Source organism: Moschus berezovskii, chromosome 16, assembly GCF_049115385.1.
Source record: "Moschus berezovskii isolate FMDL1 chromosome 16, NW_MosBer_1.0, whole genome shotgun sequence".
NCBI classification, from domain to species: Eukaryota; Metazoa; Chordata; class Mammalia; order Artiodactyla; family Moschidae; genus Moschus; species Moschus berezovskii.
In genome coordinates this window covers 77505772-77794129 of record NC_142475.1, presented here as the reverse complement: position 1 = coordinate 77794129, position 288358 = coordinate 77505772, and the positions used below count along the sequence as shown (strand labels likewise).

The window sequence follows — 288358 nt, the reverse complement described above, 5'->3', positions numbered from 1 at the left end:
AATATAACCTATATTTTATAGGGACTTCCCTGATAGCTCAGTTGGCAAAGAATCTGCCTGCAATGCAGGAGACCCTGGTTCCATTCCTGGGTTGGGAAGATCTGCTGGAGAAGGGATAGGTTACCCATTCCAGTATCCTTGGGCTTCCCCTGTGGCTCAGTTGGTAAAGAATCTGCCTGCAATGTGGCAGACCTGGGTTCAATCCCTGGGTTGGGAAGATCCCCTGGAGAGGGGAAAGGTTACCCACTCTAGTATTCTGGCTGAAAGAATTCCATGGACTGTATAGTCCATGGGGTTGAAAAGAGCTGGACACGACTGAGTGACTTTCACTTCACTTCACTTCACTTATAGTAACCATAAATGGAGTATAACCTTTAAAAATTGTGGATCACTATACTGTACACCTGTAACCTATATAATGTTGTATTAATAAATCCACTATACATCAATTAAAAAAAAAACACAGATGAAACCCTGTATCCCTAAGGTTTTCCTTTTATCAGGTCCTCCCTGTTCCCATCTTTGTTGTTATTGTTCAGTCCCTAAGTCGTGTCTAACTCTTTGTGACCCCATGGACTGCAGCATGCCAGGCTTCCCTGTCCTTCACCATCTCCCAGAGTTTGCTTAAACTCATGTCCACTGAGTCGGTGATGCCATCCAACCATCTCATCCTCTGTCGTCCCCTTCTCCTCTTGCTCTCTATCTTTCCCAGCATCAGGGTTCCCGTCTTAAATGTATTCAGAAGCACTTGTTTGATCCCATGCTGACAGTGCTTATTTTCCCTAACACCATGAATATTGTTAGATGATTGTTATTTTCACTAATGTTTATGGAAGGATTTTTAGACATCCTTTCTTATGCTAGCATGCACTTTCTCATTTAATCTCAAATAACCCATGAGGTAGAAATATGATGATCATCCTCTATTTTGCAGATGAGAATACTGGGGCTTAGACATGGAAATAATATGCTCTCATCTATAGCTCGCTGCTAGCAGGGTTGGGTATGGAGTCCAGCCTGTCGCCCTGGGAAGCTGGGCCACTGCCCCTGAGGTTCCAACTTGGGGTGGATGGAACCCTTGGGATTGAACTGACTGGGTGGCCCAGAAAGGTCCCCTGGATGACACCATGGACTCCTTCCTACCTGGAGAACTGCTGATCTCTGGATAAATTCCACCACTTTTTCATTTGTTTCCACCATTAAATGAAATTCCTTTCAATGTGTAAAAGTTAAATCAAGAAACCAATCCACCTGAAATGATTATTCCACCTTCTACACTAAAAAAGCACTTAGAAAAAAAAATCTTGGCTTGAAAGAGTATTTACTTCTTTAAAGGCCATTTGTTCTTGTCCCGAAGCATCTTTCTGTTAGAAGAATCTGGCAACCTGTGTCATCTTTGGAACACTTGAATTGGAACAGGATTTATACACTCTTTATCATCTGGTGAGACTTTTAAGAGGAAAGTGTCAACATAAATTTGGAATTTCCTGACTTCTGCAGATTTGAGTTATAATCTGGACATGACTAGAAAGGAAATCTTAAAAAAATATTTTAGAGTGTTTTATTGTGCAAATGTCCCCAAACATTTTCATCCCATTTTCCCAGAGAAAGCTGACAGCTTGGGGTGGGGGGGGGGAGAAGAATAAAACACAACGGGCCACATCCTTGAACTCTTTTGTGTGTTTAGAACAATGTCCAGTTAAAATCAAACAATATTGCTGCTAAATATGTCTAAAATAGTCCTTGGTGAGCACTCTTGGAGGAGTGATGAGAGCCAGGGTCCCTGTGAGTGGGAAGGTCTCACTCTGACTGAGGCAGAGGCCTGGCAGGACTCAGCATCTTCCCCAGCATTGTATAATCCTTCCTGTACAGCCTGGGACCTTAGATACCTTCCCCATCGCCCTGACATCACCTCCTGTACGACCTGAGACCTTAGATACCTTCCCCATCACCAGGTCACCGGCTCCAGTTAGTCCTGGGACCCCGCATCCCAACCCGAGCACGCGCATAGGCAGAGCAGAGCTAATACCACGCTGCGCCCAAGTGGAAAACAAAAGCCGGGCCTGGCTGGGGGCGGGCGGGCTCGTAAAGAGAAGGAGGCGAAGTCACGAAGTCTGGTTTTCTGGCCAGATTTCCTCGGGAAGGAGAGGTGTGGCCGCTCTGTGTGTGCGCGCCGGGAGGGGCTGCAGGCCCGCTGGCGCGCGGCCAGGGCGCCCGACGCCAGGCCCGGCTCTCGCGCTGGGAGCGGCCGCCGGCGGCCACACAATGGCGTTATCTCGGCCAGCGCGCTGCAGCGACCGCCGCTTCCTGCCCGCAGCGGCACAGACTGTCCCGGGGCCCCGCGCCTTCGGACACACTCCCTGGCGCTCGGTCGCCGGGCTCGGCAGGGAACGGCCAAAGCGCCTTCTTCCTTGGGAACTGCAGGCGCTGCGATGCTGTCATGCATTGTACTTTTAATCCCCCTTGGAAGGACGCGCGGTCATGAATCACCGGGGGAAGGGACAAACTCGCCCAGGGGTTTATGTGATGCAGGCGACCCCTGGGGCTTCTCGGAGCTACAAAGTGACCTAAGAGAGCACGGGCACCATTTGTTCCTGAGCGCCCACCCTCGCACTCCCCTGCCCACTCCAGAATCCGCAGCAACTTGATGCCAGGAGAATAGAGACTGCAGTTGAGGGGAGGGAAGAGTGAACCTGGCCAAGGTGCTGGAGGTAGCTTGCTTTAACATCCAGTCAACACTTTCTATATTTTCACTGAATTTGATCTAAACTCTTATGGGACTCTTAAATACAGCCCTAGGATTAAATTATATTAAGAATTTAAAGTCTTTAAACCCGGGTCCTACAGTTGAAAAGGGCAAGAAAGACTTTAGATTTTGTTTTGTTTTGCTGGCATCCTTGAAGTTGGAATATTGTGGTTAGTTTATTAAACAACAGACCAAGTATTTCTAGCAACATGCCTGTGCCAGAAAGTTTAAAACTCTTAATAACTTGCTCCCAGAAATCAGGGGTTTAATCCAAGAGTTACCAGAAGTGCTCTTAAACCTTCTGCTTCCAGGTCAGGAAGTTTCTGGCCAGCGTGGACACTCCTAGAAGAGTGTTTCGGGGGAGCTGGACAGCCTGGATTGGGGGGAGCCCGACCGGCTGCTGTGTGCTCTAGGACAATTCCTGTTCTTCTTGTGCAAACCTGATTTCGGGAGACCTGGGCAACTTCATGCCTAGACAGCGTCTTTTCCTTCCCGTGACCCATGAAGATCCCTCCTGTTCTTGCTTTTGTGGAAATGACCAGGCTTTTTTGGTCTGCACTCTGCAGAATGCTGGCAAATGTTTAACAACCAGCAATAAACAGCCCTGATTAGACAGTTGTCAGGGCCTTTAGAGGGACAGGCTTAGAAAGGTACAGTTTTTGAAACTGTGACATCTCTGGAGCATACAGAAAAACACAGGGAATCAGACAATAGATGTTCTGGTACTTACCAGCCACCTTTGATGAGATCTAGACATTTTGTGTTGTTTACTGGAGAGTTTTCTTTTAAAGGAACAGTTGAGGACAGTGTGGTCCCCTCTCCAAAGTTCCACCCGTCCCTTCCCACAAGGAGGTGACTGCTGTCTGAACTTCAGCATTTGCCTTTCTCACCTGCTAGATGGATGTTCTCCACGTGTTCCCTGTTGGGGAAAGCCTGGCATTGATTCTGATGAGTCAGTGCAAGTTTTTCAATATTTCTGAAAACCACCCTCACCTGCGCTGCGTGTTTCCAAGTATGTGTTTGTATGTGCAATATGTAATGTTCTGCGAGTCTTAAAATTTGAATATAAGTTGTATTGTAATTTATATAGCCTTGTTGATGGGCTCATTGAGATAGAGTTTATGAACCATACAGTTCTTTCAAGTGTACCATTCGATTATTTTTAATATAATAATTCACAGAATTGTACAATCATCACAGTTAATTTTAGAACATTTTCATGAACCGCCTGTGAAAAAATGCTGTTAAGTCAATAGTCATGCCCCCTCCTCCCACTTCCCAGACTGAGGCCACCACTGATCTGCTTTCTTTGTGCATTTGCCTGTTCTGTCATTTCGCATAAATGGAATCATGCTATATATGACCTCTTGTGTCTGACTTTCACTTAACGTAGGATTTTTATGGTTCATCTGTGTTGTAGTGTGTATTGGTGCTTCATTCTTTCTTCCTAATATTCCCTTTTATGGAGGTATCACATTTTATTTATTTATTCATCCATTTGTGAGCATTTGGGTTGTTCCCACTTTTGGCTATTGTGAATAATGCTGCTGTGAATATTTCTGTACAAGCTTTGTGTGAATACACATCATTTTTCATTCCCACCAGTGGTCACATTAGGGTTCCAATTTCTCTGTATCCTTGTCAATGCTTATTGTCTGATTTTTTTAATTATAGCCATCCTACTAGGTGTGAACTGGTGTCTACTGGTTTTGATGTGCATTTCCCTAATGACTAATGATGTTGAGTATCTTTTCATGTACTTGTTGGCTATTTGTACACCTTTTTTGGTGAAATATTTATTCAGATCCTTTGACCATGTGAGACATTTAATTACTTGTTTTTTAATTATTAATGTGTCAAAACACTTTATATATGCTAGATATAAGTCCTTCATCAGATTTATGATTTAAAAATATTTTCTTCCATTCCGTGGGCTATCTTTTCACTTTCTTGATGGTGTTTGCTATGCATAACCCTCTGAAACTCTTTGAAATGATAAACACGGATAAAACAATGATCCAGGCTTTCCAATGTTCAGCCTTTCCAATATTCATTGTATCATTTATTCCTTGTGGAAGACCTAGAAGGCAAGCACTACCTTACTTATCCCAACTTTAGCCATTTGCCAGAATCTTCTAGATTTAGGTGGTGATATTAGTTGTGACTCTGAAATTAAACTTTAGAGCCTGACTGTTTCCCTCCAATAAGTTTTCCAGAGCCAAGAAAGTTCAGAAGTTGAATTAAAGACAATTAAAGAGTTGGATTAAAGGTCTTTTCAACCGTACTGCGAAGATTCTCAGTCATAGTAAAGGTAAGGTCAGGAAATCCTGAGATGTTCTGTCTTAATTCTGTTTCACTGAAGTGTTGAAAGATTAAAGTTCACCTCACAGTTATTTTGCATTGGAAATTGGGTAGACTCCAGTCCTCACCAGATTTACTTGGCCAGACTTTCTCATTTCTCTGGCAGTGGATGGAACCTCGCCCATGGAGGCTCGGAGATGACAGGTCTGACCCCTGTCCTCAAGTCAGTGACTGTCCAATGGTTGCAGAGACTTTGAATCAAAATGACTGTGGATGTGCTGTTGGCTAGATGTGGACCAGATGTGGAACATCACACCAAGCAGGACAGATCCTGAGTAGACTAAGGAGGGAAATGTGTTGCCTCCCAGTCCTGTTGGGGATTCTCTGACTCTTGTTAAATAGCTGCTTTCACAGGTTAAATCTGTGCTACTTAACTTCTCTGTGCTTGGCTTCCCTCCTCTGAAAACGGGGGATAATAATAGTACTGTCACCACCTCAGAGCTAATGTGAGGATTAAATGACATTATAAACGTAAAACGCAGGAATAGCACCCGGAAAACTGAAAATGCTCCTTGAATATGAATTAGGACTCTGATTGTATTATTATTATTATTTTCTTCCAGTTTTATTGAGATATAATTGACATACAGAACTGTATACTTTTAAGGTGCACAGCATAACGATTTGACTGACATATGATTGTGTCACTATTAATAATACACCCAATAGGTGTACCAACCACAATTCCCTGGTGGGACAGTGGATAGGACTCTGCAAATTCACTGCAGAGGGCACAAGTTCAATCACTGGTCGGGGAACTAATATCACATGAGCCAAAAAAATACTGTACCCCCAATAAAGTTAAGGGAAAATAAATTAATTCTTCATATATTCAAAAAGTTGTTTGAATAAATCTTCAAACATTTTAGAGACTAAGCGTGTCCATTAGATGCAGAATCAATGGAGGTCTTCTCAATGCTTGTCAACTCGAACTTACAAATAAAGAGAAAGAGTAATTTTACACACCTGGTAAAAATGTAGCTTCACTTAATGGTCTTGCAAATCTAAACAGTACTTATGGTTTCAGGACATATATATTAACACACAGTCTATGAACTAATTTTCTGAAATATTTATTTATTTATTTGGCTGTGCCAGGTCTTAGGTGCAGCACTCTGAATCTTTGATCTTCTTTCAGTGGAGATCTAGCTCCCCTGCACTGGGAGCTCAGAGTGTTAGCCACTGGACCACCAGGGAAGTTGCTATGAGTTCATTTTCATATTAAAGACTGAGATAGCACATATGATCCTACATCAACTTGAGAGATACTTTTAAATGTAAAAATTAAATTAAAAATATTATTTTACTGAGTACAGACTGCAAAGGAAGTTCTTCTTTAAAAGTCTGGATTTTTAACTTCCTGGCTTTCTTTTTTGATTTATACAGTTAAGAAATGTCCAAGTCAGCATTTCAGTAAATAGTGCCCAACTCTGCAACCCCATGGACTGTAACCCCCCCAGGCTCCTCTGTCCATGGAATTCTCCAAAGAATACTGGAGTGGGTATCCCACTTCAGTGGAGATTTCCTTCTCCAGGAAATCTTCCCAACCCAGGGATCATACCCCTGGGTCTCTTGTATTGCAGGCAGTTTAAATAACTCACAGTTTTTTTTTTCCTATTTTTTATCAGCCAAGAGAATTTAGAATACACACACACATACACATACGATCCTTCCTAATTAAAATCTGTCTGGATAGTGCTATTTCAGATCATAATTATAGCAAGTCTATTTTATCTAAATAAATAATTCTTTATAATTAGTGTAACTGTTGTGTAATTATGAACTGTCACCAAAACTTACATTATTCAAGAACAAGTGATCTTGCATTTCAAGAAGAAGTGGCTCATGAATGTTTTTTTAAGTAAATTATAATGATAAATTAACAGTGTTATCTTAAATAAATATCTTCTAACATTTTCCCTTGATTTCCATGCCCAAAGCAAATAATTTATTTCATAAGGATTTTTTTCCTGCTGACAGGGAAGTTTAAAAAAAATCATTTAGCTGAAGAAGGCTTCCTGATAATCAGAGAATCTTTGAAAGCTTGACCCTGGCCATCACTAGATGACGGTCTAACCCCGGGGGTCCCCTCATGAAGAGGAAACCTGAGTGAGAACTTGGTCTCCTCATTACTGGAGGGCACGCCCGCTACCCTGGTCAGTGCTGGAAGAGGGAAATCTAAGCAGAAGCATAAATAGTTGCCGACAAACCTCAGGAAATAGCAGTAAGGGGGAGTCACCAAGTTGTCAAATCTTCGGTTTTTTGATTTGGGAGGTGAGATGAAAAAGCAGGAACTATCCTTCAGTTCCTCAAGAAATAGAAATACTTGCCAGTCCAATGGATGGAAAAACACCATGTTTCAAAAGTTTCCAAACAGTGACGATTACAATTAGGATTTGGGTGGTTTTTATTTAATTAATTTATCAGAGTTAGTTGCTTTTCAATGTATTAGTTTCTGCTGTAGAGCAAAGTGAATCAGCTATACATTTACATATATCCCTTCTTTTTTTAAAATTTTCTTCCCATTTAAGTCACCACAGAGCGTTGAGCAGAATTCCCTGTGCTGTGCAGTAGGTTCTGATTAGTTCCGTAGTGTCGACAGTGTATATGTGTCAATCCCAATCTCCCAGTTCCTCCCCTTTTGCACCCCCTGTGTTTGCATATCTGTTCGCTAGGTCTGTGTCTCTATTCCTGCCCTGCGAATAAGTTCATCTGTACCATTTTTCTAGATTAGAAATATATATATGATATTTGAAATTCATATATATATGAAATGTCTCTATATATTTTTTCTCTTTCTGACTTACTTCACTCTGTATGACAGCAAGATCATTTATGACCCACCACCTAGCGTAGCAAAAATAAAAACAAAAATAAACTTAGGCTTAAAGGCTTTAAAAAAGACTTTTACATGTAAAAAAGTGTGCAAACCATAAACACACAGCTTTGATTAATGCTTTTCTCTTTTAAAATGAAATTATAGTAAAAGTATATGTGGTACACATCATACCATTTTAACTATTTTGTGGGTGAACTTCTCAGTAGCATTAAGTGCATTCACAGTGTTTTGCAACTACCAGTACCACCTACCTCCAGAAATTTTACATCTTCCCCAGAATGAAAGCCCAGACCCATGAAACACTCACAATTTGAATAATATAATAACTATTTGTGGGCTATGAAATTATAAAATATTTTAAAATTTTAACTAGAATTATAGGTTATTTTTTTCTTACTTATATGTGTCAGATTTTTCTTTTTTAGAAGATACTAAATATGTGCAGCTTTTGTTCCCTGGTAGCTCAGATGGTAAAGAATCTGTCTGCAATGCGGGAGACCCGAGTTTGATCCCTGGGTCAGGAAGATCCCCTAGAGAAGGAAATGGCAACCCATTCCAGTATTCTTGCCTGAGAAGTCCCATGGACAGAAGAGCTTGGTGGGCTACAATCCATAAGGTCACAAGAGTCGGAGGCAACTGAATGACTAACACACACATACCACACTATTTGAGAGGATGCCATAAGCAAATGAACCTCCTTAGCTTTATGCCTGCTGGGAAAGTGAGACGTGAGCCAGTGGAAACAGAGCAGTGAGGCGCTGTGCAGGTGTTATTGCCACCTACTCTTTACTCTGTAGACAGCCAAGCACGAGCGGGCTCAGCTCTTCCTTCCTCAGACACAGGAAACATGGGAAATGCAGGTGCTCTAGAGAAAGGCAGGCCCAGGGGAGAGACGGAAAATAGCAGCCAAGCAGAGGAGGACCCAGATCACTTCTCACCACGGTCTTGGGGAGAATGATGACCAAGGACATTGCTTGTGGTAGGATGCTGACGATGACCTGGGTAACCAGGTAAACACGAGTCTCGGCCCCTGAAAGGCACCTCGCCTTTCCCACCTGGGTGTGGGAAATGGGAGCTAGAGAAAGTTTGCTGAAAGAGGAGAAAGTCCAGGAGGGAAGAGGAGCAGGGGAGGGCATGAACCCACCTGAGACCATGGGTGACATCCTGGAGGGAGACACCCTTAGACCCCTGCCTCGGGTGGTCAGGGGGCGGACTTTATCTAAAGGCTGAGGAGGAGACCAGAGGAGGAAGTTTAGAAAGCAGGCCCTGGGCAGGAGGAGGCCCTAGGACCAGGAGGAGGGCGGGTCAGGAGTCCAGTGGTCCCCAGGGGTCCACCCTGATTCCATCCCCGTGGCCCTTCAGGGGGTGGATGAGGTGCCACTCCCACCCTGGAAGGAGTGGGCAGGGAGGGGGAGCAGGTGGGGCCGGATTTGGGGTGGTGGGTTTGCTAAGGAGGACAACAAAAACAGACAGGCATGTGAGGCGGAGCTCTGCGGAGGCCTAGATGCTCACAAGGGGCGGTCAAGTGGAGCTGGCCCAGGACTGCCCTGGGATGGACAAGGGGCACTGGGGGAGTGCGCAAAGGTGGAGCTCCCGTCCCCTGTCCCCTCTGAGAGGCTGGAGATCTGGGGGCCAGTGGGGTGTCGGTGGGCCCTGGAGGCGAACTTCCAACTTCTGCTCTTCGGGACCTCGGTTTGCACAAGCCCTAGTGGTGACCTGGGGGCGCGGGGAGGGTGAGGGCCGTGGGCCAGGGGAGCAGGGGTCGGGGGAGGGTGTGAAGGCTGTTGGTGGGGATGGGATCTGTTCACTGCCCTGTGTCGCTTGGAGGCCATCAAGGCTGATACCCCCACCTGGCAGGCGCGCCTGCTCCGGACGCCCTGCAGGTAATATTCGTGGCTCTGCGGTTCTGTGTTAGCAGAACATTTTCTAACATTGGGCCTGTAGTGTAAACTCCTCAACCTGTTTAGCTCTAAAAGTCATCCCAATGCTCTATAGTTTATGAAACTGTGTTAAAATTCAATGGGGGAGATTCACGGTCTATTTTTTTCCCTTGAACACTGCTGCTGCTGCTGAGTCGCATCAGTCGTGTCCGACTCTGTGCGACCCCATAGATGGCAACCCACCAGGCTGCCCCGTCCCTGGGATTCTCCAGGCAAGAACACTAGAAAGGGCTTTTTAAAAGTAAGAATATGTTCATTTTTTTTTTTTTAAGTATTAGGGTTCTCTTTTTTATGACTCTTCTGTTCAGAAGGGAGAAGCTAACACCTTATTGATGGAAGAGAATGAGAAAACATTACAATAAGGTTATGTCAGAATTCAGGGATTCTGGACTAAATACCTAAACCTTCTTCCTTTAGTGATTATATAATCTTTTCTCGGCAAAATTTCCCTTGAACTTTAAAAAGAGGTACAGATACAATCCTGTTTCTAAACAACATGGCATTGAAGGACAGAACTATTCATACCTCACTTAAAAGAAACGAGCCATAAAATAACTAGGGGAATATCTTCATTATACCCAGATTGCCATTGTCACAGCATCTCTATCAGTCTGACCTACAGAGAGACGTGCGCCGTTAAAATAGGATTTGTGGAAAGAAATGTGAAGGACCAGGACCCCTGTGGGACAATCAGTGACACATCCAGCCTCGCGTGTGAGGCGCTGCTGATTTTGGCAGAGTTTAGGAAATCTAGCCTCCTTGTCTCAGAATGCTCTGCTGGCAAAGTTAGTGTTTTGTTTTGCTGAATGACTTCATCAGTAAGTCCCTTAGGCAGAAGGAGGCTTCCCTGGTGGCTCAGTGGTCAAGAATCCACCTGCAATGCGGGAGATGCGGGTTCGATCTCTGGGTTGGGAAGATTCCCTGGAAAAGGAAATGGCAAACCCACTCCAGTCTTCTTACCTGGAAAATTCCACGGACAGATGAGCCTGGCGGGCTGTACAGTCCATGAGGTTGCAAGAGTCAGACACGACTTAGCGACTAAACCCTCCTCAGGCAGAACAAGGTTCTCACACGTGTAGTCAGAAGTATAGACGTCGCAGGAACCTCAGCACAGAGACTGAAAAAACACAGTCCGCTGCTCAGCTCATTTGTTTCTTTGTAGGAGCTGGACCAGGAGGAGGTCAGGTCCATGATGAAGAAAGACTCTGGGGGGGAATGTCACCCTGTGAGTCCACCCTCACTGGGGGATGCCATGGAAGGAGGCTGGCTGGAGGGTGGAGCAGTGACAGAGGGGCTTCTTCTACTGAGCAGCTTCTGCACCTGATGCCATGCTCTGTTCGTCACACCTGTCCCCTCCTGTCTTCCTCATCGGAGTACTGAACAGAGCCTTTCCGTGGGGAAGGGTGCCAGGCTCTCCAGTCACAAAACCTGGCGTTGAAATGACTTTCCAAAGATACCATGAGGCTACTTTTATTTTTTTTTCATTTTATCCAAATTATTAGCAGTACCTAGAAATTTAATAGCGGAGACTTCGAATACCTCATTTGTCCAGCTCAGCCCTGGGTCTGACTCACTGGATGGGCTTAGTGAAATCATTTTCCACCATGAGTGAGTTTCCTTGCTGTTAAGACAAAAACTAAAAATACATCTTGTCTTCATGGGTTATGGTAAGGAGTAGCTGAGTAATCTTTACTAAGAAATTGCCATTTTTTTTAAGGAGAAAAGGTATTTCACCACAGAGGAAATCTGTCTGGGAGTTGCCTGATCCCAAAATGATATGATATCAAATAAAAAAATGTTCTTCAGCCTGCTCTGTTAGCCCAGGAGACAAAACCTGGCTTTGTTCCAGGTTCCTTGATGTGGGCTGAGAAAGGGCACAGAGCCCCGTGAGCAGTCCGGCCGGCTTCCAGAAGACACGGGGTGGTTAGGAGGAAGCAATGTGTGCTATGAGGTCCCACCTCACTCCCACCCAAACCCCTCCCCCACCCACCCGCGCCCCCACCACCCCAAGCTCACTCTCCCGGGTGCTAAATCCACCACCAATTTTTCTTTGGAATTTATAAGACCCCATTTTTTTTTCCTTTGCCTGCATACAAATCTAGTTTTAAAAGCAGTGGGTTTTCTAATTTTAAACAGAAAACTGTCCCATTTGCATTATTTTTCTTTATACTCTTATTCCTCTCTTTGAGTGACCAGTTCTCGTAGCTAAGAAGGTTTCAAATGGCCAGCCCAGAAGAGCAGATAAAGCCTGAGTGTGGAAGGCAGGAGGTGAGTCAGGATTTGGAGGTGAGTCAGGTTTACTGACTCTCTCACAGCCTTGGAGAAGTCCTGTCTGTCTGTGCTAAGTCGTGTCTGACTCCTGCGACCTTGTGAACTGTAACCTGCCAGGCTCCTCTGTCCATGGAATTCTCCAGGAAAGCATGCTGGAGTGTGTTGCCATTCTCTTCTCCAGGGGACCTTCCTGACCCAGGGATCGAATCCCTGTCTCCTGCATTGGCAGGGAGATGCTTTACCACTGAGCCTCCAGGGAGGAGTATGGGTATTCTCAAAGGGAAACTGACAACCAAAGCACCGTCTAGGTCAGCCCACACCTCCCCCTACCCCCAAACAAGTCTGAGGGCAGAGACCTCTGCCAAGGCCTCTCCTGGACACTCAGCACCCTTCACACTTAGAACCTGATTCTTCCTCTCCATCCCTGGGTTTCCCTTTGTTCTGACACGTTCGACCCGGCGACCTCTTAGCTCCTTGACCCAGTGACCAAATTCTCTGTTGGGCCACGGCTTCCTGTTCTCATGGTGCAGAATGTGCAGTCTGAACCGCGTTATCTCTTGAAACTGGTGTGCCTCCAAAATGACAGACTCAGACATCCTCCTCGATGGTCACACAGCCTGTTCCTGCCTCTTCTTGGTCAGAGTCCCGCTACCACCATCCTTTGACCTTGGGTGCTGTTCACACTTACACACTGTCCCCTCCTCAGCTGACTGTCCCCAGGTTCAGGTCAGACGTGGGGGTCCCTCAGGCCACCTCTTTCTTACCGGCTCTAAGCTCACATACCTCTGCCTGGCAGAGTCCAGGCAGGATGAATGGACAATACTCACTGTTTGTACTTGCACCAGCCAGCTAACGCTGCTAGAGGAAAGGTCCCCCCCAGGCACACCAGCATCGCTGTACACCCTGGACCACCAACCACACAGTGCTCCTTTTGTCAGCAATCTCACCATGCCTCTCTGATCTACTCATACTCCAGCCTCTGAGAAAGCTTTCCAAACATTCTCTATCGCCTTCAACCTCAAATATGTCCCGCCTCTCCCTCACAGACTTTAGTTTCCATTTTTGCTTCATAACACACATATCAGACAAGGTCTCTCTGGATTTGGGGCCGCCAAGTCTCTACCATCACCTGCACCTGCTGGAGTTTTCCTCTCCTCCTGATACAATTGAGTGGCCGCTCCTCCTCTGAAGAAGACTGCCTTCCATCCTGGTCTGATCCTGAAGACACAGAGAAGTGGTTTATGGGGGCAGCCACGCAGAGGTCACGATGACCCCAAGAAAGTCACATGGAAAGAGCTGGAAAGCAACAAGATAACTATAGACAACTCCTTTGAGAAATTTGATTACAGAGGGAGGCAATTATGTACTGTTTTCTCCCAAAGTTTAGGCTCTGAACTATCACCTTCATCCTCCCCTCATTCTTCTCCATCCAATCTCTTGCCCCCAGACCTGTGTCATCTGCACAGTAGGAGCAGCTGCAAGGGAAGCAAGAAACAAAAGCCACCCTCAACCTTGCACCTCTCAGCTGTGGGCTTATCGGTCACTTCTCTCTATAATGAACTTTCTCAGGAGTCCTGGAGGTTTGAAGAAAGTAACTTCAGAGAAGATGATAAACTCAGCTTATCAGGACAACTCCACATGTACCAACCGAGGACTCTGTGTGAGGCGCTGGGCTCAGGTAGAACTTCATGGGTGCCTAAGATCCAGCTCTGTTCTCCAGAGCCTTCAGGCTGGCGCTGTGACAAAGGGATGGTGAAACATCGCTAGCAGCAGTGGGTGAGGCCGGCGGGACCCAGGGAGCCCAAAGGAAGAAGGATGATGAAGCCTCTTTGCAGAGGTCAGGAAATGCGATGCCTGAGCTGGGGTTTGAGAGGGGACCCTGAGTGGCCGAAAGGCGGTGAGCATGTGCCAGCCAGTGAAAACATGTGCCCAGAAATACAAAGGGGACCTCTCACAGAAGCCTGGGGAGGAGATGATGATGGAAGTGAGGGAGGCACAGCTGGATAGATGGGTAGATCTCTGCCCGGGAGTGCGGAAGTCCTCACATGGAGCAAGGATGCTGGCCTCTCAGCCTGTCTCTCCAGTCTCAAGGACATCAGAATCACCTCTTTTGATCTAGGCATGGTCCTTGGTGTTATCAGGTTCTGAATAAATGAAGAATGAGTGGATATGTTCTCTCATGAAACATGCCACATTACTGGTGTTGTTTAAATTAAAAGTGCTAAACTACTTAGAACCTGGTTAGGCAGAGTATAAGAGGCAATGGAGCACAATGGTGAGGGCACCAATCTGTGAGACTAGATATCTAGAGTTCATGTCCTGACTTCAGTATTTACCGTTACTTTTAGCATTAATTCCCATAGTATGTAATTCACAGGGTTCCCAGGTGGTTCAGTGGTAAAGAATCTGCCTGCAGTACAGGAGACATGAGTTCAGTCCCTGGGTTGGGAAGATCTCCTGGAGGAGGAAATGGCAACCCACTCTAATATTCTTGCCTGGAGAATTCCATGGACAGAGGAGCCTGGTGCCCTACAGTCCCTAGGGTCCCAGAGTCAGACATGACTTAGCATTTAAACAACAACAATGTAATTCACAAGGTTATCATGAGGCTTAAATGAGTTTATATGTGTAAAGCACTTAACTCAATGCTTAGTAACAATTCATAGAAGGTGTCCTTAATTACCATTAATAGTAAGTGTTATTCACAATTATTTTTAATAATTCAAATTATCAGTAAACAATTTATTGACCAATTTATTGCTTTATGATGAAACCCTCTGAGAGCTCTGGTTCCAAAAGCTCACCCCCAATGCCCTTCCCCCACTGCACTCTTGTCTTGGCAGATACATATCCTTTGCTGACTTTGGGGTTCAGATCACTCCTTAAGTGTGTTTATCAGCTGATAGGAGAGGATTTACATGGAAAATTGGTAATAACCATCCATAGACCACGGTATCATGATATACCCTCGGTAACCTTTCTTCCTCATTTAAAGGATGATTGAATAATTCACGTATAAGCCAGTATGTCTGCATGGAGTTATATTCTAGAAGGCTAAAGAGAGAAATAACTGCCCTAAGTGTGTACTTTGGAGAGTCCACATGACATGCTCCCTATATGTTTTGTTTCTTGTCATGTCAGCTTTCAGATTTACTGTTCAACGCCCAAAGAGCATGTGTTTTTATATTTTGAAAAACTATCAAACAAGAACATTAAAACAGCAGAAACCAGTTGCAAAGCTTTCACTTTTAAAGTTTCCAGGCACCCTGCCCTTTTCCTAAAGGAGTCTTTTCCCTTTTATGGATGAGCACCGGGCTCCAAGACAGTGTAAATAGAGCTTCCTGTTCCAGAGAAGTGCTGGCTCCTGCAGGAGCCCAGGGCTCCTTTGGGAAAAGTTGATAGGAACTGGGAGCCGTGTGTGACCGGGGCCTGGAGTCAGCTGAGCCAGCAGGGAGGGGACCTCGGTTAACAGCCCCTTTGTGCAGCCCAAGGTCCCAGAAGTACTTCTGGGAAAGTGACTCTGGTGCCATACACACAGTCCTTGCGAAGAATGGCAGGGAAGCTAGCCGAGCTGGGGAAGGACGTTACCAGATGAGATGCCCAGATCTTGGGCCGGACCGCTTTGCAGTACTGGGACATGTCTGCGATTCCCACAATTGGGGGTTCCTGAGCTACGCACGAGTAGAGACTTCAAATTCAGAAGACAAGACAAATCAATACTGCACACCCTATCTCTGATCCAATAGGAAGTATTTCTCAGGGGGATTACATGAAAATCAAAACCTATTTTCCTTCTTTGTTGACCTTAATAGTTTCCTATACATTTAAGTGATAATAATAAAATAATTATTTATTTGCAGTTGAGTTGATATGTATAATTTTGATCTTTGACTTTTGTGTGTTTCATGGTCTTATCAATGGTGGCAAGGAAATAAACCAAGATAGTATAACTAAATCCTATTAGACATACTCATAATGATATTATGACAATGGCCACTAAGCACATGAAATGCTCACTATCACTAGTCGTTAGGAAGTGCAAAGCAAAACTTCAATGAGATGCTGCTTCATGGCCGCTAGGATGGCTGTAATCAAGAAGACAGATGATAAGTGTTAACGAGACTGTAGAGAAGTTGAAACCCTCACACACCACTGGCGGGAATATGAAATGGTGCAGCCCTCTAGAAAACAGTTTGATATTTCCTCAAACAATTAAACATAGAGGTACCATATGATCCCACAATTCCATTCCCAGAGAAAAATGAAAACAGACATCCCACAGAACTTGTATATGAATGCTTATAAAAGCAACGTATACATATAGCCCCAAAGTGGAAACAACCCATATGTCCATCAACTTGATGAATGAATACATAAAATGTGGTGTATCCACACAATAGACTATTATTCTGCAATGAAAAGAGATAAAGTACTGATTCGTGCTAAAACATGGAGGAACCTTGAAAACATGATGATACACTTAAGAAGGCAACCACAAAGGCCCACATATTGTATAATTCCGTTTACGTGTGTGTTTTAGTTGCTCAGTCATGTCCGACTCTGCAACCCCATGGACTGTAGCCCGCCAGGCTCCTCTGTCAGTGGAATTCTCCAGGCAAGAATACGGGAGTGGGTTGCCATTTCCCTCTCCAGGGAATCTTCCCGATCCAGGGATCGAACCCGGGTCTCCTGTTTTGTAGGCAGATTCTTTACCATCTGAACTACCAGAAAAGTCCAATTCCATTTGTACAAATAAGCAAATCCACAGAGAGATAACAGGCTTGTCGTTGTCTGGGGCTGGGAGTAAGGGTGGGGTGAGTGAGAATAGGTCGCTATCTACCTACTAGAATGGCTAAAATCAAATGGGTTAATAATACCAAGTTGACAAGGATGTGGAGAAACCAGAACTTCATACATTGCCGGTGGAAATGTTACGACCCCTTTGGGAAACAGTTAACGTTTCTTAAAAAGTTGAGCACATGCATACCCATAACCCAGCACTTCAACTCCAGAGAAACTGGACACATAAACTGCTCAGACTTGTACACAAACATTTACAGCAGTTCTATTCATATTAACCAAAACCTAGAAACAGTGCAAAACTCCATACACCAATGAATCTGTAAATAAAATGTATGTGTTAATTCAAAGAAGTATTCAGTTCAGTTCAGTTCAGTCGCTCAGTCGTGTCCGACTCTCTGCGACCTCATGAACCACAGCACTCCAGGCCTCCCTGTCCATCACCAACTCCCGGAGTTCACTCAAACTCATGTCCACAGAGTCGGTGATGCCATCCAGCCATCTCATTCTCTGTCGTCCCCTTCTCCTCCCGCCCCCAACCTTTCCCAGCATCAGAGTCTTTTCCAGTTACTCAGCAATAAAAATGAAAGAACTATTAATTTATATAATGTGGCTGAATCTCAAAACGTCATGATAACTGAAAGAAGTCAGACTGAAAATATTATATTGTCTGATAACATTTACATGAAATAAAAGCAGGAAAACAGAGGCAAAAATAAGTGGGTTTTCAGTAGGAGAAGGGATTGCTTGAACGTGGTCACCAGGGAATTTCAGGGTGATGGAGGTGTTCTAAAAATGAATTGTGAAGAACTGAGTAACTGTATTTAACTTGCACGAAATCATTGAATTGTGGATGTAAAATGGATGGACTTTATGGTGTACAAATGATAACAGAACGAATTTGTTTTTTTAAAAAGAGAGGGAAAGGATAATGAAATCCTGTACAACTGTTTTGTTTGTGAGGAAAAGTATGATGTCTCTCTTTTTCCAAAGGCCCACACTTAACCCCAAGAAGAAGAGCCTCAAAAAACTTTTGTTTTTTTGGATTGTTTGTGTGTTTGAGAGTGAGATGAAATAATTAGTGTTACTAAAATTATTTAATGAATGTTAACAATTTGGCACTTTAATCATTCCATAAATATATGTGTTAAACATCCTATGGTCACTCTTGTGTTTTTTCATCATTTTATTATTTATTAAAGTATAATTCACACACCATACAATTCACCCACTTACAGTGTACAATTCCATGGTCTTTACTATAGTCACAGAGTTGTGTTCACCACAATCCATTTTAGAACATATTCATTGACCCCAAAAGAAACTCCTGTTTTGACAATATAATTATTTTTCGCAAAGGGCATGTTGTTTATATTGCCTATAGTAATTTGTTATTATTCTGATGATTTTGTAAGTATCTTGAAAAGTTCTGCTTTCATATTTAATGTGGTTACTACTGACATTATGACTGCATGAGGACTTAATCTTCATGCAGTGTAGAGGTTCTCAAGACCTAAGGTCTGAGAGATGAGGTCTATCTGCTCATGATCCTGACTTTCTCAAGTCCCCAGTGTTTCTCAGGATTTCTCAACATCGCTTTCTTCTTCTACTGCTTGTCTGAAGCCCTTTGCTTATCTCTAAAGGTAAGATTACTTATAGGTAAGATTACCTATAAATCCTAAATTTCAAAATCCAGCTCAGTGTTAGCTTCTTATCTTGTTTGACCACCCTTAAGCCTACCACATTGTTGTCTTCTGAAAAAACCCTCTTGCTTTGATGTTTTCAACATCAGCCCTCTCTCTCTAGCTCTCCCCTCCTCCTGCCCTTCTCTGCCCCTTGCTGACTCCATCCACCCTGGTTATTCTCAGGGTTCCAACTTAGGTCCTCTCTCTCACTCTCTGAATGCTTTTCCTGGGGTGTCTCATTCACATCCTTGACTTCAGCCACTGCCAATATGTCCACCATTTCCAAATCAGCATTGCTTCCCTGGGCTGGATGCCCCCCTTCAAATGCATCTCAGTGTCTGCCTCCCACCCCTCCCCCACACCGAGCATCTCCAAGTGAACATTCCAACTGAGACTCATCAACTTCCCAAACTCACTTTTTTTTAAAAAAAACTTGGGTTCTTAATATTATTATCCATTCATTTGGAAACAATAAAAAAGGAAACTCAAAACAATAATTTTTAAACCTTGTGAAGTTATCTTTGAGTCCTCCTCTTCCCAACCACCCCCCCACCAAAGGCAATAGATCCTCAGATCCACCTCCCCCTACCAAAAGCAGTGGATCCTCCGATCCAGCTGTGGCCCCCAGATGCTCTCATATTATTCCTTCCCTCCCCTCGTTGCTGCTCACATTGCCTTTTTCCTGAACTATTGCAACCATCCTATCGGTCAGGCAGCCTCAGCTGTCAGTTATCCACCACACACGTGTGTGGGTCCAACGTCACTTTTGGTTTTTAAAATTCTTCTACCCTTCTTCCTCACCGCGAGCTCACAGTTCTTTGACAGGCTCTGGCGCACAAAGTCTTTCATTATTTGGTTCTATTGACCTTCCCTGGTGGCTCAGACGGTAAAGAACCTGCCTCCTGCCAATGCAGGAGATGCAGGTTCAGTCTCAAGGTTGGGAAGATCTCCTGGAGAAGGATATGGCCACCCACTCCAGTATTCTTGCCTGGAGAATCCCATGGACAGAGGAGCCTGGTGGGCAACAGTCCATGGGGTCACAAAGTGTCAGACATGACTGAGAGACTAAGCACACACACTCTGCTTTTAGCATGCTGTATCTGCAGAGTGGCTTGAATTGAACTGACCTTCCCAGCTGTTTGAGGAGGCCTTACAAATAGCTGTGAAAAGAAGAGAAGCAAAAAGCAAAGGAGAAAAGGAAAGATATAAACATCTGAATGTAGAGTTCCAATGAATAGCTAGGAGAGATAAGAAAGCCTTCCTCAGCGATCAATGCAAAGAAATAGAGGAAAACAACAGAATAGGAAAAACAAGAGATCTTTTCAAGAAAATTAGAGATATCAAGGGAACATTTCATGCAAAGATGGGCTCGATAAAGGACAGAAATGGTATGGACCTAACAGAAGCAGAAGATATTAAGAAGAGGTGGCAAGAATACACAGAATAACTATACAAAACAGATCTTCATGACAAAGATAATCATGATGGCGTGATCACTCACCTGGAACCAGACATCTTGGAATGTGAAGTCAAGTGGGCCTTAGAGAGCATCACTACGAACAAAGCTAGTGGAGGTGATGGAATTCCAGTTGAACTATTTCAAATCCTGAAAGATGATGCTGTGAAAGTGCTGCACTCAATATGCCAGCAAATTTGGAAAACTCAGCAGTGGCCACAGGACTGGAAAAGGTCAGTCTTCATTCCAATCCCAAAGAAAGGGAATGCCAAAGAATGCTCAAACTACCGCACAATTGCACTCAACTCACACGCTAGTAAAGTCATGCTCAAAATTCTCCAAGCCAGGCTTCAGCAATATGTGAACCGTGAACTTCCAGATGTTCAAGCAGGTTTTAGAAAAAGGCAGAGGCACCAGAGATCAAATTTCCAACATCCGCTGGATCATGGAGAAAGCAAGAGAGTTCCAGAAAAACATCTATTTCTGCTTCATTGACTATGCCAAAGCCTTTGACTGTGTGGATCACAATAAACTGTGGAACATGCTGAAAGAGATGGGAATCCCAGACCACCTGACCTGCCTCTTGAGAAACCTGTATGCAGGTCAGGAAGCAACAGTTAGAACTGGACATGGAACAACAGACTGGTTCCAAATAGGAAAAGGAGTACGTCAAGGTTGTATATTGTCAGCCTGCTTATTTAACTTCTATGCAGAATACATCATGAGGAACGCTGGGCTGGAAGAAGCACAAGCTGGAATCAAGATTGCTGGGAGAAATATCAATAACCTCAGATATGCAGATGACACCACCCTTATGGCAGAAAGTGAAGAGGAACTCAAAAGCCTCTTGATGAAAGTGAAAGAGGAGAGTGAAAAGTTTGGCTTGAAGCTCAACATTCAGAAAACAAAGATCATGGCATCTGGTCCCATCACTTCATGGGAAATAGATGGGGAAACAGTGGAAACAGTGTCAGACTTTATTTTATTGGGCTCCAAAATCACTGCAGATGCTGATTGCAGCCATGAAATTAAAAGACGCTTACTCCTTGGAAGGAAAGTTATGACCAACCTAGATAGCATATTAAAAAGCAGAGACATTACTTTGCCAACAAAGGTCTGTCTAGTCAAGGCTATGGTTTTTCCTGTGGTCATGTATGGATGTGAGAGTTGGACTGTGAAGAAAGCTGATTGCCGAAGAATTGATGCTTTTGAACTGTGGGGTTGGAGAAGACTCTTGAGAGTCCCTTGGACTGCAAGGAGATCCAACCAGTCCATTCTAAAGGAGGTCAGTCCTGGGTGTTCATTGGAAGGACTGATGCTAAAGCTGAAACTGCAATACTTTGGCCACCTCATGCGACGAGTTGACTCACTGGAAAAGAGTCTGATGGTAGGAGGGATTGGGGGTGGGAGGAGACGGGGACAACAGAGAATGAGATGGCTGGATGGCATCACCGACTCTGTGGACATGAGTTTGAGTGAACTCCGGGAGTTGGTGATGGACAGGGAGGCCTGGTGTTCTGTGATTCATGGGGTCGCGGAGAGTCGGACACAACTGAGCGACTGAACTGAACTGAACTGAATTTCCCAGCTGTGTCTCTTGCCACCCCCAACAGATTCCCTATTTCTGAGCACTGCTTTGTTCCTTGGCTCAAGGGAGCTCTCAACAGAACTCATCCTGGGGAGGGGGGGAGGGTGGCCGTGCTCCTGTTTTTTCCAGATCTCTTCCTAAAGATCACGTCCTCCCTGAGATCTTGCCTCTCACTCAGCCCAAGGCACATTGACTGACTTTATCTTGCGAATGCAGAAGTCCATTTGAATCAGCCCTAATCTCACCTCACTGTACCGCAGATACTTGTCTGTTTCCCTAGCAGCCCCGAGAGTGGGGCTGTGTGTCCTGTACACCAGCACCCTTCCAAGCTCTCTAGTAGCTGTGGGTGGGTGGGTGACTTGGGTGGGTGGGACGGTGTCAGACCAGGGCTCTCATGCTTTCTCCCTGAACCCACAGTAAAGAAACTCACTGTTCTTCCTAGTTAAATCAAGATGTGGACACTGAATCTCTTCGTCCTGGAGAAAACAGGCACAGAACAAGTAACTCGGGTGATTGAGACGAGATGAAGATTCCCTGTCCTGTAGCTTTTGTTTGCTTCTCAGAGGTGAGCGATGTGGAGAAGGATGTAGAGAGAAAGCGGGGTTTGGGGATGACAGAACTCAGGTGGAAGAAAAGGAAAGCCAGGTGAGTCACCCAGAGAAAAAGAGGTCCTGGAACGGGGACGAGGGAGATAGATAAAGAGAAAGCCTTGTGGGAAAGAATGCACAGAAACAGGACGGAAGAATAGCCTATTCGCTGCCAAAAAGGAGCTACAGGGAAAAGAAATACAGGAATGAGAGGAAACGGTGACAGGATGCAGCTTCACAATTCTTTTCAGAGCTGGAGCTCACGCCGGCTTCTTGACATTGTCTCTAAGTGTGTGTCCACGCCGACCCCACATCCAGGCAGGTTTTCTCTGAGAGGCAGTCCAGGGTCAAAAGGCCACAGCCCCTGCAGTGGGATTGGAACCTCCACTTTCTGGACATCACAGCCATTTGATGAAAGTGTTTCCCAAAACTGGAAGTTTGGTTTGTAATGAGGTGCCTATAGAACCCCAATTACTATATTCAATTTCTTCCTCTGCTGTGTTTCAATAGGATTTTAATAAGGTCCTGTGCCAAATTTAAAACTGTTTGATGTCACAAATCAGAAATAACTCGTTTCAGAAATATAGAGGATATCAAGGCTACACATTAGAAGTTGTAGCAGAACATAAGGTTCGAGCCTACAAATTCCTCATTTTTTTTAAACAAAGATTTTCTCCAGAATTGGAACTTTTGTTTGTTTACTGAAAAGCTACCTACTGAATGGAAAAGAACCAAATGTTGAGAAAAGTGTTCTGTGCATGTACATCCTTATGTTGGCATTATTAGTCTCCATTTATCTTTAAAACGTTTTTTTTTATTAAAATAGAGTTGATTTAAAACATTGTGTTAATTTGTGCTGTATAGCAAAGTGATTGTTACACACACACACACACACATACACATTCTTTTTATATTCTTTTCCATTATGGTTTATCATGGAATACTGAACATAGTTTCCTGTGCTACACTGTGGGACCTTGTAGTTTATCCATTCTATATGTAATAATTTGCATCTGCCAACCCCAAACTCCCAATCCACCCCTCCCCACACCTCTCTTGGCAACCACCAGCCTGTTCTCTATATCTGTATCACACTGAAAACAGTGTGTTTCTGTTTTGTAGATAGGTTGATTTGTGTCATATCTTAGATTACACAGGTAAGTGATATCATGTATTTGTCTTTGTCTGAATTACTTCACTTAGCGTGATAGTCTTCAGGTGCAAATGGCAGAAACTACTTGTTTCATTCTTTTTTCTTGGCTGAGTAGTGTTCCACTGTACATGTCATTTTTCTTTTTAGTCCTCTTGAAACATCAAACTATTAACTGAGGATTTAGAAACAAAGTAGCAACACAAGTTCTATCATTCAAGTAAGGCTTCATCAGTTCTGCTCAAAGATTGTCCATCAGAAGGAAGATGGAGTTGTGAGCAGGAAGTGGAGAACACCTTTTCAAATTTCGTGTTTAGGTTAACATTCTTCCTGACCTGGCACCTGTCTTCTATAATGCTTTGTAAGATCTCTCAAAGCTCTTCCGTGGGACTATAGAATGTCTGAGCCTGAGAGAAGTGGAGGGATCCTCCAGGCTGGGACACTGGGGGCAGAGAGGCAGCGGCCAGCCTGCAGACACTTAGCGAGTCTGGAGAAGGGCTGGGATCAGAACCTGGGTTCCTGACTCCAGCAGACCTGCTGCCACATTACATCACCTGCTTCTCTGCTCACTGCCAAGACTGTCCTTTGGGCATGTCCCAAATTCCAGGACTTCTTTTCAGAACCATGGGCCAACCTGATTTAAAGGAAGTGGTGTTGGCTCCCCAAGACATCAGAGGCTGTTCAGCTGTCCTTTGTGCGTGTTCCCAAATGATGCGTGAGGGGAAGACGGCAGGGGCACATCACAAGGGAAAGCCTGACACCAAAACACTCTAGCAGTTTGGCTGAGCAGTGGAGAGCAGACATAGCCTCCTGTCACCCAGCTCCTCCTCCAACCATGGCTGTGTCTCTCTGGCTTCTGTCATGAGATTTCCATGAGGGTTGAGGGCGCTGATGCACTCACTAGTAGGTCATATAGTTAGCTGCTACAGAAAATGACAGATGGAGATTTTTATTCTGTGTGTTAGCCACTCAGTCGTGGCCGACTCTTTGCGACCCTTTGGGCTGTAGCCTGCCAGGCTCCTCTGTCCATGAAATTCTCTAGGCAAGAATACTGGAGTGGGTTGCATCTCCTGCATTGGCAGGTGGATTCTTTACTGCTGAGCCACCAGGGAAGCCCTTTTATTCTAAGGTGCCCATAACAATTTGGCAGCATCTGATGTTGCCCTGGGCAGTCCTCCCCCTGCAGGGGCACGTGGTCTTTCCAGCAGCCCTTCCCCACAAGTTTCTAGGCAGCTGCACACACTGGCGATCCCAGCTGGGTCCCTCACATGCTGCTAAACTGCAGTTTTCAGTGTGACCCTAAGAGATCTGTGTAGGAAGACTTCCCTGGTGGTGCAGTGGATAAGAATCTGCCTATCAATGCAGGGGGCATGGGTTCGATCCCTGATCCGGGAAGATCCCACATGCCACGCAGCAACTGAGACGGGGAGCCACAACTACTCAGCCCGTGTGCCTAGAGCCTGTGCTCCATAGCAAGATAAGCCCCCACAATGAGAAGCCTGTGACCACAATGAACAGTAGGTCCCACTTGCTGCACCTAGAGGAAAACCCTGCATGCAGGAATAATGACCTAGAAGAGCCATAAATAAATAAACTTTTAAAAAGAGATCCATATATGAATAAAAGCTGTAATCCTGTAAAGCAGGAAACAAGCCAGCTCATATCACCCACAGATCCTCTCTGCAGGGTAAGACACTGCCGCTCTGTACAAGCAAGAGGCACCTCATCCCAACCACAGTCCACACCTGCATTAGTTGAACCGATGTCTAGCAGAGGTGGCTCAGCGGTAAAGAATCCGCCTGCCAGTGAAGGAGATGTGAGTTCGATCCCTGGGTCGGGAAGATCCCCTGGAGAAGGAAATGGCAATTTGCTCCAGTATTCTTGCCTGGAGAATCCCACGGACAGAGAAGCCTGGAGGGCTACAGTCCATGGGGTCACAAAGAGTCAGACATGACTTAGCAAACAATAGTACAGAGTATGAAGGAGAATCCAATCTTCATATCAGTTTGAGACAGAAGGACCCCACGGTCAAGACGAATGACTACCTACATCATCCAAAGACCCTCCCTTTCTCTCCACTGCCTGCACCAACGTTTCAGGTTAATTGGAGATTTTGTCTGTTAACACGATTCGCTTGAAACAAACCCTGGTTGGGTGCCTTCAGAGAGCCCGGTCCATCAACAAGGCTATACACAGAACACAGGGATGTGTTTTGCAGCTGAGAGTTCCCCACAGATAATAGATCTTGCTCAAGAAAGGAAGCTTGGTCCTTCCTTATTTTACTAGCACTCCAGGTTGACAAATCAACACATATCCTCCAGCCAGTTGGGATCAGATCTGACTATCTAAATAAATATTGACAAACCTCACTGGTTTTCACCAGGGCTTAGCTCTGTGTAATGACAATATTAGTAATGGTGGGGCTCTTTTATTTAAAATAACAGTTTCTTGCATGTTTCTGCTCTTTTAGTGTTAATTTTGGAGACAATTTAGGAATGGAATATTTAAGAGTCACCATGTATTTCAAGGAAGAGTGAAGAAGCAGGAGCTAAATATTGTTCATGTATACTTTGAAAAACTGATACGTGCAACTGAGGCGTAATCTGCCTGAATGACCTTCCAAAACAGATATATTTATGTCATGCTAATGGCTGTCTCCGTTTCCTTAATGGTGGTATAATCACCTGGAGAAACCCAGAAGCTGTTTCCCGCCTAATCTGCGCTTCCTCAGTGTGACACACAACACTTCTCTGGTTTTCCGGACCATTTTTTGACCTGAAGTCAAAGCTGTTTTTCACGTCTTAGGTTGTGGGAAGCCAGCCCCAGGCGGGCTCCGTTATGGAGACTGAAAACCGCGAGGCTGGACGCAGAGCTGTGGGTGAAGCCTGGCGCTGTGTGCCTGCCTTTTCCCAAGGCCTTCCTGACCCTTCTCTGCTGCCCACCAGGAACCACTTTCAGGTTCACTGGGCTGTCTCTCCCCAATCCCTAGGGGAGAACATGGAAGGAGAAACCAGGTTGACCTTCCAACACTGGCTCAGTTCGCAGGGCCTGTGGTCACACGAGCCCTTTTACCCAGGGATGCTTAGGGCTTAATATCGCTGGAGGGAGACACCAGACCATCCTCTGGCTTTTTGTGCAGAACTGACCAGAAAGTGGCATCAGGGAGCCCAGGCCTTCAAGTATCGCCGTCCTCCTGCGGTCCAGGGCGTGGCCCGGGAACACCCAGAACTACGTGGTTTGTCCTGCTCCCTGGACGCTTTAGGAGAGAGGACAGCTGCCAGGTGACTAGTTGTATACGCAGGCCAACTTGACAGGGGAGACAAAGATCTCCAGAGCGTGCCTTGGAAGGTTAACTCATCCTCAGCTCATCATCTCCTGAAGCTTTTTCCTTGACTGATGCCCAAGATTTCATGAGCAGGAATGCCTTCCTGGTTCCTGGGGCCCCTAGGGCAGGGAGGGGCTCTCCATCCACCAGCACCGTCCCTAATCACTGTAGACTTGGACCTCATGACTTATCAGCTCCTTGAGAGATGGAAATAGGTCTTCTTCACCACTCTCCATCTTGAATGACTGTGTGGCAGGAGCTGGACACACCTGGGTCCTTCCCCAGGCTTCGGACCAGGAGTGCTAGGTACCAGTTCTCTGCGGCACCTGGATGTCACACAGGTGCATCACAGCCTCTAAGCTCTCGCCCTTCCCAGAGTGGATCCTTGCCTTTGGCTCAATCACAGAGGATGAACTATGGGGAGGGCAAGCTTGGAAGCAATGATGGCATTATGAATCATGAGAATGGGTCTGTGGATGGAGGGGAAGTGACAGAGGCAAGATACTCAAGAGATATGAAGGTCAGAGATTGAGGGAATGTGCCCAATTCATTTCTTAGCTCTGGTACTTTCTCACATATATTAGTTCTGGCTTTGATGCTGTTGGTCCCAAAAGTCCAGGGCTCAGGAGAGAGTGGGGGGTGGTCTGGGGGTCCTCAGCACTCGTGGGAGTAGGTGAGATGGACCAGTGAGCAGTGTACAGTGGGAAGAGGAGCAGCTGGGGACACATGTCAGGAAACCCTGACTGGCAGAGAAAGAGAACTCTGACAAGCAGTATCTAACAACTCAGGTTAAAAATTTAACTGCCTATTTCTCCAGAAGTCTTCTTGTCTTTTTCTCCTGACTCTGGTGAACTCAGATGAAGAATCTTGTAAGAATTCTTAGTACTTTCTTTTTCAATGATGCATAAAAATATTTAGATAAATATTGCTGACCTTTTAGAAACTGACTCTTCTTCCTCATCATATCATTCATTATTGATAGTTCTTATTAACACTGTAGGAGGAAAAAAAAACAACACTGTAGGAGAAACTTGGGGGTTGAGGTCATATATCTATTGATCTTTAAAAATATCTGTAACTAGTTTTAAGGGAATGGAAAACTGAAAATACCATCGTAGAATTGTCTTTGAGGCCAAATTTTTAAGACATTAACCTAAGTAATGGCATATTTGTAAAGAGGTGGAAGAATCTGGAAGTGTCTATCTCCATTTCCTCCTGATTTTTTTTTCTCATACTTGACATTCCTTTTATTCCCGAAGAGCAGGCTCACATCTGCTGTATGTTTTGCCTTCATTGATATGGATGCTCCAAAGTCAACAGGTGTTTTCTGATGTCAGAAGTCTCTGTGTTTCCATTGGATGCCTTCCAAGGCTGGATAAAGACATGTGTGGCTGAAATGGCTTATCTCTGTCATAGCACCAACCAGTTAGAAGATGCTGGAGGCTCTGTTGCCAGGGAATTCTCCCTCAGTTTGTCCACACGATTCTTCAAACTTCCAGCTCTGAGTTCCAGGTAGCGTGTGTCGTGTGATGTACACTGTGGCAGCGTCCACATGGAAACCGACAGAAACATTTTGATTCAAAACTTTGGTCTCTAGCAATATCTAGGACTTGCTTTTAAAAGGAAATTGATGTAGCACACGGCATGCCTTGACGTCTTACAAAACTTTTGGTCAGAGGATCCACTGATAATCTGAAGTCTGAATATACATTGCTGTCTTAAAGCACACTGTACTAAGGGCAACATTTAGAGAGTTCATATTGAACAGCCATCTTGTATGGCAGCCCATTAATTTATTTCCATCGAGTCACACTGAAAGAAAATTCATCAGAAAAATAATTAAGATACTTTACCACATTAGTACCTTTATGTTCATTGAAATATTTCATGTGTTTCATTACCTGTTTATTTAAAAGATATGTTTTGGGACTTTCCTGGTGGTCCAGTGGTTAGGACTCCACGCTTCCACTGCAGGGAGCATAGATTCGATCCCTGATTGGGGAACTAAGATCCCGCATGTCATGGGGCACGGCCAAAGAAAAAGAGAAAGGAAAAAAAAGAGACATGTTTGAATGTTCACTAGATGAACCTGTGAATTATATTATTCTCCTTTTCAACTTCATTGAAGATCTTTCCCAAACAGGAAGACATTTTTTGGTGTATTGTTAAAAGTAAAGTCTGGTCTGCACACAGAACTTCGGGGAACTGAATCGTTTTTCTCCTGCTCTCCTTGCTCATGCCCCTTGTGAGCTCAGATCCCTAAATCCCCCTTTCCCATCAGGATTTGCTTCGTTGACTTGCCCAGTGGTAATCAAGTTGGTTTTCCTTTCAAAAACATATCCAAAATCTTACACTAGTATAATGTCAAAATCAGAATATACTTAAGGCCTAACTTCCTAGGCTCTGGATAAGAGATGGAGGAGAACAGGCCCATCTTCCCAGGTATTTGAGATGAACGCGTCCACACACATGAATTCCAGAGAACAGAGCTGGGCAGGACAGGACATCAGCACACGTGTCATGCTCACAGATCACATCAAAGGGCATTTATGAAGGCGTGACCTTGTCTACAGACTAATCTGAAGAAGCAGAGATGTTCCCAAGTTCCCAAGCCTTTGGCTTACGCCTTACTAGAGTTCTAGCAGTTTGGGACGCAGCTCAGCAAGAGGTAGGCCCTACTCCCAGATTTCCTGCTTATATCTGGCTGTGTTCAGCAACGCCATGGAGGTCTCACCAAACCTGGGTAGCCTTAGGACAAATCAGCAGAGAGGGAACAGCCCCTGCTCTCAGCAGGCCTCCTAGGCAACTGCCCCAATATCATCATCCCCCTGCAGGGGTCACACAGGCCCTCTGATGGGCTTCTTTCCCTGGGGGAACTTGAGGACAGTATCCCCCTGCCCCTGTGTCTCTCCACCTCCCTCTGACCTAGCCTCTGGCACCCACCACACTCCAGTGGCTTTATTTAGTGCCCCTAGCCATATTATCTGTTAGTGTTGGTGACCTCACTGGTTTCTGAGTGACCCTCCCTGTCACTGCCAGTGCTGACGTCTGACAGTTGATGCCTCTCGGACCTTTAGGCATTCCTCAGATTCACTTTGATTGTCCAGACAAGGTCTATTTTCACTCATCTCTTATCAAGCAGGCTGAATAGTGCAGTTTGGTGGGGTTGGGCTGGGGATTACCTCTAACTGCTTATTTTAGAGAAAGTGGATCACAAAGCAATGGAGACATCCGTCTTATAGGGTAAAAGTGGAGATTCCAGATTCCATCACGTGCATGTGTACTCAGTCGTGTCGGACTCTTTGCAACCCCATGGACTCAAGTCTGCCAGGTTTCCTCTGTTTATGGGATTCTCCAGGCAAGAATACTGGAGTGGGTTGCCATACCCTCTTCCAGGGGACCTTCCTGACCAGGGATCGAAGCTGCATCTCTTGTGCTTCCTGTATGGGCAGGTGAATTCTTTACCACTTGAGCTACCTGGGACGCCTCCATACTATACTAGATCTTAGTCAAAAAGCCTAGAAGCAATATCAGATTTGATGTTCTTCAGTTCCTGACTCTTAGGGCCTTTTGAGAGACAAGAAAAGACAGAGGAGAGTCTACTGAAAACTTGCAGGACTGAATTCCCTTGTTGATAATTCTCATCAGCTCAAACATGCCACTGCTCTTCTGACACAATCTGCATTTTTAGAACGTGCTTTTACTTTTCTGTCTTGTTATGTAGTTTTTTTTTTAATATATGAGTGATTATTTTAATATATGTCTTTATCCAGGTTATTTTATTTTGCTGAGATAAGTAATATTCAAAAAGAGGGAATCAATTAGCATTATCTTAAAACACATATGAAATCTATTTCTATGTCTCAAGTGTCCCCAGGATTGATAACCCCCTCAGCCCTTGGCAGTGGAGTGAGCTGAAGGAAGGAAGGAAGGCAGAAAGAAAGGAATGAAACCAAACTGCACCTTCAGAGAGCCTCTAGTGACATGTTAACCAGCCCCTGTGCCCAGACTCCTACCTCCTGCCCCCGGGAGTGGCTTTGATGTGCAGCTATTCATTCTCTGGTTCCTGCACTTACCCTTGTGACCTGCGTTCCCTACCAAGGGTAGCTGCAGCTGCAACAGAACAGAATGGTGTGAAAATGTACCTTGTTTGATTAGATGGTTCGTTTCTAATCTGCCAAGGCTAACATTGAGGTCAGTGTAAGTGCATCAAGTACCCACATGGGGGCCACCATCACACTGACCACAGCCACGGGACGTGGCACCATTTTGACCTGCTTTATTTATTGATCCTATTTCAATTTTTATTTTTATAAGATTTTTATTACATAGGGAAGTAAAATGAGTATAAATCAAATAATATTGAATAATTTGAATAAACTTCATCTACTTATATTAGCATAATCTTCCACTGCCCATTTTTCAATCAATTTTTATTTTATATTGGACTATATTTGTTTGGCAATGTTGTGTGAGTTTCAGGTGTACAGTTAAGTGGTTCCATTAAACATATACATGTATCATTTCTTTTTCAAATTCTTTACCCATTTAGGTCATTAAAGAGTACTGAGCAAAGTTCCCTGTGCTGTACAGTAGGTCCTTTTTGGTTATCTATTTTAGATATACTGGTATGTACATGGCAATCTCAAACTCCTAATTTATCCTCCACACCCACCTTTCCCCTTTGGTAACCAAAATTTTGTTTTCTATGTCTGTGAGTCTCTTTCTGTTTTGTAAATAAGTTCATTATATCATTTTTAAAAAAATTTCACATGTAAGTGGAGTTTCAGCTTTAGCATCAGTCCTTCCAATGAACACCCAGGACTGATCTCCTTTAGAATGGACTGGTTGGATCTCCTTGCAGTACAAGGGACTCTCAAGAGTCTTCTCCAACACCACAGTTCAAAAGCATCAATTCTTCAGCGATCAGCTTTCTTCACAGTCCCACTCTCACATCCATACGTGACCACTGGAAAAACCATAGCCTTGACTAGACGGACCTTGGTTGGCAAAGTACTTTGGCCACCTCATGCGAAGAGCTGACTCACTGGAAAAGACTCTGATGCCTGGAGGGATTGGGGGCAGGAGGAGAAGGGGACAACAGAGAATGAGATGGTTGGATGGCATTACCGACTCTGTGGACATGAGTTTGAGTGAACTCCGGGAGTTGGTGATGGACAGGGAGGCCTGGCGTGCTGTGATTCATGGGGTCGCAAAGAGTCGGACACAACTGAGTGACTGAACTGAACTGAACTGAACTGAAGTAATGTCATATGGTATTTGTCTTTCTCTGACTTACTTCACTTAGTATCATAATCTCTAGGTCCATCCATGTTGTTTCAAATGGCATTATTTCATTCTTTTCACGGCTGAGTAATATTCCATTGCATATATGCACCATATCTTCTTAGCTATTTCTCCATCGATGGACATTTATGTTCATCCACGTTTTGGCTATCATAAATAGCTCTGCTATAAATATTGGGTGACCTGTTTTAAAGACAGGAGGCTCAGGGAGATTTGCCCAACCTCACACACATAAATGGGCCAATATTTGAAATTAGACTACTACAGTAGAAACAGTGTCAGGCTTTATTTTTTGGGGCTCCAAAATCACTGTGGATGCTGATTGCAGCCATGAAATTAAAAGACGCTTACTCTTTGGAAGGAAAGTTATGACCAACCTAGATAGCATATTAAAAAGCAGAGACATTACTTTGAAACCAAGGTCCACCTAGTCAAGGCTATGGTTTTTCCTGTGGTCATGTATGGATGTGAGAGTTGGACTGTGAAGAAGGCTGATCGCCGAAGAATTGATGCTTTTGAACTGTGGTGCTGGAGAAGACTCTTGAGAGTCCTTTGGACTGCAAGGAGATCCAACCAGTCCATTCTAAAGGAGATCGATCCTGGGTGTTCATTGGAAGGACTGATGCTAAAGCTGAAACTCCAATACTTTGGCCACCTCATGCAACGAGTTGACTCACTGGAAAAGACTCTGATGCTGGGAGGGATTGGGGGCAGGAGGAAAAGGGGACGACAGAGAATGAGATGGCTGGATGGCATCACCGACTCGATGGACATGAGTTTGAGTGAACTCCGGGAGTTGGTGATGGACAGGGAGGCCTGGCGTGCTGTGATTGAAGGGGTCGCAAAGAGTCGGACACGACTGAGTGACTGAACTGAACTGAACTGAAACATCATATTTCATACATGACATTTTTTTTCTGTCATTGTCTCCTTTCCCCCAAATTTGTAATGAGCTATTTATTGCAATTAGAACCCACAGGAACTGAGCTGCTTCTTACAGGACACAGTCTTGGTGCAGGAATTAAGGATGGAGAGATGGAAGCAGCCTCCCATTCCACCTCCATTGCAGAGCCCACCTTGACTGGAGGAACACACCTTGGGGATCACAGAAACCGGTCCTCCATGTCCGTCAATCCTGCTTCCCCTGCTCCCTCACCTCCCACCTCTCCTGACAAGAACCTGCATCTTTGGAATTCTTATAACATTCATGGCATTGTGTGTGACACCAGCTGGTTTAATCCTCATGGCAAATCATTCCCTGATTTATAAATTACCCTCCCGAGGCATCAAGTGGTGACTCTCTCAAAATCACATAACAATCATATGGTAGAACGTGTCCAAATCAATCATTCTTTATCCAAAATTCTGAAATGCAAGCAACTCAAAAAACTCCCAACAAAACCTGGTTGCAGTTGATGTGTGCTTTCTTATAGTTGTTACATTACTTAAAGTAAAATTCTAGTGGATGTTTCCAAAAACCCATGCTCTGCCTCCCTTTAAAGGGCTTTGAGGCTTCATTGTTTGTGATGGGCCCACTGACTGAGCCCACATGGCCAAACATCTTTTCATGAACATCAGAAGCTTCCAGGGACTGGAGGTGGCTGGGGCAATACAGTCTCTCTCACAAAACTTGCAAACCTTGGGTTCCCCGTTCCCTGTTCTCGCTCAGTCGCTCAGTCGTGTCCAACTCTTTGTGACCCCGTGGACTGAAGCCTACCCAGGCTTCTCCGTCCACGGGATTCAGTCCTGTCAAACACATAAACATTTAACAAGTGAATTTTAAGAGACATTCTTTCTGATCTTTTGGCCAAAAGAAGTCCTTAAGTCCTTCCTCTCTCTCCTCAAGGTGTGTGGGCTTAGTTACTCGGTCATGTCCAACTCTGTGTGACCCCATGAACTGTAGCCTGCCAGGTTCCTCTGTCCATGAGATTTCCCAGACAAGAATACTGGGGTGGGTTGCCATTTCCTCCTCCATGGGATCTTCTCTACCCAGAAATTGAACCTACGTCTCTTGCCTCTCCTACACTGGCAGGAGGATTCTTTACCACTGGATGTTGGAGCAGCTAAAATCTGTAAATGTGTCCCTGTGGAATCATTTTGAATGAAAGTGGCGTTGGCTTATTGTCAGCTTGAATGTGACTATGAGGAAGAGAGTCATTTTCTCCCAGTGGTTTTATATTCCCTATAGAGATGGTTTCTTTTCCGGTGTAAGATTTTACAGTTATTTATGTTATAGACGATGGATAAATGAGTGAAATACTGACTAAATGTCTAGCGCCACCTATTGGTAGTCGAGTATACATTGACTTGGTGAATGACATTTCTGTTAAAAGGTAGAGGTGATTTTGACTCCTTTTTTCCCCAATGTCTATGTCCATATGCAAACTTGATGATACCCAATATATTTCAACATTGATGATAATATTAATCATTGAATATTTTAAAGTTATGGTTTGAATAATTCAGTTTCACAATTTCTTTAAAGCATCACATGAAGTGATGGTCTACTTTAGTAAAACAAAAAAGTAGGATTCTGAAATATAAGGAAGAAGCAATGACACGATAATTTTACATTAAAAAAAATACTTGTCTTGAAATACAGATCCTTACCCACAACACAAAGTATCCTGATTATACTATTATCATATTTCTTTTAAACCAGACTTTGCCTTTCCCCCCACCCCCGACATTTAAGCGTTTGAAATAACAGTCATTTAAATTCAATTACTCATCTGTGCTAAGAATAAATGGGCCACAAATAGTGCCAAGACAACAGGATTTCCACATACAAAAGAATAAATGAAATTGGAATACTTCACACCATAAACAACAATAATGAACTTAAAATGGATTGAACACTTAAAAAAATGTGGTCTATACACACAATAAAATATTATTCAGCCTAAAAAAGGGAGGAAATTCTAACACATGCTACAACACACATAGACTTTGAGAACATTATCCCAGTCATAAAAGACCACTATTTTTAGGAGGTAGTCAAATTCATAGAACAGAAAGTAGAATGAGGGTGGTCAGAAACTTGAGGGGATTTGGCTGTTGTTTGATTGCTATAGAATTTCAGCTTTGAAAGATGAGAAGAGTTCTGGATATTAGTTGCACGATTCTTATGCTATTGAACTGTACACTTAAAAAATAGTTTTAAAATGATAATATTATGCTATGTGTTTTTCATCAAGTAAAAAAATAGATAAAATTCTAAGAAATGGATCAGACATAAATGTAAGGGCTAAAATTATAAAATTCATAAAATATAGGCATAAATGTTCATGATCTTGGATTAGGAAATAGTTTCTTAGATACAACACAAAAAAAAACCACAAGAAAATGATAAAGAGATAGACAAAAATGGACTTCATCAAAATAAACAGATTTTGTGCTACTAAGGACTCCATCAACAGTGAAATGACAACCTGGGAGAAATATTTGCAAATCATACCTCTGATAAGGAACTGGTGGTGGTGGTGGTTTAGTTGCTAAGTCATGTCTAACTCTTGCCATCTCATGGTGTAGGCAGGCTTCTCTGTCCATGAGGTTTCCCAGACAAGAATACTGGAGTGGGTTAACATTTCCTTCTCCAAATCCTTTTGGAGAAGTGAAGTGACAGTCGTTCAGTCGTGTCCAACTCTTTACGAGTCCATGGAATTCTCTAGGCCAGAATACTAGAGTGGGTAGCCTTTCCCTTCTCCAGAGAAGGAACTGATATCTGAATATAAAAAGAATTCTTACAACTCAACAATAAAAAGACTGCCAATTTCAAAATAAGCTTAAGAGTCTGATTAGGATTCTTTCTCCAAGGAAGATACATGAATCACCAATAAACACATGAAAAGATGCTCAGCGTCATTAGGGAAACTCAAGTGAAACCACATGGAGATACTGGTTCGTACCCATGCTGCTGCTGCTAAGTCGCTTCAGTCGTGTCCGACTCTGTGCGACCCCATAGACAGAAGTCCACCAGGCTCCTCCGTCCCTGGGATTCTCCAGGCAAGAACACTGGAGTGGGTTGCCATTTCCTTCTCCCATAGGAGGGCCATAATAAAAAAGACCGATGATATCAAGAACTGGTAAAGATGTGGAGAACTAGAAACCTCACACATTGCTGGTAGGATTTTTAAGATGGTGCAGACACTTTGGAAAACAGTCCAGTAGTTCTTTAAATGGTTAAACATAAAGTTACTGTATGGTCTAGCAGTTCTGCCCCAAGAGAACCAAAAACATGAATCTGTACAAAAACTTGTATACAAATGTTGAGAGCAGCATTATTCATAACAGCTCCAAAGTAGAGATAACCCAAATGTCTATCAGTGGATAGATGAAACGTGGCGTATCCGGTCAATGGAATACTATTCAGCCAGAGAGAGGAATGAGATCATGACACCTTCCTGACATCCACATGGATGAGCCTGGAAAGCATCCAGCCACGTAAGTGAAGCCAGTCACAAAACACCACACAGTCTGTTATTCCATGTCTATGAAATGTCCAAAATAGGCAAAACTACAGAGACAGAAAGTCCATTATCAATTTCCTGGGGTCCTTGAGGTGGTGGGGGGTGAGGAGGAGGAGTGACTGCAAAATGTTTCTTTTCAGGGTGATGAATCTTTTAAAATTGAAGTTAAGGTTGCAGATATCAGTGAACATAGAGCCATTGAATTGAACACTTTTAAAGGGTGAATTACAGGATACCTGAAACGTACCTCAAAAAGAGTTGCTATTTTAAAAAGAGAGAGTGGATGGGTCAATACTGGATTCAGCATTGATTAAACATTGATTAAACTAGCTTAGAATGAGTAAGACTAGAAAGAGCAATTAAGAACATCTCTTAATGGTATTAAGGCATATAAAACAAACAGTTAAGATTTAAGGGATGTGAGGTTTTTCAGTGATTCATAGTTTGAACTTTATTTTGTTACAGGAAATAATTCACACTAAAATTGAAAATAGGGACATTGTTCTTATCATTCTTTATCTTTCAGACTCATTCTTCGCAACCAGCAATGGGAATGTGAAGCTTAAATCTACAAATTGTCCCCCAGCTAAGACTAAAGCCCCTCTTCCTGGGATTGTCTTTTATATATGTTAATTTCCTAAATGCACAAGCCGTTATTTCCATTCAGAACGTTAAAGATACCCCTAGGTAAATTCATTTTAAAAGTTCTGATTTTCACAGCCTTAGAAGCTTAAAGAATCCCAAGGGCAAGCCTTCCCAAGCTTCTTAAGAGCCATCTGGGTGAGAATTTCCTCAGCAGCTTGGTAAAAAATGCAGATTCATGAGTTACTTCCAACCTTCCACACCCCCAGGTGATTTTTATGCAGACTAGAATATGTAGATTTAGAAATATTCTACCCCCCTAATGCATCAGAGATCTGGGACTTTTGAACCTTTGTTGCCATTTGGAGAAGTGCAGAGTCCTAGGATGTGAAAACTGAGAGGCACCCTAGAGTCACCTGGTACAACCCTCTAACTGTGTGGAAGACACTTGATGGTTAACCCCAAACCACACTGCTTAGATAGGGGCATGACGGAGACGAGGCGGACTGTGCTGTGATGTCAGAGCCATGCCCTGGATCAGCTGGGACAGAACTAAACTGCCTGAGCTCCAGGAAAGTCCATGCTCTGTCCATCCACTATTAGGTGGGACCCTGAATCTTAGTTCTAAACATATGTACGGAACTCTAGAGCAAAGAGGATGGGAATGGCATGAGAGAAAGGGAGGGATCCTCTGCAGGGATAATATTTTTAAATTTTCTCTACCACAGCTTTCTTTTTTTAAAAGCTTTCTCGCTCCCTCTTTTTTTTTTTTAATGTTTTCTGACGTGGACCATTTTTAAAGTCTATTTCTTACAATACTGCTTCTGTTTTACGTTTTGGTTTTTTGGCCATGAGGCATGTGGAGTCTCAGCTCCCTGACCAGGGATTGAACCTGCACCCCCTGAATTGGAAGACAAAGTCTTAACTACTGAACCGCCAGGGAAGTTCCTCTTTTTTACATGCAAACAGCTTAATATTTAGTTTTTAGAAAGCATTTTATGCTGTCTCTTAAATATTGTGTGTGTATGTAAGTGAGAAACTCTGGGAGATAGTGAAGGACAGGGAAGCCTGGCATGCTGCAGTCCATGGGGTCACAAAGGGTTGGACATGACCGAGCAACTGAACAACAAGTAAGAAAGTTTACTCCTGTGTAGTTGGAGTTGACTATTTCCCCTTTTCTAGTTGCATGCTAGCGGCTCCCTATGTAGAGTTTTCTACAAGTTGAAGTTCTTCAACAAAACATTTTCCCAAGATGGTTCTCCTCTCTCTCCCCCACTCCTCCTTCTTTCCTTCATTCTTCTGCCCTGGAAATTGGCCAGCAAGATTATTTATGGCTCCTGGTTCACATCACACCTTAATAATAAACAGGAGCCGTTTCTCTTTGTTTTCCAATTTCAACAGCACGGTAGTTAAAAATTGGCTCCCATCAGAAAACTCTTTCTCCAGGTCTAATGTGCTGTGCTGTGTGTATACATGATTAACCAGTACAATACGTACAGCAAAGAAACCAGGTGAGAGATTTATTGATTCTGGCTGAAACAAATTGAAAGGTAACCTTGAACACTTTGTGAGTCCATAATGAGTTCTACAAATCAGCCTGGGAGGCACTGTAGCCCATCCATTGAGTTGAGGCAAAGAAACTGTTTGATCTAACTTAAAGTAATCAGAGTGTAAAAAGTAGGTCAAAATGATGACATTCTAAAATTCAAAGATTTTTTTTTTACTAAGAGAAATGCATTTATTTGGGATTAATGAATTTGGTAAAAGATGGTATTTTGTTAGCTATTCTGAAGGTCCTTCTACCAACGAATATTCACGATTGATCAGTGGGATGAATGACTGTCCCCAAATTCAGAGCCGATTCCAGGTAACTTTCAATGACTTGGCCCTTCTAGAAAATGTCCCTCCCTCTGATGAGTCAAAATTCAAATTGGGACTGTAAACTAGAATATAGAATTATTTAGTGCCATTCATATTACAGAACAGAATTCTGTTCTACTGACAATCATCCCATTAAGTTAAATGTTACCTGACTCTATTCAGAGGCTATATCTTCTGAAATTAAGTATAAACTTTAAAAAATCTGAATAATCAGAACAGTATAGCGAGCAATAATTATTAAACCTTCCTCCACCAATTAACTTTCTGAAATCAGAAATGGAATAACTGTGTCTGTATAAGCATATGATAGCAGATTTCTAACTCAATTTTCAAACTTAGATTTTTCACTGTTCATTTTTTTTGTTGGTTGGTTTGTTCTGTTTAAGAATCATAGAAAGAATATGCCTTTCCATGACCTTAAATTTTATTCATAATGCTTTTCTGTTTATGTTAGGAATTAACTAGTTGTATAGGAAATAAAGAATTGCATTTTTATCAGAAGAGGGAAAACTAGTTTGAAGTGAGTAAAGGTAAAACACCCACTTGGTTATTGAGAAATCTTGATTCTTTTAAGGCTGCAACCCCTCTTTTCTTCCTGGCCAAAAATAGAAGTGACTAAGTTCCCCAAAGTGTGCCATAAATAAAAGAATCAAAAGTGAGTTAAAGTTTTCATTGTGACTACAATATACTACTTGTTTGGATAGGAAAAAACCCCACAGATTTAAAAACTGAATAGTAAGTTCTTGGTTTGTTTACCAATAGAACTCTTGCTTTCTCTTCTAACAAAAACAGATAACTTACCACAATCTTAGAAAAATATTTCTTTGAGGACAAATAAGATGTTTAGAAAGCAGCTGGTAAAGACCCTTGGTGTGGAAGAAGGACGCTGACCTTCCCCACACCTGGGACATCCCACCTCACAATGAAACCGCAGTGTTCTTGCACCCAAGAGGAACTTTCTAGAAATTGCCATGTTAGGGCACGTTGCCACGGACACTCAGGCTTAAATCTGAAAACACTAGTTAGAAAGAGCTTGATTTGTAGAGAAATAATTATTCTTTTTTTCATTTGAGTCCTCAGGCATTTAAAGAAACGCTTTCAGCCAGAATATGGTCATGAATCTTTTAAATCCATTTGTAAAATTATTTGGCTTCTTATGTAAAAAGTTGAAATATTAACTAGTGATAAAAATTTCTTCCTACACAAACGTTTTTCAAGCTCAGTTAGCCCCCGACCTTACTAAACATTAAGCACAATTTTTCTCAAATATTTCTTCAAGTCCTAAAATGAACAAGTGAGATTGGGAAAAATCACTAAGCAGCATGTATTAGGGAAGTGAAAGAAGGTTGTATGTTAAAGTTATCTTCCCATTCCTACAATTACAAATGCCATTTTTAAATCTTAATTTTATGTTGGAGGATAGTTGATTTGCAATGTTGTGTTAGGTGACTCAGTTATACATATACATATATCCATTTCTTTTTCAGATTCTTTTCCCATGTAAGTTTTTACAGAGTATTGAGTAGAGTTCCCTGTGCTATACAGAAGGTTCTTGTAGATTATTTTATATAGAGAGTAGTCTGACATTGACAGATTGATTAACTGAAGGTAAACTTATCTTTTTTCTCTTTTAAATATTCATCAGTATTCCTACCACAAAACTTAATTGTCAGTTAATCTTAGTAAGACTGAGAGAGAGAAGGTAAAAATTCACTTTATCCATTCCAGGCAGGAGGCTGGGAGGAGGGTAGACATTTAGGATTCTTATTTGCAGAATGCTTTAAGAAAGCTCCAAAGTAACTATGAATTCAAGTCAAAAGTAAGACATAAAATAGTAGGTAAAGTTTAAAAGCAAACTTGTCAGATGATAATATCATCCTATGAATAATCACAAATCAATTAGTTACGTGCTAGAGCCTTTTCCTATTAACTACCCTGGAAGAGAGGGTAATCTACTTAGTGCCAAGTGAAAATGTGCCTGGTGGGGGAGGTAAGAGGGGGGAATTCTGTACTGATTGGTGTCATCTAAAGTGGTGCATTGTCCAACCAGTGTTCAATTTCAAATAAAACATTTAATATCGGAGTCTTCTCCAAATAGTCTCTAATTTCTAATTTTTCAAATAAGAGTTTCATGAAGATGTAATATTCTAAAATTTGCCCATTTGAAATGTACAATCCAGTGGTTTTTAGTAAATTCAGTTGTGCAGTGATCACCACAATCAAGATTATAATATTTTCATCACCCCCGCAAGAAACCCCGAGCCTTTTAGTTATCAGTCCCTGCCTCCAGCTCCCTTCAGCCCTCTACCCCACTAAGCAACTGATAATCTCTTTTCTGTCTATGGATTTGCCTATTCCGGGTATGTCATATAAATGGAATCACCCAGTATGTGATCTCCTGTGACTGGTTTCTTCTCTCAGTGTAATGTATTTTCAAGGCTTAATGTCTAATTAAAAAGGCAACTTTCTTTTGGGAAGAATGTCAAACTCACAGAAGAGTTACTAAAGATAAAAACTGTACACAAAAGGGGGAATGTGGTGGGGGAGAAATGGATTGGGAGTTTGGGGTTATCAGATGTAAACTGTTATGTATAGAAAGGATAAGCAACAAGGTCCTACTGTATAGCACAGGGAACTATATTCAATATACTGTGATAAACTGTAATGAAAAAGAATATGAAAAAGAACATTATGTTAAACTGAATCACTTTGCTGTAGAGTGTAAATTAACATAACATTGTATATCAACTATACTTCAATAAAATGCATTTTAAAAAATTTGTACAAACTGCATATATCCTTTTTCTAGATTTAAGTATTGCTAATCAGATGTCTAAAGGCTTTCAATGTCTTTGTTACTGCAGGAAAAAATGTTTAAAAATTATATTTATTTTCTTATAAGGAACTTGGATTGCCTTTTTGAACCTTCTTAAAATGACTTAAAACCCAAGGACTAACTCAGTAGTAGACACGTATTTGAAAGAGGCCAACTGATTTTTTTATGTGCTCAGCAGTACATGAGATTGTAAGACTCTAGAAACGGAAATGAACTGAAAAGAATACACAAGAAACAGGATTTCAGGAGGCCAAGAAGATACCAAGTCCTTTCCCATCTTTCTTATCAAATCAGACTTACAATCAATAAGCATTTATTAAGTACCTTACCTTGTGTCCAAAAGGGATAGAAAGTGGTATATAGAGAAATAGGACAAGTGGTCAATGGTAACAAAAATAACCAACTGCAATATATTATAGCCTGAATCTGTAAGTAAAATATGAAAAACAGCTATAATTAATAGGCGTGAATAAGGCACAAACAATTCTTTCTGGGAGGAAACCACTCCAAGAATCCCAGAAGGGGTTGTACCTTCAGAAAACTTTGAGAGATTATTTTCCTACTGGTCAAAGGTCTTAAAGATGTTCTAGGTTATGTCTTTTTTATGGAAAAAGTGATAAAATGAAGTTAAGAGGTTTCTGTCCTCTGAAATGTTATTATTTTATGAATAATCAGGGAGCTAGGACCCTAAGGAAGCTTTTCCAGTTTGTGTTTTAGAAAAAATAGTACTTGGGTACCCTAAATTTAAACTGGCATACATTACAACTTTTCTCTATGTTGCAACAATTTTAGTGCACATCATTAACAATTTACTACTTCTAATATGTTAAAGCAGTGTTTTCCAGCCCTGGAAATGGCCCCACTAGGATGCTTGTAATACAAATCTGTAGGACCCTCTCCAGGTGGAACAGAATCTCTGCTGGCAGAAGTCTGGGAAACTTTGGAGCATGTTCCCCCAGGAGTTCATGATGATAAGCTAAATTTAGAATTCTGTGTTACCATATTTGTTATCAAAGTTTAGTTTATGGACATAGAAAGTGTTACTGTAAAAATACTGAATGAAAAGCATGTTGCCCTCAGTCTTCAAGACAGGCGGAAGTACTAGAGTAATCTAAGAGGACTGGAAGCCTTTAGGCAGTGGAGGAATCATCAGTGGCTAATAGAAAGATGGTAGAATGGTGTTTTTGCCTGTGTGAGGCCATGTTAGCATAGCAGAATTGTAGAAAAAGCATCAATTGTGGAATCAAGTGATACAGTCCTTCCTAGATTTGTGACTCTGGGTGAGTCAATTCATCTCTCTGAATGTCATCGTTAAAAGACAAGTGAAATTTTTTTAAAAAATAAAAAGAAGTTTGTAATAGCCGGGACATGGAAGCAACGTAAATGTCCATCAATGTAGGAATGGATAAAGAAGGTAATGGTACATATATACAATGGAATATTACTCAGCCATAAAAAAGAATGACATAATGCCATTTGCAACAACATGGTTGGACACAGAGATTGTCATATTGAATGAAGAAGTCAGAGAAAGACAAATATTATATGATATCACTTCTATGTGGAATCTAAAAAAAATGGTACATATGAACCTATTTATAAAACAGAAGCACACAATAGTAAACAAACTTATAGTTACTGAGGGGGAATGGAAGGGGAGGGATAAATTGGGAGACTGGGATTGACATATACACACTATTATATATAAAATAGATAAGGACCTACTGTATACAACAGGGAACTCTACTCAACACTCTGTAATGCCCTTATGGGAAAGGAATCTAAAAGAGAGTGAATATGTGTATAGGTATAACTGATTCACTTTGCTGTACACCTGAAATTAACACAATATTGTAAATCAACTACACGCCAATAAAAATTAATTTAAAAAAGAGAGAAGTAAGAACGTCTAACTAGTAGGGTTAAAGATTAAACTGAAGTATGTATATAAAATACTTTTGAAGTAATGTATAAACATTATTATATTTTTAATATAGTGAATCACTTTTCCATATTCATATCCTTTAAGAAACAATATCAACTTTTTTTTTTAAGGAACCAACATACCACCGTAAATTTATTATGCAAATCCATTATATCTGAAAATAAATCTATAGAAGAAACAATTTTTCTTTTTGGTGTATTATTCCAGGTTGTGGCAGTTTTTATATTGTCACAATTTTAGGTCTTCTCCTTACAGAATGTTCTTGTTCTAAAAGACTTGAAGATATTTGCAGATGCCTGGTTTAAAGAAAACCTACAGATATATGAAATAGTAAAGTAAGAGAATTTGAAGATCATTTGAATTCAAGAAAGCTATTTATGAAAAAATTTAAAACTGAGGGAATATGACTAGACAATTTGAGCACCTTTGAGAGTCCAGTTAATTGTAATTTAGAATGGAAAGAATCTTAGAAACAGTGTCGGTCTGGATAACACAAATTCACATCAATTAACGATTTAAAGCCCTCTCTCTGGACAAAGGCCTTAGTATGGTGATAATATACAAATGGTACCAAACAAGTCAATATTTTATTATATGTAAATAAGTTCCACAGATGGAAACTTGCAATCACAGCCCTTTGTTGATACTGATAGGGACAAAAGGAAGATGGAAAGGGGAGGGATTTGTGGCAGCCAGAATTTCAAGGGAACTCATCCAGTTAGAAGTCAGAATGAGTTGGGGGATGGGATGAGCAGAACTTGGCCAAAAAGCCTGATCCCATTAAAAAACAAAGGGTCCCCACAAGTCAGGGAGTTAGCCCTGGCTACCTAGAGGAACAGCACACTGTGGCTCCTGTGTTGTCACAGCCACAAACACTTTAGGTGATGGACTGCATTCTCTAGCTTTGGCTTCCGGTTCCAGATCCCTAGACTGACTATGTGAAACTTCAGTTTCCCCACCGGCTAAAACAAACACAAATGTATATATATACATACATATACTATATATACATTTTATACATTCATACACATTTGTTTTTATTATACATATATAATTGTATACAAGACATATAATAATTGTGTATAATAGTGTGCAATATAGTTTCTATATTATATATATATCATTTCTATGTTTTATATAAAATATAGAAATTATATTGAATCACCAATATTATATCCCATATACTAGATTCATGCTGCCTAGGAGTAGTTACAGCCAATAATATAGCTTTAAGTATTTGGCAGCAGAAGAAAGCATTCACTTCGGTGACATAGAAGCAGATCACTGAAGGGTTAGTGAACCTGAGCGATCCGTCTGCCCGCTCCCTCCTCCTCGCCCTCACCTCGCTGGCCAGGTGCCCCCTCCCGCCTCAACACGAGCCCCCAGCAGCGAAGCTGAGTGCATTTAGGACGCCCTCACCCCCACCCCACTCAGAGCCACTGCCCAGACCCAGCTGTCAAGGTAAACAACCCCGGTGTTTAACAGTGAATAATGTCAATAAACCGCTTATTCTTGAGTTGATGCTTATCTGTGACAGAAGTTCTCATCTAATATCATTCGTAATATCCATTAGCATATCCTTTTTGAAAAATTAAATAAAGAAGTAAGGACCTAAAACTGCAAAGTGAGGAGAGGGCTGCAGTTTGAAGGCCAGTCTTCCGTCGAGGGCAGGGGGCTGAGGTCTGACCCACCCGGGTCTGGGGTGGGATTCTGGGATGCGGTTGCAGTGGAAACAGCCCTCGAACTGCGGGGCTGAGGTCTGGGGCGGGATGCGGAAAGCAGCTCGGAGCTTTGGCAGCAATTGAGAGTAGGTTGATGTCTGAGGATCCTCCTAATAAAAAGTGTGAGCTCGTATCAATATTTTGCTTGACTTCGTTATTTTATTTTTCTAGGTTTTTTTCTTTTCTTTTTGTATTTTAAAAGTGTCAGTGGGTGACAGATTTGGAATAAAGGGGAAACCTGATCCTTCTGCGCGGCTACTTTGAGAAGGTCCGTTTCGGACCACCCTTCATTCCCATCAGTCTTTCAAGCCCAGAGGAGTCATTTTCCCTCCAGAAATAGTGACCCGGGCTCGGAGGGAGCGGGTGGGGCTGGGCTCGGGTCTTCAGATCTCCAGGCTGCTCGCGGTGGGCGGCGGGATCTCGCTTAGTCCACCCGCAGGTGGCTGGGCCGACATGCCTTCCTCCAGCTCCTGGCTCCAGGTGAGCGCTGCGGTCCCACCCCCTTGGCAAACACCTTCAAAGAGCCCGCTGCAGATACCGAGATGGGCCTTCTCCAAACACAGCGAGATTGTGGAGGGGGGCTAGGTGAAAATCATATTCTTGATCACAAACAAACACAATTAACTGGCAACTGGATTAAGATACCTAATCAGTCCAAATTATTTAGAGGCTCTTGTAACCATCACCCTTCTTTTGAAAGTGCTTAGTTACTCTGGGAGATAATACTCTGTTAATGAAATACGTGTCCAGAGGGGGCATTCCTCTTCTTAAAGTGACAGGATGAGGCTTTAGCTAGGAGCAATACAAGCTCTCAGGGAAAAGGGTGTTTTCAAGAAAAATGCAAGACGGTGCAAAAGACCAACTAGTAGTCAAAGCCTCTACAGTTTTGGCAGGGGGATATCCTCTGATGAGCTGCCTTGGGCTGTGTTTCATTCATTCAGCGAACCTTGTTGATGTATCCTTGGGTTCAGGGATAGGGCAGTGCACAGCACTCATAGTATCTCAGGGAGTTAGCATTTTAATGGGGAAAGAGAGACAATAAACAGATTAAAAAACATGATGAGTGCCAGTAACAGGTACTTTAGGAAATTATAAGCCAAGTGGGAGAAGAGAGTCTGACAAGTTTGTCGGGGCAGTGGCAGACATTGCCTATTTTAGGTAGGATGGTCTCCTGGAGTTGGTTTCCTTGGAGGAGGGGGCTAACCATAGCAGAATCTGGGGGACCGTGGTTCCACACAGATGGAAGAGAGTGTAGGCTTCAAGGAGGAAAGAACTTGGCATGTTTTAGAAGCAACCAGAGGCCAGTTGGCAGGAATATAGCGAAGGAGGCAGAGAGCAATGAGAGAGGGTAGACAGAAAGGAGAGAGCCCCTGAATGTGTGATGTATGTGGCTGCACAGGTTATTGTAATGGACAGGGTATCTGTGTTATGTACGTGCATCGGAAATGTTCATTAGTAAAATGTACCCAACTCAAAGGCTAAGTGGAGGTGTTGGAAAGTATTTACTAATTTTCTTCATAAATATACTATTGCAATTCGTTTGTTGCATAGAATAAGTATTGGCAAAATCAAAGTAGCAGAGGTCCTTGACTACTGAAGACTTAACCTGCTCTTAAGAATTAAAGCTTCAGTATGAATGACCACCCTAAAACTGAACTGGTATATTAGATATGTTTGGTAAGTCTCACGACATATAATGCCCAAACCAGTTAATACATACCCATATGATTAAATATTTGTTCAAGCATTCATGCTTCTATTCTTTGCTTAACCAGAACCTGCCCCTTCTAGCCCTGGGATGTTTTATCATCACCCTTTCTGTAGAAAGGCCCCAGTAACATTTTCTTCCTTTAGCTTTGGAAAAAGAGGAAAGATGTGTCAAGGAAAGAGGTGCTGTTAGGTGCCCATGGCTGTCCATTGCAGCTGAACTTGGACCCGCTCACCTTCAGGGTTGTCCTGAGCTCTGCAAGGAGAAACAGCCATGGAAGCGGGGGAGGGGCTGAGCCTCATCTGAAGGCTCAGGGGATTGGTCTTCATGTTAACATGGTTCCACAGAACTCTCTCTCTGAAGATGAAAATGACTCATGGGAATTCAGTCATGCATAGAAGCAGTGTAAATTAGATTGGCCAACCTCTGAACTTGGGGCAAGTCATGAAATCTGACTTGGTATGCACCATTTTCTTCATTTAAGATCATGGAGAGTAATGTGTATGTGGGTGTGGCCGACAGGAGGGAGAGGCAGCGTATTTACGAAGTATTTCCTCAAAACTGCCACAGATTCTGTGAACGCTTCTGAAAAAATATTGTTTAATTCTTACTGCCTTTTTTATCATTTTTAGTAAAAGAAAGCCTATTAGGTCAAGCCAATTTCTAGTTTTTGTTCTGGCCATGACTGAAAAGAAACATTTTTTTGGTTTTCGAGGTTCAATCTTATATTCTCAAAACTGTGTGTGACCCCACTCCAAACAGACAAAAATAATCCCTTGTGATTTTGTTTTTAATTGAATCCTGAGGAATTTGCCACCAAGGAAAGGTAGTAAAGAAGGAACTTTTGTCATTATAGTTTATGGTCACATTTTATACTTAAAATAATTGAAAAATGTCTTCCCTGGTGGCTCAGCAGTAAAGAACCTGCCTGCCAATGCAGGAAACTCAGGAGACTTGGGCTCAATCCCTGGGTCAAGAAGACCCCCTGGAGGAGGAAATGGCAACCCACTCCAGTGTTCTGGTCTGGGAAATCCCATGGACAGAGGAACCTGGCTGGCTACAGTCCATGGGGTCGCAGAGAGTCAGACATGACTGAGCACACACGCAAAATTTTAAGATAAATTTAAATAAGTAATTATTATGTTTTTGCCTTGCTTTCAAACATGGAAACAGTGGAGCTCTGCAGGAGACCTGCACAGAGGTGCTGGCCTGGAAGTAAAGAGCAGGCAGTGGGGTGGCCAGGAGGTGGATTACAGCAGGCAAATAGCAGGTATATTAAGGGTAGTGGGAGCCAGGTTCTTTACATTCAGAAAAGGCATTTAGAAATATGGAGAGGCAGCAGGCTAGCAAGAACCCTGATATGTTGGATTGGAATTGGAGGAATCTTCAAGTAACTCAGGGTTTTAATAATTTAGGGAGGAAGATAAGAAATAGCTACAGATACATGCAAGATGCACACACACATATATATATACTGCTGAGAGTATCTAGGAATGATGATAGCCCAATACTCATGAGAACCCAGATCCTGGTTTCTAAACACCCTCTTTCATTAAAAGATGCTCTCAACTCCTTGCAGAAATGACTGAATCAGGGTTAAGGCAGGAAAATACAAGATGAACCTGGAATATCTTTTTTTTTTTCACTTTTTGGATGCCCCACATGGCATGTGGGATCTTAGTTCTCAGATCAAGGATCAAACCCACTCCCCTTGCACTGGAAGCATGGAGTCTTAACCACTGGACTGCAAGGGATGTCCCAAGCCTGGAATATCTTGTTATGCTAAAATATAAAGAAATAGTCAAAGGATGATTAGGACAAATCAAAAGGATACAGGAGCTAGCTTAAAAGGTGCCCCACATGCCAAACTGGTGACAACCTGAGCACCCAAACAAATAATATTAATTAAGGACGATAAAGCACTGAGTAAAGAAGGAATGTATGGCCCATACTAATATAAAGGAAAGGAAAACTTTCTTACAGTGGAAGGAACATATAAATACAGAGAAATGATGGGAATTCAAAACCACCCCTTGTCACCCAACTAGGCAGATGCTAAGGCAGGTGGGTGGAGGCTTGATGAGGATATTGGTATAATATAGGGCACAGTTCCCCCTACAGAAAATACTTATCCATTGCATTGGGGGAAAATGATGATTTGAAGCTAGAGAAACTGAGCAGACACCAACTGGTCAGGCGGTCAAGGTTAACTCAGCAGTATGATGAGGCTTCAGGCAGCCTCCCTTGTCATGCTCTGGAAAGGGCACACCACCGTCTCTGTAGTTTTCCTGCCAGGAACACAGGAGCCCAGACCAGACAGACTGCATGTGAGACCCATAGGGAATGAAAGACCTGCACTCTTGAAAACCATAAAGAACTATTAGAAAAGACGGAAGTCTAAAGAGACATGGTACCTAGGGCCAATGTGTGATCCTGGATAGAATGTTGGACCAAAAGAAATGGACTTTGTTTGCAAAATGTGAATTGGGCAAGCAGCTTAGGTAGGAATGCTATTTCCAAATAACCAATTTGTTGGCTATTTGATGGCTGGTTATATGGGAGAGTGTTCTCTGGAGTATTTAGACTGAGTGAGACTTTATGTCTCAGCCTGCTCTCAGGTAGTTCAGAAAAAAGGCTAACCATACACACACTCAGACATACATACATAGGTATTAATATATAACACACTACATGGATATAGTATATATTTAGGTAGTATCTACAATGTATCGGTATATGTCAGTATGCTCTATGGTAAATATGACTACATATTTATATTGTTATATCCATTTACTTATTTTTTAAAAAAGAGAGCAGGAGAGACAGCAAATGTAGGGAAATTTTTGTTGATGTTATAAATCAAGATGAAGCCAAAAGAGGTAAAATGCTAAGAAATTGGAGAGTTTTCTTTATACATTTCTTGTAACTTCTCTGTAAGTTTGAGGTTATTTTAAAATAAGTGATTTAAAAAGAATGCTGTGTACCAGCCTAGCTGTATGAGTAACAAGTGCATTCATATATAGCATTTAATATATGTTATTTCCTATGTAAGGCATTCCCCCTGTGTCCAAGCTCTCACTGGGGTAATTTTACAGAACCTGAAAAGCAAGGGTGGGTTATGCAGTTCTCTTTAGCCCTAGGACTCCCTGTCAGGTGAGTTCCAAGGAAGTGTTACGTATTAATAATAAGAAAGTGTAAAAAAAGAACCGGTTGTCTATTTGTTTCCAAATTTCAGTTTTAAAGTAGCCACTGGAGAGAAAGAAGAAGAAGAAAGTAACCACTGAAATAATCGACATTTACTAAAATAATGGCTTTTCAGTAAATCCAGAGCCTTAGTTCACAAAAACAGAGCCTGGTTTGCCCTGGACAAAAGGTGGGACCCGTTGTGCAGTAACTTTTAAAACATTTTTGCTTTCAAAACAGCAGCATTCCATTATTACCCAAAGCAGTACAGTCTTCTTTACAATCTCTATTTCCATTTTATCTCAATTTGCTACTTTTTTTTAATGTACAAAGAACCTTCTCTGAATGTCCATAGACCCATCTATCTGCAGACACACGAGCCCTATTTCACTGAGCACTCTTATTCTGCAAAACTGGGTGATCATTTGTTCTCTTTTTCACCTGGAACAGTGAGCAAGAGATTGGGTATTTTCTCCTTTCTTATCTGAGAACACTGAAAATGAGGCGGTTTGAAGTGACTCGCAATTACCTGGCAGAAAGTTCCTGAACAATAAAGACAAGAACTTGGGATCTTTTCACACTGAATGAGCTAGGCAGGGTATGTACATTCACGGGTCTGTTTTCCTTTAAACACGTGAGTCCCCAGGCACAGTTCTCAAAATTGAACTTTTCTCTGTGCCTTTAGGAGAAGAATTTAACCCAGGTTAAATGCTCACTGCAAGGTGTCTTTGCATTTCAAAGATCTTTTAGTGGAGTACTGAATGTTTTACAATTCTGTGTATTTTTTTTTTCTTGGCCAGTCTTAACAGAGTTTTAGAAGACTGATATGCATAAAACAAAGACTCTTTACTTTACCACCAAAGTAAAAATGTTGACATTTCAAATGTAATGGGAAAATGCACAATAGTTAATAGACCTCTAGAAAAGCTTTTGCCAGTGTAACAAATAATTTTGATTAAAACATGATAATGTTAGTTATTACTCGTTATCACAGATGTTATAATATTTTTTCCTTGAAAACATTTGTTTTAGCTGTTACAATGTACATGCATTCAGTATCATGGTCACCTTTTCTTATTTATTCTCCCAGTATGTCTTCATGTGCACACATTCATTAATTTAAATTTTATTTTATTATGAAATAGCTGTGTAACACATACTGTGTATCAGGTCGTAGTCTAAGCAGTTAGTGAACAATTAGCTCATTTAATCCACATAAAATTCTCTGAGACCATTACTATAATTCTTCATTTTACAGAGTTGGTACAGAAAGATTCAGCAATATGTCCAAGGATGCACAGCTGGTGAGCTGCAGAACTAGGGTTCAATCCCAAGGAGTTTGACTCCCAAACCTGTGGTCATAACCACTGACCATGCTGTATAGTACCATGCTGTACTGAGCCTTAGATTTACAGGTACTGGGGGAATTATTGGTTGATTAAATAAACAGGTGATTCTCTCCTCTCTTAGACTGGTTTGAAAACAAGGAAATCACCCAATTGCTCCGTGCCTTAATTTTCCACTTCATAAAATAGAATTGATAATATTTGCCATCCATTTCTCTCCCAAACAACAGTATACATGAAGGGAATTTACCTAGCTGCCACATGTATGTTTTTATGCTCCAAAGGTTTGGTCAGCTACAGGTGTAGAGACCAGCAGCTTAGACTTTAAACATGTGACAACACCACACAACTCAGTATAGTTAACTACGTCTCTTTCAGTCTGAATGAAGTACAAGAGCAGAGCTTCAGAGAGCTCAACTTCTTTATATCTGAACTTTATCCCCATATAACTTTGAACCTTTTTCATTTTTCCAGCTGAATTAGAATTCGTTTGTATAAAATGATACTCAAAATAAATGAGACGTCATCTCGGGCGTTGATTATGTGATCTAATAAAATACCTAATTATAAATCTTCTAAATGAAAATCCTTTCTTGTTACAGCTCTGCAGCTATGATATTTAAAAAAACAAAACAAAACGATTGTGCGATCGTGATCTGATTAGGAACCATACTGGAAGTTCCTGTGCTAAAGTCCTTAACCCATGCCTTCCTACCTTCTGGTTTTATTGAGTTTCTACAAATCCCACCAGGTCTTTCACTGGCACAGACAGGGCATGGAAAGAAACTCAAAACAAGACCCACCACTGTTAACAGCAAGGGCAAATAGCTGGTCCGAGAATCCTTGTCATGGGACCAGGTCCCCCAGGTCTGTCTCCATCTCCTTCTCTGAAACAGGGGCATAATACAAGTTGCCCTGCCTCCCTCCAGGGCATTCTGACACTCAGTTGAGTTAACCTACGAGAAACTGCTTTATGAACTGTTATCTATGACTAGAAAGAAATTAACACAAAAGGTTTGGATTTGAAAAGTCCCCAAAAGACAGAAATTTATGTATGCATATATCCACATGCAAAATTTTACAAGTACATTCTTAACCTGGACTTTCATGCTGAGTGGGTTCAGAAAAGCCAGAGGACTTGAGTTAAACCTCAGAAAAGGTGAAATTTCAGGTGCTTAGTGCCTGGAGATTGAACCTCTGGCGAAGGAGAGGGTGAGAGAGGATATTGCAGGCCTGAAGTCTGATGACTGTGTGTCTACACAGATGTGTCTCAGATGAAAACAGAGGTTTACAGAGATAATTCTTAGTGCCTTGCCTCCAAAGAAAATGACTCCACGACCTAATCAAGAACAACTGTGGCAGTCTGGACAGCAGGGGATTTTGGGGGAGAATGGATACATGTGTAGGTATGGCTGAGTCCCTTTGCTGTCTGCCTGAGACTATCACAATATTGTTAATTGGTTGTACTCCAATACAAAATAAAGAGTTTTTTAAAAAGACAAGTGTTACAGTATCCCTGAGCATTTATTACAAACCAATAGACTGTGTATGTTCAAGGGATATAAACAAGCTGTTGAGGGGAGGGATAAACTGGGAGACTGGGATTGACGTATGCACACACTATATATGAAATAGATAGCTAAGGACCTGTGGTATAGCACAGGGAACTCTATTCAATACTCTGTAATGACCTATATGGGTAAAGAATAAGAAAATGGATATATGTATAACTGATTCACTTTGCTGTACACCTGAAACTAGCACAGCATTGTAAATCAACTATATTCCAGTAAAAAAAAATAAAGAGGCCATTAAAGAGAGCTGATAAAGCCATTGGCAAGGTCTAGAAATGGGCAAAGAAAAAGATTCATGTAACCGAGGTCAACCGAACACTGACTGCAGAGGAATCCAACAGGATTCAGGTTCTCTGCTGTTTAGAAACACTGAAACCGACTCAGGCTCCATTTCCAAATCTGATAGGCTTGTGGTTGTGGTCCAAGTTGCACGGGAGGGTGGGTAATGAGTGTGTCAGGAGTGGCCTGTCCTATAGCCTCTCACTTTGATCACTCCCATGATCACAGGATGCACACCTTGCCCTAACCAACCACCTGGCAAAATCCAGCCCTGCTGACTAGGGAAGCTTGGCAAGCCAGTTTGCAGGGCAGAAAGGCCACCGATTGCAGGACCTCTACAAGGAAAAAAAAAAAAAAAAATCTCAGAGTGCTTGGCCTAGAGATGTCAGCATCACCTTTCCATGCCAGGAACAAGTGATTGAGTAGAGAGGGCCTAGATTCTACCCGGGCTGCACGCGAACAATCAGAGGGGAAGACTAATGGTACCGCACTGGGCATTTCTAAGATGCAGGGGCCATGTCTGCTCCCCTCCTAGGGGAGAGGGTGGGGGTGATGTGCAGGTGTCTGCTCCCGGAGGGGGGTGGACGTCCTGCTGCTGCTAAGCCTGTCTGCTCGGCTGACGACACAGCTCCACCAGGAAAGCCCGGGCCATTCCTGGGTGCTAGGAAGGTGGGATTGGGGGGTCGGCACAGGTGGGCGCACAGGAACTGCTACTGAGATTGCAATTAGAGCTCAGAGAGGCCAGAGATGAAGCGGGTGGTGAGCAGACCAGTGTGTGGCCGTAATCCGTCCTGGGGATGAGCTGGGCTGCCTTGCCTTCACCCCTGACGCCGTCTCCCTGCGGAGTCTGAGGTTCTCCAAGCCGGGAGTAAGGGGAAGCTGTCAGCACTCCCACCCGGGGACCCGAGCTGGGGCGGGAGGCGGAGGGGGGAATACAAGAAACACCCCCCGCGGACCAGTTTCTGAACAGGGAAACAGACCGGGAACAGCGCATTTCCTGCTTCGCCAGTGCAAACCCCGGGCTCGGCCGAGCGGGAACTGGGTGACAGTCGGGGAGTCGCCGGCTGCTGGGGCGGGGTTCTGGGAGGCCTCGAGGGGTCCGCGGACCAGGTGGGATGCTGGGGCGGGATGCTGGCGGAGGGCGTGGGAGAGGGCGTGGGAGCAGAACGCACACCTCCTGTCCTGGTGCGGAGCGAGCGTCCCCAAAGCCCTCTCGGCCCCGCGGGAGAGGCGGGGGCCCGAAAGGCAATGTAGGGTGAGAGGCAGCGGGGCTCTGACCCTCGGGGGCCTCCGGGTTGGGAGCTGGTGGCCCTGATCTCCCGGGCCCTCCTACTTCCCCACCCCTCCCATCTCACCCGCGACTTTGAACCTCGCCTCGCGGACCCGCTGGGGACCCGCCGCGGGACTGGGAATAGACGCGAGAGGTACGCAGAGCCGGCGCGCGGCCCTACCTGGGCGGTGCGAAGCCCCGGGCGCGCTCCGTGCCGCGCGCCGCCTTCCGCTGGCTCCCGGAGGCCGCCGCGGGCACGCGACTTATAAACGCGAAGACCTGATTGTTGTTCTTTGTTCCGGGGATACCATTGTCTGTCGGTTCCCGGTGCCCGCGGCGCGCGCCCCCCTTTCCCTCCGCCCCCTAGCCGAGCGGGGCTGTCCCGGTGCCCACGGCCTTCCCCGGAGGCCGAAGCGTCCTTCGTACGGCTCCCGCTTCCCGAGCATCGAAACACAAAAGCCTGCAGGAAACCCACGGCCGGTGCTTGGTCACGCAGGGGTCCGAAGCGCGGCTCACCACCTACCGGGTTTCATTACTGCGCCCGCCAGCCAAGGGCCCGGCGGGGTAACGGGCATGGTTTCGCACCGCGCTAGTCGCGTCCTTACCCAGACTTTCCAGCCTTGGGCCCAGCCTGGGCACTGGGCATGGATTAGCAGCCAGAAATCAGAGGTCCCAGTCCCCGCGCGCTCCGACCACGCGGGCGGGTGGACACGGCTCCTCCTCGCCAATTTGTCTGCCCCCCTCCCCCCGCGTAAATCTCTCGTGATGAGAAAAGCAAGGCTCGCAGGAAGCCACTCCGGATGTTTGCTGCTTTTCATGTGGCATTTGTGGCTGGCTCTGATAACATCCAGAGCTCGACTTCCAACGCCGCGTTTAGTTAAGAGACTGAAATAGAAGAGTCCACACACACCTCGTGGACGGTCTCCGGCGCCGCCACCCCCAACCCCAACACGCTCCCCTCAAATCTATGACAAGAGCAGGATCAGAAGCCGGGATGAGACACAGGTAACCGCCTGCAGGAGGGACTCATCTTGGAAAGGCACCACAATTCCTCTCTTGTAAATATAAGTAAATCGTTACTTTATAACTCCCAGGGAGAGTGTCATAATAAGTAGGGGGTGGGGGGACACCAAAATCGGAAGCTCCATCTCCATCCTATGCATCCTGTGCTCTCACCTAATTTCTCAATATCTTACTAAAAAAAAAAAAAAAGACTGTAGTTAGACTCCAAGAACAAGTGCAGATAATAACAAGGAACCCCCATCAGTTTCTCGACCTTCTTGCCACCTCTTCCTGTAATGAGGTGGCCAAGAGGCACCTAAGGATGAATAAAATGTACAGGTTAAACCTGTGCATATGTATTTTTTTTAACTCACACCTGGATTGCATTTCCCATACCCTATGTTTTTTGGTTTTTTTATGGAATTCATCAAATAGATTCATCTAGAGAGATAAATGTAGTCTGGAACAGGCATTATTTTTGTTTGGGTTTTCAATCGATATTTTAAGAAAATTCCTATTAGTTCACAAAACTTTTGCCCTAACAGAAAATCCTGCTTTGAGATCTTTGGAAAATATTTATTACTTTGCAACAAAGTTAGAGACGATTGCCAAGAAAACATCAAGGAATAAGGCCCTACAGGATTAATTTGTTCTCTCTGCTCCTATAGTTTCCTTACTTAGATAACCAGTTGCAATGCAATCATGCTTAATTTTCAAGTCCATATTTTTCTCTTACGGAAAAATAAGCTCTTAAAGGAAAAGTGCATAATCAGTTAAATGTATTTAAGATTATCAGTTGTTTCAAAACCATCTATTAAAAATAACACTTCTCTATTATTTCCTTAAGCAGATTAACTTTTTTTCTTGTCTGAATCTCAGAGACCCAGGAATTAGAACCACTTTTTGGGCACTGATGGGGCAGCCAATGTCACAGATCCTCAAGGAATTAAGTTGGCTTAAAACAAGTGTGCAGAAGTTCTTCGGATAAAAACTCAGAGAAACTGAAGGCCAAGTGCTTTCAAAAGCTGTTTCTTTGTTTTCATGAATGTCCTCAGTAAGCAGTCTTGACAGACTACTTGTCAAGCAATGCCACACTGCAAGCTTCAGGCCTTACCTCCCAGATCCCGGATGTAAGCCCTAGTTTCCATCATCCCTTCACAGTAAACAAAGCAAATCTGTTGTGGAGATTGATAAAAGTTGTCTATTTATGCAGGAGCGGCTGTGTTCACTGCTTTAGCAAACAACACAACACATAAATAAATACACAAATACAACAACTTGGGTTAGTGGTTAATAGCGCCAAGTCTGAGGGCAGACTTCTGGAGGTGAATTCCACTCCCCAGTGCTGTGCTAGTGGGCAAGGTCCTTAATGTCTCTGGGCCCCAGCTTCCTCTCCTGTAAGACAGAATGGGCTCTACCTCACAGGGTTATAAGGATAAACTTGTTGGCTGATGTTTGGTGTGCTGTATGTAAGTGTGACAGAAGGGTTTGTTTACAAACCTACAAAACAGGCCTCTCAAATTTAAACATAAGTTTAAATCTTAAGTTAAAAGTTTTCATTCCAGTCTTGAGAAACACTGAAGAACCCCACCCCTCCAGTACCTTAAACTGACCCTAAGGGTTACAGGCATTTTGTTCTTCAAAGATTGCTTTATTTCCTCCATTCGACAGGTGTTTAGATAAATATCGCTATCTTTACCACATTTAAGAAATCAAAACTAAATCTTGATTTTTTTCCTGAACACATAGGGGGACATTTTGTTAAGTTTATTAAACATTTCCTGTACACATTTTCAAGGGTGGGTTCGTCTCTTTGGATAAAGCTTTTTTTAAAAAAATTTCTTCAGGATGACATTTATAATCTTGTTTTCGAAAGTAGAATTTACCTCGGACATAGCATTTTGAATATAAGACAGGTACGTCGAGTCCTTGGGGAGAGAAATTATTTTCCAGTTTGGAGACGATGTCCGTGGGACTCTGGGAAGAAGGCGAGCCCCCCACCGCTGAAACCCCCTCAGCTCCAGGTTGAGTGGGTGCTTCTTGCGTCGATCCGGACTGCGGTGGCCAAGTACTTCTAGGCAGCAGGGCGATCAGCACCCCAGAAGGTTGATCAGGGGTCCCCCTTGGAGGGTGGGAGCCGACGCGGTGCCGGCTCCAGCCCGTTTCTCAGGGGCAGGTGTTGCCCTGGGAGCGGGGACGGGGAGGGGGGAAGGGCGGGCACGGGGTTGAGCTGAAACTTGGGACCTGGGCGGCGGGCTGGGCGTGGGCCTAACGTCGCCGGCCGGCCCGCCCCCGCCACTCCATTGGCCGGGTCTGTGCAGAAAAGGCCCGGCGGCCGGGGAGCGCTCGCAGTGGCACTGGGCTGGCGGGGGCGCGGGCTGGGCCAGGGGCTGTGATCGATCTGCCAGGGACGCAGGCGGCGGGGTCCGGCCGGGGGACGCGAGCGGCCCGCCGGGCATCTCCTCTCTCGCTCCCCACCCCCTCCCCCCGGCAGGGGGAGGCGGCGTGTCCGGCGGAGGGTTGCGGGGCCGGGCTGGAGCGCCATGAGCAGCCCGGATGCGGGGTACGCCAGTGACGAGCAGAGCCAGCCCCGGAGCGCGCTGCCCGCCGTGATGGCCGGCCTGGGCCCCTGTCCCTGGGCCGACTCGCTGAGTCCCCTCGGGGACATGAAGATGAAGGGCGAGGCGGCGGCGAGCGGCGGGGCGCCGGCCGGGCCGGCGGGCCGAGCGAAGGGCGAGTCTCGCATCCGGCGGCCGATGAACGCCTTCATGGTGTGGGCGAAGGACGAGCGCAAGCGCCTGGCGCAGCAGAACCCAGATCTGCACAACGCCGAGTTGAGCAAGATGCTGGGTGAGTCCGCGCCGGGGCCCAGGCCCAGCGAAACTTGAGGCTCAGAGGGTGCGGGCCTTGCGCCCGAGGCTGGGGGTGCGCGGCCCCCACGTCCTTCCCTGGGGCCCCTGTTCCTTCCCGCTGCCCGATCTCCTAGTCTCCAAGTGGCCTTGGGCCTCGGCCCCCGGATTCGCCGTCGGCCGGGGTTCCGGGGAGGCGGCTCCCCGCGCATCCGAATGGCGGCGAGGGCACCCTGGCGCGGGGCCGGGTGGGTCGCGCATTCCCCCGACTCCTGGCCAGTTCCTCGAACGAGCGCGGGTGGTGAGCGGGAAGCCGCTTCCAGGAGCGACAGAAAGGCGGGGGGATGGGGGGAATGTCTTGGAGGGCCCGAGAACTTGCGTCTTCCCCGAGTGCCCAGCCTGCCCTCGGTCTCCACAACCCCAACCTTCAACCTTTCCCTTAATCCCTTCCCCCGCCCCGGGAATGGCACCAGCCGAGGTCGCAGGGGTCGGTAGGGCCGGGTTGGGCCTGGGAGAGGGGGCGCAGACGCTAAAACCGCGGCCCTGTCCACCCCGCGCCCCGCAGGCAAGTCGTGGAAGGCGCTGACGCTGGCGGAGAAGCGGCCGTTCGTGGAGGAGGCCGAGCGGCTGCGCGTCCAGCACATGCAGGACCATCCCAACTACAAGTACCGGCCGCGGCGGCGCAAGCAGGTGAAGCGGCTGAAGCGGGTGGAGGGCGGCTTCCTGCATGGCCTGGCCGAGCCGCCGGCGGCCGCGCTGGGCCCCGAGGGCGGCCGCGTGGCCATGGACGGCCTGGGCCTGCCCTTCCCGGAGCAGGGCTTCCCCGCGGGCCCGCCGCTGCTGCCCCCGCACCTGGGCGGCCACTACCGCGACTGCCAGGGCCTGGGCGCGCCCCAGCTCGACGGCTACCCTCTGCCCACGCCCGACACGTCCCCGCTGGACGGCGTGGAACCCGACCCGGCCTTCTTCGCCGCGCCGCTGCCCGCGGACTGTCCGGCCCCTGGGCCCTACAGCTACGCCCCGGCCGCGGACTACGCTGGGCCCCCGGAGCCGCCCGGCGCAGGGCCCCTGCACCCGCGGCTGGGCCCAGAGCCTGCGGGCCCCGCGATACCGGGCCTCCTCGCGCCCCCCAGCGCCCTGCACATGTACTACGGCCCCGTGGGCTCTCCGGCGGCGCCGGCGGGGGGCGGGGGACGCGGCTACCAGATGCCGCCGCAGCCACCCCCGCCCGGCCCGGGGCAGCCGTCGCCCCCGCCAGAGGCGCTGCACTGCCGGGACAGCGCAGACCCGGGCGCCTCGGCTGAGCTACTCGGGGAGGTGGAGCGCACGGAGTTCGAACAGTACCTGCACTTCGTGTGCAAGCCGGAGATGGGGCTCCCTTACCCGGGACACGACGCCGGCGTGACCCTGCCCGACGGCCACGGGGCCCTGTCCTCGGTGGTGTCCGACGCCAGCTCCGCGGTGTATTACTGCAACTATCCCGACGTGTGAGCCGTCCCCGCCCGCCGGGCCTGCGGCCAGAAGCGCGCACAGTGTTACACACCTCCCCAAGGATCGAGGGACACTCAGCCTCGCGTCGCATTGTGTTGTTTTTAAGTTGCCTTGGCGTATAATTTATGGTAATTTATTTTGTCTGCCACTTGAACAGTTGGGGGTGGGGTGGGGAGTAAAGCGGGGGAAGGTGGTGTCTGAAGTCGATTCAGACCTTTGTTTCCCACAGTGACCCTTGTCAAAACCCCATTTCCAAGTTCCAAGTTCACCAGTGGGTCCGGGAACAACTCGCTCCGTTTCTCAAAGCTTTATTGATCAACGAAATTTTTATCCCGGGTGTGTTTTTTTTTCAATCTTTAGAAATAAAATAAAATCTGGAATTCCACTTTTCTCACTCTGCTAGCGCCTCTGTCACAAAAGCCAGTTTTTGAGATCCCTGTTAAGTATTTTAATTAGAAATGCTTTAACGATAACACTAAACATACAGTCACAGTGAATTTCTCATTCTCTTGTAATAGTAGACCTCTGACTGACTTGAAGGGGAAGCCCTCAAATAAACATTTGGGCATCCGTAGTTGTTTTTGCTAGGGGAAAGGAAACTCACAGAATGAGCCTAACTTATGCATTTCAGGTGACCCTAGACTCTACACTGTAATGATTAATCATAATTCTCTAAATATTTTCAGTTTTGGTATATCACTTTCAAACTCAGGTAACTTTGGTTTTCGAGTTGAATCTCGAGACCTGCATAAAGAAGCTTTTGTATATATATTTTTTCTTTCCTGCATTTCATTGTGAGTCGTTAAAACTCCTTCTCAATACTGAAATCGCCAGTCATCACAGGTCTACACCTTGGAAAGCAGTGTTGCTGGGTTAAAAATAAGTGGAAAGAGTCAGGGGAACTAATCAAAATGAAATGTGCATTGTGACCTCAACAGTTAACGAAACTTAGCACCTATCATTTCAGTGGGATATTTTGCTATAAATTGCCTATGGGGCCTGGTGCAGTTCCTGATACCTGCAGTTCTTAGCCTGGGAGGGATCCAAGGAAGATATGTAGGCAGCATGCTTTGCAAATGCAACTACAGCTACAGTCCTGGGGTATCACTGTCCTGCCCTGTCAGGGAAGAAACTGAGTCACAGGTCGTGAAGCTGATCAGCCTTGCTCTGTTTGTGTTTCTGGCCCTTCCCATCACACTTAGCAGATGAGACATAAATGGATGGATACAGATGATTTACAATGGGCATTTCCTGTACCAGGTGTTTCATCAATGCTGTCTTGTACTGATTTTGAGCCTGATGAAGCCTGGGAGTTTAGGTGCAATTCTCCCCGTTTTGCAAGTGACACGTGGAGGCACAGATACCTTACTTGCTGTGTACATGGCGAAAGCCTGGTGTTGCAAGTTCTGACAACATATTTGTTCACATTTGTTTTTCTTTGTGCACAGTATATCCTTGGGCACTGGGAGAGCTTGCATTCTGGTTGTGAGGAGCTACCATTCTCTATACTGATAGATGCTATAGAGAAAAGGAAGGGGTAGGAAGGTGGCTTAAAGCATTTATCTTGAGGGTTGTCTGAACTGAGATGGTCGGCTGGATTCTCTGGAGAAATAGGGCATGTCTTTTTTTTTTTTTTAAATACAAAGAGTTCCTGGATGCTAGGAATGTTCAAGATAAAAATTTCAATGAGGAAAATAAGTCTATTTTGTTAGGCATAACAGTTTACCTTAAACATCTGATGTGCAAACCTTCACTTCAGTTTTCTATCGTCCAATCCACTTTATTTGCCTCTAGTACCCTACACTATTCTTTCTTCCTCCGACCCCAGACAGGTTCTGTTTCCTGCATTACTGGTGGATAAAGTGAGCAGAGGTACCTCACCTGCTGAGGGTCAAGGCTGGGTCACCAGTTCAGACCCCACCAGGCATTTTTAGGGCACAAGGAGAGTCGTACCCTTTGCTGCTGCCTCTCAAAAAAAATTAAGATGTGGACTTCCCTGGTGGTCCAGTGGTTAAGATTCTGCTTCCACTGCAGGGGGCACAGGTACCATCCCTGGTAGAAGAATTCTGCCTGCTGTTGTGGTATGGCAAAAAAAAAAAAAAAAAGGGAAAAGAGGAAAGGAGAAAAGAAAGTGTTTCAAAGAACCGAAAGTCCCATGAAGTCACATTCTTAACTACTCACCAGGGAAATGTCAAATAATGAGAAGGAAAATATGAACTAAAATGGTTCAGCATTTCCAATGCCTTTAACTCCAAATGGAGGGAAATTAGTTCTCACAGTAACTCTTAGGGGCAGAAGCTCTTTCCTATTCCTTGTCTGTCCTCAAGTGGACTCGGAGTGACCTCAGGTGCCAGCTAATGACTGCTTTTTGTTTTACTTTGAAAAATACCTATATAATCTAATTATTCCCCACCCCACTCCCACATCTGTACTTCCGAGATACTTTAGAAGTTGGTCAGGAGGTAGAAATCAGGATTGCTGTCCTGAGCTCCAGGCACCCTTGGTCATGCTTATTTGAATTCGTCTAAGATTAGTCTATGAAAGGGAGGAATGGCCTCCCCTGATGCAGGCACACACGCACACGTGGAATATTTTAGACATAATTTTAGACACGACTTCTCATAATTCCTCCAGAGATGAAAACCTCAGATTGAGAAGCCCTGATGATCAAGTTTCGTTGGGAAGTATAGGGCCCAAGAACTGAAGCAAAAAGGCAGTTTCCCTTTATTTGAGAAAACAGGGACATTCAGTAACTCTTTCCTGTTACTGAGTTTTGAATCAAGAAGCAGGAGAGCAAGTACATCTCTCTCAAAGCAAAATGCAATGCCCTACCCAGGTGAAGGTGTGGGTCTCTTCCTTTGTGTATGTGGTGTGCGGTGGCTTTGCTCCCTACCTTGGGTGCTTACATCCTTGTATCAACCCCTCCCACCTGTAATCTGGGTTGGACTTGCTACTCTAACCCAATAGAATGCAGCCCAAGCAAGGCTGTGCCAGCTCCGGGGACCAGCCCTCGGCCAAGGCTTGGCAGTCATTCTTGTGCTCCTGAGTGACTGTGTAGGAAGTCCGGTTATCAAGGTGGTGAGACCACGTGCAGAGGCTATGTGGAGAGGAGAGGCCGCGCGGCTGACTCCCATCTCTGGCCACCATCCTGCCAACTGGAATGCAAGAGAGGTAGAAGAACAACATCAGGATGAGCTCGATCAATTCACAGGTAGGAGAGATTAAAAAAAAAAAGACGGTGGTTGCAAACTATGAAGTACTGGGGAGCTTGGTTACTTAGCAACAGATTATCCAGCAGTGTTTTGTCCTTAAATGACCCTTTCTTATTTTGAAGTGTAAGAATGTGGGTCCTCATGGAAAAATCAGGAAAAGAGTTTTGGGTCCTGTCAAAGACACCGATGCAGTTTTAAAGTGAAGGGCAGAATGTAGAACTTGATTTAGGTTAGGGGTCTTTGGTGTCACCACGTGTTCAGAGTCCTCTTTCCTTAAACAGACTCAGATGAAGTGACTGTAAGGACCAGCTCATGACTGTTTCTTTTTTATTTTTAATTGGAGTATAATTGTTTTATAATGTTGTGCTAATTTCTGCTGTACAGTGAAGTGAATCAACTATATGTATGCATATATCGCCTCCCTCTTGAGCCTGCCTGCCACTCCCCACATCCACCCCTCTAGGTCATCACAGAGCACTGAGCCGAGCTCCCTGTGCTTTACAGCGGCTTCCCACTAGTTACCTGTTTCACACATGGTAGTGTGTATATATATGTCATGACTTTTTTCAAATATTAAATTTGTCTCAATTTTAATGGTTTTATTTGGGAACAAAAAACATCCAGGACACACTGCTCCCCCTGCTCCTTCTTGCCTCGTCTTTACATTGGAAGTATTTTAGAATTCTGTCAGGAGGTAGGAATCCAACCATTTCATGGGCTGAGGTACCCAGACTGGAAGCCAGCAAAGTCTACACACCTTTGAGAGACTCAGAAAAGAAGAGAATATTTTCTTTTCCACTGAGATATTGCCTTCATCTCTATTAAAGCTGCAAGGGCAGGTCTGATAAATTACAAATAAATGTGTAAGCTCCTTATACAAGCAACTATGAGACAATATCCCAATGAAGCTATTTCTTTCACTTACTGTTCTTAATTGTCAGAAGATGATTGTACCTTTAATCTGAATTATACTGCAAAAGACTTCAGATTTTTATATAAATTTGTGCTTATGTCAAGAAAAGCACATAACAACAAAAGTATTTAAGAGAAAATGGAGTTGGTGTTACGAACCAAAATATATCCTGTGGTCTAACTTTCTTCAGTATCCCATTTCATTTTGTTTTTATCTTTTATTAATTTTGTTTTGTTTTATTTTTTTACTTGTTACTTTCCCCCCACCCCCACCCCCCGCGTTGGGCACACATCATGCGGATCTTTCATTGCAGGGTGCCTTCGCTCCACTGCATGTGGGATCTTAGTTCCCCATTCAGGGATCTAACTTGCGTCCCCTGCATTGTAAGGCAGATTCCTAACCATTGGATAATGAGGGAAGTACCCATTTTGTTTTTAATACTCAGAACTGTCTAGGTCACAAAATAGATATTCAACACTGCCTTCCTCCGCCTATTCTTTGATTATTTTTGACAGCACTGACTTGGGGAGAGAGATTTCACATTTATTATTTCAGCATTGATTTATTGTTCCTGTTTACAAGGTGCTTCCTTCTGAATCCTGAGTATTCATCTGAGAAAAAGTGGTTTTAGTGTCCCTGTTCATCCTTGTCTGGAATAGGATGAGGCATGTCTTGCTCCTTCTTCAACATGATCAACCTGAGACTCACAGAACATTCCTTGAGGTTCCCTGATCTGGGATCAGCTGCATCCCCTTAATTTTTCACTGTAACACCTTCCTCAACCTTCCCTCCAGTGAGGAAGCTCTGTGCTTTCTCCTGAATCATTAGCCAGCTTCCTGTAAACCAGTTTGCACCATGCACCTCACACAAACACCAAACCCTCACCACTGGCAATTCTCCCAGCTTTATTCAAAATTCTGGATATTAAAAATTCTCAGTGTGGTACAAAATAGTATTTATATCATAAAACAATACTTCTTAGCAAAATATAAAATTTCTTAGCACTGACAGCAAGTGTTAAATAAGTTGTTGCTACAATAGTAATAACGTTCTTTAAAGTAAACTTTCTCTGCAGCTTAGGCCCAAACAGTTTGATTAAATAAAAGAAAAACCTTTTCATCGTATTCTTACTGAAGACAATTAGCTTCGAGGGTCTTCTTTCCACTTGAGCCAAAGTCTCAAACACTTTGTCAGAGTCAAATCCATAAATCCCCAAACTGATGTTGCTCAGAAGGATGGTTTGTGTGGTGATTCGGATGAGGAACAACATGTTGCAGCAGCCGTGCTGTGGACCCAGATTCCTCCAGGGTCATGGTCAGCGCCCTCTCACATACTTGATCTTTTGTAAGGCAAGGAAAAGAATGGTTAGCAGTATTCTGGTTTGTCTGATTCCTGGGGGGTTTTCAAGGAGCACCGGGGTACAACGACCGTGCGTTCACTTAGTGTCTCCTAACCGGGCACCTTCTAAGTGCTTAGAAATGGACTGAGTGACCAGCTTGTACTTGGTACCTCCCTCAGTTTTCCATTGGGCATTCCTGAAGGAATGGGGAGTTCCTGTTTGGCCTCTCTTCTATTTGAGACAGTCGCCAGTGGCTAGAACTCCTTTCTGCTGAATACGTGTCAGGACTGCAAACCTAGCAACACAAAGCATAAGCTTTTGGAGCAGAGCAAGCGGAAGTGTTTCGAAAGGAGAAAACTCTTAGGCTTTGAGTCAGAAGTCCTCTCTGGCTTAGCATCGTAGCTTTGTGAGTTTGGTAAAGGCACTAACCTTTCCTGGTCTCTGCTCATTTGTAAAAAAGTAGGGAGAACAATACAATCCCTATCTGTCTCCCTTACTGGCTTGCTGTAGGGACGAATTAGATGGTGTTTAAAGGATTGTTTCTGCACCACAGGAATCGCTTCCTCTTCTCTCTTCCCTTCTCAACCTTTTGATTCCATCTGTCTCCATCTTTCCCAGTAGACTGGAGGGATTTGATTTCGTTGTTCCATTGAGAAAGAGAAACAGCAGAAACTCCCCTCCTCTGGTGCTTTGTCTGGTGGACTGAGAATTTCCCAGCCTCACAAGCTTGCCCGTATGAGCTGGGAATTCAGATTGTGTGTTTCAGTCTGAGCTTTGGGCAGCTCAGCCTCTCTGGTTTTAAAATGGAAATGATTGTCACTTGAAGAACTTCACATAGAATGCATCAATTCATATCAACTCTCATTTTGTATGAAAATCTCAAGGTCTTTGTAAAAGGGACAGTTCACCAGGACACACTGCTCAGTGTCAAGACTGCTAGTATTCACCTTTTAATCAGCACTTTTCCCCACCTGTCATAGTTTCTCAAGTTCTGAACTACATGGCCATGCCATTTATTTTTTTTAAGGGCATAAAAGAGTTGAAATTCTTGAGGATGAATAAATAGAGTGGAATGAAGAAAGAAAGTGCATGAAGAAAGAAAGTCTGGCTTCCAGGAGTTCCAACCAACTCCAGCAGGTTTAAGTTATGTTGGAACTACATAGAAGGGATTCTGAACCACCCAAGTCCTTGGAAGTTATTTCTTCCAGAGTAGTGGTTGGATGTGGTGAAGACAAGAAAACTCTGACCAAACCATGAAATCAAGGGACAGTTTTAGAGTTGTTCCTTACGTACTGGGTTCTGCTAATTTTTGTATGTGCATGTTTTCTACTAAATATATTCTTTAAGATTTTTTATTTTTAACTGGAGAATTACAATATTGTGTTGGTTTCTGCCATACATCAGCATGAATCAGCCATAGGAATACACGTGTCTGACTCTTGCAATTCCAGGGACTGTAGTCCTCCAGGCCTTTCTCTCCATGGGATTTTCCAGGTAAGAATACTGGAGCAGGTTGCCATTTCCTTCTCCAGTACATAGGTCTGGATTCTGCCTATTTTAACAAATCTGTTTGGGTGTCTGAAAAAAAGACTTTAGATTGTAGATGCACACAGACACACACATCAAAAATATTAAACTGAAATGGGAGATTACAGAAGAGAAAAATAAAATAGAAATTCAAGTTTGCAATTTCAGCAAAGAGGTTGTGGGTATAGAAAGTGTATAGCTTTTTTAATTCATTAAACATCATTTAAAAATTTTTCCTATTTAATTCATCTTTTTAATTTTATGAATTGGTTGTAAGAATGATTCTTGCCTTGCAACCATTCCTTCCTGTCAGCTTTCAGAAAAATTAAGGTATCCAAAAACTAGTCAGTTCCCCTGTCTCCCCTGTTGGTCCCATGGGTCTTTACCTACATTAGTAACTGTTCCTCTGTCGATTAATTTATTCACGTGCCCGAGAGGCTAGTTTCACGTCCCTCAGTGTTAGACCCTGACTTCCAAGCTCGTGGTCCCGGGCCTCCATTCACGGAACAGCCTTATTTCCATTTGTTCTATTGATTATCTTTGCTTCTGGGTAAACCCCTCCCTCCAGTTTGTTGTTGTTTGTTTCATTCCAAAGGCAGGAAGTCCGCTCTCCCCTCTGCGAAGTAAGAATATCGGTGCCCCCTGTTTTTCCCTGCGGCTCTCCTCTGTCCGGCGAAAGGGGATGTTTTGGGATAAACTTTCTGGGTGTGAGGTGAGGGGAGGGAGCAGACGGAATGGTGATGGTGATGCAAGTGTTATATGCAACGGCATCTGTGTTCACAACATTTCAATCAATCCCAGACAGTCGGGACTGCTTCCCACCGTGGTTGTGATTTTAAGATCCAGTCCCTTCTTCCTCCCAGTAGGAAGGAGAAGTAGTGTCGCTGAAGTTTTGCACAAAGGAAATGAAAATCATGTTCAGGGGCGAAGCCCGCGCTCGACAGTCAGTTTCCACGCCCACCCCCACCCTCCGCCACGCGCGGGCCCAGGTCCCGGGAGGCGGCGGCGAGTCCCTCCCGCGCGGTCGTGCCCGGGCGCAGAAGGCGTTGGAAGCCCAGGGCGCCGCGCTCCGCTTGCGGGGAACCGCGCTCCGGCTGCTCCTAATTCAGGGGGCATTTCAACCAGACCCTGAAGTGACTCAGCCTAGAAGGTAAAAGCTCTTAGGTTTGGTGCGGGTCGAGGAGAGTACAGCCCTCCTGGTGACAGGGACGGAAAGACCGCAACGTAGTGCTCTCGCTTCAAGGCTTTTCGCTCGCTCCGGTGGCTCTGCGCCCTCGGGCGGGCTGGTCGGAGCCGGTGTGCGCGGCCCGGAGCGAATCGGCCTCGAAGGGTTTCCCTTCCGAATCTTTCAGGAGCGGGTCTGCCGCGCGGGGACCTCAGAGGTCCCAATGGGACATGCGGGTCTGACTCTCTCCCGAGGAGGGGAGGGGATTGGGGTCTCGGCCTGTGACTTTCTGCCGAGCTAGAAGGGAATCCCAGACTGTACGCCGCGCCGTAGCGAGCGGGTGGCCGTGTTCGCGGTGCTCGGGCCCGGGTTCTCGGCCGCTCGGCAGCGCCGGGAGCAGGGCTCTCGAAGGGTCAGGAGGTCTGTGCAGGAACGACCCCAGGGCCGGGAGGCGCCCGCAGTGTCCCTGAGCCGGCGGGGTCGCCGACTGAGCCTTGGGCTGGAACTGGGGCCGGGGCCGGGCCGGGGGCGCGGGCATCTCCCCCTCCTGTTCCCCGCCCCTTCCCTCCGGCCAGGCGAGGCGGCGTGTCCTGCGAGGGGTTGCGGGGCCGAGCTGGATGGCCGAGAGCAGTCCGAAGGCGGGGTACGCCAGTGACCGCCGAGCCAGCCCGGGAGCGCGCGGCGCGCCGGAACCGCCGGGCTGGGCCCCCTGGGGGTGTGAACCTGCACACGAAGCGGCAGCGAGCGGCGGAGCGCCGGTCGGGACCGCGGGCCGACTGAGGGCGAGTCTCCACCCGGCGCCTTCGAGAGCAGGGCCGGCGGCGCGCAGGGCGCCCGGGCCGGCAGGACGCGGTGCTGCGCCGGACTCCCTCCCGGGGAACGCAGGAGGGAGGAAGGGGTGGCGGGGGCGTCTGCGGGACTGGATGCGGTGGGGTGGAGTGGACGCTGGCTCGGGGAAGTCTGCGTGCGTTTACCCCTGAGAACTCGCTCCTGCCTGGAGCTTTACCAGCAGGAAAGCGGTGAACAGGCAGGTGCAGAATCGTCTTGGGAGCAGGAGATGAAATCAGGTTCAAGACAAACTGTTCACCATCTCCAGGTGTAAACAGTAAAGAATATATTTTTGCAGTCTTCGGAATGGTTCTAAAGGTGTCCTCTAATCAGGCAAGTTTCTGTAAAAAAGAAAACTCGAGTGCTTTTTTAAATTTTTATTTAAGTTTTTTAAAAAGAGCTGATTCCTTCATTATTTCTCAGGTAGAGATGGAGAGATTTACGGCAGACAAAACTGCTGATCATTAATAAAGCTGGAAATGAATTAAGGGAACCTTTCGGAAAACGTGCAGAGCTTTAGAATTTCGAGTGATATAGGCTGCTCACCTTGAGCTCTGTTTTTTTGATGCTGAAGTTGGTGTTAGAAAGGCGGGAGCCTAGCCTCTAGTTGTGAGGAATTCCAGTTCCTTTTACTTTCGATCTTTCCGACTTGGGGGAGAGTTGGCGCTTTTTTTTTTTTTTAAAGGAAAAAAAATGGCCAGGCTTTATTTTCATCTTACCAATGCAAAATCATTTGTGTTCTGCATAAATAGCTTCATTAACAATTATAACTTTTCCTATTTTTTCGATAGTCATACAAGCAGAACTTCAAGGGAAAAACTAGTGGCCTCTACCTGCCCTGTAGGATTCTCCCCTCTTCCTGCCCTCACAAATGGGATGTATTCTCCCTATTATTCTGCAGCTTGCCTTTTCAGTTAAATATATATATTATATACCTTTATATGAATATATATATAAATCCATATATAATATATACATTGTTGCTATTCAGTCTCCCAGTCGTGTCTGACTCTTCGAAATTCCATGGACTGCAGAACACCAGGCCTCTCTGTCTCTCACCATCTCCCGAAGTTCGCCCAAGTTCATGTCCATTGCATCGGTGATGCCATCCAGCCATCTCATCTTCTGATGCCCTTTTCTCCTGCCTTCAATCTTTCCCAGCATCAGGGACTTTTCCAGTCAGTCAGTTGTTTGCATCAGATGACCAAAATACTGGAGTTTCAGCCTCCGCATCAGTCCTTCCAACGAGCATTCAGGGTTGATCTCCCTTAAGACTGACTGGTTTGAACATACATGGTACATAAATACATATATAATATATAAATACTTTTATACATATATAAAAATATATAGATGCATATATATGAAATATATAAACACATGAGCAATATATGGATACACACACATAGGTGTGGGCGTGTAGATTTGGCGTTCCTATGTTCCTACAGGCTGCACCTCCGTTTACCTGGTTGGTGGTCTTCCCCACTCTCCCATGGGGTCAGACCCACTTGTCCCATCTCCAGTCCCACATAAGTTTGTGTACTAATCCTTTCATGCACAATTACAGTCCTAAGACGGTCTCCCATTCACGCAAAGACAGCCTGTGCGCCTGAACGGAGAGGCCCTGCATTTAAGCAGTAGGGGACCCCTGGGGGAACTCCTTTCGCCTGAGAGGGAGAGGCTGGGACTGTGCGGGTCCTAAGCGCAGTCTTCGTGTCGGTCCTCTCGGTCTCGGGTCTCAGGGATGCTGGCAGCCGGGCGGTGCGTAGAAAACCCCGCCGGCGGTCCTCGCTCCTGGTCACCGATCCGCATCGGTCTGCCGCACTGGGGCCGGGGTCGGGCTGCGGGGGAGTGGGGCTTCGTGGGCACTTCTAGGACCCTAGTAACGCAGGACTGAGCGGCCGCCCTACTGACTCGTTCGGTTGCGGCGGGTGAAATCGGCCGCAGTACCCCTCGGGGGACCGAGTTCTGGTCTGACAGATGACTCATATTAAGCTCCGCGCCGTCTTCCCTCTGATGGTGGAAGATGTGCGGCACCCCTCTGCGGGCCACCCCTCTGCGGGCCTCCCGCCGGAGGGACTCAGGCCTGCGCAGCCAGATCCGATCGGGGAGCGACTCGGTCTCCAGGGAGGCGGGGTGGGCGGTGCGGTGGGCTTCCTGGAGGAGGTGGCGCTGCGCTGGGGCCTTGCTGAACCCACGGGACAGCCGGACCGACTCCCCCCGCCCCTGCCAGGGCCTGGGCGCGCCCCCGCTCCACGGATCCCCTCTGCCCACCCCCAACAAGACCCCCCACCCCACCCCGGACCGCGTGGAGCCAGACACGACCTTCTTCGCCGTGCTGATGCCCAGACACTGTGGGCCGCCGGGTCCCTGCACCCCGCGCTGGGCCTGGAGCCCCCCAGCGCACGGAACTCACCCCTCACCCCTCACTCCTCCGCCGAGGCGCCGCCCGGGACTGCGCGGTCCCCCACCTGCCTGCTCGTCGTCGCGATGCAGGCTTAGACCCGGCGCTCTGTCCTCCGAGGTCGGCTGAATTACAACCGCCGGCCTATGAAACTTTGCTGTTTGTCCCCGAATGAAGGTTGTAATAAGAACAACGTTTAACACTGTTACCATCTCAGAGGAGGCAATGCAAAGTGTCCGAGGCTTCAGTGAAAAACTGATGAACGGAGGTAGAAAGCCCTTTTTTGTTGGCCCTGGAAAGCTCTCTTACCACAGTTGGTTTTAAACTTTTAACATTGACTGTGTATCTTTTGCATTTCAAGCCACTCTTTCTAAACTTCTTGGTTATGGACACCTGTAAATTTGTAAATAAAGCTTTCAAAAAGTATCTGCATGTGGAGATTTTATATTCTTTGGCAAAATTATTTAATAAGTTGTGTCTGTGTCAGTCAGGGTCTTAATTAAAATGGTGAAAGAAGGAAGATTTAGGGGCAAAGAGAGTGTTTATATAAGGGGCTCTTCGGAAGGACCATTGGCTTCCTAAGCCAGGCACTGGCTCAGAGCATCACCCATCACTGGTGGTGGAAGAGGGAGAGGCCTTACTGGAGCCCAGGGTAGTGGCAGACTTAGGGATCCCGCTAGCCAGGCAGGACCTCTGGCTAGGGGACGAGGAGTGAAGCTGTGTCAGTCAGAGCCCACTAGGATGGGGCCAGAAAACAGAACCTGGAAGAAACTCCTGTCATTCTCCTGACTTTCTGAGACTGCTTCTCCTTGGCCAGACCTCCCTACAGACCTCGAGGACAGGGGGGCATGGATGCTGCCCCAGGGAGGGGGTGGGGACCGCATCTCCTGCGGTAGAAAAAGTCCAGGCTTTCCTGGAATGGCTCCATGGGAGGGAGCTCAGCACAGAACTCCAGACCAAAGTAGCTGCTGGGCTCTGTGTGTGACCTGTAAGGGATACCATGAAGGACCCTCAGCTAGCTGCTGTTCTTCTCAACCTCGGGATGGAGTGGAGCAGGGGTGAAGCCACTGCTGCAGAGGTAGACTGTGCCACCACAGAACCTGCATTCCAGGTGACAGTGCTGAGCCGACAAGTCCAGGCTCCCGGGAGGAGGGAGGGCCAGACTTCTGAACTCTTCAGGTGTGCGTGTACGGTTTAAAAGCCTCAGTGTTGGCGTTCTTGCTTAAAAGACAGGGATTCCTAACAGACGCCCAGGTAGCAAGCAGGCTGTAGATCTAATGGTGAATGCCTCCAGTCGTCAGATGTGGGGGTCCTGGGGCAGCACCGTTTGCCCCGCCTGATAGGTGGTTAGCAATGCTGAGTTCCAGGCCAGGGCAGCGTTTCTGTGTCCGATCCTGAGTGAGAACAGTGCTTCTCAGACTCAGACTGTGTCTTGTTGTTCAGTCGCTGAGTCCTGTCCGACTCTTTGCGACCCCATGGACTGCAGCACGCTAGGCTTCCCTGTCCTTCACTATCAGAGTGTGTCTGCCTCTTGCTTAATACAATGCAAATTCTGACTGGATAGGGCCCAGATGCTGTATTTCTAACAAATTCCCAGATGAGGCTGACACCCCACTCTTGCAGTGTCAGACCCTAGATCCCTTAGCCACACTGACTTCTTAGGGACCATTCATGACCTAACACATGCCGTGTTTGGGAACAAACACAGAGTCATTTTAGAAGAGCCACTGGACAGTTCTGGGTCATTTTTGCCCACTGGCTATGGGTGCCCTGCTCCTCCCCGCTCCCCTGCCCTCCCAACCCTCCCTTCTACCTCGCCATGGTGATCTCACTTTCCTCCAAAGTCCTGTGAATGCTCAACCTAGAACCATAGCTGTGACAGCCGTGGGAAGCCATGATGCTCGCTGAGAGGATCATGTACTGTGCAGCTTGCTTTGTTAATCACTGGCTTATGGAAGGTAGAGGGACTCAGAAGATTTAGAAGGCTCTGAATTCTCAGATTTTGTACTACCGGAAATGCCTGGCTGTAACCTAGGAAGAAACAAGCAAATAAGAAATAGATTCGTGAAGTGTTAAACAATAGCTATTTGGGGTGAGACCAATGGAAATGCCCAGTGGGTGTGGGCGTGCCACCAAGAGCAGAGCTGCACCAGCTCAAGTTGGTCAGGTCTGCTCTTCCTCGCCCTGGTGCAACTCTGCTGTTGGTGGCACACCCACACCCACTGGGCATTTCCATTGGTCTCACCCCAAATTAGCTATTGTTTAACACTTCCCGAATCTATTTCTTATTTGCTTGTTTCTTCCTAGGTTACAGCCAGGCATTTCTGGTAGTATAGCATCTGAGAATTCAGAGTCTTCTAAATCTTCTGAGTCCCTCAACCTTCCATAAGCCAGTGATCATCAAAGCAAGCTACACAGTACATTCAGTCTTTGAGAAAGAAGATCTCCCTCTAAGAGATTCTGACCAAATGGTTTGGCCTAAAAATTCCCACTGAATAAAATATAACTCTCAACTTTGAGGTTGTGACTATTTTTTAAGTTCACAGCTTGTTTCACACTAGATTACAGCCAGGTATTTCCAGCAACACAACATCTGAGAATTTATTACCTTCTAAATCTTCTGAATGATTTATCAAAGCAAGCTGCACAGTGTGATCTATCCTTTAGAAAGAAGACTGAGGTTTGATCTCCTTCTAAGAGATTTTGACCAAATGGCTTTGGCCTGCCCATGGACAGAGGAGTCTGGCAGGCCACAGTCCATAGGGTCGTATGGCGTCAGACATGACTGAAGTAACTCAATGCGCGCACATACACACCATCAGGGTGTTTCAAATTTTAAAAATCTCTTGAGGTGACTGTGATCGTGGCTGTTAAATAGATGAAAATATTGATATCAGAACTACCCAAGAAGTCAGCTGTTTGTATATTTATTTCATCAAATGTTTATTGAGCATCTATTAAATGAGAAGCACTATATTGTTTCCAAAGATAAACAAAGGCACATTCTGTGCTCTCAAGGAATGTAAGGTTTTTTTTTTTACAGACGGGAAAGGCATATAGACAAACAATGGTTAATGGTGGTCAGGGTAGTAAGGAATTGTTCTGGCAGAAAGCATAGTGATGGATTCTGTGTGAAGGGGCCTGGATGAAAAATAATAATAGCTGACCTGGACTTCCCTGGTGGCTCAGACAAGAAAGAATCTGCCTGCAATGCAGGAGACCCCGGTTCAATCCCTGGGTCAGGAAGATCCCCTGGAGAAGGGAATGGCAACCCACTCCAGTATTCTTGCCTGGAGAATTCCATGGACAGAGGAGCCTGGTGGGCTACAGTCCATGGGGTTGCGGAGAGTTACGACTGAGCAAGAGTCAGACATGACTGAGGACTATTTCTTTCTGTTCTGAGCACTTCCTCTGGATGGGGAGGCCCCAGTGAGCACTGTTGCTCCCCTGAAGCCTTGAAGGAGGACAGAGCCAAGTGTAGAAGGGGAGTGGGGGTGGAGGTTGGGAGGACGGTGACAGGGTGAGCAAACTAGGGGAGGTTGCGCCTATTTTCTTCGTAAAATCAGGGTGGAGTCTCTCAGCTCCAGGTGAAGAACCTCCGTGTACTACGAAGGCCCAGAGGAGAAGGTTTCCCAGACTGACTTCCCTCTTCAGGGTGATGTGCTCAGAGCTCCAGATTAGAATCTGAGAAGTGGGACTGGAGGAGGCTTTTGAAGCTGGGGTTTCAGAATCACCTCAAGAGATTTTAAAATTTGAAACATTCTTACGGCAGGCCAAAGTGATTTGATCAGAATCTCCTAGGGGGAGGTCTTTTTTCTAAAGGATAGATCTCACTGTGCAGCTTGCTTTGATAATCACCAGCTTATGGATAATCCCTCAGAAGATTTAGAAGGTACGAGAGGTCAGGGAGTATTGGTCAGATTTCAGCTCAAGGGTTTAATGGAGTTGGGTATGGAGGGAATGAGGTCTGGAGAGAGCTGTTAGGCTGGAGGCAGAAAAAAAGGAAAGAAAATTTTTTTAAAGGGGGAAAAAAAAAGAAACCGAGGGAGAAGCCAAAATGCTAAGAGAATGCATCAGAGGGGACTTCCAAGATGACCCGGGTCAGGGTGCTGATAGTGAGCCAGGTGGGGCTGGGGTGGGGCTGCTGGGGGTGGGGGAGGCGAAGGACACAGGACTGTGCAGCCAGGGAACATGGGCCCCGTGTGGTCCCTGGAGCCCCGCAGGAGCAGTAGAGGGTGGGGGGCCATAATTCTCTCCATGCAGATTTCAAGAACCTCCTGCCAGGGGGAGTGGATTTAATCAAGTCATCCAGGATATGAGGAGGGAAGTTAGAACAGAAGGCCAGGAGCTGGCCATTGAAATGCAAAATGGAGCGATGGTGAAACAGGAAAATCCACTCATACTGGACCACAGGGAGGAAGAAGTAGCAGAAACCCTTCATGATAAAAGGAAGTCTTCCACATGTCTCTGGAAACTAGGAGATGGATGTTTTTAACTCAGGGGCATGAAATCTAGAGTGGGACGTGTTGCTGATAGACGTGCTGCTGACAGCGGCAGCTCAAGGCTAAGCAAGCCCACGTCCCTTATCACCTTGTAATCAGCAGTGGGGTTTACAGATAAGTGTGATTAGCAATGCCCTGCTTCTAAGAATTTCCTGTTTGAAATAATTGTTCTTGATCACTAAGGTGCTAAACTTGAAAAATCATTATTAACAAAACCATTTTTTTTTCCTTCCAACCAGCTCAATATTGATTCCTGAGCCAAAGCTTCAGGCTTTGGTTAGGGTTCTGCTCATCCCGGATGGCCTGATTTGCCATGCTTGGCCTCCAGGGAGACCCTCTCATTCCTAATATTGAGCAACCCTGACCAGGCTCCCTGACTGTCTGACAGGCACAGGGACGATGCCCTGTGTCAAGACGGGCCCTGCTGCTCTGAGGCCCGACTGCAGGTACAGAAGCTGGTGGTTTCTGCAGAGCTGCCCAGAAGGGAGGAGAGCACACAGGGACACGGAACCCTGGGTTCTCCCCAGTGTCCCCAAAAAGGCCACTTCAGAGACCCTAAGAGGCGCGCCCCTAGGGATAGAGACAGCTGCCCAAGGACCTTCAAATTCAAAACCGGAGGCAAGCTCCACTCATGCCCTAACAGAAGCATCACCTGACCCCTGACCCCTGGCGGCCAATACCAGGCCTCACCAGGGCCGCTCATGCCTTTCGGGAGAAAGGTTCGGGAGGCGAGTTCTTGGCTGTCCTCAGGCGTTCCCTGGGCTCGACCCCTGCCGGATGGCCAGCCTCTCCACCCTAAGACCCAGTGAAGTGTGTGAGGGAGCCTTAGGCCACCAGTCTCTGGCGTTACTCATCCCGCTTGGCCCGGCTTGAAAGCATGAACAATCCCTTCCAGGCAGTCTCCGTTCTCACTTCCCTCTTCCCAGAGGGCCCCTCCTCGGGTCTGCTCTGACCCGTGGGGGTCAACATCCTCTCCGGCAGACCTCCCCACCCCACTTCCTCCCTGGGGCTGTGCTCCAGCCTGTTTTTCTTTTTTGGTTCAGGAGCGCCCAGAGAAGGGTTTCCTCTGCTTGGCTGGTGATCATGTCAAACATTCTGGGTTCAGGGTCTTGGGTTACTGGGGATTTAAAAGCAGAAAGATTGGGGAGCCGTGGGAAGAGACATTCTTGAAGGGCAGAGAAGAGAAGTCCACCTGGGAGGCAGGCAGAGGGGCCCTAGGGGAGGGACCAACCACAGGGGCTGCGGAGGGGGCTTGTGAGGCGCTCTGAGGACAGTCGCCGGCAGGTAGCTGCGGTGGTGGTCAGGGCACAGGCACAGACAGAGGGCCACAGTGCAGCGTGGCTGCTGTCACCTGACCTCTCAGAACGTCTGTTTCTTCTATACAGTGTGGATCATAGCAACTACCCGCGGAGTCATTGCAAGGGCTAGAGACATGTGTGCGTGCTGAACAGAGTGACGTGGCCAGTAGGACCTCTGCATCCTCATGACCAGGTGTATCCTTGCGGGTTGTGGGGGGGAGTGGGTGGCATCTGCACTTCACTCTGCCTGAGCCTGTAGTGACCAGGTAACTGACCAATCTCAATTCACTGGGATGTAAACTCAGAATGGTTATGTTTCTTTCCAAGTATGGCTTTCGTGATGCTCTCCTAATTCTCCCTGACTTGCTCTTTAATGAATTCTTGGGAAGAATTTATTACTTTCTAGTTACTTTTAGTTGTTAAAATCTAACCCGTTTTATTTATTTGGAAAACGAAGAATGTGAAAGGTCAGTTCACTGCCAAGCCTCAGTCTTAGTTGAAATCTTATCCTTTCCATTCTCCTCCGGAGGGCGTAAGCCTATCTCTTGGTCCCGGAGGAGGGTCTTGCTTGTCTCACAGATATGCCCTCCCCAAGGCCAGCGTCTGCTGATGCGCTGGCAGTGGAGTGTTGGGCAAGGAGGGGAGAGGACAAATGCCTTTTTACTTACCTGGCCACTGCCGTAGTTCTCTCTCTAATGCGCCTGTGGAAATCATTCACCGGCTTTAAATCCCCAGCGTGACAGGGCTTGGCTCTCTCGTGGCCACAGTGAGGGCCCTGAGGGGCCTCCACCCTGCCCCCTTCTCTGATAGGAGATAGATTGTGGCTGAACGCATCCATGTCCACTCTCCCCTCAACCCCTGCCCCGGGCAGTGAGCCCATAGCTTCCTGGGAAGGCTGCTTCTTTGTGGAGCATCAACAAGAGGGCTGACGCCTGGCCACCTTGCATGGTGCCCTCCATCAGGACTCAGATGGTAAAGAATCTGCCTGCAGCGCAGGAGGTTCCATCCCTGCATCAGGAAGATTCCCTGGAGAAGGAAATGGCAACTCACTCCAGTATTCTTGCCTGGGAAATCCCATGGACAGAGGACACTGGCACGCTAAACAGTCTGTGGGGTCAGAGTCAGACACAACTAACGACTAACACACAGACACACTTGGCCCCAGGGAGATTTGTGTGTCTACGGAGGTCATGAGATTACCCAGGGTCACCCCTGCCGTCCCCTGTTCCTGCCACTTCCTGCCACTTCACCTTTGTTCAGGCAAGATCTCAAGTCTGATTCTAAGCTCACAATAAAATAGAGCAATTATAACCATACACTGTAATAAAAGTTACGTGAATGTAGTCTCTCTCTCTCAAAATATCTTACTGTCCCATCGTCACCGTTCTTGTGATGATAAAATGTCTATATGATGGGATAAGGGAAGGGAATGAGGTAGGTATTGGGACACCACGTTGGCCACCACTGACCTTCTGACAGTGTGTGAGGAGGAGGAGCCTTGCTCCAGCTGATGTTGGATCTTCGATTGTGATGCTGTCGATGATTGGATGTTAGGAGCAGATGATGCTCATGGTTGGGCATCTGGGACAGAATGGAGCTGGATGACTTGTGATTTCATCATGCTACTCAGAATGGCACACAATTTAAAACTTGGGAATTGCTGATTTCTAGAATTTTCCATTTAATATTTTCAGACCTCCGCTGACCATGGGCAGCACAAATTGTAGAAAGCAAAACTACGGATAAGGATTGCAATTTGCACCTTCTGTCTTTCTTTGTCAGTCTTGCTGAGTGTGTTAATCTTACCGATCTTTTCAAAGGACCAGCTCTTTACTTCGTTGATTTTCTTTATGTTTTTCTGATTTCAGTTTCATTGATTTCTTATCCGCCCCCCCCAACCCTCAGTAAGGTATTCTTTTTCTCTGGCTTTAATGCTATTTTCAAGAATTTTGCTTTGTCTTCAATTAATTATGATGTGTCTTTGACCAAATTTCTTTGAGTTTATCCTGTTTGGATTTGCTCAGGTACTTTAATCTGTAGAGTTATGTTTTTGACAAATTTGGAAGGTTTTGGTTACTATTTCTTCAAGTAATTTTTCAGCTCTGTTGTCTCTCTTTCTGGGACTCTGATTATATGAATGATAACTCTTATGTTAAGAGTCCCAAAGGTCCCTGAAACTCCATTCATTGTATTTTTAAAATCTGTTTTCTCTGTTGTTCAGACTGAGTAATTTCTATTTTTCTCTCTTCCATCACTGATTCTTTCCTGTATCCCTTTTATTCTGTTGTTGACCCTTTTTTGTCTTGCTTTGTTATTTATCCTTGGTAGTGGATGTCCAAGGGATCTCTTTTGCGACTCTGTAAAGCTAGGATGACCCAGAAATGGAAAAGAGAGACTCCTAAGAGGGTGAATTGTACTTCTTGTTACTCACACACACGGGGCGTCAAATCAGCTTGAATTTAATTGAAGGAAGTGAAATAAATAAACAGTAGTTGAACTCCAAGTGTTCAGCATTTGTTTATGTTGATTACCATGAATTGGTAAGAGACATCAATCACTTTGCCAACAAATATCCATACAGTTAAAACTATAGTTTTTCCAGCAGATATGTATGGATATGAGAGTTGGACTGTAAAGAAGGCTGAGCGCCGAAGAATTGATGCTTTCAAGTTGTGGTGCTAGAGAGGATTCTGAAGAATCCCTTGGACAGCAAGGCAATCAAACCAGTCCATCTTAAAGGAAATCAACTCTGAATATTCATTGGAAGGACTGATGCAGAAAATGAAGCTCCAGTACTTTGGCCACCTGATGCAAAGAGCCAACTCATTGGAAAAGACCCAGATGCTGGGAAAGATTGCAGGCAGCAGGAGAAGGGGTGACAGAAGATGAGATGGTTGGATGGCATCACTGACTTAATGGACATGAGTTTGAGCCAACTCCAGGAGACAGTGAAGGACAGGGGAGCATGCTGCAGTCCATGGGGCTGCAAAGAGCTGGACACAACTTTAGTGACTGAGCAACAAACACCCACCACCATGAGTTGAGGTCAGACTATAGAAGCTTTTGAAAATCAGGCAGGTGTGTTTGAATTTTAATTCTGTAGGCAAGTGGAATCATTAAATATTTGTGAAAGGACATGTGAAATATCCCACGGGCAACTATATGCTAGGGGCATAGTATCCTCACAGAGTACAAAACTTGTAGTGTGTGCAGAAGCCTGTGGGGTCTAGCAGACAAGCCAACCAGCCTGTCTGGAGTGGAGGAGAAGTTAAACCATCAGGAAAGAAAAAGCCCAGAGTGACGCTTCTTAAAAAGGGGTTTCCCACAAGGAGTTAAAAACAATTCCAAGATCTGAACTTATTTCCACTCTTTTTCTTATCAGAGTAAAATGCATTTCAGTGGATATTTCTTGGAGTTATCAAGGGAATAGTTTTATTGTTCATGCAGAGGGTGGCAGCACCGTTTACCAGGGAGAACGTATTTAAGAGTCTTGGGCTCTTTCCAAGGCATTGTAAAAGTACTTTACGGTGTCGGATTTACTTTAAAGCTCCTTGTTATTGCAGTTGAGAAACAAAATGTATCCTGCACACATCCTATTCAAAACAGAAATTTTCTCCTCTGTTGAACATAGATAAAGAATGCAAGAATATGCATTTTATAGCGTGAGTTCACCTTGATATTAGGTGAAAATAGGACCTGGTGCTTTTCACGACCAGGTTCATGGTAGAAGGGGGCACAAATCAAACATACATTTGGAAATGTGATTTGGTTATGTCTTCAGTAGTCTAATGAGGGTGGCAGTCAGTTCTTAAGAAAATAAAATGAAGGAAAATCCATGTCTCTTCCTCCACACTCCTCTCCCTCCTCCGTCCCCTTCTGTAGAAATGCTGCATGTGAAGGTATTTATGTGTAGCATCATGACCCTTCTTAGACACGTAGAAACTGTTTTCCCTTAGAAGAAACCTGTTCACTCCCCAGGCTACACTTCCCTGTCTGATACAGAGACTAGTGTCTGCCTTTGGAAGCAGCTTGGTGCCATGGGGACCCCCGTGGGCAGCACAATTTTTTTTTTTTTTCTCAGCTTGCAGCAGACTGACCTCAGTAGTTGCAGTGCTTGGGCTTAGTTGCTGCTAGTCGTGTGAGATCTTCCCAACCCAGGGATTGAACCTGAGTCTCTCATGTCTCCTGCATTGGCAGGTGGGTTCTTTACCACTAGCGCCACCTGGCAATCTCATAGAAGAGTACTTGAATGAAAAACATACTAAAGGCTGCTGCTACTTGCCAAGTTTTATAAACAGTGAGAGAACCTTGGAGAAAATTTCCAACAAGTTTCTTGTTCAGCCTTTCTGGTTCTGAATCTTCAGCCCACTCATGAGAAGTAGCACCTCCTGAGCCCTGCCTGGGGAGGGCAGCTGGGGTAAGAGTGTCAATCAGCAGACCTTTGAGCTTCCCTCCAGCCCTCAGACATTTTGCCTCTGGGTCCTTAGAACCACATTGGGCATTGTGTCTACTGTGTCTAACTAGACTCAGTCATTGAAAGGCAGTGAGATAAAAAGAGAGAAATCTGGCAATCTTGTTTTGAGAGCAAGAGATTAGGAGATTCTTTGTTGTTTCTAGACTTGGTTGCTTATTCACGATACCTGATGAGCTTGCTAAAGAAGATACAACTGTTTTTGTTTTTTAATTTTATTGGAATGTAGTTGATGGACAATGATGAAAATATACAGATGCTGGAGATGTACCCTCCTCTTGCTCTTTCCACCTCAAATCCCAAGCTCCTAAATCAGGTACGTGTATGTGTAGGGGTGTGTGTACATGTATGTGTGTGCACACGTGTGCATGCATTTGAACTAGTGGTGTAGAGCAATCCTTCATTAATATTACTGTTACTGTCATTACTAGTATCTTTTTACAGTTCTGGAAGCAGACTGAGCCCAGCTTGGCAGGTCCTGCTCTGGGTCTCCTGTGCAGGGCCGTAGGAAGTGGCTGATGCTGGAGCCGTCCTGGGGGCTTCCTTTCTCACATGTCTGGATTGTGGCTCAGGACACCCACACTCAGCTTCTCCTGGTGGCCAGCAAGGAACCTAAAATTTTTACCAGTGTCCCCCTCCACCGCCTTTCCCCCCAGGGAGACTCTTGATGAGCTAGCCTGTGATTTATGATTACTTTTAGGAACTACTGGACTCCTCCTGCACTCTCTGTAAAGTCTCTCTGTACTTTACTCCTGCCAATGCAAGAGACTCTGGTTTGATCCCTGGGTCGGGAAGATCCCCTGGAGAAGGAAATGGCGACCCACTCCAGTGTTCTTGCCTGGGAAATCCCATGGACAGAGGAGCCTGGTAGACTGCCGTCTATGGGATCGCAAAGAGTTAGACCCGCTAAACCACTGGACAAACATGCATTTTTAGTCCCTGTTTTTGCTGAGTCTACCAGTTGTGTCTGACTCTTTACGACTCCACAGACTGTAGCACGCCTGTCCCCCATCATCTCCCTGAGCTTGCCCAAGTTCGTGTTCATTGCATCAGTGATGCCATCCAGCCATCTCATCCTCTGACACCCTCTTCTCCTGCTCTCAATGTTTCCCAGCATCAGGGACTTTTCCAATGAGTCGTCTGTTCATATCAGATGACCAAAATACTGGAGCTTCAGCTTTAGCATCAGTCCTTCCAGTGAATATTCAGGGTTGATCTCCCTTAAGATTGACTAGTTTGATCTCCTTGCTTTCCAGGGGACTTTCAAGAGTCTTCTCCAGCACCACAGTTCGAGGATATCATCAATTTTTTGGCATTCTACCTTCTTTACAGTCCAACTCTCACAATCATATATGACGACTGGGAAGACCATAGCCTTGACTATGTGGACCTTTGTTGGCAGAGTAATGTCTCTGCTTTTCAACACACTGTCTAGGTTTGTCAGTGCTTTCCTGCCAAGAAGCAATCGTCTTCTGATTTTATGGCTACAGTCACTGTCCACGGTGATTTTGGAGCCCAAGAAGAGGAAATCTGACACTACTTCCAGCTTTCCCCCTTCTTTTGCCATGATCTTAGTTTTTTTAAATATTTAGTCTTAAACCAGCTCTTTCACTCTCCTCCTTCACCCTCATCAAGAGGTTTTTTAGTTCCTCTTCACTTTTAGTCCCTTAAAATAGAAAATTCTAGAATTCAAGCCATCTCTTTTTTTTTTAACCTAACGATCATCTTCTAAGAGAACACAGGTGTTTCTCAAAGCAAACTGTCTTGTTAAGACAAAATTTCCAAACATAGGATTATCAGAAATCCTAATAAAAAGCTGAGAATGCTGCCCACTGGAATCCTGTTTACTCAGTTGGACTCGCCTTTATTGAGTCATCCCCATGACAGACACTCTCCTAGGAAAGGGTGTAGCCTTGTATTCATTTTATGGCTGCTAACAAAGGTTACACGTTATCCAGAGAAGCAGCTGAACAGATGTTGAAGCTGAAGCTCCAACACTTTGGCCCCCTGATTCGAAGAGCTGAATCATTGGAAAAGACCCTGATGCTAGGAAAGATTGAGGGCAAGAGGAGAAGGGGGCGACGGAGGATGAATCGGTTGGATGGAATCAACAACTCAATGAACATGAATAAGAGCAAACTCTGGGAGATGGTGAAGGACACGGAAGTCTGGTGTGCTGCAGTCTGTGGGGTCACAAAGAGTCAGACACAACTGAGCAACTGAACACTGACAACAAAGGGTACATGTTATCCAGAGAAGCAGGACATTGCAGCCAGGTCTGTGTTTCCTGGGGACTCACACTCCTGTGCCTGTGGGATTGTAAATGTGGGGCAGGAGAAGAAATGAGAGTCTTTACGGAGAGTAGACTTTCCTGTGAGGCTACTTGCTGGGTCTGGCTCTGGATTGCCTCATATATTGGGCCAGGACTGGAGGCAGCCATGAAAGCATCAAGTCCCAGGGGTGTTTTACTTTCCAGCATTGCAGAGTGGGGTCCGTATGACCTGTGCATTGGCAAGGTGGGTCACCTACCTCATAGACATCTCTTTCACTGTAACATGACGCTACCTGATTTTAGCATTTGGGTCCAGTTGGTATTTTCACTAGACTTCCCAGGTGGCTTATTGGTAAGTCACCACTTCCTCCCCCTCCCCGGTAATGCAGAAGATGAAGGAGATGAGGGTTCAGTCCCTGGGTGGGGACGATCTCTTGGAGGAGGAAATGGCAACCCACTCCATTATTCTTGCCTGGGAAACCCTATGGACAGAGATGCCTGGTGGGCTACAGTCCATGGGGTTGAAAAGAGTTGGACACGACTGAGTGACTGAGCATGTACGCATGGTGTCTTCACTGGGTAGACATTTTGGGATCTTTCTAGAAATCATTTCTAACGAGTCCCTTAATAACATATATGGCAAAATCTGATTTTTCTTTGAACCAGATTTTGGTAATTTCTAGCATTAAAAGGAAAATGTAGTTAACACATAGTACTCAGTTGTTACTTCTCATCTCATTAATCTACAAATGTAAGTTGATGGTAGATGTCATCACGTTTTTAAAAAAGATAGACACCCCCCACATTGATTCTTACTGAAATGAGTTTTTAAAAAGAAAAACTCATATTAAATGAAAATTGACCAATTTAATAATTTAAGCAAGACTGAATGATGAATAGCAATATTGTAATATTTTGTGTAAACGAACCACCTCTCTGTTTTCTAATGATTCTTATTTTCTAATTTAGAATTGCCACCATATCTACGAATTCTCACTCTCTGGTGTAGAATGAGAACATTTTATGGGTTTCTGTAAGTCTGTTTAAAGCAGAAGGAAATGTATAATAGACTTTTTCCTTGAACACGCTCCTTCTGGGCAGGAAGTGGATAATGTCAACCAAGAAAGGGATCCTTGGAGGGAGGAAAACCTGCCAGTGTGACAAACATCTCCCTCCCGCCTTTCTGTGCTTTCTTCTTTAATATATTTTACTTAAAACTCAACTGAAGATCAGCAGCCCTTTGATATCAGGGAGAAAGGGGTCAGACCATGGCTTAAAGTGATTAGGGGGGACAAAGCAGCGTAAGCCCATCTTACTGTGATAAGAACTTCTGGAGTGTTTTCTTTTCAAAACAAAAGCAAGTCCTGTCTACAGGAATGAAGGTTAGATAACAGCCAAGCTCTGGGGCTCACCCGTTGGGTGTCTATAGGTCAATTTCATCTGAATGTCTCCATCTTCATAATCACAACATTTAAATATCTTTTGTGCTAACTTGAGATAGTTTATTGAAAATTTTCTTAAATTCTCAAAAAGTACTATCCACATCTAAGACAGTGGTATTCAAACCATCCTGATAAAAATGCATTTCTGTTTTATCTGGTAACAATATTTATATTTGCAAATCATTCTATATAAATTCGGGTCACTGAAAGCAGTGCCATATGGGAGGAGACGTTTGAGTATTTAGTTTGCATTTCTGTGCATTCTTAATTTTCATAAGTTTCTTTTCTTTTGCTGTTAAAAATATAACTCTTCTGGGACTTCCCTGGCTGTCCAGTGGTTAAGACTTTGCCACCCAATGCAGGGAATAGGAGTTCGATACCTGGTCAGGGAACTAAGATCCCACAAGCCTTGGGGCAAAAAAACCCCCCCAAAACGTAAAACAGACTCAGTATTGTAACAAACTCAATAAAGACTTTAAAAATGGTCCACATAAAAAATATTAAAAACCCCCAACTATTCATTAAATAAATAATTATTGATTACTTATCGTGTGGAGGGCTCTGTTATACAATTCATTGTGGGGCACATAAAAGTGATAAAACACTGTTTTTGTCCTCCCAGAACTGTACACATTATCTGGAACCTCCCATTTTGAATCATTAAACTTATCTGTAGATGGCACAGGTGTCTTTCTTGAAATCATTCCTTGTGTGGTGAACAGAATTGATCATCACTAGGATGTCCACAGATTTGCAATGTAACCTTCATCAGATACTGTGTTTCTTAGAAAGGAAGTTCAAAAGAACCAATTCTGTTAGATTGCTGACCTTGACCTCCTGTGGACAAAAATCCTGTTTCCCTGTGTTTTGAAAGGAAACACGTTTTGAGCAAAGCTCCCAATCCCAGATTCAGTGGTTTTCCTTAAAGAGAGACAACAATGGAATTCTGGGAGAGACCTGACTGAAGCGGATCCATCTGATCCCTCTCCGGAGAGAGCAGTGTTTGTTTACTCTGCTCGGAGAGCTATATTTCTATGCATGTTCTATTATTAGAGTCCTTTGAAGTAGAAAAGTCATATGTCATGGACCTTCTTGGGATTAAATATGCTAAGGCTGTTTATCTGATGTGTACGTAGAGTACATAGGAAAGGAGAAACACCTGTTTGTTGAAAATGGACTCTGAGGAATTAGGGAGCAAATGTTTGTAAGTTTTGATTCTCTGCATAGTGTCACACTTGTTTATCTTACATCACAGGCTGCTTTGCAGATAGATGGTTTTAAAAGGGAATAAAAGCCCAGAAATGTAGATAGAAAGTTATGTGGTATCTAGAAATCGTGTTGGACTGGAAGGTAACCCGGGTGTAATTCCTGCCCTGATTATGTATGTTGTGAACATCCAATGAGAGAAACCATAAGAAGTTGCTTTTGGAACACAGCTATTAACAAACTAAAACATTTCTTATTTCTTTGTTTTGATCATCACTTATTTATTTTAAAGCTCTTTTAAAAATTAAAAACAGGAAAGCTCAAAATATTTTCTAATTGTTTTAGTCTTATCACAATATATCTTAAACTTTAAAACAATATTTACTTATTTATTTGGCTGTGCTGGGTCCTTGCGGCTTGCTGGGTTTTCAGTTGTGGCTTGTGTGATCTAGTTCCCTGACCAGGGATTGAACCTGGACCCCCTGCATTGAGAGCATGGAGTCTTAGCCACTGGATCACCAAGGAAGTCCCTATCTTAAACTTTTTTACAGATAAAATTGTATCTCATTTTTAAAGGACCTATGTACTATTTCCCTGTGTGAAAGTAAAAATCCACGTCCTTTATTGACAGATATTTAAATTATTTGATTAAACTACAGAAAAGTCAAAACCACAGTGAGCACTTGCATTACATATACTTTTATTCATTCTCAGACATCTCTTACTGAAAGTAAAGTTCATGAAAAGAGAGGAAAGATGATATTTGTTCAAGATTATATTCTATTGAAGATGTGGGCTAATATTGTTTATAGTTATGGAATAAAACTTTGTATCAGGTAATGAGAGAGCCAACTGTACGGGTAAGTGCATTTTGGAATTGGTGAAGACAATCCATCCTGACTTCTGTCTCCAGGAAGATGGTGTCGACAGTCTCTTCCCTGTTCCTCTTGCTAACTAAAAGCACTGGACATTTTACATAACATTAATGTTAAAAGACTCTGAAAGATGGAAAACAGAAACAAGACTGGCTAGGGACCTTGGGACCTAGGCTTTATTTTTTCTCATGTATCCTAGATCAGGCATTAAGGAAACTGGAAACCTGTAAATACAAATGGACCCAGACTAAAAAAGCCTCAAGAAAAGTCTGCCATCTCTACACAAAGCCAAGGAAAAGGAACCCTAACAAGAAAACTTTTAGAGAATATCTGCTCTACTGCAGCCAAACACCCCAGAAAACACTGTGGTCTTATCTCTTTCCTGGCAGCCCCCCATCACCTCCATTGCCTTGATAGCAAGGTGCCCTCCACCAGTGGGGCTTTAATGAGGGCTGAGTGGGGAGTTGGGATGTCTACATGGACCCCCATCCCCCTGTAATGTCAGTGGAGACAGCATGGAGTGACTGGACTCACACCTCTGCTGTTGGACTGGTGTCAGAGGAAGTCACAGAGAGTCAGGGCTCTCACTACTGCTAAGTTTAAAGAGGCTGCTCTCCACATGTGAATGCAGACCATGGGGGCAGCAGTCATGAAGAGCCTTCCCCCCAGCATCAAAAGAGGACAAATAGAAAACTCTGTGTTAATGAGTAGCACTTTCCTTCCCCCACCAGAATGGTCTCAGAAGAGACCTTCCAAAGCATAAGATTTAAATAAGATCCAGATTCTATAAAATAATACCCCATATGTCGAAATTTCAACTGACTATTGCTCATTATAGCAAGGATCAGGAAAATCTCAACTAGAATAAAAAAACGACTGCCAAAGAAAGCCAAAGATGAGATGTTACACATACTAGATTTACCTAACAAAATTTCTAAAGCAGCCATAATATAATACCTTTCAGTAAGCAATTACAAAGATACTTGAAATAAGTGGGCAAAAAAAGAGAAAGTCTCAGCAAAGAAATGCAAACTCTCAGAAAAGAAAGAGAAAATATAAAAGAGAACCAAATGTGAATTTTCAAACTGAGAAACATAATAATCAAACAACGAGAAAAACGACCAACCAACCAAATAAACCAAAATCCAACTGAATGGATGGGCTCAACAGCAGAATGGGGAATACAGGTGAAGGAATATATAACTCTGAAGAGGGAATGATAAAAATTATTTAATATTAATAGCACAATGCTCAAAAATGAATAGTGCTTCAGTGGCATGTTGATCTGTAATAAAAATCTAATATTCATGTCATCAAAGTCCCAAAGGGAGAGGAGAAGCCAGGTGGGGTTGAAAACAATGAAATAATAGCTGAAAAGCCCCCAAATTTGGCAAGGGACATAAACGTACAATTAGAGGGGCTGAGAAATCCACAAACAGGATAAAGTGAAAAATTTCTGTGCCAAGACGGATCGTAGTCAAACTTCTGAAAATTAAAGAAAGAAAACTCAAAAGCAGGCAGAGAGAATGGCTGTACTACTTATAGGGGGAAAAGTAAGCCAAATGGGTTCCTCAGGAGAAATAATGGAGGCCAAAAAGGAGTATCAGCATTCTCAAGACCTGAGAGAAATGAACCCCTAACCCAGAATCCTACCTCCAGGGAAAATATTCTTTAGGAATGAAGAGAAGAATACAAAAAAACCTCACTGTGCCCCAGACTGGAGAGACAGACATATAAATACAGCGTGTTTTGGCTTCTTGGAGCAGAGACTTCAGTGCTGGGGAGGGAAGTGCTGATATGTAATTGACAAATTGCAAGAGGCTCTAGGTGATCATTCTGAGGGTCAAAAACTCCAAGGAGACCCACAGTTCTGTGAGATTTACCTTTAGGAGCTTGATTCCTATGGTACCAGAGAAAAGTCCTCTCATGCTTCCAGCAAGGAAAGGGGAAGAGGAACCATTCTGAAACAGAACAAAGCATTCTGATTTCTTTCTTTTTTTCTGTAGATGATATGACAATATTATTAGGGATCCAATAAATTCAGCAGAAATTGTTAAACTATTGAGAGAATAGGTTGGCTATATGTAAGACAAAATACAGAATAAATATTACTTTCCTTTTTATTAGTGTTGAGCAATAATTTTCAGTGTGGAAACTGAAATGAGAAAAATCATATTCAAGATACTATCAAAATTAGTCAGTAAAACACCTGAGAAGTATTTAATAAACGAATTATATATTTTTATTAAAGAAATAAAATAGGACTAAAATAAGTAGACATATCATAACTTCTAAGAGCATGCAAATGCTGCTTCTCCTCAAATCAATGTACAATTATAACACAAATCTGACTAATAACCTGAGGAATTATTCTGGGAAATAAGTTGATTCTAAAATTTACGTGGAAGAATAAGTTTGAAAAAGAAGGATTGTGAGGAGGAACTTGCTAAGATATTAAAATACACTTATAATTATTTAAATGAAAAGAGTTAGGCAATCATACAAAAGCAGATAAATACATCACATTCCAGCTAAAGCAGGAACAGACATGTTTGTACAGGTGGGTTTAATATTATGATAACGAAAGTGTTTTGAAGAAAATTAAGTCACTCCCACACTGCACACATATAAAAGTTTTAGGGACTTTCCTGGTGGTCCAGTGGTTATGACTCTGCACTGTCAATGGAGAGGGCCCAGTTCGATCCCAGGTCAGGGAACTAGATGCTGCACGACGCAGCTAAAGATCCTACATGCCACAATTAAGACCTGGGGCAGTACCTGCCCCCCACCCCCCAAAAAAAGGGTGTAGTATGAATTGAGCCTCTAAATGTAGAAGAAAAATTTATACTGTATTGTTACGTTAAGGTAACTGTATTTAGTAGCAAAAATATCTTAGGTTACAGTAGCTTAATGCTCTACTGTTAATATAGGAGAGCATCTTGATTGTGCGGAGTCTGAGTTTGAAATTCTTCAGGGCACCCCTTCCAGGTGATAATTCAGCTATTGAGGTTGAGGCTGCTTCATCTTCTAAGCAATTTGAAATATGTGGTTTTGAGCTATGCTTGATGCTGAAGCTGAAACTCCAATACTTTGGCCACCTCATGCGTCGAGTTGACTCACTGGAAAAGAGTCTGATGCTAGGAAGAATTGGGGGTGGGAGGAGACGGGGACGACAGAGAATGAGATGGCTGGATGGCATCACCGACTCGATGGACATGAATTTGAGTGAACTCTGGGAGTTGGTGATGGACAGGGAGGCCTGGCGTGCTGTGATTCATGAGGTCGCAAAGAGTCGGACACGACTGAGCGACTGAACTGAAATGAACTGAAGGACAGGAGAGAGCTGGAGGGTTGAACAGGGTTGCCCATGGTCAGGGATCACAATGACAAAGAAATGAGTTGCTTCTGCCAACTTCCTATTGGCTAGAACTAGCCTAGAGAATCCCAGGGACGGGGGAGCCTGGTGGGCTGCCGTCTATGGGGTCGCACAGAGTTGGACAGACTGAAGCGATTTAGCGCAGCAGCAGCAGCAGTCATATACCAAGAACCTAATTCTAAAATGTGCTGAAGCCCATGGAAATGTAGTGTATATTGAATCAGATCAGATCATATCAGATATGTCCATCCAAAAATATAGATACATATATATGAAAACCTCAGAGCTGGGAGAACATTTCTTTTGACTGGCTGGAAAAGAAAAAGCAATAAAAGGGAAAATCAATTTGACTCCAAACAAGTTTTTAGGCATTAAACAGTGAAAGATGCCAAAAACAAGCTCAAAAGGCAAGCAACAGATTGAGAAAAGATATTTGCCACACATATAAATGGCAACATGTTAAAATTCCTGCTGTGTAGTTTCTATAAAGAAGAAATGACAAACCAATTAGAGAAGATAGCAAAGGGTATTAAAAATTAAAAAATGCAGCTGGTCGGACACATATGTATGAAGTACACTGTGGTATTGTTGGCAATGGCATAAAAATGAAAATAATTTAATTGTCAGTTGAAATCTGACTGAATTGCATATGGCGTGTCTATATATTAGAATACCATGTGGTCACTAAAAGAGAACAGAATTGATCTCTATGTTGATATGAGCAGCCCTTGATAAATAAGGAGACAAAAAGAGATATAGATCACTATGGGAAATATGATTATAATTTGAGGAAAATTAAATTTAATTGAAAATGTTAATAATATAGATGATTGATAAATAATATAGATAAATACATAATAATGCAATGTGTGTTAGTCACTCAGTCGTGTCCGACCTTTGTGGCCCCATGGACTCTAGCCCACCAGGCTCCTCTGTCCATGGAATTCTCCAGGCAAGAATACTGGAGGGGGTTGCCATTCCCTTCTCCAGGTGATCTCCACGACTGGATCTCCTGCACTGAAGGCAGATTCTTTACCGTTTGAAGCACCAGGGAAGCCCAATAATACAATGCCATATAACAAAAGAATATGATAAAAATATGAGCCAAACTGTGAAATTTTTTTCTGAAAAGCAAAAGAGGGGACATTCCCTTTAATTCATATAGTTTTCTAAGTGGTAGCTGATTTTTTTTTTTTTTGAAGTTATACATACTGTTTTATTTATTAGTTACATGGAAATTTTGACATGCATATTTAACTCAATAAATTATGAGCTTAATACATTTAGCCTCCTCTAGACAACACAAACTTTCATCCCCTCCCAGTATATGTACAATTATTCAGTAACAGTTGAATTTAGACATTATCACTAGCTGATTTTTTGAGTCTCTGCATTGTTTCAATAAAAATCCATCAGTAATACTGATTCGTTCATTTATTCCTCCACTCATGTGCCCATTCATCCATCTATCCCTATACCCATCACTCCATTCGTTTTATGGTGGCCAAGCAACAGGTAATAAGGACCAATTCTCAGACACTGTGTTTGCCATGAGTATTGCAATTAACACTGGGTTGAGCTCAGCCTGGAATAGGAGGATGCCCAAATGTTGTTTCCTCTTTCTTGACTGTTGATTTAAAAACAATCCAAGAAAACAAGAAGAGTCTGGTCCCGGTCTTGAGCACACCATCTGGAAGGCTTCCCTCCTCTCTAACCTTTGTCTGCCCTGTGGATGACACACTGGTGGGGAACATCCTTTATAGTAGGAAATGGAGGTCAATAAAATTTGCACTAGGCTTTCCAATTTAGTATCATCCCAGTCAGGACATCCCAAAATAAAGTGTGTTTCAAAAATAGATCTAGGAGGAGAAAAAGCCAGGATTGAAAACAAGCAATTAATCCTCTTCTGTCACTGATCCTGTGAGAAAACCAGATTAAAAAAAAAAAATCAGTTTCTTGTTCAGGTGCAATCATTTTGCTTGTTGGAAAAAAAATGTAAGAACAAAAATAGTGCAGAGAGTTTAACGTTGTAAACCATCCTATAGAAGAAAACAGGAAGTTGTTTAACGGAAGAGAGTGACCTCAGAACCTGAGACGTAAATGGCCCCTTTGCATCTGCAAAGTGTTGTACTGATGCTTTATTGATCAAAGCTGAATTGTCCACCACGTGTTCTTTTGTGGCGACCCGTCGGTTTATCAACAAAGTGAAGAGGTGGAGCATCCACAGTGTGGAATGATAAGGCATTCCAACTGTTACACAGGAGAGGGAAACTCACCTGTCTCTATTCCAATATGTCTACTTCCACAAACACATATTTTTGTGAGTGCATGCACGTGTACATGAGATTTTGTACTCTATGGATCTTTTCCATAAATTGAAGTATAGTTGATTTACAATGCTGTGTTAGTCTCAGGTGTACAACCAAATGATTCAGTTATTTATATATATATTTATATATAAATATAAATATATTTTATTATATTTAAAAATTGTATATATATGCACATGCTTCCCTAGTAGCTCAGCTGGTAAAGAATCCACCTGCAGTGCAGGAGACCCCTGTTCGATTCCTGGGTTGGGAAGATCCCCTGGAGAAGGGATAGGCTACCCATTCCAGTATTTATGGGCTTCCCTGGTGGATCAGACAGTAAAGAATCTGCCTGCAATGAGAGAGACCTGGGCTCGATTTCCTGGGTTGGGGAGATCCCCTGGAGGAGGGTATGGCAACTCACTCCAGTATGCTTGCCTGGATAAGCCCCATGGACAGAGGAGCCTGGAGGGCTACAGTTCATGGGCTTGCAAAGAGTCGGACATGATTGCGTGACTAAGCACAACACAACATATATATATATATGTAATATACACATATATATGTGTTCAGTTGTGTCTGACTCTGACCTCACGGACTGTAACCCACAAGTTTCCTCTGTCCCTGGAATTTTCCAGGCAAGAATACTGGAGTGGGTTGCCATTTCCTACTCTAGGGGATCTTCCTGACCCAGGGACTGAACCTGTGTCACTTATGTCTCCTGCATGGCAGGCATGTTCTTTACCACCAGCACCACCTGGGAAGCTTGTATACATGCATATATATGTAATATATAGATACACTTTTACAGATTCTTTTCCCTTATAGGTTATTACAAAATACTGAGTATAGTTTCCTATGCTATACTATTTAGTCCTCATTTATCTATTTACATACAGTAGTGTGTATATATGTTAATCCTAAACTCTTAATTTATCCCTCCCTTCCCTTTCCCCTTTGGTAACCACAAGTTTGTTTCCTAGTCTGTGGATCTATTTCTGTTTTGTAAATAAGTTCAATAGTACCTTTAAAAAAAAAGATTCCACATATAAGTGGTATCATATGGCTTTTGCCTTTCTCTCTTAAACTTATTTCACTTGGTATAAACATCTCTAGCCCATCCATATTGTTGCAAATAGCATTATTTCATTCTTTCTTATGGCTGAGTAATATTCTAGTGTGTGTGTGTGTATATACCACATCTTGTTTATCCATTCCCCTGTCAGTGGACATTTAGTTTGCTTTCATGTCTTGACTATTGTAAATAGTGCGGCAGTGAACACTGGGGTGGATTGTCCTGTAGGGATCTTTAACTGATTTTATGTGAAACTGGACAGACATCCCAAACCAACTTGAATTTTTTTCCTTGTTATAAGCTTTAAAAGAATATCTTCATTTTAGAAATAAATGTTTTTTTCCTATTTTTCAGACTATTGGGGCATATTTGTTCAAAGGATACAGCTTTGAAAGGGAGAGAAATATTTCTTCCTAATATTCCATACAGTTGGTTCTTCTTATAGTGCTAATGTGGGAAAATATCCACCTAGAGTGGTTTCCTGTCCAAGAGCTTGTCTCGAAGCCAAGAAAAACTGTCACTCTTAAACATTCTCCCCATGTAACAAAGAGAGTTGGATTATCTTAAGTCCATACTCTGAAAATACAGGCAAAATTTCTCCTTACATGAAGCAAAGGTGAGTCTCCGGGAGGTAGGTAGGAGAGGTTTTACTTTTATTCATTTTCCAGGAGAAGAAAGGAATACTCCATGAGATTTTGTAACTCATTCAGGATAGCGCTGGTCAGTAGCAAAGCTGATCTCAAACCAGATAACACCAGTCTTCAAACTCTGGCCAAATGCACTCTTGATGTATGATCCAAAAAGCTTATTTATAAGATCTGCTGACCTCTGTCCTCTGTGATCTTGGTTGTCTGAAGGAACAGACTCAGCCTGAGCTCACGTAGACTGCAGGACAGTGATTCCAGGACTGAGGAGGCAGGATCCTTGGAAGAGAAGAGGCTGTTTTGTTAGTTGTTGTTTTCCTGGGGTTGACCCCTGTCATCACTTTCAAATACACAGAGGTTATTTCCTCTAAGCTGGTCCCTGAGAAGGACCTTTTTTTCTTTCCACCCTGTTTCTCGGAGTCTGTAGGCAGAGCCTCTGCCGGAGGGGAAAGGGAGCGAGCATCCCAGAGGACCTGCCCTGTCCAAGGAGAGAAAGCCCAGCAGATGGCAACTGACACGTAGAGGGCACGTTGGAGGAACCCTGGCCCTGAGCAGGCTTCCTGAGCTGCGATCTGGGGTCCCTCCCTTGCAGAGCAGCCCAGAGGAGTCTGATGAGTTGGCCGAGAACCAGTGGGCTGGTAGCCAAAGGGCAGTAAATCAAAGTGAAAAAGAGGTGATACTTTAAAAGCAAACAACACTTCTGTTTGTTTGTTTTAAAGAGCAGAGAAATAAGTTTTTCTAATGGTCAAAGGGTAGGAGATATAAAACAACACTGCCGTGGAATAATTCAAAGTGATTTGTTTGGAAAAGTCCTTTTCTGTAATGAGCATGCGCTAGGATTATGAAACAAGATTCTCAACATTTCTCTAGACGAGGATGTGATTTTTATCTGGAAACTGGTGATCCAGTGTTCATATTTTTTCCACATTAAAATAAACAGAATACTATAGTTCATAATGTCCACACAGGTGTTAAAATCTCTGTGTAAAATTACTAGAGCCAAAAAATCTTTTTTTTTTAAATCTTCATTCAAGTTCTGTTTCTTCTGTCCTTGATGAGTTTTCTTAACTTGGACGCTCAAACTCGGAAAAATGTTTCTAAATTCTCACCTCCTGCCATCAGCTGAGGGTGGATCTGCAACTAGAAGAAGACTCTAGGGGAAATTAGAACTGGGTCTGAAGAAACAAGATCTCAGGACTGTGGATCTGGGGGTGTGATTCCACAGAACCTAGGTGGAATCACTTGTTTATTGTGATTGTTCCTTTAATAGATTTTCCTTATAAGTAGGAAATGTTTCCAGAATATAAAAAATATGTATAAAGAATAATATCATGAATACTCAGACACTCATCACCTTGATTAAGAAATAAGTCAACTTAAGGGAAAGATTTGTTGTGTTTTTCAGTTGCTAAGTCATGTCTGACTATCTGTGACTTCCTTGTCTCTCACTTTTCCTCCAAGAAGCAAAGGTCTTTTAATTTCATGGTTGCAGTCACCATCCACAGTGATTTTGGAGCCCCCCAAAATAAAGTCTGCTACTGTTTCCATTATTTCCCCATCTATTTGCCATGAAGTGATGGGACCAGATACCATGATCTTAGTTTCCTGAATGTTGAGGTTTTTTTAAAATTTTTATTTAATAAATGGTACAAAGCACAATGCCATAAACATTAACAGTTAAAATTTCACCAAATTAAAAAAAATACTATAGAATACACAGTTGCAAAAAGCTACATTAAGTTATTTTACAACTGTCTCAAGCTGCAAAAAGAAAAAAAACCCAACGCTATACCTAAGTTATCCCTCTCTCAAAATAATGCCATTTATATTATAAACCACAAGCTCCCCATCAAAAGATGGGAACTGCTTTTGTTAATTCATATATATATGTATATATATATGACTGTATCACTTTGCTATACACCTGAAACAAACATAACACTGTAAATAAAATATTCCGTTCCGTTCCGTCGCTCAGTCGTGTCCGACTCTTTGCGACCCCGTGGACTGTAGCCTACCAGGCTTCTCCGTCCATGGGATTCTCCAGGCAAGAATACTGGAGTGGGTTACCGTTTCCTTCTCCAGGGGATCTTCCCAACCCAGGGATCGAACCCGGGTCTCCCGCATTGGAGGCAGACGCTTTAACCTCTGAGCCACCAAATATAGTACAATATAAAATAAAAATAAGTAACAGATCTTTGGGGCTTTACACTGAGTTAGAGTTCCTATCCGGAGAAGGCAATGGCAAGCCACTCCAGTACTCTTGCCTGGAAAATCCCATGGATGGGAGAGCCTAGTAGGCTGTAGTCCATGGGGTCGCTACGAGTCAGACATGACTGAGCGACTTCACTTTGACTTTTCACTTTCACACATTGGAGAAGGAAATGGCAACCCACTCCAGTGTTCTTGCCTGGAGAATCCCAGGGACGGGGGAGCCTGGTGGGCTGCCGTCTATGGAGTCACACAGAGTCGGACATGACTGAAGTGACTTAGCAGCAGCAGCAGCAGAGTTCCTATCAGAGGGATAAGAGCACCACAGCCGCACTGAATCCTCATGAAGGAGGCACAAGAATGACTGGGTTACAAGAGTTACAGGAATGAGAGCAGCTCATTTCCCAGAAACTACAGCTCACAGAAAACCAACAAAGGTTTTTAAATGTTGAGTTTTAAGCCAACTTTTTCACGCTCCTCTTTCACTTTCATCAAGATGCTGTTTAATCCCTCTTCACTTTCTGCAATAAGGGTGGTGTCATCTGCATATCTAAGGTTATTAATATCTCTCCTGTCAATCTTGATTCTAGCTTGTGCTTCATCCATTTCACGTGATTTACTCTGCACGTAACTTAAATAAGCAGGGTGACAATATACAGCCTTGACGTACTCCATTTACTATTAGGAACAAGTCTGTTGTTCCATGTCCAGTTCTAACTGTTGCTTCTTGACCTGCATACAGATTTCTCAGGAGGCAGGTAAGGTGCTCTGTTATTCCCATCTCTGGAAGAATTTTCCACACTTTGTTGTGATCTGCACAATCAAGGGCTTTAGCGTAGTCAATAAAGCAGAAGTAGATTTTTTTCTGGAATTCTCTTGCTTTTACGATGATCCCTCAGATGTTGGCAATTTGATCTCTGATTCCTCTGCTTTTTCTAAATCCAACTTGAATATGTGGAAGTTCATGGTTAAGGAACTGTTGAAGACTGGCTTGGAGAATTTTGAGCATTACTTTGCTATGGTGTGAAATAAGTACAATTGTGCAATAGTTTGAACATTCTTTGGCATTGCCTTTCTTTGGGATTGGAATGAAAAATGACCTTTTCCAGTCCTTTGGCTACTGCTGAGTTTTCCAAATTTGCTGGCATACTGAGTGCAGCACTTTCACAGCATCATCTTTTAGGATTTGAAATAGCTCAGATGGAATTTCATCACCTCCACTAGACTTGTTCGTAGTAATGCTTCCTAAGACCCACTTGACTTCGCATTCCAGGATGTCTGGCTGTAGGTGAGTGATCACAACATTGTGGTTATCTGGGTCATGAAGATCTTTCTTGTATAGTTCTTCTGTGTATTCTTGCCACCTCTTCTTAATATCTTTGCTTCTGTTAGGTCCATGCCATTTCTGTCCTTCATTGTGCCCATCTTGGCATGAAATGTTCCCTTGGTATCTCCAATGTTTCTGAAGAGATCTCTAGTCCTTCACATCCTATTTTCATTCTATTCTTCCAAGAATCCTTGGAAGGAAAGTTATGACCAGCCTAGACAGCATATTAAAAAGCAGAGACATTACTTTGCCAACAAAGGTCCATCTAATCAAGGCTCTGTTTTTCCCAGTAGTCATGTATGGATGTGAGAGTTGGACTATAAAGAAAGCTGAGTGCCGAAGAATTGATGCTTTTGAACTGTGGTGTTGGAGAAGACTCTTGAAGGTCCCTTGGACTGCAAGGAGATCCAACCAGTCCATTCTAAATGAAATCAGTCCTGAATATTCACTGGAAGGACTGATGCTGAAGTTGAAACTCCTATACTTTGGCCACCTGATGTGAAGAATTGACTCATTTGAAAAGACCTTGATTCTGGGAAAGATTGAAGGCAGGAGGAGAAGGGAACAACAGAGGATGAGATGGTTGGATGGCATCACTGACTCAATGGATATAAGTTTGAGTAAACTCTGGGAGTTGCTGATGGACAGGGATGCCTGGCATCCTGCAGTCCATGGGATCGCAAAGAATTGGACATGACTGAGCGACTGAACTGAACTGTCTCTCGCGATCTCTAGGAGTTTGCCCAAATTCATGTCCATTGAGTCAGTGATGATGCTATCCAAGCAAGGGAAAGATGCAAAGTCATCAAAGCATAAATTAAAGACAGTATATGATAGAGTGAAAAGAACACTAACTTTATTGTTCCTTAAAATGAATCAAAGTAAATTGGAAGTGGTCAAAAAGGAGATTTCAAGAATGAACCTTGATATTTCAGGAATCAGTGAACTAAAATGAACTGGAATGGGCAAATTTAATTCAGATGACCATTGTATCTATTATTGTGGGCAAGAATCCCTTAGAAGAAGTGGAGTAGCCCTCATATTCAACAAAAGAGTCCGAAATGCAGTACTTGGCGTGCAGTCTCGAAAAGGACAGAATGATCTCTGTTTATTTCCAAGGCACACCATTCAATATCACAGTAATCCAAGTGTATGCCCCAACTACTAATGCTGAAGAAGCTGAAGTTGAATGGTTCTATGAAGACCTACAAGACCTTAAGAACTGACAGCAAAAAAAGATGTCCTTTTTATCATAGGGAACTGGAATGCAGAAGTAGGAAGTCAAGAGATACCTGGAGTAACAGGCAAGTTTGGCTTTGGAATACAAAATGAAGCAGGGCAAAGGCTAACAGAGTTTTGCGAGGAGAACACACTGGTCATAGCAAACACCTTCTTCCAACAACACAAGAGACAACTCTACACATGGACATCACCAGATGGTCAACACCGAAATCAGGTTGATTGTATTCTTTACAGCTAAAGATGGAGAAGCTCTATACAATCAGCAAAAACAAGAACAGGAGCTGACTGTGGCTCAGATCATGAACTCCTTATTGCAAAATTCAGGCTCAAATTGAAGAAGGTAGGGAAAACCAGTAGATCATTCAGATATGACCTAAATAAAATTCCTTATGAATATACAGTAGGAGTGACAAATAGATTCAAGGGATTAGATCTGTAGATAGAGTGCCTGAAGAACTATAGATGGAGGTTCATAAAATTGGACAGGAGGGAGTGATGAAGACCATACCCAAGAAGAAGAAATGCATGCAAAAAGGCAAAATGGTTGTCTGAAGAGGCCTTACAAATAGCTGAGAAAAGAGGAGAAACAAAAGGCAAAAGAGAAAAGGAAAGATATATCCATCTGAATGCAGAGTTCCAAAAAATAGCAAGGAGAGATAAGAAAGCCTTCCTAAGTGATCACTGCAAAGAAACAGAGGAAAACAATAGAAGGGGAAAGACTAGAGATCTCTTCAGAAACATTAGAGATACCAAGGGACCATTTCATGCCAAGATGGGCACAATAAAGGACAAAAATGACATGGACCTAACAGAAGCAAAGATATTAAGAAGCGGTGGCAAGAATACACAGAACTATACAAGAAAGATCTTCATGACCCAGATAACCACAATGGTGTGATCACTCACCTACAGCCAGACATCCTGGAATGCGAAGTCAAGTAGGTCTTAGGAAGCATCACTATGAACAAGTCTAGTGGAGGTGATGGAATTCCAGTTGAGCTATTTCAAATCCTAAAAGATGATGCTGTGAAAGTGCTGCACTCAGTATGCCAGCAAATTTGGAAAACTCAGCAGTAGCCAAAGGACTGGAAAAGGTCATTTTTCATTCCAATCCCAAAGAAAGGCAATGCCAAAGAATGTTCAAAGTATCGCACAATTGTACTTATCTTACACCCTAGCAAATTAATGCTCAGAATTGTGAAGTAATGCTCAAAGTTCTCCAAGCTAGGCTTCAACAGTACATGAACTGAGAACTTCCAGATTTTCAGGTTGGATTTAGAAAAGGCAGAGGAACCAGAGATCCAATTTCCAACATCCTTTGGATCATAGAAAAAGTAAGAGAATTCCATAAAAATATCTACTTCTGTTTTGCTGACTACGCTAAATCCTTTGACTGTGCAGATCACAACAATGTGTGGAAAATTCTTCAAGAGATGAGAATACCAGACCACCTCACCTGCCTTCTGAGGAATCTGTATGCAGGTCAAGAAGCAACAGTTAGAACCGGACATGGAACAGCGACTGGTTCAATTTTGGGAAAGGAGTATGTTAAGGCTGTATATTGTCACCCTGCTTATTTAACTTCATGCAGAGTACATCATGCAAAATGCCGGGCTGGATGAAACACAAGCTGGAATCATGATTGCCAGGAGAAATGTCAATAACCTCAGACGTGCAGATGACACCACTCTTATGGCAGAAAGTGAAGAGGGACTAAACAGCCTCTTGATGAAAGTGAAAGAGGAGAGTGAAAACTGGCTTAAAACTCAACATTCAGAAAACTAAGATCATGGCATCTGGTCCCATCACTTCATGGCAAATAGATGGGGAAACAATGGAAACAGAGATTTTATTTTCTTGAATTCCAAAATCACTGTGGATGGTGACTGAGCCATGAAAGTAAAAGGCGCTTACTCCTTGGAAGAAAAGCTATGACCAACCTAGATAGTATATTAAAAAGCAGAGACATTACTTTGCCAACAAATGTCCGTCTAGTCAAAGCTATGGTTTTCCCAGTAGTCATGTGTGGATGTGAGAGTTAGACTATAAAGAAAGCTGATCGCCGAAGAATTGATGCTTTTGAACTGTGGTATTGGAGAAGACTCTTGAGAGTCCCTTGGACTGCAAGGAGATCCAACCAGTCCATCCTAAAGAAAATCAGTCCTGAATATTCACTGGAAGGACTGATGCTGAAGCTGAAATTCCAATACTTTGACCACCTGATGCAAAGACCTGATTCATCAGAAAAGACCCTGATACTGGGAAAGATTGAAGGCAGGAGGAGATGTGAAGGACAGAAGATGAGATGGCTGGATGGCATCACCGACTCGATGGACATGAGTTTGAGCAAGCTCTGGGAGCTGGTGATGGACAGGGAGACCTGTCGTGCTGCAGTCCATGGAGTCGCAAAGAGTTGGACATGACTGAATGACTGAATTGAACTGAACTGACTAAAATTCACTAGCAGCATTTATCGAGCTCCTGTTTGTACCAGACACAGAGGTTTCAGAGATGAAGGATACCCTTGTTGATCCAGATATATTGGGAGACTCATACGAATGAAAGAAAAAAAAATATCACAACATAATAAAGTCCAAGAAGGGCTCTGGCAGGTATGTGCTCTGAGAACTAAGGGACCACAGGGAAAGAGACTCTTACTGAGAGCAGAGGTGAGGATGGGGCTAAGTGGTCAGTAAAGGTGGCCAAGGAGAGTGATTCTGGAGCTGAGTCTGAATGGGGAGAGTCAAGCCCGCACCCAGGAGGAAAGGTGTGCCTGGCGGGGAAGCAGCACCTGCAGGCTCTGAGGATTCTGGGAGCACTTGCTGGTATGCAGAGCAGCTTCTGGGACCAAGGTGGGCTGGAGTGGGCTGTGCTAAGAGCTGGACTTTTTAGGAGGGGCTTCAGACCATCCCAGCTGCATGCTAGTGCAAGCCCTTTGTTCAGAGATAAGGGGGGTTCCTACATGGGAATGTCCGAGGAGGGCTTCACGGCTTCTGTGAACCCTTTGCAATTATATGCAATATAGTTTCCAGGTGGCTCAGATGGTAAAGATTCTTCCTGCAGTGCAAGAGACCTGGGTTCAATCCCTGGGTCAGGAAAATCCTCTGGAGAAGGGCATGGCTACCCATGCCAGTATTCTTGCCTGAGAAATCCCACGGACAGAGGACCCTCGTGGGCTGTGGTCCCTGTGGTCACAAAGAGTCAGACATTACTGAGCAGCTAACACTTTCTCCTACTTAGCAGCATCACCTGCCTCTGGCTGCTAGATGACAGTATCACTCCCAATGGACAGCTCCAAATACCCCAGTATCACTAAATAGGGGTGGGGTGGGGTGGGGCACTGTTCCAGTGGTTTGCAGCCCTGATAGGTACATATTAAAATTGTCTGGGGAGCTTCGGAAGCTATCAATGCCTGGTCTCGCCCTGACTGATTGCATTCTAATCTGTGGTGGGGGCTGGGGAGGACGTCCACAGCTTTTGGAAAACCCAGTGTTCAACCAGCCCTTAGGTTTGAGGCTGCTGCACCTGGCCTGATGTAGGGCATTTCCTTGTGTGAAGAGCGAGGAGGTGGAGGGAGGGGTCAAGATAAGATTCCAGATTTAAATGGTGATGAACTTGACATGCCTGGAGGTCATTTAGATGAAGACTTTCACTTCCATTTCTTGGTCCCTGACAAACTGTGTGTTCTTGGACCAATTATATATATTTCCCAGTTTTTATTTTCCTTATCTGTCAACTCTGATAATATCTACTCTAAAGAGTCTGTGGTCATATCTGAATGGTCTAATGGTTTTCCCTACTTTCTTCAATTTAAGCAAAGGAGGAAAGGAAAGATATAAGCATCTGAATGCAGAGTTCCAAAGAATAGCAAGGAGAGATAAGAAAGCCTTCCTCAGCGATCAATGCAAAGAAATAGAGGAAAACAACAGAATAGGAAAAACAAGAGATCTTTTCAAGAAAATTAGAGATATCAAGGGAACATTTCATGCAAAGATGGGCTTGATAAAGGACAGAAATGGTATGGACCTAACAGAAGCAGAAGATATTAAGAAGAGGTGGCAAGAATACACAGAAGAACTGTACAAAACAGATCTTCACAATGAAGATAATCACGATGGTGTGATCACTCACCTGGAACCAGACATCTTGGAATGTGAAGTCAAGTGGGCCTTAGAGAGCATCACCACGAACAAAGCTAGTGGAGGTGATGAAATTCCAATTGAGCTATTTCAAATCCTGAAAGATGATGCTGTGAAAGTGCTGCACTCAATATGCCAGCAAATTTGGAAAACTCAGCAGTGGCCACAGGACTAGAAAAGGTCAGTCTTCATTCCAATCCCAAAGAAAGGGAATGCCAAAGAATGCTCAAAGTACCGCACAATTGCACTCATCTCACACGCTAGTAAAGTCATGCTCAAAATTCTCCAAGCCAGGCTTCAGCAATATGTGAACCGTGAACTTCCAGATGTTCAAGCAGGTTTTAGAAAAGGCAGAGGCACCAGAGATCAAATTTCCAACATCTGCTGGATCATGGAGAAAGCAAGAGAGTTCCAGAAAAACATCTATTTCTGCTTCATTGACTATGCCAAAGTCTTTGACTGTGTGGATCACAATAAACTGTGGAACATTCTGAAAGAGATGGGAATACCAGACCACCTGACCTGCCTCTTGAGAAACCTGTATGCAGGTCAGGAAGCAACAGTTAGAACTGGACATGGAACAACAGACTGGTTCCAAATAGGAAAAGGAGTACGTCAAGGTTGTATATTGTCAGCCTGCTTATTTAACTTCTATGCAGAGTACATCGTGAGGAACGCTGGGCTGGAAGAAGCACAAGCTGGAATCAAGATTGCTGGGAGAAATATCAATAACTTCAGATATGCAGATGACACCACCCTTATGGCAGAAAGTGAAGAGGAACTCAAAGGCCTCTTGATGAAAGTGAAAGAGGAGAGTGAAAAGGTTGGCTTGAAGCTCAACATTCAGAAAACGAAGATCATGGCATCTGGTCCCATCACTTCATGGGAAATAGATGGGGAAACAGTGGAAACAGTGCCAGACTTTATTTTTTTGGGCTCCAAAATCACTGTGGATGCTGATTGCAGCCATGAAATTAAAAGACGCTTACTCCTTGGAAGGAAAGTTATGACCAGCCTAGATAGCATATTAAAAAGCAGAGACATTACTTTGCCAACCAAGGTCCATCTAGTCAAGGCTATGGTTTTTCCTGTGGTCATGTATAGATGTAAGAGTTGGACTGTGAAGAAAGCTGATTGCCGAAGAATTGATGCTTTTGAACTGTGGTGCTGGAGAAGACTCTTGAGAGTCCCTTGGACTGCAAGGAAGTCCAACCAGTCCATTCTAAAGGAGATCAATCCTGGGTGTTCATTGGAAGGACTGATGCTAAAGCTGAAACTGCAATACTTTGGCCACCTCATGCGACGAGTTGACTCACTGGAAAAGAGTCTGATGCTAGGAGGGATTGGGGGTAGGAGGAGACGGGGACGACAGAGAATGAGATGGCTGGATGGCATCACCGACTCGATGGACATGAATTTGAGTGAACTCCGGGAGTTGGTGATGGACAGGGAGGCCTGGTTGTGGTTCATGGGATCTCAAAGAGTCGGACACGACTAAGCAACTGAACTGAACTGAACTGAAAGAGTCTGTGAAAGGTAAAATACATTAATGGATGTGGAAGAAAGTAAAAACCATGTCATGCAAACACACCCTGTCAGTTTGGGATGTGCTTAGTTGCTCAGTTGTGTCTGACTCTTTGTGACCCCATGAACTATAGCCCACCATGCTCCTTTCCATGCAATTCTCCAGGTAAGAATACTAGAGTGGGTTGCCATTCCCTTCTCCAAGGGATCTTCACAACCCAGGGATCAAACCTAGGTCTCCCACGTTGCCGGTGAATTCTTTACTGTTTGAGCCACCAGGGAAGTCCCCCAGTTTGGGATATACCTTCAGAATTCTATTTGGAAAAAATATGGGACGACATTTTATAAGAGCAAGGAGTGATTTTTTTGGGGGGTGGGAAAAGAACAACAAACACAAAAAGCACAAATTGTAATAGATAAATTCAGGTAAATTAAAATTTAAAATGTCAGGACATCAAAAGGCTTCATCAGCAAAGTTAAAAGACAAACTAAAAACTGGAAAAATATTTGCAAAAATCAACAGATTAAAAAAATATGCAATAAATTCCTAAAAATAAAAAAAAGACAAAACAACCCAAGAGAAAATAGGCAGCAGATGTAAATAGGAAAGACAAGAAGAAGGGGTCGGAATGGCTAATAAAACATAATGCAAGAGTCTCACCCCTGCCCCCCGCCCCCCCCGCCACTACCAGTTTTTAGGCAATAAATGCCATTGCAAGCGCAGTGTATACTGTTTCTCATCTACCAGATGGGCAAACGTTTACTGAACTATAAGGCAAAAGAGACTCAGGCTGCTGTTGGGGGTATCAATTGGTACTACTACTTTCTGGGCAATTTGATATTTAATAAAATTTAAAATGCCCAAGAACCTATATGTATACCTCTACGAAAATGAATTCTAGCTCAAAGTATTAACATGGATAGATAACAAAGGTGATGTTAGGCAAGATGGTAAGTTACAGAAATGTTCAGAATCTCCTGTTTATTTAAAGTGTAGAAAATACAAAACAATTATATATTTTTGCCAATCATATACATTCTTGCCTTAAAAGAAATGCATGCTGGGGAATATTTAAAACCAGACTGAGGATATTGGGTCTCTGCAGGGTGGGAGAGGAATGAGATTGGGAGGTGACACAGGCCGGAGAAATTGAATAATTTGCCCTCATGTCAAACCATCCTGGAGTGTGATCCAGCACGTGTGCTCTTAAGCTATGCACCCCTTTGTGCATCCTTCTTTTAAGCTCTTATCCCCATATTTGAAAGAAGAACTTTTTCTGAAGAAGTTGTTGTGCTCAATTTGTTTACAAAGATTTAATTGGGGGAAACTATTGGTTTTGCCAAATAATCTTTTCAGTTTCCTGACTTAATTTTAAATATTCAAATATTAAAAATATTTCAGGCATAGCATATCAGTGGGATTCCCTGATAGCTCAGTTGGCAAAGAATCTGCCTGCAATGCAGAAGACCTCAGTTTGATCCCTGGGTTGGGAAGATCTGCCGGCGAAGGGATAGGCTACCCACTTTGGTATTCTTGGGCTTCCCTTGTGGCTCAGCTGGTAAAGAATCCGCCTGCAATGCGGCAGACCTGGGTTTGATCCCTGAGTTGGGGAGATCCCCTGGAGAAGGGAAAAGATACCCACTCCAGTATTCTGGCCTGGAGAATTCCATGGACTGTATGAGGTGTCAAAGAATCGGACACAACTGAGCGACTTCCACTTTCAGCATATCAGTACCAGCACATGTTATAACTGTGTAACTACTACAGTACCAGCACATGTTATAACTGTGTAACTACTACAGTTTTTTTAAACCTGTATTTGATATATAAGATACTGATGAAGATATAATTTCCCTATCATTGAAGGTCAAAGAGTTAGTTCAATTATGTTTCTTAATTCTTAAAAAAAATCATCTGTTCTTTTTCTACACCCAGTTTTTTCCCCTATTCTTACAAAACTCTAATCAGACTGCACTGTGTGAGCTTTAAAAACATTCCTTTATACTGGAGGGAACAAAGAGGTCCATAATTCTTCAGTCTGAGCCCATGATACATATATATATATATATATATATATTTTTTTTTTGTCCCAAAAGTGTTCGAAACAGGAACCAACGTTGACGTGGAGCTTCACTATTTTGAAAATCTCCTTACATGATTTTTAGTCCTGGAGCCCAAAGACTCTTCAGGGTTGATTGGTGCATATAGTTACTTTCATCAGTTTGCAGAGACCATAATGTGGGTTTTTTTTTTTTTTTTGCGTGGGTATTTTTTTTTTTAAAGAATTTTATTAAAAAAGCACAAATGCAAAGAAATGAACAGAGGAAAATTTATGCGTCGAACCTGGACTGGTCACTTATGATAATATACATGCTACAATTCCATTCTCTCCAATCATTCCACCTTCACCCTCTCCCACAGAGTCCCAAAGACTGTTCTAAATGCCTATGTCTCTTTTGCAGTCTCTTATACAGGGTTCAGGTTACCATTTTTCTAAACTCCATATATATGCGTTAATATACGGTATTGATGTTCTTCTTTCTGGCTTACTTCACTCTGTATAATTGGCTCCAATTTCATCCACCTCATTAAAACTGATTCAAATGCATTCTTTTTGATGGCTGAGAAATACTCCATTGTGTATATGTACCAAAGCTTTCTTATCCATTCATCTGCAGATGGACATCTAGGTTGCTTCCATGTCCTGGCTATTATAAACAGTGCTGCAATGAACATTGCATTGGAGTACATGTGTCTCTTTCAATTCTGGTTTCCTCGGTGTGTATGCCCAGGAGTGCGATCGCTGGATCATATGGCAGTTCTATTTCCAGTTTTCTGAGGAATCTCCAGACTGTTCTCCATAGTGGCTGTACTAGTTTGCATTCCCACCAACAGTGTAAGAGGGTTCCCTTCTCTCCACACCCTCTCCAGCACTTATTGCATGTAGACTTTTGGATAGCAGCCATTCTGACTGGTGTGAAATGGTATCTCATTGTGGTTTTGATTTGCATTTCTCTGATGATGAGGGATGTTGAGCATTTTTTCATGTGTTTATTAGCCATCTTTATGTCTTCTTTGGAGAAATGTCTGTTTAGTTCTTTGGCCCATTTTTTGATTGGGTCACTTAGTTTTCTGGAATTAAGCTGCAGGAGCTGCTTGTATAATTTGGAGATTAATCCTTTATCAGTTGCTTCATTTGCTATTATTGTCTCCCATTCTGAAGGTTGTCTTCTCACCTTGCTTAGAGTTTCCTTTTCTGTGCAGAAGCTTTTGATTTTAATTAGGTCCCATTTGTTTATTATATCTACCTAAGGAAACAAAAGACTTGTACATAGAAAACTATAAAACACTAGTGAAAGTAATCAAAGAGGACATGAATAGATGGAGAAATATACCGTGTTCGTGGATTGGAAGAATAAATATTGTAAAAATGAGTATACTACCCAAAGTAATTTATACATTCAATGCAATCCCTATCAAGCTACCAACAATATTTTTCACAGAACTAGAACAAATAATCTCACAATTTGTATGGAAATACAAAAAACCTCGAATAGCCAAAGCAATCTTGAGGAAGAAGAATGGAACTGGGGGAATTAACCTGCCGGACTTCAGGCTCTATTACAAAGCCACAGTCATCAAGACAGTATGGTACTGGCATAAAGACAGAAATATAGATCAATGGAACAAAATAGAAAGCCCAGAGATAAACCCACGCTCCTATGGACACCTTATCTTCGACAAAGGAGGCAAGAATATAAAATGGAGAAAAGACAGTCTCTTTAACAAGTGGTGCTGGGAAAACTGGTCAGCCACTTGTAAAAGAATGAAACTAGAACACTTCCTAACACCATACACCAAAATAAACTCAAAATGGATTAAAGATCTAAATGTAAGACCAGAAACTATAAAACTCCTAGAGGAGAACGTAGGCAAAACACTCTCCGACATAAATCACAGCAGGATCCTCCAAGACCCACCTCCCAGAATATTGGAAATAAAAGCAAAAATGTGGGGGTTTTAAGTGATTTACTCTGAGACCCATTGATCTTGTTGGTCAGAATTCTACGTTCAGATGCACTGAAATGGAAACTTTAGGACAGATCTCACAGGAAAACCCATGGAGCTGGGACATCATATTACATTGTTGTGCTCAGCCACTAAATTGGGGGCCCACTAAATTGGGGGTATTCGGTTACAAAGAACAGAAATGGCACACTGGGGTTTGCTGACCTGAGTGATCTCACTGGACCAGCTGGGATGGAGCAGAATGAGGTGTGGATGCACTGGGTAAGGGATGAAGCCAGGACTGTGGACCACTCTCTGAAGAGCCAAGGTATGGGGGGGGAGAGCTGAAGCTGGACTTGGGGAGAAAGGAGGGGTTTCTTTTTCCTGATTAAAGATAGGGAATTCCAGAGCATGTTCGATGTGGTGGAGGAGGAGAGCGGATGATGTAGATTCCAAACTGAATTCAGATGTGAAAAAGCACAGAGCTTCTGATGGGGTGTTTCACTGAGAGCAAGAGATGGAGGGCAGGATGGCAGCAAAGCACAGTGCATCGCCCTCTGGTGGATGGAGGGTGGGCACCCCCACGGCTGTCCCTGTTTTCTCCCTGACTCAACGTTAGCACTGATGGGGAAGGGATGTGCATTTTTATAAGAAGATTGAACCAGGAGAGACAACAAAAGGAAGGAAAACTCTCCCTATTTTGTTTTTATTATAGGAGCTGCTCAGACTCCAAAAATATTAGTGGGTATTTAAAATATCAATAAAAATATTAAAATTTGGATTAGAGCTCAAATATTTTTTTTCTGACACTTTCACTAAGCTAGATTTTTCAATTTACTTTCTTGCTTTTAAGACTCAAGCCTTTTCACATTTTTATGCTTAATGAAAACCATGTAGGTACATTGCAAATCATAGTATTCTGAATTTTTAAAAATGTAGTTTATTAAGAAATTATCACATGGAAGGGCTTGACATTTCTATATAGTAACTAGAATCTCAGCCCCTACTAATCTGCATTTTGGGTAGAGAAGTGAAAACTATTTTATTGGGGTTTAGAGTGAGATTTTCATGTGAGCCAGTATGGTGTTCATATTTGTTTGAAGTGTCTAAAGGAAATAATCATGGATCACAGGAGTTTTAAAAATTATGTGTATTGGAATACTACCACTGAGTCAGCTAAGATATCCGAAAGGCCATTAAGTGTGTCTTAGAGTATTGTTCCTCCCTCCCTTTTTTTGTTGGGATTTGAGATGTACAATTTTGTCGATCACTTGCTGTCAGGTTATGAACATGTCACGGTAAGTAAGAAAAACTCATGAAACAGAATACACTCATGTCCTTGCAACACTCTTTGAAGATAAGTTGGTTAATAGAGATGAGGAACTGAACATGCTTTATCTTGGAAGGAAGAAAAGCAGAACAACTCACTTTTGGTTTGCATTAGTGCTCCTGGTGAGGGAGAGGGCTCTGTGTGCAGCTCCACACTTCTGGTCCCCAAATAAGATCCCCAGTGATGGGCTGCTGCAGCAATTGTGTGAATGGAGAGCATCCTGTTGTTGTTTTCATTCTTTCAGGGACACCCACGTGGAGCAGGCGTGAGGAAACCAGGCTGGACACAAGGGTTCTGGATGGCTTTTACTGCTACAGCGTCTCCGTGTTTTCAAGCTTGTTTTCCTTAGGGTTAATTTTTTTTGGGAAACTGGGGTAGGGTTCTAGTTTTGACCCTGAATGTGATAGTGAGGAAGCTACTTTGTATCTGCAGGGGGCTGGGTCTCTTCCAGTTCTGTGATTCCAACCCTGTTTAAATCAAACTCTGTGTATCACCCTGATACTGGAATGAACCGCCAAAAGCATTCTGCATCTGCAAATATGACTTTGAATAGAGTCACGCTAAAATATTAGAACCAAAAGGTTATTGAGCACATAAAATATTTGAAATAAATCTTTGGAATGAAAAGAGGGATACGTTGACTAGTTTCATTACAGGAGTTCCCGGATTCCATTTTTGAAGGATATATGTGTGTACTTGGTCACTTCAGTCTTGTGTTTGTGACCCCAAGGACTGTAGCTTGCCAGGCTCCTCTGTCCATTGGATTTCCCAGGCAAGAATGCAAGTGAGTTGTCGTGACCCTTCTTCAGGGGATCGTCCAGACCCGGGGAATCAAGCCTGAGTCTCTTGTGTTTCCTGCGTTGCAGGCAAATTCTTTACCATCTGAGCCACCAGGGGAAGCCTGTGAAGGGTGTAAAAGGGTATAAAGTGATGTCTCATTGACACTGTCTCACATTATCATAAACTAGCAAAGTCAAAGAAGGATCCATGTGTCTCATAGCCTGTGTGCCAACCATGGCATCTAATAAGTCTTCTTTTTGAGATAAGCCAGGGCCATGGAGGCCCAGCTCTCACCAGGCACATGAGCCGCTTGTTCAGAATTTAGACCTTACAGATTTCAAAAAGCAGAGAAGACACTGATACTTTCTTGTCCCTGTCTCAACATCGCAACTAGGAGGATTTCTTAGTATGTTGCCTAATTATGCCTCAGTTTTCTCATCTGAAATAGTATACTGTTTGCAATGTAAATATTGGCTTCCCAGGTGGCGCTACTGGTAAAAGATCCGCCTACTAATGCAGGAGACGCAAGACATGTGGGTTAGATCCCTGGGTTGGGAAGATCCCCTGGAGGAGGAAATGGCAAACTATTCCAGTATTCTTGCCTGGAAAATTCCATGGGCAGAGGAGCCTGGTGGACTACAGTCTGTGGGGTTGCAAAGAGTCAGACACAACTGAGTGACTAGGCGTACATGCAATAATATTGAGCAGAGTTCCCTGGGCTATAGAGGTCCTTCCTGGTTAAGTCTTCCTTTCTCATGCTATTCCGTCTTTGCTATCAAGGTTTGTAAATGGCAAAGCACGAGTTTAGCTTTCATTCTCTTTGTGTTTTCTTGAGTTGGTTAATGTAAAGATAGTGATTATCTATTCCTCAAAGTTTTGGTAAAATTCACCTTTAAACCTGCATAAGCCTGGAGATTTCCTGATATTGATGACCCATTCAGTTTGATGTTTTATGTCTGTTCATATTTTCAGTTTCTTTTTGAGTTAATTTTGGCAGTTCGTATTTTCTGTTCCATTGAAGTTGTCAAGTTTATTGGCATATGGTTGTTCGGGGTGTTCTTTTATGATGTCTTAAAGTCTTGCTGTATCTTTTATGACCTATTTTCTATTTGTTGCTGTTGTTGTGTAGTCACTAAGTCATATTTGACTCTTTGCAACCCTGTGGACTATAACCCACCAGGCTCCTCTGTCCATGGGATTTCCCCATGCAAGAATCCTCGAGTGGGTTGCCATTTCCTTCTCCAGGGGAACTTACCATCCCAGGGATATGATCTGAGTCTCCTGCATTGGCAGGCAGATTCTTTATCACTGAGCCACGAGGGAAGCCCCCCATGTTTTATTGGTTTATTTCAAAGATTCAGCCTTTTGCTTTATCTATCCCTCTTTTATTTCTTTTTATTTCTTTAATTTCCTCTAAGTTCATTATTTTGCATTATTTACTTCATTTTACTTTCTTTACAAACTCCTAGAGTTGTATGCTTAGCTCTTTAATTTCAATTTGTCCTAGTATTAACACTTAAGCATATATACTTTCTCTCTAAATATTGATTTTGTGGTAGCCCACAGAGAACCATATGTATTTAGCTTTCAAGTATCACCAAGAATTTTAAAGAAGTAATCCCTTCCCACCATCCGCATCATTAATTCACAGTCCACAAGGGGCAACGAGCTTTTAATTTTTCTGTTTTTTAGAGTTTTTAATCTCTTTATTTCTATTTTTTTCCCAGAATTCTCCTTGATTAATATAATGTGCATACATGTTTGCACCTATATGTGTATGTTTTTTTGTAATCAAATTTATTTTTAATTGTAGGATAATTGCTTTACAATATTGTGCTGGTTTCTGCCAAACATCAACATGAAACCGTCATAGGTATGTGTATGTCTTTTTTTCTAATCACCATGACGTATTCCCATTGCTCAGTGTTTCAGTTTATCTGCTGACTTCCTGCTGCAGAAGATAAGGGGTGCTCCCACATCCGTCCTCTGCCGCCATCCTGGGAGAGCCAGGGTCACCGTTTTACATTAAATCGGTACTTGGGCTCTGCACTATTGTATGGATGTATAAGCAGTATTCGCAGAAGAGCTGTGCAGTATAGTGTGATTACGTTTCCTGTTTCACAATCCTTTTCCTCCCTCAAGTTAATAATAGGTTTTTGGATTTGTTTTCCTTGTTTTTCTGCTTTCCTATCCTCTTTGGCTTCCCAAAGTCTCCTCTGTAAGTTTCAACCTCTTCTCACTGTTGGCCACACTCGTCAGGTATTTGATTGGTATTCTTTCTTTCTCAGAGATCAGCCTTGGAGAATTCTCTGTTTGCTCTTTCTGATCCAGACTTGTGATCTAGGCCTGCTCCAGGAGCCCCTCCAGGGGTTTCTCTTCACTGTTACGCTGGGAATCAGAGGCTTGAACAAGGAAAGAAAAAGGGACTTTCTCCGAAGTTCTCCCACTGGTTCCTGCGTCTGGTTCTCCCCCGTGTTTATGCCACTGTTCTGGTGGACCACACTCTTCAGGGGCTTACTGAGAGGAGGTGCGTATTGTTCCTGATCATTTCACATAATTCTTACTAGTTTCTGAAATACCTGTTTGTCTCTCATGCCTGTCTCTCACTCTGTCAGGTGCCTCGTTGTGGGTCATTTTCTTTTATTACCCTGGGAACTTCGTAAGCCCACTCAGTTTGGGAGCTCATTTGGTTCAGTAGTAGGGAAATTTCTATAATTATTTCTAGAATAAAACTGTCATTTTGTGTGTGAGTCTTTATGGAAAAACTGTTATCAACTGTTAGCACTCTTGAACCTGTTTTTTTCTACATTTTTTATCCTTTGTCTTTTTTCCATCATTGTATTTGTGTGTGTATATATGTATATGTACAAATATATATGTATTTACAAGTATGTACATGGGCTTCCCTGGTGCTGCTAGTCAGAAAGAACCTGCCTGCCAATGCAGGAGACTAAGAGACGTGAGTTCTACCCCTGAGTTGGGAAGATATCCTGGAGGAGAAGAGGGCAACCCACTCCAGTATTCTTGCCTGGAGAATCCTGTGGACAGAGGAGCCTGGTGGGTTACTGTCCATAGGGTCTCAAAGAGTCGGACATGGCTGAAACGACTTAGCACGTGTATATGTACATAGCACACATTTATGTGTGTGTGTGTATATACAAATAAGATGATGGAAAAATATGTATTAGTTATATCTTCACCTAATATTGAATATTTAGTAATTTTTCTTAGGATTTCTCCTTTTGTCCATGAATTATTTATAAGTGTGCTTTGTATTTTCTGAAGCAGTGTGTGTGTTGAAGGGGACATTGGAAATCTTTCTGTCCTTGATTTTTAGTATTACTGAATTTTGATCTGACAATTGGTCAGCATATAATTTTAAAAATATTAATATGTATTGAATTTCCTTTTGACTTAATGCTTGTTCATGTTTAAGTTTCCTACTGTCTCACATGTGCTTGAACCGGAGGAATATTTCCTGTTTGCTGGATGTAGTATTTTACATGTACTTCCCTTACATCAAGCCTACCAATGGGAAAACATTTATTCACACTTTATCCTCTTATCTCTCGTTTTCCAGGAGATTTATGTTCACTGGTCCCCAAGCAGTGCTTGTGTTGTCCCCTCAGTTACTCCCCTCAGTTAACCCTGGAAACCTCTGATTTGACTTCTCTCTGCATAACCTCAGATATGCAGATGACACTACCCTTATGGCAGAAAGTGAAGAGGAACTCAAAAGCCTCTTGATGAAAGTGAAAGAGGAGAGTGAAAAGGTTGGCCTGAAGCTCAACATCCAGAAAACAAAGATCATGGCATCTGGTCCCATCACTTCATGGGAAATAGATGGAAAAACAGTGGAAACAGTGTCAGACTTTGTTTTTTTGGGCTCCAAAATCACTGCAGATGCTGATTGCAGCCATGAAATTAAAAGACGCTTGCTCCTTGGAAGGAAAGCTATGACCAACCTTGATAGTATATTAAAAAGCAGAGACATTACTTTGCCAACCAAGGTTCGTCTAGTCAAGGCAATGGTTTTTCCCGTGGTCATGTATGGATGTGAGAGTTGGACTGTGAAGAAAGCTGATCGCCGAAGAATCGATGCTTTTGAACTGTGGTGTTGGAGAAGACTCTTGAGAGTCCCTTGGACTGCAAGGAGATCCAACCAGTCCATTCTAAGGGAGATCAATCCTGGGTGTTCATTGGAAGGACTGATGCTAAAGCTGAAACTGCAATACTTTGGCCACCTCATGTGACGAGTTGACTCACTGGAAAAGACTCTGATGCTGGGAAAGGTTGGGGGCGGGAGGAGAAGGGGACGACAGAGAATGAGATGGCTGGATGGCATCACCGACTCTGTGGACATGAGTTTGAGTGTACTCCGGGAGTTGGTGATGGATAGGGAGGCCTGGCGTGCTGTGATTCACGGGGTCGCGGAGAGTCGGACACGACTGAGCGACTGAACTGACTGACTGACTGCACCATTTTGCCAGAAGGTCTCATACATGGAATCGTACAGTAAGAAGTCTTTTAGCCCTGGCTTCTTTCACTTAGAAAAATTCACTCAGGGCTTATCCTGGTTGTTGTGTGAGTCAACAGTTTGTCCTTTGTTTGGCCAAGTCATGTTCTGCTGTGTGCTTGGACACTGTATATCCAGAGCCCCGTGGAAGCTCATTTGGGTTGTTTCCAGTTTGGGGAATAAAGCTGTTACATGTGCACAGAGGTTTTTAGGAGAAACATGTATCTTCAGTTTGCTTGGGAGTGGGGTTTCTGAGTCATGTGGTAAGCATGTGTCCAACCCTGTTCCCTCCTCCAGGGGATCTTCCTGACCCAGGGACTGAACCTGTGTCTCCTGTAGTTCAGGCAGATTTTTTTTTTTTTACCATCTGAGCCACCAGGGAAGCTCCCTTAACCCTGTAGGAAATTGTCAAATGGTTTTACAAAATGTCTGTCATTTGTGTTCCCACCAATGATGAATGAGTGTTCCTGTTGCTCTGTACGTTCACCAGTCTTGCATAGTTAGTTTTAAACTTTTAGCCATCTGAAGTATGTAGTGGTCCCAATGTGTGTTTTATTTATTTATTTATTTTTAAAAATTATTTTATTGGAGGCAAATTACCTTACATTAATATATTGGTTGGTTTTGCCATAAATTGACATGAATCCGCCCCGGGTGTACATGTGTTCTCTTTCTTGAACCCCCCTCCCACCTCCCTCTTCCCATATCCTCCCTCCATGTCATCCCTGTGCACCAGCCCCAAGCATCCTGTATCACGCGTCGAACCTGGACTGGTCACTTATGATAATATACATGGTACAATGCCGTTCTCCCCAATCATCCCACCTTCACCCTCTCCCACAGAGTCCCAAAGACTGTTCTATATGCCTATGTCTCTTTTGCAGTCTCGTATACAGGGTTCAGGTTACCATCTTTCTAAATTCCATATATATGCGTTAGTATACTGTATTGATGTTTTTCTTTCTGGCTTACTTCACTCTGAATAATTGGCTCCAATTTCATCCACCTCATTAAAACTGATTCAAATGCATTCTTTTTGATGGCTGAAAAGTACTCCATTTTGTATATGTACCAAAGCTTTCTTATCCATTCATCTGCAGATGGACATCTAGGTTGCTTCCATGTCCTGGCTATTATAAACAGTGCTGCAATGAACATTGGAGTACATGTGTCTCTTTCAATTCTGGTTTCCTCGGTGTGTATGCCCAGGAGTGCGATTGCTGGATCATATGGCAGTTCTATTTCCAGTTTTTTGAGGAATCTCCACACTGTTCTCCATTGTGGCTGTACTAGTTTGCATTCCCACCAACAGGGTAAGAGGGTTCCCTTTTCTCCACACCCTCTCCAGCATTTATTGCATGTAGACTTTTGGATAGCAGCTATTCTGACTGGTGTGAAATGGTATCTCATTGTGGTTTTCCAATGTGTGGTTTTAATTTAACTTTCTTTTCTTCCTCAGCTGTACAGCAAGTAGGATCTTAGTTCCCTGACCAGAGATGGAGCCCGAGCCCTTGGCAGTGAGAGCTCAGGGAGTCCTAACCACTGGACCACCAGGGAATTCTCTAATTTAGCTTTCTTAATGTTTCATTTCACATGCTTATTTGCCATCTGTTTATTATCTTTGGAGAAGTATCTTTTCATATATTTCGCTCATTTTTAAAGGGTAAGGTGGTTCAAACATTGTTGCACTTTAAGGGTTCTTTATATATGCCACACAGATAGGAGATTTTTTATCAGATATAGGATATATAAATATTTATCTCAAAGTTTGTAGCTTGACTTTTCATTCTCTTAACAGTGTATTTTACAGAGCAAACGTTTTAAATTTTTTAAGGGTATGATTTGTCAAATTTTCTATTATGACTCATGTTTTTAGGCTCATATCTAAACACTACTCACCATACCCAACTTCACAGGGGTTTTCTCTGTTTCTTCTAGAATTTTTAAAGTTTTAGATGTAGAATTAGGTCAGTGATTTACTCTGAGTTAATTTTTGTACAGTATGAGGCGTGGGTGAAGGTTTGTGTTTTGTTTTTTTTCCTTTTTGCACATGGATACTCCACTGTTTCAGAAACATTTGTTGAAAATATAAAACTTTCTTTACTAAATTGACTTTGTAAATACTTTTGTCAAAGGTGAACTGTGTTTGTGTGGGTCTATTTCTGAGTTCTTTATTTCTGTTTCATTGTTAAATGGACATACCTCTCCATCCAGCATCTTTCCATTCAGCGTCTCTGCAGTTTGAGTGCACTGACACGTGTCCACCACTAGATGGAGCCCTCACAGCAGCTCATTTCCTAGGGCTTCCTCTCCATTCACGTTTCAGTGCTTATATTTATTTTTTTTAAATTAATTAATTTATTTTAATTGGAAGCTAATTACTTTAAAATATTGTAGCTTTTTTTTGCCATACATTGACATGAATCAGCCATGAGTGTACATGTGTCCCTCATCCTGAACCCCCCTCCCACCTCCCTCCCCATCCCATCCCTCAGGGTTGTCCCAGTGCACCGGCTATGAGTGACCTGTTTCAGGCTTTGAACTTGGACTAGTGATATATTTCACATATGGTAATATACATATTTCAATGCTATTCTCTCAAATCATCCCACCTTTGCCTTCTCCCACAGAGTCCAAAAGTCTGTTCTTTACGTCTCTGTGTATATCTCTGTTCTTTGTGTCTCTTTTGCTGTCTCGCATATAGGCTCATTGTTACCATTTTTTTTAATTCCATATATATGCATTAATATACTGTAGTGGTGTTTTTTGACTTACTTCACTCTGTATAATAGACTCCAGTTTCATCCACCTCATTAGCACTGATTCAAATGCATTCTTTTTAATGGCTGAGTAATATTCCATTGTGTACATGTACCATAGCTTTCTTATCCATTCATCTGTCAATGGACATCTAGGTTGCTTCCACATCCTTGCTATTGTAAACAGTGCTGTGATGAACATTGGGGTACATGTGTCTCTTTCAATTCTGGTTTCCTTGGTGTATATGACCAACAGTGGGATTGCTGGGTCATATGGCAGTTCTCAGTCATGTCTGACTCTTTGCCACCCTATGGACTAGTCCATGGAATTCTCCAGGCCAGAATACTGGAGTGGGTAGCTTTTTCCTTCTCCAGGGGATCTTCCCAACCCAGGGATTGAACCCAGGTCTCCTACATTGCGGGCAGATTCTTTACCAACTGAGCTATCAGGGAAGCCCCAATCCCAAAGAAAGGCAATGGCAAAGAATGTTCAGACTACCACATAATTGCACTCATCTCACACGCTAGTAAAGTAATGCTCAAAATTCTCCAAGCCAGGCTTCAACAATATGTGAACTGTGAACTTCCCGATGTTCAAGTTGGTTTAGAAAAGACAGAGGAACCAGAGATCAAATTTCCAACATCCTCTGGATCATCAAAAAAGCAAGAGAGTTCCAGAAAAACATCTATTTCTGCTTTATTGACTATGCCAAAGCCTTTGACTGTGTGGATCTCAACAAACTGTGGAAAATTCTTCAAGAGATGGGAATACCAGACCATCTGACCTGCCTCTTGAGAAATCTGTATGCAGATCAAGAAACAGCAGTTAGAACTGGATATGTAACAACAGACTGGTTCCAAATAGAAAAGGAGTACGTCAACGCTGTAAATTGTCACCCTGCTTATTTAACTTATATGCAGAGTACATCATGAGAAACGCTGGGCTGGAAGAAGCACAAGCTGGAATCAAGATTGCCAGGAGAAATAATCAATAACCTCAGATATGCAGATGACATCACCCTTATGGCAGAAAGTAAAGAAAAACTAAAGAACCTCTTGCTGAAAGTGAAAGAAGAGAGTGAAAAAGTTGGCTTAAAGCTCAACATTCAGAAAACTGAGATCATGGCATCCGGTCCCATCACTTCATGGCAAATAGATGGGGAAATGGTGAAAGACTTTATTTTTGGGGGCTTCAAAATCCCTGCGGATGGTGACTGTGGCCATGAAATTAAAAGATGCTTATTCCTTGGCAGGAAAGTTATGACCAGCCTAGATAGCATATTAAAAAGCAGAGACATTATTTTGTCAGCAAAGGTCCGTCTAGTCAAGGCTACGATTTTTCCAGTGGTCGTGTATGGATGTGGGTGTTGGACCATAAAGAAAGCTGAGCACCAAAGAATTGATGTTTTTGAACTGTGGTATTGAAGAAGACTCTTGAGAGTCCCTTGGACTACAAGGAGATCGAACCAGTCTATCTTACAGGAGATCAGTCCTGAGTGTTCATTGAAATAACTGATGTTGAAGCTGAAACTCCAATACTTTGGCCACCTGATACTAAGAACTGACTGATTAGAAAAGACCCTGAAAATGGGAAAGATTGAAGGCAGGAGGAGAAGGGGATGACAGAGGATGAGATGGCTGGATGGCATCACCAACTCAATGGACATGAGTTTGGGTAAACTCCAGGAGTTGGTGATGAATAGGGAGGCCTGGCGTGCTACAGTCCATGGACTCTGCCTGGGTCGCAAAGAATCAGACACAACTGAGTGACTGAACTGAACTGAATGGCAGTTCTATTTCCAGTTTTTAAGGAATCTCCACACTGTTCTCCATAGTGGCTCTACTAGTTTGCATTCCCACCAACAATGTAAGAGGGTTCCCTTTTCTCCGCACCCTCTCCTCTGTGTTATATTTAAAACAGATAACCAACAAAGTCCTACTGTGTAGCTCAGAGAACTCTGCTCAATACTTCGAGCAGTCTAAATGGGAAAATAATTTGAAAAAGAATAGAGCAATACTTTGGCCACCTCATGCGACGAGTTGACTCACTGGAAAAGACTCTGATGCTGGGAAAGCTTGGGGAAGGGAGGAGAAGGGGACGACGGAGAATGAGATGGCTGGATGGCATCACCGACTCTGTGGACATGAGTTTGAGTGAACTCTGGGAGTTGGTGATGGACAGGGAGGCCTGGTGTGCTGTGATTCATGGGGTCTCGGAGAGTCGGACACGACTGAGCGACTGAACTGAACTGAACTGAACTGATATGTAGAACAATTGCTGTACACCTAAAACGATCACAACATTGTTAATCAACTACACACCCATATCAAACAAGTTAAAAAGATAAACCACCGTAAAAAAAGAAGGGAAGCAAACGCAGCAGTGCAGAGGTACACAGGCCTCGAGTGGACTAGAGGTTGTTCTAGTTGTTGTTTCTGAGAGCAGGTCTGTCTTTGGCCTGATCTCCGTTAACGTCATCATCAGCATCTTCCATGAAGACACAGAAGGCAAGGTTAGCTGGTGTGTGGGTGACACACGCCAGGGAGGAGCACGGCTGCCTTTGTACGTGTCATAAAGATCCCAAGCGCTTTCAGTGGACTGAAAGCAGACAAGTGGATGAATGCACACATTTCCTGCCTTTGACGGAGTAGCAAAAAGAGCTTTAGACAATGAAAGGGGAGATCTGAGTGTGTGTGTCGTAACAGCTGTGATGCTGTAACCAGGCCATTTCACACAGTGCTGCTCAGAGCATCGGCCATGGAGCACCCCGTCGGAAACGGCATGTTGCCCTTCCTGCGTGAGGCAGGAGCTCCTGCCAGGTGTCCGTGAAATTCATCATGAAGCACGTTGCTTAGTGGAGCCAAATAGGTAGAACTTCCCAGGTGAAGGAAGCAGGGAGACAACCTGTGGTCCAGAAGCCTCTCTTCATCTCGGGGAGAGCCTGCCTTTGGGTAGCGCTGAATTGCAAAGGTTCCTTGGTGTCAGGATTAAGTACTTAGTACTAACAGTGCTATGTACAGTATTTGTGTCCTCACATTTGGACAGAGGCACAGTGGACCTGAGGGCTTCCCAGGTGGTTCAGTGGTGAACCCACCTGCCAATGTAAGAGACCCAAGAGACATGAGTTTGACCCCTGGGTTGGGAAGATGCCCTGGAGTAAGAAATGGCAACCCCCTTCAGTATTCTTGCCTGGAAAATTTCATAGACAGAGGAGTCTGGTGGGCTATAGTCTATGGAGGTTGCAAGAAGTTGGGTACAATGGAGCAACTGATCACAGCAGCCTGAGGCCGGTGTCCTGGAAGGAGTAGGTTCACAGGCGGGACCAGACTGCCTCACTTTCCTCGTCGGACAGATGGCAGCAGCAATATCGAACACAAGGGCTGTTGTGCCGAGGGTCAGAAGTATCGTGGCAAAATTCACTGCATGTTTCTTGGCACGTGGTAGAAACGTGCTCAGTCCATGGAAGTAAGAATTAGTGTGTTTCTCCCTCTGCCTCTTGGAGGAAAGTACTGTTGTTTTCCCTGTTTCATAGATGAGGAACTGAGCTGAGTTCCGATGCAGTTTAACAGCATACCCTGGTCATGCGGTTGCGACATGTCGGGCCCAGGCATAAAGCCAGGCATTCTCTGACTTCAGGTTTTGGACCAGTGCTTATTGATCATAGGGCACTGCCCATTCCCGGCTGGGCCAGACCAGTGACTTTTATTTCTTTTGACCAAAATTCAAAAGTACACTCTCTGTCCTTCCACAGGCACATGGACACATAATCTGATACAAAAGTTTCATGAACTAATTCTTCCTCTTCATAAATACGATGCACTCTGAATTCTTCTACTCCATTTTTTAAAGAAACAGCTGGTGATGACCTTTTTTGAAATTGATTTCATGGCCCAGACATGTGCTGGAACCCACAAAGTGAAAGCACTATAATAGCAATTTCTATGAACTCTTCAGTTCTGATTTTCTGATTCTCCTAGAGAAACAAAACGAAACAAAAAAATCACACACACACACACACACACACACACACAAGCCTTCCAACCCAATTCTCTTTGTCCAGAACAGAAGGCCTGAACTTGGGAGTAGTTTATGTGGAAGAGAATAAGGATTTTAGCCTAGGTTGACAGAAGGCTTGTCTTCAAGGCCACCTCAGAAGTCCTGTGATCCCTGTGGGGCACCAAGTTTTAAGACAAATCAACCACCCAAACACGTTCATCGAAGAACAGTCAAGGTGGAACAGAATCTGAAATTGTTCAAGGAGCTGGACATGTTTAATCCGATTCTGATGGAAAGAGCCTCTACACTATTAAAAAATAAAGTATAGTATGATAATAGGTCTCTATTGGATAGTAGTTAAATAAGGCTTGGCCCGTCTGATGCGTTATCTCACATCAAGCTTATTTTTATTGGTTTTTTAGATTTTGGTGTCTAAAGTGAGAATCATGCAAAATGATTGTTACTGAACTTCCGTCCTGGGAAAGGCAGACAGGAAACCGCCCCTCCCAGGCTGAGCGGAGGAGCTCTCGAGCTTGCCCTTGGCCAGACGTCTGCCCAGCTTCAAAGGGGTTTCAAAGGGCGGTGACCGACTCCAGCCCAGGCCATGCTTTGGAAGTCAGACCTTCGTCTGCCAGGAGCCGGCCAGCCCGGGAAAGCCCCCTGCTCTCCAGGCTCTGGGCTGGTGGGAAGCTCTTGCTCGGCTGTTTCCCTCCCTCTGGGCTCCCAGGGAATCAGGAAAGGAGGGAGTGAGAGCTGAGTGGTCCCTCCCCAGGTTTCAGTGGCCTCGGGAACGCCTGGGGCTGGAATTCCCCCTGAAAGTTGGCTCCAACAATAGAGGTTTGCACTGTGTGGCCGGGCAGAACATTCTATTGGAAGAAGAAGCAGATTCGGTGGTAGTTTATTAAATTCAGGAAGGAAAGGGGAGAGAGGAGTCATGAGTGACTCAAAGGCTACAAGGTTGGGAAATCTTGAAGCCAAATCTGGCCCCCGAACACAGTGGGAAAACTCAAATGGTACCCATGTTGGGGATGGAGGGAGAGGATAGAGCTCTCGTGGAACTTCCTTTGTGGCTTAGAGTCAGAGCTGTGTTCCTGAAAATCCATATTCATGAAAGCTCGAATGGTTAAAATATATAGCTCTTGCTGCTCAACTGTTTGCCCACCAGTGTTAAGTCCTGATCCTTGGGGTGAAACGTGGTCACAGTTAAGAGGAAAGTGGGTCTCAGGGAAGTTAGTATGTGTCTGTTGTCTTGGACGACAAACCATTCATTCGTTCACCCATCCATTTATTCTCTCTCAGGGGGAGATGGCCTCACCTTCTCCCTCCCCATCACCAGCAGCTGTTCAAGGTCCCAAATGACTGAGTGGAGAAGGGACACCTTTGATGTAACCAATTGGAAAAGATTCTGTCCTCAAGCTCAAGTTAAATTAGTCTGGAAGTGACCCAAGGGGGATTCTTTTTAAAAACTGTGCTAGAATGTGTGTGGCATAAACAGCACCATGGAAACCACTTTTTAACATGCAGTGCAGTTGTATTAAGTTCATTTGCATGGTCATGCCACCATCACCACTGTCCACCACAAATTTCATCTTGCAAAACTGAAACACTGTGCAAAGAAGCCTTTGGTATTCCTCTCTCTTAAACTTTTTTTTTAAATAACAAACTTAACTCTCTTTTGCTTGCAAATTTCTAACAAGATAGTAAGGTAGCGATAGGAAATGTACCAGTTGTCATAGATACAGTTGCCATCTTTGCAATGAATGTATCTGTTTTAAGCCTGGCCACTTGCAGATTTAGTCTGACCTCTAAAAAGTCTCAAGGACACTCTTAGTAAGAGCCATTCAAAACCAACCTTGGCCTTGTGGGTAAAGGCAATGGGAATACACCTTTTCCTGTGAAAAGAACTGTGATGTAAAAGACAGTTTGTCTGGTCCAGACCTGGGTTTCTGACTGATAGGAGAGCCTTTGCTATGATAGTGAGGTAGTGCTCCCCAGGTCCTAGGTGGCCTCAGGTTGGGGGCTGGTTTACCAAGGAGACTTGCCAGGTGATTAGAGGGTTGGGACTCTCAGCTTCCTGACCTTGAGGAGGGGGCAGGGGCTGGAGACTAGGTTCATTCTCTCGGCCAATAAGTTAATCAATCATGCCCATGTACTGAAACACCAACAAATACTCTGGATGCTGAGCTCAGCAGAGCTCCCTGGTTAGTGAATGTGGACAGGCCTGGAGGGTGAGGTGCCCAGACTTACAGGGAGGGGGCAGGGATTCGGTCTCCCCCTCCCTCACTCACCCTATGGGTCTCTCCCTTTGGCTGTTCCTCCTGATTTGTATCTTTTCATAGTAAAACTGGACTTCCTTGGTGGCTCAGATGGTAAAGAATCTGCCTGCAATGCAGGAGAGCCAGGTTTGATCCCTGGGTCGGGAATATTCCCTGGAGGAGAAAATAGCAACCCACTCCAGTATTCTTGCCTGGAGAATCCCAGGGACAGAGGAGTCTGGTGGGCTATACTCCATGGGGTCTCAAAGAGTCAGGTATGACTGAGTGTCTAACATTTTCACTTTCATAGTAAAACCAGAGCTTCCCTAGGTTCTGTGAGTTTTTCTAGAAAATTATTGAAACCAATGGGTCATAGGAACCTCTGAGTTTATCACCAGTTGGTCAGAAGTTGGGGGAGGACCTCGGAATCCTTGAAGTGCAGCTGACCCCAGTGTGAGGGCAGCCTTGTTGGGCACTGTTCGCTTTGCAGTGTAGTGTCTGTTCGGACTCCAGCTGGTGAGTGCCAGGATGAACTGCAGGACAAAACAGAATTTGTTGCTGTTGCTCAGTCCTGTCCGACTCTTTTCAATCCCATTAACTGTAGCACTCCAGGCTTCCCTGTCCTTCACTGTCTCCTGGAGTTTGCTCACTCATGTCCTGTGAGTCTGTGATGCCATCCAACCATTTCATCCTCTGTCGCCACCTTCTCCTTTTGTCTTTGATCTTTCCCAGCATCAGGGTCTTTTCCAGTGAGTCAGTTCTTTGCATCAGGTGGCCAGAGTATTGGAGCTTCAGCTTCAGCATCAGAACAGAATAGACCTCTGCTGGAGAAAGGGGAGAACAGCTCTGAATCCAGCCGTGTCTGTTGGGAGACAGTTCTCTGGGGATCTCCTGCCAGTTACACATCTTGCCATCAAGACGCTGGCTGCTGTTTGTTCTCTTTCCGAGGATGTGTGTTTAGCAGACAGCCCAGGAGGACAGAGATGTGTCTCTGTCCAGAGTAAAAGACAGATATGCTTACTGTCCTTTAACAAGCATTGAGTTTCATGAACCCAGGTTTCTTCTTATATGATGCAACACATTGCACATCCAGGTGTTATCTGGCCCTCTTAGCATCACTCCATGGGTTTGGGGCCAAGGGGACTGGCACAAAAATGCTCACTCTTTGGCTACTTCTTTTGCTGTGAGGAGTAACCTGTTCTTTGTGTCCAACTCAAGAGTGTTATGAATTCTAGCAGCATCTGTGAACTGAGGCAGCTAGCTTGTGTCTGGGATAAGCTCAGACCCTCTGCAGTTCTGCACAGTGCCCCCATTAGTTTCAGGACTTTGGGAAGGTGAACATTGTGGACCTGAATTTTACCACCTGTATTGTGCTAGGTCTTCACAAAGGTCCATATAGTCAAAGCCATGGTTTTTCCAGTAATCAGGTATGAATGTGAGCTGGACCATAAAGGCAGCTGAGTGCTGAAGAATTGATGCTTTTGAACTGTGTTGTTGGAGAAGACTCTTGAGAGTCTCTTGGACAGCAAGAAGATCAAACCAGTCAATCCTAAAGGAAATCAGTCCTGAAGATTCATTGGAAGGACTGATGCTAAAGCTGAAACTCCAATACTTTGGCCACCTGATGAAAAGAACTGACTTATTTGAAAAGACCCTGATGCTGGGAAAGATTGAAAGCAGGAGGAGAAGGCGATGACAGAGGATGAAATGATTAGATAGTATCACTGATTCAATGGACATGAGTTTGAGCAAACTCCGGGAGACAGTGAAGGACAGGGAAGCCTGGTGTGGTGCAGTCCACGGGGTCGCAAAAATTTGGACACGACCTAGGGAATGAACAACTACAAACTCTAAGAGTCAAATGTTCACTGTAGTTTGCCAGTTCCTTTAGTCTATGGTGCTTACCAATGCTCTGTATAGAGTTTTCCTTCCTGTGTATGACTCACAGAACTAGGTAGGAGAAGGAAGGAGGAAGCGGGAAGGAGGATGTGAAATGAGAGAGCAGAGGATGGAGGAAGGTGAGAAAACTCACACTCTTTATCCAAGGGTTTGGAGATTGTTTCCAGAGCACTGAGTGTCTGATGTCTGGGAATCTTCTTTCCAGGGTGTTTCTCCTGAGAAAAGAGGAGCATCTTACAGACAAAATTTATCTTTAACAAAAAGTTAATCTCTAGATTACTTAGAAATTTTTTCAAGTGATGCAAATTATTTTGACTAAATTTATGTATAAATTTGTAAATTATTTCTTTTTCCAGATGATGTTGGTGATCCCACCATCCCCAAGGTAGAAGCCGGGAAGCGTGTCCCGAGCTCTCCCCTTCTCCACCCAGCAGACCTGATCTGTTGGTTACATCTCCACCACACCCTCAGCTTCGCCCTCTTTATTCATTCCCACTGCTTTCCTTAGTTCAAGCCTTTCTTACTTCTTTCCCAGAGCTTAGCTAAAGGCTTTATTTGTGACAGGTATATTAGTCTGCATTTTCTGGAGACACAGAACCAGTACGATGTACTTGCATCTTTGTGTCTATGCATGTGTGCGTGGGTGTTAAGCCGCTTTAGTTGTGTTGAACTCTCTAAGACCCTATGGACCATAGCCCACCAGGTTCCTCTGTCCATGGGATTCTCCAGGCAAGAATACTGGAGTGGGTTGCCATTCCCTCTTCCAGGGGATCCTCCCAACCTAGGGATCGAACCTGGGTCTCCTGCCTTGCAGGCAGATTCTTTACCAACTGAGCCCCCAGGGGAGACCATCTATATCTGTATCTTAATTATGTTTGCAAAGTCCCTTTTGCCTGTAACATGACACATTCATAAGTCTCATGTTAGAATGTGGACATCTTTGAGGAGCCATCTTTCTATCCCTCGGTCCATAAATACTGATGAGTTAATGAACTATTGGTATAGTCACTTAACTGGTTTCTTTAAATCCAGTTTCATTGCCTTCAAGCTTAGCCACATTATCAGAATGGTAATTACAAAGCAAATGTCACGTCTCTCCTCTGTTTGAAGTTTTTGAGTGGCTTGTCACAGACTGTAGCATAAAATCCAAACTCCCATCACACCCGACCTGCCGCACAGCTTTTTTCATCACCTCACTGTACAGTAGGTTAAGTGATACAAAATTACTGATAATTGACCCATTTTGAATTAGAAAAATTGCAATTTATACAGTTCAACTTAACATCGTCATTAACCATACTCATATGCTGTCTCAACATAATGTATGGTTGTCTCAGTGTAGCAAGATTTCTCCCATTTCCCCCGTTCTTGTTGAAGCTCTTCACTCCTGTGTATAAATATAGCCCGCCAAGTTCCTCTGTCCATTGAATTTCCCAGACAAGAATACTGGAGTGGGTTGCCATTTCCTTCTCCAGGAGATCTTTGTGATCCAGGGATCGAATGTGTGTCTCCTGATTGCCAGGGGGATTCTTTACCACTGAGCCTCTAGGAAAGCCTGTTGCACAAATTTTGAAGTACTGACTGTGATAAGATTGTGTGTGTTTTTCTATGAACTTTAGCACAAGATGCAGTCTGAACAAGGCTTTATCTCTGCTGTCTCCCTCTAGATGTTATAATTTTGTATTCTACGGTGATCCTTCCCTCTGGCAAAGACTGAGGCCAGACTGGCATATAGTAAGTGTGTAGAGAACAGGGTGAGGCTGACACAGTGCTTTCAAGCATCTGGAGATTTGCTTGGGGGCCTGCCAAATCTCCTCAAAATGTTTGTATCCAAATAGGTCCTCAACAAATGCTTGTTGGGTGAAGAAATGAAAATAGTTGCCTTTGCGGCACTGTTTTGTTGTTGTTCAGTCGCTAAGTTTTGTCTGACTCCTTGCAACCCCATGGACTGTAGCCCACCAGGCTCCTCTGTCCATGAGATTTCCCAGGCAAGAACACTGGAGTGTGTTGTCATTTCCTTCTCCAGGGGATCTTCCTGACCCAGGAATTGAACCCAAGTCTCCTGCACTGCAGGCAATTTCTTTACCCCTGAGCCACTGAGTAGGTAGCAGTAATATTATTGAATGAGAGAAAAAATTGCTAGTGTGTCAGGTCTATCCAATCCAGGTCCTTTCTTTGCGGAGGAGTTAGATGCTCAGCAAAGGTGAGGCGACTTCCAGGAGGATAAGACCTGCCCTGGCCTCTGATTGTCTACTGCACCATCCTGCCCCCTGCTGCTCAGCTCATCCAAAAAAAAAAAACAAAACAAAAAACGTTCAGTGTTTCTAAAGGCACAGCTTCCTCTGGACAGAATTTCTCACTCCCTCAAATTGACATTTGGAATCACATTCGAAGGAACTTTGTTTCTTATGTGTTACACTCACAAAAATTATATCTTCTGTGTTTAGGAGAAAGGCAAACAGATTGTGCCTTTTTCTGAGCATTAAAACCAACTTGAGACCACAACTTAATAGCAAGACACTCCAAATAAGCAAATGATTAAATGGGTAACAGGCTTCCCAAGTGGCGCTCGTGGTAAAGAATCTGCCTGCCAATGTAGGAGACATGGGTTTAATACCTGTGTTGTGAAGATCTCCTGGAGAAGGGAAAGGCAACCCACTCCAGCATTCTTGCCTGGAAAGTCCCATGGACAGAGGAGCCTGGTGGGTTACAGTCCATGGGGTCACAAAGAGTTGGACACGACTGAGCAAATGAACACAGTTGACACCTATAGTGTGTGCACTTTAGAATGTGTGAAGAGGGTGGGCCTCACAGTAAGTATTTTTACCATAAAAACAAACAAGCAAAAACGAAGGGAGGCAAGGAAACTCTGGGAGGTGATGGATCAGTCTATTTCCTCCACTGTGGTGATGGTGTCATGGCTGTTTTGCAGATGTCCAAACTCATAAAAATGTACATATCAAATACACGCAGCTCCTTGTAGTCAATACATCTCAATAAAGTTGTTAAAAAAAAATGAAACAATATGAGACGTTCAGCCAGGGGTTCTGGTGACCAAAAGGAAGGTGACATGGATGACAGTGATTCCTCATCCTCTGGGCCCCCACTCCTGCCCCCCACGTCCCCGGGCTTCTGGCAGTGCTCGGAGCTCCTCTCTGCCCGGGCTGAAGAGGTATGCACGTGAGTATTGAGAGGATAAGGAGAGAGTGAGGGTAATACTTGCATGTTGATGGCCTAGAATGAAAAATTGCTGGCTTGTTAATTGTTAGAAGTCAGAGTTTAGTTGTTGTTTTTTTGTTTTTTGTTTTTTAAGCAGGCCTATTTTTTAAATGGAGCAGCACTTAACAAATATCAGTTGAATTGAATCAACCTGCTTGTTAACAGGGACTTGACCATCACGTCATGATGTCTTACCAAATGAAAACATACTGTTCAAGATAAATATTCAAAACATTAGCTTCAGAATAAGGTAAAAAGCTTACATGGTCACATGCCATCTTCTATTTGTATGCCAGAGAGGATCCATTGAACAAACAGGCTATTTTATTGGTTGTTTAGTAAAAAGTTTTATTTAAAGTAGATGATTTGATTGGGTATTATAGGTAACTAGGATGGCAGGGAAAAAGCAGCTGTCGGTGCACTAGTCTGGACATTTCTGTATTGGAATGAGAGGAGTGTACTCACTGACACTTGCTAGTGGTTGTGAATTTGAGACTAGCTCTGTTCTTGGCCAGCCTGTGGTCTATGAGTTACCTGCAGTGCTTGTTGTTGCTACAGGTAATCCAGGTGACAACACAAACATCGCTGTTCCCTCTGACCAGCACAGACAGAAGCCCAGTTCACTCCCAAGCAGTGTCTGGAGCCACAGGCTCCTCAGGTTGCCAGGCCCTGGGCTCTGACCCTTCCTGACTCTAGCCCTTCTGATAAGTCATTCTGGAAGCAACTGAAGAATTTCGTCTTGAAAATTACAGGTAAAATACATGCTTTTTTTTTTCTCCTTACCCTTTTTAAAAACAAGAATTGGTAATTAAAATGTTAAGCTTTATAATTATGTCTTTAAAAGGGAGGATGTCTTAAACATTTACTGAAACATTGAAGATCGCTCAGTGGTTTTGGAAACTATGCCAACGATGGTAGAGAAAGCAGGAAAGGCTGGAATGCAATTGTTTTTAGTCCTGGTTGCTATGGGGAAGGTGAGGGAACTTAGTTTTCTTGTGGGGCATCTTGGCAGATATTTCTAAGGAATTTTAGCTTTCAGAGGTGGTTTGGACAACTCTTCTCTAGTTCAAGAACCCATGGGCCGTGTCCAGGAGTTAAGACTAATCCCACGAATCACAGCATGGCCCAGGATGCCTGCCCTAGCCCTTCCCCTGGGCAGCTTATTCCTCCTCCTCCTCCTGTTTACACGTCTGTTGATGGGGACAACACCGGTAGGGCTGTGTGGGTACCATGTACAGTACGTTGTGAGCACCCAGTTCGTGAACAGAGATCTTGTTTCTTTGGGTCTGATATATCTACATCATTCGGTTGGGGAGCCCCACATGGGCCAAGGGACATTTGGTGTCACTGCTGGGTGGTGGCATTCAGTGACTTCAGGTGAGCTAACTCAGGAACCTCCCTGTGGACACTCAGACTCCATCCCCATCTCTCCAGCATCAGGAATGGGGCCACTCTGCAGCCTCAGGAGGTGTGACACAGGCTTTGGAGGCTGAGCAACCACAGCTGATTGTGGGTGCAGGGGCGCCAGGCAGGAAATGGGAAACTGTTGGCGCCCGGTTAGCCTGGGGGCCAGGGATCCTTAGGAAAGGGTTCTGTCAGGCTGGCCCCACTGAACTGGACAGAAACGTCTACTACTAAACTTGGTAATAAATCCTCAACCTCTTTGTTTTTTGCTTCTTTAGTTGCTCAGTCATGTCCAACTCTTTGAGACCCCATGGACTGTAGCCCACAAGGCTCCTCTGTCTGTGGGTAGAAATACCGGAGCCATTTTCTTTTCCATTATTTCCTTTGGCATGCTTGAAATTAATGGGATAATACTTTCACAAGAATATACCATGAATGTCTTTCTTCCAACTAGAATTTATATATTTACATTGCACCATGTGTTCTGAGTAACTCAGAGTGACTGTTCAGGTTCCTTGCTGGATCAGTATCATAGAAATGGGTGTCCAGTGTCTGCTTACATTTACTTTAGTTAACCTCTTAAACTAATCTAATAGCAACATAATACAGAAGCCAGACAGCACCCTTAGAAACTTCTAAACACAGTGAAGACCTGGGCATTACCAGGGTGAAAGGGCTCCTCAGCACCAGGAAATGCTAGACAAGTTTGGGGAACATGACTTAACCGGTCAAGCCATGTAGAAAGGGAACACTGCAGGCAGCTTTTAAAACATACGCTGTGACTTTTCAGGTGGTTAATTGACAAAATATATAGACTCCGGCCATTGGATTATCTTACTCCAGGTTAACTTACTTAATCACAAAGTAATTTTAGCAATTATCAAACAGAAATAAAACATCAGTAAATATCATTGCTAGAACATTCTATGAGGAAATTGCTTTATATGCATGGCTGGTGAATCCCATTATTTATGTGTCCTTATTATATATGAATTAATGCCATGGTGTTGTCATAACTATACTCAAATAATGAAAACACACTCAAATACAAATGAAAGTAATTTTTCCTTTGAGAAGACATTTCAAATTTTTATGGCATTTCTGGGACATTAACATAAATATCACTTATCATGATAAAGTACTAGTGGACGACAAAGAAACCTGGTGGGCTACTGTCCTTGGAGCCTCAAAGAGACAGACACGATTGGGTAACTGAACAACAGGCTACAGGAGGCATATGAGATTGGCTGTGGAAGAGTAGGGGGGCTTCCCTGGTGGCTCAGATGGTAAAGAAACTGCCTACAACACAGGAGACCCGCGTTCCATCTCGGTGTCAGGAAGAACCCCTGGAGAAGGCAATGGCAATCCACTCTAGTATTTCTTGCCCCTAAGTTACTTAGTGGAGAAGGAAATGGCAACCCACTCCAGTATTCTTGCCTGGAGAATCCCAGGGACGGCGGAGCCTGGTGGACTGCTGTCTATGGGGTTGCACAGAGTCGGACACGACTGAAGCGACTTAGCAGCAGCAGCAAGTTACTTAGAGAAATGTGTGATCCTAATAGTAATAAGTAATTTAAAATGAAGCTTTCTAAAATATCAACAGCTTTTCTATTACTCAAATTGTTTGAAACTCAGTCTCAAACTTCATGTCTTAATCATGTTCATCTATGAAACTAGGGAATATAGGTGTAGCATTTTTAGAGCCATTAAGAAAATGAAGACTGATTGACAGTTGCTTTTTATTAAACAATTGTGTTATTCATATCTGAAGCTATGTGACATTTCAGAGAAGGCAACTTTGAGTGTTGAAATTATAACATTGGTCTATGATATAAAAGCCAGTCTCTGAACTAAAAGAAAGATCTTTAGTAATTAGGGCTGGTGGAGTGTCATTACACATTAAGAATTGTCATCTAAGACTTCAATATTAATTGATCAGAAAAGCCTTTTCATGGCAGGTGCTAGACAAATGGCATCTGCTTTAACATAGAAGAGAAAAGCAGGTTGTGAAAGGTTCTTAAAGGTCCCTGGGGGAGTTCTGTGCAAAGAACACAGAGCTAGGCAAACACTTCCTATTTCTACAGATTTTGCCCCAGATGGTGATATAGGCTCTGGTCAACAGGCAGGCCAGATGGACACCCCCTTTCTTGGAGACTCCTGCAGCTCCAAACCTAACCCTACAACACTAAAGGCATCCCAGCAGTGACTGTGGACTATTTCCCTTATGTCTACATCCTGTTATCTGCCCCTTGGTCTCACCACTCTGATAAGGAAGGAAGCCAAATGCAAGAAAGGAAGAGGAAAATCTAACTGGCTTCCCTTTAAGCCCAGATCAGAAGCGACAGTGCTCGGGTTGACTCAGGCTGCCAGGGGGCCTTCATAAGGAGATGGGAGGTGGGAACAGGCCAAGAGGGACACGCACCAGGGCCTCCTGCCCGCTCCCAACACCACGCGCCGCTCCCCCCAGTCATCCTGGGGAGCTGGATCCCGAGACAGGCTTGCTTGTTGGGATCGACCTTTGAGAACCCCGGGGTGGGGGTCTGTCTTTTCCCTCTTTGGTCACCATTTCCACCTGTGTGATGCAGAAAAAGGACCACTCTTGTAGGCTTGTTTGATATTTAAGAGCCCAGCACATTTCCCCCCAGTCTTTAAACTTTTTATTTTGTATTGGAGTATAGCTGATTATACTACAGGAAATGGCAATTATGGAGTAGGAAATGGCAACCCACTCCAGTATTCTTGCCTGGAGAATCCCGTGGCCAGAGGAGCCTGGCGGATTACGGCCCATGGGATCGCAAAGAGTTGGACCCGACTGAGCGACTACTCATGCATGCATGCATGCATAGCTATTAACAGTACTGTGATAGTTTCAGGTGAACCCCGAAGGGACTCAGCCATACGTACACATGTATGCATCCTCCTCCCAACCCCCATTGCATCCAGGCTGCCATGTAACACTGAGCAGAGTTCCCTGTGCTACACCGTAGGTCCTCGATGTTTATCCATTTTAAATACAGCAGTGTGGACATGTCCACCCCAAACTCCCTTTTCCATTGGCAACCGTAAGTTCATTCTCTTAAGTCTGTGAGTCTCTTTCTGTTTTGTAGGTTAGTTTGTTTGTATCATTTCTTTTTAGATTCCACATATAAGGGATGTCATAGGATGTTTCTCCTTAAGAGCCCAGCACATTTTAAATGCCTTATGCATGTTAACTACTATATTTTTGACACCCCAAGGACCCTATATTTGTCTAAAGAGTGGAAGTAGCTGGAAAGGGCTGACCTTGAGCAGCAGTGTTGGCTGTTTCATCAGAAATGTGCATGAGCTCACCCAAGAGGTGCTTCCTCGGATGACACTGATGTCAGACCTGGTGGCTCTGACTGTTCCTACGAAGTGAGGACTGTCCCTAGAACCTTCCTGTCCTCATCTTCCGCTGGTAGGGCCTGAGGCTTCCATCCTGGCCTGTGTTCTTGATGCCAGGACTGTTGGGGCCAAGAGCATGGGGAACACACCGTGCTCTGTTCACAGATGTACACCCGTGGTCTTCACCTCTGGAGGCCACTTTCTGAATGTAGGCTTTTTTTACTGGGAGGATTTCTCTCATTTGGTCATTACAGGGTCTGATGACCACACTCAAATGGTTGCCACCATTCTGGGGGGCCTGGGGGTGCCAAGCACCTGTCCTGTTTCCCAGTAGAGGAGTGGGGTGTCAGGTCTGGAGCCTGGCTTGGCCTGGGGCTGAGACCCCCGACCCATGACTCCCTAGTTCGGGTTGGCTGAGTGGCTCAAGCTGTCAGAGCTACAGTCTCCTTTCTGGTACATCAAGGAGAAGAGTGGAACTGACCTCAGGAGGGCATGTGAAGGAAAGGGGTACCTGGCCAGAGTCAGCCATAGCCATGGTGTCACATTGCCTCCACGAGACCTTTTCCATAGCAACCCTCTGGGTTCAGGTGGCTGGCACCCCCCAGACCCCCAGAAATGGTTGTGCCCAATTAGTGGCATCATTAGACCTGTAATGACAGGGCCCTAGGACTCTAATATGGAGGCTTCCCAGTGACTCAGTGGTAAAGAATCCGCCTGCCAATGCAGGAGATACAGGTACGATCCCTGGGTCAGAAAGATTCCCTGGAGTAGTAAAGGGCAACCTACTCCAATGTTCTTGCCTGGAGAATCCCATGGACAGAGGAGCCTGCTGGGCTACAGTCCACTGAACTGCAAAGAGTCAGACACGACTGAGTTCACACACACACACACACACACTGTGCTACCCTGTAGGTCCGTACTAGTTGTCTGTTCTATACACAGTGGTGTGTATGTGTGTGTGTCAATCCCAATCTCCGACTTGGAGAATCTCCTCTTGGTGGCGGCCATTCCTTCCTTCCTAAGAGCTGTCTTTGTTCAGTTGGTATTCATACTTTCTCCTTGTTGGAGCTGTGGCTTTGTTACCTAGGCTGGCCCAGGAGAGCCGCGGTTGGTGGTGGCCAAGCTGTAGAAAGGATCACCGTTGAGCTCAGCGCCACTCCCACCTCCCCAGACCCCAGGCTTTCACCCCCTGATTCCAGAGTGAAAGGGAAAAGATAAGAGATTAAATGTTGATGAGTTATTTACCGGGGACTCAGGTCAGCAACTGCTACAAGCCACAAAGCAATCTGATAAGACCAGGGAAGTGCTGACATGGATGGAACTAACAGAGGGAAGGGTTCTTGGGCCTGAGGGCTCTGGGGGTGCCTGGCAGAGTTGGTGGTGGGGCTTGGAGGCTCTCTTGGTTCCACCCCAAGGTGGGTGGAGCGGGGACAGAGCTGACCATTCCCCTTGCAAGTCCTAGATGCAGCTCTGAGACCTTCCTTAGTCCTGGGTCTTCCCTGATTTTCTTACAGTTGATCTGAGCACTTAAAACCTTGTAGTGCAAAATGCAACGTGACTGTTGCTTCTCCAAAGACAAATCTCAAAGGAAAAGTCTTCAATATAGGCAATTATTCTGTCTCCTTACATCTAAGTGCCTATTTGACATATTTTGTCAAACTTCTCGTAGTCACAGGATGTACTATTGTTATTCATCAGTTAAGGTCTTTAGACATACAGAGGGAAGCCTACGCTTGGCAACATGGGTAGAGAACTTCCATTTTATTATGGTGAAAAGGTCAATTTGACATGGGCATCGGTATCTGAGCAAGTTTTTTTTACAGTCTCCGATCCAAATACCTTTCAGGAAACTACAAAGAGCATTATTTCTGCAGCTTAATTCAGAGCTTATCAAAGTCATGGGCATTTCACTTATTATCAGGACGCTTCCTGAGGAAAAGTAGAGTAAAAATTTAAGCACACACATTCTAGACTGTTATTTTTTAACAGGTGGGATGGAGAAAAAAAAATGTTTCTACTGGTTCAAGGTAATTGTTTTCAGTGTTATGGTCTCTGAACTCAGTAAGAAATGGGAAGCAAAATGACTTCACTTTATAGATTCGGGGGGAAAAATCACTCTGTGTGGGAGAAGACTCTATTGTAAAGTCATGGATTTGAGAATGTTTCACAAAATTTCAGGGTCCTCTGAAGCATTTCGGTAAAATCTTTAAGAGTAATGTTTGTGGTTGGTGTGATGTATTTGTGATTGCTGCACTAGATCAGGCATTGCCAGACACCCAAACTATTTATTATACTGTCTGAATGTGTGTCTTGGGGGTGGGGGGAAATGGCGGGAATTTGTTTCAAGCTCAAAGCCTAGTACACAATAATGCTTCTGTTGGATAATTCTTGCAGAGCATAACTGAAACATGAAAAATAGACGTAAATATGTTTTCTGTTAAAAAATATGAATCCACAGTGGAGGTCTGGTTTGGTGGGGTCTACATTGTGAGACAGAAGATTCTTCTATCTTTTCTCTCTGCTGTTATTGGCTACCATTCCCAGGGTAACCTTGTAGTCCAAGGTGGCTGCTGGAGCTCCAACCATTGAATCAAATCCCAGGACAGAAAAGAGAAAGAAGGAAAACAAAAAAGGAACCCCTCCTTATTTAGGAGTCTTCCTGAAAGAACCATACCGCACTACGGCTTCCAACTCTGGTTAGACCTGGGAGAAGATGGCCTTGACAGACACTGAGAAATGTGTTTGACTTACAGAAAAAGTCAGAATCCTTTTATTAAAAAGGAGGAAAGAATGGATTTTGACATACAGCTAGTAATCCCTGCTATACAACTCAGAAAATACTTGTTTCAGGCAACTGGACCCATTGGCCAGCACTGGTGCACACGAGACCGTTTGTGGATTGATCTTCTCTCCTGAGCAACTGGGCACCTCCTAAACCTCACAGTGTTATATACCCAGGACTTAGGAGAGACAACACTGGCCCTGCACACTTCGTGGCTGACCTGACCTCTGTGGTCAAGGATGGGACAGCCCTGGTGCTCGTCTGCCCTTCAGGAAGCTGGGTGTGAGCCTGAAAGTGTGGGACAACTGCTGTCAAGTTCCATCAGCTGGAAATACAGTGCCCTGACAATAGACGTCGTGGCCTGAGAATTAATTGCTCCAGTTTTCTCCACACACCCACACATGGGATGAAATCTAGGCTGGACTCCTGTTTCCTCATGAATTAAAAAACCACTGACTTTGTAAGTGACTCCACCACTTAGTTTCTGTGTGACTGAAGATCAGTTGGTTAACATTGTGAAGCCTCGGTTTCCACCTCTTTAAAATGGAGGTAATATTGATAAAAGCCTGTTCTTTCATGGACTGGAGTATTAAGAAAGAAAGGGGGAATTTCCCTGGTGGTCCAGTGACTAAGACTCTGTGATCCCAATGCAGGACATCTGGGTTCGATCTCTGGTCAGGGAACTAGATCCCACATGCCACAACTAATATTTCACAAGCCACGAGTAAAGATCCTGAGTGCTGCAACGAAGACACGATGCAGCCAAATAAATAAATTTTAAAAAGAAAAAAAAGAATATGGGGAGCTCTGTTCAATGCTTGGCACGTACTAAGTACTCAATAATTGTTAATGGTAATTAATAATGCAAACAGCAGAACAAAAATCTTAAAAGTGATGTGGAAAATCCAGCAGCTTCCAGCCTTTATTCCTAACTTGTCTTGAGGGCAGGAAGAGTGCAACTGATGTCGCAGCATTAATCCTTGCAGAGCATGGTCTTCCTTTTCCAGAAACCAGTTTAATCAGCATTTAATGGCCAGTGACTCTTCGTCAAGGTTGTATATTGTCACCTTGCTTATTTAACTTATATGCAGAGTACATCATGAGGAACGCTGGGCTGGAAGAAGCACAAGCTGGAATCAAGATTGCCGGGAGAAATATCAATAACCTCAGATATGCAGATGACACTACCCTTATGGCAGAAAGTGAAGAGGAACTCAAAAGCCTCTTGATGAAAGTGAAAGAGGAGAGTGAAAAGGTTGGCTTGAAGCTCAACATTCAGAAAACAAAGATCATGGCATCTGGTCCCATCACTTCATGGGAAATAGATGGAAAAACAGTGGAAACAGTGTCAGACTTTGTTTTTTGGGGCTCCAAAATCACTGCAGATGTTGATTGCAGCCATGAAATTAAAAGACGCTTACTCCTTGGAAGGAAAGTTATGACCAACCTTGATAGTATATTAAAAAGCAGAGACATTACTTTGCCAACCAAGGTCCGTCTAGTCAAGGCAATGGTTTTTGCCGTGGTCATGTATGGATGTGAGAGTTGGACTGTGAAGAAGGCTGACCGCCGAAGAATCGATGCTTTTGAACTGTGGTGTTGGAGAAGACTCTTGAGAGTCCCTTGGACTGCAAGGAGATCCAACCAGTCCATTCTAGAGGAGATCAATCCTGGATATTCATTGGAGGGACTGATGCTAAAGCTGAAACTCCAATACTTTGGCCACCTCATGCGACGAGTTGACTCACTGGAAAAGACTCTGATGCTGGGAAAGGTTGGGGGCGGGAGGAGAAGGGGACGACGGAGAATGAGATGGCTGGATGGCATCACCGACTCTGTGGACATGAGTTTGAGTGTACTCCGGGAGTTGGTGATGGACAGGGAGGCCTGGCGTGCTGTGATTCATGGGGTCGCGGAGAGTCGGACACGACTGAGCGACTGAACTGAACTGAACTGAACTGACTCTTCCCTTTTGTATATTCGTGCTAAGCAACCCCCTGGACTGTAGCCTGCCAGGCTCCTCTGTCCATGGGATTCTCCAGGTGAGAATACTGGAGTGGGTTTCCATGGCCTTCTCCATCCTTTTTATAGTTTATTATATGTCAAACTGTTCTTGGCTGTTTTGAAAGAAATAAGCAAGCACACAGAGCACGCCTTCTTGCAGGAGCCTAATGGCCAAACATGTTGACAAGGAAAGCTGGCTTGTGGTCTGGATGAAATCCTCTGCTCGGTCACCATTCCTGCTCTTGGCCTGCTAGACTTCATGTTTAAATATGAAGCAGAAAGGATACCATGAGGCCCAACAGAGATCCAAATATAACTGAGCTTTGGAAGTGACTCACCGCTGCTACAGACACTGCCTCTTCACCCTGAGTGGCCCTGACAGGCTGTGTCACCGGGAGCCCTCTGTCTCCCTCTGCCCCGTAGGCTGGCCCCTCCCCTGAACTCCCTCCGAGCTGGTCCTGCTGGACATGACCCCACCCTTCCCACCTGCTTTGCTGGGATGTTGACACCTCCCCCTTACTCCTGTCCCTCCCAAGCCTCCCCTTGCCCACAGATCACCCCAGTTTCTCCAGGGCAGCCTCTGTGTTTCTGCAGCTTGTACCATGCTTGTCTTCACTCGCTTAGAGCTCACCTTGCCCGGGAGGCGTGAATTCCGGCCCTAGGGACCGTGACTTACTGTTCTTGGATGTATACCATGTCTGGTGTCCCCTCCCATGACAGCAGACAGGATCCAGGGCCAGGAGTGTACTCAGGGCCCCTGTACAGTCCTACATACCTACATGGTACTGGGGCAGTAGGGGGAGTGGAGATGGTTAGGACAGAAGGGCCGGTGAAATCAATCAGTTCAATCATTGTTTGTCAAATAGGGTAATGGTACCAGTTCGCTGGATCTGCCAAACAAAGTACCATAAGCTGGATGGTTTGGACAAACTATCGTCTCTTACTTCTGGACCTAGAAGGCCAAGATTAGAGTGTCCGTGGCTCTGGTTCCTAGCCAGGCCACGAGGGGAGGGTCTGTTCCTTGTCTCTCCTAGCTTCTGGGATTTGTGGGCAGTCTTTGGCTTGTAGACACATCTCCTGATCTCTGCCTTCATCTTCATGTGGTGTTCTCTATGAGGGCCCAGTACTGTCCAAATTTCCCTCTTATGGGGTCACCAGCCATTATTGCGTTAGGACCCACCCTAGCACCTTGTTTTAACTTGATAATGTGCAAAGACCCTGCTTTTACAGAAGGGACTGTCCATTGGTACTAGTTCTTGTGAGGATACCCATTAGTCCACAAGGATGGCTAAGATCATCACCTACTGTCCTCTCTGTTGAAGAGTGATGCTCCTTACACACCATTTTTAGAATCTGGGGCACTTGCGTTTTTTTCCTGGGTTTAGTATTATTTGGTGTCTTTTGGGTTATAACCTAGAAGGCTGGTTTGCTTGCATAATGGAGCTTGTTTGGAAAATTGTCTTCACATGGTGCTCTCAACAGACATTAGACCTCTTGGCTGCATATTTACCAAGAAGGGCAGCCATGGACCTCCCTTTAGTCTCATGGATCAATAAAGAGTTATCTAGAGAAAGTGACCTTGCCCGTGATTTAATGAAAGTCACCCAACCTTTGAAATCAGAAGCAATGCAAGTTTTACTACATCTTCACTGTGTGGCCCCTGGCAAGTAACTTCATTGTCTGGACATCAGTGAGTCATCTGGAAAGTTCTGACTTTAAGGACCCCTTCGACTGGAAGCTTCTTTGGAAGATGTGGTTCTTTTAGAGTGGAAAACAGAAACGTTCTGTGAGGAATTGGAACTGTGACCTTGATGCTTTTGAACTGTGGTGTTGGAGAAGACTCTTGAGAGTCCCTTGGACTGCAAGATCAAACCAGTCAATCCTAAAGGAAATCAACCCAAAATATTCATTGGAAGGACTGATGCTGAAGCTGAAGCTCCAATACTTTGACCACCTGATGTGAAGAGCTATCTCATTGGAAAAGACCCTGATACTGGGAAAGATTGAGGGCAGGAGGAGAAGGGGGTGGCAGAGGATGAGATGGTTGGATGGCATCACTGACTCAGAGTTTGAGCCAACTCCAGGAGATAGTGAAGGACAGGAGAGTCTGGCATGCTGCAGTCCACGGGGTCACAAAGAGCTGGATATGACTGAGTGACCGAACATCAACGACAATAAAGTATAGGAAGGGATCAACCAAGCGCTTTCCTGTCCATTATCAGTGGTGAACACGAGGTGGTTCTGACCTCAGCACAGAGGGAAGGGACTGGTCCCTGCCTTCATCTGTTTTAATGGGCTCAGCATCTGCTCCTTGCGTGGGACAGCCCAGTACAAAGGACACATGCCCTTTTCTAGGGTCACTGCCCCCTCACCCATCCCAGCGGTCACTCTCTGCTGGGTCTGTGGTGTCAGAATTCTCAGGGGTTCAATGTGTCATTTTCATTCTCACAATGACCAGTTTTTCCAAAGAGTTATTTCTGTAAGTGTCTGATAACATGATCAACAGCCAGATCCGAGTTTTTGCTTATATTATGGAGCCTTCAGAGTGTCTTGATAATCTTGGCATAAAAAGTCCTGCTAATAATAGCACCATTACTATAAATAGAGATTTAAGATGCCCTCTCCTTCTATTGTACTGCCTCTTACAATGCTCAATGCATCTTAACCTTTTTTCTTTATTTTGTCATAAAACCGTGACCCCTGATGGTTGGGAGCATACACAATAGACCAGATGTCTTAACCGTGTTTGGATTAATCAGTCATCACCTTCTTTTTCCAAGAAGAATGAGGCAGAGCAGCTTGAGTGAGGCGTAGACTCTGCTTTCCATTTGGTCTTTCCAAAGCAAACAGAAAAAAGACATAACTGTCCACTAGCTATGCTGGGTCAGTGGTAGGGAATCAGGGTTAAGGATGCGACCGTCGTTATTATGAAAAGAAAGGGAGGTCAGTGTTTCATCTCACTTAAAGTTGAGGCTGAAAATAACTAGCTCAGGAGAAAGAGGATTGAATAACAGTCTGACTCAATATCAGTAAGAACTTTCTTATATATGAAGTGAAAGTTGTTCAGTTGTGTCTGACTCTTTGCAACCCCATGGACTATACAGTCCATGGAATTCTCCAGGCAAGAATACTGGAGTGGATAGTTTCTCCCTTCTCCAGGGGATCTTCCCAACTCAGGGATCGAACCCGGGTCTCCCGCATTGCAGGTGGATTCTTTACCAGCTGAGCCACAAGGGAAGCCCTTCTTATATATACAGCTATCTAATCATGGGCTTTGTCCTAAGCCAATGGACCTCCACTCCTAGATGAAGTGAAGCAGTGGATGCATGACCTTGGCTCCTGGATTTCGCAGGATCAGTTCCACCATTCCAGAACTCTATTCCACTGGATGGTGTCTTATGATGACTTGGAATTAGGGGTCCTGAGTTAGTTGTTCCCTAAAGTACTTTGGCCACCTCATGCGACGAGTTGACTCACTGGAAAAGACTGATGCTGGGAAGGATTAGGGGCAGGAGGAGAAGGGGACAACAGAGAATGAGATGGCTGGATGGCATCACCGACTTGATGGACATGAGTTTGAGTGAACTCCGGGAGTTGGTGATGGACAGGGAGGCCTGGCGTGCTGTGATTCATGGGGTCGCAAAGAGTCGGACACGACTGAGCGACTGAACTGAACTGAAAGTCCCAAAGGGGTTCCCCAGGTGGTGCTAGTGGTAAAGAACCTGTCTGCCAATGCAGGAGACATAAGAGACCAGGTTTGATCTCTTGGTTGGGAAGCTCCCCTGGAGGAGGGCACGGCAACCCACTCCGGTATTCTTGCCTGGAGAATCCCATGGACAGAGGAGCCTGGAGGGCCACAGTCCATGGGGTCACAAAAGAGTCAGACATGACTATAGCAACTTAACACACAGAACAATGTACCAAAACCATGATGATGGAGAAAAGCCGATGAGCGGTCTGGAAAGTGAAGTGCACTTGACAATTGGAAGCACAGAAAATATCTGTTTCCATAGCACTGTGATTAACTGGAAGGAGGGGAGTTCTTTCTCACCCGAGGGTGTGAACACAGAGAAGGAATACTCCAGTTTCTCAATCGCTCTTTGCTGCATTAGGAAGTTCTCAGCTCCTGTGCTGTGTGCATGTCCTAAGGGGAAAATGAATGATTGAGTGTCAGCCTCTTACCACTGATCAATGTTGGTGATCAACCTGCAACAGCCACTGTCCTGACAACTTCATTAGCAGCCACGGAAGTACATTCCTGCCTCTCTTACATGACTAAGTGGCAACCTAATTGACATCGGGGCTTCTTCAGTAGCTCAGTGGTAAATAATCAGCTTGCTAATGAAAAAGACGCAGTTTCGATCCCTGGGATAGGAAGATCTCCTGGAGAAGGAAATGGCAACCCACTCCAGTATTCTTGGCTCGGAAATCCCAACGACAGAGGAGCCTGGTGGGCTACTGTCCGTGAGGTCAGAAAAGAGTTGGACATGACTCGGCGACTAAACAACAGTAACAACAAATTGACGCTGAACCTCTTCTCATGCTTTAAAGACATTCTTCAAAGATATATTTGATACCACAAAAGTCATTGTCAGCTATGTTAAAAAAAAATGGTGCCACATGGGTGACAATGAGCAGATCTTACAGGCTCCCAGTTTTACTTGGGATCAGAGTGTAATTGCTCATCTTTGTGATGGATGTGTGACACTTCTGGTCATATCCAAAACTGCAGGGAAAATATTAGGAGTCTGGAAGTGAAAACATAGGGAAGCGATTTATTCCAGGGCCCGAGTTAATCTCTTTCCACTTTGGGTCCGGAAATTCACAGGCTTTGTTTCCTTGATAAGACTTGGGACATCACGGGCCAGTAGTGATGTGGTTGTGAGGCAATCGAAGGTGTGGATGATGTTATCAATGGTTCCGGGTTAAATGTGACAGACATTTCTGAAAACCCGACTTGATTCAACTGATCAGAATATGTTTTAGATTTATTTGCAATGCTGCTACTTCTAGTAGCTCTATTTACTCCTCTATAATTTTAAATATGAAATGAAAACTTTTTTAAATAAGAGAAAGCTGTCTGAGTGGATGGGAAAATACTTCCTATTTTTGGTATAAAAATTGTCTATCATTTACTTGTAATTTCCATATAAAGGGGAAAATGTCATTGTCATTGTATTGACTAAAAATATAAATGCTAGAAATAATAAATCTGCACTCAAAATTTATAGCCTGTGTGATTTTCTTTATATGAAAAAGTACTTTTTTTTTCTTTTGCAACGGTGAAAAATAAGTATTATTAAATTCACATTCCCTTCTTACTTGGTTCATATGTTACCAAGCAGTCACAAATGTTGTAAGTTGCTTATTAATAATAATTTTAGCTAGCATGATTTCTTAGTAGGTATTGTGACCTAGGGTTTCCCAGGTGGCACTAGTGTTAAAGAATCCACCAGCAATGCAGGAACTGCAGGAGTCCTGGGTTCGATCCCTGGGTCGGGAAGATCCCCTGGAGGAAAGCATGGTAACCCACTCCAGTATTCTTGCATGGAGAATCTCATGGACAGAGGAGCCTGGTGGGCTATTCCCAAAGAATTGGACGTGACTGAGCACACAAGCTGCTTCATCTCATTTAATCTTAAAATAGTACTGTAAGACATATACCACAATGACCTCCACACGCTGTGTAATTAACCAGGTCTCACAGCTGGAAGGTGTGCAAGGGCGGCGGTTCAAGTGCAGGTGTGTCCATGTCGATATCAGGTGTGTCCATTGCGTTTAGTCAGTGTCCCCCACCAGCTTGGATGACCTTAGACTTGGATAAATTTCATCAATGAGAAGCTTCTTAGACATTTCCGGAAAGGAGAAGATGGCAGAATTTTCTAATTATAGAGAGAGGATTGGCTCCAAGTAATCAACTAATTTCTTAAAGCATCTTAGCAGCCACAGATTAGTGGGAACTGTACAAAGCAATTCTGTATTCCATTTCTTTTGACCTCTTACTTTTGTTCTGGAAGTGAAGTATTTTAGAATTTCTAACCAGCATCCCAAGATGCTGCTGTACTTTTCAAGTAAAAACACCCCCTACTACAGCTTCACAAAATGAGCTGCTGAGTTCTTGTGTCCTATTAAGCAAAGGAAGGACTCTGGTTTGTTAAGCATAAGACACGAGGTTGTAGGCAAGCTACTTCATTGAATTCTTGCGCACACCATGTGAGCTGGTGTGAGTGTCCATATTTTGCTGGGAAAACAGCCTCAGGGTGAGTGGGATTCCAACTCTGCCACATGCCCTTCTTAGAAATAGACTTATTGTCCCTTGAAAAGTGAAGGAAAGACAATGATTCCCTTCCAGTTCTGTCTCAGTGTTTCCTCTCAATGTTTGGGTTGTAAGTCCATGTGAGTTTCAACTCAGAATCTGTTGCATCTTGGAAAAGCTGCTTGGTGTGTTGTTTCAGGAACTCTTGATGTAATCAGTGTAGCTTTGTCTGGGAAGCTGGAATCTGGGCCCAAAGTGTCCAGATTTCCACCCTGTGTTATCTCGGTAGACATGCAGCTGTGAATCAGTAGTTCCAGGCAGGTTCCTTTGATGGTTACTGATGTTTCCAAATGAGGGGGGCATGATGCAAGCTGCCGATGAATCTAGTCAGCACATTTCACTCACAAAGATTCCAGAAGCTGAAACGTAGGCTGAAGTCTGCAGGTTAGAGATCCAGGGGGAATCAATGACTCGCCCTCCTCCCAGGCTGGCACCTGCCCTGTCACTGTGGTTAACAGTGGGTTGGGTGTCAGGGAATTCCACCTCCCACCTTGTTAAGTCTGGGGCATTTGGGATTATTGATTTAACTGTAGGAAGGAGTCCTAACATTCCTCATAGGGCTTCCCAGGTGGCGCTAGTGGTAAAGATCCCGTCTGCCAATGCAAGAGACGCAGGTTTGATCCCTGGGTCAGGAAGATCCCTGGAGGTGGAAATGGAAATGTACTCCAGTATCTTTGCCTGGAGAATCCCATGGACAGAAGAGCCTGATGGGCTACAGTCTATTGGGTTGCACAGAATTGGACACGACTAAAGCAAGTTGGCATGCAGGCACACAGTGCCTGGGTCAGGGAGAAGTTCTGAGCCAGTTTCTTTAAAACCCCAGTCCATAGTCAGGACCCATGTTTGGTTCCTGATTCAAAGCCCTGGAGGGCCCCAGGGTCCCTGAAGCCACTGTGGAAGAGTCGGCAGGCTGCGTGTAGTTGCTGAGTATCAAGTACGTTGCTTCTTCATCCTGCTTACTCCCTAGTTAGGGCAGCCCTGGGCTCTCTCTCCCCAACTTCATGCCCCGTTGTCCACTGAGACAGCGTCTGGGTTCCTCCTTCTTGTGAGTTAATGCCAGGCACCAATGTCTTCAAAATCGGTCTGCAAGACTGCCCCCTTGAATCCCCAGAGCAGTGCATCTCCCGGGGACCGTGGAGCTCTGTTGCCTCCTAACCTCACATTCTGCCTGGTTCCAGAGACACCTCCTATTTGGACCGGACCAGGTGCTGACCAGTGCTGTAGTGATCACACAGTGCGGAAAGAAAAGCCAGGATCCCAGCCATACGGACTTGACCGAGATATTGGTTCCAACCTGCCCTGAACTCACTGTTGGACCCTAGAGGAGGCTGTTTCCCCAGGGTTGTTTTAAGGTCAGAGTTGAAGTGTACAAAGCCCCTGGTGTGATGTCTGGCATGTGTTAGCTACTGCTAGCTGATAGTGTTGACTGTGTCTTTCAATGAACCCTTTGCACAGTTACAAATACAACTTAGGCCTTCTTTTTTGTTTTAGGTCTTAGTTGCGTCGTGCAGGATCTTTCATTGCAGCCCATAGACTTTCTAATTACGGTTCAGTAGTTGTGGTGCATGGGCTTAGTTGCTCTGCCACATGTGGAATCTTTCCAGACCAGGGATGGAACCTGCACCCCCTGCATTGACAGGCATATTCTAAACCACTGGAACACCAGGGGAGCCCCTAACTTAGACCTTCTTAAGCCTCTGGGATGGTTGGTAACATTGGAAATACAGAAGTTGGGACTTACATTCCATACCAGCCCAGTGATCTTTAGAGAACGCCTATCCTGGTTTTGATGAGGTTCAGGCTTCCCTGGTGGCTCAGATAGTAAAATATCTGCTGGCAATGTGGGAGATCCAGGTTCAATCCCTGGGTCAGGAAGATCCCCTGGAGAAAAGAACAGCAACCCACTCCAGTCTTCTTCCCTGGAGAATTCCACGGACAGAGGAGCCTGGTGGGTTACAGTCCCTGGGTTGGACATGACTGAGCATACACAGACAAGGGGCTGGAAGGCTTGTCAGCTTGTGAAGGTACATTAGATAACAGAATGGTTTTACAAGCAAAGGGCCCGGAGTCAAGACTCTTGGATCATTGAAAATGAGACCATCAAACATTCACGAATGAATTCTACTCTCTGCAAAAAGAACACGGAGACTAGAGAATTTTCCCTTTCTAGTTTCTGAGTCTGTGGAGAGGTCTCTTTCGTTTTTGTATTTTCTAATGCATGTGTATTTTTTCTTTTAACCTTCTTGGTATTTTTTTGCCCCTCAGATATATTTATAGATTCTACTTACAAAGCTTAAAATTACAACAAAAGTGCCATTTCATACACCAAGTTTAGTTCATTTTAAATCCTGTCTTGCAAATTTCTCCTCCTACGAAGCAAAGCTGTCCCCTCCTGTTGCCTTATGTCTGTGTCTATTTTTGAATTACATTTACAGAAGAGCTCATCCACCTTTGATAAGGAAGTTAATACCATCGACTGGCCAGCTTGTGGCTTTTATCCCATGACTCTAACTGCAAATGATGGAGCATCTTTCCATTTTGGTTATTTCTGGGAACAGAAAGCTGATCCAAAGGCAGAAGAATACTCTGTCTTGTAAGGATTAAAGAAGCAATTTTACAGAAACAATGTTCGCACAAGAGATGGTTCTTTCAGGATGGCATGTTGCAGAAAACTGAGATGGGTCATGACATATGGTTGCTGTTGTTGTTTAGTTGTCCAGTTGTCTGACTCTTTTGGCATCCCAGGAACTGTAACCCATCAGGCTCCTCTGTCCAAGGGATTTCCCAGTCAAGAACACTGGAGTGGGTTGCCATTTCTTTCTCCAGGGGATCTTCCCCAGCCAGGAATTGAACTCATGTCTCCTGCATTGGCAGGCAGATTCTTTACCTCTGAGCCACCAGGGGAGCTCCTGTGACATATTGAGTTGGGCATACTGAGCAAAAGAGAGGCTGGAGAAGCAAAGTGCCAGGGGATTGAGGGGTCCCAAGGAAGCCGATTGCAGCCCTGAGGTCAGAGTCAGGCTCAGAACCTGGGCTGCTGCAGGAGGCACATTTTGAAGGGAGTTTAGAAGAGTAATTGCAATATTCTGATCCCACCAACGTAGGAAGCAGGACCAGAGAAGGAGCTGGACAACAGTCTTTGGCAACCAAAACTGCTTTGGCCACGAAACTGACACTTCAGTTTAGCCTGAAGTTTTTTGTTTTTATGTATTTTACTGAAGTATGGTTGATTCACGATGTTGTGCTCATTTCTACTGTACAGCAAACTGATTCAGTTACACATATTCTTTTCACATTCAAACCATTATGGTTTATCATGAGATATTCAGTATGGTTCCCTGTGCTGTAGAGTAGGTCTTTCATTCTATATATATTAGTTTGCATCTGCTAATCCCAAACTCCCAGTCCACGTCTCCCAAAGCCCCCTACCCATTTAGCCTGAAGTTGTATACCTGCCAGAAGCTGGTGTCAGTAGTGGGAAGGTGCAGGCGCGGGCGGGTGAGAATGTCGGGGGCATTCACAGGAAGAAAGGCAGTTGCTTATTTTATAGCAGCTCCAGGTGTAGGTCTACCTTGATTTTAGTACCCCTGGGTCTTCAGCTTTTGTTCTGGATCCTGGGTCTTCTGTCTGGAAAGGAAAATGAAAGAGAGTGAGACCAACCCTCCTGAAATGTCTCCCATTTAAAAAGGACTTGGCTCGATGCTTTACATACACTCCTCATCTGCAGCTGCCCAGCCTATGAGATGCTCATCTTTCCCTGTATTTCACAGCAGACAAGCTAGGTAAGTTCACCCTTGGGCACATGAACAGCTAGTGATGGGCTCTAGACTCACTGTAGGGTTTACATGATTCTCATGGCCTCCTCTGGACAGCAAGGAGATTGAACCAGTCCATCCTAAAAGAAATCAGTCCTGAATATTCATTGGAAGGACTGATGCTGAAGCTAAAACTCCAAAACTTGGGCCACTGACTCATTGGAAAAGACCCTGATGCTGGGAAAGATTAAAGGCAGGAGGAGAAGAGGGCGACAGAGGATGAGATGGTTGGATGGCATCACCGACTCAATGGACATGAGTTTGAGTAAACTCTGGGAGTTGCTGATGGACAGAGAGGCCTGGTGTGCTGCAGTCCACGTGGTTGCAAAGAGTCAGACACGAGTGACATGAGTGACTGAACAGAACTGAACCGAACCTTGCTCTGCTGGCTGCAAAATAGGTCAACAAATCTGAGACACAGTGTTGAGGCAAGGAAGACGACTTTATCTGGGGAGCCAGCTGCCCGAGAAGATGACAGCCTAGCACCTCAAAATAACTATCTCCTGGGGTCTGGAAGCTGTGTTATTTTGTAGAGTCAGAGGGAAAGAAGCAATGAGGAACTACAAAGTCAAAAGGCAGAAAGAAAGGAAGAGGCAGTGGGGAAGTAAAGTGAAAGGATCTTCAGTCTTGCAAAAAATCTCCAAGGAAATGGCCAGCCTTTGGAAGAGGTGTGTTAATCTGTTCACAGATGGGCAGAGTCAGATTATCTCTCTCTGAGCTGAACAAAGGCACTTTAGTTTATGGTCAAGCAGGGGCCAGGGCCCTCTGAGGCAGGCCATCATGTATGACTGTAATAACAAAAGCAACGAAAAACAAGTCAAAGAAAACAGTTCCAACATGGAGTCAGCATTGGCTTCTCCCTGTAACATGCTTGTCAACTATAGGCTGTTTCCCTGAGCGCCCGGTGGCTCTGGCCATGAGCCCCGCACACAGCACCTCCCAGTATCACCACCTGGCTTCCAGTACCTCTTTCTCCTTCTTCTACCAGTCTCTTAAAATCCTTCCCCCTTTCCCTACTTTTCTGATGTTTTAAAATAGACTTTACTTTTTAGAACAGTTTCATGTCCACAGCACTGATGAGCAGAAGGCACAGAGGTTTCTCATTCCTGCCCAGTATCTGTCAGCCAAGGCCCTGGCTTCTGCTCCTGCTGTTACCAGGATGGTCTCTCTACAGGGTAACCCCGAGTTCCTCACCAGAACAGCTGCAAGCCCCTCACCACCGCCTGGGGACCTAAACATCCCGGGCGCCTCCTCTTCCTCTGATGTTGCCTTCACTCTCCACTTGGCTCATGTCTTTCAGCTTCTCTGCCCTCATTTCTGTCCCAGGGCCTTTGCTCATGCTGCCCCTTCTGTTTGGGATACGTTTCTACTACATCTTGGAATAGTTTTTTCTCCTTCAGATTTAGTTTCACCTTAAACATCCCCTTCTCAGAGAAGACTTCCCCAATAAACTGACTGGCTTTTAGCACTTTTCTGCCAAATTACTGTACTTCCTGTGTGTGCTCAGTCATCAGTCACGTCTGACTCTTTTCGAACCCCATGGACTATATATAGTCCACCAGGCTCCTTTGCCCGTGGAATTCTCCAAACCAGAGTACTGGAGTGGGTAATTATTCCCTTCTCCAGGGGATCTTCCCAACCCAGGAATTGACCTCAAGTCTCCTGCATCTCCTGCCTTGACAGGTGGATTCTTTACTATTGCACCACATGGGAAGCCCCACCTTACTTTATATTTTTCAGATCACTTCTGTACCTGAAATTATTTTATTTACTTTCTTTTTCTTTTTTGTTGTATGTAATTCCATCAGTTAGTTTTTACCACACAAAAATGTTGCCCAAACTTAATGGTTAAAACAGGTGTTTTAATTGAGCTTACGATTCTTGGGTTGGACTAGGCTCAGAGGGGTGCGTCTTCTGGGCTAGGCTAGGTTGCTTCTATGTCTGTGGTCAGGGAGGTGGCTCTGTTTCTCAGGGTCAGCTGGCTGTTGACTGTGGTGACTGGGTGCCTGGCCTAGGTTTCTCACATCATCATCCGTCAGGCCAGCCTGGCTTATTGGCATGTGGTTTCTCGGGAGAGCTGAGGGTACCCATTCTCTTGAGGTTCTGTTTTGGTACTGCTATAATGTTCCTCCACTTCATTCTATAATGCAAAGCTGCTCAGATTCCAGCGGTGAAGAAACAGACACCACCTGTGTTGAGAGGAGCTACAGATGACACATTCCTTACAGAATGTGAACATAGGGAAGGAGTCAATTTACTCATTTTTGCAAACTATCTACTGTAACAGTGTATATTTGCAATTGACTTTATGTGCATCTGAGTGTTCTTTTGAGTTTGGGAGATTACCCACCTTACGAATCTTTGTAGGCCAAAAAGAGTATTTCTCCCTGTAGAAGTCAAACAAGCTACTTATTTTCTATTTTTACTATGGGTAATATAATACACTATAGCACCATTGTTTTATTTCAAGACGATTATTAAAGATTTGTTTCCATGCTGACCTGTTTCTGTGCTATATTTCTCTTCCTGGTCTTTCCCATCCTTGTGTACATTACCTTCTGCCACTAGAATATCATCTTGAATACCATTTTTGTCTTGTCCTTTTTCCTTCTCAGAAATCTGTATTAGTTCTGTCATAGTAAACTCAAGCTCCCAGCTTGGGACGCAGCTCCCTGCACTAGCTGTTTGTTATCTCCCCACATCAGCACCTTAACTGGTAATCACTCCCCAATCGGCTAATCTCACAGCCATCTGGTGTCTGCGGCCATATCTGGGGTATGCAGAGGACAGACTGCAGGGATCCCTGAGATAATGGCGGAAGTCTGCACGGGGAAGGGAGTAAGCCAGACCTGATTCAGGGAAGTCCCCCAGCTTTAGGATGGCTGCCATGTTGCTCTGTTGGAAGGGGTGGGCAATCACCATTCACCTTGACCTTGTGTTTAGTCGGCAGTCTCCTCGGTAGAATTTCTATCAGGCAGGAAGTCTGGTTGGGCCGCAGCAGGCAAAGTCCATCTTAGTCCAATCAGTGGTGTCCATGGCAGTCTTTTCACCCCAGAGAAGTGGAGCATGAACCAAGGTCAAGAACTGCAGACTGAAATACAGACTGGCCCACAGGGAAGGCTGAAGTTCAGGGCCATGCAGCTGAGTAGGCACTCAGCCATTCTTAATCCTTTGGAGAGGATGAAGCACTGGGCAGTCAGACCAGGGAGGCTGTGTCTGCACTTTGCAGACTTTGGTGGCCAGACTGTCAGGTCAGGCGGGTGACTGGGAGCCCCATCTGCTGGCCTTCTTCTCTCTACTTTGATGAGTGTTCCACTTTTTGCTAGAAATGTATTCTTTGCTGCTGTGTTTAGAGGGAGACTTTGAAAAACCATGGTGGACAATTCTGATACCTCTCAATTTATTTGGTGAAAAATAACTTGAACCATTTTTACAATAAAACATTAAATTGCAATATAAAATTGTCATGCTTATGTTTTCCTCTAGGAGTTTTATAGTTTCTGGTCTTACGTTTAGATCTTTAATCCATTTTGAGTTTATTTTTGTATATGGTTTTAGAAAGTGTTCTAGTTTCATTCTTTTACAAGTGGGTGACCAGTTTTCCCAGCACCACTTGTTAAAAGAGATTGTTTTTTCTCCATTGTATATTCTTGCCTCTTTTGTCAAAGAAAGATAAGGTGTCCATAGGTGAGTGAATTTATCTCTGGGCTTTCTATTTTGTTCCACTGATCTATATTCCTGTCTTTGTGCCAGTACCATACTGTCTTGATGACTGTGGCTTTGCAGTAGAGCCTGAAGTCAGTCAGGTTGATTCCTCCAGTTCCATTCTTCTTTCTCAAGATTGCTTTCACTCTCCAACATAAATCACAGCAGGATCCTGTATGACCCACCTCCCAGAATATTGGAAATAAAAGCAAAAATAAACAAATGGGACCTAATTAAAATTAAAAGCTTCTGCACAGCAAAGGAAACTATAAGCAAGGTGAAAAGACAGCCTTCAAAAGGGGAGAAAATAATAGCAAATGAAGCAACTGACAGTTAATCTCAAAAATATACAAGCAACTCCTGCAGCTCAATTCCAGAAAAATAAACGACCCAATCAGAAAATGGGCCAAAGAACTAAACAGACATTTCTCCAAAGAAGACATACAGATGGCTAACAAACACATGAAAAGATGTTCAACATCACTCATTATCAGAGAAATGCAAATCAAAACCACAGTGAGGTACCATCTCATTCCAGTCAGAATGGCTGCTATCCAAAAGTCTACAAGCAATAAATGCTGGAGAGGGTGTGGAGAAAAGGGAACCCTCTTACACTATTGGTGGGAATGCAAACTAGTACAACCACTATGGAGAACAGTGTGGAGATTCCTTAAAAAAATGGAAATAGAACTGCCATATGACTGAGCAATCCCACTGCTGGGCATACACACCGAGGAAACCAGAATTGAAAGAGACACGTATACCTTAATGTTCATCATAGCACTGTTTATAATAGCCAGGACATGGAAGCAACCTAGATGTCCATCAGCAGATGAATGGATAAGAAAGCTGTGGTACATATACACAATGGAGTATACTCAGCCATTAAAAAGAATTCATTTGAATCAGTTCTAATGAGGTAGATGAAACTGGAGCCTATTATACAGAGTGAAGTAAGCCAGAAAGAAAAACACCAATACAGTGTACTAATGCATATATATGGAATTTAGAAAGATGGTAACAATAACCCTGTATGCGAGACAGCAAAAGAGACACAGGTGTATAGAACAGTCTTTGGGACTCTGTGGGAGAGGGCGAGGGTGGGATGATTTGGGAGAATGGCACTGAAGCATGTATATTATCATATGTGAAACAGATCGCCAGTCCAGGTTCGATGCATGATACAGGGTGCTCAGGGCTTGCACTGGGATGACCCAGAGGGATGGGATGGGGAGGGAGGTGGGAGGGGGGCTCAGGATGGGGAACACGTGTACACCTGGGGCGGATTCATGTCAGTGTGTGGCAAAACCAATACAATATTGTAAAGTAATTAGCCTCCAATTAAAATAAATACATTTATATTAAAAAATAAAAATAAAAAATAGCATCCATCTCAAAAAAAAATTGTCATGCTGTTTTTCAGACAAAATTAAAATTTCAACTTCAGACTTTGATTCCAGCTCCAGTCTGTGATTATATATTCATTTCCCCCTCTCCTTAAGAGGTACTAGGATGAAAAGAATTCAGAAATGCAGAATTTTAAGGCAAATAAAGGGCCACTAGAGGCACTGCAATTATTATGAAAGTTAATTAAAGCCATAGGTTTTCTGCACCCCAATGTTCATTGAAGCACTATTTACAGTAGCCTAGACATGGCAGCACTCTAAATTTCCATTGACAGAGGAATGGATAAAGAAGATATGGTGTGGAATATTAGCCATAAAAAAGAACGAAATAATAGCCATTTGTAACAACATGGATGGACCCAGACATTATCATACTAAGTGAAGTAAGTCAGAGAAGGATAAATACCATATGATATCACTTATACCTGGAATCTTATAAAAAAAAGATACAAATGAACTTACTTACAAAACAGAAATAGATTCACAGACATAGAAAATAAACTTGTGGTTACCAAAAGGGGAGGGGGAAGAGGATAAGTTAGGAGTTTGAGGTTCTTTACCATCAGAGCTACCAGGGAAGCCCAATACACACAAAATACTGTATATAAAATACATAGCCAACAAGGACCTTCTGCATAGCACAGGGGACTATAGTCAATATTTTGTAATAACCTATAAGGGAAAAGAATCTGAAAATGTATATATGTATAAAACTGATTCACTTTGCTGTATACCTGAAACAAACACAGCATTGTAAATCAGTTATATTTCAATAAAAATTTTATTCTAAATTCATAAAAGTATGTTTTCACTTATATGTGGAATTTTAAACAAGCAAACATGAATCAACAAATATAATAAAATAGACTCACAGATACAGAGAACATTCTAGTAATTGTCAAAGTGGAGAGAGGTGGGGGGAGGGATGTATGTGAAGGTGACAAGCTACCAGTTATAAGAGAAATAAGTCACAGGGATGGAATGTACAGAACAGAAAATGGTGGCAGTATTTTATAATAACTTTGCATGGTGTGCAATCCCTGAAATACCAAAGCACTACATTGTACATCTGAAACTAGTATAAGATTGTGAGTCAACTATAGTTCAATAAAAAATACATGTGCTAACATTTTTCAGAAATTTCCGTTTTTAGAATGAGTTAAAAAGACCATGTTTGTGACTTTTAAAAATACTCTTTAACAGGAAAGGAAAGCTCTTGATGACAGGATTAGTGGTAAGGACTAGAATAAAACTACTATCTGGAGAGAATATCCAAATGTCTTCTTTTTCAAGGCAAAAGTGTCATCAGTCTAAAAGAATTTCAAGGTGTTTTTCTCACTTTTAAAAAATAACCATTATCTAACTTAAAATAAGTAAATCCTTTTGCATAGTACGATTTTATTCAAGAAAGCCTATTTCCTCTAAGCAATAAAGATCTTCCAAACATTTAAAAATAACTTAGTCTAATCACACAGATGAAATGAAATTTTCCCCTGTCATCTTTTCATAGAAAGTTGGAACTTTTGAACAGCTAAAATTTCCCCATGGCAGTGTGCTAAGAACACACCATGGGAGACTTATCCCAAATCACTTTTTAGAAACTGGCTGTTTCCAATAATTGATGAAAAATCCAAGAGCTGCTTATGAATGGAGAGAGAAAAGTATAAACTGAGAGTCTACTTACCTGATTTTTCTAAGCAGAAATATTGTTTTATTCTGTTAAGAAGTTTAGGAATACTTTTTTTGGATTGACTTGTCTCTGACCTTAGCATGTGAAGTGGAAGTTGCTCAGTCGTGTCCGATTCTTTTTGACGCCATGGACTATACAGTCCATGGAATTCTGAGGCCAGAATACTGGAGTGGGCAGCCTTTCCCTTCTCCAGGGGAATCTTCCAACCCAGGGATTGAACCCAGGTCTCCCCCATTGCAGGTGGATTATTTTCCAGCTGAGCCACAGGGAAGCCCAAGAATACTGGAGTGGGTAGCCTATCCCTTCTTCGGTGGATCTTCCCGATTCGGAAAGCGAACCAGGGTCTTCTGCATTGCAGGCAGATTCTTTACCAGCTGAGCTACCAGGGAAGCAACCTTAGCACGATTATACATATTTTGAGGATAGCTGCATTTTCTTTGACTAATAGTGAAGTTATTTCTTTTTTGGTAGAGTAAAACATATCTCTTTACAGTGTTTTGCACACTCTTGAAGACATTATACAAAAGATGACTTATCCCTGACAGATACATTTTTTAAAGCAACTCATTTTTTTTCCAGTTTTTCATTCAGAAAATAGTACTTATCAGATTCTGACCAAGTGATTATAACTCATTAATTTGTGCTGAATTAAAAATTATTAGTCACAGAAATGATGAATTTCATCTTGGTATAGTTTAAGAAATTCTTGGAATGTATATCACTCTGTTTTAATAATAGTATTTCTCCATAAGTCTATAATAGACTTGAAGATATTTTAATCTGGATCATTTTGAATTTTAATTTTTGATATATCTAGGTCAGTTTCATCTGATCAGCCAATGATGGAAATGTGAAATTCCATTGTGAATTTGGGGACTTTTTGTTATTTCACCATAATTCAGACTATCGTGTTGATTATAGGATTCTGTTCAGATCACAAGTGTAAATACTACATAACTTCCAGAGTCTGCCCATTTCATAATGGGAATAATAATATTCACTGCTTTCACAATTCTTTCTCTTGGTGATCTCAACACACAAGTTATAGCCCCTCCTTGAATGCCTCTAAAATCCCTTTTTATTCTGACCTCTCTCCCAATGTTCAGTGTTATATTAATAGCTGCTTTTTGCACACCACTACCTGGCTGTCCTTCGATGACCTCAAACTAAGTATTTAAAAATGGAATGGATTAGGACAATTCCTGACTTCACAGTCTCTCCTCTTCGGTAGCTTGAAAAACTCGAGTTATTCATTTAAAGGAGGACACAGCAAGTACACTTGATAAAAGCCAATTCCTGTTGTCATCTTTGTTCAGCCTGCTTCATGCAATTTTGCTGAACTATGCTCTGCACTGGCTTCTTTAGTTATAGTAGATTATTCATTTAAAGGATTAAATAAATTACCTACCTCCTTGCCTTCCACAGTTGACCTATTATTGTGTTATTTCGGGTTTACCTCTGGAACTTTTGGAAATAATTTCCTTCCTTTCTATTTCTATTCTCATTACTCTAAGTCAGGCCCTCAGGAGCTCTTGATTTAACTATTTTTAGGGCCACCTCCCCAGTTTCTGTCACCACAGTCTCCTCCCTGCAAGTCATCTGACATACAAAGTCAGTGAAAAGTTCAGTTCTGATGTAATTTCTGCTCAAAAATTTTCAGTGCATTTCCATGTTCTACAGAATAGAATCAAAACTCCTTAGTCAGGCTTTTAAAAAATTCTTTTATTCAAGTATAGTTGATTTACAATGTTCTGTTAATTTCTGCTATACAGCAAAGCGACAGTGGTTGCCTGTCACTACTCTGTAAATACACATTTCTTTATTGATTCAGTTGCCATGTCTGTGTGGATGGTGATGTTATAAATGGAGGTTTATAACTATCATTTCTCATACCTACCCTCCCTCCTTTTTTTCCTCCCTCCCTTTCTTACTCCTTTTTACATTAAAAAAAATTTTAATTGGAGGATAATTACTGTATAATACTGTGTTGATTTCTGCCATACATCAACATGAATCAGCCATGAGTATACCTAGGCCCTCTCCCTTCCACATCCCCCTCCATTCCACCCCTCTAGGTGATCACAGGCCACAGGATTTGAGTTCCCTGTATCCTACAGCAAATTCCCACTTGCTCTCTATTTTATATATGGTAATGTATGTGTTTCAATACTACTTTCTCAATTCTTTCCACCCTCTCCTTCTCTCACTGTGTCTACAAGTCTGTTCTCTGTGGCTGCCTCTCCTTTGCTTCCCTTGCAGTATACCTTCATCAGTACCATCTTTCTAGATTTCATATATATGTATTAATACATGATATTGTTTTTTCCTTTTTCCTTTTTAATTGGTCACTTGTTATAAAGTCAGTATTTACAAGGCAAACTGTGCCATGTCATCACCTTGTTCCTTTAGTGATGTGTTTGGAGGTGACACTTGGGAGCACAGGTTTGAACCAGGTCCTTCTTTCCCAGAGCACCCCTTCCGTTGTTTTTGAGGTTCAAAGCTGAGGTGAGAAGCCCGGTAAATCCGATTAGGTGGGAAGCATCTTCAAATCAGATTAGACTGCAGGTAGCTGTTGGAGGCAGTGTGTGTCATTTGGGAACTGTGTGTGTGACACAGTCCTGAAACACGTTCAAACCCCCGATGATTAAGCAGAGCGATGGGAGCCAGGGTGAGTGGAGGCGCAGCAACCCTTCTGCGTGGTGCCTCTCACGGTTGTGCTATGCTGAGCAGCTGGACTGTTACACTTATAGCCCTTTTTATAGAACTGCATCGATGCCATAATACTCAGGAGTGCTTGCATTAAAAACAAAGGGCTTAGGTCCTTTTCTTTTTAATGACTACCATGAGTAAATACTAATTCAGAGCTACTTATCAAAGAATGACAAAAACGTCATTTTTAGCAGCATAATAACTTTTTCTCTTTAATACAAATAAGTGAGGACTTGAGGCTGTCTGGGAGGAAAATGCTCGTGAATTGGGGAAGTACTTTCCCCTGAGAATGATAGTAGGGAAGCAGAAAGCAATGCAAGAGACACTAATTAGGAAGACTCAGGACTCTGGAGCATGATGGGAACTGGCTTGTCTCTGGCTGTGGTTCTCTTAAGGTGCAGTCCGCCCAGTGATTAGCAATGCCTCGGATTAAATTAATTGGCTGCCCTCAATCTCTGAGCAGCCCCACTCAGAAAACACCTAAGGACACTAGTTTCTTTGCATGAAACGAAAAGGTTACATATCCAGCAACATTTGTGAGGATTATTGAATTTGAGCCATCTTTTTAAGGGAAGTTTCAAGTTCTGGTAAGTACAAAACTATTTAAAAAATCTTTATTGTGAAAATAATCTATTTTAGCTAGCTGTACTTTATTTTATATTTTATATCTAGACTACATATTTGTGTTCTATCTATAACCATTAGAAAAACAATAATTATTGCTAATATTATCTTTACTCATATAAGCATGAAACCTTCTCAATATGCTGATATTGAAGTAGGAGGGAACTTTAATCTCAGGAAATCAAGAAATTCAAGTGTATTCAAATATGAGTAAAGGTTTTTTCCTGATTTTCAAGCTCTATTTAGATATCTGTGCAATACATCAAAGGAGGGTGCTCGTGTTTCAAAGGAGCTGGGAATGCCACCGGGAATGTGCATGTGTGCTAAGCCACTGTAGTCATGTCTGACTCTGTGACTCCATGGACTGCAGCCCGCCAGGCTCCTCTGTCCACGGGGCTCTCCAGGCAAGAATACTGGAGTAGGTTGCCATCTCCTCCTCTGGGGATTTTCCCCACCCAGGGATTGAACCCTCTTACACCTCCTACTTTGGCAGGCGGGTTCTTTACCATTAGCACCACCTGGGAAGCCATAGAGAATAAGTCCCATATTTCCTTTCTGAACCCCAACCCCTAGTCCCACTCCATAACCTGTGAAATGAAATATTTTTTCTTGCAACAGCAGATCTCTGAATCACTACAGAACATAATGAATATACCAGCTTTATATTTTGTTTTCTACTTCATTTTTCTTTCTGAATTGCTTACATTCTTACTATGTGCCAGAAAATTAAATTAAAAATATAATTATAAATGATGTGCCTGCACTTTATAAACCTGTCATCTGTTGTCAAGTGAGTGGGGAGAGAAGGAAGGTATAGCCCTCTTGGTAGAGGCGACTATTTAGCTCTGAGCTGCACACATGACTCAGACCAGTGACAGCACAGAGCAGCACAGAGCAGTATAATAGTTGCACCTAAGGAAACCAAGGGTGCTAAACCTGGTTAACCTTAAAAAGCTATGCAAGTATTCACAGCTTCATAGTCTGATTCAGCAATGAAGAGCATTCAAAGAAAAGGGAATGATATTGGTAGCAAGCTGTCATTAGAAGCAGATTTCAATATAATTTGGGATTGGAAACAAGAGATTTTGTGTACTGGATGCTTTGCTACCTCAAGGGCAGTCAGTGATGAGGACAATGGAGGGCCTCAAGATCCTAGCTTCCTTGCGACCCCATGGGCTGTAGCCCGCCAGGCTCTTCTGTCCTTGGAGTTCTCCAGGCAAGAATACTGGAGCGGGTAGCCATTCCCTTCGCCAGGGGATTTTCCTGACCCAGGGATTGAACTGTGGTCTTCCACATTGTTGGCAGATTCTTTACTGTCTGAGCCACCAGGGAAGTCCTACTGTATGCACAGAGACCCTTTTATTCAATAATAGTGGAATCATTACTCTCTGCTGTGCTTGCCCACCTCACCATGGGCTCTTAAATCCCAGCCACATGTATGCAAAATATCAACACTCTCTCCAAAACTTCCTCCAGTCACTTCCAGGAGTTCCCAGAGGTCCTCTAACAGCAGTGAGGACCAGAGGAACTTGTATTGTTTTCCTCTGGCCTCCTCTTCAAGGTGCTTGGCAACTACTCTGCTGCAGGTAAGTGCTCTGCAGATGGTCCTCCTCTGCTGGGCGTATGGCTTCTTCCCAGGACATGGTAACTCCAGCTTCTTCCTTCATGCATTAGATTCAAAGCCAATGATCAGGACTGGGCAGCAGTCAGAGCAGGACCATGGGGGCCATGTCTTCCCGCCCATGGACCCTATCTTCCATGGTCTCCCTTCTGGTCCCAGCACAAAATCTTCTCTTTTTTCAGCCACAAACAAACAAAACCCAAGACACCTCCCCCCAACCCCCACTGCCAAATAAAACCCTAAGTGTATCAGCTTACATAACTGTGTTCCCAACATGATCAGCAGGTGAGCGGCTCTCCAAACAGTGAGATCCAGGCAGGATGCTACTGGAATTAAATGCCTCACCAGGAACTTGGTGGCTTAAGTGGTAAAGAATCTGTGTGCCAATGCAGGAGCCCCATTTTCGATCCCAGGGTCAGGAAGATCCCTTGGAGAAGGGAGTGGCAATCCCCTTCAGCATTCTTGCCTGGGAAATCCCATGGACAGAGGAGCCTGGCAGGCTACAGTCCATGGGATCTCAAAGAGTTGGACACGACTGAGCACGCACACATGAACGTACGTATAGATGAAAAGACTATTCAAGTTTAGGTGAAAAATGTGTCTTAAACACTATTCATGTAAAATAACTTCAAATAAATATTAAGTAAACGAGCCTAAAAAGTGGTTGGAGGCAAAGACTTCTGAAATATTTTCTTCAGATAATGAAGGAATTCATCCCTTCCATCACAGCAGCGTGGCACAGTTTGTCAGGTCAGACCAGAGTTTACCAGCCGAGGATGAGCAGAGATTGAGGTTTTGCTGACACCGCAAAGCTGGATTCCCCAGCTCCTGCTACACTGCCTTTCGTGTCTTAAGTATTATAATTACTGTAAACTGCTTGAGAAGAGAGAAGGGGGACACATCTCATTTCTCGGTTAATCTTTGAACGCATTATATTAGGTTACATATAAATGATATTGGCAAGTCATATTGGAGATAAATGAAGAATCTTAGATAACAGCTTTTAAACATGTAAGTAAGTGATTTGGCCCAGATTTATAACTGATTTATAGTGCTGAACATGCCTTATTCATCTGTATGATACTGATCATATTTATTTAGTTTGTTCAATTTGTCTTCAAGGCTGCAGGGCATTCTTACTCTGTCAAAAGACAATTATAATTACATTGATTTAGAACAACAGAAAGTAGCCGCAGTGTGCTACCAATGAAAAACAAGCCAAGCCTCAGATAAACCCTCCCACAAGCTACTCATTTGTCAGTCAGACTCATGGAATGTGGACAAGGAAAACCTCAGTGATTGGCGGAAACGGCTCTTAAATTCCAGCCAAAAATGTTACTTTCCAGGCTCTACTGGGAGCAGTAACCAGATTGCATCATTTGTAGCAGCCCATAGTAATGCTGTCATTCATTCTAAAAATATTTATTTAGTGCAGCATTTTCCAAGGTAGGATTAGTTGTGTGTAATTTAACTGCGTTTTCTACAATCTGTAATGAAAACATCTTAGACTACCTTAATATGGCCCTTTTTTAAAGGGCCTTCCAGAATTTAACGTCAGGAAATAACTTCCTCCAAATGAGTTGATTTGATTGCATCTAACAGACAATTTGAACTTTATAAACTTTTCCTGCGTTCTCCCTTTTCTTTGACTGCCAGGACATGCAGAACTAATCAGTTGCAAAGCTCTTCTCATTGGATAGTTTCTGATTTGTGTTTATTTTTAAAACTGTTCAATAATACCTGCTAATTTTAAAGATTCACAAAATTTAGCAATGTACAAAAAACACAAATATTATCCACAGCTCTGCCATGAGAGATAACCACCATCAACACTGGGCTGTATATATATTTTCTTATTCTGTATATGTTATACACATTGGCAATGGCCTAGCATGTGTATTATAAAAGCTGCTTTTTCATTTAGTAATAAATGTCATGATCATTTCTTTATGCCAATAAATACAGGCTGATAAAGCCCTCTTTAATGGTTGTGTAGTTTTCCATGGATGTATACCTCATGATTTATCTACCTGTGCCCAATGGCAACCCACTCCAGTGTTCTTGCCTGGAGAATCCCAGGGACGGAGGAGCCTGGTGGGCTTCCATCTATGGGGTCACACAGAGTCGGACACGACTGAAGTGACTTAGCAGCAGCAGCAGCAGCCCAATTCATTGGTGTCTTTAGGTTGTTTTTAATTTTTATTTATTTTTTTAGCTATGCTGGGTCTCAGTTGCAGCACATCGGATTTCTTACTGTCGTGGGATCTAGTTTCCTGAACAGGGATGGAACCCAGGCTTCCTGCATGGGGAGAGCGGAGTGTTAGTCACTAGACCACCATAGATGTTCCTTTAGGCTGCTTTTAATCCTTCAATTATAAACACCCTTACTTAACTGCTGCTTTTATATCTTTTTATTTTAAGCCCTGAAATTTATCTTTCAAAACAGGAAGGTATAACGAATGAATGAACGAAATCCCAGGAACAGCTATCGGTAGCTGTGTTGGCATCAGCGCGTATTCCTCTCAGTGCTGTTACCATGAGATAAATAATTTCCTTCCCTCCCCAGGTCTCAACCGAAATGAGCGAAACTCCTTCCACCAGTTTCTCCATGGTTCGCCGGATCTCCTCTGAAGGTCAGTTTCCTTCTCCTCGCCAGTTGGGCATCACCCAGCCTGTCGTGGCCAAAAGGATCAGTTTCTACAAAAGCGGAGACCCACAGTTCGGCGGGGTGCGGGTGGTGCTGAACCCTCGTTCCTTCAAGACATTCGATGCTCTGCTGGACAACCTGTCGGGCAAGGTGCCCCTGCCCTTCGGAGTGCGGAACATCAGCACCCCCCGGGGGAGGCACAGCATCACGCGCCTGGAGGAGCTGGAGGACGGTCAGTCGTACCTGTGCTCCCACGGCAGGAAGGTGCAGCCAGTGGACCTGGACAGAGCCCGGCGTCGCCCGCGGCCCTGGCTCAACAGCCGAGCTCTCAGCGCGCATGTGCAGCGGGGCCCCGCCCCTGCTGCTCCCGGCATGCTGCGCGCGCCGCGACGCCTCGTGGTCTTCAGGAATGGCGACCCCAAGACGAGGCGTGCAATCGTGCTCAACAGGAGGGTCACGCAGAGCTTCGAGGTCTTCCTGCAGTACCTGACACAGGTCATGCAGCGCCCGGTGACCAAGCTGTACGCCACAGACGGAAGGAAGGTGAGCGTTTGAGGGGACGGGGGCTCTTCACATCTGAGCTCGAGTAGTGAGTGATGTGATGCTGTTCCCTTCCCCCAAGAAGGTTTTTCCCATGAGCTCGCGTGCATGTGTGAGAGCGTTCGTGCAGGCTCACAGTTGCATGCTAACATGCTTCAGTGTGCATGGGAGGGCACTGGCTCACCTGGGTGGATGTTCTTCCTTTTGAGGTCAGATTCGGATGAGGCATGGTCCAGGAGGACCTCTTTTTTCTCCTCCACTCTTTCCCCTGAGCCTTGACTTACAGAAGGTTTTGGCACATAATCTGTTATTGTAGGCTAGGCCAGTAAATCGTGAGATGAGGTGTTGAGGCAAGGAATAGGACTTGATTCAAAAGCTAGCAGGCTGAGAAGGTGGCAGACTAGTGTCCCCCAAAACCATCTTTTTGGAATCTGTATGCCAGTTTTTTTTTTATAGAACAGAGAGGGGGAGGAGGTGAGGAAATAAAGTTCAATAGTCATTCAGTTCAGTTCAGTTCAGTTCAGTTCAGTCGCTCAGTCGAGTCCGACTCTCTGCGACCCCATGAATCACAGCACGCCAGGCCTCCCTGTCCATCACCAACTCCCGGAGTTCACTCAAACTCATGTCCACAGAGTCGGTGATGCCATCCAGCCGTCTCATTCTCTGTTGTCCCCTTCTCCTCCCGCCCCCAACCTTTCCCAGCATCAGAGTCTTTTCCAGTGAGTCAACTCGTCGCATGAGGTGGCCAAAGTATTGCAGTCATTACTTTTGCCAAATATTGCCAGCCTGGGCCAGCCTGGGGTGGGGAAGTGTTAATTTCTTCTTTTCTTCAGCCACCCACAGGTGGGCAAGGTCAGATTGTCTCCCCATGAGCTGAACAAAGGCACTTTAGGTGAGCATTCAGGCAGACGGGCTGGGTTCCCTGAGGCCAACCATTGTGTAATAATGGCTGATAATGTGATGATAATAACAAAAGCAACTGGAAAGCAAAGGTTAAAGTCAAAGAAACAGATCCAACATAGAGTCAGATTTTCTGTTCCCTGTTACGTAATCTCAATGATATTTCTTAAAAAAGAGTGGCCTAGAGTGCTATTCTGTTGGGGACAGAAAGCATTTTTCTGGGACCTGCGTGTCCACAATCACTCAATGGCGCGGTCCTGCAGTGACTGTCAGGCCTTTCCCAGCTGGGTGCTTGGGTGGGTAGGACAGGGGCAGTACTGCATACCTTTTGAAGGTTTGTTTAGTTATGAGGGCAGAACTCTGATCTGTCCCAGGCAGCTGTTGGCTGAATAAGGGTGTTGGTCTAATGCCCCCTTCTCCCCCTCATCCCCGTTTGGTACTTCATTAGTTTGTATACATCATTGGTGCCCAACAGATGGTTGGTGAGTATCTCTTTCAAACCATGGAGCTTGTTAAATTAATTCAGTCTGTCATAAACTCAGTGTATGGAAAGAACAGAACTTCATGTTGCTCGTGTCAGGACCACAACTCTTTGATTTTTTTCCCTAGGTTCCCAGTCTGCAGGCTGTGATCCTGAGCTCTGGAGCTGTGGTGGCAGCAGGAAAGGAACCGTTTAAACCAGGAAATTATGACATCCAAAAGTACTTGCTTCCTGCTAGATTACCAGGCATCTCTCGTCGTGTGTACCCCAAGGGAAATGCTAGGTCAGAAAGCAGAAAAAGTAAGTCACTTAAATATATAACCCTTATTTTTAGCCCTAAGTTTTTTTTTTTTTTTAAACCTCAAAAACAACAACAACAGCAATTCATCTTAAATGATCAATTTCCTTCATCACAGAAAAAGAGAGGATCAAAACATTTTAAACTGAAATTGGTTCTATTTATAGCTGCAAAGAGTCAGAGAGATTAATAATTTTGAAAAGATTGTTTTTCAAATCAATCAACGATATATCTATTTAAATTGATGAGTTTCTTTTTCTTTCTTTCATTTTGCACCTAATACCTAGATAAAAGATCAAAGTGCCATCATTTCTTGATTTAGGGAGGAATTCTAAATTCTATGGGATATGAGTAAGCGACACACCAGTAGTTTTGGAGTTTTCTATATATAATAAATACCATGTAGCACAGCTGAGCTCAGATTAATTGATTGACTTTAAAAAAATTCTCTTAACTACATACATGCTCCGCTTTCTGAAGTTATTCCAATAAAAGCCATAGACCCTTAGATTCACTTTTTATTATGAGTGAAACATTTTCATTTATAATTTTGGTAAATGTATTCCCAAAATAAGAGAAAGTATCTCTAGCCTTATACCCTGAATTGATGGTAAGCATATGTACAGGGCTTCCCAAGTGACTCAGTGGTAAAGAATCCACCTGCCAGTACAGGAGACGACAGAGATCCGTCTTCAGTCCCTGAGTCGAGAAGATCCCCTGGAGGAGGGCTGGGCAACCCACTCCAGTATTCTTGCCTGGAGAATCTCATGGATAGAGGAGCCTGGTGGACTACAGTCCATGGGGTCACATAGAGTCAGACACGACTGAGTGACTGAGCATAGCACAGCACATGCATGTGCACATCTATACAAGTTAGACTGAATTGAGGAAGCAGGAGTGCCAAGGTCATCGCTCCAGGTGAATGTTAAAAAAGTACCTCGATATCTGGGTTTGTGATTAGCTCTCTTCTCTTTTGTGACTGACATTAAATTAAATGTTTTGTTTATAGAAGATAATGTTAAATTAATAGTTATTACTTAGTTAATTTTGCCTTTAAAATAAATTATAAAACTGTTTTCAGTTTGGTAATGCTATACAACCTCTCTTTGATACATACTGATAGGAAGATGAATACCACCAAAAAACTATCCCTTGCTTGTATGGATAGGTAAGCAGCACTGGATTACACCCTAAGTCCAGTACTGTGAAACAGAATAATACAGCAAAAGCAAACCTCGCAGAAACCCCTTTATTTTTGCTAGAATCCTTAGAAGTTTCTACTTTATACTTTCTGTATTAAAATTACCTTGTTAAACTCATTAAGACTTAAGTACAATTCTGTGAATTTCCTCACTGAAGTAGAATTTAAGTTCTTTTTTAAAAAGTATGGTAGAAATGTACCAGATATTACCATGAATTAAAGTGACCAGATGAATACATGGAGGTGAGAAACTTAACAATATCTTACTATGACAGTTAGAAAATAGGGTATTTTTCATACTAATTGTTCATTTTCTTCTTTTCTTTCTTTGCTGCCTCCTCTATTGGATATTTGTGACTTCTCTCTCTTCCACGTTGTATTTTACTTTTAAAATCTTGAAAGTGAGCACACATGTACCTTCAAGCCCAACATCTCAGATTTATTCTCTTTCTTCTGAGAAAATGCAGAGTAATGATTGCTACTCAGATCATTCTTTTGCTTCTGAAAATTACTTGGCATTAGAAAAAAATGATTCTCAGAATTTATTGATATATCCTTCTGAAGATGATGTTGAGAAATCAATTATTTTTAATCAAGATGGCACTATGACAGTTGAGATGAAAATTCGATTCAAGATAAAAGAGGAGGAAACTATAAAATGGACAACCACTCTCTGTAGAGCTGATCTGTCCAATAATGGTGAAAAAAGTGAAATAAGCAGTCTCCCAGGGAGAACGGATGATCGATCATCTGGTGTAAAGATTACTGCATGTTCATTGTCTGCAGATGTCTCACCTCTGGAGAAAGGTGGTAGTCAGGTGGACAGTCTAGCAGAGGAGGTGAACACTCAAGTGAAAGATCAAGATGTTGAAACTTGCAGTCCTGCTAGCTGGGAGAACCCTGCTATGGACACACATGCCACCCAGGATCGAGTGAAGCAACGTTTCTACAGGCCCCCTACACCTGGACCAAGGAGAGTGAGGCAGAAGAAGTCTGTGATAGGCAGTGTGACCTTAGTATCTGAAACTGAGGTTCAAGAGAAAATGATTGGGCAGTTTTCCTACAATGAAGAAAGGAAAGATTGGGAAAACAAGTCTGAGTATCACATGGTCACACATTCTTGCAGTAAAATGTCATCTATGTCAAACAGACCCATACTTGTTCAAGTTGATAATGATGAGCAGGTAGCATCATCTTTAGAAAGAAAAAAGGAAAGCAGATTGCTCAAATCAAGTGCAGTAAGTGCTGGTATTGTAGAAATTACAAGTCAGAAGATGTTAGAGATGTCCCATAATGGTGGCTTGCCACAGACTACATCAGAAAAGTCAATTGTGGAGGAAGGTATATTTGATAATGTCACAGCAGATGACAAAGCTAGTATCAAGAATTTAAGAACTTACGGTAACACCGATGATAGATACAGCCCTTTCTTAGCAGATGCAGCTCACTCTTCAAGTAACAGCCCTGGAACTGACAAAACTATTTCTAAGACCCCAGCTTCAGTAGGATCCTCTACTGTCACTTCAAGAATCGACCAACTGATTCATGAATTTTCTCAGTGTGGTTTAACAAAACTTCCAGAAAATGAAAAGCAGATTTTATCATCTGTTGCTAGCAAAAAAAAGATGAAATCTCAGCAGTATGTGATAAATTCTCAGCATCAGGCTGGAGAGATGGCAACTAAAAAAATCCCCAGGAAGAATAAGAGAATGAACACAAGTGGTAGAATTGCACAGGAAACCATATTGCGAGATTCACGTAGTCCTCTCAAAGGGGCCACACTTTGTGAGAAAAACCTCCATGCAAGTGATATGGTAATTGAATCAAATTATTTTTCTTCGAAAGGTAATAATCCTGTGAATTCCAGAAATTTCCACAGAAATAAATTAAATACTATTCATAAACCTAAGGTTCAAGGACTTTTAGCCAGAAGAAAATCCAGACCACTAAACAAAGTAAACTTGGGGGGACCTACAAAAAGAGAAATTGGTCAAGGAGAGAAAGTGTTTTCCCACAATGAGATCGGATATTGCAAAAATACTTTTGAAAATCAAAATTTGTTTCATTTGTTTAACTTCCTTGAGCAAAAACCCAATGCTTTTTGTGGGCCAGAGTCTCAGGCAGAAACAGCATCTTGGTATTTGAGAGGAACATCAAAGAGGAGTTTAGTTTCAAAACTTAATAATTCACACATAACTTTAAGGAGCCAGAAAAAACAAAAAAGGGATAAGTTGAAATCAGATACTACTGTAAGTAAGCAGCATGTCACAACCAGGGCAAATTCCTTGGCTTCTTTGGAAAAAGCTGTTTTTCCTGAGAATGTTACCCATCATTCAGTTCAAGGTTATGTACAAAGATGGTTGCAGAACTTAAGTCCACAAGCAGCTTTGCAGCTTGGCAAGTCAGCTCCAGTATACAAAAAGGAAAGGGGTGTGGTGAGTTACAGCAACGGTTTTCTTCCAGGAAACAGTTCCCACACTAGTTCTGGAAAAGGAAATGATTCTGTTCTGGAAAGTAACAGACACACAACTAAAAGTGCCAGTTTGACAGGAGACAATCTAGGGAAGAAAGTAGGTATGTCTTTTGACAAAGATAGCAGTGAAGAACTTATCCAGGATCACCGTGAGAGCCAGACTGACTCTCTGAATGATACTTACTTGCTTTCTGTTCATGAATTCTGTACTTTGTCGCAGTCAGCTACTGATGATCCTAATGCTAAGAGTCAGGTATCTGCTGCAAAGTCAAGGCAAGGGATGAGCCTTGTTTACAAAGACATAAACCTTGCTGCAAAAGGGCCAAGCGTAGAGACTGCCGTACAAGTAGATCTGGAAGGGGACGGCTCACAGCACTTGTCACCAGTCCAGCTGCTTCGCCAGCTGCAAGCTTTGGTTCCTAGTAGTCCCAAGGCTCAAAATGGAGTTGTTCAGATGCCAGGTCCACTTTCAGAAGTTCCTTTCCCTTCTTTGATATGTAATTCTTCCACTAATGTACTTCTAGCTTGGCTCCTGGTGCTAACCCTAAAGGGAGGTGTGAGTAGCTTCTGTCCAGGTGATGCTCTCAAGGCGAGAAGTTCAGAAACACTTGCATTGTTGGAGGTGCTGAAGCACATTGCCGTCACAGAGGAAGCTGATGACTTGAAGGCCGCCGTGGCCAGCTTAGTGGAATCAACCACGAATCACTTTGGACTCACTGAGAAAGAACAGGATGTGGTTCCAATAGGTCTTTCTGCAAATTGCTGCACACCCAACATTCAGATAGTTCCTCAGGGCGCTGAAAATGAGAAAACACAGGAAGTCTCTTTAGATGGAAGCTATACTGCCAGTGAGGAAGTCTCCGAAGTCTGTGTTAGAGCAGTGGCTCGCTCTCCACGTGAAATGGGCACTGTAGGCAAGACTTACCCTCCAGAAGAGACTTGTCACCTCAGTGAAGATTCTTGCCCCAGTGATGACCGTACCACAGATCAGACTTCCATGAACAAGGCTTGTTTCTTAAGAGACATCTCTTCACTTACTGATGCTGTGTCTCCTCATGAGGCTTGCGCTTATGAGCAAAACCATATCTATGAGAGAGTTGATAATTTGGAATTGACTGAAGAGTTAGAAAGAGTTGATGAAGTTCAGAAAGACAGAAATATTTTGGCAGACCCTGGGTGTAAACATGGCTCTAACATGTTGGTGTCACACCAAAGTATCAGTAGTTTAAGCCACCGTGGCTCTTTGCAAAATACAACTGAATCAGAACTTGATGGAGAACATAGTTTTTTAGATAAATCTGAAAGTTGTTCATTAAAGAAATTTCAGGATAAAAATGTATATACATCTTTTGATAAGGAGGATTCAAAGACTTCTGAAGAACCAGGCTCAACAACCAACAGCATGACATCAAGTGAAAGAAATGTCTCAGAAATGGAATCTTTTGAGGAATTAGAAAACCAGAACACTGGTATCTTTAATATAAAGGTAAATTCAGGGGAGCAAGTGACTGAAGAATTGATCCAAAAGGAGTTAGAGGCTAGTAAAAGTTCGGAGTTGAACGAAGTGTCCAGCAGAAATGATGCAGAAGAAGGAAAGGATGGTGTAATTTGTGAGACAATCAGTAGGAGACTGGTGACACCACCATCTTTAGTATTTTGCTATGATTCTAAGCAAAATACGGAAAAGGAGCCCGGTGAAGGAGAAACTAAAACAAGAGTCAAGAAGATGGTGGAAAGCTTGGAAGCTGGAAGTTCTGCAGAGTCCCCTCTTAATTTTAAAAATGGCTTAAGAAGGTCAGGAACTTCTGATTGGTCAGATTATAGACAAAACAGTGAGAATGAACAGTCATACAAAACATCGAGTGATGGCCCCAGTGACAGTGATGAAGAGATGACCCCTGAGAAAGAATGCAACAAACGATTTGTTAAAAGGACAATAGAGAAACTTTATGGTAAAGCAGAAATGATGAGACCATCTTTTTTTGCTGGATCTACACACACATCTCAGGTTTATCCTTGTGATTCTGTGGAATTTCAGGGCACTGGGAAAGTAGGTCTTTATGATTCTGAAGGTCAGTCACTTGGCTCTTTGGAACGGGTATCTAGTAATTCAACTGTGTTTCAGAAATTTCTGCAGCAAAAACGAGATAAATGTGATGTTAATAATGTGAGGGCCAGTTATCCCAGGGAAGACATTGCAGAACACGGTACAAAACAGAATGATCATAAAAGAATCCTCAGGGATAGGGAAGAGGGAGTACTGATCGACAAGGGCAAGTGGCTCCTGAAAGAAAATCATTTGCTAAGAGTGTCATCACCTGAATGTTCTGGCCTGTGTGTCCATGCAGACACCACATCAGTGGATACTCTACTGGATAATAGCAGCAATGAGGTTCCGTATTCACATTTTGGAAACTTGGCTCCAGGCCCAAGCATGGCTGAACTATCCTCCTCAGAGCTAGAGGAACTGACTCAGCCTCCTGAGCTGAGATGCAATTATTTTAACGTGCCTCATTGTAGTGACTCGGAGCCCTTCCGTGATGATGAGCTAGATATTCAAGATGAAGCTTGTGCTCAGGAGAGAAATCCAAATCACTCAGCAGAGGAGAAGGGTAACCTTAAATCAGAGAGAGTGTGTACGTCTGCCACTCATGTCTTCGCGTCTTCTGGTAACAAAGTCCATCCTGTCTCTGATGGTGCTGTTAGGAACCAACCATTGGCTGGTAGTCATGTAATTCATGGCGCCCTTCAGGAAGGTGACTCTTTGGATAAACTCTATAATATCTGTGGTCAACATTGCCCAATACTAACTGTGATTAACCAGCCTATAAATGAGGAACACCGAGGATTTGCGTATTGCAAAGATTCTGATGTTGAAAATTCTTTGAGTCTCCAGTTATGGATGAAAATACACCCACGGTTACAACAGTCAAGCAAAACCATGTTCAGAGATAAGAACAATAAAACAAGTAGAAGAGCACTTACTGATAATGCCATTGGCAATACACACGATTGGCCTCATTTTAATAACACATTTGACTTGATGGACAGGAGGAGAAAATTAAAACAAAGTAATTGCTTGGGCTTAGAGGAAGAAAATAATTTCAATAAATTTCAGTCATATTTAAAGAATTTCTTGCACACGTTGTTGCTAGTTGTGGGTCAGTTGAATTCGAATACACAAGACCCCAGCAGTCAGACAAAGGACATCTTTGAAGTAGTTGATGAGAACAACAACTTATTAAACCGAAGATTCCAGAACTCAGGAACGAATCTCAATCAAGTAGTCAGAGAACACAGCTATCATTTGTCCTTTGAAATGCTTGGCCAAGCTCGCCTGTTTTGCCAAGTTGAGACATCCTTAGGTATTAGCAGCAGAAATATCTTAGAAATATTTTATATTTTTGAAGACGAAAATCTTTTCATTTGGGAGGAGGAGAACTAATTACATTAGACTGATCTTGATACTGTGATGAACGAGCAGATTTCCAATTTCAGTATCAGCACAGCCTTTCATCAGTGTTTTCTCCTTATGAAAAGATGAAGCACATGGGATGGACATGGATTAGATACCTCTAAGAATTTCCCACTTCTTCAGAATGAACTTACCCTAGACATCTTGCCACTGGATAATCCAGTTTGACTTTAATCACTCCTGTATTCTTCATTTTTCCAGCAGTTAACAGACTAGGTTTCTATTCTTTTTGAACTTTCTATGCGTTTTTCTCTTGAACGTGTAATTTCTTATTTCTCTTATTTTCCTCCTAAGATATCATAAATGCCCTGAGGACAGGAATTAATCTCTCCCTCCCTTTTTTTTAATGTCAACTTAGTGCAAAATGTGTATTGAAGGTATTAGTTACCGGAATAGACATAGATTACTTCATTTATTAATTTTAACTGCTGATTTGATCAAAGTATGGTTATAAGAGTGTCATAACAGTCTTGTAATATTTGTGTGTGTGTGTGCCAAATGTATTGAATCTCCTTTCCTTGTAACATCTGTCTAATGAACTTGCAAGTATATCCTTCGGACAGGACTCACCATTTTTCCTCATGAGTAGAAAATGATGCTGTACCACTCAGCTGGCTCTCCAGTACTTTGCCTAGAAATTATAATCTTTTAACATTAGTAAAATGTCAAGAAATTTAAATAGGTCAGAGAAAATGAAAAAGTTCAAGTCATGCTTTGTGAAGAAAAATGAGAGGAACTGGAATGATTTAAGTTGGAAGAGAAAAGAGAAAGGTGACTTCAGAGTTCTCAAATTTGAAAGAAAGAACTGCTGTGAAGAACTTTACAGATTTCTTTCCATGTCCACCTGTGTTAATAAAACATTTAATTAGATATAAATAAAAACATGTTGCTTAGGAGAATAAATAAATTTGATTAGGCTGAGAACCATAAATTGTCTCTTGAATACTTGTGGTGTTTTTGCCTCAGTCTTGACCAGGGAATCTTTTTAGGTTCTTGTTTTTCATTGTTTGATGGTATAGAAACAAGTTTTATAAAATGTGGAAATCTATGTCTCTTATCTGGAATTGACTCAAAATAGAAAAATTAATGGTTTTGGAGCCACACATGGAGGTGCTAATATAACATAAATTTGGCATTGGGGAGCTAAAAGTAATTACTTACATAAAGAATACCTTGATTTTCTATTTCAGTTCAGCTTGAGTCATAAATTCATAAAAAATTATGAGTTGCTATTTATTTAATAAGAGGAATACTACCTCTACATAGAGTATTATTTTTCTGTATTGAATGATGAACTCTTCTGATTGAAATATGGAAATTGTAATGTGTAGCCTTCTGTAATGAGCAATGAGAAATTTTGGTGAAATAAAAGGGCTAAAATTGCGGAGACATACCTGCGGAGAGTCGGACACGACTGAGCAACTGAACTGAACTGAACTGAACTGAACCTGCACTTAGCTTTATTGCATTTTTCAGATACTGCATGTTTGTTTGGGTTGTTTTTTTTTTTTTTTGACAAGTTGAAGATTTGTGGCAATGTTGCAGAGCCGAGACACAGGGAAATTATTTTTGCTTTTAATTTGGAAGGAGTGACATTTGGGGTTTCCCCGGTGGCTTAGCAGGTAAAGAAGCCGCCTGCAAGAGATGCAAGAGACTAGGGTTCGATCCCTGGGTTGGGGAAGATCCCCCGGGTTGCATGGCAACCCACTCCAGTATTCTTGCCTGGGAAATCCCATGGATGGAAGAGCCTGGCGGGGTATAGTCCATGGGGTCGCAAACAAGACTGAAAGGTCTTAGCATGCACACACCCATGTTATTTTAGGCATACCAAGGGAATGGGGGAAATCATAACAACCAGGAGGTTTTAGAAGAATGTGGCATATAGCGTATGGTTTTTAGTAATATGACATCAAATGTTGTCCTGGAAGGCCCAGATGATACTGGGGAAGATAAATTGGGAGTGACAAACATGAATGAGAGATGCTTGTCTGTGTAATGTTCTTGTTTAAAATGAATGTGTTCCAATGCACTGAAGTCTGAGACTGGGAGCCAAGTCTTCTCATGTTTATATCCCACATCTAGCATTTTACTTGATCTGGGGCATGGTGGGCGCCTCATAAACGTGTGCTGGGTGGATACAAAGTGCTTGTCATGCTCTTGATTTATTAACTCTGCATCCATACGTATGGGAAGATATGCAAAGATGCTGAAGGATAGAACTAAGTTTCTTGTATTTTATGAAGCCGTGTCTGTGAAAATCATTTTTTTCTTTTAAACATTCAGAGGATTTTAAAATTTTTCACAAGGCTTACATTTAAAAAAAATCTTAAACATTTGGAAATCTAGATTAAATGACATTAGAGAAAGTTTTAAGACTAGCACACAGATCTGACTTTTGCTTTAGAGATGAAGTGCTTGAGGACTGAGAAATGGGTCTAGCCTGTTGTGTTAGGGGAATACACGACCAGGTGGATTGATGCAGTTACCACCCATGGACACCAGATGGCAGCTGTGCCACATGCGGCCAGGCGCTCAGGCCCCTCGGAGGGAGGCTGGTGGGTTCGCTGGAGCAGCTAAGGTTCAAGCCAGGCCTGGGCTGCGTGCCTCTGCTGCAGAGAGCTGAGGACCCAGTTGTGCAGGCAGCCCCAAGCCTCAAACCCAGAAGGGATTAGCAGTGTTCAGAATTAGAGGAAATACACTGTTAGCAAGGAGTGTAAGTTCACAAGTCGTGGGGATATGAAGGGAAGCGTTGGCTATCAGGAAACATCAGAGTTGATCCCCAGGAAAGATGAGGAGACTGGAGCAACCAAAACTCTAACTCAGGTTGAAGCTTAGTTAATGGGTTACGGGCTGGGCGGATAGGAGTGGTTTTTACATGAAGCTGGCAGGTATTTTCCAGGGGATGGTGAAGCACAGGGAAGCCTGGTGTGCTGCAGTCTGTGGGGTCGCAAAGAGTCAAACACAGCTTAGCGACTGAACAACAGTCAGGTGTTCTGGCCTCCCAGGTGGCTCAAGTGGTAAAGAACCCACCTGCCAATGCAGGAGACAGACACGGGTTCGATCCCTGGGTCAGGAAGATCCTTTGGCGAAAGGCATGGTAACCCACTCTAGTATTCTTGTCTGGAGAATCCCATGGACAGAGGAACCTGGCAGGCAACAGTACATGGGGTCACAAAGAGTCAGACACGACTGAAGTGACTTATCATGCATACACACACATCAGGTGTTCTCCCTCTTCACCTTCAGGGACATACACGTGTCCCATTTTCAAGGGTTAAACTGAGATGCTGAAGCCATGTTCCATGCAGTCAGCACTCATTCTCTCAGTTTTCTCATCCACCAAATGGGGCCCCTGTGAGGAGCTGCCTCAGAAGAAGGTTGAGAGATGAGGTGGAGAGGATGTGAGGCTTGCAGCAGAATTTGCCCATCGCACTGGACGCACATTGCCTGTCCCTGAAGGCGGTTCTCCACACCTGCCCCCAGCACACACCTTCAGTCATCCCTAGTCAGTGAAGCTCCTCGTGTGACCTGGCATTTGTCAAGCTGCCACCTCTGCTGGGGCATCGATTGAGTCAGTTTGTGCACAAGATCTTCAAAAGCAGAATCTCAGTTTCTCCAATATGTCAGCTCTGCTGTTTATTGTTTTTTAAAGTCAAACCTTGTGAGAACTTGTTTCCTGGTGCAGTTTCCCTGGACTGGGGAGCTGGACATGGGGCTTGAAACTTTTGCTCCTCAGAGGGGAGACCTCCACGGCCTTGATATCCTGCACACTTGTGGGTCACTGCACATGGGCTGGGGGTGTGGGATCTGACAAGACCACAAGTACAGGTACAAGTCTTTTTACAGGACATACATTTTTATTTCTCCTAGGTAAACATCTAGCAGTGAAATTGCTAGGTTTCATGACAATCGTATATTTAACTCTTATCAGAAATTGCAAGCTGCTTCTACAAGCAGCTGTGCCATTTCACATCCCAGCAGCAGCTTATGAGAATTCCAGTGGTTCTGTATTCTAGCTTGCACTAGGTGTTATCGTCTTTTAAATTTTAGCCATTCTGGTGTGTGTTTAGTGATACCTCTTTGTGGATTTAATTGGCATTTCCCTAGTAAATATTGGTGTTTGTCATTCCTGTGTTTTTTATGGCACAGTGTCTTTTCAAATCTTATTTTCTGTTGGGTCTTGCAGTCTTAGAGTAGTAAGAGTTCTTCATATGTTGTGGATATAACATATTCAGATACATGTTTTACACGCTTTCTCCTGGTCTGTTGTTGTTCAGCGGCTAAGCTGTGTCCGACTCTTTGCAGCCCCATGGACTGCAGCACACCAGGCTTTCCTGTCCTTTACTCTCTCCCAGAGTTTGCTCAAATTCATGTCCTTTTGAGTTGGTGATACCATCCAACTATCTCATCCTCTATTGCCCACTTCTCCTCCTGCCCTCAGTCTTCCCCAGAATCAGGGTCTTTTCCAGTGAGTCGGCTCTACACATTGGGTGGCCAAAGTATTGGAGCTTCAGCTTCAGCACTAGTCCTTCCAATAAATATTCAGGATTGATTTCCTTTGGAATTGACTGGTTTGATCTCCTTGCAGTCCAAGGAACTCTTTAAGAGTCTTCTCTAGCACCACAGTTTGAAAGCATTAGTTCTTCAGTCCTCAGCCTTCCTTATGGTCCAACTCTCACATCTGTACATACCTTGCTTTTTATTAATTTTTTTTATTTTGCAATATTATATTGGTTGGTTTTGCCATACATTGACATGAATCCGCCCTGGGTGTATATGAGTTCCCCTTTCTGAACCCCTCTCCCACCTCCCTCCTCTCCTTATCCTCCCTTTGGGTCAACCCCGCACACCAGCCCTGAGCATCTTGTATCATGCATCGAACTTGGACTGGCGATTCGTTTCACATATGATAATATACATGTTTCAATGCCATTCTACCAAATCATCCCACCCTCACCCTCTCCCACAGAGTCCTAAAGACTTTTCTATACATATGTGTCTCTTTTGCTGTCTCGTATACAAGGTTATCATTTCCATCTTTCTAAATTCCATATATATGTGTTAGTAGATGCTTACTTCTTGGAAGGAAAGTTATGACCAACCTTGATAATATATTAAAAAGCAGAGACATTACTTTGCCAACAAAGGTCCTTCTAGTCAAGGCTATGGTTTTTCCCATGGTCATGTATGGATGTGAGAGTTGGACTGTGAAGAAAGCTGATCGCCAAAGAATTGATGCTTTTGAACTGTGGTGTTGGAGACGACTCTTGAGAGTCCCTTGGACTGCAAGGAGATCCAACCAGTCCATTCTAAGGGAGGTCGATCCTGGGTGTTCATTGGAAGGACTGATGCTAAAGCTGAAACTTCAATACTTTGGCCACCTCATGCGACGAGTTGACTCACTGGAAAAGACTCTGATGCTGGGAAAGGTTGGGGGCGGGAGGAGAAGGGGACGATGGAGAATGAGATGGCTGGATGGCATCACCGACTCTGTGGACATGAGTTTGAGTGAACTCCGGGAGTTGGTGATGGACAGGGAGGCCTGGCGTGCTGTGATTCATGGGGTCGCGGAGAGTCGGACACGACTGAGCGACTGAACTGAACTGAACTGATACTGTATTGGTGTTTTTCTTTCTAGCTTACTTCACTCTGTATAATAGGCTCTAGTTTCATCCACCTCATTAGAACTGATTCAGATGCATTCTTTTTGATGGCTGAGAAATACTCCATTGTGTATATGTACCAAAGCTTTCTTATCCGTTCGTCTGCAGATGGACATCTAGGTTGCTTCCATGTCCTGGCTATTATAAACAGTGCTGTGATGAACATTGGAGTACATGTGTCTCTTTCAATTCTGGTTTCCTCGGTGTGTATGCCCAGGAGTGCGATTGCTGGATCATATGGCAGTTCTATTTCCAGTTTTTTAAGGAATCTCCATACTGTTATCCATAGTGGCTGTACTAGTTTGTATTCCCACCAACAGTGTAAGAGGGTTCTCTTCTCTCCACACCCTCTCCAGCATTTATTGCATGTAGACTTTTGGATAGCAGCCATTCTGACTGGTGTGAAATGGTATCTCATTGTGGTTTTGATTTGCATTTCTCTGATTATGAGGGGTGTTGAGCATTTTTTCATGTGTTTGTTAGCCATCTGTATGTCTTCTTTGGAGAAATGTCTGTTTAGTTCTTTGGCCCATTTTTTGATTGGGTCGTTTATTTTTCTGGAATTGAGCTGCAGGAGCTGCTTGTATATTTTGGAGATTAATCCTTTATCAGTTGCTTCATTTGCTATTATTTTCTCCCATTCTGAAGGCTGTCTTTTCACCTTGCTTATAGTTTCCTTTGCTGTGTAGAAGCTTTTAATTTTAATTAGGTCCCATTAGTTTAATTTTGCTTTATTTCCAATATTCTGGGAGGTGGGTCATGGAGGATCCTGCTGTGATTTATTTCGGAGAGTGTTTTGCCTATGTTCTCCTCTAGGAATTTTATAGTTTCTGGTCTTACATTTAGATCTTTAATTCATTTTTATTTTATTTTTGTGTATGGTGTTAGGAAGTGTTCTAGTTTCATTCTTTTACAAGTGGCTGACCTGTTTTCCCAGCACCACTTGTTAAAGAGACTGTCTTTTCCCCATTTTATATTCTTGCCTCCTTTGTCAAAGATAAGGTGTCCATAGGTGCGTGGATTTATCTCTCGGCTTTCTATTTTGTTCCATTGATCTATATTTCTGTCTTTATGCCAATACCGTACTGTCTTGATGACTGTGGCTTTGTAGTAGAGCCTGAAGTCCGGCAGGTTGATTCCCCCAGTTCCTTTCTTCTTCCTCAAGATTGCTTTGGCTATTCGAGGTTTTTTGTATTTCCATACAAATTGTGAGATTATTTGTTCTAGTTCTATGAAAAATATCATTGGTAGTTTGATAGGGATTGCATTGAATGTATAAATTACTTTGGGTAGTATACTCATTTTCACAATATTTATTCTTCCAATCCACAAACACGGTATATTTCTCCATCTATTAGTGTCCTCTTTGATTACTTTCACTAGTGTTTTATAGTTTTCTATGTACAAGTCTTTTGTTTCCTTAGGTAGATATATTCCTAAGTATTTAATTCTTTTCATTGCAACAGTGAATGGAATAGTTTCCTTAATCTCTCTATTTTCTCATTATTAGTGTATAGGAATGCAAGGGATTTCTGTGTGTTGATTTTATATCCTGCAACGTTACTGTATTCATTGATTAGCTCTAGTAGTTTTCTGGTAGAGTCTTTAGGGTTTTCTGTGTAAAGGATCATGTCATCAGCGAACAGTGAAAGTTTTACTTCTTCTTTTCCAATTTGGATTCCTTTTATGTCTTTTTCTGCTCTGATTGCTGTGGCCAAAACTTCCAGAACTATGTTGAATAGTAGTGGTGAGAGTGGGCACCCTTGTCTTGTTCCTGACTTTAGGGCAAATGCTTTCAGTTTTTCACCATTGAGGATAATGTTTGCTGTGGGTTTGTCATATATAGCTTTTATTATGTTGAGGTATGTTCCTTCTATTGCTACCTTCTGGAGGGTTTTTATCATAAATGGATGTTGAATTTTGTCAAAGGCTTTCTCTGCATCTATTGAGATAATCATATGATTTTTATTTTTCAGTTTGTCCATGTGGTGTATTACATTGATTGATTTGCGGATATTGAAGAATCCTTGCATTCCTGGGATAAAGCCCACTTGGTCATGATGTATGATCTTCTTAAAGTGTTGGTGGATTCTGATTGCTAGAATTTTGTTAAGGATTTTTGCATCTATGTTCATCAGTGATACTGGCCTGTAGTTTTCTTTTTTTGTGGGATCTTTACCAGGTTTTGGGATTAGGGTGATGGTGGCCTCATAGAATGAGTTTGGAAGTTTCCCTTCCTCAGCAATTTTCTGGAAGAGTTTGAGTAGAATAGGTGTTAGCTCTTCTCTAAATTTTTGGTAGAATTCAGCTCTGAAGCCGTCTGGACCTGGACTTTTGTTTGCTGGTAGATTTTTGATTACAGCTTCTATTTCCATGCTTGTGATGGATCTGTTAAGATTTTCTATTTTTTCCTGGTTCAGTTTTGGAAAGTTGTACTTTTCTAAGAATTTGTCCATTTCTTCCAAGTTGTCCATTTTATTGCCATATAATTGCTGGTAGTAGTCTCTAATGATCCTTTGTATTTCTGTGTTGTTGGTTGTGATCTCTCCATTTTCATTTCTAATTTTATTGATTTGGTTTTTCTCCCTTTGTTTCTTGATGAGTCTGGCTAGTGGTTTGTCAATTTTATTTACCCTCTCAAAGAACCAGCTTTTGGCTTTGTTGAGTTTTGCTATGGTCTCTTTTGTTTCTTTTGCATTTATTTCTGCCCTAATTTTTAAGATTTCTTTCCTTCTACTAACCCTGGGGTTCTTCATTTCTTCCTTTTCTAGTTTCTTTAGGTGTAGAGTTAGGTTATTTAGTTGACTTTTTTCTTGTTTCTTGAGGTGTGCCTGTATTGCTATGAACCTTCCCCTTAGCACTGCTTTTACAATGTCCCAGAGGTTTTAGGTTGTCGTGTTTTCATTTTCATTCATTTCTATGCATATTTTGATTTCTCTTTTGATTTCTTCTATGATTTGTTCGTTATTCAGCAGCGTGTTGTGCAGCGTGTTGTTCAGCGTGTTCAGCCTATGTTGGCATTTTTAATAGTTTTTCTCCCTTAATTGAGATCTAATCTTACTGCATTGTGGTCAGAAAAGATGCTTGGGATGATTCCAATTTTTTTGAATTTACCAAGGCTAGATTTCTGGCCCAGAATGTGATCTGTCCTGGAAAAGTTTCCATGTGCACTTGAGAAAAAGGTAAAATTCATTGTTTTGGGGTGAAATGTCCTTTAGATATCTATTAGGTCTAACTGGTTATTGTATCATTTAAAGTTTGTGTTTTCTTGTTAATTATCTGTTTAGTTGATCTATCCATAGGTGTGAGTGGGGTATTAAAATCTCCCACTATTATTGCGTTGTTGTTAATTTCCCCTTTCATACTTGTTAGTAATTGTCTTACATATTGTGGTGCTCCTATGTTGGGTGCATAAATATTTATAGTAAAACAAAGGACTGAGCAGAGCGAGCCAGCTGCGGTCAGCCCATCTCCCATCCCCTGCGGAGACAAGCAGGGGAGTGCAGCCAGAGCCGGAAGGGGGCAACCGCGGCCCCAGAAAGGCATCCGATACCAAACTGCAGGCAGGCTTCGTTGCTAATCAAGACTTCTTGGGCTCTGGCCGGTCGATATCCGCCTGAGAAGGTGCACCGGTTGTACACCCAGAAAACTGAGCAGCAGGGACCAGGGAGGCGATAAGTCGCAGCTACTGCGCTCACCAAACACCTGGTCACCTGAGCTGCTGGGACCGGGGAAGGCACAAAACCCAGGCCCAACCAAGTCTGTGCCTTTGTGGAGTACCCGAGAACCTGAACTTGAGCCACTCAGACATGGGAAGTGCATACAACCCAGTGCAGGCCTCGGATAGTGCCTGGCAGAGCAACCTAGAGCCTGTGCAGTGTAGACTGGGACAGAACATGCGCCATGAGCAGGGGCAAACCCAGAGTGACCAAGACACTGCGAGGACTCCCCACAGACGCCAGAGATATTTGTCTGCAGTGTTCCTCCATTCCCAGAACAGGACTGAACAACTGAGCCTTAAAAAGTGTCCACCACCGCCCCCTAGTGTCAGGGTGGAAATTAGACACTGAAGAGACCAGCAAACAGAAAAAGCTAAAACAGAGGGAACCACCTTGGAAGTGACAGATAGAGAAGTCTAGAGGCTACTCAAAGAATAACACCGAAAACCAGAGGCAAGAGGCTTAAGCCCAAATCCTGAGAACACCAGAGAACTCCTGACTCCAGGGAACATTAATCGATAGGAGCTCATCAAACACCTCCGTACCTACACTAAAACCAAGCACCACCCAAGGGTCAACAAGTTCCAGAGCAAGACATACCACACAAATTCTCTAGCAACACAGGAAAATAGCCCTGAGCTTCAATATACAGGCTGCCCAAAGTCACTCCAAACCCACTGACATCTCATAACTCATTACTGAACACTTCATTGCACTCCAGAGAGAAGAAATCCAGCTCCACCCACCAGAACACCGACACATGCTTCCCTAACCAGGGAACCTTGACAAGTCACTTGTCCAACCCCACACACAGCGAGGAAACTACATAATAAAGAGAACTCCACAAACTGCCAGAAGGGGGAAAGGCCACCCCAAGCAAAGCAATATAAGCAAGATGAAGAGGCAGAGAAATACCCAGTAAGTAAAGGAACATGATAAATGCCCACCAACACAAACAAAAGAGGAAGATATAGGGAATCTACCTGATAAAGAATTTCGAATTTTGGTGGTGAAAATGATTCAAAATCTTGAAAGCAAAATGGAGTTACAGATAAATAACCTGGAGAAAAGGATTGAGAAGATGGAAGAAAGGTTTAATAAGGACTTAGAGGAAATAAAAGAGTCAATATACAATGAATAATGCAATAGATGAGATCAGAAACACTCTGGAGGGAACAAACAGTAGAATAACAGAGGCAGAAGACAGGATAAGCGAGCTAGAAGATAGAATTGTAGAAATAAGTGAAACAGAGAGGAAAAAAGAAAAACGAATTAAAAGAAATGAGGACAATATTAGAGACCTCTGGGACAATGTTAAACACTCCAACATTCGAATCATAGGAGTCCCAGAAGAAGAAGACAAAAAGAAAGTCCATGAGAGAATACTTGAGGAGATAATAGTTGAAAACTTCCCTACAATGGGGAAAGAAATAATCACCCAAGTCCAAGAAACCCAGAGAGTCCCCAACAGGATAAACCGAAGGCGAAATACTCCAAGACACATATTAATCAAATTAACAAAGATCAAACACAAAGAACAAATATTAAAAGCAGCAAGGGAAAAGCAGCAAATAACACACAAGGGGATTCCCATAAGGATAACAGCTGATCTTTCAACAGAAACTCTTCAGGCCAGGAGGCAATGGCAAGACATACTTAAAGTGATGAAAGAAAATAACATACATCCCAGATTACTGTACCCAGCAAGGATCTCATTCAGATATGAAGGGGAAATCAAAAGCTTTACAGACAAGCAAAAGCTGAGAGAATTCAGCATCACCAAACCAGCTCTCCAACAAATGCTAAAGGATCTTCTCTAGACAGGAAACACAGAAAGGGTGTATAAACTCGAACCCAAAGCAATAAAGAAAATGGGAACGGGATCATACTTATCAATAATTACCTTAAACGTAAATGGGTTGAATGCCCCAACCAAAAGACAAAGGCTGGCTGAATGGATACAAAAACAAGACCCCCATATATGTTGTCTACAAGAGACCCACCTCAAAACGAGGGACACATACAGACTGAAAGTGAAGGGCTGGAAAAAGATATTCCATGCAAATAGAGACCAAAAGAAAGCAGGAGTAGCAATACTCATATCAGATAAAATAGACTTTAAAACAAAGGCCGTTAAAAGAGACAAAGAAGGAAACTACATAATGATCAAAGGATCAATCCAAGAAGAAGATATAACAATTATAAATATTTAAGTACCTTGCTTTTTAATTTTCTTATTGATGAGACTTTCAATTAGCAAAAGTTTAAAATATGATAAAATTCTATTTTTATATCTTTTGTAAGATATAAGGTTTATATCTTTCAAGTCCCATCTAAGAAATCTCTGCCTAGCCCAATAACAGGACTTTTATGTATTCTTCTAGGAGTTTTATAGTTTTAGTGCTTACCTTGGGTGTATTTGACTCATTTGAGGTTATTTTTTGTACATGATAGTATACATAAATTTCATTTTATATATGAAAGGGCCAAGGCTCATTTTATTTCAGGTGGATGTACAATTATTCCATCACCATTTGTTGAAAAGACTATTCTTTTCCCATTGAAATACTCGCAATTGAAAAGGCTAGACTTTTGTTGAAAATCATTCAGCCATATATGTGTGGGAGTATTTCTGTTCTCTCTATTTTATTTCATTGATCGGTGTGTCTATTTGTATGCCAAAATACACCATCTTGATTACTGTAGCCTCATAATAAGTCTTAAAAGCAGATAGTGCAAAATTTTCCAACTCTGTTCTCTTTCAAAATTGCTGTTATTCTATCTCCTCTTGTTTCCCTCTTCTTTAAATATTGCTCAACCAGCTGGAGACCAAAGCCCTGAATGCCTTGCTGGGAGTTTTCAAGCACTCCAGGTACACAGCCTGGAATTAGCCATGTACTTTATGCTCCTGGGTGTAGATAGAAGTCAGGACAAGATGTGTGAGTCCAGTCAGCTTGGTGCTTAGAGGCCTTGTTCAGAGGAGTGCCACAGAGAACCAAACACAACAGCCCATTTGTAAAGCTGTCCATCATTGTCTTGGACTCTCAACGTTGGCGTTTTGCTACTCCGGGGTGGCAAACGAAAGGCTTCTGTGGAAGGATTGGAGAAGCAGTTCTCTTCCATTAGTTCTGTGTCTCCTGCTACTCAGAAGTTATTTATTTTACGACCACTTTTGATTTCACACAATCAATCTTCAAACAGTGGTAGCCGCAATGCAACACCTTTTTTTTTTTTTTTTTTTGCCACCTTGCTTGGAATACAATGGCCAGTGGTATTCATGGTTTCCCCGATGATGGCTCAGCAGATAAAAAACCCACCTGCCTTCACAGGAGGTGCAGGTTCGATACTTGGGTTGGGAAGATCCCCTGGAGGAGGGCATGGCAACACACTCTGGTATTCTTGCCTGGGGAATCCCATGGACAGAAGAGCCTGGTGGGTTATAGTCCACGGGGTCGCAAAGAGTCAGACACTTTGCGGCTGAGCTCATTAGTGGTTTATATTTGGCCAGCACCCACCAATTTAAAAACAAGGAGCAAATGGAATTTATTCTGCCTCGTTGCTACAAGTCTGAATTCTTTGGCTTGCAGCTGCATATTTCCGATCTCTGTTGACAGTCTTCCTTCTGTCTCTGTCTCTTCTCTTTTTAAAGGACAGCAGCGCCACGCAAGTGTGACTTTACCTTAGCTGATCACATCCACAGCAATCGTGTCCCCATGTAAGGTCACATGCACAGGGCTCAGGAGTGAGAGCTTGAACATGGTTTCTGGGGACTTAACTCAAAATAGTTTTCCTGTCCTAGAAAATTCATGCGAAATGTATTTACCACATCCCACCATTCCCCAAAGTCTTAATCATTCCAGGATCAACTTTAAGTCCAAAATATCTTGTATCATATAATATCATATAGTCATCTCAAAAAGTGTGGAAGCCCATCTTTGATAGCATGTAAGTCAGGTATGGGTGAGACCCTGGGTGTGATCTTCCTTGGGTCCAAAGTCCTGTGAAATCATACACAGACTTGATGTGTGCTCAGTTGCTCAGTCATATTCGACTCTTCTGAACCCCATGGACTGCAGCCCGTCAGACTCCTCTGTCCATGGGATTCTCCAGGCAAGAATACTGGAGCGAGTTGCCATTTCTTCCCCCAGCGGATCTTCCCCACCCAGGGATGGACCCCGCGTCTCCTGCATCTCCTGCATTGGCAGGCAGGTTCTTAACCACTGCGGCACCTGGGAAGCCCAGTGGATTGCACTGATTAATTTTTAAATGTGAAAAATCTTTGCATTCCTGAGATCAACCTAAAGTTTGTGGTTGATTTCACTTCCAAATACTTTTGTTGAGAATATTTCAATTATGTTCATGAGGGTTATTGCTCTGTAGTTTTCTAATTGTACCTTAGTCTTGTTTTGGTATCAGAGTAATGCTCATCTCACATGCTGAGTTGGGAGTTCTTCCAAAGGATTTGTGTAGGATTGGCATTATTTGTTTCTTAAAGTTTTGGTAGAAAATTCACCATCTGGGGCCTGTAGTTCTTTGTTAAAATGATGTAACTACCAATTTTAATTATTATTTTTTAAACGATAAAGGGCTTTTGAAAATTTCTAGTTATTTTGTGTATGTTATAGTAATTTGAATCTTTTATCAAACTATTTGTCCATTTGTCCATTCTCTGCATCCCATTTCTATCCAGCCCATCTACTCACCTTTCAACCTGCTGTTTCAAACTAGGGCCTAATAGGGTATGAATGGGCTTCCCTGGTGGCTCAGTGGTAAATAATCCGTCTGCCGATGCAGTGGACGTGGGTTTGATATCTGTGTCAGGAAGATCCCTTGAGAAGGAAATGGCAGCCCACTCCAGTATTCTTGCCTGGGAAATCCCATGGACAGGAAATCCTTCGTAGCTTGGTGGGCTATAGTCCTTGGGGTCACAAAGAGTTGAAAACAACTGAGTGACTTAACAACAGCAGTAACAACAAGGGCATGAATATTAAGGTTTGTAGAATTTTATTTATTCTCCTTCTTCCCATAATGCTGCTGAGCAAGCCAGGTTAGCTGCCCTATAAATTCCTGAAATTGTGTCTCACTCTTCTCTTGGCTTCTGTTTTACAAAGATTATAGCACAAGGTTTTATACCATCTTTGTTTTTTTTAATTAAAAATGTTTTATTTTGCTAGCTTTTCTGTAACATTGCCTCACTTCATCAACATCCTACCTTAAGAATGTTCTGTTCTGGTATTTTTTGCTCTTTGGTGTGTTGGCCTTCCTGCTTCATCTAGATTGTAGACTAGCACAGGACCAAGACGTCATTCTATGATTTCCATCTGCTCCTCCCTGTGACCCTGGAGGCCCAGGAGTACTCAGTGACTTGTAGGGTGTTGATTGATTGAAGTTATAAACTAAAAGATGAATCTCAGTTCATGATCTTTAGATTCTACTTTAGTTTTTACAACACTCCCTTCCAAGTTTAAGGTTTTAGTGATTTAAAGAGGTGCAAAAACATATGGTAAACAGACATCATATTTCATTATTTTCAGTTTTATTTCTGTTCCTATACCTTTCATCTTTTCTCATCGTAGTTGTTGGAAAAGGCAATTTCTTTCCCTATTGATTTGGTCCTTGTACATTTAGCGAGTATTGATCTCCCTGAACTCTTGCTTTATTTCTAAGGCAGCAAAAGCTGAAGAGCTTTCTTTCATTTTATTCAAACAAGCGCTAACATACTAGTTATTCTACAGAAAACAGCTAGGGTTTTCCCAGCTCTGTAGTTTGTAATTACAATTTAGTTGCTTCTGCCATTGTTAAAGACAGCCTGTCCCTCTTTCAGTTTTTTAAAACAGCATTTCTATTTACTAACTGATTGTCTACCAAGATGATTTGGTAGCCTAACATGCCTTTTTACTGTTGGAAAAATTAAGTAGAATCTCTTGTTTTAAAGTAGATTTAAAAAAACAGATATTCATTTAACATATATTTATTGTACCATATAAGTAAAATTTAAATCTAGAATTTGATTGTTATTTGAATGATCAAGATAGGAAATATACTTTAGTTCAAATATGGATGAGAGTAATTCACATTCTAGAGTAGAATATTAAGTTCACAGTTCTGAATTTTACTGCCTTATTTTCTCTCTTTTTTGATATAAGCTTGAGTGTATTTCCCTGATTTTTCATTACTTCAGTTTTCTTGTTAATCAATTCTTGATGTTTATTCCAAGAAAACCTTGCAAAATTAGACTGAATATCATACTACTGTCAATATCTTTAGTTTATCTCAGTTATGTTCAGCAGGAACAGTATATGGTCTAGCACTGTTTTTATTTGTTGCTGTGTGGTACAAAATTTACTAAACATCTGTGGAACTTAGTTACTTTAATTAGGAATACTTAAAGTGAAGAAATTGTATCAGGTGACTTTTGAAATTCCTTTAAATTATCTGATTCCAATTTTTATGTTTATGTAAATTATTACATAATTTTTATTCTGGAAAATAAACATCTGAGCTCAAAAGATCTTAAAAGATATAATTATGAGTGTATATATTATATGTCAGAGCTAAAACTATTGGAGATATTTTGTTAAAATTCTGGGAACTTTTCAGTTCAGTTTAGTCACTCAGTCATGTCCGACTCTTTGTGACCCCATGAATCACAGCACGCCAGGCCTCCCTGTCCATCACCAACTCCTGGAGTCTACCCAAACCCATGTCCATCGAGTCAGTGATGCCATCCAGCCATCTCATCCTCTCTTGTCCCCTTCTCCTCCTGCCCCCAATCCTTCCCAGCATTAGGGTCTTTTCCAATGAGTCAACTCTTTGCATGAGGTGGCCAAAGTATTGGAGTTTCAGCTTCAGCATCAGTCCTTCCAATGAACACCCAGGACAGATTTCCTTTCGGATGGACTGGTTGGATCTCCTTGCAGTCCAAGGGACTCTCAAGAGTCTTTTCCAGCACCACAGTTCAAAAGCATCAATTCTTCGGTGCGCAGCCTTCTTCACCGTCCAACTCTCATATCCATACATGACCACTGGAAAAACCGTAGCCTTGACTAGACAGACCTTTGTTGGCAAAGTAATGTCTCTGCCTTTAAGTATGCTATCTAGGTTGGTCATAACTTTCCTTCCAAGGAGTAAGCGTCTTTTAATTTCATGGCTTTAATGACCATCTTCTGGGAACTTAGGAGAACTTAAATAGTGACTCTTAGAGTTTAGGCATGATCAACCATGACAACCTTATTAAAGATCTTCTAGGAAATATTCTCCCAATTACAATGTAGGAGGCAGTCATTTTATTGAGTATTTAAAAAATCAGCTCTAAATCCTGTGTTATAGCACTTTTCTGGAGGAGATGGAGAAAAGTAAGTTATGTCCATCCTGAACTCTCTCAGCTTCATGATGACCTGCTCTTCCTAGTCTTCCATTATATAAGTTGTTGTAAGTTTCTGTGTTGTTTGTGCATGTATAGGTGGTAACTGGAAAGTTTCCATAAGTACCAGTGACTTGCCAAATGCCGGGACCAGCTCACAGATTTATATTATATTGTATGGACAGCATAGAAGTTCAGCTCCCATATATCTTTATGGAACAGATGGAGCCCGATTTCAGAATGGCCATGAAGACACATTTACTGTGAGTAGCAAAACTGAGTAAAACCTGATAACATAAGGGATGCATCTAGTAGGTATTAATACTTTGGAATGAATGCAATCTATTGAATTGGGTGCCTCTTATCATAACAACACATGTCTTGCAGAAGCTCAGTCAAAAGTAATTTGTGGCATTTTTTTTTTTGCTCCAGTGGATTGCACACAAGTAAAACTATGATATGATAAGAGATAACAGCTGGAGAGAAATACTGGATGACCAGCATTTGTTGTTTCTATAGTCATGGCTGTCAGGAGTAAGGGCTATGCCTTTCTGTGTGAGGCATTAACAGATAAACCTAAAAGTCAAGGTCAAAAGGGAAAAATGATCAAATAAAGGAAAGCACAGAAGTTGTCATCAAGTGATTAGGTCTTGGCTAGACCCACTGAGATCAAGATCTAGGGAGAAACAGAGGTAGCAAAAATGAAGCAGGGAAGACCAGCAGTGGAATCGTTTTTGTTTCAGCACTCATGTGGGTTCAGTAGTTTTGGCATGTGGGCTTAGTTGCCAAACAGCACATGGCATCTTAGTTCCCCCATTGGAATCGAACCCATGTTTCCTGTATTGAAAGGCAGATTCTTAACCACTAAACCTCCAAGGATGTCCCCTCCACTATGGTTTTTGTATGTTATTTTTATCCATCTCAAAATTTTTAAATTTCCCTTGCAATTTCTTTGACTCATTCATTGCTGGAGTATGTAGTTTAATTTACACATATGTGGGGATTTTCCAGTTTTCTTTCTTATATTTATTTCTAGTTTCATTCCATTGTAGTTAGAAAAGATGCTTAATTGTCAAAGCCTACTTTGTGACATAACGTATAATCTATCCTGTAGAATATTCTGTGTGTATTTGAGAAAACTATATTGGTATTTTTAAAAATTATTTATTTTTAATTGAAGGAGAATTGCTTTACAGTATTGCATTGATTCTACCAAACATCAACATACATTAGCCACAGGAAAACTCTGTATTCTTGCTTGTTGGAGTGGAACCTTCTGTCTATTAGATCTAGTTGGTGTGTAATGTTGTTCAAGTTCTCTGTTTCCTTACTGATCTTCTGTTTAGTTGTTCTATAGTTATTCAAAGAGGGGAGTTATTCAAGTCATCTCTGACAATTTTTGTAGACTATTTCTTCATTCAGTTCTGTCCGTTTTTGCTTTATATATTTTGGCACTCTGTTGTTAGGTGTGTAAATTTGTATAATTCTAAGATCTTGTTGATTGATTATTCTATCAATATGTAATATTGTAATATAAGGTTTTAAAAATGGATTTTATGAAATTACATGGAAAGAAATTCTTGTGGTTCCTTTACAGATCACGGTTGGAGACATTGGGACGCTCTTTAAGATCCGCGTTGGTCACACCAACTCCGGGCTCTCCCCTTCCTGGCACTGTAAAGAGGTAAAGAGGTACCCATACTTCCATCCTTTGCCAGATCCTTGTAAATCCTGCTTGGGAGTCAGACTTTGCACTGTGAACTGATGAAGCAAAATCTGAGCCTTTTAGTCAGTGTATTCCTCAAGGGAGCAGTATTATGTGCCATCAATAATTTAACACCTCATTAATTGAGAGAAGCACCTCAACCAAACTGTCCTCTAACCTCTTTGCAAAGAAAACACTTGGGACTCTGTAAAAACTCACATTGCTTCTTGATCTGGTTGTGTACTAAGTCACCTTTGTCATGTCCAACTCTGCGACCCTATGGTCTGTAGCCTGCCAGGCTCCTTTGTCCATGGAATTTTCCAGGCAAGAATGCTGGAGCAGGTTGCTATGCTCTCCTCCAGGGGATCTTCCCCACCCAGGGATTGAACCCACATCTCTTACATCTCCTGCATTGGCGGATGGGTTCTTTACCACTAGCACCGCCTGGTTGTAATAGTGATGGAAACATGACTAGGTGGATGGTATCTGCTTCAGAAGAGTTGTAAAAATAGTTCATTTCCCTTGGTGAAATACTTATCTCCTAGACTGGAGTGCCACTCCTCAAATTTAGTCTACTCATGCTAAGTGACATAATGTTCCCCGAGTACTTTCAGGAGCAAAAGAAGGCTTAAATTTTCTACATTGTTCAGAATTAAAAATTTTACTTATTCCAGTGACTGCAGAAATGTACCTCTTTAACACTGCAAGTCACACAACTTGTCATCCATTTTTATGTATGGTGTATCTACATCTTTTGTCATTTCAGAATAAATAATCTTTAAGCAAGTTCTCAAAATGCAAAGAACACCCAGTCAAACCCCTGATATTCTTGGCAAACTTCTTCTACAGTTTTATAATATATGAGAAAGTTAGTGAAAAATTCCTGGAAGATGAGTAAATATCTTTTATTTCATTAGCATAAATATATATTTATTAATAATGCCATTCTTTTACATTAAAGACACAAAAGATCCTGAAGCGGAATGCAAAAATGAAATTTACTTCATGAAAACACAGAGTGTAGAAGTCAGATTTCAAAATTCGGGATTACTTCCTGGCTTCTATATAAGATACTTTTCTCTTTTATGCTGTTTAGTACTTTTGAAGTATGGTATTCACATTAGTATGTAAATGATTATATATGATAATAATAATACTATCTTTTATTTTTCTCTCCTAGTGAGCTAAACTAATTTATGAAAGTGATCACTAACTCATTTGGTTAGTAACCAATAAGCAATATTATGTGGATTATGAAGCTGGGAAGCTGAGTCAGTGGTTAAGTGATCTGAAAAAGTTATTTAATATTGCCAAGGAAAAACAAAAGTGTCAGGTCGAAAGTTTTTAGTGTCTTTCTGTCTATGGTGATTCCTCTCTCATTGCAAGGCCACATGTTTGCCTGAGGTTTACCTCACCCGTCCTTCAGCACCAGTGAAGAGGATATGTTCTTGATCCAAGGTCTTATCCTGAGTATATAACACCCTTACATAACTAGCAAATCAAGATGCTAGATAATGGGTAGAGGATTTTATGTTGAATTTTTATAGTATGGTTTAGAAGTTTGAAATTTGAATTTTTAAGTAAGCTAACTTGTGCCTATAACTTGAAGGGATTTGAATGAAAACACAGAGCCCTTATAGCAATAATGATACATGTCCACAGCCCATAAAATAATCATGTTGCTTTTCTGAACTTCCATCTTGTTTCTTACAGTTTATTTAAGAAAGGTTACAAAATAAAGCCTTTCAAATGGTAATTTATTTTGTATTTCTCAAATAGTCTTCCTTGAACTGTAATTAAAAACCTGACAGAAGTGGTGGCAGAAGGGAATGGATTCTGTTTTGGGGGAGCCTTGCTCAAAGTGTGATGGGGTTTTATGAATGTAGGTTTCTTGGGTTTACCAGGGCCCACGGAGACAGTAGGTTTAGGAATCAACAATCTACCTTTATTACAACATGATATTCTAAGCACATTAAAGTTGAAAATCTCTGATTTAAGGCATTTTAAAGATAGTAAGATTAGGGGATGACAGAGAATGAGATGGCTGGATGGCATCACCAACTCGATGGACATGAGTTTGAGTGAACTCCGGGAGTTGGTGATGGACAGGGAGGCCTGGCGTGCTTTGATTCATGGGGTCGCAAAGAGTTGGACACAACTGAGCGACTGAACTGAAATGAAGATTAATTTAACAGATAAAACAAGAGCTCATTGAAACTTTTAAAAGAATAATAGTACCCTACTCATCGAGGTATAGATTTTAGAATCAGAAAACATATTTATACTTTTCAATGATTTGGAGCATTCGTCTGATCCTACCAGAATTTATTAACATCTTTGTTTAAGTCCAAGATGAATAGATTAGATAAAATACGTTATAGAAAGTGTTAGTCCCTCGTTTGTGTCTGACTATTTACTACCTCCATGGAATTCCCCAGGCAAGAATACGGGCATGAGTAATTCCCTTCTCCAGGGGATCTTCCTGACCCAGGGGCTGAACCTGGGTCTCTTGTATTGCAGGCAGAGTCTTTACCATCTGAGCCACCAGGGAAGCCCTAATATGGTATAATAGGTATCCAAATAAAGAATGATACCTTGAATGTCAGTAATTGCTAGGAACCCAAAGAAGGAACTATATCGATCTGAATCTGTAGTGCGTGAAATCTAAACTCATGCTAGTGTTTTAGAAAATCACTTTAAAATAAAAAAAAGTCATTACTAAGAGGTTGGAACAAGGAAGTAATAGATTTTTTAAAATTGTAATTATCTTTCCAAATAGGAAAATATGGATGACACTTAGAAAATTTAGGAGGAAATTGGCATGTTTGGCATTTCAATATAGAGAAATAAGAAATTGAAAAATTTCAAATTAGAGAAAAGAAATGCCATTGTACTTGAGATAGCAATAGAAGAAATTAGCATTTTTCTTGTCAAGTGTTCAACAGCTTTTACTAAAAGAAAGTTGAAAGCCTTCTTCAGTCTCGGGCTTGGACAGAAAATTGTATTTGACTCTTTGATAATGTATTATGTTCTTTAGAAGTCATGCTGTTTCTGTTATAGATAAAATTGTGGGACCTGAATGCTGGAAGACAGTTTCACATACCTGTTCAACGATGGTTGGCACGAGATCAAGAGGATGGGGAAGTCTGTCGAGAATTTCCTGTTTTGAACAAAGGGCAGCCCATCCTTCCAGGTAGGGCAGATCCACTCCAGGTAGCACGAATAACACTTGCTTGCCTAAATGCTGAAGAACAGGGAAGCTCAACATGTGTCGAGTAAATAAATAAGTGAACGATTAAGAAACTGCTTACTTCTCACAAATTGCCTCTGCAGGAATGACAGCTGCATCTAAATATTTTTTAGTTGTTTCATGTACTGGCATTCAGGAATATGTTCTTGTCAACAGTTAAGCCTGTAGGAAGGTCAGCTGAAATGCCTCTTAATCAAAAAAAGAAAATTTATTCTTAGAAGGTCATGAGAGAATTGAATGTCCAATGAAGTTATTCCTGGGCTGAAAACTACAAGTCGATGTATACTTTGCTTATCAGGCTCAGCCTTAATTTTGAAAATTTATCTATTTTATTTGGAAATGAAAACAGGACGGCTCAATGACTTTCTGAGAATTTGGCCAAAAGCAGGGGTGCGATTAGGACTTGTGTAAGTGTGGATGAGAAATAGGATGTGTTTAGAGTTTGACAGTCACTGCTCATGGCCACATGAATTCAGGATGATTCTGTCCATAATATATGTTTGCGCTTGTGTTTGCTGGCTTCTGCTTTGGAGGAGAACAGGAAAAGGGTTTAAGAGAATTATTAGATGGGCAATTGATAAAAACAGATTTTTCTCCAGTTCAGAACATTTTCTATTAAAAATGTGATATCTTAATTTTCTAAAGAAATAAATGATAAGAAGTATTATGTGAAGTTGAAGAAGAGCTCCACAATGTCATAGAATCTAATACTAGGTTTAGGTATATAATAACTTTGGCTTCCCTGGTGGTCAGACAGTGAATAATCTGTCTGCGATGTGGGAGACCTGGGTTTGATCCCTGGGTTAGAAAGATCCCCTGGAGAAGGGAATGGCAACTTACTCCAGTATTCTTGCCTGGAAAATTCTATGGACAGAGATGTTTGGTGGGTTCCAGTCCATGGGGTCGCAAAGAGTTGGACATGACTGAGGGAGTCACACTTTTCACATAATAACTTGTGTAACTTAATAGGGAGCATGAGTCACTGAAAAATTTGCAGAGACCGATAATTCCTTTGTGGATTTTAAATATGGTGTAATGAACTCTTTGTTAAGTTTCTGAAGTTAAAATATTTTTGAAAAGATATGAATAGTTCTGTTTGCTGAAAAGTGAAGGCTTGTGTGAGCCTTGTTCTCACCGTTCACAAGCCTTTCCCTCAACACTTTTGAGTATTCTCCTCAACACTCTTCCTCATCAGCCCACCCTTCACCTGGCAGGGGAGACGTTTGCCAGGTGCCCTGTCTTACCCACTGTTGGTAACGATGCGGAGGTCACATCTGCTTCTTCCTCTCTCATTTTAATTGTAAAATTACTCAAAGGGGGCATATTCTTCAAATACATACTGGTTTTCCTTGCCCTCCCTATGGTAATTGTGTGTGTCCTAAGTTGCTCCAGCTGTGTCTTGCTCTGTGTGACCTTATGGACTACAACCTGCCGGGCTCCTCTTTCCATGGGATTCTTCAGGCAAGAATACTGGATTGCCACTTACTTCTCCAGGGGATCTTCCTGACCTAGGGGTTGATATATATACATACATATATATCAATATAATATGCATATATATAATTTATTGTGGTAACAAACACATAACATTAAATTTACTGTCCTAAACATTTGAAAATGTACATTTCAGTAAGTATATTCACACTGTTGTGCAACCGATCTCTAGAACTCTTTCATCTTACAAAGCTGAAATTCTGTTTCTTCTTGTGAGAGTTTGGGCAGATTGTGTTTTTCAAAGAATTGGTTCACTTCATCTAGGTTATCAAATTTGTGGAAATAGAATTTTCCATGATGTTCTTTTATTATCATTTAAACCTTCCACAAGATCTGTAGTGGTTCTCCCTGTTTCATTTCTGATATTTGTAACTTGTGTCTTCTCTATTTTTTTGCTAGCCTGGATTGAGGCTTATCAATTTTATTGATCTTTTCAAAGAACCAGCTTTTGGTTTCATTAATTTTTCTTTCTATTGATTTACTGTTTTCAGTTTCACTGATTTCTGCCCTAAGTCTTATTTCTTTTCTTCTTGCTTTCTTTGGATTTAATTTGTTCATCTTTTTCTAGTTTCCAAAACTTAGATGATTAATTTTAGATCTTTTTTTTCTAATGTATGCATTCAATGCTATAATTTTCTCTAAGCATTGCTTTTTTCTGCATCCCACAAATTTTGATTAGTTGTATTTTCATTTTCACTTAGTTCAGAACATTTAAAAATTTCTCCTGAGGTTTCTTTGACCCATGTGTTATTTAGAAGTGTGTTAATTAGTCTCCATATGTTATGGGATTTTCTAGTTGTCTTTCTGTCATTGATTTCTAGTTTGAATTCCACTGTGGTGTGAGAGCAGACAATGTATGATTTCTGTTCTAAGTTTGTTAGGTGTGTTTTATGGCCCAGACTGTGGTCTGTCCTGGTGACTATCCCGTGTGAGCTCAGGAAGAATGTGTATTCTGCTGTTGTATGAAATAATCTATTGGTGTGTATTATAAACTGTTGATCAATAATGTTACTGAGTTCACCTCTGTCCTTCCTGATTTTCTGCCCATGGGATCTGTCCATTTCTGAGAGAGAAGTGTTGAAGCCTCCACTATGGTAGTGGATATATCTCTTTCTCCCTATAGTTCTATCAGTTTTACCTTGTATAGTTTGATGCTCTGTTAGGATTATCACTATCTATCATAACATTAAGGATTATCATGTCTTCTTGGGGAATTGACCCTTTTATTATTATGAAATGCTGTATTCCTGATAGCTTTTCCTGTTTGACATGTGCTCTGTTTGAAATTAATACAGCTACTCCTGTTTAGATTAGTGTTCAGTCAGTTCAGTTCAGTTCAGTTGCTCAGTCGTGTCCGACTGTTTGCGACCCCATGAATCACAGCATGCCAGGCCTCCCTGTCCATCACCAACTCCCAGAGTTCACTCAAACTCATGTCCATCGAGTCGGTGATGCCATCCAGCCATCTCATTCTCTGTCGTCCCCTTCTCCTCCCGCCCCCAATCTCTCCCAGCATCAGACTCTTTTCCAGTGAGCCAACTCGTCGCATGAGGTGGCCAAAGTATTGCAGTTTCAGCTTAAGCATCAGTCCTTCCAATGAACACCTAGGATTGATCTCCTTTAGGATGGAGTGGTTGGATCTCCTTGCAGTCCAAGGGACTCTCAAGAGTCTTCTCTAGCACCACAGTTCAAAAGCATCAATTCCTTGGTGATCAGCTTTCTTCACAGTCCAACTCTCACATCCATACATGACCACTGGAAAAACCATAGCCTTGACTAGATGGACCTTTTTTGGCAAAGTAATGTCTCTGCTTTTTAATATACTATCTAGGTTGGTCATAATTTGCCTTCCAAGGAGTAAGCGTCTTTTAATTTCATGGCTACAATCAGCATCCGCAGTGATTTTGGAGCCCAAAAAAATAAAGTCTGACACTGTTTCCACTGTTTTCCCATCTATTTCCCATGAAGTGATGGGGCCAGATGCCATGATCTTTGTTTTCTGAATGTTGAGCTTCAAGCCAACCTTTTCACTCTCCTCTTTCACTTTCATCAAGAGGCTTTTGAGTTCCTCTTCACTTTCTGCCATAAGGGTGGTGTCATGTGCATATCTGAGGTTATTGATATTTCTCCCGGCAATCTTGATTCCAGCTTGTGCTTCTTCCAGCCCAGCGTTCCTCATGATGTACTCTGCATATAAGTTAAATAAGCAAGGTGACAATATACAGCCTTGACGTACTCCTTTTCCTATTTGGAACCAGATTAGTGTTAGCAGGCTATATTTTCTCCACCAGTTTACTTTTAATTTATGTGTATATTTACATCTAAACTGGTTTTCTTGTAGACAACATATGTGCATGTGTACTAAGTCACTTCGGTCATGTCCATGTCTGTGTGACCCCATGGACTGTAGCCCACCAGGCTCCTCTGTCCATGGGATTCTCCAGGCAAGAATACTGGAGTGGGTTCCCATGTCCTCCTACAGGGGATCTTCCTGACCCAGGATCAAACCTGCATCTCTTACATCTCCTACATTGGCAGGTGGGTCCTTTACCACTAGCGCCGCCTGGGAAGCCCAAACAACATATAGTTGGGTCTTATTTTTGGATTCACTCTGACAATCTATATTGTTTAACTGGTTTTTAAAAATCATGATGTTCAAAGTGTTTATTGATATAATCAGATTAATATCTACTGTATTTGCTACTGTTTTTGTTACTTTTATTCTTTATTCCTATTTTTATCTTTTACTCTTTTTCTGTCTTTTGTGGCTTCAAGTGAACATTCAATGGAGAAGCTCATTCTATTTCTCTGGGTTTTTTTTAGCATATCTGTGACACTTTAAAAAAAACTTTATTTAGTGGTTGCCGTAGAGTTTACAAATGTACATTTACAGTTAATCCAAGACCACTTCAAATCACACTATATGTTTTCATGAGTAGTATGAATCAGGACCGGGAGCTGACTGTGAATTGGCCTACTAGGAGCAGACCAGGAGCTGACTGGCTCAGATCATGAACTCCTTATTGCAAAATTCAGACTTAAATTGAAGAAAGTAGGGAAAACGTCTAGACCATTCAGGTATGACCTAAATAAAATCCCTTATGATTATACAGTGGAAGTGACAAATAGATTCAAGGGATTAGATCTGATAGAGTGCCTGAAGAACTATGGATGGAGGTTTGTTACATTGTACAGGAGACAGTGATCAAGACCGTCCCTAAGAAAAAGAACTGCCAAAAGGCAAAATGATTGTCTGAGGAGGCCTTACAAATAGCTGAGAAAAGAAAAGCTAAAGGCAAAGGATAAAAGGAAAAATATACCCTTTGAACTTTGAATGCAGAGTTCCAAAGAATAACAAGGAGAGATAAGAAAGACTTCCTCAGTGAGCAATGCAAAGAAATAGAGGAAAACAATAGAATGGGAAAGACCAGAGATTTCTTCAAGAAAATTAGGGATACCAAGGGAATATTTCATGCACAAAATGAATACAATAAAGGACAGAAATAGTATGGATCTAAAAGAAGCAAAATATATTAAGAAGAAGTGGCAAGAATACACAGAAGAACTATACAAAAAAGATCTTCATGATCCAGATAATCACGATGGTGTGATCACTTACCTAGAGCCAGACACCCTGGAATGCAAAGTCAAGTGGGCCTTAGGAAGCATCACTACAAACAAAGCTAGTGGAGGTGATGGAATTGCAGTTGAGCTCTTTCAGATCCTAAAAGATGATGGTGTGAAAGTGCTGCACTCAATATGCCAGCAAATTTGGAATACTCAGCAGTGGCAACAGGTCTGGAAAAGATCAATTTTCATTCCAATCCCAAAGAAAGGCAGTGCCAAAGAGTGTTCAAACTACTGGACAATTGCATTCACCTCAGTTCAGCTCAGTTCAGTTGCTCATCCGTGTCCGACTCTTTGCCTCACATGCTAGCAAAGTAATGCTAAAATCCTCCAAGCCAGGCTTCAACAGTACGTGAACTGTGAACTTCCAGATGTTCAAGCTGGATTTGGAAAAGGCAGAGGAACCAGAGATCAAATTGCCAACATCCGTTGGATCACTGAAAAAGAGAGTTCCAGAAAAACATCTGCTTTATTGACTACACCAAAGCCTTTGACTGTGTGGCTCACAAGAAACTGTGGAACATTCTTAAAGAAATGGAATACCAGACCACCTTACCTGCCTCCTGAGAAATCTGTATGCAGGTCAAGAAGCAACAGTTAGAACCAGACGTAGAAAAACAGACTGGTTCCAAATCAGGAAAGGAGTACATCAAAACTGTGTATTGTCACCCTGCTTATTTAACTTATATGCAGAGTACCTCATGAGAAATGCCAGGCTGCATGAAGCACAAGCTGGAATCAAGATTGCTGGAGAAATATCAATACGCAGATTGATACGCAGATGACACCACCCTTATGACAGAAAGCAAAGAAGAACTAAAGAGACTCTTGATGAAAGTGAAAGAGGAGAGTGAAAAAATTGTTCTGAACTCACCATTCAGAAAACTAAGATCATGGCATCAGGTCCCATCACTTCATGGCAGTGGCTGATTTTATTCTTTTGGGCTCCAAAATCACTGCAGATGATGACTGCAGCCATGAAATGAAGACGGTTGCTCCTTGGAAGAAAAGCCATGACCAACCTAGACATTGTATTAAAAAGCAGAGACATTACTTTGCCAACAAAGGTCCATCTAGTCAAAGCTATGGTTTTTCCAGTAGTCACGTATGAATGTGAGAGTTGGACTATAAGGGAAGCTCAGCGCCAAAGAACTGATACTTTTGAACTGTGGTGTTGGAAAAGACTCTTGAGAGTCCCTTGGACAGCAAGGAGATCCAATCAGTCCATCCTAAAGGAAACCAGTCCTGAATGTTCATTGGAAGAACTGATGTTGAAGCTGAAACTCCAATACTTTGGCCACCTGATTGAAAAACTGACTCACTGGAAAAGACCCTGATGCTGGGAAAGATTGAAGGCATGAGGAGAGGGGGATGATAGAGAATGAGATGGTTGGATGGCATCATTGACTCGATGGACATGAGTTTGAGCAAGGTCCAGGAGTTGGTGATGGACAGGGAAGCCTAGTGTGCTGCAGTCCATGGGGTCGCAATGAGTTGGATACGACTGAGTGACTGAACTGAACTGATTCCAAGACCACTTCAAATCACACTATATGTTTTCGTGAGTAGTATGAATACCTTTTAAAAAATTTATTTATTTATTTTAATTGGAGGATAATTACTTTACAATATTTTTGTGATTTTTGCCATACATTGACCTGAATCAGCCATGGGTGTACATGTGTCCCTCATCCTGAACCCCGCCTCCCACCTCCAACCCCATCCCATCCTTTAGGGTTGTCCAGTGCACCGGCCCTGAGTGCCCTGTCTCATGCATCGAACCTGGACTGGCGATCTATTTCATATATGGTAGTATACATGTTTTAATATTATTCTCTCAAATCATCCCACCCTCACCTTCTCCCACAGAGTCCAAAAGTCTGTTCTTTATCTCTGTGTCTCTTTTGCTGTCTTGCATACAGGGTCATCATTACCATCTTTCTAAATTCCATATATATATGTTAATATACTGTATTGGTATTTTTCCTTTGACTTATTTCACTCTGTATGATAGGCTCCAGTTTCATCCACCTCATTAGAACTGATTCAAATGCATTCTTTTTAATGGCTGAGTAATATTCCATTGTGTAAATGTACCACAGCTTTCTTATCCATTCGTCTACAGATGGACATCTAGGTTGCTTTCATGTCCTGGCTATTATAAACAGTGCTGCAATGAATATGGAGTACACATGTCTCTTTCAGTTCTGGTTTCCTTGGTGTGTTTGCCCAGGAGTGGGATTGCTGGGTCGTATGGCAGTTCTATTTCCATTTTTTTAAGGAATCTCCACACTGTTCTCCATAGTGGCAGTACTAGTTGGCATTCCCACCAACAGTGTAAGAGAGTTCCCTTTTCTCCACACCCTCTCCAGCATTTATTGTTTGTAGACTTTTTGATAGCAGCCATTTTGTCCGGTGTGAGATGGTACCTCACTGTGGTTTTGATTTGCATTTCTCTGATAATGAGTGATGTTGAGCATCTTTTCATGTGTTTGGTAGCCATCTGTAAGTCTTCTTTGGAGAAATGTCTGTTTAGTTCTTTGGCCCAGTTTTTGATTGGGTCATTTATTTTTCTGGTATTGAGCTGCATGAGCTGCTTGTATATTTTTGAGATTAATTCTTTTGTCAGTTGCTTTGTTTGCTATTATTTTCTCCCATTCTGAAGGCTGTCTCTTCACTTTGATTATAGTTTCCTTCATTGTGCAAAAGCTTTTAAGTTTAACTAGGTCTCATTTATTTATTTTTGCTTTTATTTCCATTACTCTTGGAGGTGGGTCATAGAGGATCCTGCTGTGATTTATGTCAGAGAGTGTTTTGCCTATGTTTACCTCTAGGAGTTTTATAGTTTCTGGTCTTATGTTTAGATCTTTAATCCATTTTGAGTTTATTTTTGTGTCTGGTGTTAGAAAGTGTTCTAGCCTCATTCTTTTACAAGTGGTTGACCAGTTTTCCTAGCACCACTTGTTAACGAGATTGTCTTTTCTCCATTGTATATTCTTGCCTCCTTTGTCAAAGATAAGGTGTCCATAGGTCCATGGGTTTATTTCTGGGCTTTCTCTTTTGTTCCTGATCTATATTTCTGTCTTTGTGCCAGTACCATTCTGTCTTGATGACTGTAGCTTTGTAGTATAGCCCAAAGTCAGGTAGGTTGATTTTTCCAGTTCCATTCTTTCTCAAGATTGCTTTGGCTATTCAAGGTTTTTTGTGTTTCCATACAAATTATGAAATTATTTGTTCTAGTTCTGTGAAAAATATAGTTGGTAGCTTCATAGGGATTGCATTGAATCTATAGATTGCTCATTTTCACTATATTGATTCTTCCAATTTGTGAACATGGTGTATTTATCCATCTATTTGTATCGTGTTTGATTTCTTTATTGGTGTTTCATAGTTTTCTATATACAGATCTTTTGTTTCTTTAGGTAAATTTATTCCTAAGTATTTTACTCTTTTCGTTGGAATGGTGAATGGAATTGTTTCCTTAATTTCTCTTTCTGTTTTCTCATTGTTAGTGTATAGGTATGCAAGGGATTTCTGTGTGTTAATTTTATACTCTGCAACTTTACTATATTCATTGATTAGCTCTAGTAATTTTCTGGTGGTGTCTTTAGGGTTTTCTGTGTAGAGGATCATGTCATCTGCAAACAGTGAGAGTTTAACTTCTTCTTTTCCAATCTGAATTCCTTTTATTTCTTTTTCCTCTCTGATTGCTGTGGCTAAAACTTCCAAAACAGTGTTGAATAGTAGTGGTGAGAGTGGTCACCCTTGTCTTGTTCCTGACTTTAGGGGAAATGCTTTCTATTTTTCACTATTTAGGATAATGTTTGCTGTGGGTTTATCATATATGCCTTTTATTATGTTGAGGTATGTCCCTTCTATGCCTGCTTTCTGGAGGATTTTTTATTATAAATGGATGTTGAATTTTGTCAAAGGTTTTCTCTGCATCTATTGAGATAATCTTATGGTTTTTATCTTTCAGTTTGTTAATGTGGTGTATCATATTGATTGATTTGCGAATATTGAAGAATCCTTGCATCCCTGGGATAAAGCCCACTTGGTCATGATGTATGATCTTTTTAATATGTTGTTGGATTCTGTTTGTTAGAATTTTGTTGAGAATTTTTGCACCTACGTTCATGAATGATATTGGCCTGTAGTTTTCTTTTTTTGTGGCATCTTTGGTTTTGGTATTAGAGTGATGGTGACCTCACAGAATGAGTTTGGCAGTGTACCTTCCTCTGCAATTTTCTGGAAGAGTTTGAGTAGGATAGGTGTTAGTTCTTCCCTAAATTTTTGGTAGAATTCAACTGTGAAGCCATCTGGTCCTGGGCTTTTGTTTATTGGAAGATTTCTTATTACAGTTTCTATTTCCATGCTTATGATGGGTCTGTTAAGGTTTTCTATTTCTTCCTGGTTCAGTTTTGGAAGGTTATACTTTTCTAAGAATTTGTCCATTTCTTCCAAGTTGTCCATTTTATTGTCATATAGTTGCTGATTGTAGTCTCTTATGATCCTTTGTATTTCTGTGTTGTCTGTTGTGATTTCTCCATTTTCATTTATATTTTGTTGATTTGATTCTTCTCCCTTTTTTTCTTGATGAGTCTGGCTAATGGTTTGTCTATTTTATCTATCTTCTCAAAGAACAAGCTTTTAGTTTTGTTCTTTTTTGTTATACTCTCCTTTGTTACTTTTTCGTTTATTTCTGCCCTAATTTTTATTATTTCTTTCCTTCTACTAACCCTGGAGTGCTCCATTTCTTCTTTTTCTAGTTGCTTTAGGGATAAAGTTAGGTTATTTATTTGATTTCTCTCTTGTTCCTTGAGATAAGCTTGTATTGCACTGCTTTTACTGAATCCCATAGGTTTTGGGTTGTTGTGTTTTCATTTTCATTTGTTTCTATGCATATTTTGATTTCTTCTGTGATTTGTTGGTTATTCAGAAGTGTGTTGTTTAGCCATCATATGTTTGTATTTTTAATAGTTTTTCTTTTAGTTGACATCTAATCTTACTACATTGTGATCAGAAAAGATGCTTGAAATGATTTCAGTTTTTTTGAATTTACCAAAGCTAGATTTGTGGCCCAGGATGTGGTCTGTCCTGGAGAATCTTCCATGTGCACTTGAGAAAAAGGTGCACTTTATTGTTTTGGAGTGAAATGTCCTATAGATATCAATTGGGTCTAACTGGCCATTGTATCATTTAAAGTTTGTGTTTCCTTGCTAATTTTCTATTTGGTTGATCTATCCATATGTGTGAGTGGGGTATTAAAGTCTCCCACTATTATTGTCTGACTTGCTAATTTCCTCTTTCATACTTGTTAGCATTTGCCTTACATATTGTGGTGCTCCCATGTTGGGTGCATATATATTTATAATTGTTATACCTTCTTATTGGATTGATCCTTTGATCATTATGTAGTGTCCTTTTTTGTCTCTTTTCATGGCCTTTATTTCAAAGTCTATTTTATCTGATATGAATATTGCTCTGCCTACTTTCTTTTGATCTCCATTTGCATGAAGTATCTTTTTCCAGCCCTTCACTTTCAGTCTGTATGTGTCCCTTGTTTTGAGGTGGGTCTCTTGTAGACAGCGTATATAGGGGTCTTGTTTTTATATCCATTCAGCCAGTCTTTTCTGGTTGAGGCATTCAGCTCATTTACATTTAAAGTAATTGTTGGTAAGTATGATCCTATTGGTAAGTATGGTGATGGAATTCCAGTTGAGCTCTTTCAAATCTTGAAAGATGATGCTGTGAAAGTGCTGCACTCAATATGCCAGCAAATTTGGAAAACTCAGCAGTGGCCACAGGACTGGAAAAGGTCAGTCTTCATTCCAGTCACAAAGAAAGGCAATGCCAAAGAATGCTCAAACTACCGCACAATTGCACTCATCTCACACGCTAGTAAAGTCATGCTCAAAATTCTCCAAGCCAGGCTTCAGCAATATGTCAACCGTGAACCCCAAGATGTTCAAGCAGGTTTTAGAAAAGGCAGAGGCACCAGAGATCAAATTGCCAACATCCACTGGATCATGGAGAAAGCAAGAGAGTTCCAAAAGAGCATCTATTTCTGCTTCATTGACTATGCCAAAGCCTTTGACTGTGTGGATCACAATAAACTGTGGAAAATCCTGAAAGAGATGGGAATCCCAGACCACCTGACCTGCCTCTTGAGAAACCTGTATGCAGGTCAGGAAGCAACAGTCAGAACTGTACATGGAACAACAGACTGGTTCCAAATAGGAAAAGGAGTGCGTCAAGGCTGTATATTGTCACCTTGCTTATTTAACTTATATGCAGAGTACATCATGAGGAACGCTGGGCTGGAAGAAGCACAAGCTGGAATCAAGATTGCTGGGAAAAATATCAATAATCTCAGATATGCAGATGACACTACCCTTATGGCAGAAAGTGAAGAGGAACTCAAAAGCCTCTTGATGAAAGTGAAAGAGGAGAGTGAAAAGATTGGCTTGAAGCTCAACATTCAGAAAACGAAGATCATGGCATCTGGTCCCATCACTTCATGGGAATTAGATGGGAAAACAGTGGAAACAGTGTCAGACTTTATTTTTTGGGGCTCCAAAATCACTGCAGATGCTGATTGCAGCCATGAAATTAAAAGACGCTTACTCCTTGGAAGGAAAGTTATGACCAACCTTGATAATATATTAAAAAGCAGAGACATTACTTAGCCAACCAAGGTCCGTCTAGTCAAGGCTATGGTTTTTCCCATGGTCATGTATGGATGTGAGAGTTAGACTGTGAAGAAAGCTGATCGCCGAAGAATCGATGCTTTTGAACTGTGGTGTTGGAGAAGACTCTTGAGAGTCCCTTGTACCGCAAGGAGATCCAACCAGTCCATTCTAAGGGAGATCAATCCTGGGTGTTCATTGGAAGGACTGATGCTAAAGCTGAAACTTCAATACTTTGGCCACCTCATGCGACGAGTTGACTCACTGGAAAAGACTGATGCTGGGAAGGGTTGGGGGCGGGAGGAGAAGGGGACGACTGAGAATGAGATGGCTGGATGGCATCACCGACTCTGTGGACATGAGTTTGAGTGAACTCCGGGAGTTGGTGATGGATAGGGAGGCCTGGCGTGCTGTGATTCATGGGGTCGCGGAGAGTCGGACACGACTGAGCGACTGAACTGACCTGAACTGATGATCCTATTGCCATTTACTTTGTTGTTTTGTGTTCGAGTTTATAAACCTTTTCTGTGTTTCCTGTCTAGAAAAGATCCTTTAGCATTTGTTGAAGAGCTGGTTTGGTAGTGCTGATTTCTCTCAGCTTTTGCTTGTCTGTAAAGCTTTTGATTTCCCCTTCATATTTGAATGAGATCCACAGTAATCTGGGTTGTAGGTTTTTCTCTTTCATCACTTTAAGTATGTCCTGCCATTCCCTTCTGGACTGAAGAGTTTCTATTGAAAGATCAGCTGTTATCCTAATGGGAATCCTCTTGTGTGTTATTTGTTGTTTTTCCCTTTCTGCTTGTAATATTTGTTCTTTGTGTTTGATCTTCATTAATTTGATTAATATGTGTCTTGGGGTGTTTCGCCTTGGGTTTATCCTGTTTAGAACTCTCTGGGTTTCTTGGACTTTTTGTGACTATTTCCTTCCCCATTTTAGGGAAATTTTCAACTATTATCTCCTCAAGTATTTTCTCATGGTCTTTCTTTTTGTCTTCTTCTGGGACTCCTCTGATTTGAATGTTGGGGTGTTTAACATTGTCCCCGAGGTCTCTGTGATTGCCCTTATTTCTTTTAGTTATTTTTTCTTTTTTCCTCTCTGCTTCATTTATTTCCACCATTCTATCTTCCACCTCACTTATCCTATCTTTTGCCTCAGTTATTCTGCTGTTGCTTCCCTCCATGTGCTTTTGATCTCAGTTATTGCCTTATTCATTATTGATTGACTCTTTTTTATTTCTTCCAGGTCCTTGTTAAACATTTCCTGCTTCTTCTCAATCTTTGTCTCTAGTCTATTTATCTGTAGCTCCATTTTGTTTCCAAGATTTTGGATCATCTTTACTATCATTCTGAATTCTTTTTCAGGTAGACTCCCTATCTCCTCCTGTTTTGTTTGGTTTGGTGGGCATTTATCATGTTCCTTTACCTGCTGAATATTTCTCTGCCTTTTCATTTTGTTTACATTGCTGTATTTGGGGTGGCCTTTCTGTAGGCCGAAAATTTGTGGTTTCTCTTTATAGTGGAGATTGCTCCCTATGGGTGGGGTAGGACTACTGTCTTGTCAAGGTTTCCTGGTTAGAGAAGCTTGTGTCTGTGTTCTGGTGGGTGGAGCTGGATCTCTTCTCTCTGGAGTGCAATGAAGTGTCCAGTAGTGAGTTTTGGGGTGTTTGTGGGTTTGATGTGACTTTGAGCAGCCTGTATTTTCGTGTTTGGGGCTGTGTTCCTGCATTGCTGGAGAATTAGCATGGTATGTTTTGCTCTGGAACTTGTTGGCTCTTGAGTGGGGCTTGGTTTCAATGTAGGTACGGAGGCTTTTGGATGAGCTCTTGTCAATTAACGTTCCCTGGAGTCAGGAATTTTCTGGTGTTCTCAAGTTTTGGATTTAAGCCTCCTACCTCTGGCTTTCAGTCTTACTCTTACATTAGCCTCAGGACTTCTCCACCCATACAGCACAGATAATAAAATATCTAGGGTAATGGTGAAAAGATTCTCCACAGAGAGGGACACCCAGAGAGGTTCACAGGGTTACATGGAGAAGAGAAGAGGGAGGAGGGAGATAGAGGTGACCAGGAGGAGAAGAAGGGGAATCAGAAGGGGAGAGAGCAGTCTAGCCAGTAATCAGTTCCCTAAGTGTTCTCCACAGCCCGGATACCCAGAGAGATTCACAAAGTTAAGTAGAGAAGATAAGGGGGAGGGAGGAGATAGAGGTCATCTGGGGGAGAAAAGGGAGAGTCAAAGGGGAGAGAAAAATCAAGCCCGTAATCACAGTTCAGTTCAGTCACTCAGTCCTGTCTGACTCTTTGCAACCCCATGGACTGCAGCACGCCAGGCCTCCCTGTCCATCACCAACTCCTGGAGTTACTCGAACTCATACCCATTGAGTCGGTGATGCCATCCAACCATCTCATCCTCTGTTGTCCCCTTCTCCTCCCACCTTCAATCTTTCCCAGCTTCAAGGTCTTTTCAAATGAGTTAGTTCTTCACATCAGGTGGCCAGAGTATTGGAGTTTCAACTTCAACATCAGTCTTTCCAATGAATATTCAGGACTGATTTCCTTTAGGATGGACTGGTTGGACCTCCTTGCAGTCCGACAGACTCTCAGGAGTCTTCTACAACACCACAGTTCAAAATCATCAATTCTTTGGCGCTCAGCGTTCTTTATAGTCCAACTCTCACATCCATACACGACTACTGGAAAAACCATAGCCTTGACTACAAGGACCTTTGTTGGCAAAGTAATGTCTCTGCTTTATAAAATGCTGTCTAGGTTGGTCATGACTTTTCTTCCAAGGAGCAAGCGTCTTTTCATTTCATGGCTGCAGTCACCATCTTCAGTGATTTTGGAGCCCAGAAAAATAAAGTCAGCCACTGTTTCCACATCTATTTGCCATGAAGTGATAGGACCAGATGCCATGATCTTAGTTTTCTGAATGTTGAGCTTTAAGCCAACTTTTCACTCTCCTCTTTCACTTTCATCAAGAGGCTCTTTAGTTCCTCTTCACTTTCTGCGATAAGGGTGGTGTCATCTGCATATCTGAGGTTATTGATATTTCTCCCAGAAATCTTGATTTCAGTCCTGAAATGCCCATTTTAAAAAATATGAATTGAAAGACTAAAAGATCAACAACTGCCTTCACTGGAATGGGCATTAATCACAAGAACCTGGAGCAGAAACCTTCTTTATGAGTTAACTTACTATGATACTACTAATGAGCGGAGGAAGCACTCTATCTGGGAGCCTCTGCACAAAGGACCGATTATCAGGGTACAGCTCTGAATAAGTATTCAACCTCTTCATGTCATGTCAGATCAGGTCTAAAGTGTAAAACAGCTTCACACCATCCTTCCCCTCGCTCTCCTGTAATCTGTGTTCTGAAGCTTCAACAATTTTCAGTTCAGTTCAGTTCAGTTCAGTCGCTCAGTCGTGTCCGACTCTCCGAGACCCCATGAATCACAGCACGCCAGGCCTCCCTATCCATCACCAACTCCCGGAGTACACTCAAACTCATGTCCACAGAGTCGGTGATGCCATCCAGCCATCTCATTCTCAGTCGTCCTCTTCTCCTCCCGCCCCCAACCCTTCCCAGCATCAGTCTTTTCCAGTGAGTCAACTCGTCGCATGAGGTGGCCAAAGTATTGCAGTTTCAGCTTTAGCATCAGTCCCTCCAATGAACATCCAGGATTGATCTCCTCTAGAATGGACTGGTTGGATTTCCTTGCAGTATAAGGGACTCTCAAGAGTCTTCTCCAACACCACAGTTCAAAAGCATCAATTCTTCGGCGGTCAGCCTTCTTCACAGTCCAACTCTCACATCCATACATGACCACGGGAAAAACCGTTGCCTTGACTAGACGGACCTTGGTTGGCAAAGTAATGTCTCTGCTTTTTAATATACTATCAAGGTTGGTCATAACTTTCCTTCCAAGGAGCAAGCGTCTTTTAATTTCATGGCTGCAATCAGCATCTGCAGTGATTTTGGAGCCCAAAAAAACAAAGTCTGACACTGTTTCCACTGTTTTTCCATCTATTTTCCATGAAGTGATGGGACCAGATGCCATGATCTTTGTTTTCTGAATGTTGAGCTTCAAGCCAACCTTTTCACTCTCCTCTTTCACTTTCATCAAGAGGCTTTTGAGTTCCTCTTCACTTTCTGCCATAAGGGTAGTGTCATCTGCATATCTGAGGTTATTGATATTTCTCCCAGCAATCTTGATTCCAGCTTGTGCTTCTTCCAGCCCAGCGTTCCTCATGATGTACTCTGCATATAAGTTAAATAAGCAAGGTGACAATATACAACCTTGACGTACACCTTTTCCTATTTGGAACCAGTCTGTTGTTCCATGTCCAGTTCTAACAGTTGCTTCCTGACCTGCATACAGGTTTCTCAAGAGGTAGGTCAGGTGGTCTGGGATTCCCATCTCTTTCAGAATGTTCCACAGTTTATTGTGATCGACACAGTCAAAGGCTTTGGCATAGTCAATGAAGCAGAAATAGATGTTTTTCTGAAACTCTCTTGCTTTCTCCATGATCCAGCGGATTATATACATAAATACTTAATTCTGCTAAATCCCCATTCTCTTGCTAGTGTTTACTATTCAGAGCCTTCACATAGCTGCTGCATGCATTATGTCAAGATTTTGTAGCTGTATTCAGTGAGAGAGACTGAGTGGGGTGTGTTGCTCCATCTTACCTGGATCTGGAGACCTTGATTAGAAATGTGTAATTTTTCTATCATATGAGTGGTGGTTGTTTAGTCAGTCAGTCGTATCTGACTCTTTGTGACCCCACAGACTGTAGCCCTCCAGGCTTCTCTGTCCATGGGATTTCCCAAGCACCAATACTGGAGCAGGTTGCCGTTTCCTTCTCCAGGGGATCTTCCAGTGTTTGACAGTAAGGCTTGTATTTTTTGTTGTTGTTGTCAGTGACAGTGTATGAAGTGCACGTGGCAACAGGTGAGCTTTGGAATGCCGGAACAGTAGCAAACATCTACATTTCTGTCTATGGAGAAAAGGGAGATACAGGATCCAGACGACTGTTTCGATCAAAGAGCGCCTTGAATTTTTTAAGAGGACAAGTAAGTAACAAAAAGTCTTTTGTCTGGGTTTTAAGTTTTTATGGTTAAAAAAATAAAATGTGCCATCTTTACTACAGTTCGTCATTGAATAACCCCGGTGTTAGGGGCCTGCACATGCCACGTATGAGGCGTGTGCTGCTGCTGCTGCTAAGTCACTTCAGTCATATCCGACTCTGTGTGACCCCATAGACGGAAGCCCACTAGGCTCCCCTGTCCCTGGGATTCTCCAGGCAAGAACCCTGGAGTGGGTTGCCATGTAAAAAGTCACAAACTTTCCTGTCTCTTTTGATGGAGTTCCTGCTTCATTCTCGGAGAAGGCAATGGCAACCCACTCCAGGGTTCGTGCCTGGAGAATCCCAGGGATGGTGGAGCCTGGTGGGCTGCCGTCTATGGGGTGCACAGAGTCAGACACGACTGAAGCGACTTAGCAGTAGCAGCAGCTGCTGCTTCATTCTGCGTGGGACTGGTGCTGCAGCTTCTTTCCTGGTGTTCAGGGTTGTCCCAGAAGTATTCTAGTCCACATGCTGTCATTAAAATGGTGCCTCCATGAGGAACGAGGGCTTGGTTCTCCCTGTCCACCATCATGCTGAAGTCACTACCAATTGTCTGACTTTCAACACTTATATATTATTAAATAAGGATTACTATGTACAATTGACCCATGAACAACACAGGAGGTTAGGATCTCTGGCCCCATGCAGTTGAAAATGTGCATATAGCTTTACAGTTGACCTTCCACGTCCATTGTTCTGCATCCTAGGATTCAACCAATCCCCTGATTATATAATGCTGTAGTACATGTTTATTGGAAAAGATCCACATAGAAGTGGACCTGTGTAAGTTCAAACCTGTGTTGTTCACTGACCGACTATAGCATCTTTCGTTGTCAAATATAGAAACTGAATGTATTACATTATATTTACTATTACTGATACTAATATGTAAGTAATACTTAACTTCTTAAAACTGAGTAATTTATAGACAACCCATATAGTTGTCTCAACTGTTTTTTGAGGATGCAAATAGCCTTTGAGTATGTCAAAATATTTTCATTGTTTCCCCTTTTTTCTTGGACTTCTGTATGTCAGTCATCTAATACTATAACACATGATTTTCTTTGCTGGTATTTCTGTCATTGCATAGAAAATCTTCCTTTTCCAGCAGATTTCATTCATGAATAAACAAATGGCAGTATTACTCATTTACCATTACCAGGCTTTGACTGTATTTTTGTAAATAAATGCTAATAGCTTTATCTGTTATTTATATTTTTATAGTCCATTTATGTAGAGGTAGAGTGATGGCAAAGGAAGGTATTAATAGTATTAATAAATATTAGAGAATCTGAGCTCTAACACTGGTTCTACGCCTGTTTTTATCTGTAGAGCAGGTATTTTTTTTCTCACCTAGTGACGTTTAAGGGTAAAATATATGTGAAAATATTTAAAAATGTATAAGACATGTATCTTTTGTTATTGAATTATTTTTCAGCTGATACACTAAGTTGTGTATTTTTCTTGCTCTTTAACTTGTATCCTTGGCTTAGGTTTTAGTGAAAGAACTCTGGGCTCCTCACTTTTACCTGTATTTTGAATACACAAACCACTGGAGCGCAAACAGGCATGGTTTTGATGGTAGCAGTGCACTGAGACTTCAAGCAAAATGTTTTAAATGTTCAATAATTTTTGCATCAATATTCTAAAATTACTTTAGAAGCATTTTTGTGAATGGTCCCTAATCATTGCTAAAACATTTCATTCAGGACAGATGAGAGTTTGTTATAGTCAAATGAAAACTTACAGTGTATTTTATAACTATTACACTTATATTATTATTATTTGAAAACATACTTGTAGAAAGCCCACAAATTTATGCCTTTGTAATGCAATTGGCAGGAAGGAAAAATTAAAAAACTTGTTATTATGTCCTTTAAATTAATATTGCTGTTTTATCTTTACTTTTTTTGTAGAAAGAAACACTTTTTAATAATCAATAAAGGCTGAAAATAATGTATTCAATACTTATCTTTCTCAGGAAAACAACTAAATGTTTATCTCTAAATAGTAAGACAGTGGTAAAATACAGCATCACTTTTTTAAATAGCAGGTCCTTATTGGCTATATATTTTAAATATATTAATAGTAATGTGTGTATACCTTTCCTTTCTTAATGTAGAGGTGGGTATTTATTGGATGAACCTAATTCTTTCACAGTGAATTTTTGCTGTGTCTTAATTTGTACTTTCATTAGAAATCAGCTCATGGTCTAGATCTAACTGTACTTTTTTGGTTTGTTACAGGTTGACAGCTTCCTCCTGGAAGCCGTGCACCTGGGGAATTTGTACAAGATTGTCATAGCCCATGATGGGCTTGGACCAGGTAAGAGTCTTAAACAGGTAGATATTCAAGGTGCGGTTCTGCTCTGTTCTTGTAACGCCTCATACAAATCTAGAAAAAACTGTGGAAAACTCATAATGAAGTGGTTTCTAAGTATTGATCCTCTGAGGCCTGTGGCAGTGTTCCAGGCACGCTCCTGGTGGATACCGTGTCTGCGTCCAGCGACAGGGGCTGGCCATGAAGTGCTAACGATCATGCCGACAGCGGCACCTTGAGGAAGCTGTCCTGGCAGCCTTGCTGTGTTTCCTCTTGTGTCCTGTCTCAGCTGTGTTCTCTGCTGCCATTTTTGTTCTCACTTCTTCCTCAGGTTTCCATCACTTTTGTGACTTGACCCATATCTTCATTTTCTGCTACTGTATAAGGTAAAAAAATAAGGTAAAATAAAATAGGATAAAATCCTTTAACAAAAGACACGAGTAAAATGCACATGCCACAAAAGGATTAAAAAAAAAAAATCCCAAAGCCTCAAAGAAGATGATAAACTTTTTTCTTAAAAATGTCAACTTTCAAAGCGTTAAGAACAGAGTTCTCATACCAATATGTAGTGGATATGTGTTTAAATAATTAATGAGGGGCCCCGCCAGTTGACAAAGCTAGTTCAAAAGAAGTTGCACAAAAATAAAAAAATGTACATTTATAATCAGTGAAAACAGAAAGAATGATAAATGTGACTGGCAAATTAAATTAAAAGTATGGCTAATGTCCTAAGATAATAAAAACATACCTTTGAGATTATCTTCCCTCTTGGACAAAATTCACTTATATTTTTATCAGATCCAAGGATATTGCATCTTATTTTTCTGCCAGTTGACAACTGATTTTACAGAGTCTGGGCTCTGATCTGTGGTCAGTACTAAGTCAGGTAATATTCCATTTCTGCAGGGAGTCAGATGACTGCCCAGCAACCTTGTTGGACAGTGAATGCTCTGGTAGGACTCTGAAATGACATGTTAATATGCCCAAGTAACATACATAGCAAATTCAGTTCGGGAAATATTTGTGGTAGACCTGCTATGTACAAAGTGCTGTGCTGAGTATTTTCTATGGTAAATATGAAAATACTTTTCTGTTGTTTAAAAGCTGCCCCAACTGTGGTATCTCCTTACAGCAGCCCAAGCAGACAAAGACAATATTTTAATTTGACAGTTAAATTTCCCATTTTGTCCTGTTCCAAATACCCAAATGAAATGGGATTATTTGTGTTACTTCTGAGGATTTTCACGGTTGCTGGCACAATGTGAGTATCCCCTGGAGCCTGCATTCTCCAGAAGAACTGTTGTAGGTCAGCAACACGGATGCACGTGTGTGCAATTATTTGAAGGTAAATGTGTATGAAATGAATCGAGAAGTACAATAAGGGATAATATATGACAACTAAGTAGGGCTCATCCTGGGAAACTGAAGGATTGTTCAGTAATAGGGAATCTATTAATAAAACACATCACGTCAGAAAGTTGAAGCAAAAAAATTATCTGTCAGCAGTCAAAATTATTTAACTCAGGATCATCACTTAATAAACAATGAAATCCATAAAAGTTAGGAATACTATAAAAGGATTTTTCTCCTTATGAGAGTAGTCATTCTTCGGAAAGTAATATATGTATCTTTAAGAAGCTTTCATTTTGGAAAGAAGAAGGTAAATTTATTGTCTACAGGTGATAGAAATGTCTATTAAAATGCAAGGAGGATCAACTGAAAAATGGATGAAAGAGGAGAATTTATAAAGTGATTAGAATTTAAATCAATATACAATAACTGGAGGCTATTTTTTTTCTATTGAAAATATGAGATATAAAAGCTCTTCAGAGTAGCAACAAAAGTATATAAAATATATAATAATTAGCATCAACAATGAGAAATACTTGTCCCTCTGAATTATTAAACTGGCCTGGTCTGAAAGCCATATTGAGAAGTAATAGGAAACTCTAGCCAGGACAGTTTAATTTATAGGTTCTATCTGTCCTGAGGATTAAGTGAACCTATTTGTTCCTTACCGATTTATTTACCAACGACCTCAGGTGGCACTGTGTTCTTGTTTTGATTTGTTCTGTGTTTTGGTGAGAGAGGTGAAGGTTTTATGTGTGCGTGCACTTACATATTTCCTTTAGGCCCCAGCTGCCTGTGTTTGTGGTGCATTGGCAGTTATACGGGTTAAGAATTTTGTTTAAACAAATTGCGCCCAGGTCTCTCCGTTTTTTTGGGCAAAAACAATCTGTGGCAAGATTTATTTTTATATAAGATAAGATCTCAGACTGTGATGGAGAAAAACTGCAGCAGTGGTTTCTTTACAGAAAGCCCGTTGGTTACTCCACAGCCTGTTGGTTTCTCACAAGTGAGAAGATGGGGAACTGGAACGCAGCGGGGGTGCAGTGCCTGGAGGCGTCTCCTGGTTGATCAAGAGCTGTCAGACTCAGGAGAGGAGACGTGAAGGCAGGCTCATACAGGGAACGGGGAGGAGTGTGGCTCAGCTCGGGACTGGGAATATGTGGTGAGGGGTGAAGGCCAAGACTCAACAAAGACCAGCCTGTGACCGTGTGCTGTCTTAGAGCCTACAGCTGATGAGTACTACTTCGTCAAGTCAAGCAGTTTTAATTAAAGGAGGGTACATTTTGAGCTGGGCTTTTGTATAAATAAAACCATGATGGCTAGTTAAAATAGTCCATTTTATCTATAAATAAAATAAAATTGTATTTTAACCAACTTGAGTTTGCAAGTTAATATAAAACTAAACATTTAAGAAGAGGCTGTTATCTTCATTAAACTAGCTCATGCTGTGTGCTTGGACAGAGTTTCTGAATGAATATGTATTTAATATAGACATTACAGTTTAAATTTGGACTTTAATAGCTTTCAGTGTGTATACATTTTAGAAATTGACAGTATTGCTAACTCATCAGATGTATATTCTTTGAAAGATGTTAGGTTCAGGGTTATAAATGCAGTTTATGAAATCAAGAGCAATTGCAGAGTTGTTCTATTTTCAACCATTTGGAAAATCACACTGAAGTAGATGCCATAACATACAAATCTTTGTGACTTCCCTGGTGGTCCCAGGGACTACGACTCTGTGCTCCCAATGCAGGGGGCCCAGGTTTGATCCCTGGTCAGGGAGCTAGATCCCACATGCTGTAACTAAATAAATAAACATTAAAAAAAAAAGAGCTTCCCTGGTGGCTCAGATGGTTAAGAATCTGCCTGTGAGTGCAGGAGACGCAGGTTTGATCCCTGGGTTGGGAATATCCCCTGGAGAAGGGAATGACAACCCACTCCAGTATTCTTTCTTGCCTGGAGAATTCCATGGACAGAGGAGCCTGGTGAGCCTTGAAATAGGCTATGCATGTAGAAGAAATATTTTTAAATGCTTCGGAGTCCATGTCCCAAGTATCTTGTGTTATCTGAAGTATGAAAGCTTACAGGTGCATGAGGGCTTTACTTACTCAGAAGCTAGAGCTTCTTTCTCAAAACCTCAAGTAATACCCAGACTGTAACCTATACACACCACAGTTTTCTTTCTTTAATTTGTGTTTAGGAAATGGTTGGTTTCTTGATGATGTTGTGATCAAGGATCCCACAACAAACCGTGAATACACCTTTTTCTGCCACAGGTTGGTAGGCATGCTTTACCTTGAACAAATTCCTTTCATATTAGTCAGTGCCAGGCTCATATATTTTGGGCTAATGGAGAGTTTATTCAGTCACTCCTGGGCATTGGTGCTTTGTTGGGTAACATTTTTGAACATTAATTTTGGGGCTGTTTCTTCTACTTGCAAAGATATCCATTGTGTTTATCATCATTCATGATGATACAGATTTGGGTCTTTGTTCAGATCTAAAAATATGATTTCTCTTTATACATCAATAAGGAGAATGAGGGCTTCTCAGGTGACACAGTATAAAGAACCTGTTTACCTATGCCGGAGATGTAAGATACCTGAGTTCAATTCCTGGTAGGGAAGATCCCCTGGAGAAAGAAATGGCAACCCACTCTAATATTCTTGCCTGGGAAATCCCATGAACAGAGGAACCTGGCGGTCTACAGTCCATGGGGTTGCAAAGAGTTGGATACGACTGAAACAACTTAGCGTGCCCACTAGCTGTTATTTCTGACCTGGCTAGATAATTACTAGTGGTTAGTGTAAATATAAATTCAGGATATACTTGATTCACTTTTCTTTGCATAGATGGCTGGATCAAGGGGAAGATGATGGTAAAATCGTCAGAGAACTGTATGCCAGGAATAACAGTATCCTCTCTGCAAGTGAGTGTCAGATGTTTCTCAGAAAACTCTGTTTTATAATGATTGAGGAAAGAAAGCTTGACTCTGCTGAAATAATGGTCCTTTCCCTCCTTTACATCCTCAGGGAAAAAGCTGGAAGTTATTAGAAAAGAAACAGTAAGATTTTACTTTTGGCCCTAAATTATTTGGTACAAAACAGTGTTCAAATAGCTATTTGATGTGTTAAGTCAGTATATAATGTTTAGTAAGGGGTGTTTCCTAGTAATTTCTTCTGTCTGTCTTCTCATATTGGTGTTGTTTGTTTGTTTCGTTTTTCTACTTAGTGGGCTGCAGAAAGCTGGAAATTTAGGAAAGGAAATACTCTTCAGTTCTACAACAGGCTTACTGGAGGCTTTGTCCGTCTGCATCCGGACAGCACAGTGGACGCGGTTGGAGAGAAGACAGACAAATATGGTAAAATCATGGGTCTAGCATGTGATGCATGGCAGTTTTGGGAGCTGGAGGAAAGCAGGTTTCTAGACCCAGTTTAAGTTGCGCTTCTTACTTTTCAGATGACTTTATACTAGTATTAAACCATTTAAATAATTTACTACCCACATTAACACAAATGGTCAATAGACGAGAGACTCTAAATCTTGGCAGACGATGCAATTATGCAGACAGTACACCATGGAAACACTTATATTTGGTAATTCTTACTTGAAGAATAATACGTAGGCAATTAACATAAAGTGTTTATAAAAAATAGCATCTGTAGTTCTTGAAAGGATACGACCATTTAAGCAATTAAGTAGGTTCTACTAAACACTGAGAGCCTGTTACTTCAAAGCACCATGTTAAATAATGTGAGGGCCACAGAAATAACCAAGACAAACACATACAGCAGTTCTAATAATGCTTGTTTGTAGGGCCAGAAAGATAGCACAGAGGAAGAACTAAGCAAAGGGAAATTGGCTTGGTTGTTTAATGTCAGCGCATCACAAAGCCACAACCACAAACATTCATGAAGAAGGAGTAATCCAATAATGGTAGCCTGGACTATGAACCCAAACCTCCAACTCCTCTTGAAATTTTGTTGTTGTTCAGTCACGAAGTCATATCTGACTATTTGCGACCCCATGGACTGCAGCAGACCAAGTTTACCTGTCCTTCACTATCTCCTGGAGTTTGCTTATGTTCATTGAGGCAGTGATGCGATCCAGCCATCTCATCCTCTGTTGCCTTGAAATTTAGACCATTGCTATTTAAGCAAAATCCACCTTCTTCATCTGTGGATGTAACTTTGCTGTACCTTGTTAGAAACTGTGCCTTCAAATAACCTTGAGGATGTGCAGGAGATATTAACCTCCAGCATCTCCTAAGAAGATAACTTCCGCCTCCTATTAGAGACCCCAGGAAATAATCCAACTTCCCCTTCTATGAAAATGTGTGAGAATCTGAGAATTCATCCTAGTATCTTCTCTTTTCAAAACTAGTCTATTTCTCAGACATTTTTCTTGCCTGTTGGTTCCCATTTGGGACCACTTATCTACTTAGATCCCTCAGAACCGACCTTCCTGTCATGCTCCCCAAGACCCCTGGTACCAGTGCTGATGCTCTTTTCCTGTACTGAAGAGACTGGCTTGTATTTCCAAATGTAAAAATGTCTCCCATTTTGAAATCAGAAACAGCAGAGGATATAAGTTTAACTTTACTTGCAAAAAACACAAGAGCACTGAGTCAAAGGCCAAGACCGTTATTTCTCGGAACAAATGCAGCAGGTAGAGCCGCATCTTACATTGGGTCCCCAAGTCCTCACCCCTCAGTATCATCAAATGAAGGCCTGATGTTACCTACATACACGGGTGGGTACGTTAAAGCAGAGAAATATCCAAGGTAAGAAACTCCGATCTTTTTCGGGGTTTCCCAGTTTTCCCTCCAGAGAAGGAGAAACAGTGAGAGACAGACACACAGACAGAGAAAGAAAAGGTGAGAATGTGAGCAAATATTCACCAGGGAGGGGAAGGAAGGTCTTTTTCTTTACTCTCCTGGGGTGCTGAAAGAGAGGGAGAGAAATAGTGACACCAAAGCGTTACTGTGCTGGAGCATTTCCCTATATGTTTTGTAAAAGGAAATGGCAATCCACTCCAGTGTTCTTGCTTGCAGAATCCCATGGACAGAGGGAGCCTGGCAGGCTACAGTCCATAGAGTCACAGAAACAGGCACGACTGAGCACACACTCATACATTTGTAAATCCCTTTATTCAGAGGGACTGGTCCATGCAGGAAAATGACACATGTAGGGATACTTGTCTTCTAACACCCACCCCAACAAGCTGGTTTATAAAGGGAACTCAACACTCCCACATCAAGAAGTGGAGCGTCTGCCTCATCCCTCTCTGGGTCAGCCCTGTCTCCATATTTTGACTAATAGAGCGAGCACGCTGTAACTCCTAAAGTCCTCATCTTCTGCCTCCACTTCTTGGATTAATCATTCTTAGAAGCCAGGCCTCATGATATGGATAAAACCAGAGAGTTATGCAGAGAGGCTCCCCAGGAAAGAACTGGTGTCCTGCAGCCACAGAGACGGCAGGCATGTGAATGTGTGTGTAGAACTAACCAGTAGATGATGAAAACAGAAATTTTACCCTTAAATGTTCCCGGCATCTGAATACTCTAGTTCTTCAATATATGGAGTAGAATGAGCAGTCCTAAGAAAGGCAGGTGCAGGATGGTATGAGTCATTTTCCTTGGCGTAACTGACATTTTTGCAACAGGAGGTGTTTTATGTATGATAATTACTGCACCATTATTTCCTGATGTTATATGCCTTGTCCCATAAATTCACATTCAAGAATCAGTTTTCACTTGTCTGCAAAGGGTTGTGATGAACAATGCTGACCCATGAACATCTTTTCAAGAAAATATTTTAAGAATATGTCTCCGATATGTTGGCTTTCATGTTCACTACACACACACACAAAATATATTATCATGTGCCAATCCTTCTATTTAGTTATCAAGCTGGTTGTGAATTTAGCTATTTCCATGCCCAGAATTAACAGTACTCATTTCTCTGAGAGCTGCTGAACCATTTCTTGGCAACACTAGACCCAAGAGGAGATACACAGCATGAGAAGATCATTGAAATACCACAGGGGTCTTCATTTTTATGATCATAAGCTCTTAAGAATTAAAAAAATAATACTATGCCTACTCTGACAATGACCATCAAAAACAAGTCTTCCTGTCCCTAGTGTGGGATCTCAGAGATAAAAGGAACGCCCGGATGACAATACATAAAAGTGTTTAGTTCTAAACCATTGATGGCTATCTTATATCAGGGCCTGTTCACCAACTTCCCATCCCCTGAAATTTCAAAAGATTTATTATAAAATACAGATTCACAAAGTTCTCTCATTATATAGGTGTATTTTTCAAGGGAAAAAACATAACCTAAATTCAGACTCATTCAACTTATATTCCTAAAAGGATTAAACAAGTAATTTTATTTATTTATTTTTAAATTTATTTATTTTAAGCATGTAATTTTAAGTATACAATGTATTACCACACTGGAAGTTTCTAATGCGTCTTTATTGTTCTCTGCAGTGTCTCTATGGACCTATGTGAATAGTTGTACCTGCTGTTGCCAAGTAGGTACTTAGTAGCCAAGTTATGTCTGACTCTTTGCGACCTCATGGACTGTAGCCCATCAGGCTCCTCTGTCTGTGGATTTTCTTAAGAAAGAATACTGGGGTGGGTTGCCATTTCTTCCTTCGTAATGAGATTCCTCAAAATTCTCCAAGCGAGGCTTCAACAGTACGTGAACCAAGAAAGTTCAGTTGTTCAAGCTGGATTTAGAAAAGGCAGAGGAACCTGAGATCAGGTTGCCAACATCTGCTGGATCATAGAAAAAGCAAGAGAGTTCCAGAAAAGCATCTACTTCTGCTTTATTGATGCCAAAGCCTTTGACTGTGTGGATCACAACAAACTGTGGAAAATTTTTCAAGAGATGGGAATCCCAAACCACCATAAAGAAAGCTGCTGCTGCTGCTAAGTCGCTTCAGTAGTGTCCGACTCTGTGTGACCCCAGAGATGGCAGCCTACCAGGTTCTTCCATCCCTGGGATTCTCCAGGCAAGAACACTGGAGTGGGTTGCCATTTCCTTCTCCAATGCATGAAAGTGAAAAGTGAAAGTGAAGTCGCTCAGTTGTGTCCGACTCTTTGTGACCCCTTGGACTGTAGCCTACCAGGCTTCTCCATCCCTGGGATTTTCCAGGCAAGAGTACTGGAGTGGGTTGCCATTGCCTTCTCCAAAGAAAGCTGAGCAACAAAGAATTGATGCTTTTGTACTGTGGTGTTGCAGAAGACTCTTGTGAGTGCCTTGGACAGCAAGGAGATCCAACCAGTTCATCCTAAAGGAAATCAGTCCTGAATATTCACTGAAAGGACTGATGCTGAAGCTGAAGCTCTAAAACTTTGGCCACCTGATTCGAAGAACTGACTCAATAGAAAAGATCCTGATGCTGGGAAAGATTGAAGGCAGGAGGAAAAGGAGATGAAAGAGGATGAGATGATTGGATGGCATCACAGACTTGATGGAAGTGAGTCTGAGCAAGCTCCAGGAGTTGGTGATGGATAGGGAAGCCTGGTGTGCTACAGTCCATGGGGTCACAAAGGGTCGAATATGACTGAGGAACTGAACTGAACTGAACTGACCACCTTACCTGCCCCCTGAGAAATCTGTGTGCAGGTCAAGAAGCAACAGTTCTAACTGGACATGGACCAACAGACTGGTTCCAAATTGGGAAAGGAATACGTCAAGGCTGTATATTGTCATCCTGCTGCTTGTTTAACTTATATGCAGAATACATTATGTGAAATGACAGAATGGGTGAAGTACAAGCTGGAATCAAAACTCCCGGAAGAAATATCAATAACCTCAGATATGCAGAGGACACCACCCTTATGGTAGAAAGTGAAGGGGAACTAAAGAACCTCTTGATGAAAGTGGAAGAGGAGCGTGAAAAAGCTGGCTTAAAACTCAGCATTCAAAAAATGAAGATCATGTCATCAAGTCCCATCACTTCATGGCAAATAGAAGGGGAAACAGTGGAAACAGTTACAGAATTTATTTTCTTAGGCTCCAAAATCACTGCAGATGGTGACTGCAGCCATGAAATTAAAAAACTTGGAAGAAAAGCTGTGAGAAACCTAGACAGCATATTAGAAAGCAGAGACATCACTTTGCCAACAAAGGTCCATCTAGTCAAAGCTATGGTTTTTCCAGTAGAATTGTATGGATGTGAGAGTTGGACTGTAAAGAAGGGTGAGTGATGAAGAAGAATTGATGCTTTTGAACTGTGGTGTTGGAGAAGACTCTTGAGAGTCCCTTGGACAGCAAGGAGATCCAACCAGTTCATCCTAAAGGAAATCAGTTCTGAATATTCATTGGAAAGACTGATGCTGAAGCTGAAACTCCCATACTTCGGTGACCTGATCGAAAAACTGATGCATTTGAAAAGACCCTGATGCTGAGAAAGATTGAAGGCAGGAGGAGAAGGGGATGACAGAGGATGAGATGGTTGGATGGCATCACCAGCTCGATGGACATGAGCTTGAGCAGGCTCTGGGAGTTGGTGATGTACAGGGAAGCCTGGTGTGCTGTGGTCCATGGGGTCACAAAGAGTCAGACATGACTGAGCGACTGAACTGAACTGAATAAGGTTGGGTATTTCTAAAGCTCAGGGTCCTCAGCTGTAACCAGAGCCCCTCTGTGTGCCTCATTCACCCGGTCCTTCTCTGCATTAACCCCAGGGGACTCAGGGGATGGGGATCTGTAGGAATCTGCAGCTCCCGATGCCTCCTGTGCCAGGTCTAATAAAGTGTCACTCTAGCGGTCATGCTGTGCCTTTCCTGACTGAGTTTATGAATGTCTGACCAGCTTACGTCACTGCTGCTCAGGGCCTGTGTGCCCATGGGTTGCACTCGTGTCTTCTTTGAGGCCAGCTGTAAGTTGTATGGCAAGAGGAGAGTGGACCCAGAGCCCCTAGATTATCGGGAGAGAATCTAGGAGGGCACAGCAGGGTAGGAGTGGTCAGAGGTTGATGTGGGCCCCTAAGGTCTCTTGAATGTGAGGCCTGGACTCCTGGGTTTCTGGCAAGTTTAGAACAAGCAGATAGAACATGTGAGCATGTGCCATCCAGCCACCCATAACAGCATCCAGTGCAAGAGGGCCTTGTCTTGCTAGGGTTCCCCAGCTCCAGGAGGTGGTTGAGGGTGTTAGAAGGATGCAAACCCAGTGTGACATACTCATGGGTTACCATGGGACCCTTGCCTTATGGGATGGAGAAATGGGCCATGACCAACCATGGGGACCTCCAGCGATGACTCCATGATACTCGCGTGAGCAGCAAGTCACCTCCAGCCTCACCTGGTAGATGGAGGTGGGAGAGACAGGGAAACCGGGAGACGGAGGCCTGGCCCAGATCCTTTCAGTGGATTTCTAGCCTTGCACCTGAGCTGAGGCGAGAAGCACTTTGAAATGTAAGACAGGGACTTGAGAGTCCGACACACAAACTACAGCATAAAGCACTGATCAGAGAGTTAATGCTTATGTTTTTTTTTACATATTGACTTTAAATTATTTCATCATTCCCAAGAAATTCTGAAGGAAATTTTGCTACAATTATACTAAGTCTAAATATTAACTTGGAAGGAATTGATGTTTTCACAGTATTCAGTTTTTTTAGGAGTTTTTCCTCTATTAAGACTGTGTGTGTGTGTGTGCCTATGCATGTGTGTGTATATATATATATATATATATATATATGCATATGTATCCCAGGAGAAGGAAATGGCAACCCACTCCAGTATTCTTGCCTGGGAAATCCCATGGACAGAGGAGCCTGGTGGGCTACAGTCCATGGGGTCTTAAGTGTCAGACACAACTTAGCAACTAAACCGCCACCATGTATATATTTCCACTCTTCACATAGGCATTATAATGTCTTGTTAGTGTTGTTCCAAGGCTGTGGTTAACATTGTAAATAAACCCCTTCCCATTATAAAGCTCACATATTAATATATACACATATGTAGAAATCTGTAGTTTTTATGTTTTATTCATTCAGTATTTGTTAAGTGCCTATGGTATGTCAGATCTAGATACATACTTATCTTGAATCATACCACTTTACTCCACTATAATTAAAGAGTTTTTTGGTTTTACAAATATGATAAACTTATCTATTACCTCCCAATAGTTATATCTATTGATTTGGTTTCAAGCACTGTTCCATTGGCAGGAGCATCCTGAATAAAGTGAAATAGTGTTGGTAATATTGGCATTCTCATTCCGTAATTAATTTTAATGTGATGTTTTTATTGTCTTTTAAGAGTTGGGTATTTGAAAAGGCATCGATAAATAATACCATTTTCTTCCATTCCTGTGTACAAAATCAATTAAGAAATAAGATACAGAACACAGACAAATGGCAGTCAGAACTTCAGCTTTATTACTGATGAAACCAAGTTGGGGTACTGGCTCTATGTAGGAGCTCACAGAGCTCACTAACTCCTCCCAGAAGGAGGCGAGATTCGGCGCCCCCACTGTGTCTCCTGTGGGGCTGTGCTCACCAGTGACAGAGAACCTGAGGGAAAGCTCCTTCTGTGAGGTAGCTCCTGTGGGAGGAGAAAGGGCCAGAGCTGCAGCACCTGCCTTCTTTGTCACCAGTTGAAGGGCTGCGCCTGTTCTCTGGTTTCAGTGGGAGGGAGTGTGGGTGTTGGCATGGGGGAAAGACGTCCCCCTCACGTTAGGTGTATAAAAACCTGTCCTTTAGCATGAAAGGAAAGTCATTTCTAATTTTACTAAGAACCCTATTAAGAGGATTTAAAAATGAATGCTAAACATTAAGATGTTTCTCTTTGGCATCTACTAGATTCAATACGTTTTTTCACATTGGCCTTAGAGTTGTGTAACTTGAAAAAATTTATTTTGTTAAAAATAAATATTTCCATTCTTGTATTGAACTGCTTACTCATGGTGGAGAGCTCATTAACTCTGTAATTTAAATGAGATTTCTAACTTTTTTGTTTTTCAACAAATTTTGAACATTTGCCTTTGTTATTTTTTTAAATGAAAGTATAATTGGCATACAGTGTCTTGTTGTTTCAAGTGTACTGTGGAATGATTTGACATTTGCAAATGTTATGAAATGATCACCATTATAAGTCTAGTGATCATCTGTCCTCACACAAAATTAGTACAGTGTTATTGACCATATTCCTTATGCTGTACATTATATCCTTGTAACTTATCATAAGACGAGGTTTGTACCTCTTAATTCCCTTTACCTGTTTTGCCCACCCTCCACTCCCTGCCTCTGACAGCCACCCATTTGTTCTCAGTATTTTTGAGTTTGTTTTGGTTTTTAGATTTCACGTGTAAGTGATATGCAGCATTTGTATTTGTTTTGGAGGATCTAATTAGGGATCTTATCTAAAGAATGTTTCTTGAGGGCCTGCTATGTTCTAGGCACTGTTCTAAGTGTTTAGCTGTACAAAGAGTGGTAAAAAATTCATGACCTTAAGAAAAGCTTTGTTTCAAGATAAAATGGCATGTAAAAGTATACTGAAAGCTAAAAGCAATCAAATATATGATGACATACCTTTGTCATCATAATCATACAAACCAGTCACCAATGCCCTAATAGTATGTATTTAATTTTAGAATGCATCAGTTTATTTTATCTCAAGTCTCTGGGACTTGAGAAGGGAAATGGGTTTTCACACTAGGGTAATTTGTCTTCCTGGCAACAGTTCCATTGAGTGTTTTTTGTTTTCTTTTGGGTTGTCTCAGGAGTTTACTGTTTATTTTGGAAGGCATTAGATATTTTCCTTGGAAATGCCACCAGATGCCAAGCAACATGTAGATTATTAAAGGTTACCAGCATTCTTCTACCTTTTGACTAATTAAAAACATTTAACTGAGAGATGTCATAAAATGTATTTTTAGGAGGTTTCAATATATAATTGAGTAAGAAAAAAGCTTTAAAAGCATGAATTACTTGCTAATACTTAAAATGTTTTATAGGTCTCTTTGATGTTATTTTCAACAAAGGAAATGTATGCATTTTCCAAAGTCATGAATTGAGGCACCTTTCTCTGGCTCTTGACAACGGCTCTGTCACTGGAATGGTATGTGGTAATCTTTGTTTTTGATGTTTGTCAAATGTATTGTATCCATATATATATAATATATTCTTGCACAAGACACTTTTATAAGATTATGAATTTGTATTTTCCTTTGGCTTTTGCTTCCACTTTTTTCATGTTGTTTTGTCTCATTGATTTTTGAAATTTTGATATGTAAACGGCCTTAAATTTCAGCAGTTAGAATTTAGACAAGAAAAAAATACAACACGTCTCTGAGAACATTCAAAATTTCAGTGAGCCTCAAAATGGGAAATCTGACCTCAAAGGACCCCTCAGGGATCACATTATTAGGGGAAAACCAGTAGTTTCACATAATTATTCCTCCTATTACTTAGTTGGGCTTCCCTGGTGGCTCAGTTGGTAAAGAATCAGCCTGCAATGCGGGAGACCCAGGTTTGATCCCTGGATTGGGAAGATCCCCTGGAAAAGGAAGTGGCTACCCACTCCAGTATTCTTGCCTGGGAAATCTCATGGACAGAGGAGCCTGGTGGGCTACAGTCCATAGGCTCGTGAAGAATTGGACACGACTTGAGCAGCTAAGCACAGCACAGTGTGCTTTGTGAGTGAGTGTATGAGATTACTTAGTTTAGGTTTGAAAGGAACCTGAAGCTGGTGCTCTGTGACAACCTAGAGGGGTGGGATGGGAAAGGAGGTGGGAGGAAGGTTTAAGAGGGAAGGGACGTAGGTTTACCTATGGCTGATTCATGTTGATACATGGCAGAAACCATCACAATAGTGTAAAGTAGTTATCCTACAATTAAAAATAAAATAAAAATTTAAAAACATATAAAACTTCTAAAAATTCTTTTTAAGATCCATGTATGATTATTTGTTTTGAAACTGAGAAAGCGTAGGATGACATGCACTGATTTAAGGACTAACTATGTGTTATAACATTTAGCTTTTTTATTGTCCTGTGAGAGAGTACATTAGCATCCCTTTCTGACAGAAGAGGAGCCTGATGGGTGAGATGACTGTGTTGTCCCAAGTCTCAGAGCTAATCAGTGTGAAAGCAGGCACCGAGCACAGACGCCTGGACTCCATCCCTCATTCTACAGCTTTCTCATATAATGTTACATAATTTTATGCAATTACTTTTTTAAAATTTATTTATAGCTTGTTTTTAAACTTAAGATAGCAATAAATTTTGAAGAAAAAACATGATCTGTAGGACTGAATTTCAGGTTAAGGGACTAATCAGTCACCTTTTTTTTTTTGACAACATTGACCATATTTATTTTGTTCACAAATCTGCAGTTGGGCAGGACCCAGAGAAGGTAGCACACCTCTCTTCCTCTCAGCATCAAGTGAAGTGGCTGAAATGTTAGAGATTGGAGTCATCGAAGGACTCACAGGTCTGGTAGTCGATGCCAGCTCTCAGTGGAGCAGCTATGTGTGGCCCTTCCTCCGATGTAGCTGCTTGACTCTCTCACAGTATGGTAGCGAGGTTCCAGGACAAAGATGCCAAGAGGGGAAATAGTCAGGGGGAAGCTGTATTGCTTTTTTTAAAAAATATTTATTAATTTACTTACTTGCTTCACTGGTGGCTCAGATGACAAATAATCTGCCTGCAGTTCAGGCAGACCCAGTTCAGTCTCTGGGTCAGGAAGATCCCCTGGAGAAGGAATTGGCAACCCATTCCAGTATTCTTGCCTGGAGAATCCCATGGACAGAGGAGTTGGGCAGGCTAGAGTCCATGGGGCTGCAAAGACTCGGACATGAATCAGTCACATTTCTTTCATGGTGTCTTTTCTTTGCTTTGGACTTAGCATGCTACCCCATGCTTTTTTTATACTTATTTTTGTTTATATTTTGGCTGCACTGGGTTTCAGTGGTGGCCTATGGGATCTAGTTTCCTGATCAGGGATCAAACTGGGGTACTCTGCATTGTGAACTTGGAGTCTTAGTCATTGGACCACCAGGGAAGTCCCCCATGCTGTATTTTATAGTGCATTCTGCTTCATAAAGGTCCTAGTCAGTAGAAGTTTAATAAATATGAATGTTGTGGGTATGGCATCCACTCAAATTAAGAGTTCAAGAAATGTTCTATTTATTTTTCTAAAATCAAATTAAGTCTCTCTATAAGCCCCTATCCCTCTAGGTTGGGGGAAAATCCCACCTTGGTTATTATGAAGGTCACCTTGTTGTATACACATTTCATCTGGTGTGTCGCGTCTCTGAATAGCTGGTGACAACTCTCTTAACTTCAGTCCACATTGCTCACTGCCCAGTTCTCATAAAACATCAGGTGGTTTCTTGGTGAACAACTCTGTGGCTTACCTGCCATCCTCACACAAGAAACTTCACTGAGGTTGGCAGCCTTAGTGTCATGGATCAGGCCTTTCAAGCAGAATCAATAAGTCCTTACTTTCAGGCCCAGATGCCTCGTTGAGACTGTGAGAGGTCAGACCTCAAACAGTGCCCCAATCTAGAAATGTCTCACTATAGTTTATCTTCCATGATTTGTTCAGTTTTTCACAAGCATAACCTAGTAATACCCATCTGTTAATTTCATCTTTTGATCCCATGTAGTCTTTAATTAGGAAGACACAAAAGAAGAAATGAAAAATAATGATAAAATACACATTAACATCTCATTAAATTACCCTGCCACTGGAGTTATTTTTGCTGTTAATATTTAGCTCTCTACATGGTTTCTGAGAAATCAAGAGAAGGTCCTTGGAGCAAGACCCTGGAAATCAGGGTGGGAGATCACAAGAATTGAATCAGAAAATGTGTCACTGTGTACAGCTAGTTCAAGGGTTCCGTGGAGTTCACTGAATCTGTGTACACATAGAGTGTCAACACATTTTCTGTTGCTTATGCAGAGCTTTCATTTTGTTTCGTTTTCTCTTTTTCTTTTAGGCTAGTGGTGGAGCCTCCACTGAAATGCGGGTGCTGTCTCAGCCCAACCGCTGTGCACTCCTTGAGTCAGCACAGAATCCTGGCCACTTGGTTATTTTTGATCGTCATGGAAAAATAACTAATGAATCATCAGCAGGCTATGCAGACCTTTCAAAAGAGTTTGTGGTTTTTGTCAAGGTAAACTGGAGGAAAGTCATTGAAGTTGATACTGCTAAACTTGTATTTTCTTTTGCTCTGTTGAGGAAAACTCTTGAATGAAGTCACAGTGGAGACATCAGATCTCTTTCCACTGGGGGTATTGATGCCTGTGGTCATTTTGTCCACCCAGAATGTGGTCGTAGGGACGGCAGCCTTAGCAGCACTAAAATGATCGAAGTAACAGCCAATGTCAGTTGAATTTGCGGGTTAAAATTATGGCTGTGGGGATTTCAAATAAAAAATTAGAGAATCTGACATTTGGGAGTGAAACAAATCTATATTTAACTTTTTTAACAGTTAGAATATTTACGTATCTATACTCTTTGAGGGTTGTATGTGTGTGATCATTTCATATTGCTTATGATTCTTTCTTTGTAATGCATGTTTGTGAATTTATCTTTTTATCTTTAAATGATATTAGCTATCGTTTGTGAGATTGCCTGTTTTATACAGACACTTTACTGAGAGCTTCACCACATACAATACTAAATGACATTTCTGACAGATATTGTTACCTACCTTTTAAAAGTAAAGAGAATGTTTTCTGAAAAGTTACAACTTTTAATGTGTATAACATATCTAGTCTGGTGAATTATGAATCCAATCAGTCAATTTGTCTTCAAAACTTTTTAGATGTACTATGTAATAAACACTTCATTAATTATTGTTTTCCCCAGACAGCATGGTTTTTTAATGGTTGCATAATATTCAAACATTAGGAAAATATGAATTTGTCATTGGACATTTAATCTTAATTTCTTTATTTTATTACCTCTAATATATTACTGGAAAATGAACTTGGACTTATGTCTCTGACAACATATTTTATTATTTTCTTAGCCTAGATCATTCAAAATTGAGTTGAAAGGTCAGAATATGAGCCCTTTAAGACTCTTGACAACATATTGACAAATCTCTTTCCAGAAATGTACCAATACTTAATCCTGGGAAAATCAGATCATGTGGTTAGAGGGGACAGTTGACATGACCACCCTCACTTCTGACAGGGACTTCAGAGTGAAGGATTCTTGAGGTCACTATCAAGTTTTGATAATTCATGAAAAAGACCCAGAACCAAATCAGTGCTCTCACATTCATGGTTATGGTTCATTACAGAGAAAGGATGCAGACAAACCTTCAGTAAGGGAAGAGGTGCAGAGGGCAGAGTCCAGGAAAAGCGCCAAACGTGGAAATTGTGGTTGTCCTCTTCCCTGGAATCAGGACGGCGTGACTTTCTCTGCACTGATGTGTGATGATGTTCATGGAGCACTGCCAACCAGGGAGGCTCTCCTGAGAACTGGGCCCAGATGCTTTCCTGGGGGCCCTCACGTAGGGAGTCCATATGGCCCGTCTCAGGCTCTAACATTCGCTAAGGGAAGAGACGCGGAGGGAAGAGGCCTCTTGGGAGGTCAGCTGACACCTTGTTACGCAAAGTTCCCACCCTAAGTCACATCTTTACTATCTGGCTGACCCAAGGCCACCAGGCAAGCAAAGACACTCCTGTCAGGCACAGCACCCCTAGGGCTTGGTGATTGCCTCTCAGAAACCTAGGACAAAGGCCAGACCTCTCCAGGTAAAATTATGCTCTTTACTACCAAGTTCCCTTTGACAGAGCAGGATATTATTTATATTAGTATCATGGACCTTGGTGTTGAGTATGGCAGTCCTTGAAAGAAACTTTGACAATCTTCTCGAAAAATAAATGTTCAATTTTCACTTTATTATTATTTTTATTACTAGTGCAGCTTATTTTTATTTCTTCATATTCATCATTTTTATTTTGTGACTTGTGTATTTGCGTCTTTTATTCATTTTTCTACTGTGTTAGTACATTTCTAATTAACTTTCAAGAACTTTTTATATCTTCATCTTAAGCTATTGCTTATATGCAGAATATATCATGTGAAATGCTGAGCTGGATGAAACACAATCTGGAATTAAGATTGCAGGGAGAAATATCAATAACCTCAGATATGCAGATAAGACCACCCTTATGGCAAAAAGTGAAGAGGAACTAAAGAGCTTCTTGATAAAGCTAAAGAGCTTCTCCTCTTGAAAGAGGAGAGTGAAAAAGCTGGCTTAAAACTCAACATTCAAAAAACGAAGATTATGACATCCGGTCCCATCACTTCATGGCAAATAGATGGGGAAATAATGGAAACAGTGGCAGACTTTTCTTGGGCTCCGAAGTCACTGCAGATGGTGACTGCAGCTTTGAATTTAAAAGATGCTTGCTCCTTGGAAGAAAAGCTATGACTAACCTAGACAGCATATTAAAAAGCAGAGGCATCAATCACTTTGCCGACAGAGGTCCATCTAGTCAAAGCTATGGTTTACCCAATAGTCATGTATGGATGTGAAAGTTGGATCATAAAGAAAGCTGAGCACTGAAGAATTGATGCTTTTGAACTGTGGTGTTGCAGAAGACTATTGAGAGTCCCTTGGACTGCAAGGAGATCCAACCAGTCCATCCTGAAGGAGATCAGTCCTGAATATTCATTGGAAGGACTGATGCTGAAGCTGAAGCTCTTTGGCCACCTGATCAAAGAACTGACTCATTGGAAAAGCCCTTGATGCTGGGAAAGATTGAAGGCAGGAGGAGAAGGGGACAACAGAGACTGAGTTGGCATCACCAGCTTGGTGGACATGAGTTTGAGCAAGCTCCGGGCGTTGGTGATGGACAGGGAGGCTTGGCATGCTGAAGTCCATGGGGTTGCAAAGAATCGGACACGACTGAGTGACTGAAGCCACTGATTACAGAAGACTTACTTAATCTGACTTTAGTTGTGTCTGATACTTTTCATTCATTCATTTATTCCTCCATGCATACCTGCGTGAATGCCAAGTCACGTCAATCATGTCTGATTCTTTGAGACTTTATGGACTGTAGCCCACCAGGCTTCTCTGTTCATGGAATTCTCCAGGCAAGAATACTGGAGTGGGTTGCCATGCCCTTCTTCAGGGGATCTTCCCGACCCAGGGATCAAACCTGTATCTCTTATGTCTCCTGCATTGGCAGGCGGGTTCTTTACCACTAGCACCACCTGGGAAGCCCCTCCTGCATGCATATATTTAACTACTACCCATAGATTACTTGTCAAAATTCAAGTACTCTTATAGAACACTATTTTTATTCTTTTCTGTATTAGTATTCAAACTATTTGCTTAGAGTGATTGGAAACTTCTTAAGAGAAGTGTTTGTGGGTTTTGCATCTTCTTAAAATCTCTGTAGCATCTGATGCTGATTCTTACAGTCTCAATGAGTAATGATTAATGTAAATCATAATAAGTCAACCAGACCACCTTCTTTAGTTTTATTTAGCTTTACAGAGCAGTTAAATTTTTTTGCTCATTCTTTCCCACCAATCTTCCGGTAAGATCCTGATCGCTGCAGCTTTTGTAAGAAAATGGGCTCTATTGCCATATTTCTCTAGCAAGACACAGGCATGTCACTTACTGCCTCTCTGTGCTGTTGGTTGCTCTGCAGGGTGTGTTGCTCAACCACGCAGTGGTTCTGCTTGCCACCAGCCTGTGCCAGGCCCTCTGCCTCCAGCCGGATGGGAGCTGCACGGGCGTGGGAAAGCCGTCTGAAAAGTCCTACTGGAGAGTGCATAAACTCAGCTCTGGGATCTGCATGTTTGAAAGTGTGAAGAACGCACGGATGTTTCTGAGGATTAAGGACGGACGGTGTGACGGAACTGTAAGCATCTGCTCGTGTTTTTCTCAGCGAATGTCTAAGACTCTTGCCAAGAATTGCTACGGGTGTTGCTTGCTTGAGTGTTTTGCTTTTTAGTTTTAACCTATGAGCACTCTGGAAAATTGGATGTGCTACGCGGTGGCCCCCCCTTGACTGATATTGTTAATACATGGCTGGGGGTGGGTGCCCTCTTGATGTGACCAGAAGGGGTCCTGACCCTCAGACACTGCTTCTGAAATGAAAAGTGCGTGCAGATCACCTGGGAGTAGTGTTAGAAAATGGGTTCTGACTCAGACTGCGCCAGGACCTGTGTGTCTGTGTTTCTAACGAGCATCAAGCTGCTGTTGTTGAGTCAGGCCCCAAACCACACTTTGAGAACCAAGGCCCTTGGAAGTCCCAGCTCAGCTGTGTTTCCTGAACTGCTTCCTTGGACCCTGAGTTCCCACCAGTGGAAAGCCTGCTCTGTAAGGAGGTAAATTTTTTTTGGCTGCACCCTGTGACATGTGGGATCCTTGTTCTCTGACCAGGCATTGAACTGGGGCCCCCTTCTCTGGAAACGCCAAATCTTAACCACTAGACCACCAAGGAAGTTCCAGAAAATAATTTTATTCTCTAAATATTAGGAGTTTTTCCTTGACATCTTGTAACTCTGGAGGGGGCATGTAGGGCAACTAATATCACATCTTTTATATTTTTGTGCATTTCTGACAGGTTGAGGGGCACATGCAGTTACCATTTAGCAAGTCTATTAATGCTCTGCTCATCCGTTTTCATTTGAAAGAGTTTGGTTTAAACTGTGTCTTTTGGATAAACTTGGAGATGCTCCCTGTCCCCCTGCTCCTTACCAGGGGGGCATCTCCCTGTTTGGGAGAATTTGCCTGAGCTTCTGGTTGGAGAGGAGGGAAGGTTTAGACCATTCATGGTTCTGTGCCCCTGACTTCATTGTGCACAGTGCAAAAGCAAAAAGCACACATACACACACATTTAATTAGCATCCTGGATCTGCTCATAAGAGCATTGTGAAGTGGGCATGTCCCATGTCAGAAGAGACAGAGTCCTACTTGTGGCCTTTAAACTGGCAAGTGGATGAACTGAGACAAAAATGGTTAACAGCTCTGCTGTGACCAGGCTATGGAAGGTGAGATTTCATCACACCTCCAGGAAGTTGTCTTCCTTGCCATCACTTGCATCCACAGAATGGACAAACCTGTTTCTTCTGGGGTCGTGGGACTGCTCAGAACCAGGAGACAGAAGGTGTGTTGCTACGTGACACACATCTTTATGTGCATGTGTTTCAGAGTTGCTGGAGGCAGTTCATGGGGGCACAGATAGGTGTCTCCCCAAACTGGGGATGAGTCAGCCCTGAAATCTGTCTTCCTGTGACAACAACCAAAGGGCCAGTTTGGTGCTCAGTCACCTTATGTGTCCCTGCCTCATCCTCTGGTTGAATGGGGCTTCTCTTGATTTTTCTGTTTCTCCCTTTCCACTTTGCGGGGGCCTCTCTATTGCTTCCATTTTTTCCTTTGCATGATGTTTCTCTTGTCCCTCCAAGTGAGGACGCTTCCTCTACAAGTGTGGAGCAGAATCTTGGCTCTGTCCGTGCTCCTCTGAACACTCAGGATTCCTTCTTTTTCCTTCCGCCTGGCAGGTGGGTGACTCAGCGCTCTGACCAGCTGAGGGAATGGAAGGAGTCCTGGCAGAAGGCTTTGCTGAGCATAGGAAGATGAGCAGAAATGAACAGATTAACGCAGGGGAGTGTTATCCTAACACAGAGGAACTGGCTGAGTGATTGTCCACAGCCGCATTGGTGTCAGTGCTCAGTCATACCAGGTCCACCCACCTCCTGTTGCGGAGGATTCCTGGTATCAGCATGGGGAGACTGGGTTGATCTCCAAGAGGAAACTGGAGTCAGGATACACCGCAGGGAGGTGATTCCAAAAGACAAAGTGTTTTTCTTCAGCAATTTTTCTGGAACCAGCCTTACTGACAGCTTTTCAGTTGAAGAATTGGGTCTGAAATTGTTTCTGCTCAGGCTGTTTTGTGCTCTAACCAGCATGAGGACTAACCCCCATCCCCCCACCCCCGCCATGGACTTCTCAGGATGAAAAACTAGGTTCAGGATTTCCTGTGCACTTTGGAACTGAGGCCAGCAATCATGTATTGGAGTTTTAAACTTAAGTAGCATCTCTTAGGAGAAGGAAATGGCAACCCACTCCAGTGTTCTTGCCTGGAGAATCCCAGGGATGGGGGAGCCTGGTGGGCTGCTGTCTATGGGGTCGCACAGAGTCGGACACGACTGAAGTGACTTAGCAGCAGCAGCATCTCTTAAAGATTTTTGATAACTTGAAGAAAACAGGGGTTCCGTTTGCTTTTGGACAGTAGTGTTAGTCACTAAAGTCCCACCCAACTCTGAGACTCCAAGGACCATAGCCCACCTGGCTCCTCTGTCCATGGGATTCTCCAGGCAAAAATACTGGAGTGGGTTGCCATTTCCATCTCCAGGGGATCTTCCCAACCCGGGATTGAACCCACATCTCTCGTATTGCAGGCATATTCTTTACCATCTGAACCACCAGGGAAGCCCGTTTCACCTTTATTTTGATATTGTTATTATGATGATTTTTAATAAGTCAAGAATTTGAACTTTATTTGATTGTCTTCATTTCAAATTTGCTTTTACTTTTCTCTGACAATTCAGGAAGCTTTTTCAAAAAATGTTTGTGAATATTCTTTTTTTTTTGGCCATGCGGCATGTGGGATCTTAGTTCTGCATCCAGGGATCAAACCTGTGCCCCCTAGATTGGAAGCGCAGAGTCTTAGCCTCTGGACTGCCAGGAAAGTCCTTATTTTGATATTATTAAAAAGAAGAGCACGGTCCCAAGAGTCACTTATGCTGGGCCATGTCATCGAACCTGGACTTAATATCTAACCTGATTGAAGTTTTCTTGTTTAGTCCCTAAGTTGTGGGACTGTTTGTGGTCCCATGGACTGTAGCCCGCCAAGTTCCTCCTCATGGATCCATGGGATTCTCCAGACAAGAATACTGGAATGGGTTGCCATTTCCTTTTCCAGGGGATCTTCCTGACCGAGGGATTGAACCCGTGTATCTTGGATTGGCAGGTGGATTCTTTATCACTGAGCCACCAGGGAAGCCCAACTGAAGTTTTAGCCTCCCCCAGAAACAGAGTCCTAGCTGGTCGGTTAGGGATTTTCTGGAGTTAACCTCAGCTCCAGTGAGGTAAGCTATCATGTGGGCCCTTTCCAGCCCCCAAAGGAAGATGACGTAACCCATCTAATAAGACCCTTCTGTCCCCGAAGGGAGATGACTTAATCAGAAATAACCTTTTTTGTTTGTGACTCTCCTGTCTTGCCTTTAGAACCCTCTTCACTTGGCAGCCCCCCTGCCCCCCAGTCTCCCCTCCACGTGCTGTGTGGGGGCACCACCTGACTCATGACTCATTGAAAAAGGCAATTAGATCTTCAGGACCTACTCAGTAGATTTATGTGACTGTCAGTACTTTCGCAGAGGCGCCTGCACAGAACTCTCATCATATGTATGTTATTCTACCGCTTCCATCGGAGTGTTTTCTTTACATCATAACTTGTCTGGTGACCCTTCAATATGGTTGTCCAACTAAAACTCTTCCCCTGAGATTTTGGTAGTGATGTTGACTAGGTTTGTGGCCTCTTTAACAGAGGCCAGAGAAGAAATTCAGGCAAGGCTTTATTGGGGTTCCCGCTTCAGCAGGTGGAGAAGGAAATGCAACCCACTCCAGTATTTCTTGCCTGGAGCATCCCATAGACAGAAGAGCCTGGTGGGCTACAGTCCACGGGGTCACACAGAGTTGGACATGACTGAGCACGCTGCCACAGGAGGGAGTGCGAACAAGTAACAGGTGCCCTTGCTCACTGCCTGAGGTGGGTGAGCTGATTCCTTCTAGGATGAGGGGGGGTGTGTCCACAGGTCGGGCAGGAGGGGTGGCATAGGTGGTTTGCCCACCCCTTATGTGGTGGTGTGTGCAGGGGGCATGTGTAGTCCCCTGCTTTTGCTCCAGGCTGTTTAGAAATGGCAGTTGGGGTTTCTGGGTCTCTTTGTATCTTTTGTCCGGGATTTGCCCTCCCCTGTGCGTGCATTCAGTTATTTTTAATCCTGTATAGTTGGTTTCTATTTTGTTGTTTGAGGAGGTGTTTGTCCAGGTGCAAGCATTTCAGTACTGCTGCAAAGGGTCCCAGGTTCCAGCCTGTCTCCATGGTGGGTCTTTTTAGTCAGAAAGCATGTGCTTTTTTTGCTGTTAGGAGCTATTATTGATACATAACAATCAGGCACATTATTGTTCACTTTCACTGTATCTGATCAGATCCCTGGGCTGGAATGACTTCACTTTTGAAAAGAGAATGGTAGCAATTATCTTAATTACCCTGATTTGCATAGAGGCTGGCGTAAGCCATGCTTATGATCTCCAAAGGAATTGAAGATGCAGAGGACATTCAGTTCAGTTCAGTTCAGTCGCTCAGTCGTGTCCGACTCTCCGCAACCCCATGAACCACAGCACGCCAGGCCTCCCTGTCCATCACCAACTCCCGGAGTTCACTCAACCTCATGTCCATCGAGTCGGTGATGCCATCCAGCCATCTCATTCTCTGTCATCCCCGTCTCCTTCCACCCCCAATCCCTCCCAGCATCAGAGTCTTTTCCAGTGAGTCAACTCGTCGCATGAGGTGGCCAAAGTATTGGAGCTTCAGCTTTAGCATCAGTCCTTCCAATGAAAACCCAGGACTGATCTCCCTCAGAATGGACTGGTTGGATCCATTACTATACCTTAAATACCTGACAGTACCTCAGTCCTGGGAGCTACTCTGCAGATGCTGATTGTAGAAATTGAATTGAATAAAAGCATTAATGTTTGCAGTGTGTCTGCCATTGTATATTTGAAAACATTTCTTATAGGCAAACACACTTATGTTTAAACCAAGTAATGCTGATCCTGTAACAAATGTTTCTATTTCTGTTACCATAAAATTGTTATGCTGTAGGAGTAAATCACTTTAATAGATTTGGGTGTAGAAGGTATTCAAGGTAGCATGAATGCAAACTGCTTGCCTTTTCTAGAAACAATTGTATGGTTGTTAATATAAAGAAGAAAAACAGGCCTCACAACAACATAGGTGGAACTTGTCACTGAACATGAATGTGAAGGGAAAAAAGGTGTAGGATTTGTAGGAAAGACAAACTGAAGAGTGACCAGGAAACCAAAGACAGTGTTCGCACAGACACACCCACACAGTAGGATCCTTGTTTGTTGGCAAGAGTTTAGTTTGTAGAAAGTAGGTATGATTCTCACATCTCAGTTTTATCTATTTGTGTCTTCACTCAAAATATATTTCTACACTTGCAAGTAACTAGAAAGTTAAAGACTATTCATATTTTGATGAAGTTGCTTATGAAACATAGAGCTGGGCCAGGTATACTTAATGCTAGATCAGTGGATTAATTCAGTGAAAAACTTCATTTTGTGTAAATAATGTTAAGTCATGTTTTTAGTGGATCTATGTCTCTGTCAATGAAAAATTTAATCAATAGTAAATCGAAGATAGAAATAGAAAATTTTATTCAAGCCAAGCTGTGGAGAAGGCAATGGCAACCCACTCCGGTACTCTCGCCTGGAAAATCCCATGGACAGAGGAGCCTGGTAGGCTGCAGTCCATGGGGTCACTAAGAGTCGGACACGACTGAGCGACTTCACTTTCACTTTTCCTTTCATGCATTGGAGAAGGAATGGCAACCCACTCCAGTGTTCTTGCCTGGAGAATCCCAGGGACAGGGGAGCCTGGTGGGCTGCCGTCTATGGGGTCGCACAGAGTCGGACACGACTGAAGCGACTTAGCAGCAGCAGCAGCAGCAGTCTTCACTCAAAATATATTTCTACACATGCAAGTAACTAGAAAGTTAAAGACTATTCATATTTTGATGAAGTTGCTTATGAAACATAGAGCTGAGCCAGGTATACTTAATGCTAGATCAGTGGATTAATTCAGTGAAAAACTTCATTTTGTGTAAATAATGTTAAGTCATGTTTTTAGTGGATCTATGTCTCTGTCAATGAAAAATTTAATCAATAGTAAATCTAAAAGAGAAATAGAAAATTTTATTCGAGCCAAGCTGCAGAGAAGGCAATGGCAACCCACTCCAGTACTCTTGCCTGGAAAATCCCATGGACCGAGGAGCCTGGTGGGCTGCAGTCCATGGGGTCGCGAAGAGTCGTACATGACTGAGCGACTTCACTTTCACTTTTCACTTTCATACATTGGAGAAGGAAATGGCAACCCACTCCAGTGTTCTTGCCTGGAGAATCCCAGGGACGGGGGAGCCTGGTGGGCTGCCGTCTATGGGGTCACACAGAGTCGGACACGACTGAAGCGACTTAGCCAGCAACAGCAGCAGCAGCAAACTGAGGCTGTAGTCTGGGAGACAGCCTCTTGGAGAGCTCTGAGAACTGTTCCAAAGAGGCAAGTGGGGAGGTCAATGTATGTGTGATCATGGAGAAGGGGGTACGTGAAATCAAGGACAAACCCCAGCAGAAGCTTGCTGCTGGTCATGAGGAGTGGACATCTTAGTTAATGGTGTTAGTGCTATTCTAAGTATGTGTGCATGTGTGCTTCGTTGCTTCAGTCCTGTCTATTTGCGACCCTATGTACTGTAGGCTGCCAGCTCCTCTGTCCATGGGATTCTCCAGGCAAGAATACTGGAGCGGGTTGCCATGCCCTCCTCCAGGGAATCTTCCTGACCCAGGGATTGAACCCGAATCTCCTGCGTCTCCTGTATTTCAGGCAGATTCTTTACCCACTGAGCCTCCTGGGAAACCCCATTCTAAGAATGGGAAGATACAGAAATCCAGATTCATAAAAAATTTCTCCTGAAAATATCTAGCCATCTGAAGAGCTCTTCAGTTTTCCCAGAGCATAAGTGCTTCATCCTGATCTTTGTCCCGAGTTCCTTTTAGGATATACTATATGTCAGAGATTGCAGTGCTAATGACTTGTAGAACTGGATGGTGGGCAACAATATTTTACAATCCCCTCCCTTTTCATCTTAATTTTGACAGTGTTTTGGAAGACATTTTGTGGGACCAGCTTTGTCCCATAGCACTAGGAATGCTCACTTCCAAGTCAGGAGAGGATTTCGTGGATGGCCAATCAGTGCTGTTACTTAGCTAGACCCTGTTATCAGTAACCAAAAGCCTCTGGACCACCTGTCTCACTAATTTGTTGTGGTTTAGAAAGTGGTTCCCTCTTGTTGCTTTTTATCATTAATCTTATAAAACTATATATTTGGTTAATTATTTCAAATTGGCTAGTCATCATTAATTTTATCTGAGGTTTAGTCACACATTTGGTAATTCAAAAAACAATGATGTGTGTGTGCTCAGTCACGTTCAACTCTTTGCGACCCCATGAACGGTAGCCTGCCAGGCACCTCTGTCCATAGGATTCTCCAGGTAAGAATACTGGAGTGGGCTGCCATTTCTTCCTGTAGGGATCTTCCCAATCCAGGGATTGAACCCAAGTTTCCTGTGTCTCCCACAATGGCAGCAGATTGATTCTTTATCACTGCACCGCCTGGAAAGCCCACTTAAAAGATAGGCAGAATGCAAATAATTCAGCTAGTAACATTAATAAGGTCACAAGTAAATATTTAAGCTGAGAACTTCCATTAGGTGCAGCCCAGTATCTCCCCAAGTCCTCTGACCAGTCAGTTCTTCACTAATCGCTATCTTTATGGGAAATTGTATATCAGCATTTTACACAAATTTCACCAAAGAAAATCTGCATGTTCAAGGTGAGTGTGGGTCGTCATCCTCCCTATGCGACTTGAGAAGGAAACATTATTTTCTGAAGAGTTACGAGGCTAGTGCCAGATGTAGAAACATTGATCGTTATGGTTGACCAGGTATTTCTGCCACTGGGGAGATCTGATTAATGCTCCATGCAGATAAATGCACAGCGCAGGGGAGGGAGGAGGCCAAAGGGCAGAGAAAAAGTTTTATGTTTGAATTTTTCTTAAGATGTGAATTTTTATTTCATCACCTCTGGACTGTGAACTATAAAAGTGCTTCTCAGTCCTAGGGTGGCCAGAGCGGGCTGGAGCTAGATGATTCTCTCTCTCTGGCTCAGTTAGGCTTCTGATAAAACCTAAAAACACAAATCCCTGGTGGTTGAGATGGTAAAGAATCCACTTGCAATGCAGAGGACCAGGGTTCAATCCCTGGGTCAGGAAGGTCCCCTGGAGAAGGACATGGCAACCTACTCCAATATTCTTGCCTGGAAAATCCTATGGACAGAGGAGCCTGGTGGGTTACAATTCATGGGGTCTCAAAGAGTCAGACATGATTGAAAACCTAATAAGATCAGGCCCTGGTTAACTGCTTTTTCCTATGGGCAGTCCTTGTTAAGAACAGAGTGAAGAAGCTGGGTGTTCTTACGCTGAGTGTGATGAAGCATGGAGATTCGTGGAAAGACGTTAGATGACAAAGTAGGGTATGAGCAAAGCCTGGTGGACTTGGGAAAGGGCAGGACCTATTCATCAAACCCTTCTGTCTTGGAGATAAGGATGCCCTGGGAGGACACCTCTCCCACATGGGGGTCTTATGACTGGCTTTGGGGGAAGGTCAGAAAATCCTTCCTGCACCCCAGCTTGAAACATTAAGTAGACCAAGGTGCCACATTGTGGTTGAAAGTGAAAGCGTTTGTTGCTCAGTCATGTCTGACTCTTTCTGACCCCATGGACTATAGCCTGTCCATGGAATTCTCCAGGCAAGAATACTGGAGTGGATTGGCATTTCCTCCTTCAGGGACTGGACTCCTCCCAACCCAGGGACTGAACCCAGGTCTCCTGCATTGCAGGCAGACTCTTTACCGTCTTAGTCACCATCAGTTCAGTTCAGTTCAGTCGCTCAGTCGTGTCCGACTCTCCGCGACCCCATGAATCACAGCACGCCAGGCCTCCCTGTCCATCACCAACTCCCGGAGTTCACTCAAACTCATGTCCATCGAGTCGGTGATGCCATCCAGCCATCTCACTCTCTGTCGTCCCCGTCTCCTCCCACCCCCAATCCCTCCTAGCATCAGAGTCTTTTCCAGTGAGTCAACTCATCGCATGAGGTGGCCAAAGTATTGGAGTCACCATAGTGTGTCCTAAAGCCTAACACTTGGAATGGTGAATTTTAGGGGGAATAATCCCATTTTTCACTATCAAAAAGAGAGGGAAAGACATTGCATGAAGAAATTATGAGATTAGAAACGATCAAAATGGATAACTATTTTTAGAGCTAACAAACGTTTATTGAGTTTCTTCCTTATTCTCCAGAGTTTAGTGACTTTTCCCTCCCCAAACTGGAAGAATTCATCTCTATCTTGTTGGCCTTACATATTGAGTTTTTATTTGTATATGTCGTTGTGCCCTCTAATTGGCCATACAGATCAAAGCCTGAGTTTTATTGTATCCAAAACAAGAACAGACTGTAGAGGTTGCTTAATTCATATTTGCATTATGGGAGAGAACAGACAACAGGCATTTGGTTCTTACCTAAAAGAAACTCACTTTGGAGGGCAGAGACCTGAATGCAGTTATCTTTTTACAAATAATAGATGATATTGGAAATTTCAGTCCAGTCTCACAAAATCTATTTTTCAGAACTCCTAAATCTTATAAGAAAACTTTTTAAAGCAACGAAAAGTGAAATGTTTTCTAATATTAGATTTTAAATGCCATAAAAAGATGATCTGAAGGGTGTGTAGATTACTCCTTTGGCATCTGGTTCTTGAATGTTTTGCTCTACAAGCCTTGAGTCATTTATGTGAACTCTATACTGGTGAAAATTGGTTTATGTTTATTTTTGTTTTCTTTGATTTTTATTTTATTTATGTATTTATTTTTAGCTGCGCTGGGTCTTCGTTACTGCACGTGGGCTTTCTCTAGTTGCGGCAAACAGGGGCTACTCTTCATTGTGGTGTGCCGACTTCTCATTTCAGTGATTTCTCTTGTTGCCGAGCGTGGGCTCTAGAGCATGAGCTCAGTAGTTGTGGTACACAGGCTTGGTCGCTCAGGGGCTTGTGGGGTCCCCCAGGACCAGGGATAGAACCTGTGTCTCCTATATTGCAAGGCAGATTCTTAACCACTGGACCACCAGGGAAGCCCCTGGTTTCTGTTTAAATGTAAATGGACTTGTAAGAATTGCTCTGTTTTCCAACACCACTTTAGAGTGTTTCCAAAACACTCATATGTCAGCTTTCCATCCTCACTTATAGGGGTGGGCAGCTCTGGAGGTAATGAGCACACACTGCCCTCATGTGAAGGCCCTCGGAGATGCAGAGTCCTGTGTCCCCTCGCTCAGCCAATCACTGGTCTCTGTTTCCGGATCTTATGGAGCAGGGTGAAGCACACAGTGGGTTTTGTGCAAACAGCTTCTAAGTTTGTCAAGAGGACTTGAAGCAAAATTATATTCTTGTGAAATGACTGGTTTTAAGTTCTATCCTTCAGTGTTGCTCATATTAATGAAATAATGTTCTCTTGATTATAGGGTATAGGAGACAGTGACTGTCATTTTAAAATTAAGAAGAACTTGGAAAATGCATGTATAAGCCTGGAATCGGTGAAGAGCCCAGGGCTGTTTGTCGGCCTTCAGTCAGATGGACAGGCAAAACCAGTTGTTTATACTGAGAACGGGAGTGTTTTCTTCTATCCACAAGTCATCAAATGTATGTTTACCCTGAAATGTTTCCATTTTGATGTGTTTTGTCATGGTGTGTGTACAGTGACTGATAATTTCAGTGTATTTACATTTTTGTTCTAGAAGCAGTGAAAAAGGCATAATAAAGATACACCTCAAATTCTCAGATATTTAATGTTAGGTATAGAGTTTTTGCTACATTAAGCCCTGTTGTAGTTGTTTAAATTGGGCGTGTGTATGTGTGTGTGTGTATGCATGCTTGTGTTTTGTTATTTAAGGATGTCTCATACAAAGAGGGGACAGGGTTGTTAGAAACATGCTTAGCTTCATTGTGATTAATTTTAACTGTTCACAGTGTAAAAGGAGATAAAAAGATCAGCACTAATGGGATTTTAATTAAAATAGGATTTGGGATAAAAGTTCTAAGAATGGGATAGAAATGGGAATATTTTGAAACTGGTTCAAGTTTTCTAGTAAAGTGAAGTAAGGTTTTAAGGACTTTGTTTAAACAACTGAAGCTTAGAACATATTTGCCTGAGCAAAGGTTAATGGGGTAGCTCTAATGTGTTTTTAAATTATCTCAAAATTCAGTTTGTGATATAATTTTTACCCTATTTAGTCCCATGGATTTTGACTTAATCAAAATCTAGATGATTTTCTTAGTCTGTCTCTTACTTAACTTCTCTTTTCTTAACAAGGTCTACCTATACTTTATATGGAGACAGATATAAAATTCTCGACTTCTTTTTAATGTATATCCTATCAGATGAGTGATACATAAATATAATATATATCTTATAATTTATATAACATGTATCTTATAATACATGTATATATATGTAATATATATAATATTTGTATTTTTATCTATTGTTGATCAGTCACTCAGTTGTGTCTTTGACTGTATGGACCTTTGTTGGCAAAGTGATATCTCTTCTTATTAATACGCTATGTTTGTCATAACAAGCAGCAAGCATCTTTTAATTTCATAGCTAGATTGGGTATATCTATTTCTGAACAAGACACCAAAACAACTTGCTTCTAAATAAAAGGCAGAAAACTAGCTAATGTCTTCTTCACTTGTAGGTATATATATGTATATCTATATATAGATATATAGATATATATATACTTCTTTGATTCTTAAATTCCAGTAAAGTCACATAAAGCATTTTTGAACAATGTTTTAGTCAGTTTTAGCTTTTGATGTAGGCAGTGTACCCATTTAGAAGCTATAAGAAAAACATCTTGAATAAGTCATTCTATTCATATTGTGGCGTTAAACTATTGCTTGGATTTAAAAGGAGTGCACAGATTTAATAGGGATACCACTCATGTGCAGCCCACTGCTATAAAATAATCATTTTTCTGGTTACTATGTAGCACAGAGTGAAGAGCTCTGACTGGGCATCGAAGTGGAAACAATAGAAAAACTTAAACTTGCATAGCTGAGCAGATGGTGGGTTTTCTGAGAAGAAACAAGTGGTTTGAGAGGATAGAATCTTTCCAAATCTTAATTTCAGTTGGCAGAGAAAACCCAAGTGGTATGTCTGTAACACCCAGCCAAGAAGAGGAGAAGATCCTTGAGTCAAGAAACCAGCAAGAAATGCCATCAGAACCAGAGGCCAGAGGGGCCTCATCTCCTTCAACTGCACGTAAGAAACAGCTGTTTTCTCTTCTTTTGGTTTGTTTGTCTCCACTGCTTTTTCTGTGTCTACCTCAGGAAGAACCCCACATTATTTTTATAATATAGGTTACATTATACCACATGAACTTGCTTTTTGGCTGTAATCTTGCTTTTTCATGCTTCGGTTTTATATTGCAAAGATTATGTATATTTTAAAATGTTTCTTTCTTTTTCTTGAATTCAGTGTTCACTCCAGAAAAATACTTGAAAGGAAAGTAGTATTATATGATGACATGATACTGGATTATTACTTACAAAATATTTAATGAATATTTTTTATGAATAACAGCAAATTCTCACCAAAGACAACAACAGCAAAAATAACTTCCCCCATTTTCCTGATACAGAAATTAAGTCACAAATAAAGTACTCTAGGCCTCAGAAGTTTGGAGTTTTAGTTTCCGTCTCTCAGTATGTTTGTTTATTTTCCTCGCTCGTAAGTGTATTATGTCCTGTGTGACTGACAAGTAAGATGAATGATACCTGACAGATTCTGTGCATCAGAATGTAGTCATCTTTGGGCAAAATGAAATAATGACCGTTGTCTCTGAACCATTTTTCTTAAACCCATCTTGAGAGACAGGTATAACGTTAACTTTAAAAAAGCTGCTTTTCGAACATGAGTTATTGCATGTGCTCTCTGTTCTTTAGAAAGTGACAGAACATAGATGTTTCTTGCTGAAAACCCTACGGTGATAACGCATCAACCAGAGGGGAGGGGAGTTAGCCTTTTGGTTTTTATTGCATTGGACCAGGCCCAGTTTTGTATTTTGTGTCATGTCATGAATCCATGGAGCCATGTGACAAATCACACTGCATGAGAAACATATATTTAGTTACATTTTTTTCACAGATGGGGAATTTAATCTTGTGTCAGGAAGTAAGGGCCCCTAAATCTGGAATGGCCACATTAAGTAAAATTTTCCTTGGTTGAAAATAGCATGTTTAAAAAATAAAGAAAAGAAAATAGCATGCTAGTTGAAATTTCTAGGAATAGTTTTTTTTATGAGTAGCAAAATACTTAAGAGAAAAATCTTCTACATATTTTATGCAAATTCATTCTGGCAGAGACATTTAAAAATGTTGCCATTGTTAATTTTTTTAAGGTGTACAGCTTATTGCATACATTTATGTACTGCAGTATTATTGCCATTGTAACATTAGCTAACACCTCTATCATTATACGGAGAAGGCAATGGCAAGCCACTCCAGTACTCTTGCCTAGAAAATCCCATGGATGGAGGAGCCTGGTAGGCTGCAGTCCATGGGGTCGCTATGGGTTGGACATGACTGAGCGACTTCACTTTCACACATTGAAGAAGGAAATGGCAACCCACTCCAGTGTTCTTGCCTGGAGAATCCCAGGGATGGGGGAGCCTGGTGGGCTTCTGTCTATGGGGTCACACAGAGTCGGACACGACTGAAGTGACTTAGCAGCAGCAGCAGCAGCTATCATTATATGTTTATTTCTTCTTTGTGATGAGAATAATTAGGATCTAGTCTCTCAGTAAATTTGATGTTTATCATACAATCTTGTTGTCTATAGTCACTACAAGGTGTATGAGTTCTCTAGGTCTTATTTGCAAGTTTGTACCTTAAATATCTCTCCTAATTCTCCCCCTACTCGTGTCCTTGGTAACCACTGTTTTACTTTCTGTTTTCATGAGCTCAGCTCTTTTAAGATTCCATGTAAAAGTGATATCATATTTGTCTCTTTCTGACTTGTCTTACTCAGCACAGGGTCTTCAGGGTCCCTCTGTGTTGTTGTAATGGCAGCATTTCCTTTTTTCTCATGGCTGAATAATAATTTCTATGTGTTATTATTATTTATGTATTATATACATTTTCATTCTCCATACATCTGTTTGGGGGCACTTATGTTGTTTCCACATCTTGGTTATTATGAATAAGGCTGCAATAAACATGTGAGTACACATATATCTTTGATATCCTGTTTTCATTTTCTTTGGGTGAATAACCAGAAGTAGAATTACCAGATTGCATGGCAGTTCTGTTTTTACTTCTTGAGAAACCTCCATTCTATATTCGATAGTAGCTGCACCAATTTACATTCCCCACAACAGTGTACATGTGTCTCTTTTCTCTATATCCTCACCAGCACTTGCTATTTCTAGTCTTTTTGATAATAGCTATTCTAACAGGTGTGAGGTAATACCTCATTGTGATTTTGTCTTGTAGTTCCCTGCTGATGAATGATGTTGAACATCTTTTCATGTACCTGTTGGCCATTTGGATGTATTCTTAGGAAAATGTCTCTTTAGTTCCTGTCCTTTTAAAAATTGAATTGTTTGTTTTTTGCTATTGAGTTATTTTTTAAATAGTTTGGATGTTAATCCCTTATCAATGCCACTGTTAAGTTTTTAAGGATTGAAAATAAGTTTTATAGTGAGGCAGAGCAGGCCAAGTTTTTTCAAAAGTGATAAAATTAGGCTTCATGATAAGTATAGACCTTTAAAAATCATTCTTTCATTTAATAAGTCATCAAATATGTGTTGTGTGCCAACTAAATATCAGATGTAAAGTCATACAGTGATAGCCAAAACATCTGACTTCTTGAAACAAAGCATCTGACTTCTTATCTAGTGAGCCAGCTAAGCATTGAGCAGTTACTCAAAAACGTGGGGTTAAAAATGCATAAATGAGATGAAGAAAATATCTAGGGCCTGCCAGACACAGAATGAAGTTTAAATCATTAATTCATTGCACAAAGAGTTGCAAGTCCTTTATTGTGGTTGATGGTAATGCAGTAGAAATGGAGAGGGAGCCAAAGTGGATAAGGAGAAGACTGAGCTAATTCACCCTATGAAGCAGGGCGGAAAACCCACTCCAGTGTTCTCACCTGGAAAATCCCATGGAGAGAGCAACCTGGCGGCCTACAGTCCGTGGGGTCGCAAAAAGTCAGACACAACTGAGCAAGTGAGCGTGACGATGAGTGCAATTTGTGACACCATTCTAATGCTGACGTGGCACAAGTTTTGGATTTAGACATGGAATCCTGGAAATCCAGATGGTAAAGCTCTCCTACTATACATGCCATCTACAAAATGCCCACTTGTTTAAACTTTATCTTCTCTGGTTGCACTAGAAATGATTTTTTAAGTATCTATGGCTTCATTTCAGTTCAGTCGCTCAGTTGTGTTTGACTCTCCGCGACCCCATGAATCACAGCACACCAGGCCTCCCTGTCCATCACCAACTCCCGGAGTTCACTCAAACTCATGTCCATTGAGTCGGTGACGCCATCCAGCCATCTCATTCTCTGTCGTCCCCGTCTCCTCCCACCCACAATCCCTCCCAGCATCAGAGTCTTTTCCAGTGAGTCAACTCTTCGCATGAGGTGGACAAAGTATTGAAGTTTCAGCTTTAGCATCAGTCCTTCCAGTGCACACCCAGGATTGATCTCCTTTAGAATGGACTGGTTGGATCTCCTTGCAGTCCAAGGGACTCTCAAGAGTCTTTTCCAGCACCACAGTTCAAAAGCATCAATTCTTTGGCGCTCAGCTTTCTTCACAGTCCAGCTCTCACATCCATACATGACCACGGGAAAAACCATAGCCTTGACTAGACGGACATTTGTTGGCAAAGTAATGTCTCTGCTTTTTAATATGCTATCTAGGTTGGTCATATGGCTTAGCTGGGAAAAAAATCTCTTCCTCCATGAGCATTACCTGAAAGACTCCCATTCGTTGCTGAGTAATTAGATCATGACTCTAGCAGTCTTCTTTCTACTTCCATCAGACAGTATTTAAAAGTTGTTTGGCACAAGAAATACCTTCCTCCTAGTTTTGCAATTTAGCTGTCATGCTAGATAGATTTGGGTCACATTAGCCATTGATATTAAAATCATGTTAGTTGAAAAATACTTCAGAAAACTTATTTCATACTTTCAAAGACATCAGAAACAACTAACAGCTGAGATTAAGAATGAGATTATGTTTGTCAGTGAGCGTCCAGGATGGGGCCAGATGTTCATAGTTTGGGAAATTAGGTATTACAGGTAAAATAAGACTATCCTCTGTATTTAAAATGCTCATCTATTAAAAAAGAAAAATAGAGCTACTTTTATCTACATGGAAGGAAGACAAAAATTTAGAACTTATATATAATAAATACAATGTTACACACATATACAATAAATGGTACTTTTGTAGTGGTAAACAGAGGTGCAGTGCTATTAAATTTGCAGCTTTTTCCTTCAGGGCTAAGTTGAATTTTGGTGTTCATTTTATTAGGGTAAGTAGAGTTCAAGGAAGAAGTACTGTTTTTAAAAGGACATTTTTCATTATGGAAAATTTCAAACATGTAAAAGTAGAGGGGATGAAGTAATGACTATTTCTATATCCATTGCTCAGTTTCAAAAAAATGCCTAACTTTTTAAGACTATAGATTTTATTAAGAAACACCCTGAAGGAGCCTGCCAGCTAATCCAGAGACCCCATCAAGTGTTCTTCCAGCTTAGAATATTTTAAACTTCTAGTCAACAAAAGAGTGCTTTTATATTTCTCAAATGGATAAATTTATGGTCTGAGACTAATGGACTTTGGTTCATTTCCAAAAGATCAGGGCATTAGATTGAATTCATATTTAATTGATAACAGCAGAAACTTTGATACATTGTTCTGTATTATAGATTATACCATATTAAGTCATCAGTTTTTGTAACATGAGTGCACTCTGACAATGTGTTATGTTTGTGCAAATACTTCATGTTTGTGAAAATGTGAGAGCAGGAAGAAGAGGATTTGAAGATTTGCAACTCGTTCGCAGATTAAGTCAAACAAACAAGCTGAACATACACACATAGAAGCACATGTACATAATTGTACGTTCATACCCCAAAAGCTGAAACCAAGTAACCATGATGTCTTGACCCCACTCCAAGGTTTGTTCATCTGTTTACTGTTCGCTGCTCACTGGCCTTCCCACCCAGATCTCTCCCTGCTCCATATGGCTCACCTGTTTCAGACTGAAGTTTTTAGTATGCCGACCATCTTACCCCCAGACTTTAGCAAATGGTGCCTGCACAACGCGGTGCCACTCCCTCTCCACCTGCCCAGTGCCTTCCACCATCTCACTGTCTCCATCTCCCTCATCTCACGTGACACCGCTGTGATGTCATGGTCAGCACGTCACCACGTGCAGTCCTGCCATTGTGCCCGCTGCTTCAAGCCTTGCCTGTTCGGGTGAGCTGCTCCCTTCACCTGGAAAGATCTTCCCTTCTTCTTTCTGCAAAATTCTGACTCCTCCTTGTACACCCAACATGCGGTTCCCTCTGTGACACCTCCCTGCCCACCCCTCCATAGTCAAAACACTCCCTCCTTTCTGCTACTTTGCCACTTCATAGTTTTTCTTTTGTTTTCTATGAGTGTGTCTGCTTGTTTGAAATCAAATACCTCTATATCTGCCTTTCCCAGTAGTCAGTGTGTATCTCCAAGGTCAGATTCTTACTATTTTTCAGATTTTTCTTCTCCTCCATTAATACTTAGAGAGCCATGAACCTAACACTGTGCCCAGAAAAATAGTAGGAACTACATAACATTTACTTGAATTGAGTAAAGACAATCCTTTTCAATGTCTAAAGTGAAAGTGAAGTTGCTCAATCGTGTCTGACTCTTTGGGACCCCATGGACTGTAGCCTACCAGGCTCCTCTGTCCATAGGGTTTTCCAGGTAAGAGTTCTGGAGTGGTTTGCCATTTCTTTCTCCAGGGGAATCTTCCCATCCCAGAGATTGAACCCAGGTCTCCCACATTGTAGGCAGATACTTTACCGTCTGAGCCACTAGGGAAGATCTTACGTACGGAGTAAATGATTAGCCTTTTAAAGCATCTTCTACTGACCTAGATCATGGGTTGTTCTAGGGCCTACAGATGTGCTGTGGGGTTTTCCTCACTAGAGATCTGATTGCACTGCTGTCTCAGGTCTGAAGAAGTTCCAGGTGGGTTTCTGAGGTTCTGGATGGTTCGAGAAGAACAGTCCTTTGCTCATCTCCAGCATTTGGGTGTTGAAGGTCAGGTTGTAAATTATGTTTGACCGACTTGTGATCTTTCCTGGGTCAGTAGCCTTTGTCAGTCCATCCAGTGGACTGCACAGGGTGCATGCTTGCCTGCCTGGGTTTCAAGTTTAGTTCTTGGTTGCTGCCTGTGGACTCCGGGTAGATGCCTTAAACTCTGAGTTCCAGTCTGTCCACCCATTTAATAGGGCTCAGTGCCTCTTCGGACAGTGTTAGGGGTGAGCAAGGTGATGTGATGATGTCAGTTCAGTGTTTAGGACAGTGCTCGGCACAGAGTGAAGGGCCTTGTGTCTGGGGAAGTGTGTATAGAGGAGCACCCAGCGCCTGTCTGGTGTGTTCGAGCACCAGGGCTTCAGAGTGTGACGTACATGGTTTCCTTATTGCATGATTCGGGCATGTTAGTTAACCTCTGCCTCTTTTTCTTATCTTAAAACAGACATCATAATTTGATTTAGTGTATGGGATGAGAAATAAACATGAAGCACTCAACACAGAGCCTACTGTATAGTTCAGTTCAGTTCAGTTCAGTCGCTCAGTCGTGTCCGACTCTCTGCGACCCCATGAATCACAGCACGCCAGGCCTCCCTGTCCATCACCAACTCCCGGAGTTCACCCAAACTCATGTCCACAGAGTCGGTGATGCCATCCAGCCATCTCATTCTCCGTTGTCCCCTTCTCCTCCCGCCCCCAACCTTTCCCAGCATCAGAGTCTTTTCCAGTGAGTCAACTCGTCGCATGAGGTGGCCAAAGTATTGCAGTTTCAGCTTCAGCATCAGTCCCTCCAATGAACATCCAGGATTGATCTCCTTTAGAATGGACTGGTTGGATCTCCTTGCAGTATAAGGGACTCTCAAGAGTCTTCTCCAACACCACAGTTCAAAAGCATCGATTCTTTGGCGGTCAGCCTTCTTCACAGTCCAACTCTCACATCCATACATGACCACGGGAAAAACCATTGTCTATCCGTTCCGTTCCGTTCCATCGCTCAGTCGTGTCCGACTCTTTGCGACCCCGTGGACTGTAGCCTACCAGGCTTCTCTGTCCATGGGATTCTCCAGGCAAGAATACTGGAGTGGGTTACCGTTTCCTTCTCCAGGGGATCTTCCCGGCCCAGGGATCGAACCCGGATCTCCCGCATTGGAGGCAGATGCTTTAACCTCTGAGCCACCAGGGGAGCTAATAAATGGTGATTATTATTATAATTGAAGGGAAAAAATGCCTACTGTTTTAATGACAGAGATTACCCAGGATAGTAAAAAAGGAGCAACTTTTTAAAATGAATGCCTAACCAGTCAATCCTAAAGGAAATCAATCCTGAGTATTCATTGGAAGGACTGATGCGGAAGCCGAAGCTCCAATACTTTGGCCACCTGATGTGAAGAGCTGACTCATTTGAAAAGACCCTGATGCTGGGAAAGATTGAGGGCAGGAGGAGAAGGGAGCAACAGAAGATGAGATGGTTAGATAGCATCACTGACTCGATGGACAGGAGTTTGAGCAAACTCCAGGAGATAGTGAAGGACAGGGAAGCCAGGCATGCTGCAGTCCATGGTGTTGCAAAGAGTTGGACACGACTGAGTGACTGAACACAACAATCATGCAGACAGCTGTTAGGACAACCTGTGCCACAAGGACCTACAGCGACGCTGGACCTGCCCTTTAAACCAAGTAGCTGAACCGCAGTTAATAGGCAACTCTCAGTTCTGGGAATGTCCCAGAAGTAAGTAAATTCCTCACCCTCCCTCAGATGATCTTCAGGTGGTTGGTCTCAGCAGGAACGTGAGAGGAAGTGACGGGTGGGGACGTTTCTCTGTTCCTTTTTAGCACCTACTTTGGGTGCTGCGTCTCTGGAAACCTCAGTGAGATTCTGACATGAAAAAGTGGTTCTGTTTAGGGATGAAGGTTCCAAGATGCTTGTTCACAGCAAACACAGGACTGTGCTTCACATGGTTTACAGAAGAAGCTGCAGGAGAGGGTGTGCAGGAGAAGGAAGGAGAGAGAGAACGAGGGGAGGGAGGGGGCGGAAGAGGGATTGGTCCCTTGTGCCTCGAGGAGAGTCAGCGTTCATGGAAAGTAAATGTGCTCTCAGGCCACCAACTGACCACCCAACAGGCTGCTCCCGGGGCAGGAGTGTAAGAAGAGCCACAGGCTGGAGGCCTTCGTGTCAGGGTTTGCCTATTTGTTACCCTGGACACGACTCCAGTGCAGAAAGTAAAACTGCAGGAGAGAAAGAAGCATAACCACAAATACATTTTTAATGGATCAAAAAGTAATTTGCTTGTCTTGCTCTCCTCATTACCCGCTTCTGATGCTAACTGCAGCAGCCTTATCTCTGAGGCAGTGCCCTGCTGCCGGGCCACCCTCGGACTATTGTCATTGCCCGCATGGTCTCATGCTGGACTCGGGAGCTCCCCGTGGGGTCTTCTCTGCCTCCACCCCAGATCCATACATTTCTCATGGAAGCAGTGTCGCTGGGGAAACTGCAGAAGGTGCTGTTACTCTGTGAGGCCGGTGACAAGTCTCAGTGCTGGTTCTGCAGAAAGGTGGTGTCAGGGAGCTGGGGTGGCATCTGCATGCACCTTCCCCGGCGAAAGGCAGTGGCCCTGCAGACCTGGGGGTGGGGCGGCCACGCTGAGCTGCTGGAGTGCACACAGCAGAGGTGCTCAGAGTGCACATCAGAGGGCAAGGGGAACAAATCCCAGTCATGCTTCTTGATGCTTCCTCGTGGGAAAGAATGTACAGCGTGGCTGAACCAGGGCAGAGAGAAAGCTCACCAGGTGTTGGTTCCTTTCATGAGTTAAGTGGGGAGAGGCGTGGCTGAAACACAAAACCCAGCGACGGGGATGGCACAGACACCTCCTGCGAGAATGTGCATCTTCTCAATTGAACACCCACATCCTTATGGCTGTATTTTATTTCTATACCTGAACACTTCATTTTTCTGCCTTTTGTGCATAAATATGGAGTGTGTGCTCAGTCACTCAGTCGTGTCTGACTCTTTGTGACCCCATGGACTGTAGCCCTCCAGGCTCCTCTGTCCATGGGATTTCCCAGGCAAGAATACTGGAGTGGGTTGCCATTTCCTTCCCCAGGGGATCTTCCTGACCCAGGGATCGAACCCACATCTCCTGCATCGCAGGCAGATTCTTTACCACAGCCACCTGGGAAGCCCATAGATAGAGTATACAGCGCTGAATTTCTGCTGTTCACCCATAAGAGTTGGCTGCTTGAGGTTTGGAGCAAGCAAAATTAGCATCTGCATCAGGTAAACATTCAACTGACTATGAACTGAAGTAAATATTGTTTACTATAGTGATAGGTGACTCAGTGGTAAAGACTCCACCTGCCAATGCTGGAGATGCAAGAGACACAAGTTTGACCCCTGGGTTGGGAAGATCCCTGGAGGAGGAAATGACAACCCACTCTAGTATTCTTGCCTGGAGAGTCTCATGGACAGAGGAACCTAGCCAGGCTACTGTCCATAGGTTCACAAAGAGTCAGATATTACTGTGCACACACACATGGTAGGTAGATTCTTCTTCACTGTTTGTATTAGTTTCCAATGAATGCTCTAACAAATTATAGACTTGGTATTTTGCAGACTTGGCTTGAAGCAGCAGAACTGTATTCTCTCATAGGTCTGGAGGCTGTAAGTCTGAAATGCAGGTCATCAGGGCCTTGACATCTCGGGGTCACTCTTTCTCGTCTCTTCTAGTGTCTTGGCTGGTCAGGTGCTGCTCAAAGCCTGGGATGCCCCCAGGTTTGCGTAGCTCCAGTCTCTGCCTCTGTCATCACAGGCTGTTTCCTGTTTATCTCTGTGTTGCTCTTCCTTTTCTGATGAGGACCCTAGAGCAGAGGGCTGGCTGGCCTTGCTCTAGTCTGACTTCATCTTACTCAGTTACCTCTGCCGAGAGCCTCTGTCCATGTGATTGTGGTCACATCCTGAGGTTCTCTGTGGACGTGAACTTGGGAGGTGCCTTTACCATATACTATTTGCGTGGAGTACTATCCACTGCAAGTTTATTAGCATTAAATTAGGGATTTCTAGACTTGTTTGTTTATCATCAGACTTGCAGTGTTTTTGGACATGTGGCTGTGCATATGTGTAGACTTTTAGTAATGAAATAATTTTTAAAAAGCTAACAGCTACTTCTTAATAGAAATGATGTCTTTTATGCATGAACCCACTTTACCGTGGAGGGCCTAGGTCCACAGACAGTTAGCAGCAGCAAAGTTTTTCAGCCTCCAGTCGAGGAAGCTGTCAGTGTTGCCTTCCATTCCTCCTGGCGGGTTAGGGAAGTGGCCTTGACAAGAGCTCGTGCAAGCAGGTTATTGGAAATAAAGGCCTACCCCAGGCGACTCTAAAAAGGAAGCGATTTATGGATGCAGAAAGTGAAAAGTTAAATACAAATAAATGACATTTTAAAACAACTAACTAACTGTACTTGTCAGGGCAGAGCAGCACAACCAGCTCTGTCCTCATAAAACCAAATCATGGGGTGGTGGAGGGAGGGGACCCCGAGGCATTTTACCCTAAGGACTGAGGACAGGCAGCCCCACTGGGCTTTCCAGGCTGAGGCTCCAGCCGACCCTTGTAAGTGTTCCAGCCTCATTTCTAGCCAGGAGGCCTTTTTTTTTTCCCAGAAAGGTTGAGATCATTTCCTTTGTGTAAAAGTGGAAGGAAAGAAGACTCGAGAAGGTGTCCACTCTGGACAGAACAGTGTCAGCAGGTCCTGGGTACTGTCTGCATCTGGAATGCCAGCTCTGATCTAGCCCAGGCTGCCCGTTTCCTGATGCTCGATGCCATCTTGCTGACTGTGGGAAAGGGGGTCTGCTGTTCCGTGAAGGTAGCTCACCTCCCTGCAGGCCCGAGAGGCTAGCGTGTGGGCAGAGTGGAGAGGAAGGCCCCAGCTCGCCTTGGGGACCATCTCTAGTCAACTCCCCCGTCCTGCAGTGGGAGCTGCTGGGGCCACACGTTGGGGTAGCTGACAGCTCAGGAGGCTGCAGACCCAGCTCCTCTCTGCTCCTAGGCCTCCCCGTGCCCTTCTCAGCTCCGACGCACTGCCTGGAGCCTCTCAGGCTCTCACCAGTGTCTTTACTGTGAGCTAAAAATCACTCACCTGGAGCCAGACATCTTGGAATGTGAAGTCAAGTGGGCCTTAGAGAGCATCACTACTAACAAAGCTAGTGGAGGTGATGGAATTCCAATTGAGCTACTTCAAATTCTGAAAGATGATGCTGTGAAAGTGCTGCACTCAATATGCCAGCAAATTTGGAAAACTCAGCAGTGGCCACAGGACTGGAAAGGGTCAGTCTTCATTCCAATCCCAAAGAAAGGGAATGCTAAAGAATGCTCAAACTACCGCACAATTGCACTCATCTCACACGCTAGTAAAGTCATGCTCAAAATTCTCCAAGCCAGGCTTCAGCAATATGTGAACCGTGAACTTCCAGATGTTCAAGCAGGTTTTAGAAAAGGCAGAGGAACTAGAGATCAAATTGCCAACATCCGCTGGATCATGGAGAAAGCAAGAGAGTTCCAGAAAAACATCTATTTCTGCTTCATTGACTATGCCAAAGCCTTTGACTGTGTGGATCATAATAAACTGTGGAAACTTCTGAAAGAGATGGGAATACCAGACCACCTGACCTGCTTCTTGAGAAACCTGTATGCAGGTCAGGAAGCAACAGTTAGAACTGGTCATGGAACAACAGACTGGTTCCAAATAGGAAAAGGAGTACGTCAAGGTTGTATATTATCAGCCTGCTTATGTAACTTATATGCAGAGTACATCATGAGGAACGCTGGGCTGGAAGAAGCACATGCTGGAATCAAGATTGCCGGGAGAAATATCAATAACTTCAGATATGCAGATGACACTACCCTTATGGCAGAAAGTGAAGAGGAACTAAAAAGCCTCTTGATGAAAGTGAGAGAGGAGAGTGAAAAGGTTGGCTTGAAGCTCAACATTCAGAAAACGAAGATCATGGCATCTGGTCCCATCACTTCATGGGAAATAGAGGGAAAAACAGTGGAAACAGTGTCAGACTTTATTTTGGGGGGCTCCAAAATCACTGCATATGCTGATTGCAACCAGGAAATTAAAAGATGCTTACTCCTTAGAAGGAAAGTTATGACCAACCTAGATAGCATATTAAAAAGCAGAGACATTACTTTGCCAACCAAGGTCCATCTAGTCAAGGCAATGGTTTTTCCCGTGGTCATGTATGGATGTGAGAGTTGGACTGTGAAGAAAGCTGATCGCCAAAGAATTGATGCTTTTGAACTGTGGTGTTGGAGAAGACTCTTGAGAGAACCTTGGACTGCAAGGAGATCCAACCCATCTATTCTAAAGGAGATCAATCCTGGGTGTTCATTGGAAGGACTGATGCTAAAGCTGAAACTGCAATACTTTGGCCATCTCATGCGACGAGTTGACTCACTGGAAAAGAGTCTGATGCTAGGAGGGATTGGGAGTGGGAGGAGATGGGGACGACAGAGAATGAGATGGCTGGATGGCATCACCGACTCGATGGACATGAGTTTGAGTGAACTCTGGGAGTTGGTGATGGACAGGGAGGCCTGGCATGCTGTGATTCATGGGGTCGCAAAGGGTCGGACACTACTGAGCGACTGAACTGAACTGAACTGAAGAAGAGGGCTATCCCCTCTGCCTGGAACCTGCCCTCCAGCCTGCTGTTGGGCTCAGTAAACCTTTACCAAAGCACACGACACTAACCCTCTACTTCCAGGTCACATTTCTGTGGTTATAGCTAGCCTTCCTCTTCCGGCTCTCAGAAGATTTTCCTCAAGTTCCGGTTCACCGTGTTTCTGTTTTTCTGTTTGGCATCCTCCATGTTTCCTGGAATAGAATAAGTTAAAACTGTATGTGTGTTCACCTGAACCTAAGGGCATGTGCTCATCAAGACACCCCATCTTGTGGGAAATCACATGAAAAAGAAGAGGCTGGAGATTAGAGCACAGTACCTAAAAGGTTTAACTATGTCTCGACTTTCCCATTTGCTTAGTGGTAGAGGGTCCGCCTGCAGTGCAGGAGAGGCAGGAGACACAGGGTTCAATCCCTGGGTCAGGAATATCCCCTGGAGAAGGAAATAGCAATCCACTCCAGTATTCTTGCCTGGGAAACCCCACAGACAGAGAATCCTGGTGGGCTACAGTCCATGGCGTTGCGAGGAGAGTCAGATATGCCTGAGTGTGCACATGAACACATGCGCGCGTGCACACACACACACACACACTGCTTATTGAAATACAGACCCTTCAACGCCCAGGGTGAAGTGCTGCCCATGCCACAAAGCTTTCTGCCCTTGTCCAACCAGAGGGGAGCTCATCTTTATTCTCTGGAAAGTTCTCCAGCCTTTACTCAGACCTCCACGTGGTGCTGACACCTGCCAGTGGCCACCATCCTTGTGAACTGTTTGCCTCACATGCTAGATGATAACCGTCCTAAGAGCGGGGTCACACACATTTGTTTTTATTCTTCAACATGGATTCTTTCAACGAGTAGGGACTCAGCCAGTTGTAAAAACAGAAGGAAGGAGGGAGGGAGTGGCAGGAAGAGAGGGAGGAACTAATAAAAAGCACAGTGGAATCCCAGGTTGGAAGAAACCTCACAGGTCACCTAGTGAGTCCCCTCTGTAAGATCCTCAGATGTGTCATTAAAAATTGTTTATGTATTTGTTTGCTTTCAAACTAGTTCAGCCCATGTTGTTGTTGTTCAGTCACTCAGCCAATGTCCAACTCTGCAACCCCATGGAATGTAGAACCCCGGGTTTCTCTGTCCTTCACGACCTCCCAGAGTTTGCTCAGATTCATGTCCATCGAGTTGGTGATGGCATTCAACCATCTTTTGCTCTTTTGCCTCCTTCTCCTCCTGCCCTCAATCTTTCCCAGCATCAGGGTCTTTTCCGATGAGTTGGCTCTTTGCCTCAGGTGACCAAAGTATTGGAGCTTCAACTTCAGCATCAGTCTTTCCAATGAGTATTCAGGGTTGATTTCCTTTCGGCTTGACTGGTTTGATTTCCTTGCAGAAGGGACTCTCAAGAGTCTTCTCCAGCACCACAGTTCAAAAGTATCAATTCTTCAGTGCTCAGCCCATGTACAAATGATTTTATTTTCCCTTTCTGGAAAAGAGGGGGGAACGATGAATATCATGGATAAGAAAGGAGGTTAAAATTTTGATAAGATACAGAAATATAAAATACTATTTTTATAGGGGAGAGAAAATAATAAAAATTATCATGAAACAGTGAGCAATCATTTAGCTCTACTGATTTTTTTTTTTCCCCAAACGAGGCCACTGTTAATCATTTCTTGCTATTCTGAGCATGTATTTGTGCTGCTGCTGGCTCCCGGGCTCTCTGTCAGTTTGAGCCAGTCCTCGGTACGAAAGTGACAAGTGGTGATGTTGGAAACTGACAGAAGGAGGTACAGGCAGGAGTTCTGCTCATCTCTCGGACTGGCGCGGAGACAGCCTTCTCACACGCGTTTGTGTTCCTTCTGCCACTTCAGCGTGAATGAGTGGTTGCCATATCTGAAATGGATCTCAGACAACATCTAATCTCCACCACCTTCTCTCACCCCCGCCCTACCAGAAACAGCACACGTGTCTTAGGGCAAGATCACACAGATTTCCATGGCTTGTTGACTTGAATCATAAAAGGCGAGAAAAATTTTGTTCCTGTGTTTGTGTCTCCTAGTTGTCCCAGTGAAAGGGAGTTCCCTGGTGATGGGAGCAGTGTTGAAGCGAGCTTCTGCTGTGGCTGCGTAGTGGGTATGGTGTGCTTGGGCAACCAAGCGCCTGCTGTTTGCTTTTAGTTCCACGCCTTTGACATCACAGTGCTCCCCTCCAGGCTCACTGCTGCAATACTCCCATCTGTTCACTGACTTCGGGGGGATGTTCAAGTCCTGATGTGAAACGTGGTTCTCGGTCCTCAACAACTGGCCTTGGCTAATTGCTCAGCTCCTTCTGCAGGACTTGATGGGGTAGAAACTGAAGGATGGGCATAGACAGGCACCCAGGCATGTAAATAGAGGCACACGCAGAAGGGAACACTCGTGTCCTGCAAACGGTTCTCATCTAGCGACTAAAATCTGTCCTGTTCTGTTCACTAGAAATGATACATGAGGAAAGAGCTGATGGCTCTTTGTAAAAATACAACTATTTTTTAAAAAAATTCATAGAAATGATGGCCACTGAAGGGAATTAAGAGTTAACACTTTTGGGCTTCCCTGGTGGCTCAGTGGTGAAGAATCTGCCTGCCAATGCAGGAGACACGGGTTCCCCACATGCCACGGAGCATCTAAGCCCGTGCGCCACAACTACTGAGCCTGTGGTCTGGAGCCCGTGAGCTAGAACTACTGAAGCCCATGCACCCGAGATTCCATGCTCCACAACAAAAGAAGCCACCGCAATGAGAAACTTGTGCACTGTAATTAGAGAGTAGCCCCTGCGTGCCACAACTAGAGAAAAGCCAGCAATGAAGACCCAGCAGAGCCAAAAATAAATAAACACTGAAAAAAAACCACTAAAAAAAAACTAATAAGTTTTGGTGATTTCAAGCCTTTAAGAATCTAAACCTGGAGCTGGCTAAGGGAGTTATTTTTAGTAGGCATCTAATGCTCAGAGGTCTCTATGGCTTTCAGAGTCAGAGTTTGTTTTCCATCCAAGTACTAAGCAGGCCCGATCCTGCTTAGCTTCAGAGCTTGTTTTAGTTCGCAGTTTCTGAAGAAAAAAAAAGAAATCACAGTAGAGACTTCCCATAAGTGGCCTAAACACAAGACTAGAGTATGATTTTTTAAAATGTTAATTGGTCAGTCAGTAAACTCAGGTTTGGTTGCAAGGATGAGAAATTCATTAAAACTCATTTTAGAAATGGCAATTTTGAAGGTACCTCTCATGGAACCCAGCTTCAGGAAATAAAGCTGGACTTGGTAAGCTGGAAAGTCAGCAGACAGCCAGTCATGCTCTCTGGATTGTCAAGGTGTCACTTCGCTGAACGTCTGCTGTCTTGTCTCTGGAGATGAGCTGCTTCTGGAATGTTCTTCTCACCCATCTCTTTCGATTGTGGTCAGCTTGTGGTCCGGAGCACCAACTGGCCTTAACAGTACGGGCACCATTATGCCTCCTGGGGCGGCATTCTCAGATCACCATTTCTGTAACTCTCAGGTCAGAATATTTAGAGAGAACACCTGATTAACTAATCTGTCCTCCAATTGGCTAGGATGAGAGGCAGGTCATTTGGTACAAACCTTGCTCTCCAAGGGTTGTTTTTTCTGAAAAGAGGAGCCTGGGTGGGAGAGGGCCATCACCTGAATTACATTGGCTTCATCACCAACTATGTACAAGGTACTGTATTTGGCAATGAGAGAGTATAATAGTATAATATACTTTAAAGGTTTATATATAGTATAAGTATATATATTTATAATATATATGTATAATGTATAATGTAATATTTATATATGTAAAATTTATATATAATGTATAATATAATATATATAGTGCATACTTACATGGGGCGTCTCAGGTGGCACTAGTGGTAAAGATCCCACCTGCCAGTGCTGGAGACACAAGAGATGGTGGGTTTGATTCCTGGGTTGGGGAGATCCCCTGGAGGAGGGCATGGCAACCCATTCCAGTGTTCTTGCTTGGAGAATTCCATAGGCAGAGGAGCCTGGCGGGCTACAGTCCTTGGGGTCACAAAGAGTTGGACACCACTGAAGTTGCTGAGCGAGTGAGTGAGCTTATATAGTGTATATAATATATACTCTGGTATATATTATAGTATAGCATATATAGTATGAGAATATAACAGCAACTCATATTTACTGACCATTTATCACATGTTGGCACACGTCAGATGATATACTTGAATATGTGTGTTTAATCCTACATCCTTAATGGTGTAGGTACGATCATTATCTATAATTTACAAATGGGGAAACCGAGGCTTAGAGGTCAAGAAAATGGTTCACCCGTCAGCATGGGAGCCAGGCGGTCTGACTCCAGGTAGAATTCCAATGCACATGAAGCTGGGCTGGTCCTGATCTGTGAAGGAAGCTGTGGAGACAGTCATCTGGCTGCAAAGATGGATTCTCTCTGATGCCACGTGTGCATGCTCAGTCATGTCCAAATCTTTGCAACCCGCCAGACTGTAGCCCCTCCCCCACCAGGCTCCTCTGTCCATGGGATTCTCCAAGCAAGAATACTGGATGGATACATAAACGAAGACAAGAAAGACAGCATAACTAAAGGCTCAGTAAATGCTTAAAGTAAATGATACGTTGTTAGACTCTAGAGGAGGAAGAGAAAGCCGTGAGCTGAGGGTCAGAAGGAAAGAGGTCTCTCCCCGCCTTTGAAGGTGCAGAGAGGAGCAGTGCTGACAGCTGGGTAGCAGGTGGGTGTCCACAGGTCCCCATCAGCTCCACCTGTTAGCATCCTCCAGTGATTTCAAGGCCACTCTGGTCAAGTCAGTCCCACAGCTTGGCCTCTGAATTCCTAGGCATTCTCAGGCCCAAGGCCTCCCCGACCCCAACTTAGTGATCCCCCGACAGAGCACCCCCCGTTCACCCTTCCGTGTTTCCCAGCAGCGCCCTGTGCCCCAGCCCTGTGGCATCTGCTCTGTACATCTCGGCCACTTAGCTCTCTCCCGCCGTGGTGCCATCCCGACCTCTTGTTGTCCATCAGGCGTCTGCTCACCGACCAACTGTCAGCCCAGTCAGCATCTCTTTGCTGAAAGGTTTTTGTTCTTCATTCTTTGGACTTGCCAATTCTGGCCACTCAGATTCAGTCAGTCTCCTTTGCAGCTCCTGGAACACCTGTAAGCATCTCTCGCATCACCTGTGACTTTGCACAGTTACACCTTTGCACATTGGTTTCTTCTTTGACACTGGGAACTCCTTCAGCTCAGGTGCCCCATCTCTCCTGTCCTTCTTGTATCTGCAGCACTCAGCAAGGAGTCTGGCACACAGAAGACTCTTTCTGAGTGTCTACTGCCTGGGAGGATGGATGGAAGGAGCCTTGCATAACTGTAACAGTGGCTCTTATGGGATAATAGTAATGTTTATGTACCGCTTAGTAAGACATCAGTGCTTCCGCCTCCCCACACCTTGAGGCAGGTGATCTAGTCAAGGAAACTGAGCTTACAAGGCCAGGAAGTGGTGAAATTGGGTCTCTGAGCCTAGCCTTCTTCTGCACAAGCTGTTTCTAACTCGGAGGCTGGGCTGGTTTAGAGGGACGTGGCCAGGACCAGCTCCTATTCCCCGCAGGCACATTTCCCAAGGGGGAGGTATTAACCCTGAATTTTAAGGTAATGTGATTCTTTTTGGAGATGCTGAGGGAAAGCTACTAAAGGAAGCTACGTGAAAGCAAGACAGAGGCCCACCCTCAGGATGTACTGAAATGGTGGCACCTACCTTTCTGTGCCAGATTCCCTTGGACCACTAGCCGGCCACCCTCTGGCCCCGCCAGGCATCAGGCTCAGGGTTTTTGGCTGCTTTTGACCCCATCACAGCCCATCCTGAGCAGTGACCATGGCGGGGCGGTGGGCAGGACTGAGCTGCAGGTCTAGTGGTGCTTTATTCTTCAAGCCACAGTGATGGTGTCATTTCCCACAGGTATGAGTAAATGTTGATTGAACTGTGCTTGACTTTATAAAAAGCCCTTTCTATAGTTACCTTTTAACATTCAACATCAATGCAGAATCAAACTCATTGTAAACATAGAGAAAAAATAATAATTTTCTCTCCTTTCTGCTCTCTTTTTTCTTTCCCTCAGATGGCTTCCATTTATGTCTCAGGGCATAATCCATTCAGAGGTCGACTTGGTCTTCAAGGTGAGGAGCAATGACAGCTGCAGTAGAAGAAAGTACAAGCTGACTTTGGTACAACGGACATCAGGGACACTCCCAGGTGTCCCCAGAGCATTCCTTTCCACAGCTTACGTTTCACATCAGATTATACACAGAAGAGTGTGTAAGGTGTGTCTGGGCAATGCACAGGCCTTCCTGTGAGTTAACAGTCAACCCAAGGATTTCCTTCCATTTAAGAGTTAAAGTCACACTTTTTTTTCCTATCACTTATAATGTCATCAGACAGATCTATTATTAACTGCACTTCACTTTTATTTTTGCAGAAATGCAAATAAATCATCAACCTAAAATATAAGAAACAAATGGCAAATGCTGTTGCCACTTTTTGTCTATTTAATCATCTGGAAATAATTTATTTCTGTTACACGATTACCTACCTCAAACAATTTTTAGTATATTCTAACTTTTCCAGTGGTCATGTACGGATGTGAGGGTTGGACTGTGAAGAAAGCTGATCGCCGAAGAATTGATGCCTTTGAACTGTGGTGTTGGAGAAGACTCTTGAGAGTCCCTTGGACTGCAAGGAGATCCAACCAGTCCATTCTAAAGGAGATCAGTCCTGGGTGTTCATTGGAAGGACTGATGCTAAAGCTGAAACTCCAATACTTTGGCCACCTCATGCGAAAAGTTGACTCACTGGAAGAGACTCTGATGCTGGGAGGGACTGGGGGCAGGAGGAGAAGGGGACGACAGAGAATGAGATGGCTGGATGGCATCACCGACTTGATGGACATGAGTTTGAGTGAACTCCGGGAGTTGGTGATGGACAGGGAGGCCTGGCGTCCTGTGATTCATGGGGTCGCGGAGAGTCAGACACGACTGAGCGACTGAACTGAACTGAGTTTAAACTATTGACTAAAAAACACCTAAAATGATTGTAGAAACAGGTATTAAATCATGGTCTGATTTATAAAGAAACTAACAAAAGCCACTTTAGCCACAGATGCTTTTTCCCTTCAATAATTTAAATGTATGGGAAAAATAATTATTTTTCAAAGGGTTAATTTCTATTAATTATACTCTCTCTCTTTTTTACCACTAACTTTGCATACTGATTTCTGTTTTATTTTTAAGTCTTTTGAGTTTAGCTTTTTCTGTTAGATCCTCTTCAAATCAACCTGTGACTCTTATGAACATGTTTACATTTTAAAGCTGATTGAAGTGGGGTCGGTAAAAACAGATTTCTTAACATGCATGTCAAGTCATCAAACCTCTATGTTTTCAAAAGTGTTTGTACTGTATATGATAATTTGAAACTAGGCAGGGTTTAATGCTGACATTGTTGTATTTATGAAATCCTATATTGACCAGGATGGCCACTGAGATGAAGACATCACATTCAAGCTGATAATTAGCACTTGTCTTTATTAATATTAGAAACTGCATTTTGGCTTATATTTTACTTTTTGTTTTTTAGTTATTTATAGAAGAAAGGCTGTATGTGTATTAATATAAACAGAATTTTACTAATGTACTGAAATCTGTTAGTAATTTTAAGGAGTTTTAAAAGGTTGTGTCTTACAATAAACCTTTAAGTAATAAAGCTTGGAATGACATTCTAAGTGAAAAATTATCCATTAATTCCAGAACTTGGCAAGGCATATAAGAATAATAAAAACTAATCGTCTTAAGCTAAAGACCCCAATTAAGGATGAAAATGTTGGAATTCTTTTGTTAATAATATTAGCCATGTAACCAATATTGTTGTTATTGTTCAGTTGCTAAGTCATGTCTGACTCTTTGTGACCCCATGGACTGCAACATGCCAGACTCCTCTGTCCTCCACCATCTCCTGAGTGTGCTCAAACTCGTGTCCATTGAGTTGGCGATGCAATCTAACCGTCTCATCCTCTGCTGCCTGCTTCTCCTCTTGCCCTCAATCTTTCCTGACATCCGTATCTTTTCCAGTGCGTTGACTCTTCGCATCAGGTGTCCAAAGTATCAATATAAGTGATACCAAATATAGTGAAGTTACATTATATAGTAGTGGTGGTTACCTCGGAGTTTGGTAGATAGAGTTTATCAGTGTAATTTTGATTTAAATAAACTATTGTAAGATTTTTTTGGTTATTATTTCAGTGGTTTCCGTTTATTCTTATGGCCTAATTAAAATATCTTTTTTTTATAGGACAAATGTGGATTAATCACAGACACCTTTGTGATTAGTTATTTGTGAATGATCCTCTTTTTTTAACTTCATTTTTAAATTCTGAAGAATATTAAAGAACTTGATCTTTAATGTGCCTCGGGTTACCAAAAGTGGAGTCCCTGCTCCATTTCAATATAATTGTTAGAAATTCATGAATAGACTTAGAGTTATATGAATAAGCTAATTTATGGTGTGAAAAGACCTTGAGAAGTTAAGTAGCCTAATTTGACGAGTCAGGGCTACGTTGTGGTTAAGTGTTGAGGAGCAAACTCAACACTGAGTCTTAGATTTTGAAAGCATCTGAGGCACATTTATGTAATTCATGCCTTTTTATGCTGCTGCAGTAGGAAGAAAGTAGACCGAGAAGCCATTTCAGTGTGGTGGTAGCAGGAAAGTAAACGGAGGGATCAGCTGAGTTAAGTTCGTTTTGGGGCGATTAATAATAAATACTATGATGTACCATCACTAACTCTGTGCCACATTTAGCAAACTTCCACAGCTACCTAAAGACATGTCTCCCAAGCCTAGACAGCGTATAAATGCAAATATTTATAACTCTATAGGTGAAATCGTTGCCATGGTAACATTGCATTTCTGAGTTAGACTGGACTAGGTCATGAGATAATATCTTTAATGTACTTTGCTGGATTGACTTTTCTAACTTGTCAGTGCCTTCTGGGTACCTCTTACAGCTAACCACTATACTAAACCCTCTTGTTAATGCCAATAAATTTATTTCTATTCTGTAATAATAAATACATTTGGTGGTGATGGTCTAGTAACTAAACTGTGTCCGACTCTTTGTGACCCCATGGACTGTAGCCTGCAAAGCTCCTCTATCCAGGGGATTCTCCAGGCAAGAATACTGGAGTGGGTTGCCATTTCCTCTTCCAGGGTGTCTTCCCAATCCAGGGATCAAACCTGTGTCTCTTGCATTGCAGGCACTATCTTTACCAACTGAGCCACCATGGAAGCTCATAAATATATTTAAATTATTAATAACTCTATTTTAATAAGTCTTCTCAAGATACTATTGAATGATCTGAAAAAACATCCATATCACATGTGAATAGCCATCGCCTTTTCTTGCCCTAACATGCTATCTAGGTCTCTGGTACAATGTGGAGAAGCAGTAAAGGTAGCATTAGTAGTGAACACGTGTAGGATGTGCTGTGCTGGGGCTATGTGATTCAGTCTACATTTATGGAATCCTCACGCTAACGCACTTCCTGGTGGCTCAGAGGTTAAAGCGTCTGCCTCCAACGTGAGAGACCTTGGTTCGATCCCTGGGTCAGGAAGATCCCCTGGAGAAGGAAATGGTAACCCACTCCGGTATTCTTGCCTGGAGAATCCCATGGACAGAGAAGCCTGGTAGGCTACAGTCCACGGGGTCGCAAAGAGTCGGACACGACTGAGCGACTTCACTTTCTTTCACACTAACGCACAGGATCCATTGTATCACTGTTCCATTTTACAGGTGATGAAGCTAAAGGACAGAGAAGTGTATTTTGTTTTTAACTTGGCTAAAGTCACACAGATGGCAAGTAGCAAATTTAGGATTTGAATCCAAATGATTTGACTCCATAGTCTGTACTGTTCCTGTTTAATGAAACTTTTTCTGACATCCCCTAGACACTAAGAATGTGTGTGTTTATGTGTGTACATATCATCTGTATCTTTGGATTTATTTTGTTGTATTATTTTTCTAACTTATTAGGCCATATTTTTGGATCTTTAGCTTTCAACCTTATTTCAGACCTAAGTGAAAGGATGTTTTTAACTGTCAGAGAAGATTATTATTTTTGCTGTTATAATCTGTAGTAATCTCTTTCCACCTGGAACTTTCATGGAGATAAATTGTCTTTCTGCTGAGCTTCCTCTGCTGACAGTTATTTGCTGGCCAACATTTCACTGAGGGTGCAGCCCCTTTGCCCTCATTTCCAAAAGCCTCAAGCCCGGCTCCCACCCCTTGGGAGCCCAGCCCTTGGCCAAGGGGTGTTGGCGCCCCCACAGCAACTCAGCTGTCTAGAGCGTGACTGCTCACCACTCAGTTTCTGCTGATGACTCCTTTTATTGTTACTATTATCTGGCATTAGGGGGTTTTTTCCCTTAACTTTCTTGGGAATGAAATAAGGTACTAAAAAGTTTGGGGTTTTGAACTTTTTGTGTATTCATTTTTTTCTTTGCAATTTATTTGGAATCTAGTGGTATTATGGTTCCCAGGTGGCTCAGTCATAAAGAACCCACCTGCCATCGCAGGAGACGCAGGTTTGATCCCTGTGTTGGGAAGATCCCCTGGAGAAGGGCGTGGCAACCCACTTCAGTATTCTTCCATGGAAATCCCATGGATAGAGGGGCCTGTTCTGATAAGGCAGAAATGCCATTGATGAGAAGCTGGAATCCAGGCTGAGGTTGGTCACAAGAAACCTGGGCACCTGACAGGAGCATGTGCTTACTTGTGATGCCGTCTTACCTGCCAGAGACCTAGGTGTGAGGTGGAGCTGAATATACTCAGAGAGGAGCAGGGGACTCATGCTCAGCTGCACCAGAGAACAGTCGTCCCACCTGAACAGGGACCTGTAACAGGTTCTGGCACATGGAGAATCTGCTGAGCATCTCGATTGGTAGTGCAGATTCTACGTCTTGATGACACCACTAACCTGCTGCATGACTTGGGGAAATCAGTATATTTCCCTGTGCCTGGTTCTTTCTTATAAAATGGAGATGGTAATAGAAACGATGGGGTCCTGTGAGGATTAGGTCAAATCATATCCATAAAGCACCTACATAGACCCTGCTGCATCTTCTCTACCCAGTAGATGCTCCTTGTTTATTTTTTTTAATCATTCTTTTTTTTTTAATGGTCTTTATTTATTTGTGGTTGAGCGGGGTGTTTGTTTCTGTATGTGGGCTTTCTCTAGTTGTGGTGACTAGGGGCTACTCCCTTGTTGCAGAGCTTGGGCTTTAGAGCGTTGGCTCAGTAATTGTGACCCCTGAGCTTCATTGCTCCATGGCATGTGGAATCTTCCAAGACTAGGAATCAAAACTATGTCCCTTGCACTGGCAGGTGGATTATTAACAACTGGACCACCAGGGAAGTCCTAGATGCTCATTTTCAAGCTGGTGATGAGATGCATTATGGGTCTAGAGCATCTGGCAGCAGCCCCCCTGGACCAGCAGTGGGGCTGGAGCTGAAGTGGGCTGCACCACAGTCCCCTGCCTCCAGGGCTGTGTGAACCAGGGTGCCCTTCACCACAGCAATACACACCAAGCAGAAGCAAACGAATGACAAAAGGTACACACCAAACCAATATCAGTATGAAATGCATAATAGATTCCTTGCTGATAGTGTTCTATGGTTGTTTTCCAGACTTAAAGTGGAGAAAACGAAGCATTGTTTGAAACCATTTTATTCTGGGAAGCATAGCTGTTTCTAATTCAGAATCAAATTTATCTGAACTCCTGTGCTAGTCAGCATGGAATTTCTCTATTGCTCTACGTGTATAATAGGATTAATGATATTTGTCTCTTGGAAGAATAAAAATATTTGTAAAGTACTTAAAATTAAAAAAAACCCTCATGATCCTCTTATGAGGCTGTATTTTGAAGGACTTGTGAGCTTTCATGCATAGAATTATTAGGAGATAAAATTAATCAAAATTAGAATAAAGTAATAATTTGTCTTGTTTACAGTATCTCTGCCAATCTCATTGAAATATATTTACACACCCTTCAAAATTTGGGTCATACAAGGTCAGAATTGTTTCTATTATCTTTGTGCTAACAGCTAGACCAATTATGAGGTAAATAACAATGTCCTTGTCCTTTGTTCAAAAAAACGACACTAATAACATATCATTAGAAAGACTTGTTCTTTGTTAATTGAGAAATATTATTATATTGTGCTGAAGCATTCTTAATAATACCTTGAATGTCCTTCCTCATCTGTGAGTTTTTTACTTTTCAAAATACTTCTTAATGGATCCCCAAATGTTGTATGAATCTTATACTCTTTTTTTTTCTGAGAGGCTGATCCATGTATTGTACTAGACTTGGGGTACACAGGGTCATTTAAGATAGTACTGTGCCCTTCAGGGGTCGGGAGACCCAAAGAGGTGGCTTTATTTACACATCTAAGGGCTGAAATGTGCCCCCAGTCCAGGAGAGGCAGAGGGAGAAGGTTCATTCTAGTGACAGGCAAGGGCGTCTGGAAATGCCCCTTAGAGGGGGCGACCTCTGTGCTGAGCCCGGAGTCAAAGATGTTCACCAGGTGGGGGAGGAGAAAAGGTGAAGGAGGGACATCGTGCCCGAGCCTGGAGGTGGAAAGTGCCCTACGGGCAGCTGCAGGGTGGAGCAAAGAGTAGCGGTCCTGTGAGAGGGGCCCTGGACGTCCGGAGCTGCTTTGTGCAGTTGCTGCAGGCTTGGGTGTCAGTTTCATGAACAGAGTTGAGTTAAGCATCTGACAGACTGCCCATCTATGAAAGTAAGGGTAAAACACTGGCGTGGAAGTAAAGATGGAGAGAATCTGGTTTATTCGGCTTCTCTGAAGGAGCCAAGGGATTGTGGGTGGAAGGAATTCTTGGATTCACCAACTCGAGTCTGGGGGACCCTCCTGTGGGGGCTTTGGAAGAGGGTAGATTTGGTTAACTTTAGGGCCTGCAGTTCCCTGTATCCCTCCTACTTGACACTTGGCCTCCACCAGGTAGCTCTGCACACGTCTCCTGCATGGTAGCACGTCTTCGTAGACTGACCCGCCTTCCGCGGACCATAACCATGCCCGCGGAGGTGCATCCGCGCTGGCACACTGGGTTTTGTTCCGCTCACCGCATTTCCTGTGATGCTTGGGGAACAGGCAGAGGCATGTGCTGCTGTGTGTGTGTCATCAGGCCTAGCATGCAGGTCCCACAGTTTCTACTGTGCTTTGTGTGACTCCGTGGCAGGCAGCTTGAAGAGTTTTTCTCTCAATATGGGAACAAACAAGTACTCGGTAAGAGCTTAATTTACATGCGTCCTCCCCACCCTTCTCTGAGTGTTCATTCAGTGAATAGTTGCCAAGTAACTGCTAACGTGTCTAGACGAAGATGTTTCTATATTCCACCACAGGGGCGATTTTCTGAGCCGCAAAGTCAAGTGCATGAACCCCTGTAACAATGCACAGAAGAAGGTAAAGAGATGAAAAGGTTCAGCTCGAAGGAGGGGCCTTGAACTCCACCAGCACCAGGAGCTTTGTTCACCAAAATAACTCACTCACACCTTCCTGAAAATACATCTCCAATTAGTAAGAAAATTTGGAAAGGAAAAAGTTAACAGCAGGTCTGCAATCTACTTTTTTTCCCCTTAACCTGGAAAATGAAAGAGATGCCCCAGTCAAACCCCTTGCCTCCATGCTAACAATTAGACCTTCTGGAAAAAAAAAACACAAATAGTGTTTATAAGCAGATAATTGAGAGCTCCTGTCTGTGAAATGCTCTCAATAGCTTTTCCAGGTTTCTGTGTGCAAGAAACCACCCTGAAGCTTAGTGGCTCAAAACAGAGATTTACTGTTACTTTTTACCTCTCAGTAGGTTCATGTGGCTCAGCCAGGTGAACTTCTGAACCTCTCCTGAGATTGTAGTCTGAAAGTTCTGCAGGGAGTGTGTCTGAAGGGGCAGCAAGCTGACTTCCCCGGTGACTCACCCGTGCTGCCAACTCCTGGGACTGCGTGCTTACCTGGGATTACCTACCTACCTGTGGCCTCACTGTGTACCTCCTGGGGCCCTGAAGGAGTGTTCTAATAGACCCAGACTGTCTTAGACTCGGAAGTCCTAGAATGTCACTCTTGTTGCATTATATTGACCAAGGGCAACCCAGCCTCAAGTCTTCCCTGGTGGCTCAGTAGTAAAGAACCTGCCTGCCAATGCAGGAGATGCAGTTTCGATCCCTGGGTAGGGAAGATCCCCTGGAGAAGGGAATGGCAACCCACTCCAGTATTCTTGCTTGGGAAATCCCATGGACAGAGGAGTCTGGCAGGCTACAGTCCATGGGGTCCAAAGAGTCGGACACAACTTAGTGAATAAACAACAACAACCCAGACTCAAGGGAAGGGGGAGACAGACTTCACCTTTTTATACAGTCACACGGCAAAAGAGCAAGTGTCAGGAGTCATCAGAGAGGTATTCTCCAAGTAATGCAGCCTGATGCAGCAGCACAGTCTGGTTTGTCCAGGCTGCCTATGGTAAGTACACCTGGGATTTTGGATTGAGGCATAATTGAAACTATTACTCGAGCTAGGAAATCAGTGGGGTGTAATAGCTCTGCATGCCTTGTTTTAACTCAGCTGTTCAATCTGAACCAGCACACATCCTAATGTACTTGGAGAAGACATTTTTTGGTTGTATTGGTCACTAGGGCAGGGGCCAGCAAACTTCTATGATAAAGGGTCAAATAATATGCATCTTGGGTTTTGCAAACTGTATGGACTCTGTGGCAGCTACTCTACTATTGCAATACGAGAGTACCCAATGGACAATCCATAAAGAAATGAGGTGCTGTGTTCCAGGGGCATGTCAATTACAAAAATAGGTGGCAGGCTGGACAATAATTAGCAAACCCTGGTCTATGATCTTTCCAAAGGAAGAACACTTGGCTTGTGGTTTGCTGGTGAATCACAAGTACTCTGGTATTAAGAGATCTATAGAGGATGAAACTCCAATACTTTGGCCACCTCAAGTGACGAGTTGACTCACAGGAAAAGAGTCTGATGCTGGGAGGGATTTAGGGTGGGAGGAGACGGGGACGACGGAGGATGAGATGGCTGGATGGCATCACTGACTCCATGGACATGAGGTTGAGTGAACTCCGCGAGTTGGTGCTCGACAGGGAGGCCTGGCGTGCTGTGATTCATGGGGTCGCAAAGAGTCGGACACGACTGAGCGACTGAACTGAACTGAACTGAACTGAATAGAGGATGAGATGGTTGGATGGCATCATTGACTCAATGGATATGAGTTTGAACAAACTCCAAGAGATGGTGAAGGATAAGGAAGCCTGACATACTGCAGTCCATGGGGTCAAAAAGAGTCAGATGTGACTGAACAACAACAAAATAAATTCTGTTGAGTATAACTTATTAATTTGACTTACATAGTCCTTTAGGGCCTTTTCAGCATCCATCACAAGGCTTGTACATAATTTGGAGACAGTATCCGTAGCTGGTTAGCAAGTATTCAGTTCAGTTCAGTCACTCAGTCATGTCCTTCTCTTTGTGATCCCGTGGACTGCAGCACACGAGGCTTCCCTGTCCATCACCAACTCCCCGAGCTTGCTGAAACTCATGTCCATTGAGTCGGTGATGCCATCCAACCATCTCATCCTCTGTAGTCTGCTTCACCTCCAGCCCTCAATCTTTCCTAGCATCAGGGTCTTTTCAAATGAGTCGGCTCTTCGCATCAGGTGGCTGAAGTATTGGAAGTTCAGCTTCAACATCAGTCCTTCCAATGAATATTCATGACTGATTTCCTTCAGGATTGACTCGTTTGATCTCCTTGCAGTTCAAGGGACTCTCAAGAGTTTTCTCCAACACTATAGTTCAAATCATCAATTCTTCAGCGCTCAGTTTTCTTTATGATCCAATGCTCATCCATACATGACTACTGGAAAAACCATAGCTTTGATTAGGTGGACCTTTGTTGGCAAAATAATGTCTCTGCTTTTTAATATGCTGTTTAAGTTCGTCATAGCTTTTCTTCCAAGGAGCAAACATCTTTTTATTTCATGGCTGCAGTCACCATCAGCAGTGATTTTGGAGCCCCCCCCCCAAATAAAGTCTGTCACTCTTTCCATTGTTTCACCATCTATTTGCCGTGAAGGGATGGGACCAGATGCCATGATGCCTTAGTCTCTTGAATGTTGAGTTTTAAGCCAGCTTTTTCACTCTCTTCTTTCACTTTATCGAGAGGCTCTTCAGTTCTTCTTCTCTTTCTGCCATAATGATGGTGTCCTATGCATATCTGAGGTTATTGATATTTCTCCCTGTAATCTTGATTCCAGCTTGTGCTTCATCAAGCCTGGCATTTCACATGGTGTACTCTGCATATAAGTTAAATAAGCAGGATGTCAATATACAGTCTTGATGTACTCCTTTCCCAATTTGGAACCAGTCTGTTGTTCCAGCCTTGTCTAAGTCAGTGAAACTATGAGCCATGCCATGTAGGGCCACCTAAGATGGATGGGTCATGGTGGAGAGTTCTGACAAAATGTGTTCCACTGGAGAAGGGAATGGCAAACCACTTCAGTATTCTTGCCTTGAGAACCCCAAGAAAAGGCAAAAAGATAAGACACTGAAAGATGAACTCCCCAGGTTAGTTGCCCAATATGCTACTGAAGAAGAGTGGAGAAATAACTCCAGAAAGAATGAAGAGATGGAGTCAAAGCAAAAACAGTGCCCAGTTGTGGATGTGACTAGTGATGGATGTAAAGCCCAATGCTGTAAAAAACAATATTGAATAGGAATGTGAAACATTAGGTCCACGAATCAAGGTAAACTGGAAGTAGCAAGTATTACTTAATTCCAATTGTTGACATAGCATCCTATCTTGAGGTTCAAGATTTTCTAGTTCAGTCGTATCTCTACTTATTGCCTTTAGCTGCATAAGAATATCAAACAACAGAGCATCTACTTCTCATTGTTAAAGTAAAAGATCCTGTTAAACTTTACATTCTTATTGATAACAAATCTAAGTTTATTGTGGGTGACTGAGAGATCATAGATTATATCTAGACCACTTAAAAATTTATTTTTAAGATTTCATTTATTTATTTTTGATTATGCTGAGTCTTCGTTGCTGCACAAGGGCTTTCTCTACTTGAGGGGAGCTACTCTGTAGTTGTGGGTACGTGGGCTTCTCATCATGGTGACTTCTCTTGTTGCTAAATATTTTTAACATGAAAGAAAAATAAGCCTCCTAGGATGTAGACTCCAAGAAAATTTTCTTTTTTCCTATAGTAGGATTTTGTTCCCTCCCAAATTAAAGGTTGAAAGCTAAGGGGAGAAAAAGAATAAAATAGGACAGTCTGAGGTAGATTATCGGCAATTGCACCTTTTAAAGCCTCTCATAACACTAGTAAATATAAGATAAATATTTAGATTTCAATTACATGAAAGTCTTTCTTCCTCTGAGTTAACAGAAATGATTTTCAAAGGGGTTAAAGGATAATGGTATTTTATTGGTATGATTCCTTGGTTGAATAAATAGCAGCTATAAGGAAAAAAAGAAAAGAGAAATGTATAGACAGAATATCTGAACTCATGTTATTTTGATTTTTTTTTGTTGGTGAACAAAGTTTCACAAATTACAAAATAGAAAAAAAAAACTTGTAACTGTGACACATACAAGCAACACAAAAACTATACACATTTTTTAAAATCTGATAAAAATAAACTGTTTCTCAGGACAGTGGAACTTTTCAATATAGACTTAAGGTGTTCCTCTAAGTTATTTCTACAAAATTTCCAATTTTGTATTTTAGCTACTGAGACATTCTTAGAGAAGTTATGCAATCATAGTTTAGAAGTATGCTATGGCAATATTGGAAAATAGTTTTGTCCCGTGGTAGAAAAGAAAATTAAGTCCAGGAAAACTTTGAAATCAATGAAAATCACCATATTAGACATTTCATTAGTAACTCTCCCTTTAAAGCTCCCGTCCTGGTGACAGGCTAATTCCAAAAGGGGAGAGCACAAGAGAATTATATAAATCTGTGGCTCCTTGTTCTTTATCTCTATTTTAGTAAACAAGATGCCCCAGCCGATGTGCACACCCATGCCTGACCTCCCGTGAAAGCAGGATACTGAGACATAGGGCAGGTACGGGAGGCAGGGAAGGAGATGAGAATGAGGTGGGAAAGATACAAAAACAAGGAAGGGGTTCTTTCACTTCTTGAACTATTCATCAAAGCTCAGGTGGAAGCCTTTCTATACCAATCGATATCAAGACTTCCTGGTGGCCCAGTGCTTAAGACTCTGCTTTCCAATGCACAAGGTGTGGGTTCAATCCCTGGTCGGAAAGCTAGGATCCCAATGCCTCAGGGCCAAAAAAGCAAAACATAAAACAGAAGCAATGTAGTGACAAGTTTAATAAAGACTTTAAAAATAGCCCACATTAAAAAAATTAGAATTAATATTGTGATAAGATCCTCAATGGAATAACAGTCTGAAATATACTTTTTTTCTGTTTTCCCGCATGAACTGCAGCTCCTCAGAGCCTACTTGCTGCAGAAGAAATGGGGCCGAGGGCTCCTCTCTCACTTCTGCACTCCTTGGTATTTTGGCACCAAAGCTTAAACTCTATCTTTGTCATCAAAGATAACAACAAAGATATTGCTAATAACTCAGGTGTCCAGAATGGTGATGGCTCTTAATTCCATCTTGAAAATGTGAAAAATGCCCACAAGGCGGGGTGTATTTATGGAGCCTTTGGAAATAGCAGTAAAGACATCTTTAAATCGCCCCTGCAATGCTGGGATGGCTGTTGATGATCTGAGTTACAGACTCCCAGCCGACAGGACCTCATCCTCTGTTACGCTTGACTGCCTGGTGTGGGCTCGGCATCAGAGAGCTTCACTGCTGCAGGGTTGATGGTGCAGTTGTCCACAGTGCACAGAATGATCCAATAAACCATTTCAGTTTGTCTTTCCAACTAAGCAATCCCAGAACAAGCTGTAGATCTTTTAAAATGATGTTCTCTGTCATGCTCCACTCGCTCAGCTCTCCTGTGCTCCCAGCATGAGGGCGGGGAGCTCACTCACCCACTATTGCAAATGTACCTTCTTGTCATCCCCCTCTACCAAGCCCAGCTTCCTTTGCTAGGTCCGACAAATAACATTCCAGTCCTGAGGGGACTCCAGCATTCTTTCTTGAAAACATTTTAGCTATTTTCGCTTTGTTTTTCATCTTCTGCATTCTCACTATGATTCTGCTAGGATCTCCAAACTGTGTCACTAGTCCTGGCTTGAGAGGGTGACTCCCAGTGCAGAAAAGGCTTCAAATTGAGTTGTCAGTATGTCTGTCATCCATTCCCACCCAAAGATTTGATAGTGATGCCTAACTATTTAGGCACTCCTCAGTCTTCCAGCAAAGCACCTAATATTAAATCTCTCCAAAATATCTTTTGGCTTGAAAAGCCCACTGCGTATTTGCTTTGTTATTAAAATGCTATGCTGTGCTGTGCTTGCTTGCTCAGTCATGTCTAACTCTTTGCGACCCCATGGACTGTAGCCCGCCAGGCTCCTCTGTCCATGACATTCTCCAGGCAAGAATACTGGAGTGGGTTGCCATTTTCCACTCCAGGGGATCTTCCCTACCCAGGGATTGAAGCTACGTCTCTTGCATCTCCCACATTGGCAGGTAGATTCTTTACCGCTGAGTCACCTAGGAAGTTCATTAAAATGCTATAATTGTGCCAAAACTTTTCCATGTGCTACCTTCTAAAAGAGAGTCCATGATCAGCAATGATTTTAACACTTGATTTCACAAATGATTCATTTCAGAACTATTATGTAGAATTCCTCATTTCCTAACATCAGTATGGACTTCCTCCACAATTTCATGTTTTCCTTTTTCCTTTGCAGAAGGAGATTTGAAGGTGACTGTTGTCACCAGGGATCTTGAGAATGCCGGTGCCAAGGCAACAGGATCCCTTTATGTTTTTGGAGAAACGAGATGCTCAGGCCCTATTATTTTGGTATCTGGGAAACACCAGCTGTTTAACCCCAACACTGCGGATAAAGTCAAGGTAAAATTGGTATAACTTTCTTATTAAGACACATTACAATATGCATTCTCTAAGATGGAACAGAGAAGATTTTTGTTTGTTTTGGTATTGTGTTTGCATTTTATTTACTTGGTAAACATGAAATCTTTTATCTTGAGGGAGCTGTGAAGCAAGAATAATGACAGGAATAGAAGATTTTTGTTTCTACCCTACTGTTAGTTGTATGAAGCCAACCAAGTATAGCCTGCCAGGCTCCTTTATGCATGGAATTCTCCAGGCAGGAATACTAGAGTGGGTAGCCATTCCCTTCTCCAGGGGATCTTCCCAACCCTGGGATTTCAGGCAGATTCTTTACTTTCTGAGCCACCAGGGAAGCCCATATGAACCTTCACTTCAGTTCAGTCGCTCAGTCATGTCTGACTCTTTGCGACCCCACAGACGGCAGCACACCAGGCTTCCCTGTCCATCACTGGCTCCTATAGCTTGCTCAAACTCATGCCCTTCGAGTCGGTGATGCAAACCAACCAACCATCTCATCCTCTTTCGTCCCCTTCTCCTGCCTTCAATCTTTCCCAGCATCAGGATCTTTTCTAATGAGTCAGTTCTTTGCATCAGGTGGCCAAAGTACTGGAGCTTCAGCTTCAGCATCAGTCCTTCCAGTGAATATTCAGGACTGATTTCTTTTAGGATTGACTGGTTTGATCTAAGATCAAACTTTAGAAAGTTTAAAAATTAGAGTGAAAAAATTTATTCCTTATCCTGCCATCAAGTTAGGTATTTCTGTTTGGAATATCTTTTCCAGTCCTTGTCTGTATCCATGGAGATGATACTGTGCCAGAAAGGTGGACCAGCCACATAGCTAGAACATGGTCTGAGGTGTTCTGTGGCCAAGATTCAAATGCTGATACTCCTCTTACTAACAGGGTGATGTCTACAAGTTACTTAACTGCTGTGTGTGTAAACATCCATTACCTCAAAAGATTTCCATGAGCATTAAATGAATTAATCTATGGAAAGTGTTTAATGCAATACCAGAAATACTGAATAAATGTCTGCTATTAATAGTGTAACACACTAGCAATTTTGTAGCCCCTTATTTAAGCAAGGGGCTAGCTTTCTGAATTATAATTTGTATTGATTAAATATTATGTATGTAAAATTTACCACTGCATTTACTATAAACAGATGAAGCACTTTGCTATTGTTAGACATTTAAATAGCTTCTAAGCTTTCACTATTATAAGGAATGCTGTAACAAACACATTTTTACCTTTGTTTCTTCTTTTTTCTAACCAAAGCTATCTTACATCCTTATGACAAATTCTGAGAAATGGGATTCTCTTGATCCATGTTGACAAAGGACTTTTAAAACTGTCTAATTTATAGCTCAGTGCCCAGCAGGACATAGTAATCAGTAAATTTCAGTTGTTATCAAATCATTATTACACACCCCAAATCATGGATATCTATGTCTGCCATGTAGTGTCTAATATCTTTTAATTAAAATTTCTTAGCATCTTGTTGCAAGCTACTGTAGAGACTGTGGATTTATGTAAATTATCTTAACTTCTTACCGTTTTGTTAAAAGAGCTTTTTGAAGATGAATTCACAATCTGTACAATTCACTTGTTGTAAGTATACAATTTGTGGTATTCAGTGTATTCTCACAGTTGTACAACCATCCCCACACTCTGATTTGAGAACAGTTTCATTACCCTAAGAGAAAACCCATAAGCAACCACAGTCACTCACCAGCTCACTATTCTCTGGCCTCTGAAATCAAAAGCAATTGACTTTCTACCTCCACAGATTTTCCTATTCTAGAGAATTCATAGAAATGCAATCATACAACATGAAGTCTTCTCATACAGATGGCTAACAAACACACGAAAAGATGCTCAACATCACTCATTATCATAGAAACGCAAATCAAAACCACAGTGAGGTACCATCTCACACTAGTCAGAATGGCTGCTATCCAAAAGTCTACAAACAATAAATGCTGAAGAGGGTGTGGAGAAAAAGGAACCCTCTTACACTGTTGGTGAGAATGCAAACTAGTACAGCCACTATGGAGAACAGTGTGGAGATTCCTTAAACAAATGGAAATAGAACTGCCATAAGACCCAGCAATCCCATTGCTGGGCATACACATTGAGGAAACCAGAATTGAAAGAGACACGTGTACCCCCATGTTCATTGCAGCACTGTTTATAATAGCCAGGAAATGGAAGTAACCTAGATGTCCATCGACAGACGAATGGATAAGAAAGCTGTGGTATAAGTACTAAATGGAATATTCAGTTCAGTTCAGTTCAGTCGCTCAGTTGTGTCCGACTCTTTGCGACTCCATGAATCACAGCACGCCAGGCCTCCCTGTCCATCACCAACTCCCAGACTTCACTCAAACTCATATTACTCAGCCATTAAAAAGAATGCATTTGAATCAGTTCTAATGAGGTGGATGAAACTGAAGCCTATTATACAGAGTGAAGTAAGCCTGAAAGAAAAACACCAATACAGTATATTGACACATATATATGGAATTTAGAAAGACGGTAATGATGACCCTATATGCGAGACAGCAAAACAGACACAGATGTAGACTTTTGGACTCTGTGGGAGAAGGCGAGGGTGGGATGATTTGAGAGAATAGCATTGAAACATGTATATTATCATATGTGAAATAGATCGCCAGTCCAGGTTAGATGCATGAGACAGGGTGCTCAGGGCTGGTGCACTGGGATGACCCTGAGGGATGGGATGGGGAGGGAGGTGGGAGAGGGTTTCAGGATGGGGAACAGATGTACACCCATGGCTGATTCATGTCAATGTATGGCAAAACCCACCACAATATTGTAAAGTAATTAGCCTCCAGTTAAAATTAAAAAAAAAAGAGCATGAAGTCTTCTGTGTAAGGCCTTTAAAAATATGGCATAATATTTTAAAGTTGATCCATGTTGTAATAGGTATCATATTTTATGATTAATATTTAATTGTATGGATAGATCACATTTTGTTTAACCATTCTTCAATTTGGGGCATTTGGGTTGTTTCTGTTTTCAGCTATGAATAAGAATAATTATTATGATTAATGCTGCTATGAGCATCCATTCTTTTGTGTGTTACCATTTCTCTTGGGTAGGTATATAGGAGTAGAATTACTGTGTCATATGGTAACTCTGTGTTTAACATTTTGAGGAACTGCCAACTGTTTTCCAAGTGGTTGAAACATTTTTTTTTAGCATTTTCACCAGCTATGTCTGAGGACTCCTATTTCTCTGCCTTCTTACAGAAATTTGTTACTGTCGTTTGATCCTAGTCATCCTAGTAGGTGTGGAGTGATGTCTCATTGTGGCTTTGATATGCAACTCCTTAATGACTAATTATGTTAAGCATCTTTTCATGTGCTGGTTGGACATTTGTGTATCTTCAGCGGGGAAATATCTATTCAAATTCTTTGCTCATTTTTTAATTGGATGATTTATCTTTTTACAAACAGATTTAAGAGTTCTTTATATATTCTGGGTATGACTTATCAATGTTTTCTCCCATTTTGTGGGTTGTCTTTTAAGTTTCTCAATGGAAAAAGTTTGAATCTAATGTCCTTTTAATTCACCCTAGAGTCCCTTTAGTTTCTATTGTAAGGCTGTTTTGCTGGTGAATTCTCTCAGCTTTTCTTTATTTGAGAATGTCTCAATTTGCATATAGAATCCTTGGTTGACAATTTTTCTTTTGGCTTTTGAAAATGTCATTTTACTGCTTTCTGATGATTTCTGATGGAAAGTCAGCTGCTAATTTTATTGAGGACCTGTAGTATGTGATGAGCTGTTTTCTTTTGCTGCTTTCAATGTTTTATCATTATTTTTGGTTTTTAGTAGTTTGACGGTGTTGTGTATGGATGTGCACTGCCTTTGTGTTGGTTTTCGTAGCTTCTGCGGTTGCAGGGTTGCTAGTTTTTAAGTATATTGTGGAACTCATGAGGAAGAAGTAGAAGCAGGTCAACTTACAGAGGCTACAATGACAGATAAATGGATAAAAAAGATGAGGTATGTATATATAATGGAATATTCAGTTCAGTTCAGTTCAGTTGCTCAGTCATGTCCGACTCTCCGCGACCCCATGAATCACAGCACGCCAGGCCTCCCTGTCCATCACCAACTCCTGGAGTTCACTCAAACTCATGTCCACAGAGTCGGTGATGCCATCCAGCCATCTCATTCTCTGTCGTCCCCTTCTCCTCCCGCCCCCAACCTTTCCCAGCATCAGAGTCTTTTCCAGTGAGTCAACTGGTCGCATGAGGTGGCCAAAGTATTGGAGTTTCAGCTTTAGCATCAGTCCTTCCAGTGAACACCCAGGATTGATCTCCCTTAGAATGGACTGGTTAGATCTCCTTGCAGTCCAAGGGACTCTCAAGAGTCTTCTCCAACACCATAGTTCAAAAGCATCAATTCTTTGGCGATCAGCTTTCTTCACAGTCCAACTCTCTCATCCATACATGACCATGGGAAAAACCATAGCCTTGACTAGACGGACCTTGGTTGGCAAAGTAATGTCTCTGCTTTTTAATATACTATCAAGGTTGGTCATAACTTTCCTTCCAAGGAGTAAGCGTCTTTTAATTTCATGGCTGCAATCAGCATCTGCAGTGATTTTGGAGCCCCCCAAAATAAAGTCTGACACTGTTTCCACTGTTTTTCCATCTATTTCCCATGAAGTGATGGGACCAGATGCCATGATCTTCGTTTTCTGAATGTTGAGCTTCAAGCCAAACTTTTCACTCTCCTCTTTCACTATCATCAAGAGGCTTTTTAGTTCCTCTTCACTTTCTGCCATAAGGGTAGTGTCATCTGCATATCTGAGGTTATTGATATTTCTCCCAGCAATCTTGATTCCAGCTTGTGCTTCTTCCAGCCCAGCGTTCCTCATGATGTACTCTGCATATAAGTTAAATAAGCAAGGTGACAATATACTCATCCATAAAAAAGAACAAATTTGAGTCAGTTCTAGTGAGGTGATGAACCTAGAGCCTGTTGTACAGAGTGAAGTAAGTCAGAAAGAGAAACATATTGCATGTTAATGCATATATATGGAATCTAGAAAAATGGTACTGATGGACCTATTTGCAGGAAAGGGATGGAGACACAGACGTAGAGAACCGACTTGCGGACCCAGTAGGGGTAGGAGAGAGTAGGACGAATGGAGAAAGTAGTATTGACATAGATACACCACTATGTGTAAAACAATGTGTAAAACAGACAGCTAGTGGGAAGTTGCTGTGTAACACAGGGAGCCCAGTCTGGTGCTTGCGATGACCTCGAGGAGTGGAATGGGGGAGGGGAAGGAGGCTCAAGAGGAAGGTGATCTATGTATAATTATGGCTGATTTACATGTTTCCCAAGTGGCTCAGCAGTAAAGAATCCTCCTGCAATGCAGGAGACACGGGTTCTCCCTGGGTCAGGAAGATCTCCTGGGGAAGGGAATGGATATCCACTCTAGTATTCTTGCCTAGGAAATCCCATGGACAGAGGAGCCTGGTGGGCTGCAGTCCATGTGGTCATAAGAGTCAGACACAACTTAGCAACTAAACTATCCCTAAGGTAGAAACCAACACAACATTGAAAATAATTATTCTCCCTTAAAGAAACTAAAAAAAAAAATTACAGTGGACAAACCTTCTGTTCTTACTGAGGTTTAGAGTTTTAATTGAATAATTGCTCCTTATTCAAGACTGTTGAACCTTGGAATCAATAAGATTGTTGCAAGCCTTTTGTTAGTTTCCAGAGTTCTTGGAATTTTGATTTCCAATCATTTTTGCTCTTGATTTATGGGGAAATGAATTTATGGAGGGCTTCAGGATGTCATTCCAGAAGTCATGCTCTTCCCTTTTAATCTCAATCATATTTTGTTCTATTTTATTGAAACTTCTGTTTCTCTCCGAAGTCTTCTATTTACAGTTGTGATTTCTATAATCTGCTGAAGATCAGTAAGAATTGGCCCAATGTAAATGTGACTCTGTGCCTATAGTATGTCATGTGACCAAATCTATGAAATTCAAAAGCTACCAGACATGTGGTGTTGAGACACTATCTCATTATTGTCAGGACAGTGAGAAATTTCCTTTGTATAACTGGTTCAGGTTGTAGGTAGCAGCTGGGTGACTGTAATGTTCTCCTGACCCAGTCAGACGTCTTGAAGGGGAACTCGATTGTAAGGGTGGTATAGAGAGTGGAGAAAGATTCTTCTTTCAAAGAAAGGCTTGCAAAACCAGCAGGGATGGATCTAGAGATTGCCATACTGTGTAAAGTAATTCAGACAGAGACGGAGAAATATTGTATGGCATCCCTTATATGTGGAATCTGAAAAGACATGATACAAATGAACTTACTTACAAAACAGAAAGAGACTCACAGACTTAAAGATCAAACTTATGGCGGCTGGGGGAAGGGACAGTTAGGGAGTTTGGGATGGACATGTACACTCTGCTATACTTAAAATGGATAACCAACAAGGTCCTGCTGTACAGCACATGGAACTCTGATCAATATTATGTGGCAGTCTGGATGGGAGGGGAATTTGGGGAAGAATGGATACATGAATATGTATGGCTGAGTCTCTCTGCTGTACACCTGAAATTATCACATTGTTAATCAGCTATACTCCTATAAAATAAAATGTTTTTTTTAAAAGACTTGCAAAATAACAAACGTCAGGCTTTGCAGCAGTCTTGACAGCTACCCTGTCTAGACTACAGAGTCAGTCCTATAGGAACACCTGAAATGTTAGAGAGCCAGACTGGAAAAAATGAAACATCTTCAGAAAAATGACCAAGACAAAGTCACACCAAATTGTCTGTGAGGGCAGAAGGTTGAAAGGGAGCAGGCAGAGAGGTGTTCCCAGGCTATAGGGACTGGACCTCACTTAGTTGCTACATCCTGCTGCTGCTAAGTCACTTCAGTCGTGTCCGACTCTGTGTGACCCCATAGACAGAAGCCCACCAGGCTCCCCCATCCCTGGGATTCTCCAGGCAAGAACACTGGAGTGGGTTGCCATTTCCTTCTCCAATGTGTGAAAGGGAAAAGTGAAAGTGAAGTCGCTCAGTCGTGTCCGACCCTTAGCGACCCCATGGACTGCAACCTACCAGGCTCCTCCATCCATGGGATTTTCTAGGCAAGAGTACTGGAGTGGCTTGCCATTGCCTTCTCCGTGCTATATCCTAAATCCTATCAATTGACTGACACAGACAAGACCCTCATGAATATCTGTTGAAAGCATGAAAGTTTAATGAAAAGGAGTTGGCTGAAATTTGTTTAATATTTGCTAGCTTCTCTTGGGGCATTCATTGTTAAATTTCTCTTGTGATCATTCTCACCTTGAGGGCATCATAAAGGAATCCCATGTATCTTAAATGCTTATTATCTACTTATAAACCTGCCCAGAGATGTAGCAGAGCTTTTTATTGCATTTTTGCAAATTGAAACACTAAATAGTATTCTCTGTTGCTTGGGAAAAGTTAGTGGCTCAGTCTTTCACTCCTAGAAAGCTGTTTCCTGCTCTGGTTTACTACTGTGTCAGTGCAATTAATTTTGTAGATGAATAGGTTTAATATTTATTATGAGCTCATGGGGCACTTGCACAATCATTAGAATATCCCTTATGTTCCTAGAATAGAGTGCATAATACATTTTTGCCTTTTAAAAAACAATTTGTTGTTGCTAAGTCTCTAAGTTGTATACAACTCTTGCGACCCCATGGACTGTAGCCCACCAGGCTCTCATGTCCATGGGATCTTCCAGGCAAGAATATTGGAGTGGGTTGCCGTTTCCTTCTCCAGGGGATCTTCCCGACCTAGGGATTGAACTTGCATCTCCTGCATTGGCAGGCGGATTCTTTCCCACCTAGAAAGCCTCCAAACAATTTAAACCAGCAAAAATTAGAAGGCCTGTATTTGAGTTCCAACTCTGACCTCTACTATCTAGGAAATGTGGACAAATAATGTTTCTAAGCTTTAATGTCCTCCTTTGTAAAAATAGGTACAATAATACCTTATAATGCTATTGTACAGATTGCGAGAGTTCGAAATTAAAGCTCTTCATATAAAGTATAAAACATCCTTGTCTTTATATTCCTGAGGCCAATTCTTAAAATCCTGCCCACAAATTGGGGTAGTCTTCCTGATGGAGTGGGATTGAAGATTCTTTTTCAGATGAATGAGGGCAGGAAGGCAGCCTGGCA

At 42.8% G+C, this 288358-nt stretch overlaps 2 protein-coding genes and 1 long non-coding RNA gene across 3 annotated transcripts; 2 read left to right on the top strand and 1 right to left on the bottom strand.

Annotated features, from left to right (window-relative positions):
- Positions 1 to 27790: 27790 nt before the first annotated feature.
- LOC148775283 (uncharacterized) lies at positions 27791 to 55734 on the bottom strand. Its single transcript, XR_016039317.1, has 3 exons — positions 55455 to 55734; positions 28650 to 28752; positions 27791 to 28560 (listed from the first exon to the last, which is right to left on the bottom strand). It is a non-coding gene; the product is annotated as an uncharacterized LOC148775283 (long non-coding RNA).
- Positions 55735 to 58214: 2480 nt separating this feature from the next.
- SOX17 (SRY-box transcription factor 17) lies at positions 58215 to 62260 on the top strand. Its single transcript, XM_055432576.2, has 2 exons — positions 58215 to 58701; positions 59266 to 62260. The coding sequence occupies exons 1-2, from the start codon at positions 58395 to 58397 to the stop codon at positions 60189 to 60191; spliced, it is 1233 nt and encodes a 410-aa protein (XP_055288551.1). The 5' UTR covers positions 58215 to 58394; the 3' UTR covers positions 60192 to 62260.
- Positions 62261 to 130854: 68594 nt separating this feature from the next.
- Positions 130855 to 268240, top strand: RP1 (RP1 axonemal microtubule associated). Its single transcript, XM_055432611.2, has 18 exons — positions 130855 to 131008; positions 164262 to 164885; positions 166392 to 166563; positions 190555 to 190718; positions 192053 to 192139; positions 195221 to 195353; positions 212142 to 212293; positions 214593 to 214671; positions 218219 to 218294; positions 218871 to 218947; positions 219051 to 219082; positions 219250 to 219379; positions 228003 to 228106; positions 230990 to 231166; positions 234675 to 234887; positions 245462 to 245639; positions 247135 to 247266; positions 266131 to 268240. Exons 2-18 carry the CDS (start codon positions 164274 to 164276, stop codon positions 266157 to 266159), a joined length of 2547 nt encoding a protein of 848 aa, XP_055288586.2. The 5' UTR covers positions 130855 to 131008; positions 164262 to 164273; the 3' UTR covers positions 266160 to 268240.
- Positions 268241 to 288358: the final 20118 nt, after the last annotated feature.

Bases quoted from the DNA above. Each gene is read 5' to 3' on its own strand.
- SOX17 (XM_055432576.2), top strand. From the start codon at position 58,395: ATGAGCAGCCCGGATGCGGGGTACGCCAGTGACGAGCAGAGCCAGCCC. The intron at 58,702-59,265 runs GTGAGTCCGCGC...CGCGCCCCGCAG, and splicing joins CGAGTTGAGCAAGATGCTGG to GCAAGTCGTGGAAGGCGCTG.
- RP1 (XM_055432611.2), top strand. From the start codon at position 164,274: ATGAGCGAAACTCCTTCCACCAGTTTCTCCATGGTTCGCCGGATCTCC. The intron at 245,640-247,134 runs GTATGTTTACCC...TCTTAATTTCAG, and splicing joins CTATCCACAAGTCATCAAAT to TTGGCAGAGAAAACCCAAGT. The intron at 247,267-266,130 runs GTAAGAAACAGC...TCTTTCCCTCAG, and splicing joins CTCATCTCCTTCAACTGCAC to ATGGCTTCCATTTATGTCTC.